Below are 288358 nucleotides of genomic sequence, written 5' to 3'. Positions count from 1 at the left end.
CGAATACCATGGAGCCACCACACGCTGACGTCAACGGAGTGAAACGCGGGTGATCGTGACGCCGTGACGAGGCGAACGAACGATGCTCATTCCTTTCGAAGACCGAAAAAGTTGGGCCCGTCACAATTGCCAAGTTGCCAATTCTGACCAATGTACCCAATGGCACAAGCCCAATCGGAAATGGCTTATGGCTCAGGCCGTTTGTACGACCGCGTGCCACGCCGTGTTCGATTGCCGGCCTCGTGTGCCGCTTATCTTTCTGACGTTTCTTCGTTTGTTCCACAGTTTACGTTGCCCACCGTGCCGCAATTGTCGGTGTGGCGACGTCTCATGTGTGACTTTTCTCGAGAAACACATATACGCCCAACGACCTAGTGAACATCACCTAATCTGTGGCCTTGTGTCTGGGACACTCGGCAGGAATGCATCAGGGAGATAGAGGCGTCAGCCTGCTGACGGCGGTTGGCGGGGACCAGCTTGTGTACCGCTGCGCTTGTGAAAGGGCGCGCAGGTCAGATCAGAGCCCGGAAGTGTTTTGAAAAGTACTCATCCTTTTTGACGGAGTGCGAAATTTTGCTGCCAGCCTCGTTTTTGGTCGCTGCCGTCTTCTTTTTTTCTAACGTTATTGGCATTGTGTGACATCTTCAGCCACCTTCCTCTGTGTATCTAGTCCCACTACCATGCGCGTTGACCCAAGTTGTCCGCTGGGTTCTGGAACTAAGTGTGTGTTGGCTGTTATGTTGCTCTGCAGAGGATAGGGTTCTTTGAGAATGTGGAATGTGAGACATCTTGGGAAAAATTTATTGGACAAACCCGCAAACAATGTGAACACACTTACAATGAAGACTTATCTCGCCGATTTCAATGGTTCCGCGGCGCATTCTTCTTGCTTATGTTTTGGCCTAGGTTAATGTATAGGTTGTACTGAAGACTGTTGAATACCAGCGTCATGCTGACAACGCAATGAATACCAGGGAAGCACCACACGCTGACGTCAACAGCGTGAAACGTGGGTGATGGTGACACTGTGACGAGACGATCGAACGATGCTGATTCCATGCGAAGACACAAGTTAGGCGCGTCACAATTCCCAAGTTGCCAATTCTGACCAATGTACCCAAAAGGCACAAGGCCAGTCGGAAATGGTTTATGGCTCAGGCCGTTTCTACGACCGCGTGCCACGCCGTGTTCGATTACCGGCCTCGTGTGCCGCTCATCTTTTTGACGTTTCTTTGTTTGTTCCACAGTTTACGTTGCCCGCCGTGCCGCAATTGTCAGTGTGGCGACGTGTCATGCGTGGCTGTTCGCGATAAAAACATATACGCCCAACAACCTAGTGAACATCAAATGATCCGTGGCCTTGTGTCTAGGACACTCGGCAGGAATGAATCAGGGAGGTAGAGGCGGCAGACTGCTTCCGGCAGTTGGCGGGGAGCAGCTTGTGTACCGGTGCGCTTGTGAAAGGGCGCGCAGGTCAGGTCAGAGCCCGGAACTGCTTTGAAAAGTACTCATCCTTTTTGAAGGATTGCGAAATTTTGGTGGCAGCCTCGTTTTTGGTCGCTGCCGTGTTCTTTTTTTCCATTGTTATTGGCATTGTGTGACATTTTCAGCCACCTTCCTCTGCGTATCTAGTCCCGTTGACATGCGCGTTGACTCAAGTTGTCCGCTGGCTTCTGGAACTACGTATGTGTTGGCTGCTATCTTGCTCTGCAAAGGATAGGTTCTTTGAGAATGTGGAATTCGAGACATCTTGGGAAAGAATTTATGGGACAAACCCACAAACAATGTGAACACACCTACAATGAAGGCTTATCTCGCCGATTTCAATGTTTACGCGGCGCATTCTTCTTGCTTATGTTTTGGTCTAGGTTAATGTATAGGTCGTACTGAAGACTGTTGAATACCATCGTCATGCTGACGACGCAATGAATACCATGGAACCACCACGCGCTGACGTCAACAGCGTGAAACGTGGGTGATGGTGACGCTGTGACGAGACGATCGAACGATGCTGATTCCATGCGAAGACAGAAGTTGGGCGCGTCACAATTCCCAAGTTGCCAATTCTGACCAATGTACCCAATGGCACAAGGCCAATCGGAAATGGTTTTTGCTCAGGCCGTTTGTACGACGGCGTGTCACGCCGTGTTCGATTGCCGGCCTCGTGTGCCGCTTATTTTTTTGACGTTTCTTCGTTTGTTCCACAGTTTACGTTGCCCGCCGTGCCGCAATTGTCAGCGTGGCGACGTGTCATGCGTGGCTGTTCTCGAGAAACACATATACGCCCTACGACATAGTGAGCATCACCTAATCCGTGGCCTTGTGTCTAGGACACTCGGCAGGAATGCATCAGGGAGGTAGAGGCGTCAGCCTGCTGACGGCGGTTGGCGGGAACCAGCTTGTGTACCGGTGCGCTTGTGAAAGGGTGCGCAGGTCAGATCAGAGCCCGGAACTGCTTTGAAATGTACTCATCCTTCTTGACGGATTGCGAAATTGTGGTGGCAGCCTCGTTTTTGATCGCTGCCGTCTTCTTTTTTTCCAATGTTATTGGCATTGAGTGACATTTTCAGCCACCTTCTTCTGTGTATCTAGTCCCATTAACATGCACATTGACCCAAGTTGTCCACTGGCTTCTGGAACTAAGTGTGTGTTGGCTGCTATCTTGCTCTGCAGAGGATAGGGTTCTTTGAGAATGTGGAATGTGAGACATCTTGGGAAAAGATTTATGGGACTAACCCACAAACAATGTGAACACATCTACAATGAAGGCTTACCTAGCCGATTTCAATGGATCCGCGGCGCATTCATCTTGCTTACGTTTTGGTATAGGTTAATGTATAGGTTGTACAGAAGACTTGAATACCAGCATCATGCTGACGACGCAATGAATACCATGGAACCACCACACGCTGACGTCAACGGCGTGAAACGCGGGTGATGGTGACGCTGTGACGAGATGATGGAACGATGCTGATTCCATGCGAAGACCGAAGAAGTTGGGCGCGTCACAATTGCCAAGTTGCCAATTCTGACCAATGTTCCCAATGACACAAGGCCAATCAGAAATGGTTAATGGCTCAGGCCGTTTGTACGACCGCGTGCCACGCCGTGTTCGATTGGCGGCCTCGTGTGCCGCTTATCTTTTTGACGTTTCTTCGTTTGTTTAACAGTTTACGTTGCCCGCCGTGCCGCAAATGTCAGTGTGTCGACGTGTCATGCGTGGCTGTTCTCGATAAACACATATACGCCCAACGACCTAGTGAACATCACCTGATCCTTGGCCTTGTGTCTAGGACACTCGGCACGAATGAATGAGGGAGTTAGAGGCGTTAGCCTGCTGCCGGCGGTTGGCGAGGACCAGCTTGTGTACCGGTGCGCTTGTGAAAGGGCGAGAAGGTCAGGTCAGAGCCCGGAACTGCTTTGAAATGTACTCATCCTTTTTGACGGATTACGAAATTTCGCTGGCAGCCTCGTTTTCTGTCGCTGCCGTCTTCTTTTTTTTTACAATGGTATTGGCATTGTGTGACATTTTCAGCCACCTTCCTCTGTGTATCTAGTCCCATTGAAAGGGGCGTTGACCCAAGTTGTCCGCTGGCTTCTTGAACTAAGAGTGTGTTGGCTGCTATCTTGTTCTGCAGACGATAGGGTTCTCTGACAATGTGGCATGTGAGACGTCTGGGGAAACATTTTAAGGGACAAACCCACATATAATGTGAACACACCTACAATGAACGTTACCTCGCCGATTTCAATGAATCCGCGGCGCATTCTTCTTGCTTACGTTTTGGCCTAGGTTAATGTATAGGTTGTACTGAAGACTCTTGAATACCAGCGTTATGCTGACGACGCAACGAATACCATGGAGCCACCACACGCTGACGTCAACGGAGTGAAACGCGGGTGATCGTGACGCCGTGACGAGGCGAACGAACGATGCTCATTCCTTTCGAAGACCGAAAAAGTTGGGCCCGTCACAATTGCCAAGTTGCCAATTCTGACCAATGTACCCAATGGCACAAGCCCAATCGGAAATGGCTTATGGCTCAGGCCGTTTGTACGACCGCGTGCCACGCCGTGTTCGATTGCCGGCCTCGTGTGCCGCTTATCTTTTTGACGTTCCTTCGTTTGTTCCACAGTTTACGTTGCCCGCCGTGCCGCAATTGTCAGTGTGGCGACGTGTCATGCGTGGCTGTTCGCGATAAACACATATACGCCCAACGACCTAGTGAACATCACCTGATCCGTGGCCTTGTGTCTAGGACACTCGGCAGGAATGGATCAGGGAGGTAGAGGCGTCAGCCTGCTTCCGGCAGTTGGCGGGGACCAGCTTGTGTACCGGTGCGCTTGTGAAAGGGCGCGCAGTTTAGGTCAGAGCCGGGAACTGCTTTGAAAAGTACTCATCCTTTTTGGAAGATTGCGAAATTTTGGTGGCAGCCTCGTTTTTGCTCGCTGCTGTCTTCTTTTTTTCCATTGTTATTGGCATTGAGTGACATTTTCAGCCACCGTGCTCTGTGTATCTAGTCCCGTTAACATGCGCGTTGACCCAAGTTGTCCGCTGGCTTCTGGAACTAAGTGTGGGTTGGCTGCTATCTTGCTCTGCAAAGGATAGGGTTCTTTGAGAATGTGGAATTTGAGACATCTTGGGAAAGAATTTATGGAACAAACCCACAAACAATGTGAACACGCCTACAATGAAGGCTTATCTCGCCGATTTCAATGGTTCCGCGGCGCATTCTTTTGCTTACGTTTTGGCCTAGGTTAATGTATGGGTTGTACTGAGGACTGTTGAATACGAGCGTCTAGCTGACGACGCAATGAATACCATGGAGCCACCACACGCTGATGTCAACGGCGTGAAACGCGGGTGATGGTGACACTGTGACGAGATGATCGAACGATGCTGATTCCATGCGAAGACCGAAGAAGTTGGGCGCGTCACAATTGCCAAGTTGCCAATTCTGACCAATGTACCCAATGGCACAAGCCCAATCAGAAATGGTTTATGGCTCAGGCCGTTTGTACGACCGCGTGTCACGCCGTGTTCGATTGCCGGCCTCGTGTGCCGCTTATCTTTTTGACGTTTCTTCGTTTGTTCTACAGTTTACGTGGCCCGCCGTGCCGCAAATGTCAGTGTGGCGACGTGTCATGCATGGCTGTTCTCGATAAACACATATACGCCCAACGTCCTAGTGAACATCACCTGATCCGTGGCCTTGTGTCTAGGACACTCGGCAGGAATGGATCAGGGAGGTAGAGGCGTCAGCCTGCTGCCGGCGGTTGGCGGGGACCAGCTTGTGTACCGGTGCGTTTGTGAAAGGGCGCGCAGGTCGGGTCAGAGCCCGGAACTGGTTTAAAAAGTGCTCACCCTTTCTGACGGATTGGGAAATTTTGGTGGCAGCCTCGTTTTCGTCGCTGCCGTCTTCTCTTTATTTAATGTTATTGCCATTGTGTGACATTTTCAGCCACCTTCCTCTGTGTATCTAGTCCCATTAACATGCGCGTTGACCAAAGTTGTCCGCTGGCTTCTGGAACTAAGTGTGTGTTGGCTGCTATCTTTCTGTGCAGAGGATAGGGTTCTTTGAGAATGTGGAATTTGAGACATCTTGAGAAAGAATTTACGGGACAAACCCACAAACAATGTGAACACACCTACAATGAAGGCTTACCTCGCCGATTTCAATGGATCCGCGGCGCATTTTTCTTGCGTACGTTTTGGCCTAGGTTAATGTATAGGTTGTAGTGAAGGCTGTTGAATACCAGCGTCATCCTGACGACGCCATGAATACCATGGAACCACCACACGCTGACGTCAACGGCGTGAAACGCGGGTGATGGTGACGCTGTGACGAGATGATCGAACGATGCTGATTCCATGCAAAGACCGAAGAAGTTGGGCGGTTCACAATTGCCAAGTTGCCAATTCTCACCAATGTACCCAATGACACAAGGCCAATCGGAAATGGTTTATGGCTCAGGCCGTTTGTGCGACCGCGTGTCACGCCGTGTTCGATTGCCGGCCTCGTGTGCCGCTTATCTTTTTGACGTTTCTTCATTTGTTCCACAGATTACGTTGCCCGCCGTGCCGCAAACGTCAGTGTGGCGACGTGTCATGCGTGGCTGTTCTCGATAAACACATATACGCCCAACGACCTAGTGAACATCACCTCATCCGTGGCCTTGTGTCTAGGACACTCGGCAGGAATGGATCAGGGAGGTAGAGGCGTCAGCCTGCTGCCGGCGGTTGGCGGGGACCAGCTTGTGTACCGGTGCGTTTGTGAAAGGGCGCGCAGGTCGGGTCAGAGCCCGGAACTGGTTTAAAAAGTGCTCACCCTTTCTGACGGATTGGGAAATTTTGGTGGCAGCCTTGTTTTTGATCGCTGCCGTCTTCTTTTTTTCCAATGTTATTGGCATTGAGTGACATTTTCAGCCACCTTCTTCTGTGTATCTAGTTCCATTAACATGCGCGTTGACCCAAATTGTCCGCTGGCTTCTGGAACTAAGTGTGTGTTGGCTGCTATCTTGCTCTGTAGAGGATAGGGTTCTTTGAGAATGTGGAATGTGAGACATCTTTGGAAAAGATTTATTGGACAAACCCACAAACAATTTGAACACACCTCCAACATAGGCTTACCTCGCCGATTTCAATGGATCCGCGGCGCATTTTTCTTGCATACGTTTTGGCCTAGGTTAATGTATAGGTTTTAATGAAGGCTGTTGAATACCAGCGTCATGCTGACGACGCAATGAATACCATGGAACCACCACACGCTGACGTCAACGGCGTGAAACGCGGGTGATGGTGACGCTGTGACGAGACGATCGAACGATGCTGATTCCATGCGAAGACCGAAGAAGTTGGGCACGTCACAATTCGCAAGTTGCCAATTCTGACCAATGTACCCAATGGCCCAAGGCCAATCGGAAATGGTTTATGGCTCAGGCCGTTTGTACGACCGCGTGCCACGCCGTGTTCTATTGCCAGCCTTCTGTTCCGCGTATCTTTTTGACGTTTCTTCGTTTGTTCCACAGTTTACGTTGCCCGCCGCGCCGCAATTGTCAGTGTGGCGACGTGTCATGCGTGGCCGTTCTCGAGAAACACATGTACGCCCAACGACCTAGTGAACATCGCCTAATCCGTGGCCTTGTGTCTAGGACACTCGGCAGGAATGCATCAGGGAGGTAGAGGCGTCAGCCTGCTGACGGCGGTTGGCGGGGACCAGCTTGTGTACCGGTGCGCTTGTGAAAGGGCGCACAGGTCAGATCAGAGCCCGGAACTGCTTTGAAAAGTACTCATCCTTTTTGACGGTTTGCGAAATTTTGCTGGCAGCCTCGTTTTTGGTCGCTGCCGTCTTATTTTTTTCCAATGTTATTGGTATTTGTGACATTTTCAGCCACCTTCCTCTGTGTATCTAGTCCCATTGACATGCGCGTTGACCCAAGTTGTCCGCTGGCTTCTGGAACTAAGAGTGTGTTGGCTGCTATCTTGCTGTGCAGACGATAGGGTTCTCTGACAATGTGGCATGTGAGACGTCGGGGGAAACATTTTAAGGGACAAACCCACAATTAATGTGAACACACCTACAATGAACGTTACCTCGGCGATTTCAATGGATCCGCGGCGCATTCTTGTTGCTTACGTTTTGGCCCAGGTTAATGTATAGGTTGTACTGAAGACTGTTGAATACCAGCGTTATGCTGACGACGCAACGAATACCATGGAGCCACCACACGCTGACGTCAACGGCGTGAAACGCGGGTGATGGTGACGCTGTGACGAGACGAACGAACGGTGCTGATTCCATTCGAAGACCGAAAAAGTTGGGCGCGTCACAATTGCCAAGTTGCCAATTCTCACCAATGTACCCAATGGCACAAGATCAATCGGAAATGGTTTATGGCTCAGGCCGTTTGTACGACCGCGTGCCACGCCGTGTTCTATTGCCGGCCTTCTGTTCCGCGTATCTTTTTGACTTTTCTTCGTTTGTTCCCCAGTTTACGTTGCCCGTCGTGCCGCAAATGTCAGTGTGGCGACGTGTCATGCGTGGCTGTTCTCGATAAACACATATACGCCCAACGACCTAGTGAACATCACCTGCTCCGTGGCCTTTTGTCTAGGACACTAGGCAGGTATGTATCAGGGAGGTGAGGCGTGAGCCTGCTGCCGGCGGTTGGTGGAGACCAGCTTGTGTACCGGGGCGCTTCTGAAAGGGCGCGCAGGTCAGGTCACAGCCCGGAACTGCTTTGAAAAGTACTCACCATTTTTGACGGATTGCGAAATTTTGGTGGCAGCCTCGTTTTTTATCGCTGCCGTCTTCTTTTTTTCCAATGTTATTGGCATTGAGTGACATTTTCAGCCACCTTCTTCTGTGTATCTAGTCCCATTAACATGCGCGTTGACCCAAGTTTTCCGCTGGCTTCTGGAACTAAGTGTGTGTTGGCTGCTATCTTGCTCTGCAGAGGATAGGGTTCTTTGAGAATGTGGAATGTGAGACATCTTCGGAAAAAATTTATGGGACAAACCCACAAACACTGTGAACACACCTACAATGAAGGCTTATCTCGCCGAGTTCAATGGATCCGCGGCGCATTCTTCTTCTTACGTTTTAGCCTAGGTTAATGTATAGGTTGTACTGAAGACTGTTGAATACCAGCGTTATGCTGACGACGCAACGAATACCATGGAGCCACCACACGCTGACGTCAACGGCGTGAAACGCGGGTGATGGTGACGCTGTGACGAGACGAACGAACGATGCTGATTCCATTCGAAGACTGAAAAAGTTGGGCGCGTCACAATTCCCAAGTTGCCAATTCTGACCAATGTACCCAATGGCACAAGATCAATCGGAAATGGTTTATGGCTCAGGCCGTTTGTACGACCGCGTGCCACGCCGTGTTCTATTGCCGGCCTTCTGTTCCGCGTATCTTTTTGACTTTTCTTCGTTTGTTCCACAGTTTACGTTGCCCGTCGTGCCGCAAATGTCAGTGTGGCGACGTGTCATGCGTGGCTGTTCTCGATAAACACATATACGCCCAATGACCTAGTGAACATCACCTGCTCCGTGGCCTTGTGTCTAGGACACTCGGCAGGAATGGATCAGGGAGGTGAGGCGTCAGCCTGCTGCCGGCGGTTGGCGGGGACCAACTTGTGTACCGGGGCGCTTGTGAAAGGGCGCGCAGGTCAGGTCACAGCCCGGAACTGCTTTGAAAAGTACTCACCATTTTTGACGGATTGCGAAATATTTTTGGCAGTCTCGTTTTTGATGGCTGCCGTCTTCTTTTTTTCCAACGTTTTTGGCATTGAGTGACATTTTCAGCCACCTTCTTCTGTGTATCTGGTCCCATTAACATGCGCGTTGACCCAAGTTGACCGCTGGCTTCTGGAACTATGTGTGTGTTGGCTGCTATCTTGCTCTGTAGAGGATAGGGTTCTTTGAGAATGTGGAATGTGAGACATCTTGGGAAAAGATTTATTGGACAATCCCACAAACAATTTGAACACACCTCCAACATAGGCTTACCTCGCCGATTTCAATGGATCCGCGGCGCATTTTTCTTGCGTACGTTTTGGCCTAGGTTAATGTATAGGTTGTAATGAACGCTGTTGAATACCAGCGTCATGCTGACGACGCAATGAATACCATGGAACCACCACACGCTGACGTCAACGGCGTGAAACGCAGGTGATGGTGACGCTGTGACGAGGTGATCGAGTGATGCTGATTCCATGCGAAGACCGAAGAAGTTGGGCGGGTCACAATTGCCAAGTTGCCAATTGTGACCAATGTACCCAATGACACAAGGCCAATCGGAAATGGTTTATGGCTCAGGCCGTTTGTGCGACCGCGTGTCACGCCGTGTTCGATTGCCGGCCTCGCGTGCCGCTTATCTTTTTGACGTTTCTTCGTTTGTTCCACAGTTTACGTTGCCCGCCGTGCCGCAAACGTCAGTGTGGCGACGTGTCATGCGTGGCTGTTCTCGATAAACACATATACGCCCAACGACCTAGTGAACATCACCTGATCCGTGGCCTTGCTTCTAGGACACTCGGCAGGAATGGATCAGGAAGGTAGAGGCGTCAGCCTGCTGCCGGCGGTTGGCGGGGACCAGCTTTTGTACCGGTGCGCTTGTGAAAGGAGGCGAAGGTCGGGTCAGAGCCCGGAACTGCTTTGAAACGTGCTCACCCTTTTTGATGGATTGCGAAATTTTGGTGGCAGCCTCGTTTTCGTCGCTGCCGTCTTCTTTTTTCTTAATGTTATTGGCATTGTGTGGCATTTTCAGCAACCTTCCTCTGTGTATCTATTCCCTTTTACGTGCGCGTTGACCCAAGTTGTCCGCTGGCTTCTGGAACTAAGAGTGTGCTTCCTCCTATCTAACTCTGCAGACGATAGGGTTCTCTGGCAATGTGGCTTGTGAGACATTTGGAAAAACATTTTAAGGGACAAACTCACAAACAATGCGAACACACCTGCAATGAAGGTTTACCTCGCCGATTTCAATGGATCCGCGGTGCATTCTTCTTGCTGACGTTTTGGCCTTTGTTAATGTATAGGTTGTACTGACGGCTGTTGAATACCAGCGCCATGCTGACGACGGAATGAATACCATGGAGCCACCACACGCTGACGGCAACGGCGTTAAACGCGGGTGATGGTAATGCTGTGACGAGACGATCGACCGATGCTGCTTCCATGCGATGACCGAAGAAGTTGGGCACGTCACAATTCGCAAGTTGCCAATTCTGACCAATGTACCCAATGGCACAAGGCCAATCGGAAATGATTTATGGCTCAGGCCGTTTGTACGACCGCGTGCCACGGCGTGTTTGATTGCCGGCCTCGTGTGCCGCTTATCGTTTTGACGTTTCTTCGTTTGTTCCACAGTTTACGTTGCCCGCCGTGCCGCAATTGTCAGTGTGGCGACGTGTCATGCGTGGCTGTTCTCGATAAACACATATACGCCCAACGACCTAGTGAACATCACCTGATCCGTGGTCTTGCTTCTAGGACACTCGGCAGGAATGGATCAGGAAGGTAGAGGCGTCAGCCTGCTTCCGGCAGTTGGCGGGGACCAGCTTGTGTACCGGTGCGCTTGTGAAAGGGCGCGCAGGTCAAGTCAGAGCCGGGAACTGCTTTGAAAAGTACTCATCCTTTTTGGAGGATTGCGAAATTTTGCTGGCAGCCTTGTTTTTGGTCGCTGCCGTCTTCTTTTTTTCCAATGTTATTGGTATTTGTGACATTTTCAGCCACCTTCCTCTGTGTATCTAGTCCCATTGACATGCGCGTTGACCCAAGTTGTCCGCTGGCTTCTGGAACTAAGAGTGTGTTGGGTGCTATCTTGCTCTGCAGACGATAGGGTTCTCTGACAATGTGGCATGTGAGACGTCTGGGGAAACATTTTAAGAGACGAAACCACAATTAATGTGAACACATCTACAATGAACGTTACCTCGCCGATTTCAATGGATCCGCGGCGCATTCTTCTTGCTTACGTTTTGGCCTAGGTTAATGTATAGGTTGTACTGAAGACTGTTGAAAACCAGCGTCATGCTGAGGACGCAACGAATATCATGGAGCCACCACACGCTGACGTCAACAGCGTGAAACGCGGGTTATGGTGACGATTTGACGAGACGATCGAACGATGCTGATTCCATGCGAAGACAGAAGACGTTGGGCGCGTCACAATTCCCAGGTTGCCAATTCTGACCAATGTACCCAATGGCACAAGATCAATCGGAAATGGTTTATGGCTCAGGCCGTTTGTACGACCGCGTGCCACGCCGTGTTGTATTGCCGGCCTTCTGTTCCGCGTATCTTTTTGACTTTTCTTCGTTTGTTCCACAGTTTACGTTGCCCGTCGTGCCGCAAATGTCAGTGTGGCGACGTGTCATGCGTGGCTGTTCTCGATAAACACATATAAGCCCAACGACCTAGTGAACATCACCTGATCCGTGGCCTTGTGTCTAGGACATTAGGCAGGAATGGATCAGGGAGGTGAGGCGTCAGCCTGCTGCGGGCGGTTACCAGCTTGTGTACCGGGGCGCTTGTGAAAGGGCGCGCAGGTCAGGTCACAGCCCGGAACTGCTTTGAAAAGTACTCACCATTTTTGACGGATAGCGAAATTTTGGTGGCAGCCTCGTTTTTGATGGCTGCCGTCTTCTTTTTTTCCAATGTGATTGGCATTGAGTGACATTTTCAGCCACCTTCTTCTGTGTATCTAGTCCCATTAACATGCGCGTTGACCCAAGTTGTCCGCTGGCTTCTGGAACTAAGTGTGTGTTGGCTGCTATCTTGCTCTGCAGAGGATAGGGTTCTTTGAGAATGTGGAATGTGAGACATCTTGGGAAAAAATTTATGGGACAAACCCACAAACAATGTGAACACACCTACAATGAAGGCTTATCTCGCCGATTTGAATGGTTCCGCGGCGCATTCTTCTTGCTTACGTTTTGGCCTAGGTTAATGTATAGGTTGTACTGAAGACTGTTGAATACCAGCGTCATGCTGAGGACGCAACGAATACCATGGAGCCACCAGACGCTGATGTCAACAGCGTGAAACGCGGGTGATGGTGACGCTGTGACGAGACGATCGAACGATGCTGATTCCATGCGAAGACAGAAGAAGTAGGGCGCGTCACAATTCCCAAGTTGCCAATTCTGACCAATGTACCCAATGGCACAAGATCAATCGGAAATGGTTTATGGCTCAGGCCGCTTGTACGACCGCGTGCCACGCCGTGTTCTATTGCCGGCCTTCTGTTCCGCGTATCTTTTTGAGTTTTCTTCGTTTGTTGGACAGTTTACTTTGCCCGTCGTGCCGCGAATGTCAGTGTGGCGACGTGTCATGCGTGGCTGTTCTCGATAAACACATATACGCCCAACGACCTAGTGAACATCACCTGATCCGTGGCCTTGTGTCTAGGACACTCGGCACGAATGGATCAGGGAGTTAGAGGCGTCAGCCTCCTGCGGGCGGTTGGCGGGGACTAGCTTGTGTACCGGTGCGCTTGTGAAAGGGCGAGCAGGTCAGGTCAGAGCCCGGAACTGCTTTGAAAAGTACTCATCTTTTTGACGCATCACGAAATTTTGATGGCAGCCTCGTTTTTGATCGCTGCCGTCTTCTTTTTTTCCAATGTTATTGGCATTGAGTTACATTTTCAGCCACCTTCTTCTGTGTATCTAGTCCCATTAACATGCGCGTTGACCCAAGTTGTCCGCTGGCTTCTGGATCTAAGTGTGTGTTGGGTGCTATCTTGCTCTGCAGAGGGTAGAGTTCTTTGAGAATGTGGAATTTGAGACATCTTGGGAAAGAATTTATGGGACAAACCCACAAACAATGTGAACACACCTACAATGAAGGCTTATCTCGCCGATTTCAATGGATCCGCGGCGCATTCTTCTTGCTTACGCTTTGATCTAGGTTAATGTATAGTGTCACGTGGTAGTGACGCCAAAGAACACAGTAGCAGTATAGTGAAAGACAAAACTAGCTTTTATTGGGCGAACCTGTGCCCACAAAAAAGGCTACACTTAAAGCACAACGATAGCGGCGAACACAGTCGGCGATCGTCGAAAATCTGATCAACGGGTCAAGTGCGTCGGCTTTTATACAGCAGTCATCGAATGTTCCAGACTAATCGCTGGGACCCGCATGCCTTCCACAAAGTTCTAGAACATTCGAGTCACGCGATGAAATCAGATAACACAAGGTTCGGCGACAACAAACAGCGGATAGAAGCATCGATAACTTTCCAGAAACTTCGGATACATGCAGACGCGTCCAGCGCTGTGCGATAACATTTGTTAGCCGGCGAATGTGGTCGCCCGTTAAATATAAGTACACGTGTCAATACCCCCCTCTTAAAGAGCATCGACCCGATGCTGCATACAAATGAAAGTAATAAAGAAAAACACCCGTAGCAAAGAAAACAACAAAATAAGGAAGTTCGTCAGCGTCCGTAAAAGGGTTTCAGACGCACCACGTGGACCACTTCAGATCGTGCGTGGCGCCGCTGTGAATGCGAAATTCCGTCTGGCACGACCTCATAGTCCAGTGCGCCAATACGTCGAATGACCTTGTAGGGTCCGAAATAGCGGCGCAATAGTTTCTCACTCAGACCTCGTCGGCGTATCGGTGTCCAAACCCAAACGCGGTCGCCGGGCTGGTACTCGACGAAGCGTCATCGGAGGTTGTAGTGTCGGCTGTCGGTCCTCTGTTGCTTCTTGATCCGTAGGCGGGCGAGCTGTCGGGCTTCTTCGGCGCGCTGCAGATAGCTAGCGACGTCAACATTGTCTTCGTCAGTGACGTGGGGCAGCATGGCGTCGAGCGTCGTCATCGGGTTCCTGCCGTAAACCAGCTTAAACGGCGTGAGCTGTGTCGTTTCTTGCACCGCCGTGTTGTAAGCGAAGGTTACATACGGCAGGACCGCGTCCCACGTCTTGTGCTCGACGTCGACGTACATTGCTAGCATGTCGGCGAGGGTCTTGTTCAGGCGCTCCGTGAGACCATTCGTTTGCGGATGGTAGGCAGTTGTCCTCCTGTGGCTTGTCTGGCTGTATTGCAGAATGGCTTGTGTGAGCTCTGCTGTAAAAGCCGTTCCTCTATCAGTGATGAGGACGTCTGGGGCACCATGTCGCAGCAGGATGGTCTCGACAAAAAATTTCGCCACTTCGGCTGCGCTGCCTTTTGGTAGAGCTTTAGTTTCAGCGAAGCGGGTGAGATAGTCCGTCGCGACGACGACCCACTTATTCGCGGATGTTGACGTCGGGAACGGCCCCAACAAATCCATCCCAATCTGCTGGAATGGTCGGCGAGGAGGTTCGATCGGCTGTAGTAATCCTGCTGGCCTTGTCGGTGGTGTCTTGCGTCGCTGACAGTCTCGACATGTCTTGACGTAACGGGCAACGTCGGCGGTCAGACGCGGCCAGTAATACCTTTCCTGTATCCTCAACAGCGTCCGGGAGAATCCGAGGTGCCCAGCGGTTGGATCGTCGTGTAGGGCGTGCAGTACTTCTGGACGCAGCGCTGACGGTACAACAAGAAGGTAACTGGCGCGGACTGGTGAGAAGTTCTTCTTCACGAGCAGGTTGTTTTGTAGTGTGAACGAAGACAACCCACGCCTAAATGCCTTAGGGGCAACGTCGGTGTTCCCTTCCAAATACTCGATGAGGCCTTTTAGCTCCGGGTCTGCTCGTTGCTGTTCGGCGAAGTCTTCCGCGCTTATTATTGCAATGAAGGCGTCGTCGTCCTCGTCGTCTTGCGGCGGGGGATCGATGGGGGCGCGTGACAAGCAGTCGGCGTCAGAGTGTTTTCTTCCGGACTTGTATATTACGGTGACGTCATATTCCTGCAGTCTGAGGCTCCACCGCGCCAGCCGTCCTGAAGGGTCCTTTAAGTTAGCTAGCCAACACAACGCGTGATGGTCGCTGACCACTTTGAATGGTCTCCCATATACGTAAGGGCGGAACTTTCCTGTAGCCCAAATGATGGCGAGGCATTCCTTTTCAGTCGTAGAATAATTGCCTTCCGCTTTTGACAGCGACCGGCTAGCATACGATATCACCCGTTCAAGTCCGACTTTCCTCTGGACTAGGACGGCACCGAGGCCTAGGCTACTGGCGTCAGTGTGGATTTCGGTATCGGCGTTCTCGTCGAAGTGTGCAAGTACCGGCGGCGACTGCATGCGTCGTTTGAGTTCTTGAAATGCATCGGCCTGCGGCGTTTCCCATTTGCACTCGACATCACCTTTGTCTAGATGCGTAAGCGGCTCCGCGATGCGTGAAAAATCCTTGACAAAGCGCCTGTAGTAGGCACACATGCCAAGGAATCTACGCACTGCCTTCTTGTCGATGGGCTGCGGGAACTTTGCGATGGCAGCTGTCTTCTGCGGGTCGGGGCGGACTCCAGATTTGCTGATGACGTGGCCTAGAAACAGAAGCTCATCATAAGCGAAGCGACACTTCTCTGGCTTCAGAGTAAGCCCTGATGACCTGATGGCCTCTAGTACTGTCGCAAGCCGCTTAAGGTGATCGTCGAAATTTCCGGCGAGGACGACGACGTCATCCAAATAAACGAGACAGGTCTGCCACTTCAATCCTGCTAAAACCGTGTCCATCACGCGCTGGAACGTTGCAGGCGCCGAGCACAGTCCAAATGGCATAACCTTGAACTCGTAGAGGCCGTCTGAGGTGATAAAGGCGGTCTTTTCGCGATCTCTTTCGTCGACTTCTATTTGCCAATAGCCAGACTTGAGGTCCATCCACGAGAACTATTTAGCGTTGCAGAGCCGATCCAATGCGTCGTCTATCCGTGGGAGGGGGTATACGTCCTTCTTCGTGATCTTGTTCAGACGACGATAATCAACGCAAAAACGTAGGGTTCCGTCCTTTTTCTTTACCAAGACTACAGGAGATGCCCAAGGGCTTTTTGACGGCTGGATGATGTCGTCGCGCAGCATTTCGTCGACTTGGTGCCGTATAGCTTCACGTTCTCGCGTAGAAACTCGATAAGGGCTCTGGCGGAGTGGTCGAGCACACTCTTCGGTTATAATGCGATGCTTTGCGACTGGTGTTTGTCGAATCCTTGATGACGTCGAGAAGCACCCTTTGTATCGTCGAAGTAGACTTCTGAGCTGTTGTTGCTTAAGCGTGGGAAGACTTGGATTAATGTCGAAGTCTGGTTCGGGGACTGCGGTCATCGGGGTAGATGCGGCAGAATCCGAGAGGACAAACGCATTGCTGGTTTCCAGAATTTCCTCGATGTATGCCATCGTCGTGCCCTTGTTGATGTGCTTGAACTCCTGGCTGAAGTTTGTCAGCAACACTTCAGTTTTCCCTCCATGCAGTCGAGCGATGCCTCTTGCGACGCAAATTTCACGGTCTAGTAGTAGACGTTGGTCACCCTCGATGACGCCTTCTACGTCGGCAGTTGTTTTGGCGCCGACGGAAATGACAATGCTGGAGCGAGGCGGGATGCTGACTTGAGTTTTGAGCACGCTTAAGGCATGGTGACGACGAGAGCTCTCCGGTGGTATCGCTTGATCTTCAGACAGGGTTATCGACTTCGACTTCAGGTCGATGACTGCGCCGTGTTGGTTTAGGAAGTCCATGCCGAGAATGACGTCGCGTGAACATTGTTGGAGGATAACGAAGGTGGCAGGGTAAGTCCGGTCATGAACGGTAATTCTTGCCGTGCAGATTCCAGTCGGCGTAATCAGGTGTCCTGCAGCGGTCCGAATTTGAGGGCCTTCCCATGCAGTCTTAACCTTCTTCAACTGGGTGGCGATGTGTCCACTCATGACGGAGTAATCGGCCCCTGTGTCGACTAAGGCGGTGACTGCGTGGCCATCGAGAAGCACGTCGAGGTCGGTGGTTCTTTGTCTTGCGTTACAGTTAGGTCGTGGCGTCGGATCACGGCTGTGTCGCGTTGACCTGTGGCTGATATGGGGCGTCGTCAGGTCGTTTTTCGTCGTCGTATTCTTTGCTTTCACACTTCGTCGGGACGGTGGCGTGTCGTTATGTCGTCGAGGTAGTTTCTTCAGCATCTTCGTCGGCGGCGGAGGATCTTCGTCAGTTCGACGAACAGCAACCGCACCTCCATCGGTTGCTGCTTTTAGTTTTCCGGATACGGGCTCGCTGACCGGCCCCGGGCTGGGCCAGTGTATGGACGGCGCTGCGGCGACAGGTAGCGGCCTGGTGACGGCGAACGGGACGGTCGTCGAGGGCTCCACTGAGTAGCGGCGAGGTAGTCGGCGATGTCACGAGGACGTTCACCTTCCCGAGGGCGCGGTGCGTTGACGGCGAACCCTCGCAATACCTGGTCGCGGTATGGGCAACGGCGGTACACATGGCCGGCTTCCCCGCAGTGGTAGCAGAGCGGGCGGTGGTCAGGAGCGCGCCAAACGTCTGTCTTCCTCGGGTAGCTGCGCTGCGCGATGGGTGGGCGTGCTGGCGGCGGCGGCGGTGGTCGACGGAACTGCGGCGTTACAGGGCCCTGGCACGGTCGTGGAGGGGGACCTTGACGGCGGGCGACGGCGGCGTAGGTCATTGCTTCTGGCTGAGGTTGCGGTGATCGTGGTTGCACCTCAGACACTCCAAGCGATCGCTGAACCTCTTCTTTGACGATTTCAGTGATTCGATCCACTTGGGACTGCGACCTTGGGTAGAACTTCTGCAGCTCCTCCCGTACTCTGATACTCGGATAGTCTCTCGTAGATCGTCGGTAGCCAGTGATTGAACCCCGGCGTAGGTTGTAGAGTTCGTGCGGCGATCGAATTGCCGGTTTCGCATCTCGAGTGTCTTCTCGATGCTGGTGGCCTCGCGAAGAAAGTCGTCGACGGTCTTCGGTGGGCTTCGTACCATTCCGGCAAAAAGTTCCTCTTTCACACCACGCATGAGTAGGCGGACTTTCTTCTCCTCGGGCATTTCGGGGTCAGCGTGACGGAATAGACGGCTCATTTCCTCCGTGAAGATCGCGGTTGTCTCATTAGGTAGCTGCACCCGGGATTCTAATAGCGCTTGGGCTCGTTCTCGGCGTACGACGTTTGCGAATGTCTGCAGGAAGCCGCTTCGGAACAGGTCCCAGGTCGTCAAGGTGGCTTCGCGGTTCTCGAACCACGTCCTGGCAGCGTCTTCCAACGCGAAGAAGACATATCGCAGTTTGTCGTCATTGTTCCAGCTATTAAACGTAGCGACCCTCTCATATGTTTCCAGCCAGCTTTCCGGGTCCTCAAATGTGGAACCGCGGAACGTCGGTGGTTCCCTGGGCTGCTGCAGCACGATGGGGGACGCTGCGGCTGCCATTGGGGTTGCTTTGGCCACAATCTTCTTGGTCTTCTCAAGTAGAAGTCTGTGCTCCGGGGGTAGCTGTTGAAGACGGCGGCTTCCTCGATTGTCCGGGACTGCGTTGGTGTCCTTCTTGCAGTCCGGGCTTGGATCACGGCTTGTCGGGGGCGTCCAGTACATGAACAAAAAGCACCTCCACCAGATGTCACGTGGTAGTGACGCCAAAGAACACAGTAGCAGTACTGTGAAAGACAAAACTAGTTTTTATTGGGCGAACCTGTGCCCACAAAACAGGCTACACTTAAAGCACAACGATAGCGGCGAACACAGTCGGCGATCGTCGAAAATCTGATCAGCGGGTCAAGTGCGTCGGCTTTTATACAGCAGCCATCGAATGTTCCAGACTAATCGCTGGGACCCGCATGCCTTCCACAAAGTTCTACAACATTCGAGTCAGGCGATGAAATCAGATAACACAAGGTTCGGCGACAACAAACAGCGGATAGAAGCATCGATAACTTTCCAGAAACTTCGAATACATGCAGACGCGTCCAGCGCTGTGCGATAACATTTGTTAGCCGGCGAATGTGGTCGCCCGTTAAATATAAGTACACGTGTCAATAGGTTGTACTGAAGACTGTTGAATACCAGCGTCATGCTGACGACGCAATGAATACCATGGAACCACCACACGCTGGCGTCAACGGCGTGAAACGCGGGTGATGGTGACGCTGTGACGAGATGATCGAACGATGCTGATTCCATGCGAAGACAGAAGAAGTTGGGCGCGGCACAATTTCCAAGTTGCCAATTCTGACCAATGCACCCAATGGCACAAGGCCAATCGGAAATGGTTTATGGCTCAGGCCGTTTCTACGACCGCGTGCCACGCCGTGTTCGATTGCCGGCCTCGTGTGCCGCTTATCTTTTTGACGTTTCTTTGTTTGTTCCACAGTTTACGTTGCCCGCCGTGCCGGAATTGTCAGTGTGGCGACGTGTCATGCGTGGCTGTTCGCGATAAACACATATACGCCCAACGACCTAGTGAACATCACCTGATCCGTGGCCTTGTGTCTAGGACACTCGGCAGGAATGGATCAGGGAGGTAGAGGCGTCAGCCTGCTTCCAGCAGTTGGCGGGGACCAGCTTGTGTACCGGTGCGCTTGTGAAAGGGCGCGCAGGTTAGGTCAGAGCCGGGAACTGCTTTGAAAAGTACTCATCCTTTTTGGAAGATTGCGAAATTTTGGTGGCAGCCTCGTTTTTGGTCGCTGCCGTCTTCTTTTTTTCCATTGTTATTGGCATTGAGTGACATTTTCAGCCAGCTTGCTCTGCTGTGAATCTAGTCCCATTAACATGCGCGTTGACCCAAGTTGTCCGCTGGCTTCTGGAACTAAGTGTGTGTTGGCTGCTATCTTGCTCTGCAGAGGATAGGGTTCTTTGAGAATGTGGAATTTGAGACATCTTGGGAAAGAATTTATGGGACAAACCCACAAACAATGTGAACACACCTACGATGAAGGCTTATCTCGCCGATTTCAATGGTTACGCGGCGCATTCTTCTTGCTTATGTTTTGGTCTAGGTTAATGTATAGGTTGTACTGAAGACTGTTGAATACCAGCGTCATGCTGACGACGCAAAGAATACCATGGAACCACCACACGCTGACGTCAACAGCGTGAAACGCGGGTGATGGTGACGCTGTGACGAGACGATCGATCGATGGTGATTCCATGCGAAGACAGAAGAAGTTGGGCGCGTCATAATTCCCATGTTGCCAATTCTGACCAACGTACGCAATGGCACAAGATCAATCGGAAATGGTTTATCGCTGAGGCCGTTTGTGCGACCGCGTGTCACGCCGTGTTCAATTGCCGGCCTCGTGTGCCGATTCTCTTTTTGACTTTTCTTCGTTTGTTCCACAGTTTACGTTGCCCGCCGTGCCGCAAATGTTAGTGTGGCGACGTGTCATGCGTGGCGGTTCGCGATAAACACATATACGCCCAACGACCTAGTGAACATTACCTGATCCGTGGCCTTGTGTCTAGGACACTCGGCAGGAATGGATCAGGGAGGTAGAGGCGTCAGCCTGCTTCCAGCAGTTGGCGGGGACCAGCTTGTGTACCGGTGCGCTTGTGAAAGGGCGCGCAGGTTAGGTCAGAGCCGGGAACTGCTTTGAAAAGTACTCATCGTTTTTGACGGATTACCAAATTTTGGTGGCAGCCTCGTTTTTGGTCGCTGCCGTATTCTTTTTTTCCAATGATATTGGCATTGTGTGACATTTTTAGCCACCTTCCTCGGTGTATCTAGTCCCATTGAAATGGGCGTTGACCCAAGTTGTCCGCTGGCTTCTGGAACTAAGAGCGTGTTGGCTGCTATCTTGCTCTGCAGACGATAGCGTTCTCTGACAATGTGGCATGTGAGACGTCTGGGGAAACATTTTAAGGGACAAACCCACAATCAATGGGAACACACCTACAATGAACGTTACCTCGACGATTTCAATGGATCCGCGGCGCATTCTTCTTGCTTACGTTTTGGCCCAGGTTAATGTATAGGTTGTACTGAAGGCTGTTGAATACCAGCGTTATGCTGACGACGCAACGAATACCATGGAGCCACCACACGCTGACGTCAACGGCGTGAAACGCGGGTGATGGTGACGCTGTCACGAGACGAACGAACGATGCTGACTCCATTCGAAGACCGAAAAAGTTGGGCGCGTCACAATTGTCAAGTTGCCAATTCTGACCAATGTGCCCAATGGCACAAGCCCAATCGGAAATGGTTTATGGCTCAGGCGGTTTGTACGACCGCGTGCCACGCCGTGTTCGATTGCCGGCCTCGTGTGCCGCTTATCTTTTTGACGTTTCTTCGTTTGTCCCACAGTTTACGTTGCCCGCCGTGCCGCAATTGTCAGTGTGGCGACGTGTCATGCGTGGCTGTTATCGAGAAACACATATACGCCCAACCACCTAGTGAACATCGCCTAATCCGTGGACTTGTGTCTAGGACACTCGGCAGGAATGCATCAGGGAGGTAGAGGCGTTTGCCTGCTGACGGCGGTTGGCGGGGACCAGCTTGTGTACCGGTGCGCTTGTGAAAGGGCGCACAGGTCAGATCAGAGCCCGGAACTGCTTTGAAAAGTACTCATCCTTTTTGACGGTTTGCGAAATTTTGCTGGCAGCCTCGTTTTTGGTCGCTGCCGTCTTCTTTTTTTCCAATGGTATTGGTATTTGTGACATTTTCAGCCACCTTCCTCTGTGTATCTTTTCCCATTGACATGCGCGTTGACCCAAGTTGTTCGCTGGCTTCTGGAACTTAGAGTGTGTTGGCTGCTATCTTGCTCTGCAGACGATAGGGTTCTCTGACAATGTGGCATGTGAGACGTCTGGGGAAACATTTTAAGGGACGAACCCGCAATTAATGTGAACACACCTACAATGAAGGCTTATCTCGCCGATTTCAATGGTTCCGCGGTGCATTCTTCTTGCTTACGTTTTGGCCTAGGTTAATGTATAGGTTGTACCGAAGACTGTTGAATACCAGCGTCATGCTGACGACGCAATGAATACCATGGAACCACCACACGCTGACGTCAACGGCGTGAAACGCGGGTGATGGCGACGCTGTGACGAGATGATCGAACGATGCTGATTCCATACTGACACGTGTACTTATCTTTAACGGGCAACCGCGTTTCGCCGCCTAACAAATGTTATCGCACAGCGCGGGACGCGTCTGCATGTATCCGAAGTTTCTGGAAAGTTATCGACGCTTCTATCCGCGGTCTGTTGTCGACGAACCTTGTGTTATCTGATTTCATCGCCTGACGCGAATGATGTAGAACTATGTGGAAGGCACGCGGGTCCCAACGATTAGTCTGGAACATTCGATGACTGCTCTATAAAAGCCGACGCGCTTGACCCGCTGATCAGATTTCCGACGATCGCCGACTGTGTTCGCCGCTTTCGTTGTGCTATAAGTGTAGCCTGTTTTGTGGGCACAAGCTCGCCCAATAAAAGTTAGTTTTCTCGTTCACAGTATTGCTACTGTGTTCTTCTACGTCACCACCACGTGACATCTGGTGGAGGTGCTTTGCGTTCATGTACCGGACGCCCCCACAAAGCCGTGACCCAAGCCCTCACTCGGAAGACACCAACGTCGCCAAGAACCAGCGAGGTAGCCGCAGGCTGCAAGGACTGCCCCCGGAGCACGGACTTTTGCCTGAGACGACTAGGAAGATGGCCACCACGTCCACACCAATGGCAGCCCCAGCGTCACCCGTCGTGCTGCAGCAGCCCAGGGAGCCTCCGACGTTCCGCGGTTCAACTTTCGAGGACCCGGAAAGCTGGCTTGAGACGTACGAGAGAGTCGCTACCTTTAACAACTGGAACAGCGACGACAAACTGCGATATGTCTTCTTCGCTTTGGAAGACGCGGCCAGGACGTGGTTCGAGAACCGAGAAGCCACCTTAACGACCTGGGAACTTTTCCGAAGCGGCTTCCTGCAGACGTTCGCAAGCGTCGTACGCCGAGAACGAGCCCAAGCGCTATTAGAAACCCGGGTGCAATTACCAAATGAGACCACCGCAATTTTTACAGAAGAAATGAGCCGCCTATTCCGCCACGCCGACCCGGAAATGTCCGAGGAAAAGAAAGTCCGCCTACTCATGCGTGGTGTGAAGGAGGAACTTTTTGCCGGGATGGTACGAAGCCCACCGAAGACCGTGGACGAGTTTCTTCGCGAGGCCACCAGCATCGAAAAGACACTCGAGATGCGAAACCGGCAATTCGACTGCCGCACGAACGCGACACACTACGCCGGAGTTCAGTCACTGGCCACCGACGACCTACGCGAGACTATCCGAGCTGTCGTGCGGGAGGAGCTACAAAAGCTGTTCCCATCATCACAGCCTCAAGTGGCTTCGATTGCCGACGCCGTGCGTGAGGAACTCCAACAACAACTTGGAGTAGCCCGTGAATCGCCGCAGCCTGAGCCGCAAGCGATGACCTACGCCGCCGTCGCACGCCGTCAAGGTCCCCCTCCGCGACCGCGCCAGGGCCCTGTCACGCCGCAATTCCGTCGTCCGCCGCCGCCGCCGCCGCCAGCACGACCACCCGTCGCCCAGCGCAGCTACCCGAGGAAGACAGACGTTTGGCGCGCTCCTGACCACCGCCCGCTCTGCTACCACTGCGGGGAAGCCGGCCATGTGTACCGCCGATGCCCATACCGGGAGATGGGACTGCGAGGTTTCGCCGTTAACGCGCCGCGGCCACAGATTGGCGAACGACCTCGCGATATCGCCGACTACCTCGCCGCCACTCAGTGGAGCCCTCGACGAGCTTCCCGTTCGCCGTCACCAGGCCGCTACCTGTCGCCGCAGCGCCGACCATACACTGGCCCAGCCCGCGGCCGGTCCGTCAGCCCATATACGGAAAACTAAAAGCAGCAACCGATGGAGGTGCGGTTGCTGTTCGTCGAACTGACGAAGATCCTCCGCCGCCGACGAAGACGACGAAGCAACCATCTCGACGACCTAATGACGACACGCCGCTGTCCCGACGAAGTCAGGAAGCCAAGACTACACCGACGAAAGACGACTTGACGACGCGACGTTCAAGCTTCAGTACAACACGACGCAGCCGTGATCCGACGCCAAGACCCAACTGCAACGCCAGACAAAGAACCACCGACCTCGACGTGCTTCTCGACGGCCACGCAGTTACCGCCTTAGTGGACACAGGGGCTGATTACTCCGTCATGAGTGGACACATCGCCGCCCAGTTGAAGAAGGTTAAGACTGCATGGGAAGGCCCTCAAATTCGCACCGCAGGAGGACACCTCATCACGCCGACTGGAATCTGCACGGCAAGAATAACCATTCATGACCGGACTTACCCTGCCACTTTCGTTATCCTCCAACAGTGTTCACGAGACGTCATTCTCGGTATGGACTTCCTGAACCAACACGGCGCAATCATCGACCTGAAGCCACAGTCAATAACGCTGTCGGAAGATAAAGCGATACCACCGGAGAGCCCTCGTAGTCACCACGCCTTGAGTGTGCTCGAAGATCAAGTGAGCATCCCGCCTCGCTCCAGCATTGTTATTTTGGTCGGCACCGAAACACCCGCCGACGTAGAAGGCATCATCGAAGGCGACCAACGTCTACTACTCGACCGTGAAATTTGCGTCGCAAGAGGGATCGCTCGACTGCACGGAGGAAACACGAAAGTGTTGCTCACAAATTTCAGCAAGGAGTTCAAGCACATCAACAAGGGCACGACGATCGCATACATCGAGGAAATTGTGGAAACCAGCGATGCCTTTGTCCTCTCGGATTCTGTCGCATCTACCCCGACGACCGTAGTTCCCGAGCCAGACTTCGACATAAGTCCAAGTCTCCCCGTGATTAAGCAGCAACAGCTCAGAAGTCTGCTTCGACGATACAAAGGCTGCTTTTCGACGTCATCGAGGATTCGACAAACACCAGTCGCAAAGCATCGCATAATAACCGAAGAATGCGCTCGACCACTACGCCAGAGCCCTTACCGAGTTTGGACGCGGGAACGTGAAGCTATAAGAGAACAAGTCGACGAAATGCTGCGCGACGACATCATCCAGCCGTCGAAAAGCCCGTGGGCATCCCCTGTTGTCCTGGTAAAGAAAAAGGACGGAACCCTACGTTTCTGTGTCGATTATCGTCGACTGAACAAGATCACGAAGAAGGATGTATACCCCCTCCCACGAATAGACGACGCATTAGATCGGCTCTGCAACGCTAAATACTTCTCGTCGATGGACCTCAAGTCTGGCTATTGGCAAATTGAAGTCGACGAAAGAGATCGCGAAAAGACCGCCTTCATCACCCCAGACGGCCTCTACGAGTTCAAGGTTATGCCATTTGGACTGTGCTCGGCGCCTGCAACGTTCCAGCGCGTGATGGACACGGTTTTAGCAGGATTGAAGTGGCAGACCTGTCTCGTTTACTTGGATGACGTCGTTGTCTTCGCCGAAAATTTCGACGATCACCTTAGGCGGCTTGCAACAGTACTCGAGGCCATCAAGTCATCAGGGCTCACTCTGAAGCCAGAAAAGTGCCGCTTCGCCTACGATGAGCTTCTGTTCCTAGGCCACGTCATCAGCAAGTCTGGAGTCCGCCCCGACCCGCAGAAGACAGCTGCCATCGCAAAGTTCCCGCAGCCCACCGACAAGAAGGCAGTGCGTAGATTTCTTGGTATGTGTGCCTACTACAGGCGATTTGTCAAGGACTTTTCACGCATCGCTGAGCCGCTGACACAGCTAACTAAATGTGACATCGAGTTCAAGTGGGAAACGCCGCAGGCCGACGCATTTGAAGAACTCAAACGACGCATGCAGTCGCCGCCCGTACTTGCGCACTTCGACGAGCTCGCCGATACCGAAATCCACACTGACGCCAGTAGCCTAGGCCTCGGTGCCGTCCTAGTCCAGAGAAAAGATGGACATGAACACGTGATAGCTTACGCTAGCCGGTCATTGTCAAAAGCGGAAGGCAATTATTCCACAACGGAAAAGGAATGCCTCGCCATCGTTTGGGCTACAGCGAAATTTCGCCCCTACCTATATGGCAGGCCATTCAGAGTGGTCAGCGACCATCACGCGTTGTGTTGGCTAGCTAACTTAAAGGACCCTTCAGGACGGCTGGCACGGTGGAGCCTCAGACTACAAGAATACGACATCACTGTAACATACAAGTCCGGTCGAAAACACTCAGATGCCGATTGCCTATCACGCGCCCCCATTGACCCACCGCCGCAAGATAACGAGGATGACGACGCCTTCCTTGGAATAATAAGCGCGGAAGACTTCGCTGATCAACAACGAGGGGACCCGGAGCTAAAAGCCCTTGTCGAGTATTTGGAAGGGCACACCGACGTTGTCCCTAGGGCATTTAAGCGTGGATTATCTTCGTTCACGCTTCAAAACAACCTACTCGTGAAGAAAAACTTTTCACCAGTCCGCGCCAACTACCTTCTTGTTGTTCCGTCGGCGCTGCGTCCAGAAGTACTGCACGCCTTACACGACGATCCAACTGCTGGGCACCTCGGATTCTCCCGGACGCTGTCGAGGATACATGAAAGGTATTACTGGCCGCGTCTTACCGCCGACGTCGCCCGTTACGTCAAGACATGCCGAGACTGTCAACGACGCAAGACACCACCGACAAGGCCAGCAGGGTTACTACAGCCGATCGAACCTCCTCGTCGACCATTCGAGCAGATTGGGATGGATTTGTTGGGGCCGTTTCCGACGTCAACATCCGGGAATAAGTGGATCGTCGTGGCGACGGACTATCTCACCCGCTTCGCTGAAACAAAAGCTCTACCGAAAGGCAGCGCAGCCAAGGTGGCGAAATTTTTCGTCGAGAACATCCTGCTGCGACATGGCGCCCCAGAAGTCCTCATCACTGACAGAGGAACGGCTTTTACAGCAGAGCTCACCCAAGCCATTCTGCAATATAGCCAGACAAGCCACAGGAGGACAACTGCCTACCATCCGCAAACTAATGGTCTCACGGAGCGCCTGAATAAGACCCTCGCCGACATGCTAGCGATGTACGTCGACGTTGAGCACAAGACGTGGGACGCGGTCCTGCCGTATGTAACATTCACTTACAACACGGCGGTGCAAGAAACAACACAGATCACGCCGTTTAAGCTGGTTTACGGCAGGAACCCGACGACGACGCTCGACGCCATGCTGCCCCACGTCATTGACGAAGAGAATGTTGACGTCGCTAGCTATCTCCAGCGCGCCGAAGAAGCCCGACAGCTCGCCCGCCTCCGGATCAAGAACCAACAGAGGACCGACAGCCGACACTACAACCTCCGACGACGCTTCGTCGAGTACCAGCCCGGCGACCGTGTTTGGGTATGGACACCGATACGCCGACGAGGACTCAGTGAGAAGCTACTGCGGCGCTATTTCGGACCCTACAAGGTCATCCGACGTATTGGCGCTCTGGACTATGAGGTCGTGCCAGACGGCATTTCGCATTCACAGCGGCGCCGCGCACGATCTGAAGTGGTCCACGTGGTGCGCCTTAAACCCTTTTACGGACGCTGACGAACTTCGTTATTTTTGTTGTTTTCTTTGCTACGAGTGCTTTTGTGTATTACTTTCGTTTGTTTGCAGCATCGGGTCGATGCTTTTTTTAAGAGGGGGGTATTGACACGTGTACTTATCTTTAACGGGCAACCGCGTTTCGCCGCCTAACAAATGTTATCGCACAGCGCGGGACGCGTCTGCATGTATCCGAAGTTTCTGGAAAGTTATCGACGCTTCTATCCGCGGTCTGTTGTCGACGAACCTTGTGTTATCTGATTTCATCGCCTGACGCGAATGATGTAGAACTATGTGGAAGGCACGCGGGTCCCAACGATTAGTCTGGAACATTCGATGACTGCTCTATAAAAGCCGACGCGCTTGACCCGCTGATCAGATTTCCGACGATCGCCGACTGTGTTCGCCGCTTTCGTTGTGCTATAAGTGTAGCCTGTTTTGTGGGCACAAGCTCGCCCAATAAAAGTTAGTTTTCTCGTTCACAGTATTGCTACTGTGTTCTTCTACGTCACCACCACGTGACAATACGAAGACCGAAGAAGTTGGGCGCGTCACAATTGCCAAGTTGCCAATTCTGACCAATGTACCCAATGACATAAGGCCAATCAGAAATGGTTTATGGCTCAGGCCCTTTGTACGACCGCGTGCCACGCCGTGTTCGATTGCCGGCCTCATGTGCCGCTTATCTTTTTGACGTTTCTTCGTTTGTTTAACAGTTTACGTTGCCCGCCGTGCCGCAAATGTCAGTGTGGCGAGGTGTCATGCATGGCTGTTCTCGATAAACACATATACGCCCAACGACCTAGTGAACATCACCTGATCCGTGGCCTTGTGTCTAGGACACTCGGCACGAATGGAGCAGGGAGTTAGAGGCGTCAGCCTGCTGGCGGCGGTTGGCGGGGACCAGCTTTTGTACCCTTGCGCTTGTGAAAGGGCGAGCAGGTCAGGTCAGAGCCCGGAACTGCTTTGAAAAGTACTCATCCTTCTTGACGGATTGCGTAATTTTGGTGGCAGCCTCGTTTTCCTTGCTGCCATCTTGTTTTTCAATGTTATTGGTATTGTGTGAAATTTTTAGCCACATTACTCTTTGCATCTAGACCCTTTCACGTGCGCGTTCACACAAGTTGTCCGCTGGCTTCTGGAACTAAGTGTGTGTTGGCTGCTATCTTGCTCTGCTAGACGATAGGGTTCTCTGAGAATGTGGCATGTGAGACATCTTGGGAAAAAATTTAAGGGACAAACACAGAAACAATGTGAACACACCTACAACGAGGGCTTACCTCGCCGATTTCAATGGATCCGCGGCGCTTTCTTCTTGCTTATGTTTTGGCCTATGTTAATGTATAGGTTGACCCCGCAGGGCCGTCGGCGCAAGCAGGCGTTTGGTGTGTTGCGACACCACGTACCCGAGCACACGAGGGTTGGACCCTCCCGCGTGTAGCCGTGCGTGGCTTAGCCGTGTCTGGGAAAAAGGGGATCCTGGGGGTTGAGCCGAAGCTGGATGTTTGGACCTTTAACGCCCCCCGGCGGAGGCAACACACCTCTTCGGCCTCTGCTTCACATAGTCGGCACCTCCAGACTGACCCACCTGGAGGAAACCGGCAGTCGCCTTTTCCTGTCTCTCTCTACCCTCATCTTCGTCTTTCTCTTCAACTTCTGACCTTTCCTGTCTTCTCATCTTTTCCATTCACTTCGACTTTTCCTGGCGGCAAGGGTTAACCTGGTGTGGCTGTCCTACCTTAGGTATACCATATTGGGTTATAGTAACGGCATACTGTTGGCGCTGCGCAGACTTGTTTACATGTTCTGCCACGTCCCCTTGTTGGGCTCTGTGGTGGGTGGCAGATGCCGTTGCCGAACAACTCACTTTTTTCCGTGGGATCCTCCAACCCGTTTTCAACCGATCGTGCCCCGAAAAGGGTACGCACCGACGCAACCTCGCTGTTCTTACCCAAAAACAAAGAAACATTTCCGAAATTCCACGTCCTTCACTGTGAACAAACATCCACAAAGGCTAGAGCAATTTCCTCATTCCTTGTGGCCAAGTGCCTAAAAGAGACCATTGGAGCTGGTTATAAAGTAACAAAGATGGCAAGTGGGGATTTGCTCCTCGAACTAAAAGACAAAGAACAGTACAACAGACTCGCACATCTCGTAGCTTTTGGTAACATCCCTGTTTCTGTGAGCGCACATCGAACCATGAATACAGTAAAAGGCGTAGTATCAGATGAAGACCTAATGACACTGAATGAAGAAGAACTCCTGGATGGATGGAAGGACCAAGGCGTAATCGATGTGCAGCGCATCAAAATCAGACGAAATGACAATGAAATCCCAACAAAGCATTTAATACTCACTTTCAGCTCAATTACTCTACCCGAAACACTTGAAACCGGCTATGTAAAAGTTCATGTTCGACCCTACATTCCGAACCCGCGACGTTGCTTCAAATGTCAGAGATTTGGTCACGCATCCCAGAGCTGGCGAGGACAGCTTATGTGTGCAAAGTGCGCCACAACCGGTCACTCTGCTGACGACTGCAATAATGAGGTACATTGTGCGAACTGCGACGGCAGTCACCCTGCATACTCCAGAGCTTGTCCAGCCTGGAAGAAAGAAAAGGAAATAATTACTGTAAAATTTAAGGAGAACATAACATTCCGTGAAGCACGACAAAGGGTTTCCTCGCTATTTTCACTAAAAACAACTTTCGCTGAAGTTTGTGCAACGGGGGGCGGCAGCACAACAGCCTCTGCCGGCAGCCCGGACCACGCCTAGCGTGCCGATTCTAGCGCCACCCGCCCCTACGGTGGGAGCAGCCTGCGCTGCCCTGCCATCTCTCAAACTGTCCACACCAGAGGCCTCTTCAAGCTCCGGCAGCAGCCAGGGCACCGCAGAGGCACAAGGGTCTTGTCGACCTCTGCCCCGGTGGGGACGAAGACTTCATCGCTTGAGATGAAGTCTACGCGACGTACACATCGCTCTCTGGAGCGGGTGCCCAGTGCCTCGCAAGAGGCTATGGACACCGGTCCAAGCCCAACGGCGCAAGTAGCGTCGAAGCAGCGGCGAGGTTCTCTTGACTGCTCCAAAAAAGACAAAACACCAATTACAGGGCCTAACAAAGGCTCTGTAAAGTAATGTCACTTCTGAGACACACAGCACAATTTCTTATTAAACATGGATGACGTCATACAGTGGAATGTCAGAGGACTATTAAGAAACCTAGATGACGTTCAAGAAATCCTCTGTAAGTTTAAACCTACAGCGCTGTGTGTTCAAGAAACCCACCTAACTTCCAAGCACACTAACTTCCTCCGGCAATACATGATTTTCAGGAAAGACCGCGAGGATGCTGTCGCATCATCCGGCGGTGTAGCCATCATTGCTTAGAAGTGTAGCGTGTCAGCATCTGAAGCTCCAAACGGCCCTTGAGGCCATGGCCGTTCGAGCCGTACTTTTAAATAAACTCATTACCATCTGCTCTTCGTACATTCCACCACATTATCAGCTTCACAGACGCGACCTAGAATCATTAACAGGTGAGCTCCCAGAGCCCTATATGATTCTCGGTGATCTTAATGCACACAGTAGTTTGTGGGGTGATTCACGCTGTGATGCGCGAGGTCGCGTCATTGAACAGGTAATTTTTTCCTCTGCAACATGTCTCTTGAACACGAAGGAGCCCACATATTTTAACCTGGCCAACAAGTCATACTCTGCCATAGATCTTAGCATTTTATCGCCGACGCTTTTACCCTATTTTAAATGGCATGTGCTTAACAACCCGTATGGAGTGACCACTTCCCAATAATCCTAACTACGCCGAAACAAGATCACCTTCCCCCGCAGCTCGCTCGGTGGAAGGTTGACTCAGCCGATTGGGAACAGTACCGAACTCTTACACACATGACCTGGTCTGAGATGTCCGGTATAACCATAGATGACTCTGTTGCATATTTTACAGCTTTTATACTTGATGCCGCATGTAAATGTATTACTCAAGCGAATTGCATGGTTTCCAAACGGCTTGTTCCCTGGTGGAACGATGCATGTAGGCAAGCACGGAGGGACCAGAACAAAGCGTGGGCGAGGCTTCGCGATTCTCCAACAGTAGAAAACCTGGAAAACTTTAAACATGTCAAATCCCAAGCGAGGAGAACGCGCCGACAAGCAAGACGAGAGAGTTGGGCGAAGTATATATCAAGCATCAACTCGTACAGAGATGAGAGGAAAGTATGGAATAGAGTGAAAAAAGTCAATGGGCAACAAACGTATTCCCTGCGTTTAGTAAATAGCCACAGAGAAAGCCTGGAAGAACAAGCCAACTTTCTTGGTACACACTTTGAACAAATATCCAGCTCCTCACACTACTCCGGAACATTCCTAAATTACAAAACACGAATAGAGAAGCAAAAGTTAGAAAGAAAATGTGCAAAAAGTACGGCCTACAACGAGCCATTCTGCATAGCAGAAGTGCAGGCAGCTCTGAACTGTTGTAATACATCCGCCCCATGTTCAGTCCGCGTAATAGATGAGATGCTAAAACAACTAGCATCCGAAACAAAGAAAACCCTCCTTCCTCTTTACAACGTTATATGGTTTTCCGGCGAGATCCCCTCTGCTTGGAAGGAGGCTATAATAATTCCAATTCTGAAGCACGGAAAGGATGCTTCCTCTGTAACAAGTTACAGACCTATAGCACTAACAAGTTGTCTCTGCAAAGTATTCGAAAAAATGATTAACTGTCGCCTACTACACTTCCTAGAATCAAACAAATGGTTCGACCCATACCAGTGCGGGTTTCGGGAGGGTCGATCCACCACTGACCATCTCATACGTATCGAGGCACGTATCCGTGAAGCCTTTGTCCATAATGGAGAAGGCCTATGCTACAACGTGGTGGTTTGGGATATTGACTCTCTCCCTCTTTCACTCCCCATTCCCCTCCCCACGTGTAGGGTAGCAAACTGGACTCAGTCTAGTTAACCTCCCTGCCTTTCTGTCTTCCCTTCTCTCTCTCTCTCTCTTGGGATATTGAGAGACCTCTCACAGTTAGGTATACACGGAAATATGTTCAATGTTATCGAAAGTTATCTGTCGAATCGAGCATTCCGTGTTCGAGTGAGCAATGTTCTGTCACGGAAATTTGTACAGGAAACTGGTGTGCCGCAGGGTGGGGTGCTTAGCTGCACGCTCTTTATTGTAAAAATGAATTCTCTTCGTCTACACATACCACATAACATCTTCTATTCAACATATGTTGACGACGTGCAGATAGGATTTCAATCAAGTTCTCTTGCAATCTTTGAGCGACAGGTCCAGCTAGGTCTTAACAAGATCTCCAAATGGGCTTATGAGAACGGGTTCAGATTGAACCCACAAAAAAGCACATGTGTGATTTTCTCTAGAAAAATAGGCCTGCACCCTGATCCTGAAATTGTGTTGCATGGTGCGCGTCTGCCTGTAAACAGGGAACATAAATTTTTAGGCATAATTTTAGACACGAATTTAACCTTTGTACAGCACATAAAGTACCTTAAAAACAAATGTATGAAAACAATGAATACCTTAAAGGTGCTCTCACGCACAACCTGGGGCAGTGATAGAAAATGTCTCTTGAACTTGTATAAAAGCCTAATACGCACACGATTAGACTATGGAGGCATTGTCTACCAGTCGGCAACTCCAACTGCCTTAAAGATGCTAGACCCTGTCCACCACTTAGGAATTCGCCTGTCCACAGGTGCCTTTAGAACAAGCCCAGTGGAAAGTCTGTACGCTGAATCGGATGAATGGTCACTTCAACTGCAGAGAACATATTCATCTTTCATGTATTTTCTTATAGTGAACGGAAACAGTCAGCACCCCGCGTATTACACCATAAACGATTTGTCCAGTTGTCAACTTTTTCGCAACCGGCCCACAGTGGCAAAGCCTTTCTCACTGCGTGTTAGAGACATAGCTGAAGAAACAAGGGTTCCCCTGCGCGAATACCACCTTATGTCCCCTGCTATACGGCCCCCACCGTGGCAGTGGCAACCAATCGAGTGTGATACATCCTTCGTACCTGTTACAAAGCGCGCGCCTCTCGCGCATATACGAATGTACTTCCTGGAATTACAGCACAAATACTCCTGTCCTGAATTCTTTACAGACGCATCAAAGTCTAATTCTGGCGTATCTTACGCAGCAGTCGGTCCATCCTTTTCGGATACCGGTGTTCTGCACACGAGCACAAGTATCCTTACAGCAAAAGCCTACGCCATATTGGCTGCCGTTAAACACATTAAAGAATTGAATATCCCAAAGGCAGTTATATATACAGACTCTTTGAGCGTCGTAAACGCATTGAAAACTGTGAAGAAATATAAAAATCCTATAATTGTATCTATCTATTCAGCATTATGCACCACCTATGCGTCCAAGCAGCATATCGTAGTATGCTGGGTGCCGGGGCGCCGCGAGATTGAAGGAAACGTGTTGGCTGACCAGCTAGCCACATCCGTCCACGCGAACGCTGCAGACATTTCCACGACAATCCCTGTAGTGGACCTCAAGCCCTCAATAAGAAAAAAAGCTAAGGGCTTTCTCTCAGCGCTTGTGGGACAAACAAACAGAAAACAAACTACATGTTATCAAGCCGTATCTTGGTAACTGGCCGCCGGTAGCAAAGAACCACCGTACGGAAGTGACACTTTGCAGACTTAGAATAGGACACACATACAGTACACACGCATACCTCTTGTCAGGTGGTGATCCACCCACGTGTAATAAATGTGGTGACCCACTTACCGTGCTTCACATCCTGATGCACTGCAGGGAATTAGACGCAAATAGGAAAAAGCATTTTCCATTACCTAACCGACAACAAATTCCACTTCATCCTCAAATGATTATAGGTATGGAACCTCTCTTTCAACATCAATCACTGTTTCAATTTTTAAAAGCTGTACATAGTTTTCATATTATAGCCCCAGGAAATCCGTAGCACAGCCTATTAACAGAGGTTTCTGCTGCGGTAGCTGCATTAAAAGAATGCACCTGCCTCCCAGCCTTTGGGCTCAAAGGCTTTAAGGAGACATATGTGCTATTTCTATATTCATGCATTTCAGCCCCATGATCACTTGTCACTCGTACTATACCAGAGACCACTCCACGTATCACTGTCATAATTTTATACCTATATATCGTTTTATGCTTCTACGATAGCGATTAATTTTAGGCCACTTTGCAGCCATGTTACACCCCATCATCGTGACTCACCAATCAGCGCTTAACACATCAATATCAGTCATGGCGCTCCTTGGCCACACCTGGCCCTTGCGCCACTAAACAACACACATCCATCCAATGTATAGGTTGTACTGAAGGCTGTTGAATACCAGCGTCATGCTGACGACGCAATGAATACCATGGAACCACCACACGCTGACGCCAACAGCGTGAAACACGGGTGATGGTGACGCTGTGACGAGACGATCGAACGATGCTGATTCCATGCGAAGACCGAAGAAGTTGGGCCCGTCACAATTCCCAAGTTGCCAATTCTGACCAATGTACCCAATGGCACAAGCCCAATCGGAAATGGTTTATGGCTCAGGCCGTTACTACGAGCGCGTGCCACGCCATGTTCCATAGCCGGCCTGCTGTGCCGCTTATCTTTTTGACGTTTCTTCGTTTGTTCCACAGTTTACGTTGCACGCCGTGCCGCAATTGTCAGTGTGGCGACGTGTCATGCGTGGCTGTTCTCGACAAACACATATACGCCCAACGACATAGTGAACATCACCTGATCCGTGGCCTTTTGTCTAGGACAATCGGCAGGAATGGATCAGGGAGGTAGAGGCGTCAGCCTGCTGCCGGCGGTTGGCGTAAACCAGCTTGTGTACCGGTGCGCTTGTGAAAGGGCGCGCAGGTCAGGTCAGAGCCCGGAACTGCTTTGAAAAGTACTTATCCTATTTGACGGATTGCGAAATGTTGGTGGCAGCCTCATTTTTGGTCGCTGCCGTCTTCTTTATTTTCAACGTTATTGGCATTGTGTGACATTTTCAGCCACCTTACTCTTTGCATCTAGTCCCTTTCACGTGCGCGTTGACCCAAGTTGTCCGCTGGCTTCTGGAACTAAGTGTGTGTTGGCTGCTATCTTGCTCTGTAGAGGATAGGGTTCTTTGAGAATGTGGAATATGAGACATCTTGGGAAAAGATTTATTGGACAAACCCACAAACAATTTGAACACACCTCAACATAGGCTTACCTCGCCGATTTCAATGGATCCGCGGCGCATTCTTTTGCTTACGTTTTGGCCTAGGTTAATGTATAGGTTGTACTGAGGACTGTTGAATACGAGCGTCTAGCTGACGACGCAATGAATACCATGGAGCCACCACACGCTGATGTCAACGGCGTGAAACGCGGATGATGCTGACACTGTGACGAGATGATCGAACGATGCTGATTCCATGCGAAGACCGAAGAAGTTGGGCGCGTCACAATTGCCAAGTTGCCAATTCTGACCAATGTACCCAATGGCACAAGCCCATTCAGAAATGGTTTATGGCTCAGGCCGTTTGTACGACCGCGTGTCACGCCGTGTTCGATTGCCGGCCTCGTGTGCCGCTTATCTTTTTGACGTTTCTTCGTTTGTTCTACAGTTTACGTGGCCCGCCGTGCCGCAAATGTCAGTGTGGCGACGTGTCATGCATGGCTGTTCTCGATAAACACATATACGCCCAACAACCTAGTGAACATCACCTGCTCCGTGGCCTTGTGTCTAGGACACTCGGCACGAATGGATCAGGGAGTTAGAGGCGTCAGCCTGCTGCGGGCGGTTGGCGGGGACCAGCTTGTGTACCGGTGCGCTTGTGAAAGGGCGAGCCGGTCAGGTCAGAGCCCGGAACTGCTTTGAAAAGTACTCATCGTTTTGACGCATTACGAAATTTTCATGGCAGCCTCATTTTTGGTCGCTGCCGTCTTCTTTTTTTCCATTGTTATTGGCATTGAGTGACATTTTCAGCCACCTTGCTCTGTGTATCTAGTCCCATTAACATGCGCGTTGACCCAAGTTGTCCGCTGGCTTCTGGAACTAAGTTTGTGTTGGCTGCTATCTTCCTCTGCAGAGGATAGGGATCTTTGAGAATGTGGAATGTGAGCCATCTTGGGAAAGATTTATGGGACAAACCCACAAACAATGTGAACACACCTACAATGAAGGCTTATCTCGCCGATTTCAATGTTTCCGCGGCGCATTCTTCTTGCTTACGTTTTGGCCTAGGTTAATGTATACGTTGTACTGAAGACTGTTGAATACCAGCGTTATGCTGACGACGCAACGAATACCATGGAGCCACCACACGCTGACGTCAACGCCGTGAAACGCGGGTGATGGTGGCGCTGTGACGAGATGATCGAACGATGCTGATTCCATGCGAAGACCGAAGAAGTTGGGCACGTCACAATTGCCAAGTTGCCAATTCTGACCAATGTACCTAATGGCACAAGCCAAATCGGAAATGGTTTATGGCTCAGGCCGTTTGTACGACCGCGTGCCACGCCGTGTTCTATTGCCGGCCTTCTGTTCCGCGTATCTTTTTGACTTTTCTTCGTTTGTTCCACAGTTTACGTTGCCCGCCGTGCCGGAATTGTCAGTGTGGCGACGTGTCATGCGTGGCTGTTCGCGATAAACACATATACGCCCAACGACCTAGTGAACATCACCTGATCCGTTGCCTTGTGTCTAGGACACTCGGCAGGAATGGATCAGGGAGGTAGAGGCGTCAGCCTGCTGACGGCGGGTGGCGGGGACCAGCTTGTGTACCGGTGCGCTTGTGAAAGGGCGCGCAGGTCAGATCAGAGCCCGGAACTGCTTTGAAAAGTACTCATCCTTTTTGACGGATTGCGAAATTTTGCTGCAAGCCACGTTTTTGGTCGGTGCCGTCTTCTTTTTTTCCATTGTTATTGGCATTGAGTGACATTTTCAGCCACCTTGCTCTGTGTATCTAGTCCCATTAACATGCGCGTTGACCCAAGTTGTCCGCTGGCTTCTGGAACTAAGTGTGTGTTGGCTGCTATCTTGCTCTGCAGAGGATAGGGTTCTTTGAGAATGTGGAATTTGAGACATCTTGGGAAAGAATTTATGGGACAAACCCACAAACAATGTGAACACACCTACAATGAAGGCTTATCTCGCCGATTTCAATGGTTCCGCGGCGCATTCTTCTTGCTTACGTTTTGGCCTAGGTTAATGTATAGGTTGTACTGAAGACTGTTGAATACCAGCGTCATGCTGACGACGCAATGAATACCATGGAACCACCACACGCTGACGTCAACAGCGTGAAACGCGGGTGATGGTGACGCTGTGACGAGACGATCGAACGATGCTGATTCCATGCGAAGACAGAAGAAGTTGGGCGCGTCACAATTCCCAAGTTGCCAATTCTGACCAATGTACCCAATGGCACAAGGCCAATCGGAAATGGTTTATGGCTCAGGCGGTTTGTACGACCGCGTGCCACGCCGTGTTTGATTGCCGGCCTCGTGTGCCGCTTATCGTTTTGACGTTTGTTCGTTTGTTCCACAGTTTACTTTGCCCGCCGTGCCACAATTGTCAGTGTGGCGACGCGTCATGCGTGTCTGTTCATGATAAACACATATACGCCCAACGACCTAGTGAACATCACCTGATCCGTGGCCTTGTGTCTAGGACACTCGGCAGGAATGGATCAGGGAGGTAGAGGCGTCAGCCTGCTTCCGGCAGTTGGCGGGGACCACCTTGTGTACAGGTGCGCTTGTGAAAGGGCGCGCAGGTCAGGTCAAAGCCGGGAACTCCTTTGAAAAGTACTCATCCTTTTTGGAGGATTGCGAAATTTTGGTGGAAGCCTCGTTTTTGGTCCCTGCCGTCTTCTTTTTTTTTTTCAATGTTATTGGCATTGCGTGATATTTTCAGCCACTTTACTCTTTGTATCTAGTCCCTTTCACGTGCGCGTTGACCCAAGTTGTCCGCTGGCTTCTGGAACTAAGAGTGTGTTGGCTGCTATGTCGCTCTGCAGGCGATAGGGTTCTCTGAGAATGTCGGTCGTGAGACATCTTCGGAAACATTTTAAGGGACAAACCCACAAATAATGTGAACACACCTATAATGAAGGCTTACGTCGCCGATTTCATTGGATCCGCAGAGCATTCTTCTTGCTTACGTTTTGGCCTATGTTAATGTATAGGTTGTACTGAAGGCTGTTGAATACGAGCGTCATGCTGACGACGCAATGAATACCATGGAGCCACCACACGCTGATGTCAACGGCGTGAAACGCGGGTGATGGTGACGCTGTGACGAGACGATAGACCGATGCTGCTTCCATGCGAAGACCGAAGAAGTTGGGCACGTCACAATTCGCAAGTTGTCAATTCTGACCAATGTACCCAATGGCACAAGGCCAATCGGAAATGGTTTATGGCTCAGGCGGTTTGTACGACCGCGTGCCACGCCGTGTTTGATTGCCGGCCTCGTGTGCCGCTTATCGTTTTGACGTTTCTTCGTTTGTTCCACAGTTTACGTTGCCCGCCGTGCCGCAATTGTCAGTGTGGCGACGCGTCATGCGTGTCTGTTCATGATAAACACATATACGCCCAACGACCTAGTGAACATCACCTGATCCGTGGCCTTGTGTCTAGGACACTCGGCAGGAATGGATCAGGGAGGTGAGGCGTCAGCCTGCTGCCGGCGGTTGGCGGGGACCAGCTTGTGTACCGGGGCCCTTGTGAAAGGGCGCGCAGGTCCGGTCACAGCCCGGAACTGCTTTGAAAAGTACTCACCATTTTTGACGGATTGCAAAATTTTGGTGGCAGCCTCGTTTTTGATCGCTGCCGTCTTCTTTTTTTCCAATGTTATTGGCATTGAGTGACATTTTCAGCCACCTTCTTCTGTGTATCTAGTCCCATTAACATGCGCGTTGACCCAAGATGATGATGATGATGATGATGATGACCCAAGTTGTCCGCTGGCTTCTGGAACTGTGTGTTGGCTGCTATCTTGCTCTGTAGAGGATAGTATTCTTTGAGAATGTGGAATGTGAGACATCTTGGGAAAAGATTTATTGGACAAACCCACAAACAATTTGAACACACCTCCAACATAGGCTTACCTCGCCGATTTCAATGGATCCGCGGCGCATTTTTCTTGCGCACGTTTTGGCCTAGGTTAATGTATAGGTTGTAATGAAGCCTGTTGAATACCAGAGTCATGCTGACGACGCAATGAATACCATGGAACCACCACACGCTGACGTCACGGCGTGAAACGCGGGTGATGGTGACGCTGTGACGAGATGATCGAACGATGCTGATTCCATGCGAAGATCGAAGAAGTTGGGCGGGTCACAGTTGCCAAGTTGCCAATTCTGACCAATGTACCCAATGACACAAAGCCAATCGGAAATGGTTTATCGCTCAGGCCGTTTGTGCGACTGCGTGTCACGCCGTGTTCGATTGCCGGCCGCGCGTGCCGCTTATCTTTTGGACGTTTCTTCGTTTGTTCCACAGTTTACGTTGCCCGCCGTGCCGCAAACGTCAGTGTGGCGACCTGTCATGCGTGGCTGTTCTCGATAAACACATATACGAGCAACGACCTAGTGAACATCACCTGATCCATGGCCTTGCTTCTAGGACACTCGGCAGGAATGGATCAGGGAGGTAGAGGCGTCAGCCTGCTGCCGGTGGTTGGCGGGGACCAGCTTTTATACCGGTGCGCTTGTGAAAGGAGGCGAAGGTCGGGTCAGAGCCCGGAACTGCTTTGAAAAGTGCTCACCCTTTTTGATGGATTGCGAAATTTTGGTGGCAGCCTCGTTTTCGTCGCTGCCGTCTTCTTTTTTTTAATGTTATTGGCATTGTGTGACATTTTCAGCAACCTTCCTCTGTGTATCTATTCCCTTTCACGTGCTCGTTGAGCCAAGTTGTCCGCTGGCTTCTGGAACTAAGAGTGTGTTGGCTCCTATCTAGCTCTGCAGACGATAGGGTTCTCTGGCAATGTGGCTTATGAGACATCTGGAAAAACATTTTAAGGGACAAACTCACAAACAATGTGAACACACCTGCAATGAAGGTTTACCTCGCCGATTTCAATGGATCCGCGGCGCATTCTTCTTGCTTACGTTTTGGCCTATGTTAATGTATAGGTTGTACTGAAGGCTGTTGAATACCAGCGTCATGCTGACGACGGAATGAATACCATGGAGCCACCACACGCTGACGGCAACGGCGTTAAACGCGGGTGATGGTGACGCTGTGACGAGACGATCGACCGATGCTGCTTCCATGCGAAGACCGAAGAAGTTGGGCACGTCACAATTCGCAAGTTGCCAATTCTGACCAATGTACCCAATGGCACAAGGCCAATCGGAAATGGTTTATGGCTCAGGCCGTTTGTACGACCGCGTGCCACGCCGTGTTTGATTGCCGGCCTCGTGTGCCGCTTATCGTTTTGACGTTTCTTCGTTTGTTCCACAGTTTACGTTGCCCGCCGTGCCGCAATTATCAGTGTGGTGACGCGTCATGCGTGTCTGTTCATGATAAACACATATACGCCCAACGACCTAGTGAACATCACCTGATCCGTGGCCTTGTGTCTAGGACACTCGGCAGGAATGGATCAGGGAGGTGAGGCGTCAGCCTGCTGCCGGCGGTTGGCGGGGACCAGCTTGTGTACCGGGGCGCTTGTGAAAGGGCGCGCAGGTCAGGTCACAGCCCGGAACTGCTTTGAAAAGTACTCAACATTTTTGACGGATTGCGAAATTTTGGTGGCAGCCTCGTTTTTGATCGCTGCCGTCTTTTTTTTCCCAATGTTATTGGCATTGAGTGACATTTTCAGCCACCTTCTTCTGTGTATCTAGTCCCATTAACATGCGCGTTGACCCAAGTTGTCCGCTGGCTTCTGGAACTAAGTGTGTGTTGGCTGCTATCTTGCTCTGTAGAGCATAGGGTTCTTTGAGAATGTGGAACGTGACACATCTTGGGAAAAGATTTATGGGACAAACCCACAAACAATTTGAACACGCCTCCAATATTGGCTTACCTCGCCGATTTCAATGGATCCGCGGCGCATTCTTCTTGCTTACGTTTTGGCCTAGGTTAATGTATACGTTGTACTGAAGACTGCTGAATACCAGCGTTATGCTGACGACGCAACGAATACCATGGAGCCACCACACGCTGACGTCAACGCCGTGAAACGCAGGTGATGGTGACGCGGTGACGAGACGAACGAACGATGCTGATTCCATTCGAAGACCGATAAAGTTGGGCACGTCACAATTGCCAAGTTGCCAATTCTGACCAATGTACCCAATGGCACAAGACCAATCGGAAATGATTTATGGCTCAGGTCGTTTGTACGACCGCGTGCCACGCCGTGTTCTATTGCCGGCCTTCTGTTCCGCGTATCTTTTTGACTTTTCTTCGTTTGTTCCACAGTTTACGTTGCCCGCCGTGCCGGAATTGTCAGTGTGGCGACGTGTCATGCGTGGCTGTTCGCGATAAACACATATACGCCCAACGACCTAGTGAACATCACGTTATCCGTGGCCTTGTGTCTAGGACACTGGGCGCGAATGGATCAGAGAGTTAGAGGCGTCAGCCTGCTGCCGGCGGTTGGCGGGACCAGCTTGTGTACCGTTGCGCTTGTGAAAGGGCGAGTAGGTCAGGTCAGAGCCCGGAACTGCTTTGAAAGTACTCATCGTTTTTGACGGATTACCAAATTTTGGTGGCAGCCTCGTTTTTGGTCGCTGCCGTCTTCTTTTTTTCCAATGTTATTGGCATTGTGTGACATTTTCAGCCACCTTCCTCGGTGTATCTAGTCCCATTGAAAGGGGCGTTGACCAAAGTTGTCCGCTGGCTTCTGGATCTAAGAGCGTGTTGGCTGCTATCTTGCTCTGCAGACGATAGGGTTCTCTGACAATGTGGCATGTGAAACGTCTGGGGAAGCATTTTAAGGGACAAACCCACAATTAATGTGAACACACCTACTATGAACGTTACCTCGCCGATTTCAATGGATCCGCGGCGCATTCTTCTTGCTTACGTTTTGGCCCAGGTTAATGTATAGGTTGTACTGAAGACTGTTGAATACCACCGTTATGCTGACGACGCAACGAATACCATGGAGCCACCACACGCTGACGTCAACGGCGTGAAACGCGGGTGATGGTGACGCTGTGACGAGACGAACGAACGATGCTGATTCCATTCGAAGACCGAAAAGTTGGGCGCGTCACAATTGCCAAGTTGCCAATTCTGACCAATGTACGCAATGGCACAAGGCCAATCGGAAATGGTTTATGGCTCAGGCCGTTTGTGCGACCGCGTGCCACGCCGTGTTCGATTGCCGGCCTCGTGTGCCGCTTATCTTTTTGAAGTTTCTTTGTTTGTTCCACAGTTTACGTTGCCCGCCGTGCCGCAATTGTCAGTGTGGCTACGTGTCATGCGTGGCTGTTCTCAAGAAACACATATACGCCCAACGACCTAGTGAACATCACCTAATCCGTGGCCTTGTGTCTAGGACTCTTGGCAGGAATGCATCAGGGAGGTAGAGGCGTCAGCCTGCTGACGGCGGTTGGCGGGGACCAGCCTGTGTACCGGTGCGCTTGTGAAAGGGCGAGAAGGTCAGGTCAGAGCCCGGAACTGCTTTGAAAAGTACTCATCCTTTTTGACGGATTACGAAATTTTGCTGGCAGCCTCGTTTTCGGTCGCTGCCGTCTTCTTTTTTTCCAATGTTATTGGCATTGTGTGACATTTTCAGCCCCCTTCCTCTGTGTATCTACACATTGAAAGGGCCGTTGACCCAAGTTGTCCACTGGCTTCTGGAACTAAGAGTGTGTTGGCTGCTATCTTGTTCTGCTAGACGATAGGGTTCTCTGAGAATGTGGCTTGTGAGACGTCTGGGGAAACATTTTAAGGGACAAACCCAAATACAATGTGAACACACCTACAATGAAGGCTTATCTCGCCGATTTCAATGGTTCCGCGGCGCATTCTTCTTGCTTATGTTTTGGCCTAGGTTAATGTATAGGTTGTACTGAAGACTGTTGAATACCAGCGTCATGCTGACGACGCAATGAATACCATGGAGCCACCACACGCTGACGTCAACGGCGTGAAACGCAGGTGATGGTGACGCTGTGACGCGATGATCGAACGATGCTGATTCCATACGAAGACCGAAGAAGTTGGGCGCGTCGCAATTGCCAAGTTGCCAATTCTGACCAATGTACCCAACGACACAAGGCCAATCGGAAAGGGTTTATGGCTCAGGCCGTTTGTACGACCGCGTGCCACGCCGTGTTCGATTGCCGGCCTCGTGTGCCGCTTATCTTTTTGACGTTTCTTCGTTTGTTCCGCAGTTTACATTGCCCGCCGTGCCGCAAATGACAGTGTGGCGACGTGTCATGCGTGGCTGTTCTCGATAAACACATATACGCCCAACGACCTAGTGAACATCACCTAATCCGTGGCCTTGTGTCTAGGACACTCGGCAGGAATGCATCAGGGAGGTAGAGGCGTCAGCCTGGTGACGGCGGTTGGCGGGGACCAGCTTGTGTACCGGTGCGCTAGTGAAAGGGCGCTCAGGTAAGATCAGAGCCCGGAACTGCTTTGAAAAGTACTCATCGTTTTTGAAGGATTGTGAAATTTTGCTGGCAGCCTCGTTTTTGGTCGCTGCCGTCTTCTTTTTTTCCAATGTTATTGGCATTTTGTCACATTTTCAGCCACCTTCCTCTGTCTATCTAGTCCCATTGAAAGGGGCGTTGACCCAAGTTGTCCGATGGCTTTTGGAACTAAGTGTGTGTTGGCTGCTATTTTGCTCTGCAGAGGATAGGGTTCTTTGAGAATGTGGAATGTGAAACATCTTGGGAAAAAATTAATGGGACACACCCACAAACAATGTGAACACACCTACAATGAAGGCTTATCTCGCCGATTTCAATGGTTCCGCGGCGCATTCTTCTTGCTTATGTTTTGGCCTAGGTTAATGTATAGGTTGTACTGAAGACTGTTGAATACCAGCGTCATGCTGATGACGCAATGAATACCATGGAGCCACCACACGCTGACGTCAACGGCGTGAAACGCGGGTGATGGTGACGCTGTGACGCGATGATCGAACGATGCTGATTCCATACAAAGACCGAAGAAGTTGGGCGCGTCACAATTGCCAAGTTGCCAATTCTGACCAATGTACCCAATGATACAAGGCCAATCGAAAATGGTTTATGGCTCAGGCCGTTTGTACGACCGCGTGCCACGCCGTGTTCGATTGCCGGCCTCGTGTGCCGCTTATCTTTTTGACGTTTCTTCGTTTGTTCCGCAGTTTACGTTGCCCGCCGTGCCGCAAATGACAGTGTGGCGACGTGTCATGCGTGGCTGTTCTCGATAAACACATATACGCCCAACGACCTAGTGAAAATCACCTGATCCGCGGCCTTGGGTCTAGGACACTCGGCAGGAATGGATCAGGGAGGTAGAGGCGTCAGCCTGCTGCCGGCGGTTGGCGGGGACCAGCTTGTGTACCGGTGCCCTTGTGAAAGGGCGCCCAGGTCAGGTCAGAGCCCGGAACTGCTTTGAAATGTACTCATCCATTTTGACTATTTTGCAAAATTTTGGTGGCAGCCTCGTTTTTGGTCGCTGCCGTCTTATTTTTTTTCCAATGTTATTGGCATTGAGTGACATTTTCAGCCACCTTCTTCTGTGTATCTAGTCCCATTAACATGCGCGTTGACCCAAGTTGTCTGCTGGCTTCTGGAACTAAGTGTGTGTTGGCTGCTATCTTGCTCTTCAGAGGATAGGGTTCTTTGAGAATGTGGCTTGTGAGACGTCTGGGGAAACATTTTAAGGGACAAACCCACTAACAATGTGAACACACCTACAATAAAGGCTTACCTAGCCGATTTCAATGGATCCGCGGCGCATTCTTCTTGCTTACGTTTTGGCGTAGGTTATTGTATAGGTTGCACTGAAGATTGTTGAATACCAGCGTCATGCTGTCGACGCAATGAATACCATGGAACCACCACACGCTGACGTCAACGGCGTGAAACGCGGGTGATGGTGACGCTGTGACGCGATGATCGAACGATGCTGATTCCATGCGAAGACCGAAGAAGTTGGGCGCGTCACAATTGCCAAGTTGCCAATTCTGACCAATGTACCCAATGACACAAGGCCAATAGGAAATGGTTTATGGCTCAGGCCGTTTGTACGACCGCGTGCCACGCCGTGTTCGATTGCCGGCCTCGTGTGCCGCTTATCTTTTTGACGTTTCTTCGTTTGTTCCGCAGTTTACGTTGCCCGCCGTGCCGCAAATGACAGCGTGGCGACGTGTCATGCGTGGCTGTTCTCGATAAACACATATACGCCCAGCGACCTAGTGAAAATCACCTGATCGGCGGCCTTGTGTCTAGGACACTGGGCAGGAATGGATCAGGGAGGTAGAGGCGTCAGCCTGCTGCCGGCGGTTGGCGGGGACCAGCTTGTGTACCGGTGCCCTTGTGAAAGGGCGCGCAGGTCAGGTCAGAGCCCGGAACTGCTTTGAAAAGTACTCATCCATTTTGACTATTTTGCAAAATTTTGGTGGCAGCCTCGTTTTTGGTCGCTGCCGTCTTATTTTTTTTCCAATGTTATTGGCATTGAGTGACATTTTCAGCCACCTTCTTCTGTTTATCTAGTCCCATTAACATGCGCGTTGACCCGAGTTGTCTGCTGGCTTCTGGAACTAAGTGTGTGTTGGCTGCTATCTTGCTCTTCAGAGGATAGGGTTCTTTGAGAATGTGGCTTGTGAGACGTCTGGGGAAACATTTTAAGGGACAAACCCACTAACAATGTGAACACACCTACAATAAAGGCTTACCTAGCCGATTTCAATGGATCCGCGGCGCATTCTTCTTGCTTACGTTTTGGCGTAGGTTATTGTATAGGTTGCACTGAAGATTGTTGAATACCAGCGTCATGCTGTCGACGCAATGAATACCATGGAACCACCACACGCTGACGTCAACGGCGTGAAACGCGGGTGATGGTGACGCTGTGACGCGATGATCGAACGATGCTGATTCCATGCGAAGACCGAAGAAGTTGGGCGCGTCACAATTGCCAAGTTGCCAATTCTGACCAATGTACCCAATGACACAAGGCCAATAGGAAATGGTTTATGGCTCAGGCCGTTTGTACGACCGCGTGCCACGCCGTGTTCGATTGCCGGCCTCGTGTGCCGCTTATCTTTTTGACGTTTCTTCGTTTGTTCCGCAGTTTACGTTGCCCGCCGTGCCGCAAATGACAGCGTGGCGACGTGTCATGCGTGGCTGTTCTCGATAAACACATATACGCCCAACGACCTAGTGAAAATCACCTGATCGGCGGCCTTGTGTCTAGGACACTGGGCAGGAATGGATCAGGGAGGTAGAGGCGTCAGCCTGCTGCCGGCGGTTGGCGGGGACCAGCTTGTGTACCGGTGCCCTTGTGAAAGGGCGCGCAGGTCAGGTCAGAGCCCGGAACTGCTTTGAAAAGTACTCATCCTTTTTGACGGATTGCAAAATTTTGGTGGCAGCCTCGTTTTTGGTCGCTGCCGTCTTCTTTTTTTTCCAATGTTATTGGCATTGAGTGACATTTTCAGCCACCTTCTTCTGTGTATCTAGTCCCATTAACATGCGCGTTGACCGAAGTGTTCCGCTGGCTTCTGGAACTAAGTGTGTGTTGGCTGCTATCTTGCTCTTAAGAGAATAGGGTTCTTTGAAAATGTGGCTTGTGAGACGTCTGGGGAAACATTTTAAGGGACAAACCCACAAACAATGTGAACACACCTACAATAAAGGCTTACCTAGCCGATTTCAATGGATGTGCGGCGCATTCTTCTTGCTTACGTTTTGGCCTAGTTTAATGTATAGGTTGCACTGAAGATTGTTGAATACCAGCGTCATGCTGACGACGCAATGAATACCATGGAACCACCACACGCTGACGTCAACGGCGTGAAACGCGGGTGATGGTGACGCTGTGACGCGATGATCGAACGATTCTGATTCCATGCGAAGACCGAGGAAGTTGGGCGCGTCACAATTGCCAAGTTGCCAATTCTGACCAATGTACCCAATGACACAAGGCCAATAGGAAATGGTTTATGGCTCAGGCCGTTTGTACGACCGCGTGCCACGCCGTGTTCGATTGCCGGCCTCGTGTGCCGCTTATCATTTTGACGTTTCTTCGTTTGTTCCGCAGTTTACGTTGCCCGCCGTGCCGCAAATGACAGTGTGGCGACGTGTCATGCGTGGCTGTTCTCGATAAACACATATACGCCCAACGACCTAGTGAAAATCACCTGATCGGCGGCCTTGTGTCTAGCACACTGGGCAGGAATGGATCAGGGAGGTAGAGGCGTCAGCCTGCTGCCGGCGGTTGGCGGGGACCAGCTTGTGTACCTTGGCGCTTGTGAAAGGGCGCGCCGGTCAGGTCACAGCCCGGAACAGCATTGAAAATTACTCACCATTTTTGACGGATTGCGAAATTTTGGTGGCAGCCTCGTTTTTGATCGCTGCCGTCTTCTTTTTTTTTCCAATGTTATTGGCATTGAGTGACATTTTCAGCCACCTTCTTCTGTGTATCTAGTCCCATTAACATGCGCGTTGACCCAAGTTGTCCGCTGGCTTCTGGAACTAAGAGTGTGTTGGCTGCTATCTTGCTCTGCAGACGATAGGGTTCTCTGACAATGTGGCATGTGAGACGTCTGGGGAAACATTTTAAGGGGCGAACCCACAATTAATGTGAACACACCTACAATGAACGTTACCTCGCCGATTTCAATGCATCCCCGGCGCATTCTTCTTGCTTACGTTTTGGCCTAGGTTAATGTATAGGTTGTACTGAAGACTGTTGAATACCAGCGTCATGCTGAGGACGCAACGAATACCATGGAGCCACCACACGCTGACGTCAACAGCGTGAAACGCGGGTGAGGGTGACGCTGTGACGAGACGATCGAACGATGCTGATTCCATGCGAAGACAGAAGACGTTGGGCGCGTCACAATTCCAAAGTTGCCAATTCTGACCAATGTACCCAATGGCACAAGATCAATCGGAAATGGTTTATGGCTCAGGCCGTTTGTACGACCGCGTGCCACGCCGTGTTCTATTGCCGGCCTTCTGTTCCGCGTATCTTTTTGACTTTTCTTCGTTTGTTCCACAGTTTACGTTGCCCGTCGTGCCGCAAATGTCAGTGTGGCGACGTGTCATGCGTGGCTGTTCTCGATAAACACGTATAAGCCCAACGACCTAGTGAACATCACCTGATCCGTGGCCTTGTGTCTAGGACACTAGGCAGGAATGGATCAGGGAGGTGAGGCGTCAGCCTGCCGCCGGCGGTTACCAGCTTGTGTACCGGGGCGCTTGTGAAAGGGCGCGCAGGTCAGGTCACAGCCCGGAACTGCTTTGAAAAGTGCTCACCATTTTTGACGGATTGCGAAATTTTGGTGGCAGCCTCCTTTTTGATCGCTGCCGTCTTCTTTTTTTCCAATGTGATTGGTATTGAGTGACATTTTCAGCCACCTTCTTCTGTGTATCTAGTCCCATTAACATGCGCGTTGACCCAAGTTGTCCCCTGGCTTCTGGAACTAAGTGTGTGTTGGCTGCTATCTTGCTCTGCAGAGGATAGGGTTCTTTGAGAATGTGGAATGTGAGACATCTTGGGAAAAAATTTATGGGACAAACCCACAAACAATGTGAACACACCTACAATGAAGGCTTATCTCGCCGATTTCAATGGTTCCGCGGCGCATTCTTCTTGCTTGCGTTTTGGCCTAGGTTAATGTATAGGTTGTACTGAAGACTTTTGAATACCAGCGTCATGCTGAGGACGCAACGAATACCGTGGAGCCACCAGACGCTGACGTCAACAGCGTGAAACGCGGGTGATGGTGACGCTGTGACGAGACGATCGAACGATGCTGATTCCATGCGAAGACAGAAGTTGGGCGCGTTACAATTCCCAAGTTGCCAATTCTGACCAAGGTACCCAATGGCACAAGGCCAATCGGAAATGGTTTATGGCTCAGGCCGTTTGTACGACCGCGTGCCACGCCGTGTTGTATTGCCGGCCTTCTGTTCCGCGTATCTTTTTGTCTTTTCTTCGTTTGTTCCACAGTTTACGTTGCCCGCCGTGCCGCAATTGTCAGTGGCGCGACGTGTCATGCGTGGCTGTTCTCGAGAAACACATATACGCCCAACGACCTAGTGAACATCACCTAATCCGTGGCCTTGTGTCTAGGACACTCGGCAGGAATGCATAAGGGAGGTAGAGGCGTCAGCCTGCTGCCGGCGGTTGGCGGGACCAGCTTGTGTACCGGTGCGCTTGTGAAAGGGCGAGTAGGTCAGGTCAGAGCCCGGAACTGCTTTGAAAGTACTCATCGTTTTTGAAGGATTACCAAATTTTGGTGGCAGCCTCGTTTTTGGTCGCTGCCGTCTTCTTTTTTTCCAATGTTATTGGCATTGTGTGACATTTTTAGCCACCTTCCTCGGTGTATCTAGTCCCATTGAATGGGGCGTTGACCCAAGTTGTCCGCTGGCTTCTGGAACTAAGGGCGTGTTGGCTGCTATCTTGCTCTGCAGATGATAGGGTTCTCTGAGAATGTGGCATGTGAGACGTCTGGTGAAACATTTTAAGGGACAAACCCACAATTAATGTGAACACACCTACAATGAACGTTACCTCGAAGATTTCAATGGATCCGTGGCGCATTCTTCTTGCTTACGTTTTGGCCCAGGTTAATGTATAGGTTGTACTGAAGGCTGTTGAATAGCAGCGTTATGCTGACGACGCAACGAATACCATGGAGCTACCACACGCTGACGTCAACGGCGTGAAACGCGGGTGATGGTGACGCTGTCACGAGACGAACGAACGATGCTGACTCCATTCGAAGACCGAAAAAGTTGGGCGCGTCACAATTGCCAAGTTGCCAATTCTGACCAATGTGCCCAATGGCACAAGCCCAATCGGAAATGGTTTAGGGCTCAGGCCGTTTGTACGACCGCGTGCCACGCCGTGTTCGATTGCCGGCCTCGTGTGCCGCTTATCTTTTTGACGTTTCTTCGTTTGTCCCACAGTTTACGTTGCCCGCCGTGCCGCAATTGTCAGTGTGGCGACGTGTCATGCGTGGCTGTTATCGAGAAACACATATACGCCCAACGACCTAGTGAACATCGCCTAATCCGTGGCCTTGTGTCTAGGACACTCGGCAGGAATGCATCAGGGAGGTAGAGGCGTCAGCCTGGTGACGGCGGTTGGCGGGGACCAGCTTGTGTACCGGTGCGCTTGTTTAAGGGCGCACAGGTCAGATCAGAGCCCGGAACTGCTTTGAAAAGTACTCATCCTTTTTGACGGTTTGCGAAATTTTGCTGGCAGCTTCGTTTTTGGTCGCTGCCATCTTCTTTTTTTTCAATGGTATCGGTATTTGTGACATTTTCAGCCACCTTCCTCTGGGTATCTAGTCCCATTGACATGCGCGTTGACCCAAGTTGTCCGCTGGCTTCTGGAACTAAGAGTGTGTTGGCTGCTATCTTGCTCTGCAGACGATAGGGTTCTCTGACTATGTGGCATGTGAGACGTCTGGGGAAACATTTTAAGGGACGAACCCACAATTAATGTGAACACACCTACAATGAAGGCTTATCTCGCCGATTTCAATGGTTCCGCGGTGCATTCTTCTTGCTTACGTTTTGGCCTAGGTTAATGTATAGGTTGTACCGAAGACTGTTGAATAGCAGCGTCATGCTGACGACGCAATGAGTGCCATGGAGCCACCACACGCCGACGTCAACGGCGTGAAACGCGGGTGATGGTGACGCTGTGACGAGACGAACGAACGATGCTGATTCCATTCGAAGACCGGAAAAGTTGGGCGCGTCACAATTTCCAAGTTGCCAATTCTGACCAATGTACGCAATGGCACAAGCCCAATCGGAAATGGTTTATGGCTCAGGCCGTTTGTACGACCGCGTGCCGCGCCGTGTTCTATTGCCGGCCTTCTGTTCCGCGTATCTTTTTGATGTTTCTTCGTTTGTTCCACAGTTTACATTGCCCGTTGTGCTGCTAATGTCAGTGTGGCGACGTGTCATGCGTGGCTATTCTCGATAAACACATATACGCCCAACGACCTAGTGAACATCACCTGATCCGTGGCCTTGTGTCTAGGACACTCGGCAGGAATGGATCAGGGAGGTGAGGCGTCAGCCTGCTGCCGGCGGTTGGCGGGGACCAGCTTGTGTACCGGTGCGCTTGTGAAAGGGCGAGCAGGTCAGGTCAGAGCCCGGAACTGCTTTGAAAAGTACTCATCCTTTTTGACGGATTACGAAATTTATCTGGCAGCCTCGTTTTTGGTCGCTGCGGTCTTCTTTTTTTCCAATGTTATTGGCATTTTGTGACATTTTCAGCCACCTTCCTCTGTGTATCTAGTCCCATTGACATGCGCGTTGACCCAAGTTGTCCGCTGGCTTCTGGAACTACGCTTGTGTTGGCTGCTATCTTGCTCTGCAGAGGATAGCGTTCTTTGAGAATGTGGAATGTGAGACATCTTGGGAAAATGTTTATGGGGCAAACTCACAAACAATGTGAACAAACCTACAATGAAGGCTTACCTCGCCGATTTCAATAGATCCGCGGCGCATTCTTCTTGTGTGCGTTTTGGCCTAGGTTAATGTATAGGTTGTAATGAAGGCTGTTGAATACCAGCGTCATGCTGACGACGCAATGAATACCATGGAACCACCACACGCTGACGTCAACGGCGTGAAACGCGGGTGATGGTGGCGCTGTGACGAGATGATCGAACGATGCTGATTCCATGCGAAGACCGAAGAAGTTGGGCGCGTCACAATTGCCAAGTTGCCAATTCTGACCAATGTACCCAATGACAGAAGGCCAATCAGAAATGGTTCATGGCTCAGGCCGTTTGTACGACCGCGTGCCACGCCGTGTTCGATTGCCGGCCTCGTGTGCCGCTTATCTTTTTGACGTTTCTTCGTTTGTTTAACAGTTTACGTTGCCCGCCGTGCCGCAAATGTCAGTGTGGCGACGTGTCATGCATGGCTGTTCTCGATAAACACATATACGCCCAACGACCTAGCGAACATCACCTGATCCGTGGCCTTGTGTCTAGGACACTCGGCACGAATGGAGCGGGGAGTCAGAGGCGTCAGCCTGCTGGCGGCGGTTGGCGGGGACCAGCTTTTTACCGGTGCGCTTGTGAAAGGGCGAGCAGGTCAGGTCTGAGCCCGGAACTGCTTTGAAAAGTACTCATCCTTCTTGACGGATTGCGAAATTTTGGTGGCAGCCTCGTTTTCCTCGCTGCCATCTTGTTTTTCAATGTTATTGGTATTACTCTTTGCATCTAGACCCTTTCACGTGCGCGTTCACACAAGTTGTCCGCTGGCTTCTGGAACTAAGTGTGTGTTGGCTGCTATCTTGCTCTGCTAGACGATAGGGTTCTCTGAGAATGTGGCATGTGAGACATCTTGGGAAAAAATTTGAGGGACAAACCCAGAAACAATGTGAACACACCTACAATGAGGGCTTACCTCGCCGATTTCAATGGATCCGCGGCGCTTTTTTCTTGCTTATGTTTTGGCCTATGGTAATGTATAGGTTGACCCCGCAGGGCCGTCGGCGCAAGCAGGCGTTTGGTGTGTTGCGACACCAAGTACCCGAGCACACGAGGGTTGGACACTCCCGCGTGTAGCCGTGCGCGGCTTAGCCGTGTCTGGGAAAAAGGGGATCCTGGGGGTTGAGCCGAAGCTGGATGTTTGGACCTTTAACGCCCCCCGGTGGAGGCAACACACCTCTTCGGCCTCTGCTTCACATAGACGGCACCTCCAGACTGACCCACCTGGAGGAAACCGGCAGTCGCCTTTTCCTGTCTCTCTCTACCCTCATCTTCGTCTTTCTCTTCAACTTCTGACCTTTCCTGTCTTCTCATCTTTTCCATTCACTTCGACTTTTCCTGGCGGCAAGGGTTAACCTGGTGTGGCTGTCCTACCTTAGGTATACCATATTGGGTTATAGTAACGGCATACTGCTGGCGCTGCGCAGACTTGTTTACATGTTCTGCCACGTCCCCTTGTTGGGCTCTGTGGTGGGTGGCAGATGCCGTTGCCGAACAACTCACTTTTTTCCATGGGATCCTCCGACCCGTTTTCAACCGATCGTGCCCCGAAAAGGGTACGCACCGACGCAACCTCGCTGTTCTTACCCAAAAACAAAGAAACATTTCCGAAATTCCACGTCCTTCACTGTGAACAAACATTCACAAAGGCTAGAGCAATTTCCCCATTCCTTGTGGCCAAGTGCTTAAAAGAGACCATTGGAGCTGGTTATAAAGTAACAAAGATGGCAAGTGGGGATTTGCTCCTCGAACTAAAAGACAAAGAACAGTACAACAGACTCGCACATCTCGTAGCTTTTGGTGACATCCCTGTTTCTGTGAGCGCACATCGAACCATGAATACAGTAAAAGGCGTAGTATCAGATGAAGACCTAATGACACTGAATGAAGAAGAACTCCTGGATGGATGGAAGGACCAAGGCGTAATCGATGTGCAGCGCATCAAAATCAGACCAAATGACAATGAAATCCCAACAAAGCATTTAATACTCACTTTCAGCTCAACTACTCTACCCGAAACACTTGAAACCGGCTATGTAAAAGTTCATGTTCGACCCTACATTCCGAACCCGCGACGTTGCTTCCAATGTCAGAGATTTGGTCACGCATCCCAGAGCTGGCGAAGACAGCTTTGTGTGCAAAGTGCGCCACAACCGGTCACTCTGCTGACGACTGCAATAATGAGGTACATTGTGCGAACTGTGACGGCAGTCACCCTGCATACTCCAGAGCTTGTCCAGCCTGGAAGAAAGAAAAGGAAATAATTACTGTAAAATTTAAGGAGAACATAACATTCCGTGAAGCACGACAAAGGGTTTCCTCGCTATTTTCACTAAAAACAACTTTCGCTGAAGTGGTGCAACGGGGGGCGGCAGCACAACAGCCTCTGCCGGCAGCCCGGACCACGCCTAGCGTGCCGATGCTAGCGCCACCCGCCCCTACGGTGGGAGCAGCCAGTGCTGCCCTGCCATCTCTCAAACTGTCCACACCAGAGGCCTCTTCAAGCTCCGGCAGCAACCAGGGCACCGCAGAGGCCACAGGGGTCTTGTCGACCTCTGCCCCGGTGGGGACGAAGACTTCATCGCTTGAGGATGAAGTCTACTTGACGTACACATCGCTCTCTGGAGCGGGTGCCCAGTGCCTCGCAAGAGGCCATGGACACCGGTCCAAGCCCAACGGCGCAAGTAGCGTCGAAGGAGCGGCGAGGTTCTCTTGACTGCTCCAAAAAAGACAAAACACCAATTACAGGGCCTAACAAAGGCTCTGTAAAGTAATGTCACTTCTGAGACACAGCACAATTTCTTATTAAACATGGATGACGTCATGCAGTGGAATGTCAGAGGACTATTAAGAAACCTAGATGACGTCCAAGAAATCCTCTGTAAGTTTAAACCTAAAGTGATGTGTGTTCAAGAAACCCACCTAACTTCCAAGCACACTAACTTCCTCCGGCAATACATGATTTTCAGGAATGACCGCGAGGATGCTGTCGCATCATCCGGCGGTGTAGCCATCATTGCTTAGAAGTGTAGCGTGTCAGCATCTGAAGCTCCAAACGACCCTTGAGGCCATGGCCGTTCGAGCCGTACTTTTAAATAAACTCATTACCATCTGCTCTTTGTACATACCACCACATTATCAGCTTCACAGACGCGACCTAGAATCATTAACAGATGAGCTCCCAGAGCCCTTTATGATTCTCGGTGATCTTAATGCACACAGTAGTTTGTGGGCTGATTCACGCTGTGATGCGCAAGGTCGCGTCATTGAACAGGTAATTCTTTCCTCTGGAACATGTCTCTTGAACACGAAGGAGCCCAGATATTTTAACCTGGCCAACAAGTCATACTCTGCCATATATCTTAGCATTTTATCGCCGACGCTTTTACCCTATTTTAAATGTCATGTGCTTAACAACCCGTATGGGAGTGACCACTTCCCAATAATCCTAACTACGCCGAAACAAGATCACCTTCCCCCGCAGCTCCCTCGGTGGAAGGTTGACTCAGCCGATTGGGAACAGTACCGAACTCTTACACACATGACCTGGTCTGAGATGTCCGGTATAACCATAGATGACTCTGTTGCATATTTTACAGCTTTTATACTTGATGCCGCATGTAAATGTATTACTCAAGCGAGTGGCATGGGTTCCAAACGGCTTGTTCCCTGGGGGAACGATGCATGTAGGCAAGCGCAGAGGGACCAGAACAAAGCGTGGGCGAGGCTTCGCGATTCTCCAACAGTAGAAAACCTGGAAAACATTAAACATGTCAAATCCCAAGCGAGGAGAATGCGCCGACAAGCAAGACGAGAGAGTTGGGCGAAGTATATATCAAGCATCAACTCGTACAGAGATGAGAGGAAAGTATGGAATAGAGTGAAAAAAGTCAATGGGCAACAAACATATTCCCTGCGTTTAGTAAATAGCCACAGAGAAGCCTGGAAGAACAAGCCAACTTTCTTGGTACACACTTTGAACAAATATCCAGCTCCTCACACTACTCCGAAACATTCCTAAATTACAAAACACGAATAGAGAAGCAAAAGTTAGAAAGAAAATGTGCAAAAAGTACGGCCTACAACGAGCCATTCTGCATAGCAGAACTGCAGGCAGCTCTGAACTGTTGTAATACATCCGCCCCAGGTTCAGACCGCGTAATATATGAGATGCTAAAACAACTAGCAACCGAAACAAAGAAAACCCTCCTTTCTCTTTACAACGTTATATGGTTTTCCGGCGAGATCCCCTCTGCTTGGAAGGAGGCTATAATAATTCCAATTCTGAAGCACAGAAAGGATCCTTCCTCTGTAACAAGTTACAGACCTATAGCACTAACAAGTTGTCTCTGCAAAGTATTCGAAAAAATGATTAACTGTCGCCTACTACACTTCCTAGGAATCAAGCAAATTGCTCGACCCATACCAGTGCGGGTTTCGGGAGGGTTGATCCACCACTGACCATCTCATACGTATCGAGGCACGTATCCGTGAAGCCTTTGTCCATAATGGAGAAGGCCTATGCTACAATGTGGTGGTTTGGGATATTGACTCTCTCCCTCTTTCACTCCCCATTCCCCTCCCCACGTGTAGGGTAGCAAACTGGACTCAGTCTAGTTAACCTCCCTGCCTTTCTGTCTTCCCTTCTCTCTCTCTCTCTCTTGGGATATTGAGAGACCTCTCACAGTTAGGTATACACGGAAATATGTTCAATGTTATCGAAAGTTATCTGTCGAATCGAGCATTCCGTGTTCGAGTGAGCAATGTTCTGTCACGGAAATTTGTACAGGAAACTGGTGTGCCGCAGGGTGGGGTGCTTAGCTGCACGCTCTTTATTGTAAAAATGAATTCTCTTCGTCTACACATACCACATAACATCTTCTATTCAACATATGTTGACGACGTGCAGATAGGATTTCAATCAAGTTCTCTTGCAATCTTTGAGCGACAGGTCCAGCTAGGTCTTAACAAGATCTCCAAATGGGCTTATGAGAACGGGTTCAGATTGAACCCACAAAAAAGCACATGTGTGATTTTCTCTAGAAAAATAGGCCTGCACCCTGATCCTGAAATTGTGTTGCATGGTGCGCGTCTGCCTGTAAACAGGGAACATAAATTTTTAGGCATAATTTTAGACACGAATTTAACCTTTGTACAGCACATAAAGTACCTTAAAAACAAATGTATGAAAACAATGAATACCTTAAAGGTGCTCTCACGCACAACCTGGGGCAGTGATAGAAAATGTCTCTTGAACTTCTATAAAAGCCTAATACGCACACGATTAGACTATGGAGGCATTGTCTACCAGTCGGCTACTCCAACTGCCTTAAAGATGCTAGACCCTGTCCACCACTTAGGAATTCGCCTGTCCACAGGTGCCTTTAGAACAAGCCCAGTGGAAAGTCTGTACGCTGAATCGGATGAATGGTCACTTCAACTGCAGAGAACATATTCATCTTTCATGTATTTTCTTATAGTGAACGGAAACAGTCAGCACCCCGCGTATTACACCATAAACGATTTGTCCAGTTGTCAACTTTTTCGCAACCGGCCCACAGTGGCAAAGCCTTTCTCACTGCGTGTTAGAGACATAGCTGAAGAAACAAGGGTTCCCCTGCGTGAATACCACCTTATGTCCCCTGCTATACGGCCCCCACCGTGGCAGTGGCAACCAATCGAGTGTGATACATCCTTCGTACCTGTTACAAAGCGCGCGCCTCTCGCGCATATACGAATGTACTTCCTGGAATTACAGCACAAATACTCCTGTCCTGAATTCTTTACAGACGCATCAAAGTCTAATTCTGGCGTATCTTACGCAGCAGTCGGTCCATCCTTTTCGGATACCGGTGTTCTGCACACGAGCACAAGTATCTTTACAGCAAAAGCCTACGCCATATTGGCTGCCGTTAAACACATTAAAGAATTGAATATCCCAAAGGCAGTTATATATACAGACTCTTTGAGCGTCGTAAACGCATTGAAAACTGTGAAGAAATATAAAAATCGTATAATTGTACCTATCTATTCAGCATTATGCACCACCTATGCGTCCAAGCAGCATATCGTAGTATGCTGGGTGCCGGGGCGCCGCGAGATTGAAGGAAACGTGTTGGCTGACCAGCTAGCCACATCCGTCCACGCGAACGCTGCAGACATTTCCACGACTATCCCTGTAGTGGACCTCAAGCCCTCAATAAGAAAAAACGCTAAGGGCTTTCTGTCAGCGCTTGTGGGACAAACAAACAGAAAACAAACTACATGTTATCAAGCCGTATCTTGGTAACTGGCCGCCGGTAGCAAAGAACCACCGTACGGAAGTGACACTTTGCAGACTTAGAATAGGACACACATACAGTACACACGCATACCTCTTGTCAGGTGGTGATCCACCCACGTGTGATAAATGTGGTGACCCACTTACCGTGCTTCACATCCTGATGCACTGCAGGGAATTAGACGCAAATAGGAAAAAGCATTTTCCATTACCTCACCGGCAACAAATTCCACTTCATCCTCAAATGATTATAGGTATGGAACCTCTCTTTAAACATCAATCACTGTTTCAATTTTTAAAAGCTGTACATAGTTTTCATATTATAGCCCCAGGAAATCCGTAGCACAGCCTATTACCAGAGGTTTCTGCTGCGGTAGCTGCATTAAAAGAATGCACCTGCCTCCCAGCCTTTGGGCTCAAAGGCTTTAAGGAGACATATGTGCTATTTCCATATTCATGCATTTTAGCCCCATGATCACTTGTCACTCGTACTATACCAGAGACCACTCCACGTATCACTGTCATAATTTTATACCTATATATCGTTTTATGCTTCTACGATAGCGATTAATTTTAGGCCACTTTGCAGCCATGTTACACCCCATCATCGTGACTCACCAATCAGCGCTTAACACATCAATATCAGTCATGGCGCTCCTTGGCCACACCTGGCCCTTGCGCCACTAAACAACACACATCCATCCAATGTATAGGTTGTACTGAAGGCTGTTGAATACCAGCGTCATGCTGACGACGCAATGAATACCATGGAACCACCACACGCTGACGCCAACAGCGTGAAACACGGGTGATGGTGACGCTGTGACGAGACGATCGAACGATGCTGATTCCATGCGAAGACCGAAGAAGTTGGGCGCGTCACGATTCCCAAGTTGCCAATTCTGACCAATGTACCCAATGGCACAAGCCCAATCGGAAATGGTTTATGGCTCAGGCCGTTACTACGAGCGCGTGCCACGCCGTGTTCGATTGCCGGCCTCGTGTGCCGCTTGTCTTTTTGACGTTTTTTCGTTTGTTCCACAGTTTACGTTGCGCGCCGTGCCGAAATTGTCAGTGTGGCAACGTGTCATGCGTGGCTGTTCTCGAGAAACACATATACGCCCAACGACCTAGTGAAAATCACCTAATCCGTGGCCTTGTGTCTAGGACACTCGGCAGGAATGCATCAGGGAGGTAGAGGCGTCAGCCTGCTGACGGCGGGTGGCGGGGACCAGCTTTTGTACCGGTGCGCTTGTGAAAGGGCGCGCAGGTCAGATCAGAGCCCGGAACTGCTTTGAAAAGTTGAATTGGATTGAATTGAAGTTTATTGAATACTTAGTGCAGATACAAAAATATTGGTATTTAGTACAGAAAAAGGTCCCATAGTGTAAACACTGTAGGGGGACCTTTTATAATGTTAAAAAAAACTAATACTACTTGACAGCAAAAAGGCAGAGAGTTAAAAAAAAAACGAAAATGCAAATACAAATGCTAATACATAATGATGCAAAAGAATAATGCAATGGAAAATATAAAACGGTAGGGATAAGACTTAAGCAGAAGAAAGAAACGAGGCAAACATTATTAGAAACGACAGAACTGAAGTTGTGTTTTAAAAGACATATTCAATAAACAGAGCTATAGGTTAAACATGAAATTGCGACGCTGGTGTTTGAATGACGATATAGAAAAGGCACATTTATGTTAAAAGGCAGTGAATTCCAAAGTTTAATTAAAACAAATGCTACTCTTTGTGAACCATAGTTAGTTCGTACCTTAGGGAGTTTAAAATTGTTATTGGAGGAAAAGCGCGTAATATTTGAGTTAGTAAGGTGTCGGATAAGAACGAATTTGAGAAGGTTATGGTCTTTAACTGCTTGGTAAGCAAATGTGCAGACATTAAATTTGGTTAGATTGTCAATATTCAGTATGTGCAGTTCCCGGTACAGATCAGGAACATGTGAACGTCGGTTGCTCCAGGTGAGAATGCGAATGGCTTGATTCTGTACATGTTGGAGGGAAGAAAGGTGGCAATAATACGTTTGACCAAAGGAAGCAACACAATAATTTAGATGACTGACACGCTGACATTTGCGGCACGACGGGCAACGTAAACTGTGGAACAAACGAAGAAAAGTCAAAAAGATACGCGGAACAGAAGGCCGGCAATAGAACATGGCGTGGCACGCGGTCGTACAAACGGCCTGAGCCATAAACCATTTCCGATTGATCTTGTGCCATTGGGTACATTGGTCAGAATTGGCAAATTGGGAATTGTGACGCGCCCAACTTCTTCTGTCTTCGCATGGAATCAGCATCGTTCGATCGTCTCGTCACAGCGTCACCATCACCCGCGTTTCACGCTGTTGACGTCAGCGTGTGGTGGCTCCATGGTATTCGTTGCGTCCTCAGCATGACGCTGGTAGTCAACAGTCTTCAGTACAACCTATACATTAACCTAGGCCAAAACGTAAGCAAGAAGAATGCGCCGCGGATCCATTGAAATCGGCGAGGTAACGTTCATTGTAGGTGTGTTCACATTAATTGTGGGTTCGTCCCTTAAAATGTTTCCCCAGACGTCTCACATGCCACATTGTCAGAGAACCCTATCGTCTGCAGAGCAAGATAGCAGCCAACACACACTTAGTTCCAGAAGCCCGCGGACAACTTGGCTCAACGCGCATGTTAATGGGACTAGATACACAGAAGAAGGTGGCTGAAAATGTCACTCAATGCCAATAACATTGGAAAAAAAGAAGACGGCAGCGATAAAAAACGAGGCTGCCATCAAAATTTCGTATTGCGTCAAAAAGATGAGTACTTTTCAAAGCAGTTCCGGGCTCTGACCTGACCTGCTCGCCCTTTCACAAGCGCACCGGTACACAAGCTGGTCCCCGCCAACCGCCCGCAGGAGGCTGACTCCTCTAACTCCCTGATCCATTCTTGCCGAGTGTCCTAGACACAAGGCCACGGATCAGGTGATGATCACTAGGTCGTTGGGCGTATATGTGTTTATCGAGAACAGCCACGCATGACACGTCGCCACACTGACATTTGCGGCACGACGGGCAAAGTAAACTGTGGAACAAACGAAGAAAACTCAAAAAGATACGCGGAACAGAAGGCCGGCAATAGAACACGGCGTGGCACGCGGTCGTACAAACGGCCTGAGCCATAAACCATTTCCGATTGGTATTGTGTCATTGGGTACATTGGTGAGAATTGGCAACTTGGCAATTGTGACGCGCCCAACTTTTTCGGTCTTCGAATGGAATCAGCATCGTTCGCTCGTCTCGTCAGAGCGTCACCATCACCCGCGTTTCACGCCGTTGACGTCAGCGTGTGGTGGCTCCATGGTATTCGTTGCGTCGTCAGCATAACGCTGGTATTCAACAGTCTTCAGTACAACCTATACATTAACCTGGGCCAAAACGTAAGCAAGAAGAATGCGCCGCGGATCCATTGAAATCGCCGAGGTAACGTTCATTGTAGGTGTGTTCACATTAATTGTGGGTTTGTCCCTTAAAATGTTTCCCCAGACGTCTCACATGCCACATTGTCAGAGAACCCTATCGTCTGCAGAGCAAGATAGCAGCCAACATACTCTTGGTTCCAGAAGCCAGCGGACAACTTGGGTCAACGCGCATGTCAATGGGACTAGATACGCCGAATAAGGTGGCTGAAAATGTCACTCAATGTCAATAACATTGAAAAAAAAGAAGACGGCAGAGATCAAAAACGATGCTGCCGCCTAAATTTCGCAATCCGTCAAAAATGGTGAGTACTTTTCAAAGCAGTTCCGGGCTGTGACCTGACCTGCGCGCCCTTTCACAAGGGCCCCGGTACAGAAGCTGGTCCCCCCCAACCGCCGGCAGCAGGCTGACGCCTCACCTCCCTGATCCATTCCTGCCGAGTGTCCTAGACACAAGGCCACGGATCAGGTGATGTTCACTAGGTCGTTGGGCGTATATGTGTTTATCGAGAACAGACACGCATGACACCTCGCCACACTGACAATTGCGGCACGGCGAGCAACGTAAACTGTTAAACAAACGAAGAAACGTCAAAAAGATAAGCGGCACACGAGGCCGGCAATCGAACACGGCGTGTCACGCGGTCGTACAAACGGCCTGAGCCATTAACCATTTCTGATTGGCCTTGTGTCATTGGGAACATTGGTCGGAATTGGCAACTTGGCAATTGTGACGCGCCCTACTTCTTCGGTCTTCGCATGGAATCAGTATCGTTCTATCATCTCGTCACAGCGTCACCATCACCCGCGTATCACGCCGTTGACGTCAGCGCGTGGTGGTTCCATTGTATTCATTGCGTCGTCAGAATGACGCTGGTATTCAACAGCCTTCATTAACACCTATACATTAACCTAGGCCAAAACGTACGCAAGAAGAATGCGCCGCGGATCTATTGAAATCGGCGAGGTAAGCCTTCATTGTAGGTTTGTTCACATTGTTTGTGGGTTTGTCCCATCAATCTTTTCCCAAGATGCCTCACATTCCGCATTCTCAAAGAACCCTATTCTCTGCAGAGCAAGATAGCAGCCAACACACTCTTAGTTCCAGAAGCCAGCGGACAACTTGGGTCAACGCGCATGTCAATGGGACTAGATACACAGAATAGGGTGGCTGAAAATGTCACTCAATGCCAATAACATTGGAAAAAAAGAAGACGGCAGCGATCAAAAACGAGGCTGCCACCTAAATTTCGCAATCAGTCAAAAATGGTGAGTACTTTTCAAAGCAGTTCCGGGCTGTGACCTGACCTGCGCGCCCTTTCACAAGCGCACCGGTACACAAGCTGGTCCCCGCCAACCGCCGTCAGCAGGCTGACGCCTCTACCTCCCTGATGCATTCCTGCCGAGTGTCCTAGACAAAACGCCACGGATATGGTGATGTTCACTAGGTCGTTGGGCGTATATGTGTTTATCGAGAACAGCCATGCATGACACGTCGCCACACTGACATTTGCGGCACGACGGGCAACGTAAACTGTGGAACAAACGAAGAAACGTCAAAAAGATAAGCGGCACACGAGGCCGGCAATCGAACACGGCGTGGCACGTGGTCGTACAAACGGTCTGAGCCATAAACCATTTCTGATTGGCTTTGTGTCATTGGGTACATTGGTCAGAACTGGCAACTTGGCAATTGTGACGCGCCCAACTTCTTCGGTCTTCGCATGGAATCAGCATCGTTCGATCATCTCGTCACAGCGTCACCATCACCCGCGTTTCACGCCGTTGACGTCAGCGTGTGGTGGTTCCAGGGTATTCATTGCGTCGTCAGCATGACGCTGGTATTCAACAGCCTTCATTACAACCTATACATTAACCTAGGCCAAAACGTACGGAAGAAGAATGCGCCGCGGATCCATTGAAATCGGCGAGGTAAGCCTTCATTGTAGGTGTGTTCACATTGTTTGTGGGTTTGTCCCTTAAAATGTTTCCCCAGACGTCTCACAAGCCACATTGTCAGAGAACCCTATCGTCTGCAGAGCAAGATAGCAGCTAACACAGTCTTTGTTCCAGAAGCCAGCGGACAACTTGGATCAACACGCATGTTAATGGGACTAGATACACAGAAGAAGGTGGCTGAAAATGTCACTCAATGCCAATAACATTGGAAGAAAAAAAGACGGCAGCGATCAAAAACGAGGCTGCCACCAAAATTTCGCAATCCGTCAGAAATGGTGAGTACTTTTCCAAGCAGTTCCGGGCTGTGACCTGACCTGCGCGCCCTTTCACAAGCGCCCTGGTACACAAGCTGGTCCCCGCCAACCGCCGGCAGCAGGCCTTACCTCCCTCATCCATTCCTGCCGAGTGTCCTAGACACAAGGCCACGGATCAGGTGATGTTCACTAGGTCGTTGGGCGTATGTGTCTATCGAGAACAGCCATGCATGACACGTCGCCACACTGACATTTGCGGCACGGCGGTTAACGTAAACTGTGGAACAAACGAAGAAACGCCAAAAAGATAAGCGGCACACGAGGCCGGCAATCGAACACGGCGTGACACGCGGTCGTACAAACGGCCTGAGCCATAAACCATTTCCGATTGGCCTTGTGCCATTGGGTAGATTGGTCAGAATTGGCAACTTGGCAATTGTGACGCGCCCAACGTTTTCGGTCTTCGAATGGAATCAGCATCGTTCGTTCGTCTCGTCAGAGCGTCACCATCACCCGCGTTTCACGCCGTTGACGTCAGCGTGTGGTGGCTCCATGGTATTCGTTGCGTCGTCAGCATGACGCTGGTATTCAACAGCCTTCAGTACAACGTATACATTAACCTGGGCCAAAACGTAAGCAAGAAGAATGCGCCGCGGATCCATTGAAATCGCCGAGGTAACGTTCATTGTAGGTGTGTTCACATTAATTGTGGGTTTGTCCCTTAAAATGTTTCCCCAGACGTCTCACATGCCACATTGTCAGAGAACCCTATCGTCTGCAGAGCGAGATAGCAGCCAACACACTCTTAGTTCCAGAAGCCAGCGGACAACTTGGGTCAACGCGCATGTTAATATGACTAGATACACAGAATAAGGTGGCTGAAAATGTCACTCAATGCCAATAACATTGGAAAAAAAGAAGACGGCAGCGATCAAAAACGAGGCTGCCACCAAAATTTCGCAATCCGTCAAAAATGGTGAGTACTTTTCAAAGCAGTTCCAGGCTGTGACCTGACCTGCGCGCCCTTTCACAAGCGCACCGGTGCACAAGCTGGTCCCCGCCAACCGCCGGCAGCAGGCTGACGCCTCACCTCCATGATCCATTCCTGCCGAGTGTCCTAGACACAAGGCCACGGATCATGTGATGTTCACAAGGTCGTTGGGCGTATATGTGTTTATCATGAACAGACACGCATGACGCGTCACCACACTGACAATTGCGGCACGGCGGGCAACGTAAACTGTGGAACAAACGAAGAAACGTCAAAACGATAAGCGGCACACGAGGCCGGCAATCAAACACGGCGTGGCACGCGGTCGTACAAACGGCCTGAGCCATAAACCATTTCTGATTGGCCTTGTGCCATTGGGTAGATTGGTCAGAATTGGCAACTTGCGAATTGTGACGTGCCCAACTTCTTCGGTCTTCGCATGGAAGCAGCATCGGTCGATCGTCTCGTCACAGCGTCACCATCACCCGCGTTTAACGCCGTTGCCGTCAGCGTGTGGTGGCTCCATGGTATTCATTCCGTCGTCAGCATGACGCTGGTATTCAACAGCCTTCAGTACAACCTATACATTAACATAGGCCAAAACGTAAGCAAGAAGAATGCACCGCGGATCCATTGAAATCGGCGACGTAAGCCTTCATTGTAGGTGTCTTCATATTATTTGTGGGTTTGTCCCATAAATTCTTTCTCAAGATGTCTCAAATTCCACATTCTCAAAGAACCCTATCCTCTGCAGAGCAAGATAGCAGCCAACACACACTTAGTTCCAGAAGCCAGCGGACAACTTGGGTCAACGCGCATGTTAATGGGACTAGATACACAGAGGAAGGTTGCTGAAAATGTCACACAATGGCAATAACATTAAAAAAATAGAAGACGGCAGCGACGAAAACGAGGCTGCCGCCAAAATTGCCCAATCCGTCAGAAAGGGTGAGCACTTTTTAAACCAGTTCCGGGCTCTGACCCGACCTGCGCGCCCTTTCACAAACGCACCGGTACACAAGCTGGTCCCCGCCAACCGCCGGCAGCAGGCTGACGCCTCTACCTCCCTGATCCATTCCTGCCGAGTGTCCTAGACACAAGGCCACGGATCAGGTGATGTTCACTAGGTCGTTGGGCGTATATGTGTTTATCGAGAACAGCCACGCATGACACGTCGCCACACTGACGTTTGCGGCACGGCGGGCAACGTAAACTGTGGAACAAACGAAGAAACGTCAAAAAGATAAGCGGCACACGAGGCCGGCAATCGAACACGGCGTGGCACGCGGTCGTACAAATGGCCTGAGCCATAAGCCATATCCAATTGGGCTTGTGCCATTGGATACATTGGTCAGAATTGGCAACTTGGCAATTGTGACGCGCGCAACTTTTTCGGTCTTCGCATGGAATCAGCATCGTTCGATCGTCTCGTCACAGCGTCACCGTAACACGCGTTTCACGCCGTTGGCGTCAGCGTGTGGTGGCTCCATGGCATTCATTGCGTCGTCAGCATGACGCTGGTATTGAGCAGTCTTCAGTACAACCTATACAGTAACCTAGGCCAAAACGTAAGCAAGAAGAATGCGCCACGGATCCATCGAAATCGGTGAGGTAAACCGTCATTTTAGGTGCGTTCACATTAATTGTTGGTTTTTCCCTTCAAATGTTTCCCCAGATGTCTCACAAGCGACATGGTCAGAGAACCCTATCGTCTGCAGAGCAAGATAGCAGCCAACACACGCTCAGTTCCAGAAGCCAGCGGACAACTTGGGTCAACGCGCACGTGAAAGGGACTAGATGCAAAGAGTAAGGTGGCTGAAAATTCCACACAATACCAATAGCATTGGAAAAAAAGAAGACGGCAGCGATGAAAAACGAGGCTGCCGCCTAAATTTCGCAATCCGTCAAAAAGGGTGAGACTTTTCAAACGAGTTCCGTGCTCTGACCAGACCTGCAAGCCGTTTCACAAGCGCCCCGGTACAGAAGCTGGTCCCGGCCAACCGCCGGCAGCAGGCTGACAGCTCACCTCCCTGATCCATGCCTGCCGAGTGTCCTAGACACAAGGCCACGGATCAGGTGGTGTTCGCTAGGTCGTTGGGCGTATATGTGTTTATCGAGAACAGACACGCATGAAACGTCGCCACACTGACAATTGCGGCATGGCGGGCAACGCAAACTGTTAAACATACGAAGAAACGTCAAAAAGATAAGCGGTACACGAGGCCGGCAATCGAACACGGCGTGACATGCGGTCGTGCAAACGGCCTGAGCCATAAACCATTTCCGATTGGCCTTGTGCCATTAGGTACATTGGTCAGAATTGGCAACTTGGGAATTGTGACGCGCCCAACTGCTTCTGTCTTCGCATGGAATCAGCATCGTTCGATCGTCTCGTCACAGCGTCACCATCACCCGCGTTTCACGCAGTTGACGTCAGCGTGTGGTGGTTCCATGGTATTCATTGCGTCGTCAGCATGACGCTGGTATTCAACAGCCTTCATTACAACCTACACATTAACCTAGGCCAAAACGTACGCAAGAATAATGCGCCGCGGATCTATTGAAATCGGCGAGGTAAGCCTTCATTGCAGGTTTGTTCACATTGTTTGTGGGTTTGTCCCATAAATCTTTTCCCAAGATGTCTCACATTCCACATTCTCAAAGAACCCTATCCTCTGCAGAGCAAGATAGCAGCCAACACACACTTAGTTCCAGAAGCCAGCGGACAACTTGTGTCAACGCGCATGTTAATGGGACTAGATACACAGAATAAGGTGGCTGAAAATGTCACTCAAGGCCAATAACATTGGAAAAAAAGAAGACGGCAGCGATCAAAAACGAGGCTGCCACCAAAATTTCGCCATCCGTCAAAAATGGTGAGTACTTTTCAAAGCAGTTCCGGGCTGTGACCTGACCTGCGCGCCCTTTCACAAGCGCCCCGGTACAGAAGCTGGTCCCGGCCAACCGCCGGCAGCAGGCTGACAGCTCACCTCCCTGATCCATGCCTGCCGAGTGTCCTAGACACAAGGCCACGGATCAGGTGGTGTTCACTAGGTCGTTGGGCGTATATGTGTTTATCGAGAACAGACACGCATGACACGTCGCCACACTGACAATTGCGGCACGGCGGGCAACGCAAACTGTTAAACATACGAAGAAACGTCAAAAAGATAAGCGGTACACGAGGCCGGCAATCGAACACGGCGTGACATGCGGTCGTGCAAACGGCCTGAGCCATAAACCATTTCCGATTGGCCTTGTGCCATTAGGTACATTGGTCACAATTGGCAACTTGGGAATTGTGACGCGCCCAACTACTTCTGTCTTCGCATGGAATCAGCATCGTTCGATCGTCTCGTCACAGCGTCACCATCACCCGCGTTTCACGCAGTTGACGTCAGCGTGTGGTGGTTCTATGGTATTCATTGCGTCGTCAGCATGACGCTGGTATTCAACAGTCTTCAGTACAACCTATACATTAACCTAGGGCAAAACATAAGCAAGAAGAATGCGCCGCGGAACCATTGAAATCGTCGAGATACGCCTTCATTGTAGGTGTGTTTACATTGTTTGTGGGATTGTCCCATAAATTTTTTCCCAAGATGTCTCACATTCCACATTCTCAAAGAACCCTATCCTCTGCAGAGCAAGATAGCAGCCAACACACACTTAGTTCCAGAAGCCAGCGGACAACTTGGGTCAACGCGCATGTTAATGGGACTAGATACACAGAGCAAGGTGGCTGAAAATGTCACCCAATGCCAATAACAATGGAAACAAAGAAGGCGGCAGCGACCAAAAACGAGGCTGCCACCAAAATTTCGCAATCTTCCAAAAAGGATGAGTACTTTTCAAAGCAGTTCCCGGCTCTGACCTAACCTGCGCGCCCTTTCACAAGCGCACCGGTACACAAGCTGGTGCCCGCCAACTGCTGGAAGCAGGCTGACGCCTCTGCCTCCCTGATCCGTTCCTGCCGAGTGTCCTAGACACAAGGCCACGGATCAGGTGATGTTCACTAGGTCGTTGGGCGTATATGTGTTTATCGCGAACAGCCACGCATGACAAGTCGCTACACTGACAATTCCGGCACGGCGGGCAACGTAAACTGTGGAACAAACAAAGAAACGTCAAAAAGATAAGCGGCACACGAGGCCGGCAATCGAACACGGCGTCGCACGCGGTCGTAGAAACGGCCTGACGACGCAACGGCATGCTGACGACGCAATGAATACAATGGAACCACCACACGCTGATTTGAACAGCGGGAAACGCGGGTGATGGTGACGCTGTGACGAGACGATCGAACGATGCTGGTTCCATGCGAAGACCGAAGAAGTTTTGCGCGTCACAATTGCCAAGTTGCCAATTCTGACCAATGTACCCAATGACACAAGGGCAATCGGAAATGGTTTATGGCTCAGGCCGTTTGTACGACCGCGTGCCACGCCGTGTTCGATTGCCGGCCTCGTGTGCCGCTTATCTTTTTGACGTTTCTTTGTTTGTTCCACAGTTTGCGTTGCCCGCGGTGCCGCAAATGTCAGTGTGGCGACGTGTCATGCGTGGCTGTTCTCGATAAACACATATATGCCCAACGACCTAGTGAACATCGCCTGATCCGTGGCCTTGTGTCTAGGACACTCGGCACGAATGGATCAGGGAGGTAGAGGCGTCAGCCTGCTGCCGGCGGTTGGCGGGCACCAGCTTGTGTACCGGTGCGCTTGTGAAAGGGCGAGCAGGTCAGGTCAGAGCCCGGAACTGCTTTGAAAAGTACTCATCCTTTTTGACGGATTATGAAATTTTGGTGGCAGCCTCGTTTTTGGTCGCTGCCGTCTTTTTTTTTCCAATGTTATTGGCATTTTGTGACATTTTCAACCACCTTCATCTGTGTATCTAGTCCCATTGAAAGGGGCGTTGACCCAAGTTGTCCGCAGGCTTCTGGAACTAAGAGTGTGTTGGCTGCTTTGTTGCTCTCCAGACGATAGGGTTCTCTGAGAATGTGGCTCGTGAGACATCTTGGGAAACATTTTAAGGGACAAACCCTCAAATAATGTGAACACACCTACCATGAAGGCTTATCTGGCCGATTTCAATGGTTGCGCGGCGCATTATTCTTGCTTATATTTTGGCCTAGGTTAATGTATAGGCTGTACTGAAGACTGTTGAATACCAGCGTCATGCTGACGACGCAATGAATGCCATGGAACCAGCACAGGCTGACGTCAACGGCGTGAAACGCGGGTGATGGTGACGCTGTGACGATACGATGAAACGATGCTGATTCCATGCGAAGACAGAAGAAGTTGGACGCGTCACAATTCCCAAGTTGCCAATTCTGAGCAATGTACCCAATGGCACAAGGCCAATGGGAAATGGTTTATGGCTCAGGCCGTTTGTACGACCGCGTGCCACGCCATGTTCGATTGCCGGCCTCGTGTGCCGCTTATCTTTTTGACGTTTCTTCGTTTGTTCAACAGTTTACTTTGCCCGCCGTGCCGCAATTGTCAGTGTGGCGACGTGTCATGCGTGGCTGTTCGTGATAAACGCATATACGCCCAACGACCTAGTGAACATCACCTGATCCGTGGCCTTGTGTCTAGGACACTCGGCAGGAATGGATCAGGGAGGTAGAGGCGCCAGCCTGCTTCCGGCAGTTGGCTGGGACCAGCTTGTGTACCGGTGCGCCTGTGAAAGGGCGCGCAGGTCAGGTCAGAGCCCGAAACTGCTTTGAAAAGTACTCATCCTTTTTGAAAGATTGCGAAATTTTGGTGGCAGCCTCGTTTTTGGTCGCTGCCGTCTTCTTTTTTTCCATTGTTATTGGCATTGTGTGACATTTTCAGCCACCTTCCTCTGTGTATCTAGTCCCGCTGACATGCGCGTTGACCCAAGTTGTCCGCTGGCTTCTGGAACTAAGTGTGTGTTGGCTGCTATCTTGCTCTGCTAGGCGATAGGGTTCTCTGAGAATGTGGTATGTGAGACATCTTGGGAAAAAATTTATGGGACAAACCCACAAACAATGTCAACACACCTACCATGAAGGCTTATCTCGCCGATTTCAATGGTTCCGCGGCGCACTCTTCTTGCTTATGTTTTGGCCTAGGTTAATGTATAGGCTGTAGTGAAGACTGTTGAATACCATCGTCATGCTGACGACGCAATGAATACCATGGAACCACCACACGCTGATTTCAACAGCGGGAAACGCGGGTGATGGTGACGCTGTGACGAGACGATCGAACGATGCTGGTTCCATGCGAAGACCGAAGACGTTTTGCGCGTCACAATTGCCAAGTTGCCAATTCTGACCAATGTACCCAATGACACAAGGCCAATCGGAAATGGTTTATGGCTCAGGCCGTTTGTACGACCGCGTGCCACGCCGTGTTTGATTGCCGGCCTCGTGTGCCGCTTATCTTTTTGACGTTTCTTCGTTTGTCCCACAGTTTACGTTGCCCGCCGTACCGCAATTGTCAGTGTGGCGACGTGTCATGCGTGGCTGTTATCGAGAAACACATATACGCCCAACGACCTAGTGAACATCGAATAATCCGTGGCCTTGTGTCTAGGACACTCGGCAGGAATGCATCAGGGAGGTAGAGGCGTCAGCCTGCTGACGGCGGTTGGCGGGGACCAGCTTGTGTACCGGTGCGCTTGTGAAAGGGCGCATAGGTCAGATCAGAGCCCGGAACTGCTTTGAAAAGTACTCATCCTTTTTGGCGGTTTGCGAAATTTTGCTGGCAGCCTCGTTTTTGGTCGCTGCCGTCTTCTTTTTTTTTCGTTGTTACTGGCATTGAGTGACACTTTCAGCCACCTTGCTCTGTGTATCTAGTCCCATTAACATGCGCGTTGACCAAAGTTGTCCGCTGGCTTCTGGAACTAAGTGTGTGTTGGCTGCTATCTTGCTCTGCAGAGGATAGGGTTCTTTGAGAATGTGGAATCTGAGACATCTTGGGAAAAGATTTATGGGACAAACCCACAAACAATGTGAACACACATACAATGAAGGCTAACCTCGCCGATTTCAATGGATCCGCGGCGCATTCTTCTTGCTTACGTTTTGATCTAGGTTAATGTATAGGTTGTACTGAAGACTGTTGAGTACCAGCGTCATGCTGACGACGCAATGAGTACCATGGAACCACCACACGCTGGCGTCAACGGCGTGAAACGCGAGTGATGGTGACGCTGTGACGAGATGATCGAACGATGCTGATTCCATGCGAAGACAGAAGAAGTTGGGCGCGTCACTATTCCCAAGTTGCCAATTCTGACCAATGTACCCAATGGCACAAGGCCAATCGGAAATGGTTTATGGCTCAGGCCGTTTCTACGACCGCGTGCGACGCCGTGTTCGATTGCCGGCCTCGTGTGCCGCTTATCTTTTTGACGTTTCTTTGTTTGTTCCACAGTTTACGTTGCCCGCGGTGCCGCAAATGTCAGTGTGGCGACGTGTCATGCGTGGCTGTTCTCGATAAACACATATACGCCCAACGACCTAGTGAACATCACCTGATCCGTGGCCTTGTGTCAGGACACTCGGCACGAATGGATCAGGGAGGTAGAGGCGTCAGCCTGCTGCCGGCGGTTGGCGGGGACCAGCTTGTGTACCGGTGCGCTTGTGAAAGGGCGAGCAGGTCAGGTCAGAGCCCGGAACTGCTTTGAAAAGTACTCATCCTTTTTGACGGATTACGAAATTTTGGTGGCAGCCTCGTTTTTGGTCGCTGCCGTCTTTTTTTTTCGAATGTTATTGGCATTGTGTGACATTTTCAGCCACCTTCATCTGTGTATCTAGTCCCATTGAAAGGGGCGTTGACCCAAGTTGTCCGCAGGCTTCTGGAACTAAGAGTGTGTTGGCTGCTTTGTTGCTCTCCAGACGATAGGGTTCTCTGAGAATGTGGCTCGTGAGACATCTTGGGAAACATTTTAAGGGACAAACCCTCAAATAATGTGAACACACCTACCATGAAGGCTTATCTGGCCGATTTCAATGGTTGCGCGGCGCATTATTCTTGCTTATGTTTTGGCCTAGGTTAATGTATAGGCTGTACTGAAGACTGTTGAATACCAGCGTCATGCTGACGACGCAATGAATGCCATGGAACCAGCACAGGCTGACGTCAACGGCGTGAAACGCGGGTGATGGTGACGCTGTGACGATACGATGAAACGATGCTGATTCCATGCGAAGACAGAAGAAGTTGGACGCGTCACAATTCCCAAGTTGCCAATTCTGAGCAATGTACCCAATGGCACAAGGCCAATGGGAAATGGTTTATGGCTCAGGCCGTTTGTACGACCGCGTGCCACGCCATGTTCGATTGCCGGCCTCGTGTGCCGCTTATCTTTTTGACGTTTCTTCGTTTGTTCAACAGTTTACTTTGCCCGCCGTGCCGCAATTGTCAGTGTGGCGACGTGTCATGCGTGGCTGTTCGTGATAAACGCATATACGCCAAACGACCTAGTGAACATCACCTGATCCGTGGCCTTGTGTCTAGGACACTCGGCAGGAATGGATCAGGGAGGTAGAGGCGCCAGCCTGCTTCCGGCAGTTGGCTGGGACCAGCTTGTGTACCGGTGCGCCTGTGAAAGGGCGCGCAGGTCAGGTCAGAGCCCGAAACTGCTTTGAAAAGTACTCATCCTTTTTGAAAGATTGCAAAATTTTGGTGGCAGCCTCGTTTTTGGTCGCTGCCGTCTTCTTTTTTTCCATTGTTATTGGCATTGTGTGACATTTTCAGCCACCTTCCTCTGTGTATCTAGTCCCGTTGACATGCGCGTTGACCCAAGTTGTCCGCTGGCTTCTGGAACTAAGTGTGTGTTGGCTGCTATCTTGCTCTGCTAGGCGATAGGGTTCTCTGAGAATGTGGTATGTGAGACATCTTGGGAAAAAATTTATGGGACAAACCCACAAACAATGTCAACACACCTACCATGAAGGCTTATCTCGCCGATTTCAATGGTTCCGCGGCGCACTCTTCTTGCTTATGTTTTGGCCTAGGTTAATGTATAGGCTGTACTGAAGACTGTTGAATACCATCGTCATGCTGACGACGCAATGAATACCATGGAACCACCACACGCTGATTTCAACAGCGGGAAACGCGGGTGATGGTGACGCTGTGACGAGACGATCGAACGATGCTGGTTCCATGCGAAGACCGAAGACGTTTTGCGCGTCACAATTGCCAAGTTGCCAATTCTGACCAATGTACCCAATGACACAAGGCCAATCGGAAATGGTTTATGGCTCAGGCCGTTTGTACGACCGCGTGCCACGCCGTGTTTGATTGCCGGCCTCGTGTGCCGCTTATCTTATTGACGTTTCTTCGTTTGTTCCACAGTTTGCGTTGCCCGCGGTGCCGCAAATGTCAATGTGGCGACGTGTCATGCGTGGCTGTTCTCGATAAACACATATACGCCCAACGACCTAGTGAACATCACCTGATCCGTGGCCTTGTGTCAGGACACTCGGCACGAATGGATCAGGGAGGTAGAGGCGTCAGCCTGCTGCCGGCGGTTGGCGGGGACCAGCTTGTGTACCGGTGCGCTTGTGAAAGGGCGAGCAGGTCAGGTCAGAGCCCGGAACTGCTTTGAAAAGTACTCATCCTTTTTGACGGATTACGAAATTTTGGTGGCAGCCTCGTTTTTGGTCGCTGCCGTCTTTTTTTTTTCCAATGTTATTGGCATTGTGTGACATTTTCAGCCACCTTCCTCTGTGTATCTAGTCCCATTGAAAGGGGCGTTGACCCAAGTGGTCCGCTGGCTTCTGGAACTAAGAGTGTGTTGGCTGCTATGTTGCTCTCCAGACGATAGGGTTTTCTGAGAATGTGGCTCCTGAGACATCTTGGGAAACATTTTAAGGGACAAACCCACAAATAATGTGAACACACCTACCATGAAGGCTTATCTGGCCGATTTCAATGGATCCGTGGCGCATTCTTCTTGCTTACGTTTTGATCTAGGTTAATGTATAGGTTGTACTGAAGACTGTTGAGTACCAGCGTCATGCTGACGAGCAATGAATACCATGGAACCACCACACGCTGATTTCAACAGCGGGAAACGCGGGTGATGGTGACGCTGTGACGAGATGATCGAACGATGCTGATTCCATGCGAAGACAGAAGAAGTTGGGCGCGTCACAATTCCCAAGTTGCCAATTCTGACCAATGTACCCAATGGCACAAGGCCAATCGGAAATGGTTTATGGCTCAGGCCGTTTCTACGACCGCGTGCGACGCCGTGTTCGATTGCCGGCCTCGTGTGCCGCTTATCTTTTTGACGTTTCTTTGTTTGTTCCACAGTTTACGTTGCCCGCCGTGCCGGAATTGTCAGTGTGGCGACGTGTCATGCGTGGCTGTTCGCGATAAACACATATACGCCCAACGACCTAGTGAACATCACCTGATCCGTGGCCTTGTGTCTAGGACACTCGGCAGGAATGGATCAGGGAGGTAGAGGCGTCAGCCTGCTTCCAGCAGTTGGCGGGCACCAGCTTGTGTATCGGTGCGCTTGTGAAAGGGCGCGCAGGTTAGGTCAGAGCCGGGAACTGCTTTGAAAAGTACTCATCCTTTTTGGAAGATTGCGAAATTTTGGTGGCAGCCTCGTTTTTGGTCGCTGTCGCCTTCTTTGTTTCCATTGTTATTGGCATTGGGTGACATTTTCAGCCACCTTGCTCTGGGTATCTAGTCCCATTAACATGCGCGTTGACCCAAGTTGTCCGCTGGCTTCTGGAACTAAGTGTGTGTTGGCTGCTATCTTGCTCTGCAGAGGATAGGGTTCTTTGAGAATGTGGAATTTGAGACATCTTTGGAAAGAATTTATGGGACAAACCTACAAACAATGTGAACACACCTACAATGAAGGCTTATCTCGCCGATTTCAATGGTTACGCGGCGCATTCTTCTTGCTTATGTTTTGGTCTAGGTTAATGTATAGGTTGTACTGAAGACTGTTGAATACCAGCGTCATGCTGACGACGCTATGAATACCATGGAACCACCACACGCTGACGTCAACAGCGTGAAACGCGGGTGATGGTGACGCTGTGACGAGACGATCGAACGATGCTGATTCCATGCGAAGACAGAAGTTGGGCGCGTTACAATTCCCAAGTTGCCAATTCTGACCAAGGTACCCAATGGCACAAGGCCAATCGGAAATGGTTTATGGCTCAGGCCGTTTGTACGACCGCGTGCCACGCCGTGTTCGATTGCCGGCCTCGTGTGCCGCTTATATTTTTGACGTTTCTTCGTTTGTCCCACAGTTTACGTTGCCCGCCGTGCCGCAATTGTCAGTGTGGCGACGTGTCATGCGTGGCTGTTATCGAGAAACATATATACGCCCAACGACCTAGTGAACATCGAATAATCCGTGGCCTTGTGTCTAGGACACTCGGCAGGAATGCATCAGGGAGGTAGAGGCGTCAGCCTGCTGACGGCGGTTGGCGGGGACCAGCTTGTGTACCGGTGCGCTTGTGAAAGGGCGCACAGGTCAGATCAGAGCCCGGAACTGCTTTGAAAAGTACTCATCCTTTTTGACGGATTACGAAATTTTGGTGGCAGCCTCGTTTTTGGTCGCTGCCGTCTTTTTTTTTTCGAATGTTATTGGCATTGTGTGACATTTTCAGCCACCTTCCTCTGTGTATCTAGTCCCATTGAAAGGGGCGTTGACCCAAGTTGTCCGCTGGCTTCTGGAACTAAGAGTGTGTTGGCTGCTATGTTGCTCTCCAGACGATAGGGTTCTCTGAGAATGTGGCTCGTGAGACATCTTGGGAAACATTTTAAGGGACAAACCCACAAATAATGTGAACACACCTACCATGAAGGCTTATCTGGCCGATTTCAATGGTTCCGCGGCGCATTATTCTTGCTTATGTTTTGGCCTGGGTTAATGTATAGGCTGTACTGAAGACTGTTGAATACCAGCGTCATGCTGACGACGCAATGAATGCCATGGAACCAGCACCGGCTGACGTCAAAGGCGTGAAACGCGGGTGATGGTGACGCTGTGACGATACGATGAAACGATGCTGATTCCATGCGAAGTTAGAAGAAGTTGGACGCGTCACAGTTCCCAAGTTGCCAATTCTGACCAATGTACCCAATGGCACAAGGCCAATCGGAAATGATTTATGGCTCAGGCCGTTTGTACGACCGCGTGCCACGCCATGTTCGATTGCCGGCCTCGTGTGCCGCTTATCTTTTTGACGTTTCTTCGTTTGTTCAACAGTTTACTTTGCCCGCCGTGCCGCATTTGTCAGTGTGGCGACGTGTCATGCGTGGCTGTTCACGATAAACCCATATACGCCCAACGACCTAGTGAACATCACCTGATCCGTGGCCTTGTGTCTAGGACACTCGGCAGGTATGGATCAGGGAGGTAGAGGCGTCAGCCTGCTTCCGGCAGTTGGCGGGGACCAGCTTGTGTACCGGTGCGCTTGTGAAAGGGCGCGCAGGTCAGGTCAGAGCCCGGAACTGCTTTGAAAAGTACTCATCCTTTTTGAAAGATTGCGAAATTTTGGTGCCAGCCTCGTTTTTGGTCGCTGCCGTCTTCTTTTTTTCCATTGTTATTGGCATTGTGTGACATTTTCAGCCACCTTCCTCTGTGTATCTAGTCCCGTTGACATGCGCGTTGACCCAAGTTGTCCGCTGGCTTCTGGAACTAAGTGTGTGTTGGCTGCTATCTTGCTCTGCAGAGGATAGGGTTCTTTGAGAATGTGGAATTTAAGACATCTTGGGAAAGAATTTATGGGACAAACCCACAAACAATATGAACATACCTACAATGAGCGTTACCTCGCCGATTCCAATGGATCCGCGTCGCATTCTTCTTGCTTACGTTTTGGCCCAGGTTAATGTATAGGTTGTACTGAAGACTGTTGAATACCAGCGTTATGCTGACGACGCAACGAATACCATGGAGCCACCACACGCTGACGTTAACGGCGTGAAACGCGGGTGATGGTGACGCTGAGACGAGACGAACGAACGATGTTGATTCCATTCGAAGACCGAAAACGTTGGGCGCGTCACAATTGCCAAGTTGCCAATTCTGACCAATGTACCCAATGGCACAAGATCAATCGGAAATGGTTTATGGCTCAGGCCGTTTGTACGACCGCGTGCCATGCCGTGTTCTATCCGGCCTTCTGTTCCGCGTATCTTTTTTTACTTTTCTTCGTTTGTTCCACAGTTTACGTTGCCCGTCGTGCCGCAAATGTCAGTGTGGCGACGTGTCATGCGTGGCTGTTCTCGATAAACATATATACGCCCAACGGCCTAGTGAACATCACCTGATTTGTGGCCTTGTGTCTAGGACACTAGGCAGGAATGGATCAGGGAGGTGAGGCGTCAGCCTGCTGCCGGCGGTTGGCGGAGACCAGCTTGTGTACCGGGGCGCTTTTGAAAGGGCGCGCAGGTCAGGTCACAGCCCGGAACTGCTTTGAAAAGTACTCACCATTTTTGACGGATTGCGAAATTTTGGTGGCAGCCTCGCTTTGGTCGCTGCCGTCTTCTTTTTTTTTCGTTGTTATTGGCATTGAGTGACACTTTCAGCCACCTTCTTCAGTGTATCTAGTACCATTAACATGTGCGTTGACCCAAGTTGTCTGCTGGCTTCTGGAACTAAGTGTGTGTTGGCTGCTATCTTGCTCTGCAGAGGATAGGGTTCTTTGAGAATGTGGAATGTGAGACATCTTGGGAAAAAATTTATGGGACAATCCCACAAACAATGTAAACACACCTACAATGAAGGCTTATCTCGACGATTTCAATGGTTCCGCGGCGCATTCTTCTTGCTTATGTTTTGCCCTAGGTTAATGTATAGGTTGTACTGAAGACTGTTGAATACCAGCGTCATGCTGACGACGCAATGAATACCATGGAACCACCACACGCTGACGTCAATTGCGTGAAACGCGTGTAGCCGTGCGCGGCTTAGCCGTGTCTGGGAAAAAGGGTATCCTGGGGGTTGAGCCGAAGCTGGATGTTTGGACCTTTAACGCCCCCCGGTGGAGGCAACACACCTCTTCGGCCTCTGCTTCACATAGACGGCACCTCCAGACTGACCCACCTGGAGGAAACCGGCAGTCGCCTTTTCCTGTCTCTCTCTACCCTCATCTTCGTCTTTCTCTTCAGCTTCTGACCTTTCCTGTCTTCTCATCTTTTCCATTTACTTCGACTTTTCCTGGCGGCAAGGGTTAACCTGGTGTGGCTGTCCTACCTTAGGTATACCATATTGGGTTATAGTAACGGCATACTGCTGGCGCTGCGCAGACTTGTTTACATGTTCTGCCACGTCCCCTTGTTGGGCTCTGTGGTGGGTGGCAGATGGCGTTGCCGAACAACTCACTTTTTTCCATGGGATCCTCCAACCCATTTTCAACCGATCGTGCCCCGAAAAGGGTACGCACCGACGCAACCTCGCTGTTCTTACCCAAAAACAAAGAAACATTTCCGAAATTCCACGTCCTTCACTGTGAACAATCATCCACAAAGGCTAGAGCAATTTTCCCATTCCTTGTGGCCAAGTGCCTAAAAGAGACCATTGGAGCTGGTTATAAAGTAACAAAGATGGCAAGTGGGGATTTGCTCCTCGAACTAAAAGACAAAGAACAGTACAACAGACTCGCACATCTCGTAGCTTTTGGTAACATCCCTGTTTCTGTGAGCGCACATCGAACCATGAATACAGTAAAAGGCGTAGTATCAGATGAAGACCTAATGACACTGAATGAAGAAGAACTCCTGGATGGATGGAAGGACCAAGGCGTAATCGATGTGCAGCGCATCAAAATCAGACGAAATGACAATGAAATCCCAACAAAGCATTTAATACTCTCTTTCAGCTCAACTACTCTACCCGAAACACTTGAAACCGGCTATGTAAAAGTTCATGTTCGACCCTACATTCCGAACCCGCGACGTTGCTTCAAATGTCAGAGATTTAGTCACGCATCCCAGAGCTGGCGAGGTCAGCTTATGTGTGCAAAGTGCGCCACAACCGGTCACTCTGCTGACGACTGCAATAATGAGGTACATTGTGCGAACTGCGACGGCAGTCACCCTGCATACTCCAGAGATTGTCCAGCCTGGAAGAAAGAAAAGGAAATAATTACTGTAAAATTTAAGGAGAACATAACATTCCGTGAAGCACGACAAAGGGTTTCCTCGTTATTTTCACTAAAAACAACTTTCGCTGAAAAGGTGCAACGGGGGGCGGCAGCACAACAGCCTCTGCCGGCAGCCCGGACCACGCCTAGCGTGCCGAGGCTAGCGCCACCCGCCCCTACGGTGGGAGCAGCCAGCGCTGCCCTGCCATCTCTCAAACTGTCCACACCAGAGGCCTCTTCAAGCTCCGGCTGCAGCCAGGGCACCGCAGAGGCCACAGGGGTCTTGTCGACCTCTGCCCCGGTGGGGACGAAGACTTCATCGCTTGAGATGAAGTCTACGCGACGTACACGTCGCTCTCTGGAGCGGGTGCCCAGTGCCTCGCAAGAGGCTATGGACACCGGTCCAAGCCCAACGGCGCAAGTAGCGTCGAAGGAGCGGCGAGGTTCTCTTGACTGCTCCAAAAAAGACAAAACACCAATTACAGGTCCTAACAAAGGCTCTGTAAAGTAATGTCACTTCTGAGACACACAGCACAATTTCTTAATAAACATGGATGACGTCATACAGTGGAATGTCAGAGGACTATTAAGAAACCTAGATGACGTCCAAGAAATCCTCTGTAAGTTTAAACCTAAAGTGCTGTGTGTTCAAGAATCCCACCTAACTTCCAAGCACACTAACTTCCTCCGGCAATACATGATTTTCAGGAAAGACCGCGAGGATGCTGTCGCATCATCCGGCGGTGTAGCCATCATTGCTTAGAAGTGTAGCGTGTCAGCATCTGAAGCTCCAAACGGCGCTTGAGGCCATGGCCGTTCGAGCCGTACTTTCAAATAAACTCATTACCATCTGCTCTTTGTACATACCACCACATTATCAGCTTCACAGACGCGACCTAGAATCATTAACAGATGAGCTCCCAGAGCCCTATATGATTCTCGGTGATCTTAATGCACACAGTAGTTTGTGGGGTGATTCACGCTGTGATGCGCGAGGTCGCGTCATTGAACAGGTAATTTTTTCCTCTGGAACATGTCTCTTGAACACGAAGGAGCCCACATATTTTAACCTGGCCAACAAGTCATACTCTGCCATAGATCTTTGCATTTTATCGCCGACGCTTTTACCCTATTTTAAATGGCATGTGCTTAACAACCCGTATGGGAGTGACCACTTCCCAATAATCCTAACTACGCCGAAACAAGATCACCTTCCCCCGCATCTCCCTCGGTGGAAGGTTGACTCAGCCGATTGGGAACAGTACCGAACTCTTACACACATGACCTGGTCTGAGATGTCCGGTATAACCATAGATGACTCTGTTGCATATTTTACAGCTTTTATACTTGATGCCGCATGTAAATGTATTACTCAAGCGAGTGGCATGGTTTCCAAACGGCTTGTTCCCTGGTGGAACAATGCATGTAGGCAAGCACGGAGGGACCAGAACAAAGCGTGGGCGAGGCTTCGCGATTCTCCAACAGTAGAAAACCTGGAAAACTTTAAACATGTCAAATCCCAAGCGAGGAGAACGCGCCGACAAGCAAGACGAGAGAGTTGGGCGAAGTATATATCAAGCATCAACTCGTACAGAGATGAGAGGAAAGTATGGAATAGAGTGAAAAAAGTCAATGGGCAACAAACGTATTCCCTGCGTTTAGTAAATAGCCACAGAGAAAGCCTGGAAGAACAAGCCAACTTTCTTGGTACACACTTTGAACAAATATCCAGCTCCTCACACTACTCCGGAACATTCCTAAATTACAAAACACGAATAGAGAAGCAAAAGTTAGAAAGAAAGTGTGCAAAAAGTACGGCCTACAACGAGCCATTCTGCATAGCAGAAGTGCAGGCAGCTCTGAACTGTTGTAATACATCCGCCCCAGGTTCAGACCGCGTAATAGATGAGATGCTAAAACAACTAGCATCCGAAACAAAGAAAACCCTCCTTTCTCTTTACAACGTTATATGGTTTTCCGGCGAGATCCCCTCTGCTTGGAAGGAGGCTATAATAATTCCAATTCTGAAGCACGGAAAGGATCCTTCCTCTGTAACAAGTTACAGACCTATAGCACTAACAAGTTGTCTCTGCAAAGTATTCGAAAAAATGATTAACTGTCGCCTACTACACTTCCTAGAATCAAACAAATTGCTCGACCCATACCAGTGCGGGTTTCGGGAGGGTCGATCCACCACTGACCATCTCATACGTATCGAGGCACGTATCCGTGAAGCCTTTGTCCATAATGGAGAAGGCCTATGCTACAACGTGGTGGTTTGGGATATTGACTCTCTCCCTCTTTCACTCCCCACTCCCCTCCCCACGTGTAGGGTAGCAAACTGGACTCAGTCTAGTTGACCTCCCTGCCTTTCTGTCTTCCCTTCTCTCTCTCTCTCTCTCTTGGGATATTAACAGACCTCTCACAGTTAGGTATACACGGAAATATGTTCAATGTTATCGAAAGTTATCTGTCGAATCGAGCATTCCGTGTTCGAGTGAGCAATGTTCTGTCACGGAAGTTTGTACAGGAAACTGGAGTGCCGCAGGATGGGGTGCTTAGCTGCACGCTCTTCATTGTAAAAATGAATTCTCTTCGTCTACACATACCACATAATATCTTCTATTCAACATATGTTGATGACGTGCAGATAGGATTTCAATCAAGTTCTCTTGCAATCTTTGAGCGACAGGTCCAGCTAGGTCTTAACAAGATCTCCAAATGGGCTAATGAGAACGGGTTCAGATTGAACCCACAAAAAAGCACATGTGTGATTTTCTCTAGAAAAATAGGCCTGCACCCTGATCCTGAAATTGTGTTGCATGGTGAGCGTCTGCCTGTAAACAGGGAACATGAATTTTTAGGCATAAATTTAGACACGAAATTAACCTTTGTACAGCACATAAAGTATCTTAAAAACAAATGTATGAAAACAATGAATACCTTAAAGGTGCTCTCACGCACAACCAGGGGCAGTGATAGAAAATGTCTCTTGAACTTGTATAAAAGCCTAATACGCACACGATTAGACTATGGAGGCATTGTCTACCAGTCGGCTACTCCAACTGCCCTAAAGATGCTAGACCCTGTCCACCACTTAGGAATTCGCCTGTCCACAGGTGCCTTTAGAACAAGCCCAGTGGAAAGTCTGTACGCTGAATCGGATGAATGTTCACTTCAACTGCAGAGAACATATTCATCTTTCATGTATTTTCTTATAGTGAACGGAAACAGTCAGCACCCCACGTATTACACCATAAACGATTTGTCCTGTTGTCAACTTTTTCGCAACCGGCCCACAGTGCCAAAGCCTTTCTCACTGCGTGTTAGAGACATAGCTGAAGAAACAAGGGTTCCCCTGCGTGAATACCACCTTATGTCCCCTGCTATACTGCCCCCACCGTGGCAGTGGCAACCAATCGATTGTGATACATCCTTCGTACCAGTTACAAAGCGCGCGCCTCTCGCGCATATACAAATGTACTTCCTGGAATTACAGCACAAATACTCCTGTCCTGAATTCTTTACAGACGCATCAAAGTCTAATTCTGGCGTATCTTACGCAGCAGTCGGTCCATCCTTTTCGGATACCGGTGTTCTGCACACGAGCACAAGTATCTTTACAGCAAAAGCCTACGCCATATTGGCTGCCGTTAAACACATTAAAGAATTGAATATCCCAAAGGCAGTTATATATACAGACTCTTTGAGCGTCGTAAACGCATTGAAAACTGTGAAGAAATATAAAAATCCTATAATTGTATCTATCTATGCAGCATTATGCACCACCTATGCGTCCAAGCAGCATATCGTAGTATGCTGGGTGCCGGGGCGCCGCGAGATTGAAGGAAACGTGTTGGCTGACCAGCTAGCCACATCCGTCCACGCGAACGCTGCAGACATTTCCACGACTATCCCTGTAGTGGACCTCAAGCCCTCAATAAGAAAAAAAGCTAAGGGCTTTCTGTCAGCGCTTGTGGGACAAACAAACAGAAAACAAACTACATGTTATCAAGCCGTATCTTGGTAACTGGCCGCCGGTAGCAAAGAACCACCGTACGGAAGTGACACATTGCAGACTTAGAATAGGACATACCTCTTGTCAGGTGGTGATCCACCCACGTGTGATAAATGTGGTGACCCACTTACCGTGCTTCACATCCTGATGCACTGCAGGGAATTAGACGCAAACAGGAAAAAGCATTTTCCATTACCTCACCGGCAACAAATTCCACTTCATCCTCAAATGATTATAGGTATGGAACCTCTCTTTAAACATCAATCACTGTTTCAATTTTTAAAAGCTGTACATAGTTTTCATATTATAGCCCCAGGAAATCCGTAGCACAGCCTATTAACAGAGGTTTCTGCTGCGGTAGCTGCATTAAAAGAATGCACCTGCCTCCCAGCCTTTGGGCTCAAAGGCTTTAAGGAGACATATGTGCTATTTCCATATTCATGCATTTTAGCCCCATGATCACTTGTCACTCGTACTACACCAGAGACCACTCCACGTATCACTGTCATACTTTTATACCTATATATCGATTTATGCTTCTACGATAGCGATTAATTTTAGGCCACTTTGCAGCCATGTTACACCCCATCATCGTGACTCACCAATCAGCGCTTAACACATCAATATCAGTCATGCCGCTCCTTGGCCACACCTGGCCCTTGCGCCACTAAACAACACACATCCATCCAATGTATAGGTTGTACTGAAGGCTGTTGAATACCAGCGTCATGCTGACGACACAATGAATACCATGGAACCACCACACGCTGACGCCAACAGCGTGAAACACGGGTGATGGTGACGCTGTGGCGAGACGATCGAGCGATGCTGATTCCATGCGAAGACCGAAGAAGTTGGGCGCGTCACAATTCCCAAGTTGCCAATTCTGACCAATGTACCCAATGGCACAAGCCCAATCGGAAATGGTTTATGGCTCAGGCCGTTACTACGAGCGCGTGCCACGCCATGTTCCATAGCCGGCCTCCTGTGCCGCTTATCTTTTTGACGTTTCTTCGTTTGTTCCACAGTTTACGTTGCACGCCGTGCCGCAATTGTCAGTGTGGCGACCTGTCATGCGTGGCTGTTCTCGATAAACACATATACGCCCAACGACATAGTGAACATCACCTGATCCGTGGCCTTGTGTCTAGGACAATCGGCAGGAATGGATCAGGGAGGCAGAGGCGTCAGCCTGCTGACGGCGGTTCGCGTAAACCAGCTTGTGTACCGGTGCGCTTGTGAAACGGCGCAGGTCAGGTCAGAGCCCGGAACTGCTTTGAAAAGTGCTCATCCTTTTTGACGGATTGCGAAATTTTGGTGGCAGCCTCGTTTTTGGTCGCTGCCGTCTTCTTTTTTTTCAATGTTATTGGCATTGTGTGAAATTTTCCGCCATCTTACTCTTTGCATCTAGTCCTTTTCACGTGCGCGTTGACCCAAGTTGTCCGCTGGCTTCTGGAACAAAGAGTGTGTTGGCTGCTATCTTGCTGTGCAGACGACAGGGTTCTCTGACAATGTGGCTTGTGAGACATCTGGGGAAACATTTTAAGGGACAAACCTACAATTAATGTGAACACACCTACAATGAAGGTTTACCTCGCCGATTTCAATGGATCCGCAGCGCATTCTTCTTGCTTACGTTTTGATCTAGGTTAATGTATAGGTTGTACTGAAGGCTGTTGAATACCAGCGTCATGCTGACGACGGAATGAATACCATGGAGCCACCACACGCTGACGGCAACGGCGTTAAACGCGGGTGATGGTGACGCTGTGACGAGACGATCGACCGATGCTGCTTCCATGCGAAGACCGAAGAAGTTGGGCACGTCACAATTCGCAAGTTGCCAATTCTGACCAATCTACCCAATGGCACAAGGCCAATCGGAAATGGTTTATGGCTCAGGCCGTTTGTACGACCGCGTGCCACGCCGTGTTTGATTGCCGGCCTCGTGTGCCGCTTATCGTTTTGACGTTTCTTCGTTTGTTCCACAGTTTACGTTGCCCGCCGTGCCGCAATTGTCAGTGTGGTGACGCGTCATGCGTGTCTGTTCATGATAAACACATATACGCCCAACGACCTAGTGAACATCACCTGATCCGTGGCCTTGTGTCTAGGACACTCGGCAGGAATGGATCAGGGAGGTGAGGCGTCAGCCTGCTGCCGGCGGTTGGCGGGGAGCAGCTTGTGTACCGGGGCGCTTGTGAAAGGGCGCGCAGGTCAGGTCACAGCCCGGAACTGCTTTGAAAAGTACTCACCAATTTTGACGGATTGCGAAATTTTGGTGGCAGCCTCGTTTTTGATCGCTGCCGTCTTCTTTTTTTTTCAATGTTATTGGCATTGCGTGAAATTTTCAGCCACCTTACTCTTTGTATCTAGTCCCTTTCACGTGCGCGTTGACCCAAGTTGTCCGCTGGCTTCTGGAACTAAGAGTGTGTTGGCTGCTATGTTGCTCTGCAGACGATAGGGTTCTCTGAGAATGTCGCTCGTGAGACATCTTGGGAAACATTTTAAGGGACAAACCCACAAATAATGTGAACACACCTACAATGAAGGCTTACGTCGCCGATTTCATTGGATCCGCGGGGCATTCTTCTTGCTTACGTTTTGGCCTATGTTAATGTATAGGTTGTATTGAAGGCTGTTGAATACGAGCGTCATGCTGATGACGGAATGAATACCATGTACCATGGAGCCACCACACGCTGACGGCAACGGCGTTAAACGCGGGTGATGGTGACGCTGTGACGAGACGATCGACCGATGCTGCTTCCATGCGAAGACCGAAGAAGTTGGGCACGTCACAATTCGCAAGTTGCCAATTCTGACCAATGTACCCAATATCACAAGGGCAATCGGAAATGGTTTATGGCTCAGGCCGTTTGTACGACCGCGTGCTACGCCGTGTTTGATTGCCGGCCTCGTGTGCCGCTTATCGTTTTGAAGTTTCTTCGTTTGTTCCACAGTTTACGTTGCCCGCCGTGCCGCACTTGTCAGTGTGGTGACGCGTCATGCGTGTCTGTTCATGATAAACACATATACGCCCAACGACCTAGTGAACATCACCTGATCCGTGGCCTTGTGTCTAGGACACTCGGCAGGAATGGATCAGGAAGGTGAGGCGTCAGCCTGCTGCCGGCGGTTGGCGGGGACCAGCTTGTGTACCAGGGCGCTTGTGAAAGGGCGCGCAGGTCAGGTCACAGCCCGGAACTGCTTTGAAAAGTACTCACCATTTTTGACGGATTGCGAAATTTTGGTGGCAGCCTCGTTTTTGATCGCTGCCGTCTTCTTTTTTTCCAATGTTATTGGCATTGAGTGACATTTTCAGCCACCTTCTTCTGTGTATCTAGTCCCATTAACATGCGCGTTGACCCAAGTTGTCCGCTGGCTTCTGGAACTAAGTGTGTTGGCTGCTATCTTGCTCCGTAGAGGATAGGGTTCTTTGAGAATGTGGAATGTGAGACATCTTGGGAAAAGATTTATGGGACAAACCCACAAACAATGTGAACACACCTACAATGAAGGCTTATCTCGCCGATTTCACTGGTTCCGCGGCGCATTCTTTTTGCTTACGTTTTGGCCTAGGTTAATGTATAGGTTGTACTGAAGACTGTTGAATACCAGCGTCGTGCTGACGACGCAATGAATACCATGGAACTACCACACGCTGACGTCAACAGCGTGAAACGCGGGTGATGGTGACGCTGTGACGAGACGATCGAACGGTGCTGATTCCATGCGAAGACAGAAGAAGTTGGGCGCGTCACAATTCCCAAGTTGCCAATTCTCACCAATGTACCCAATGGCACAAGGCCAATCGGAAATGGTTTATGGCTCAGGCGGTTTCTACGACCGCGTGCCACGCCGTGTTCGATTGCCGGCCTCGTGTGCCACTTATCTTTTTGACGTTTCTTCTTTTGTTCCACAGTTTACGTTGCCCGCCGTGCCGCAATTGTCAGTGTGGCGACATGTCATGCGTGCCTGTTCTCGATAAACACATAAACGCCACCCGACCCAGCGAAGATCACGTGATCCGTGGCCTTGCTTCTAGGACACTCGGCAGGAATGGATCAGGAAGGTAGAGGCGTCAGCCTGCTGCCGGCGGTTGGCGGGGACCAGCTTGTGTACCAGGGCGCTTGTGAAAGGGCGCGCAGGTCAGGTCACAGCCCGGAACTGCTTGGAAAAGTACTCACCATTTCTGGCGGATTGCGAAATTTTGATGGCAGCCTCGTTTTTGATCGCTGCCGACTTCTTTTCTTCCAATGTTATTGGCATTGTGTGACATTTTCAGCCACCTTCTTCTGTGTATCTAGTCCCATTAACATGCGCGTTGACCCAAGTTGTCCGCTGGCTTCTGGAACTAAGTGTGTGTTGGCTGCTATCTTGCTCTGTAGAGGATAGGGTTCTTTGAGAATGTGGAATGTGAGACATCTTGGGAAAAGATTTATTGGACAAAACCCACAAACAATTTGAACACACCTCCAACATAGGCTTACCTCGCCGATTTCAATGGATCCGCGGCGCATTTTTCTTGCGTACGTTTTGGCCTAGGTTAATGTATAGGTTGTAATGAACGCTGTTGAATACCAGCGTCATGCTGACGACGCAATGAATACCATGGAACCACCACACGCTGACGTCAACGGCGTGAAACGCGGGTGATGGTGACGCTGTGACGAGATGATCGAACGATGCTGATTCCATACGAAGACCGAAGAAGTTGGGCGCGTCACAATTGCCAAGTTGCCAATTCTGACCAATGTACCCAATGACACAAGGCCAATCGGAAATGGTTTATGGCTCAGGCCGTTTGTGCGAGCGCGTGTCATGCCGTGTTCGATTGCCGGCCTCGTGTGCCGCTTATCTTTTTGACGTTTCTTCGTTTGTTCCACAATTTACGTTGCCCGCCGTGCCGGAAACGTCAGTGTGGCGACGTGTCATGCGTGGCTGTTCTCGATAAACACATATACGCCCAACGACCTAGTGAACATCACCTGATCCGTGGCCTTGTGTCTATTACACTCGGCAGGAATGGATCAGGGAGGTAGAGGCGTCAGCCTGCTTCCGGCAGTTGGCGGGGACCAGCTTGTGTACCGGTGCGCTTGTGAAAGGGCGCGCTGGTCAGGTCAGAGCCGGGAACTGCTTTGAAAAGTACTCATCCTTTTTCAAAGATTGCGAAATTTTGGTGGCAGCCTCGTTTTTGATCGCTGCCGTCTTCTTTTTTCCAGTCTTATTGGCATTGAGTGACATTTTCAGCCACCTTCTTCTGTGTATCTAGTCCCATTAACATGCGCGTTGACCCAAGTTGTCCGCTGGCTTCTGGAACTAAGTGTGTGTTGGCTGCTATCTTGCTCTGTAGAGGATAGGGTTCTTTGAGAATATGGAACGTGAGACATCTTGGGAAAGGATTTATGGGACAAACCCACAAACAATTTGAACACACCTCCAATATAGGCTTACCTCGCCGATTTCAATGGATCCGCGGCGCATTTTTCTTGCGTACGTTTTGGCCTAGGTTAATGTATAGGTTGTAATGAAGGCTGTTGAATACCAGCGTCATGCTGACGACGCAATTAATACCATGGAACCACCACACGCTGACGTCAACGGCGTGAAACGCGGGTGATGGTGACGCTGTGACGAGATGATCGAACGATGCTGATTCCATGCGAAGACCGAAGAAGTTGGGCACGTCACAATTGCCAAGTTGCCAATTCTGACCAATGTACCCAATGGCACAAGCCCAATCGGAAATGGTTTATGGCTCAGGCCGTTTGTACGACCGCGTGCCACGCCGTGTTCTATTGCCGGCCTTCTGTTCCGCGTATCTTTTTGATTTTCTTCGTTTGTTCCACAGTTTACGTTGCCCGCCTTGCCGCAATTGTCAGTGTGGCGACGTGTCATGCGTGGCTGTTCTCGAGAAACACATATACGCCCAACGACCTGGTGAACATCTCCTAATCCGTGGCCTTGTGTCTAGGACACTCGGCAGGAATGCATCAGGGAGGTAGAGGCGTCAGCCTGCTGACGGCGGTTCGCGGGGACCAGCTTGTGTACCGGTGCGCTTGTGAAAGGGCGAGCAGGTCAGGTAAGAGCCCGGAACTGCTTTGAAAAGTACTCATCTTTTTGACGCATTACGAAATTTTGATGGCAGCCTCGTTTTTGATCGCTGCCGTCTTCTTTTTTTCCAATGTTATTGGCATTGAGTTACATTTTCAGCCACCTTCTTCTGTGTATCTAGTCCCAATAACATGCGCGTTGACCCAAGTTGTCCGCTGGCTTCTGGAACTAAGTGTGTGTTGGCTGCTATCTTGCTCTGCAGAGGATAGGCTTCTTTGAGAAGGTGGAATTTGAGACATCTTGGGAAAGAACTTATGGGACAAACCCACAAACAATGTGAACACACCTACAATGAAGGCTTATCTCGCCGATTTGAATGGTTACGCGGCGCATTCCTCTTGCTTATGTTTTGGTCTAGGTTAATGTATAGGTTGTACTGAAGACTGTTGAATACCAGCGTCATGCTGACGACGCAATGAATACCATGGAACCACTACGCGCTGACGTCAACAGCGTGAAACGCGGGTGATGGGGACGCTGTGACGAGACGATCGAACGATGCTGATTCCATGCGAAGACAGAAGTTGGGCGCGTTACACATCCCAAGTTGCCAATTCTGACCAATGTACCCAATGACACAAGGCCAATCGGAAATGGTTTATGGCTCAGGCCGTTTGTGCGACAGCGTGTCCCGCCGTGTTCGATTGGCGGCCTCGTGTGCCGCTTATCTTTTTGACGTTTCTTCGTTTGTTCCACAGTTTACGGTACCCGCCGTGCCGCAAATGTCAGTGTGGCGACGTGTCATGCGTGGCTGTTCTCGATAAACACATATAGGCCCAACGACCTAGTGAACATCACCTGATTCGTGGCCTTGTGTCTAGGACACACTGCAGGAATGGATCAGGGAGGTAGAGGCGTCAGCCTGCTGCCGGCGGTAGGCGGGGACAAGCTTGTGTACCGGTGCGCTTGTGAAAGTGCGAGCAGGTCAGGTAAGAGCCCGGAACTGCTTTGAAAAGTAATCATCCTTTTTGACGGATTGCGAAATTTTGGTGGCAGCCTCGTTTTTGGTCGTTGCCGTCTTCTTTTTTTCCAATGTTATTGGCATTGTGTGACATTTTCAGCCACCTTCCTCTGTGTATCTAGTCCCATTGAAAGGGGCGTAGACCCAAGTTGTCCGCTGGCTTCTGGAACTAAGAGTGTGTTGGCTGCTATCTTGCTCTGCAGGCGATAGGGTTCTCTGACAATGTGGCATGTGAGACGTCTGGGGAAACATTTTAAGGGACAAAGCCACAATTAATGTGAACACAAATACAAAGAACGTTACTTCGCCGATTTCTGTGGATCTGCGGCGCATTCTTCTTGCTTACGTTTTGGCCTAGGTTAATGTATACGTTGTACTGAAGACTGTTGAACACCAGCGTTATGCTGACGACGCAACGAATACCATGGAGCCACCACACGCTGACGTCAACGCCGTGAAACGCGGGTGATGGTGACCCTGTGACGAGACGAACGAACGATGCTGATTCCATGCGAAGACAGAAGAAGTTGGGCGCGTCACAATTCCCAAGTTGCCAATTCTGACCAATGTACCCAATGGCAAGAGATCAATCGGAAATGGTTTATGGCTCAGGCCGTTTGTACGACCGCGTGCCACGCCGTGTTCTATTGCCGGCCTTCTCTTCCGCGTATCTTTTTGACTTTTCTTCGTTTGTTCCACAGTTTACGTTGCCCGTCGTGCCGCAAATGTCAGTGTGGCGACGTGTCATGCGTGGCTGTTCTCGATAAACACATATACGCCCAACGACCTAGTGAACATCACCTGATCCGTGGCCTTGTGTCTAGGACACTCGGCAGGAATGGATCAGGGAGGTGAGGCGTCAGCCTGCTGCCGGCGATTGGCGGAGACCAGCTTGTGTACCGGGGCGCTTGTGAAAGGGCGCGCAGGTCAGGTCACAGCCCGGAACTGCTTTGAAAAGTACTCACCATTTTTGACGGATTGCGAAATTTTGGTGGCAGCCTCGTTTTTCATCGCTGCCGTCTTCTTTTTTTCCAATGTTATTGGCATTGAGTGACATTTTCAGCCACCTTATTCTTTGTATCTAGTCCCATTAACATGCGCGTTGACCCAAGTTGTCCGCTGGCTTCTGGAACTAAGTGTGTGTTGGCTGCTATCTTGCTCTGCAGAGGATAGGGTTCTTTGAGAATGTGGAATTTGAGACATCTTGGGAAAGAATTTATGGGACAAACCCACAAACAATGTGAACACACCTACAATGAAGGCTTATCTCGCCGATTTCAATGGTTACGCGGCGCATTCTTTTTGCTTATGTTTTGGTCTAGGTTAATGTATAGGTTGTAGTGAAGACTGGTGAATACTAGCGTCATGCTGACGACGCAATGAATACCATGGAACCACCACACGCTGACGTCAACAGCGTGAAACGCAGGTGATGGTGACGCTGTGACGAGACGATCTAACGATGCTGATTCCATGCGAAGACAGAAGTTGGGCGCGTTACAATTCCCAAGTTGCCAATTCTGACCAAGGTACCCAATGGCACAAGGCCAATCGGAAATGGTTTATGGCTCAGGCCGTTTGTACGGCCGCGTGTCACGCCGTGTTCGATTGCCGGCCTCGTGTGCCGCTTATCTTTTTGGCGTTTCTTCGTTTGTTCCACAGTTTACGTTAACCGCCGTGCCGCAAATGTCTGTGTGGCGACGTGTCATGCGTGGCTGTTCTCGATAGACACATACGCCCAACGACCTAGTGAACATCACCTGATCCGTGGCCTTGTGTCTAGGACACTCAGCAGGAATGGATGAGGGAGGTAAGGCCTGCTGCCGGCGGTTGGCGGGGACCAGCTTGTGTACCAGGGCGCTTGTGAAAGGGCGCGCAGGTCAGGTCACAGCCCGGAACTACTTGGAAAAGAACTCACCATTTCTGGCGGATTGCGAAATTTTGATGGCAGCCTCGTTTTTGATCGCTGCCGACTTCTTTTCTTCCAATGTTATTGGCATTGAGTGACATTTTCAGCCACCTTCTTCTGTGTATCTAGTCCCATTAACATGCGCGTTGATCCAAGTTGTCCGCTGGCTTTTGGAACTAAGATTGTGTTAGCTGCTATCTTGCTCTGCAGACGATAGGGTTCTCTGACAATGTGGCTTGTGAGACGTCTGGGGAAACATTTTAAGGGACAAACCCACAATTAATGTGAACACACCTACAATGAACGTTACCTCGGCGATTTCAATGGATCCGCGGCGCATTCTTCTTGCGTACGTTTTGGCCTAGGTTAATGTATAGGTTGTACTGAAGACTGTTGAATACCAGCGTTAAGCTGACGACGCAATGAATACCATGGAACCACCACACGCGGACGTCAACGGCGTGAAACGCGGATGATGGTGACGCTGTGACGAGACGAACGAACGATGCTGATTCCATTCGAAGACCGAAAAAGTTGGGCGCGTCACAATTGCCAAGTTGCCAATTCTGACCAATGTACCCAATGACACAATACCAATCGGAAATGGTTTATGGCGCAGGCCGTTTGTACGACCGAGCGCCACGCCGTGTTCGATTGCCGGCCTCCTGTGCCGCTTATCTTTTTGACGTTTCTTCGTTTGTCCCACAGTTTACGTTGCCCGCCGTGCCGCAATTTTCAGTGTGGCGACGTGTCATGCGTGGCTGTTCTCGAGAAACACATATACGCCCAACGACCTAGTGAACATCGCCTAATCCGTGGCCTTGTGTCTAGTACACTCGGCAGGAATGCATCAGGCAGGTAGAGGCGTCAGCCTGCTGACGGCGGTTTGCGGAGACCAGCTTGTGTACCGGGGCGCTTGTGAAAGGGCGCGCAGGTCAGGTCACTGCGCGGAAGTGCTTTGAAAAGTACTCACCATTTTTGACGGACTGCGAAATTTTGGTGGCAGCCTCGTTTTTTATCGCTGCCGTCTTCTTTTTTTCAATGTTATTGGCATTGAGTGACATTTTCAGCCACCTTCTTCTGTGTATCTAGTCCCATTAACATGCGCGTTGATCCAAGTTGTCCGTTGGCTTCTGGAACTAAGTGTGTGTTGGCTGCTATCTTGCTCTGCAGAGGATAGGGTTCTTTGAGAATGTGGAATGTGAGACATCTTGGGAAAAGATTTATGGGACAAACCCACAAACAATGTGAACAAACCTACAATGAAGGCTTTCCTCGCCGATTTCAATAGATCCGCGGCGCATTCTTCTTGCGTACGTTTTGGCCTAGGTTAATGTATAGGTTGTAATGAAGGCTGTTGAATACCAGCGTCATTCTGACGACGCAATGAATACCATGGAACCACCACACGCTGACGTCAACGGCGTGAAACGCGGGTGATGGTGACGCTGTGACGAGATGATAGAACGATGCTGATTCCATGCGAAGACCGAAGAAGTTGGGCGCGTCACAATTGCCAAGTTGCCAATTCTGACCAATGTTCCCAATGACACAAGGCCAATCAGAAATGGTTAATGGCTCAGGCCGTTTGTACGACCGTGTAACACGCCGTGTTCGATTGCCGGCCTCGTGTGCCGCTTATCTTTTTGACGTTTCTGCGTTTGTTTAACAGTTTACGTTGCTCGCCGTGCAGCAATTGTCAGTGTGGCGACGTGTCATGCGTGTCTGTTCTCGATAAACACATATACGCCCAACGACCTAGTGAACATCACCTGATCCGTGGCCTTGTGTCTAGGACACTCGGCAGGAATGGATCAGGGAGGTGAGGCGTCAGCCTGCTGCCGGCGGTTGGGGGGGACCAGCTTCTGTACCGGGGCCCTTGTGAAAGGGCGCGCAGGTCAGGTCACAGCCCGGAACTGCTTTGAAAAGTACTCACCATTTTTGACGGATTGCGAAATTTAGGTGGCAGCCTCGTTTTTGATCGCTGCCGTCTTCTTTTTTTCCAATGTTATTTCCATTGAGTGACATTTTCAGCCACCTTATTCTGTGTATCTAGTCCCATTAACATGCGCGTTGACCCAAGTTGTCCGCTGGCTTCTGGAACTAAGTTTGTGTTGGCTGCTATCTTGCTCTGCAGAGGATAGGGTTCTTTGAGAATGTGGAATGTGAGGCATCTTGGGAAAAGATTGATGGGACAAACCCGCAAACAATGTGAACAAACCTACAATGAAGGCTTACCTCGCCGATTTCAATAGATCCGCGGCGCATTCTTCTTGCGTACGTTTTGGCCTAGGTTAATGTATAGGTTGTACTGAAAACTGTTGAATACCAGCGTTATGCTGACGACGCAACGAATACCATGGAGCCACCACACGCTGACGTCAACGGCGTGAAACGCGGGTGATGGTGACGCGGTGACGAGGCGAACGAACGATGCTCATTCCTTTCGAAGACCGAAAAAGTTGGACGCGTCACAATTGCCAAGTTGCCAATTCTGACCAATGTACCCAATGACACAATACCAATCGGAAATGGTTTATGGCGCAGGCCGTTTGTACGACCGCGTTCCACGCCATGTTCTATTGCCGGCCTTCTGTTCCGCGTATCTTTTTGACGTTTCTTCGTTTGTTCCACAGTTTACGTTGCCCGCCGTGCCGCAATTGTCAGTGTGGCGACGTGTCATGCGTGGCTGTTCTCGATAAACACATATACGCCCAACGACCTAGTGAACATCACCTGATCCGTGGCCTTGTTTCTAGGACACTAGGCAGGAATGGATCAGAGAGGTGAGGCGTCAGTCTGCTGCCGGCGGTTCGCGGAGACCAGCTTGTGTACCGGGGCGCTTGTGAAAGGGCGCGCAGGTCAGGTCACAGCCCGGAACTGCTTTGAAAATTACTCATCCTTTTTGACGGTTTGCGAAATTTTGCTGGCAGCCTCGTTTTTGTTCGCTGCCGTCTTCTTTTTTTCCAATGTTATTGGTATTTGTGACATTTTCAGCCACCTTCCTCTGTGTATCTACTCCCATTGACATGCGCGTTGACCCAAGTTGTCCACTGGCTTCTGGAACTAAGAGTGTGTTGGCTGCTACCTTGCTCTGCAGACGATAGGGTTCTCTGACAATGTGGCATGTGAGACGTCTGGGGAAACATTTTAAGGGATGAACCCACAATTAATGTGAACACACCTACAATGAACGTTACCTCGCCGATTTCAATGGATCAGCGGCGCATTCTTCTTGCTTACGTTTTGGCCTAGGTTAATGTATAGGTTGTACTGAAGACTGTTGAATACCAGCGTCATGCTGAGGACGCAACGAATACCATGGAGCCACCACACGCTGACGTCAACAGCGTGAAACGCGGGTGATGGTGACGCTGTGAAGAGACGATCGAACGATGCTGATTCCATGTTAAGACAGAAGAAGTTGGGCGCGTCACAATTCCCAAGTTGCCAATTCTGACCAATGTACCCAATGGCACAAGATCAATCGGAAATGGTTTATGGCTCAGGCCGTTTGTACGACCGCGTGCCACGCCGTGTTCTATTGCCGGCCTTCTGTTCCACGTATCTTTTTGACTTTTCTTCGTTTGTTCCACAGTATACGTTGCCCGTCGTGCCGCAAATATCTGTGTGGCGACGTGTCATGCGTGGCTGTTCTCGATAAACACGTATACGCCCAACGACCTAGTGAACATCACCTGATCCGTGGCCTTCTGTCTAGGACACTAGGCAGGAATGGATCAGGGAGGTGAGGCGTCAGCCTGCTGCCGGCGGTTGGCGGAGACCAGCTTGTGTACCGGGGCGCTTGTGAAAGGGCGCGCAGGTCAGGTAACAGCCCGGAACTGCTTTGAAAAGCACTCACCATTTTTGACGGATTGCGAAATTTTGGTGGCAGCCATGTTTTTGATCGCTGCCGTCTTCTTTTTTTCCAATGTTATTGGCATTGAGTGATATTTCAGCCACCTTCTTCTGTGTATCTAGTCCCATTAACATGCGCGTTGTCCCAAGTTGTCCGCTGGCTTCTGGAACTAAGTGTGTGTTGGCTGCTATCTTGCTCTGCAGAGGATAGGGTTCTTTGAGAATGTGGAATGTGAGACATCTTGGGAAAAAACTTACCGGACAAACCAATAAACAATGTGAACACACCTACAGTGAAGGCTTATCTCGCCGATTTCAATGGTTCCGCGGCGCATTCTTCTTGCTTACGTTTTGGCCTAGGTTAATGTATAGGTTTTACTGAAGACTGTTGAATACCAGCGTCATGCTGAGGACGCAACGAATACCATGGAGCCACCACACGCTGATGTCAACGGCGTGAAATGCGGGTGATGGTGACGCTGTGACGAGATGATCGAACGATGCTGATTCCATGCGAAGACCGAAGAAGTTGGGCGCGTCACAATTGCCAAGCTGCCAATTCTGACCAATGTACCCAATGACACAAGGCCAATCGAAAATGGTTTATGGCTCAGGCCGTTTGTGCGACCGCGTGTCACGCCGTGTTCGATTGCCGACCTCGTATGCCGCTTATCTTTTTGACGTTTAGTCGTTTGTTCCACAGTTTACGTTGCCCGCCGTGCCACAAACGTCAGTGTGGCGACGTGTCATGCGTGGCTGTTCTCGATAAACACATATACGCCCAACGACCTAGTGAACATCACCTGATCCGTGGCCTTGTGTCTAGGACACTCGGCAGGAATGGATCAGGGAGGTAGAGGCGTCAGCCTGCTTCCGGCAGTTGGCGGGGACCAGCTTGTGTACCGGTGCGCTTGTGAAAGGGCGCGCAGGTCAGGTCAGAGCCGGGAACTGCTTTGAAAAGTACTCATCCTTTTTGAAAGATTGCTAAATTTTGGTGGCAGCCTCGTTTTTGGTCGCTGCCGTCTTCTTTTTTTCCATTGTTATTGGCATTGAGTGACATTTTCAGCCACCTTGCTCTGTGAATCTAGTCCCATTAACATGCGCGTTGACCCAAGTTGTCCGCTAGCTTCTGGAACTAAGTGTGTGTTGGCTGCTATCTTGCTCTGCAGAGGATAGGGTTCTTTGAGAATGTTGAATGTGAGACATCTTGGGAAAAAATTTATGGGACAAACCCACAAACAAGGTGAACACACCTACAATGAAGGGTTATCCCGCCGATTTCAATGGTTACGCGGCGCATTCTTCTTGCTTATGTTTTGGTCTAGGTTAATGCATAGGTTGTACTGAAGACTGTTGCATACCAGCGTCATGCTGACGACGCAATGAATACCATGGAGCCACCACACGCTGACGTCAACGGCGTGAAACGCGGGTGATGGTGACGCTGTGATGAGACGATCGAACGATGCTGATTCCATGCGAAGACTGAAGAAGTTGGGCGCGTCACAATTCCCAAGTTGCCAATTCTCACCACTGTACCCAATGGCACAAGGCCAATCGGAAGTGGCTTATGGCTCAGGCTATTTGTACCACCGCGTGCCACGCTGTGTTGGTTTGCCGGCCTTCTGTGCCGCTCATCTTTTTGACGTCTCTTCGTTTGTTCTTCAGGTTACGTTGCCGGCCGTGCCGCAATTGTCAGTGTGACGACGTGTCATGCGTGGCTGTTCTCGACAAACACATATACGCCCAACGACCTAGCGAACATCACCTGATCCGTGGCCATGCGTCTAGGACACTCGGCAGGAATGGATCAGGGAGGTAGAGGCGTCAGCCTGCTGCCGGCGGTTGACGGGGACCAGCTTGTGTACGGGTGCGTTTGTGAAAGGGCGCGCAGGTCGGGTCAGAGCCCGGAACTGGTTTAAAAAGTGCTCACCCTTTCTGACGGATTGGGAAATTTTGGTGGCAGCCTCGTTTTTGGTCGCTGCCGTCTTCTTTTTTTTTCAATGTTATTGGCATTGCGTGACATTTTCAGCCACCTTACTCTTTGTATCTAGTCCCTTTCACGTGTGCGTTGACCCAAGTTGTCCGCTGGCTTCTGGAACTAAGAGTGTGTTGGCTGCTATGTTGCTCTGCAGACGATAGGGTGCTCTGAGAATGTCGCTCGTGAGACATCTTGGGAAACATTTTAAGGGACAAACCCACAAATAATGTGAACACACCTACAATGAAGGCTTAGGTCGCCGATTTCATTGGATCCGCAGGGCATTCTTCTTGCTTACGTTTTGGCCTATATTAATGTATAGGTTGTACTGAAGGCTGTTGAATACGAGCGTCATGCTGACGACGCAATGAATACCATGGAGCCACTACACGCTGATGTCAACGGCGTGAAACGCGGGTGATGGTGACGCTGTGACGAGACGATCGAACGATGCTGATTCCATGCGAAGACCGAAGAACTTGGGCGCGTCACAATTCCCAAGTTGCCAATTTTCACCAATGTACCCAATGGCACAAGGCCAATCGGAAATGGCTTATTGCTCAGGCTATTTGTACCACCGCGTGCCACGGTGTGTTGGTTTGCCGGCCTTCTGTGCCGCTCATCATTTTGACGTTTCTTCGTTTGTTCCACAGTTTACGTTGCCCGCCGTGCCGCAATTGTCAGTGTGGCGACGTGTCATGCGTGGCTGTTCTAGAGAAACACATATACGCCCAACGACCTAGTGAACATCACCTAATCCGTGGCCTTGTGTCTAGGACACTCGGCAGGAATGCATCAGGGAGGTAGAGGCGTCAGCCTGCTGACGGAGGTTCGCGGGGACCAGCTTGTGTACCGGTGCGCCTGTGAAAGGGCGCGCAGGTCAGGTCAGAGCCGGGAACTGCTTTGAAAAGTACTCATCCTTTTTGGACGATTGCGAAATTTTGGTGGCAGCCTCGTTTTTGGTCGCTGCCGTCTTCTTTTTTTCCATTGTTATTGGCATTGAGTGACATTTTCAGCCACCTTGCTCTGTTTATCTAGTCCCATTAACATGCGCGTTGACCCAAGTTGTCCGCTGGCTTCTGGAACTAAGTGTGTGTTGGCTGCTATCTTGCTCTGCAGAGGATAGGGTTCTTTGAGAATGTGGAATTTGAGACATCTTGGGAAAGAAGTTATGGGACTAACCCACAAACAATGTGAACACACCTACCATGAAGGCTTATCTCGCCGATTTCAATGGATCCGCGGCGCATTCTTCTTGCTTACGTTTTGGCCCAGGTTAATGTATAGGTTCTACTGAAGACTGTTGTATACCAGCGTTATGCTGACGACGCAACGAATACCATGGAGCCACCACACGCTGACGTCAACGGCGTGAAACGCGGGTGATGGTGACGCTGTGACGAGACGAACGAACGATGCTGATTCCATTCGAAGACCGAAAAAGTTGGGCGCGTCACAATTGCCAAGTTGCCAATTCTGACCAATGTACCCAATGGCACAAGCCCAATCGGAATTGGTTTATGGCTCAGGCCGTTTGTACGACCGCGTGCCACGCCGTGTTCGATTGCCGGCCTCGTGTGCCGCTTATCTTTTTGACGTTTCTTCGTTTGTCCCACAGTTTACGTTGTCCGCCGTGCCGCAATTGTCAGTGTGGCGACGTGTCATGCGTGGCTGTTCTCGAGAAACACATATACGCCCAACGACCTAGTGAACATCACCTGATCCGTGGCCTTGTGTCTAGGACACTCGGCAGGAATGGATCAGGGAGGTAGAGGCGTCAGCCTGCTTCCGGCAGTTGGCGGAGACCAGCTTGTGTACCGATGCGCTTGTGAAAGGGCGCGCAGGTCAGGTCAGAGCCCGGAACTGCTTTGAAAAGTACTCATCCTTTTTGAAACATTGCGAAATTTTGGTGGCAGCCTCGTTTTTGGTCGCTGCTGTCTTCTTTTTTTTAAATGTTATTGGCATTGTGTGACATTTTCAGCAACCTTCCTCTGTGTATCTATTCCCTTTCACGTGCGCGTTGACCCAAGTTGTCCGCTGGCTTCTGGAAATAAGAGTGTGTTGGCTCCTATCTAGCTCTGCAGACGATAGGGTTCTCTGGCAATGTGGCTTGTGAGACATCTGGAAAAACATTTTAAGGGACAAACTCACAAACAATGTGAACACACCTAAAATAAAGGTTTACCTCGCCGATTTCAATGGATCCGCGGCGCATTCTTCTTGCTTACGTTTTGGCCTAGGTTAATGTATAGGTTGTACTGAAGACTGTTGAATACCAGCGTCATGCTGACGACGCAATGAATACCATGGAACCACCACACGCTAACGTCAACAGCGTGAAACGCGGGTTATGGTGACGCTGTGACGAGACGATCGAACGATGCTGATTCCATGCGAAGACAGAAGTTGGGCGCGTCACAATTCCCAAGTTGCCAATTCTGACCAATGTACCCAATGGCACAAGGCCAATCGGAAATGGTTTATGGCTCAGGCCGTTTCTACGACCGCGTGCCACGCCGTGTTCAATTGCCGGGTTCGTGTGCCGCTTATCTTTTTGACGTTTCTTCGTTTGTTCCACAGTTTACGTTGCCCGCCGTGCCGCAATTGTCAGTGTGGCGACGTGTCATGCGTGGCTGTTCTCGAGAAACACATATACGCCCAACGACCTAGTGAACATCACCTGATCCGTGGCCTTGTGTCTAGGACACTCGGCAGGAATGCATCTGGGAGGTAGAGGCGTCAGCCTGCTGTGGGCGGTTGGCGGGGACCAGCTTGTGTACCGGTGCGCTTGTGAAAGGGAGCGCAGGTCAGGTCAGAGCCGGGAACTGCTTTGAAAAGTACTCATCCTTTTTGACGGTTTGCGAAATTTTGCTGGCAGCCTCGTTTTTGGTCGGTGCCGTCTTATTTTTTTCCAATGTTATTGGTATTTGTGACATTTTCAGCCACCTTTCTTTGTGTATCTAGTCCCATTAACATGCGCGTTGACCCAAGTTGTCCGCTAGCTTCTGGAACTAAGTGTGTGTTGGCTGCTATCTTCCTCTGCAGAGGATAGGGATCTTTGAGAATGTGGAATGTGAGACATCTTGGGAAAAAATTTATGGGACAAACCCACAAACAATGTGAACACGCCTACAATGAAGGCTTATCTCGCCGATTTCAATGGTTCCGCGGCGCATTCTTCTTGCTTACGTTTTGGCCTAGGTTAATGTATGGGTTGTTCTGAGGACTGTTGAATACCAGCGTCTAGCTGACGACGCAATGAATACCACGGAACCACCACACGCTGACGTCAACAGCGTGAAACGCGGATGATGGTGACGCTGTGACGAGACGATCGAACGATGCTGATTCCATGCGAAGACAGAAGTTGGGCGCGTCACAATTCCCAAGTTGCCAATTCTGACCAATGTACCCAATGGCACAAGGCCAATCGGAAATGGTTTATGGCTCAGGCCGTTTCTACGACCGCGTGCCACGCCGTGTTCAATTGCCGGGTTCGTGTGCCGCTTATCTTTTTGACGTTTCTTCGTTTGTTCCACAGTTTACGTTGCCCGCCGTGCCGCAATTGTCAGTGTGGCGACGTGTCATGCGTGGCTGTTCTCGAGAAACACATATACGCCCAACGACCTAGTGAACATCACCTGATCCGTGGCCTTGTGTCTAGGACACTCGGCAGGAATGCATCTGGGAGGTAGAGGCGTCAGCCTGCTGCGGGCGGTTGGCGGGGACCAGCTTGTGTACCGGTGCGCTTGTGAAAGGGCGAGCAGGTCAGGTCAGAGCCCGGAACTGCTTTGAAAAGTACTCATCTTTTTTACGCATTACAAAATTTTGATGGCAGCCTCGTTTTTGATCGCTGCCGTCTTCTTTTTTTCCAATGTTATTGGCATTGAGTGACATTTTTAGCCACCTTCTTCTCTGTATCTAGTCCCATTAACATGCACGTTGACCCAAGTTGTCCGCTGGCTTCTGGAACTAAGAGTGTGTTGGCTGCTATCTTGCTCTGCAGACGATAGGGTTCTCTGAAAATGTGGCATGTGAGACGTCTGGGGAAACATATTAAGGGACGAACCCACAATTAATGTGGGTTCGTCCCTTAATATAGCCTCGTTTTTGGTCGCTGCCGTCTTCTTTTTTTCCAATGTTATTGGCATTGAGTGACATTTTCAGCCACCTTGCTCTGTGTATCTAGTCCCATTAACATGCGCGTTGACCCAAGTTGTCCGCTGGCTTCTGGAACTAAGTGTGTTTTGGCTGCTATCTTGCTCTGCAGAGGATAGGGTTCTTTGAGAATATGGAATTTGAGACATCTTGGGAAAGAATTTATGGGACAAACCCACAAACAATGTGAACACACCTACAATGAAGGCTTATCTCGCCGATTTCAATGGTTACCCGGCGCATTCTTCTTGCTTATGTTTTGGTCTAGGTTAATGTATAGGTTGTACTGAAGACTGTTGAATACCAGCGTCATGCTGACGACGCAATGAATACCATGGAACCACCACACGCTGACGTCAACAGCGTGAAACGCGGGTGATGGTGACGCTGTGACGAGACGGTCGAACGATGCTGATTCCATGCGAAGACAGAAGTTGGACGCGATACAATTCCCAAGTTGCCAATTCTGACCAAGGTACCCAATGGCGCAAGGCCAATCGGAAATGGTTTATGGCTCAGGCCGTTTGTACGACCGCGTGTCACGCCGTGTTCGATTGCCGGCCTCGTGTGCCGCTTATCTTTTTGACGTTTCTTCGCTTGTTCCACAGTTTACGTTGCCCGCCGTGCCGCAAATGTCAGTGTGGCGACGTGTCATGCATGGCTGTTCTCGATAAACACATATACGCCCAACGTCTAGTGAACGTCACCTGATCCGTGGCCTTGTGTCTAGGACACTCGGCACGAATGCGTAAGGGAGGTAGAGGCGTCAGCCTGCTGCCGGCGGTTGGCGGGACCAGCTTGTGTACCGGTGCGGTTGTGAAAGGGCGAGTAGGTCAAGTCAGAGCCCGGAACTGCTTTGAAAGTACTCATCGTTTTTGACGGATAACCAAATTTTGGTGGCAGCCTCGTTTTTGGTCGCTGCCGTCTTCTTTTTTTCCAATGTTATTGGGATTGTGTGACATTTTCAGCCACCTTCCTCGGTGTATCTAGTCCCATTGAAAGGGGCGTTGATCCAAGTTGTCCGCTGGCTTCTGGAACTAAGAGCGTGTTGGCCGCTATCTTGCTCTGCAGACGATAGGGTTCTCTGACAATGTGGCATGTGAGACGTCTGGGGAAACATTCTAAGGGACAAACCCACAATTAATGTGAACACACCTACAATGAACGTTACCTCGGCGATTTCAATGGATCCGCGGCGCATTCTTCTTGCTTACGTTTTGGCCCAGGTTAATGTATAGGTGGTACTGAAGACTGTTGAATACCAGCGTTATGCTGACGACGCAACGAATACCAAGGAGCCACCACACGCTGACGTCAACGGCGTGAAACGCGGGTGATGGTGACGCTGTGACGAGACGAACGAACGATGCTGATTCCATACGAAGACCGAAAAAGTTGGGCACTTCACAATTGCCAAGTTGCCAATTCTGACTAATGTACCCAATGGCACAAGCCCAATCGGAAATGGTTTATGGCTCAGGCCGTTTGTACGACAGCGTGCCACGCCGTGTTCTATTGCCGGCCTTCTGTTCCGCGCATCTTTTTGACTTTTCTTTGTTTGTTCCACAGTTTACGTTGCCCGCCGTGCCGCAATTGTCAGTGTGGCGACGTGTCATGCGTAGCTGTTCTCGAGAAACACATATACGCCCAACGACCTAGTGAGCATCACCTAATCCGTGGCCTTGTGTCTAGGACACTCGGCAAGAATGCATCAAGGAGGTAGAGGCGTCAGCATGCTCACGGCGGTTGGCGGGGACCAGCTTGTGTACCGGTGCGCTTGTGAAAGGGCGCGCAGGTCAGATCGGAGCCCGGAACTGCTTTGAAAAGTACTCATCCTTTTTGACGGATTGCGAAATTTTGCTGCAAGCCACGTTTTTGGTCGCTGCCGTCTTCTTTTTTTCCATTGTTATTGGCATTGAGTGACATTTTCAGCCACCTTGCTCTGTGTATCTAGTCCCATTAACATGCGCGTTGACCCAAGTTGTCCACTGGCTTCTGGAACTAAGTGTGTGTTGGCTGCTATCTTGCTCTGCAGAGGATAGGGTTCTTTGAGAATGTGGAATTTGAGACATCTTGGGAAACATTTTAAGGGACAAACCCACAAATAATGTGAACACACCTACAATGAAGGCTTACGTCGCCGATTTCATTGGATCCGCAGGGCATTCTTCTTTCTTACGTTTTGGCCTATGTTAATGTATAGGTTGTACTGAAGGCTGTTGAATACCAGCGTCATGCTGACGACGCATAGAATACCATGGAACCACCACACGCTGACGTCAACGGCGTGAAACGCGGGTGATGGTGACGCTGTGACGAGATGATCGAACGATGCTGATTCCATGCGAAGCCCGAAGGAGTTGGGCGCGTCACAATTGCCAAGTTGCCAATTCTGACCAATGTACGCAATGACACAAGGCCAATCGGAAATGGTTTATGGCTCAGGCCGTTTTTACGACCGCGTGCCATGCCGTGTTCGATTGCCGGCCTCGTGTGCCGCTTATCTTTCTGACGTTTCTTCGTTTCTTCCACAGTTTACGTTGCCCGTCGTGTCGCAAATGTCAGTGTGGCGACGTGTCATGCGTGGCTGTTATCGATAAACACATATACGCCCTACGACCTAGTGAACATCACCTGATCCGTGGCCTTGTGTCTAGGACACTCGGCAGGAATGGATCAGGGAGGTGAGGCGTCAGCCTGCTGCCTGCCGTTGGCGGGGACCAGCTTGTGTACCGGGGCGCTTGTGAAAGGGCGCGCAGGTCAGGTCACAGCCCGGAACTGCTTTGAAAAGTACTCACCATTTTTGAGGGATTGCGAAATTTTGGTGGCAGCCTCGTTTTTGATCGCTGCCGTCTTCTTTTTTTCCAATGTTATTGGCATTAAGTGACATTTTCAGCCACCTTCTTCTGTGTATCTAGTCCCATTAACATGCGCGTTGACCCAAGTTGTCCGCTGGCTTCTGGAACTAAGTGTGTGTTGGCTGCTATCTTGCTCTGTAGAGGATAGGGTTCTTTGAGAATGTGGAACGTGAGACATCTTGGGAAAAGATTTATGGGACAAACCCACAAACAATTTGAACACACCTCCAACATAGGCTTACCTCGCCGATTTCAGTGGATCCGCGGCGCATTTTTCTTGCGTACGTTTTGGCCTAGGTTAATGTATAGGTTGTAATGAAGGCTGTTGAATACCAGCGTCATGCTCACGACGCAATGAATACCATGGAACCACAACACGCTGACGTCAACGGCGTGAAACGCGGGTGATGGTGACGCTGTGACGAGATGATCGAACGATGCTGATTCCATGCGAAGACCGAAGAAGTTGGGCGCGTCACAATTGCCAAGTTGCCAATTCTGACCAATGTACCCAACGACACAAGGCCAATCGGAAATGGTTTATGGCTCAGGCCGTTTGTGCGAGCGCGTGTCACGCCGTGTTCGATTGCCGGCCTCGTGTGCCGCTTATCTTTTTGACGTTTCTTCGTTTGTTCCACAGTTTACGTTGCCCGCCGTGCCGCAAACGTCAGTGTGGCGACGTGTCAGGCGTGGCTGTTCTCGATAAACACATATACGCCCAACGACCTAGTGAACATCACCTGATCCGTGGCCTTGTGTCTAGGACACTCGGCAGGAATGGATCAGGGAGGTAGAGGCGTCAGCCTGCTTCCGGCAGTTGGCGGAGACCAGCTTGTGTACCGATGCGCTTGTGAAAGGGCGCGCAGGTCAGGTCAGAGCCCGGAACTGCTTTGAAAAGTACTCATCCTTTTTGAAACATTGCGAAATTTTGGTGGCAGCCTCGTTTTTGGTCGCTGCTGTCTTCTTTTTTTTAAATGTTATTGGCATTGTGTGACATTTTCAGCAACCTTCCTCGGTGTATCTATTCCCTTTCACGTGCGCGTTGACCCAAGTTGTCCGCTGGCTTCTGGAAATAAGAGTGTGTTGGCTCCTATCTAGCTCTGCAGACGATAGGGTTCTCTGGCAATGTGGCTTGTGAGACATCTGGAAAAACATTTTAAGGGACAAACTCACAAACAATGTGAACACACCTAAAATAAAGGTTTACCTCGCCGATTTCAATGGATCCGCGGCGCATTCTTCTTGCTTACGTTTTGGCCTAGGTTAATGTATAGGTTGTACTGAAGACTGTTGAATACCAGCGTCATGCTGACGACGCAATGAATACCATGGAACCACCACACGCTAACGTCAACAGCGTGAAACGCGGGTTATGGTGACGCTGTGACGAGACGATCGAACGATGCTGATTCGATGCGAAGACCGAAGAAGTTGGGCGCGTCACAATTCCCAAGTTGCCAATTCTCACCAATGTACCCAATGGCACAAGGCCAATCGGAAATGGTTTATGGCTCAGGCCGTTTGTACGACCGCGTGCCACGCCGTGTTTGATTGCCGGCCTCGTGTGCCGCTTATCGTTTTGACGTTTCTTCGTTTGTTCCACAGTTTACGTTGCCCGCCGTGCCGCAATTGTCAGTGTGGTGACGCGTCATGCGTGCCTGTTCATGATAAACACATATACGCCCAACGACCTAGTGAACATCACCTGATCCGTGGCCTTGTGTCTAGGACACTCGGCAGGAATGGATCAGGGAGGTGAGGCGTCAGCCTGCTGCTGGCGGTTGGCGGGGACCAGCTTGTGTATCGGGGCGCTTGTGAAAGGGCGCGCAGGTCAGGTCACAGCCCGGAACTGCTTTGGGAAGTACTCACCATTTTTGACGGATTGCGAAATTTTGGTGGCAGCCTCGTTTTTTATCGCTGCCATCTTCTTTTTTTTTTTTTTTTATTGGCATTGTGTGACATTTTCAGCAACCTTCCTCTGTGTATCTATTCCCTTTCACGTGTGCGTTGACCCAAGTTGTCCGCTGGCTTCTGGAACTAAGAGTTTGTTGGCTCCTATCCAGCTCTGCAGACGATAGGGTTCTTTGAGAATGTGGAATGTGAGACATCTTGGGAAAAGATTTATTGGACAAACCCAGAAACAATTTGAACACGCCTCCAACATAGGCTTACCTCGCCGATTTCAATGTATCCGCGGCGCATTTTTCTTGCGTACGTTTTGGCCTAGGTTAATGTATAGGTTGTAATGAAGGCTGTTGAATACCAGCGACATGCTGACGACGCAATGAATACCATGGAACCACCACACGCTGACGTCAACGGCGTGAAACGCGGGTGATGGTGACACTGTGACGAGATGATCGAACGATGCTGATTCCATGCGAAGACCGAAGAAGTTGGGCGCGTCACAATTGCCAAGTTGCCAATTCTGACCATTGTACCCAATGACACAAGGCCAATCGGAAATGGTTTATGGCTCAAGCCGTTTGTGCGAGCGCGTGTCACGCTGTGTTCGATTGCCGGCCTCGTGTGCCGCTTATCTTTTTGACGTTTCTTCGTTTGTTCCACAGTTTACGTTGCCCGCCGTGCCGCAAACGTCAGTGTGGCGACGTGTCATGCGTGGCTGTTCTCGTTAAACACATATACGCCCAACAACCTAGTTAACATCACCTGATCCGTGGCCTTGTGTCTAGGACACTCGGCAGGAATGGATCAGGGAGGTAGAGGCGTCAGCCTGCTTCCGGCAGTTGGCGAGGACCAGCTTGTGTACCGCAACCGCACGCTAACTGAAATGCTGGCCATGTACGTTTCCGACGATCACCGTGACTGGGACGTCGCTTTACCATACATCACTTTCGCGTACAACTCGTCCCGTCACGACACTGCTGGATTTTCACCATTTTGCCTTTTGTATGGCCGTGACCCCACCTTGCCCTTTGACACGTACCTGTACCGTGATTGTACCTTCCACAGTACAATCACCCAGCACTGGTTACGGTCGCGATGCTATTGACTTAGCCGCCCAGGCCCGAGATGTCGCCCGTCATCGCCTCACAGTCTCGCAAGCTTCTCAAAAGCGACGCTACGACCTTCGGCACCGAGACTACCATCTTTCACCTGGTTCCCTTTTCCTTCTCTGGACGCCTTCACGTCATTTTGCTTGTCGGAAAAACTACTTTCCCGTTATTCTGGTCCGTACCAGATCTTACGCCAACTGTCCGACGTGACATACGAGATCGCCCCAGTCGGTCAGCCTTCAGTGCATCCCAACGTCACCAGCGACGTTGTTCACGTCGCCAGGCTTAAGCCATATGTCCCCACTGTAAAGGAGGCTGTATAACTTGCACCGGGACGGAGCTACTCCGCCGGGAGGGTGATGTTACGGTGAAGGGAACAAAGAAGTTGAATTGGACTACAGAAGACGAAGTCTGGCACTTGCCTAAACGCCATATACGCCAGTTTTAAATATACATTGTTTTACACTCGTGAGCCTGCTTTCTTCCTGCAACAATATTAATCTCAAATGCTTTGACACTGCATGTGATTGACTGTCTTGTTGATGAAGGGTTATCTGACCACAATATGGTTATTCCATCTTTGAACATGTCATCGTACCGCTTGCACCAGCATTCAAGCATCTAATATCTAAAACTTTCAAGCTGCTAGTTAGTGTTAGTGTCTTGGATTACTTTGAAAGGTCGTTTGAGAACTTTATGCCTGTTTATGAATCCAATGATGGAATGGACGATCTGTGGGACTTGTTTTCCAAGGTTACGACGCATTGGATTACGCGATTTATCCCTATTGGTGTCGAAAAATGCAAACGAAATAATCCATGCATTACAAGGGAAATATTTCATGTCAAACGGAGGATGAAAAGGAAACGAAAAGCTTGTTCTCGAGATCCTACCGCCCAGAACACTGCTTTGCTTCATAACATGAGGCTCGGCTTAAACCGTCTTATCAATGAATCCAAGGAGAGATATTTTAGTGTAGCACTAAAAATTTCCTTCATAAAGCACCTGGTAAATTTTGGAAATATGTAAACCCTTCTAAAAACAATGTAAAGATGAAGATGGATGATTACCCAAGAATGTACAGAACATTTCAATTCATTTCTTTCTTCCGTGCTCACCAGTGATGATGACACACTTCCGTACTTTCATGATTCATGACACCCCTGACGGCCCTTCAGCATCTGACCTTCTCATCAACGAGGAAGGAGTCCCGAACCTTCTTCTGCGCATTACCATTTAAGAAATCTCCCTGCCCCGGTAGCATCCCGAATGTGTTCCTATATAGGTATACTCCGTGGGTTGCGAAATATCTTACCGTAGTCTTTCAATCTTCGCTCAGCCAGGGAACATTTCCTATAGCCTGCAAGCCAACTAAAATAATTCCATTTGACAAAAGTGGGAGCACATCTGAGGTAGGAAACTACAGGCCTATTTCTCTTACGCGTACCTGCTCCAAACTGCTTGAGCATATAGTGTGTAAACATCTGACAAATTACCTGGAAGCTTACACTTTATTATCACCAGCACAACGTGGTTTTCGCAAGTGGTTGTCTACAATAACGGAGCTTGTTCAAACCGTTCACGATCTTTCACACACAATAAATTGCCGAGGACAGGTCGACTTAATTTTTATAGACTTCGCTAAAGCGTTTGATAAAGTATCGAATCCTAAAGTCCTGCTAAATATGAATGAAATATTTACAAATCCAAATATTACGAAGTGGTTTGCATCCTACCTTCAGTCTCGTGAGCAGTACGTCGCAATAAATGAAATTAAATCCTTGTCCAAACCGGTTTTCTTTGGAGTTCCCTAGGCAGTGTCTTGTGTCCTCTTTTATTTCTCATATTAATTAATGATTTGCATTCGGATATAACTGTTTCACTAAGGTGATTTGAAGACGACTACGTTATTTACCATAAGATCGAATCTTTCAGTGACCAGTTAGATTTGAACAGCAATTTACACAGAATATTAAAATAGTGTAATGAATGGCAAATGTTATTGAACCCAGTAAAGTCAGTTTGGATGACTATAACAAGAAAGAAGGTGACCTTGCGGTAAAAATACAGCATCGGTCCACTTGAACTAAAAAGAGTAACAGAATATAAATATCTAGGACTAATATTTACTCAAGACCTGCGCTGGAATACGCATATCAATCAGGTGTGTAGCAGGGCAAATAAAGTCTTATGTGGTCTCAGGCGAAGACTGCATAGCACAACTCCGCCAGTGAAAAGCTTGGCATATAAGATATTAGTAAGCCCAATTATTGAGTACGCTAAGATTGCATGTGACACACTGTAACCAATCGTCCTAAATTGAACAGAGTTAAACTACTCCGCCTGCAGACACATATTTAATAAGTATCAGTGCGTGCACTCTCTTACTGAACTATGCAGACTTGCAAACCTCTCGGCTTTTGAACTAAGGACAAAGTTTGACCAACTGAAATTTTTATGCCTAATTATTCATAACCAGGTTCAAATTAATTAGGCTGATTTCTGTGTAATATCAGCAGTTCAACGCTCCAGACACAAGCAGAGTTTATACATACAGCCGCCAGTTACACGGACTGATATATTCAAGTATAGCTTTTTTCTGAGTGCGATGAAAGAATGGAATGAATTACTCAATCCACTTGTCACATGTTCCTCTGTCAGAGCTTTTACTGCTGGTTTGCAGAATCTTATTTTACCGCATATATTTTCCCGAATATTTTCCCGTCATAGCAACTGTTTCTGTTTCTGATGCGCATACTGCGAGTGTTTTGTCTTCGATCACCGCCTGTCACTTTTTACAGATACTGCTATTGTATTGTTTTTTTTTGTTCTACATGTACCGATATTTTGTATCTTTGTTGTATTTCTATGCACTCCTGTAATGGGCCATTCTTGGACTGACAGTATACATGAACCAAGAAACAAAAGAAATAAAAGAACGATAAATTATTCGTAATGAAAGTGTATGAACAAACAACTTGCCGCAGGTGGGGAACGATCCCACAACCTTCGCATTTCGTCTTCGATGCTCTACGTTTGCGAAATGCAATGGTTATTGCATCGTTCCCCACCTGCGGCAAGTTGTTTTTTCATTCGCTTTCATTTCTATTAATTTATGGTTTCTTTATTTTATTTATTAAGCACAAGTAATTTGCCCTACGTTGTCCTTGGTGTCAGTGTTTGTTGGCTTCTTGTGATATGACTAATAAAAATCGGGCCCCTTGGTTAACCCCCTTTCTACTTGTTTATAACATGACGAGGGTCTCAAATCTGGCAACATTGATGCCTCCATGTAGCATGTGTGGGTTTTGTGACCGGTTGCCTTCACCCAAAAATATCGCGTTCTCGTGACGCCTACGGCGGAAATGATGTTCCACATTCGCAGCCAAGGTCTGTGAGTGGTTGCGCTGGTTAACACTCCCAGGGTTCTACTAGGAAACATGAATACCCAAGAAAGTGGATGGGGAAACGGCGACGCGGCAGCTCAATTGGTAGATCATCGCACGCGAAAAGCGAAGGTTGTAGAATCGTTTCCCTCCTGCGGCAAGTTGTTTTTTCATCCACTTTCATTTCCATTATTTATCGTTCCTTTATTTCATTTATTAAGCACAAGTGATTTACCCTGTGTTTTACTTGGTGTCACTGTGTGTTGGCTTCTTACGATATGACTAATTAAAACCGGGCCCCTTGGCGCTTAACCCCCTTTCTCCTCGTTTACACTATATACTTAGCATTTCTGTGCAGCGGTACTTGCTTCAGAGTAGCCTCTCAATTTCTGATGCTGCAGAGCGTGAGCGATGCCATGTTGCTTCAAAACAACTGTCTTTAACTGAGTTATAAAGGTCACCGCAGCAATACATATTAATTTTATAGTATGTCTTTGGGGTTTTACGCGCCAAAACAACGATTTCATTTTCAAGCAAGCCGTAGTGAGAGCCACTGAAATAATTTTGACCACCTGAGGTTCTTTTTTTACCGTGCACTAAATGCAGGGTAAACGTGCTTTTTAAATTTCTCCCACACTAAGACGAGGCCGCCAGGGCCGGATTTCGATACCGCGCCCTTAGTCTTAGTAAAGCAACGTCATAGGCACTACGCCCTTAAGGCCGGTATCGATTTATTCGATAACACATTTTAACATTCATTCGAAGTCTTGTATAATATTCGAACGTCATGCAAAATTAGGCAGAAGGGTAAGAACTTGACGGTCCCCCGTGTGAGCACCGGATCTCAGTATCAATTGTCCTGGCCCATCCCCATCGATAGGCCTGATGTGCAAGTAAGCGCAAATCATCAGGTATTTTCAGGAGGATGTGCACTGTTGCATCTGGGTAGCAAGCCCCAAGGGTAGCGTTGGCCTGGCGGCCTGGGGCACAGCTGGAAGCATCCGAAGGTCCTGGCAAAGGATGAGTCGACTGCTAACAGAACAACTTGTTTATTATAGCATCGCAAAAGAGCGGCCGGTCAGGTCGACCGAAGTGGAGAGACGGGGGAGCACGTTACTCGACGGAAGAAATCGGAGCGCCTCTCGGCGTCCGGGGGCAGCTGCTTTTATACTCTCGGAGTCGAGGGCAAGAAGGAACGTCTCTGGATGAGGCCACGTGACGGGTGCGCTCGGGCACGTTGAGACTAGAAGGTGACGCATCCGCCGGGCCGGCGCCGGTCAGACCTCCTCGCTTCACACTTGGGGAGCTCCTCTCCCCGGCTGCCGCGCCTTGACAAGCGTGGGCACCAACATGCACACATACACACACACGCACACACGAATACACGTGGCATTGAAACATGCCTGGACGCGCTTGGCGGGGAGGCGTTGCGGCAGCGCTGAACGGGCCAAAATGTCCGCCGCTTTGAATGAAGCCCCGGCGTCCGTTGCATCCGCGCCGCCTATACCGCGCGTCGTCGGCGAAACGTAACAGACCGCCCCGCCGGGGGAAGGAGATCCCGATGGTCAGGGGACTGCATCCGCTGCCCGGAGGGATGTCGCTCGATGATGCTCATAACCGAAGTCGGTGGTCCTTCGGCGTTTCTTGAGCGCAGCGCACAGAGAAGGCCTCGTTCTCACGTTCAGGTTCACACAGGACACTGCAAAGTGACTTCGGGAGAGTTGCCATTTTTGTTTCTCGTTCCCAGCAAGCGTTAGAACTACGCCGAAACTCAACCGCTCAGTCAGCAAGCACGGCACAACCCTCACTAAGCCCTGCCAGGCTCTTTCCCCTTTTGTACTACTGCCTAGTTCCTGACAGTAATCTAGCAGCACTCAGAACGCGTCCACAAATTGGAAAATTGCACTAGAAAGCACGCCATCACTTTCAAACACTAAACAAAAGCAATATGTTAGAAACCCTGCCTCAGGAAGAAAAACATCAGTAACAAACAACTCTGAGGCTGATTCCTACGTTAGGGGCTTCGACTTAAGCCATCGGCGTTACCGTTGAGACTCCCCTTTTTGTAACGCACCTCAAAGGAACATTGTTGCAAAGCGAGGCTCCAGCGCAGGAGGCGGCCATTTGTGGAAGAGATGGTCTGCAGCCATTGGAGAGGGCAGTGATCCGTCTCGAAGCATGCGAAGCGGAGATCGCAGCGAGCGACCGTGCACTAGCTCAGCTGGCGAAAACCCCGTAGCCGCATGCGGCGCGGTCCTCAATGCAAACATCACCCCAGGCAGACACAGCTCCCACTCAGTTTTTTGTGCAAACCACAATGCTCTCAACACGCGCCTCATGACGGAGTGGAGCCTCTCAACGGAATTCGACTGTGGGTGGCACACTGAGCTGTGTAACAGCTTTACCCCACACCTTTCGAGAAAAGTTGTCGTCAAAGCGCTAGTAAACACTGTGCCCTGATCTGATTGGATTTCAGCAGGAAAACCAACTCGCGCAAATATGGACAGTATTGCATTGACTATCTCAACTGAGCTGAGTTCTTTAAGCGGCACTGCTTCAGGGAACTTTGTCGCTGGGCAGATCACAGTCACAATGTGTCTGTACCCCGTGGCTGTTACCGGCAGAGGTCCCACTGTATCAATAACGAGCCATCTAAAAGGCTCCGTAATGATAGGTACCAACTTCAACGGCGCCCTCGATTTGTCCCCTGGTTTGCCCACCCGCTGACAAGTGTCGCATGTCGTCACAAAGTGGTCTGCGTCCCGAAAACACCCTGGCCAATAGTACTCTTGCAAGAGACGGTCCTTAGTTTTCTTAACTCCTAGGTGTCCGGACCACGAACCCCCATGCGACAAGCGCAACAGATCCTGACGGTAGCACTGAGGCACGATCAGCTGATCGAACTCCACTCCCCTGCGGTCTAGATACTACCGGTACAGGACTCCACCTCTTTCCACAAAACGAACATTTTTCCTGGCGATACCTTCCTTGACATTGCAGCGCACGTTTTCTAGGCTGCCATCCTTCTTTTGCTCGGAAATCAAAGCCGACCGGCTGACTTTTAGGAACCTATTAAGTCCGTCTGACGTAGGCTCAATGAGGAAATCTGCAGATAGCTCTTCTAACTTCCCGTGTCGGGCATTTCCTCTCCAGTATCTGGTGCCTTCAACGCTACAGGCTTAATTTTATTCAGTTCGGACGTGCTCTGAATATCAGCTTGCTGCGCCTCTGACCCTTCCTCATTGTTCGACAACGTCGGCCCCGCAACTACCGCCTTTGCAGTGACCTCCCGAACCTTCGATCTGGTTAAGGCCTGAACGCTAGCCTCACCAAACAAAAGCCCCTTCTCGCGCAGGAGGTGATCGGACCTGTTCGAAAATAGGTACGGGTACTGGGGGGGCAGCATAGATGACACTGCGGCCTCTGTCTCAAGCGCTCCGAAAGGTCCTTCAATAAGCACTTTTGCTACGGGCAGACACACGCTATGAGCTTCCACGGCTTGCTTGATCCATGCGCACTCGCCCGTGAACATATCGGGTTCTACGTAAGAGGGGTGAACTACATCCATTGTAGCTGCGGAATCGCGAAGCACTCGGCACTCTTTCCCGTTCACAAGGAGGTCTCGCATGTAAGGCTCGAGAAGCTTCATGTTCTCGTCAGTGCTGCATAATGACAAAAACACGACTTCTGTTTTTGTTGCTGGACACTGCGCCGAAAAGTGACCCGGCTTCTGACACGTATAACACACGCGCGCTTCCCTCGTCTCGAACCGCTTTCTGCGTTCGGCTTCGGCTGCCGCCGTCTCCTTAGGTTCGGTCGGACTGCTTTCACTCGCATCCGCACTACGTGTGTTCCCCTTTGCTCTCATGGGTGTGAACTTCGGCCTCTCAAACTTGGAGCCAAATTCACCCTTTTGACCGTCCTTAGCTCCGCGAGCCCGACGCGTCACAAACTCCTCGGCTAGCTCGGCGGCTTTAGCCACCGTACTAACGTCTGGCCTATCCAAGACCCAGTACCGCACGTTCTCAGGTAACCGACTATAAAACTGTTCCAGCCCGAAACACTGCAGAACGCTCTCGTGGTCACCAAACGCTTTCTCTTCTTTGAGCCACTCCTGCATGTTTGACATAAGCCTGTAGGCAAACCCTGTATATGACTCACTTCTGCCTTTCTCATTTTCCCGAAACTTTCGACGGAACGCCTCCGCTGACAGCCTGTACTTTTTTAGCAGACTCGATTTCACTTTGTCGAAATCCTCTGCCTCCTCTCTCTTCAAGCGAGCGACTACGTCGGCCGCCTGGCCGGGTAACAAAGTGAGCAAGCGCTGTGGCCACGTTTCCCGAGAGAACCCCTGCTTCTCGCACGTTCGCTCAAAGTTAACCAGGAACAAACCAATGTCCTCTTCAAGCTTAAACGGCCGCATCAGGTCAGTCATTTTGAACAATACTCGTTCTCCTGCACCGTGTGCCTGACTTCCATTACGAGCGCGTTCCATCTCTATCTCGAGTCGCTTCATTTCCAAAGCGTGTTGGCGGTCGCGCTCTTTTTCTTTCTCTTGTTGCTCTCGCTCTTTCTGTTCTTTAATTTCGCGCTCCTGTCTTTTTGCCGTCTCCCTCTCTTCAATGGTCTCAAGGCATTTCGACAGCTCGTCATCCTCAGCTTCTAACTCAAGAATAGCGCTTAGCAGTTGTGGTTTTCTGAGTTTGTCTGAGACATCCAGACCCAACTCTCGTGCAAGCTCCAGCAATTTCGGTTTGCGCAACGAGTTCCAATCCATGGCTGCTCTGAATGCTGCTTTCTCTACTGCCTACTATTGTCTTGCCGCAAACTAACCCGGCAGCAACGACAACCACAATTACCAGCTCTGTTTCTGACACTAACACAAGCCTGGCAAAACTCAGAAGAAGAAAGTCCCGCACTCACCAAACCTCGCAGCCAAGAATTCAGCGCAGTCGTTCCGCTGCAGGCAACCAGTCATCACACAGGGCTCGTTGCACTGCTCCCGTATGGTCGTTGTGCTGCTCAGCATACAGTCAACCGTATATCTTCGCTGCTGGCCTCCGTTGTCGCGATCTCACCGCTGGCAAACAGTTGTTGCAATCTCACCGCTGGCACCGGTTGTTGCAATCTCACCGCTGGCACCAGTTATTGCATCTGGGTAGCAAGCCCCAAGGGTAGCGTTGGCCTGGCGGCCTGGGGCACAGCTGGAAGCATCCGAAGGTCCTGGCAAAGGATGAGTCGACTGCTAACAGAACAACTTGTTTATTATAGCATCGCAAAAGAGCGGCCGGTCAGGTCGACCGAAGTGGAAAGACGGGAGAGCACGTTACTCGACGGAAGAAATCGGAGCGCCTCTCGGCGTCCGGGGGCAGCTGCTTTCATACTCTCGGAGTCGAGGGCAAGAAGGAACGTCTCTGGATGAGGCCACGTGACGGCGGCGCTCGGGCACGTTGAGACTAGAAGGTGACGCATCCGCCGGGCCGGCGCCGTTCAGACCTCCTCGCTTCACACTTGGGGAGCTCCTCTCCCCGGCTGCCGCGCCTTGACAAGCGTGGGCACCAACATTCACGCACACACACACGCACACACGAATACACGTGGCATTGAAACATGCCTGGACGCGCTTGGCGGGGAGGCGTTGCGGCAGCACTGAACGGGCCAAAATGTCCGCCGCTTTGAATGAAGCCCCAGCGTCCGTTGCATCCGCGCCGGCTATACCGCGCGTCGTAGGCGAAACGTAACATCACTATAACCGCCCACCGAAGACCGAGTTGCGATCGCCTAATCCATGTAGTAGTAGTAGTATGTTTGTTTGGCCATATTATATACAATACAATATGCCCTCGAGGTGAGGCTAAAGGAGGTAGACCAAGCATACCTCCTGACAAGGCCTAAACCCCGATCACACATCATGGAAACGGGGGCCGAATGGACAAAAGAAAAACAATGAGCAAACATGATCACAATAGAAAATAGTTAATGATAGACAATAATAAATATCCATTAACAATAAACAGAACATTTCATAATATGCACATTAAAAAAAAAAACTAAGTATACAGAATTAGCTGAAATTTAACCGGGGGGGAAAAGAATCGGCAGTTTTTTCTTAAATACAGACACACTATAACTTTCTAAAGCAATCTGAGTAAGAGACTGGTCGGCATTACACATTGTTATAATTTGATAATCGGTTGTTTGTTTACCATAATTTGTTCTGGGTCTTGCAGTAGATAGGGCAACGGAATGTATACCATACGCAACGTTTCTTGAATTATAAGTATTAGAAAAAGAGTTAAAGTCATGTTTGACTTTATAAAAAATGTGAAGAGCCAAACTAAAATTGTATAAATGAAAGAAATTGCGAACATGAAATGTTTCGAAAAGATTAGCTTCAACAGATGAACTTGAACTTAATAAACGTAGAGCTCTTTTCTGGAGAGAAAGCAATTTGTGTGAATCAGTTTTGTTGCATGTACCCCACACTAGGTTGCAATACACCAGGTGAGACTGAACAAGGGCAAAATATAACTGTTTTTTAACTTGTAGTGGGAGGAGATGTCTAACACGATAAATACCATAAATAGATCTGGCCATTTTTAGTCTAATGTAGTTTATATGATCACTCCAACCCAAATCGCTACGAAAAAACACACCAAGGAACCGGCAACTATGAACTTGCTCGATGTTTAAGTCATTAAAAAATAGTTTGATGTGATGATCTAATGGTTTGTTTTTTAGATGAAAGAGCATAAACTTTGTTTTGTATACGTTTAATTGAAGTTGATTAACATAGAGCCAAACCGCAAACTCCTCAAGCCAGGTATTACATTGGTGTTCAAGTACTTGGAGACTGGAGCCGGAAGAAAAGACATTAGTATCGTCGGCATACATCATGATATTAGGAGTTAATGGAATGTTTACAATGTCATTAATATAGAGAATAAATAAAAGTGGTCCCAGAATTGAACCCTGAGGGACACCGAATTTTATCATACCAAAACTGGATTTTACATCATGAATCTGAGTGTACTGTATCCGTGCAGTTAGATAACTTTCCAAAAGTGAATTTGCCACTCCACGGATCCCGTAAGTCTTTAATTTATGGAGCAGTATTGTATGTTGCACAGAATCGAAAGCTTTGCGCAGGTCGAGAAAAATTCTAACAGAAAAAAGCTTAGTTTCAAAATTGTTAATTATAGAGTTTTTAATATCTAACAGAGCAGATTCTGTTGATTTACCGGCCTGAAAGCCATACTGTTGGGGGCAGATAAGATGTTTAGCTTGTAAGAAATTGTTTAGTCGCCTATAGAGTATACGCTCAGCTAACTTCGAAAACAGAGGCAATACCGAAATAGGACGGTAATTATTTGGGTCATTTTTGTTGCCTCCTTTGAATAAAACGGTATCGCGCGCGACTTTTAATTTGCTAGGGAATACACCAGAAAGAAGCATTCTGTTACAAATATGCGTAAGAGGGCCAGCAATAATATTTACAGCACATTTGATAACACATTTTACAGCACATGTGAAAGCCATCGTCCCTCAAGGTTTCTGTGGATTTCGAAGATAACCATGTTTAGCGGAGGAGTCGGAAAGCCAACTGTGGCGGTTCAATCGGCGGCGGCAGAATCTCAGCGTGACGTGTGAGAGCCCCGCGCACACATTTGTTGGTAATTAATATCATGGGGCGGTCGAGTGGCACATTCAAACATTGCAAGCACGTGCGGAAAGGAAACCATAAGACGAAGCGCCTCTAGTAACAGATGTATTCCGTTCATCGGCGTACACGGCCCTTCGTGGTTATAAACCATCACGACTTCTCAGCAATACGGGATGTAAATGTTTCCAAGAGGAAGCGTTTCGGCGTCTTCGCAGTGTATTGCGCGGTGCGCGCACTTTCTAGACCTTCAAATTGCGATCTTTGACAATGATGTTTTGTCTAATCGCGAGCCTAACTACAATTGCCAGCGTAGTTCACCAATGAACTCTTCCACCCGAGTCAACATTTACGGGGATACGGCATGAGGAATGTGCCGAATGAATAAATAATATGGTCAACGTTATGAGATGCGGTCATAATTTTCAGCAGTATTTCTGTCCGTGGCCATCTCGTGTCGCCATGTCTGTCATAGCCTCTGTAATCGTCTGTATCGCGTCTGCCTGCCGTCAGGAATCGCGAACGAAGCTATCACCATACTGTCAGGTATTAATGTGAAAGCAACAATGCCCTACGGGGCAGAAATTAGTGTCATCAAGGAATGCTCCACAACTCATTATCATAAGTGACGCCATCAGCGACTTTATGACGTCAGTAGCAATACAGAAAGTACTAAATGGTATGTACCTTCTATGACGCCAGTACTAAGTAATACAGGAGACAGGAGATAGTATAACATTGGTAATTCATAATAGTTATCGGCAATTACTGTGAATTAAAGTGAATTAGAGTGAAGCGAAGTGAATTACACTTAGAACAAGTTATTGTGTGGTGACTTAAAATTAGTAACGCGAATGAAGGTGAAATAAAGTGAATTAAGGTGGACTAAGGAAGATTCAGCTGGATTAAGGATGGTACAAAGGAAAGGTGGATAAAGGTATGCTTGTGAAGGACAAATGACAATGTATAACGTCATGCTTCATGGAGGTAACCACTTAGAGAAGTCATAAGCAGTCTCGGGAACTCCGCCTCTTCGGTGGCAGTAAACCCTTAAACAAAACCAAAGGTAGCAACATACTTATATCTTGCTGCCGCAACTTCAGCGAGGAGTATGAGATGAGGCAGGAGAGAAGGTCTGCGTCTTGCAATTGGTCGAGCGCCATCACGCGGTGTTTTTCGCACCCTTTTCTCTTTTTTTTTACAAGGTAAGTCCTTATGGGCTCATACCAGTAGTCGCTTTGGTCGGCGATGGCATCCACCACCGCGGCCTCCGCTGCCGGTGTACGGTGTCCGTAGCAGCAATGAGAAAAACAAATTCCTGGTTCCCGCCAGAATTTAACCCTGGCCCCATGCGCGGGAGTCAGCTACTCTACCACTGAGCCACGCCTGCGCTTCTTTTTCTTTGTTGTATGGAATTATGAGTAGTGTCATTTGAAAATTTTTACATTGCATATGGACGCACAGAGAAACAAATGCACAGATGCTGCGCCGTGCAATGGAAGTTCGAAATTTGGCCAAACAAACACAAGCGTCCAGATGCGAAGTCCATTCAGGAACGGGATCAAATGCTGCAACCGTTATACAAACTTGAGCAGCCTCTTCTCGAAAGACAGACCTTGTCGAGCGAGGTGGCTAGGCATGTCTGTCGATCACTCGAATTCTCCATAATGAATAAAGTCCTAATAACATAAACAAGTCATATGGTGTATAACTGGCCGTCTTTTGAAAGGAAAGAACCGTGCACCATAATATATTAGATGAAGGTCTTTATTGATAGTTCTTTGTAGAATGTCCCAAAAGGGAATTTCGTCACGGCAAAGAATAAAACAATATTCTATTGTCTCAGGTTCATTACAAAACCTACAATTTGTATTCCATGGCACATATAATAATTTTTCCTGAAGCCATGTTTTAACTGGAAGGGTGGAAGTGGGCAGCTTAAAGAAAAATCTTTTCGCTGCTCGCGTAATACACATTCTACGGACGCGACCGGCAAAGAAAATATTGACCAAATACGGACACGGGTTTTGATGTACAGGTTCAAGAAGTGGGTTATGTATAAGTGCTATAGTTATCGACGTTCGGTCAACGCTAAACAAATATTCTAGAGTGAACCTGGCTTTTAAAAATGAAATAGTGCCGACAAGTCCTTTTAGGAAGCCCCATACAGCAGTTCTTGGACAAAGCTTGTCGTGAAAAAAAAGGAGGTGTAAAGCGTGACGTGTTCCAGTTACTGCGAGAAGGAATGGATGACTGACGTTTTTAAGGTAAAATAGACGCATCAGCAATTGTCGCACAAACAAATCCACAGGAATCAGTTTCTCCTTTCTCATGGCTTCCCATGATGAACGGTAAATAAAACATTCAAATATTCTAGGAAATGTCTGAGCATGGATGCATGAGCAGTGAAAGACCTGCAGAACATAAAGAAGATTAGAACCAAGAAATATAGCCACATGGTGGTACCATGCACCATGGAGAGGTACCAGGTATACCAGGTACCAGGTAGCCGACGCACGCCCCATCAAACAACAGCCTGATCGTGTCTCGCTGAAAGAACGTGAGGCAATTCAAACCCAAGTCAAGGAGATGCTAGTTGATGTAGTCATTCAGCCTTCGCACAGTCCGTAGTCGTCCCCGGTCGTTCTGGTCAAGAAAACAGACGGAGCGCTTCGTTTCTGTGTTGATTATCGACGCCTCAACGATGTCACAAAGAAGGACGTGTACACACTACCACGTATCGATGACTCTTTAGACAGGTTGCGGCGAGCTAAGTATTTTTGGTCTCTCGATCTAAAGAGCGGTTACTGGCAAATTGAGGTAGATGAACGCGACCGCGAAAGAACTGCTTTCGTCACTCCAAATGGCCTTTACTAATTCAGGGTACTTCCTTTCGGGCTCTGTTCGGTACCAGCAACTTTCCAGTGAACGATGGACACCGTTCTCGCGGGTCTGAAGTGGCAAACCTGTCTCGTCTACCTCGACGACGTGGTTGTTTTTTAGGCGACATTTGACGACCACCTGAAACGACTGCAGCAAGTTCTCGAAGCCATCCGATCGGCTAAACTCACTCTTAAGCCTCAGAAGTGTCACTTCGGCTACAAGGAGCCCATGTTTCTGGGACACGTGGTCAGCGTGGAAGGCGTTAGCCCCGATTCCGCGAAAACTGCCGCTGCAGTGCAGCCACGTTTCCAACACCGACCGACAAGACAGGTGTCCGACGCTAACTGGGCCTTTGCCCACACTACCGCCGTTTGATCGAAAATTTTTTGAAGATGGCCGAGCCGTGACTCGGCTCACGAGGGACGATGTATCGTTCGTCTGGGCCTCAGAGCAAGAGACTGCTTTCACTGAGCTTTGACAGCGTCTGGTGTCAGCACCAGTTCTGGCCCATTTTGACGCGGAGGAGGACACGGAAGTTCATACAGACGCCAGCAACGATGGTCTTGGTGCGGTGTTTGAACAACGGCAGGAAGGTATTGAAAGAGTGATTGCCTACGCAAGTCGCACACTATCGCGTGCAGAGACCAACTACACCACCACGCGGAAAGAGTGTTTTGCCGTCGTATGGGCGCTGGCCAAATTTCGACCTTACCTCTACGGCCGCCCATTCAAAGCTGTAGCCGATCATAACTCGTTATGCTGGCTTGCGAATCTGTGGGACCCTTCTGGACGACTGGCACGGTGGAGTCTACGTTTGCAGGAGTACGACGTGACCATCATGTACAAGTCAGGCCGCATACACGAAGACGCTGACGCACTCTCGCGCGCTCCTATCGACACTACCGACCAACGGTGGCGGCGACCAAGGACGGCGTTTTCCTTGCGGCCGTAAGCGTTACTGATTTGTCCACACGGCAGCGCGCAGACGACTCACTACGACCTATATTCGAACATCTGGAAGGACGAAACCCATTAATACCCCGGCACGTCGCTCGAGGATTGTCGTCTTTTTGTTTACGATATGGCGTCTTGTATAAGAAGAACTCCGCTGCCACCAACAAGACATAACTTTTGGTCGTTCCAGCAGACCTCCGTGCCGAAGTTTTATTCGCCTGTCATGACGAGCCTCCGTCTGGCCATTTGGGTTTTACGCGAACGCTTGATAGAGTGCGCAAATCCTTCTACTGGCCAAAACTTGCCGAGTGTGTTAAGCGGTACGTCCAAGCCTGCCGTGAATTCCAGCGCCGAAAGTCGCCAGCTGTGAAGCCTACGGGATTGCTGAATTCGATTGACCCACCTGGCAAGCCTTTCGACCAGGTCGGCATGGATCTTCTGGGCCAGTTTCCACTGTCATCTTCTGGCAACAGGCGGATAATTGTTGCCACAGACTATTCACCACGGTATGCTCAGACAAAGGCGTTGCCTCGAGGCACAGCTTCGGAGGTTGCCAAGTTTTTCATACAGAGCATCGTCCTACGGCATGGCGCCCCATCGCACGTCATCACAGACCGAGGCAAAGCCCTTACAGAGCAGCTCATTGAAGACGTTTTTAAACTCAGCTGCACAACCCGTCGAAGGACAACTGCCTATCATCCGCAGACAAACGGTTTAACCGAACGAGTGAACAAACCATGACTGACATGCTGTCTATGCACGTAGACGTACAGCTCAAGACGTGGGACGAGATACTCCCATACGTAACGTTTGCCTATAACACTGCTACGCAAGAAACAACACGCTTCGCGCCGTTTTACCTCGTTTACGGCCGTGAAGTGCAGACTATGTTAGAAGCAATGCTGCCATGCGACAACATCGATCACCTCGATCTCGCCCAAGATGCCGAGCTCTTCGTGCAACGTGCGGAAGAAGCCTGTCAGCTTGCCCGTGTGCACATAAAGAAACAACAGAGCATCGATGCGCAACGTTACAATCTCCGCCATCGACAAGTCGAGTTCCAACCTGGCGATCAAGTTTTGGACTGGACTCCCGTGCGCCGAAAAGGACTATCCGAGAAGCTTTCGAGTCGCTACTTCGGACCTTACAAAGTGTTGCAGCGAATTAGTGACGTGAATTACGAAATCCTTCCTGACGGAAGCTAGTCTCCCCGACGTCGACAGCCACAATCTGAGATTGTGCACGTTGTGCGGTTGAAACCGTACTATAGCCCCTAAAATTGGACGTTTTCAGCCGCTTGGGTTAGTTTTTGTTGTTGCTCGTCCCTCAGTGCCTTGTGACTATATCGCACACCACAGTGATTGTGACTATAGCCTATGTGTTCGTCCTAGGCCATCTCGGCGCTCTCACGTCAAGCCTATGTATGTTTTCTTTCCTTTATTTATTTATTTATTTTGAAGAGGGTGTAGTGCCACATGGTGTGGCACAGCAAGGGGACTGAAGAAGAGGAGAACGAGGTTCGTCTCGGCATCGCGCGCGAACGGTTACGTTTCGTGAAGTACAAACGCATGGATCCCCACTCAGCGTGTATACTTCAGCAGGTTATACGAGACAATATGTTGCATGCCTTAGCTAACGCAAAACCGGAGAGGTGACGTCACTGCCGGTTGTCACCTTCGGACGGATACTGGTTATTGTACACATCCAATGAGGTCCACTATTACGGAAGTTATCGAATGGCAAACCAAAATATCGCAGCGGAGACTGATTCCAATGAATATTTGTGAGAACAGAGGGAATCAGCTAGACAGAGGGAGTCATGGCTAGGCAAATACCTCTGCTTTTACCGCAATATACACTAGCTCCTTCAGTTTCACAGAAACAGATGGTATTGTTTATTGCTTCTGTGATACTGGGCCTATTTATCGATGCAAAAGAACGCACTGTCATCCGCATAAGCTAGCACTTTAATTTTCTCGTCTGCGTACCTCTATCACTTATTGCTTGAGTCGCAAAGCACGCTTGAATAAAGCGAGTGCAATTATATACGAACAATAAAGAAGAGAACCGACAACCCTGACGAACGGGTGACTGTACCTGTATTGTATGTGACAGGGTACGGTTGATAATTAACCTTATAGTGCAGTGTTTGCAACCAAGTCTTACATCATTGTATAATAAATGTCCTGAATGAAGGTGACCCAATAGTCTGAACAAAAAATCCACGCCAACGCTAGCAAGCCCTATAAGTACGTCCTAGCGAGCGAAGAGACGCGCGACAAAATGTGTGCGCTGCGTAGAGCCTATGCGGGTACATTTTCCATTTCAGTTACATAGTATTGCACAAACAAAGAGTTCCATGTACCAGATGCACAGGTAGCGGTACAAGACAGGTCGGAAGGCTTAGGGAAAAACAGAATTTCAAGATGTGTGGAACAATCTTAGAAAGTATATTATCATCATCATCATCAGCCTGGTTACGCCCACTGCAGGGCAAAGGCCTCTCCCATACTTCTCCAACTGCCCCGGTCATGTACTAATTGTGGCCATGTTGACCCTCCAAACTTCCTAATCTCATCTGCCCACCTAACTTTCTGTCGCCCCCTGCTACGCTTCCCTTCCCTCGGAATCCAGTCTGTAACCCTTAATGACCATCGGTTATCTTCCCTCCTCATTACATGTCCTGCCCATGCCCATTTCTTTTTCTTGATTTCAACTAAGATGTCATTAACGCGCGTTTGTTCCCTCACCCAATCTGCTCTTTTCTTATCCCTTAATGTTACACCTATCATTCTTCTTTCCATAGCTCGTTGCGTCATCCTCAATTTAAGTAGAACCCTTTTCGTAAGCCTCCAGGTTTCTGCCCCGTACGTGAGTACTGGTAAGACACAGCTGTTATAAACTTTTCTCTTGAGGGATAATGGTAACCTGCTGTTCATGATCTCAGAATGCCTGCCAAATGCACCCCAGCCCATTCTTATTCTTCTGATTATTTCACTCTCATGATCCGGATCAGCAGTCACTACCTGCCTAAGTAGATGTATTCCCTTACCACTTCCAGTGCCTCGCTACCTATCGTAAACTGCTGTTCCCTTCCGAGACTGTTAAACATTACTTTAGTTTCTTGCAGGTTAATTTTTAATCCCACCCTTCTGCTCTACCTCTCCAGGTCAGTGAGCATGCATTGCAGTTGGTCCCCTGAGTTACTAAGCAAGGTAATATCATCAGCGAAGCGCAAGTTACTAAGGTATTCTCCATTTACTCTTATCCCAAATTCTTCCCAATCTAGGCCTCTGAATACCTCCTGTAAACATGCTGTGAATAGCATTGGAGAGATCGTATCTCCCTGCCTGACGCCTTTCTTTATAGGGATTTTGTTGCTTTCTTTATGGAGGACTACAGTGGCTGTGGAGTCGCGACAGATATCTTTCAGTATTTTTGCGTACGGCTCGTCTACACCCTGATTCCGCAGTGCCTCCATGACTGCTGAGGTTTCGACTGAATCAAACGCTTTCTCATAATCAATGAAAGCTATATATAATGGTTGGTTATATTCCGCACATTTCTCTATCACCTGATTGATAGTGTGAATATGATCTATTGTTGAGTAGCCTTTACGGTATCCTGCCTGGTCCTTTGGTTGACGGAAGTCTAAGGTGTTCCTGATTCTATTTGCAATTACCTTAGTAAATACTTTGTAGGCAATGGACAGTAAGCTGATCGGTCTATAATTTTTCAAGTTTTTGGCGTCCCCTTTCTTATGGATTAGGATTATGTTAGCGTTCTTCCAAGATTCCAAGTATATTATGAGCTTGCTTAAATCAGGTACGCTGACTGCGTCACCGCCGCGTTTTCGAGGGCATGCCAATAAATCATCATTATCATTATCATCACATCGTGCCACTTGCGATGGGAAATGCGCGTCGCCTACCGTCTATACGTGCAGCATTTGCATTACAGTTGCACGTTATATGAAGAGGCACCTCATGTAGCGCTGGCATAGGTAGCGGTACAAGGTAGATAGAGAAGTCTTGAGGAAGAAAAAAAGTCACAGGCCTGCGCGGTACAGACAGCACAGTCACAATGTGAGCTGGAGGTGGGGTTCCATAGTAGCTGCATTTTCGGCACCATGCACTACAGGGTCTTCGCGGCAAAGTCTCTTCGCGTCGTTTTCACGAGAAGGACCTAAGTTGTACGCCCGACGTCGATGGCAAGCTGCGGCTTGTGTAGCGGCTTGTCCTGGTCTCTGCACAGCGGTCTGCTGAGCCCGATGTTGCCTGGTTACAGCCGGGCGCGTTGCTCTACGATTCGCTTCTTCAGCTGTGATTCGTATCTTGCGAGGAGGCGCCATAATGTGTACCGAATAATAAACACAGGTATCCGGAGTACGCACATGTAACATCCCTTGACCCTTGGCACAGTACGTTGCTGTTAATGACGATGATAGTGATTGCATCTCTATTCGAAACGGGCTAGTGACAGATGTCCACCTAATCTGCTTGAATGAGCCAGGTCCGGCTATGCACAGCGTATAAGTGGTATATGTGACTGCTACATGTCACGTTACATATTATAGTTTTGTTTCATGTTAGGGATTTCTTTTAGGCGTACTGAAGGTGCAAACGTGTACGAAAAGAGCATTTTTCGATGTTAACAGGCTACGAAACTCGGGCATGGTTAAGCTTCGGCATGGGTTGACTTGAGCGAGGGTTGCTTTCTTGGTCCTCGTTCATATATTGTTATCCAGTTTGCGCTACCGTCATCCAGCGCCTTTGCTTCAACAGGTGTATGTAGCTATGGAGTGCGTAGACTCTGTGCAGCCATATGTAATGCTAAAAACGTAGCGCGCCTTATTGTAGTAGTGAGAGCGCGTAGCTTTGTCAGTCCATATATTTTTAGGCACTGCAAATATATTTTGCGAGGTCAAGATTTTCTTGGCTAGTGTAAATCCTTTTCACTATTGTGAATGGCCTTTATGACTCGAAAGGCTATCGCTGGTATTTTAAACGGGGCATTGTGCGCTGTCGTGCGCGCGTTGATGAGCATGGAAAAGTTTGGGCACGGTCAAACTACGTGGCGCCGGTGAAGAGCACGCAAGTATTTTTCCATTTTCTGCGCGAGTCCTCGTGAATAAAACATGGTGGCTGTGCGTGCTATATATGTTGTATATTTCCGCCTGTACACTATTCGGTATAAACTTCGTCCACGACCGTCCTTTTGTTTTCGTGCTCGCTATTGTCCCCGTGAAAGGAAGTCAGTGTGCTTCACGCCACATTTGGTTGCTCGGCTACGACTGTGTAAACCATAGGTAAATAGTATTGTCACAGCCAAACCACAGAAGACTTCGGTCGATGCTACAGATATTTTATGAAGCTGTACTGGCACCTTCGTCGTTGTCTTTACTGAGCAACCCAACATTCCTAGCATGTTGCACCAAATCCCACCGAGTGGCTGTCAGCTGTATCAAGGTCGTGGCATTACCCTCTCCCTAGAAGCATCGTCTCGATGTGGAACATTTATGCACTGGGGATTGCCACAGTGATATTGTTAAGGAAGAGGTAGACGGTGAGAGAGAAGTAGAGCTTTGCGGTCATCGCGAGTGGTATAGCTTCAACCTAGAGACTTCAAAAAGCCATTGGACAGGCGTGGGCGTTGGGGACGGTGCTTCGTATGTGACCTCGCTGAGTCGTGGAACGATCCTATAAGGTCCAAAGTAGCGGCGAAAAAGTTTCTCCGACCGACCACGCTGGCGTATCAGTGTCCATACCCATACTTTGTCACCCAGTTGATAAGTGACGTCATATCCTATTATAGCAAGCGAAGGCTCAAGCGTGCAAGATGGCCTGATGGATCCTTCAGATTGGTGAGCCAGCACAATGAATGCTGATCTGTCACAACTCGAAAAATAAACGGCCGTACAAATATGGTGGGAACTTACCAATTCCCCACACAACAGCCAAGCATTCCTTCGTAGTGGAATACTTCCTTTCAGCTGGATACACAGTGCGGCTTGCGTACGCAATGACCCGCTCGGCTCCATCGTTCCATCGTACGAGGATGGCTCCAAGGCACACGTTGCTGGCGTCCATGTGCAACTCGGTGTCACTGTCTTCGTCAAAGTGTCCCACAAATGGAGGTGTGCAGACGTGTCTGGAGTTCACAGAAGGCCACTTGTTGGTCCGGCTCCTAGACAAACAGAAAATTATACGTCGTTAACCGTTGGAAATATTCGGCTATCCTGGAAAAGTTATGCACGAAGCTTCTATAACATGCGCAGAGCCCTAAAAAATGGCGGAGTTCTGTTTGTTTGAAGGTGTTGGAAACGAAGCAACAGCATTTGCTTTGTCAGAGTCTGGTCGAATGCCTTCGTAACTGACTACAGGGCCTAAAAATTTCATTTCGTCATATCCGAAATGGCATTTTTCGGGCTTTCACTTCACTTCACTTTATTACCTTAAAGGGCCCCGTGGGTGGGGGTGTTACATAAGGGCATAAGGGCATAAAGGCAGGCCAGCAGTACGAATTGCGTCAAGAACTGCTTGTAAGCGCTGGAGGTACTGCTCAAAAGTTTCTGAAAACACGACTTCATCTAAATAAACAAGGCATAACTGCCACTTGAGACCTGATAGAACCGTGTCCATCATGCGCTGAAAAGTAGCAGGCGCAAAGCACAATCCGAAAGGAAGGACCTTGAATTCGTAGAGTGCGTCAGGCATAATAAATGCCGTTTTCTCACGGTCATGGTCATCAACTTCTATTTGCCAGTGGCCGCTGCGATGGTCCATCGATGAGAAGTATCAGGCATGTCAAAGGCGGTCCAAAGAATGGTCGATGCGCGGAAGGGGATAAACGTCCTTCTTCGTAAAGTTGTTAAGCTTGCGATAGTGAATGGAAGAACGCATTCTACCGACTTTCTTTTTCACCAGATCCGCAGGTCATGCCCATGGATCGTTGGAGGGCTGTATGATGTCATCTGAAAGCATTTGATAGACTTGATTTCGGATGGCGTCTTGTTCTTTACAAGAACCACGCTAGGCACGACGGCGCACGGGTCTTTCATTGGGATTTGTAATAATTCTGTGTTTCATAATACGCGTGTGGTCCGCAAAACAGTCCGCAAAAGTCTGTAAGAGGCTTGGACAAGGTTTGACAAGTTCAGTTCACATTCACAATTTTACTGTTGGCTGCTACGTCACAGTTAGCATCTCCACCTTTGTGTCTTACAGGTACACAAGCAGGAGAGTCACTGACTGGCTCCAAACAGGCGATGGCAATTTGTGGGGCGATGTGCTGGTATTCACGACTGAAATTGGTCACTAAAATCAGCAGTTCGTGACGATAGCTGTAAGATGCCGCGAGCCAAGCAAACCTGTCGAGCCAACAAGATTGACAGATTGTCTTCAGCGATACCGAGATGGGGTGGATCATCCTCGGTTTCTAGGGTGATCAGCGTAGCACTCTGTGGTGGTAAAGTAGCGCAGTCACCCGAAACACGTAACACCGTGGACCGTGGGTGATATTCGTCCGAATGAGTTGCGTGTCCGCTGGAAAAAGTGACAGTCTACTCACGAAGGTTTATGATTGCGCCATACTCCCGAAGAATGTCTATGCCGAGCATGACCTGCCTAAAGCACCCTCCCAGTATAACAAATGAACCGACGAATGTGGCCTCACGAATTTCTGCTCTCGCAGTGCATTTGCCGATCGGCGTAAAAACATCCGGTTCCACGGAGTTTAGGTCCTGGCCACGGTGAGGTCACCGTGCAAAGTGCAGTAGCCAGTTGTCTGCTCATAACGGAATAATCGGCACGAGTATCGACAACAGCCATTACCGGGTGGTTATCTACACGAACTGGTATGTCGGCCGAAACAGGTTCACGGTTATCGAAGGAAAGTGCCGAAGGTACGGAGTCGTCTTTGTCGTCATTGTTATCGTCGTCGTCGAGGTATCGCAGTGGAGGATCTTCCGAAGTGCGTTGGACAGCGGCTCCACCCCCGAAGGTCATTCTTCTTAGTTTTCCCGACTTGGGCTCGTGGGCCGGTTGCCCACGGAAGCATAGAACGTAGTGTTGCTGTTAGGTGACGCCTATCTTTGAGGAAGTGATGATCGTGACTGGCGCCTCTGCGTAGACGAAGATATGGTCGTTGGTAGGCACTATTGAAACGGTGAGAACTGCGCGTACAGCGACGAATGTTGACTGGCCAGATATTGCTGGATTTCCCTCGGACGCTCTCCCTCACGTGGGGAACGAGCGGAGGGCTGGTAGCACTGGAGTCTTATTCTTCGGTAGCAGCAGGCACGGTACAAGTGGCCCGTTTCCCCAAAGTGGAAGCAGAGTGGCTGATACTTAGGTGTGCGTAACACGTTTGACTTGCGCGTATTCATTCGGGGGCTGGTGGACTACTGCTTATTTGTGTGTTAAGCTAGGTCCGGGAAGTGGCACAGCGGTTCTTCAGAATAATGCGCGTTACGTTGGTTCACGGGCTGCGCAAGTAGACCAACTGCTTGCGCAACAATTAGTATGGGGCTGGCTTCAGGTCTGGTTTGCATGAATGGCTGAGTCGCCTGGCGAACTTCTTCGCGGACTTTATCTGTGAGTGATGTTACGGTCGGCTAAAATCGCACTCCCTGTAGTCGATCGAGCTCCTCATGCACTACACTACACAAAAGCTCTCGAAGCACATCTGTGTCACAGGGAAACGAGAGAGAAGATGCTGATCCCAAGCTGATTTGGCGATCGTCTTTTGGCGATCCAAAACTGATTTGGCAAGCATCTTCTTTTTTTGTAATGTAATGGACATTCTATCAGATTTTTAGCCTCCTTCCCTTGTGCGTTTAGTCTTTTTCGCATACCCGATACGGCAAACGATACGGCACACTGCCTATGTGGCTTAAAAGACAACTTGGGAACATTTTCAAAGGACGACATAAATCCCCTATAAATGTTAAACACATACAATGAAGGCATACATCGCCTATTTCAATGGATCTGCGTCGCCTAATTCTTGTTTACATTTTGGCCTATGTTAATATATAGCGGGTACGGAAAACAGTGGAGTAGCAGCGTCAAACGGGCGACGAAATGAATATTGCGCAGCCACCACACACTGACGTCAACGGCGGGACAACCCCGTGATGGCAACGCAGTGACGAGACGATAGAGCGACGCTGACTCATTGCGAAGACCGATGAAGGCGGGGATAACGAAATTCTCATGTTACGAATTCTGACCAATACACTCAATTGCACAAGCCCAATTGGAAATACTTTATGGCTCAGGCACACAAGTGATGGCGACGCAGTGAACAGACGATGGAGTGACGCTGAAGCATTGCGAAGACCGATGAAGGCGGGCATAACAAAATTGACAAGTTGCCAATTATGACCAATATACCCCTATGTCACAAACCCAATTTTAAATGGTTGGTGACTCAGGCTGTTTGATCGACCCCGTACCCCGCCGTGTTTGATTCTCGGCCCCTAGTTAAGCTTACCTTTTTGATGTTTCTGCGTGTGTTCGACATTTCGCGTTGCCCATCATGCCAAAGTTGTCAGTGTGGAGGCTTGTCACTCGTTTTAGTACTCGATAAACCCATATACTCCCAGTTACCCAGTGAACATCACCTGACCCATGGCCTTGTGTCTACGACGCTCCACTGGAATGGATCAGGGTTGGTAGAGGCATCAGCCTGCTGCCGGAGGCTGGCGGGAGCAGTTCGTGTACCGGTGCGCTTGCGGAAGGGCGCGTAGGCCGGGTCAGAGCCTGGAACTGCTTTGAGAAATACCCGCTCTTTTTGACGTATTGCGCAATTTCGTTGGCAGTCTTCCATCCATCGCTGCCACCTTCTTTTTTTTTGTGTAATTGACATTCAATGGCATATTTAGCCACCTTTCTGCAAACATCTTGTCCCTTTCGCATACCCGATGACCCAAGTTGTCTGCTTGCTTCTGCTACTAAGTGTGTGCTGGCTGCCGTCTTGCTGTGCAGACGATACGTTTCTCTGGGGATGTGGCTTAAGAGACAACTTGGCAACATTTTTAAAGGACGACATGAATCCACATTAAATGTAGACGCACTTACAATGGAGGCCTACATCGCCAATTATGTGGACCTGCGTCGCTTAATTCTTGTTTACATTTTGGCCTATGTTTATGTATAACGGCTATTGAAGACAGTGGAATGCCAGCGTCATACGGGCGACGTAATGGACATTATACAGCCAACACACTCTGACGTTAACGGCGGGACAAACGTGTGACGGCAACGCAGTGAGGACATGTTGGAACGAAGATGACTCATTGCGAAGACCGCTGAAGATGTGCATAACAAAATACCCATTTTTCCCATTCTGACCAATACACTCAAGTCCACAAGCCCAATTGGAAATGCTGCACGGCTCAGGCACACAAGTGATGGCGACGCAGTGACGAGACGATGGAGCTACACTGAATCATTGCCAAGAGCGATGAAGGCGAGCATAACAAAATGGCCATGTTGCCAATTCTGACCAATATACCCCGATGTCATTTCCAAATTGTAAATCGTTGGTGACTCAGGTTGTTTGATCGACCCCGTGCCACGCCGTGTTCTATTGTCGGCCTCTAGTTAAGCTTACTTTTTGACGTTTCTTCGTGTGTTCGACACTTCGCGTTGCCCATGATGCCAAAATGTGGAGGCGTGTCACTCGTGCCAGTACTCGATAAACCCATATACGCCCAGCGACCCAGTGAACATCACCTGACCCATGGCGTTGTGTCTAGGAGGCTCGGCTGGTATGGATCAGGGAGGTAGAGGCATCAGCCTGCTGCCGGCGGTTGGCGGGGACCAGTTGGTGTACCGGTGCGCTTGCGAAAAGGCGCGCAGGCCGGGTCAGAGCCTTGAACTGCATTGAGAAATTGTCGCTCTTTTTGACGGATTGCGCAATTTCGGTGGCCATCTCGTTTACATCGCTGCCGCCTTCTTTTTTTCAGTGTTATTGGTACTGTGTGACATTTACAGCCACCTTCCTCTGTGGATCCAGTCCCATTGACATGCGCGTTGACCCAAGTTGTCCGCTGGCTTTGGAACTAAGTGTGTGTTGGCTGCTATCTTGCTCTGCAGACGATAGGGTTCTCTGCGAATGTGGCTTGTGAGAAATCTTGGGAAACATTTTAATGGAGAAACCCACAATTAATGTGAACACACCTAAATGAAGGCTTACGTCGCCGATTTCAATGGATCCGCGGGGCTTTCTTCTTCCTTACGTTTTGGGCTATGTTAATGCATAGGTTGTACTGAAGACTGTTGAATACCAGCATCATGCTGACGACGCAATGAATACCATGGAGCCAACACACGCTGACGTCAACGGCGTGAAACGCGGGTGATGGTGACGCTGTGATGAGACGATCGAACGATGCTGATTCCATGCGAAGACCGAAGAAGTTGGGCGCGTCACAATTCCCAAGTTGCCAATTCTCACCACTGTACCCAATGGCACAAGGCCAATCGGAAATGGCTTATGGCTCAGGCTATTTGTACCACCGCGTGCCACGCTGTGTTGGATTGCAGGCCTTCTGCGCCGCTCATCTTTTTGACGTTTCTTCGTTTGTTCCACAGCTTACGTTGCCGGCCGTGCCGCAATTGTCAGTGTGACGACGTGTCATGCGTGGCTGTTCTCGATAAACACATATACGCCCAACAACCTAGCGAACATCACCTGATCCGTGGCCTTGCGTCTAGGACACTCGGCAGGAATGGATCAGGGAGGTAGAGGCGTCAGCCTGCTGCCGGCGGTTGGCGGGGACCAGCTTGTGTACCGGTGCGTTTGTGAAAGAGCGCGCAGGTCGGGTCAGAGCCCGGAACTGGTTTAAAAAGTGCTCACCCTTTTTGACGGATTGGGAAATTTTGGTGGCAGCCTCGTTTTTGGTCGCTGCTCTCTTCTTTTTTTTTCAATGTTATTGGCATTGCGTGACAGTTTCAGCCACCTTACTCTTTATATCTAGTCCCTTTCACGTGCGCGTTGACCCAAGTTGTCCGCTGGCTTCTGGAACTAAGAGGGTGTTGGCTGCTATGTTGCTCTGCAGACGATAGGGTTCTCTGAGAATGTGGCTCGTGAGACATCTTGGGAAACATTTTAAGGGACAAACCCACAAATAATGTGAACACACCTACAATGAAGGCTTACGTCGCCGATTTCATTGGATCCGCAGGGCATTCTTCTTGCTTACGTTTTGGCCTATGTTAATGTATAAGTTGTACTGAAGGCTGTTGAATACGAGCGTCATGCTGACGACGCAATGAATACCATGGAGCCACCACACGCTGATGTCAACGGCGTGAAACGCGGGTGATGGTGACGCTGTGACGAGACGATCGAACGATGCTGATTCCATACGAAGACCGAAGAAGTTGGGCGCGTCACAATTCCCATGTTGCCAATTCTCACCAATGTACCCAATGGCACAAGGCCAATCGGAAATGGTTTATGGCTCAGGCTATTTGTACGACCGCGTGCCACACCGTGTTGGATTGCCGGCCTTCTGTGCGGGTTATCTTTTGGACGTTTCTTCTTTTGTTCCACACTTTACGTTGCCGGCCGTGCCGCAACTGTCAGTGTGACGACGTGTCATGCGTGGCTGTTCACGATAAACACATATACGCCCAACGACCTAGCGAACATCACCTGATCCGTGGCCTTGCGTCTAGGACACTCGGCAGGAATGGATCAGGGAGGTAGAGGCGTCAGCCTGCTGCCGGCGGTTGGCGGGGACGAGCTTGTGTACCGGTGCGTTTGTGAATGGGCGCGAAGGTCGGGTCAGAGCCCGGAACTGGTTTAAAAAGTGCTCACCCTTTCTGACGGATTGGGAAATTTTGGTGGCAGCCTCGTTTTTGGTCGCTGCCGTCTTCTTTTTTTTTTCAATGTTATTGGCATTGCGTGACATTTTCAGCCACCTTACTCTTTTATCTAGTCCCTTTCACGTGCACGTTGACCCAAGTTGTCCGCTGGCTTCTGGAACTAAGAGTGTGTTGGCTCCTATCTAGCTCTGCAGACGTTAGGGTTCTCTGGCAATGTGGCTTGTCAGACATCTGGAAAAACATTTTAAGGGACAAACTCACAAACAATGTGAACATACCTACAATGAAGGTTTACCTCGCCGACTTCAATGGATCCGCGGTGCATTCTTCTTGCTTACGTTTTGGCCTATGTTAATGTATAGGTTGTACTGAAGGCTGTTGAATACCAGCGTCATGCTGACGACGGAATGAATACCATGGAGCCACCACGCGCTGACGGCAACGGCGTTAAACGCGGATGATGGTGACCCTGTGACGAGACGATCGACCGATGCTGCTTCCATGCGAAGACCGAAGAAGTTGGGCACGTCACAATTCGCAAGTTGCCAATTCTGACCAATGTACGCAATGGCACAAGGCCAATCGGAAATGGTTTATGGCTCAGGCCGTTTGTACGACCGCGTGCCACGCCGTCTTTGATTGCCGCCCTCGTGTGCCGCTTATCGTTTTGACGTTTCTTCGTTTGTTCCACAGTTTACGTTGCCCGCCGTGCCGCAATTGTCAGTGTGGCGACGCGTCATGCGTGTCTGTTCATGATAAACACATATACGCCCAACGACCTAGTGAACATCACCTGATCCGTGGCCTTGTGTCTAGGACACTCGGCAGGAATGGATCAGGGAGGTGAGGCGTCATCCTGCTGCCGGCGGTTGGCGGGGACCAGCTTGTGTACCGGGGCGCTTGTGAAAGTGCGAGCAGGTCAGGTAAGAGCCCGGAACTACTTTCAAAAGTACTCATCCTTTTTGACGGATGGCGAAATTTTGGTGGCAGCCTCGTTTTTGGTCGCTGCCGTCTTCTTTTTTTTCAATGTTATTGGCATTGTGTAACATTTTCAGCCACCTTCCTCTGTGTATCTAGTCCCATTGAAAGTGGCGTAGACCCAAGTTGTCCGCTGGCTTCTGGAACTAAGAGTGTGTTGGCTGCTATCTTGCTTTGCAGACGATAGGGTTCTCTGACAATGTGGCATGTGAGACGTCTGGGGAAACATTTTAAGGGACGAACCCACAATTAATGTGAACACACCTACAATGAACGTTACGTCGCCGATTTCAGTGGATCTGCGGCGCATTCTTCTTGCTTACGTTTTGGCCTAGGTTAATGTATACGTTGTACTGAAGACTGTTGAATACCAGCGTTATGCTGACGACGCAACGAATACCATGGAGCCACCACACGCTGACGGCAACGGCGTTAAACGCGGGTGATGGTGACGCTGTGACGAGACGATCGACCGATGCTGCTTCCATGCGAAGACCGAAAAAGTTGGGCACGTCACAATTGCCAAGTTGCCAATTATGACCAATGTACCCAACGGCACAAGCCCAATCGGAAATGGTTTATGGCTCAGGCCGTTTGTACGACAGCGTGCCAAGCCGTGTTCTATTGCCGGCCTTCTGTGCCGGTTATCTTTTGGACGTTTCTTCTTTTGTTCCTCAGTTTACGTTGCCCGTCGTGTCGCAAATGTCAGTGTGGCGACGTGTCATGCGTGGCTGTTCTGGATAAACACATATACGCCCTACGACCTAGTGAACATCACCTGATCCGTGGCCTTGTGTCTAGGACACTCGGCAGGAATGGATCAGGGAGGTGAGGCGTCAGCCTGCTGCCTGCGGTTGGCGGGGACCAGCTTGTGTACCGAGGCGCTTGTAAAAGGGCGCGCAGGTCAGGTCACAGCCCGGAAATGCTTTGAAAAGTACTCACCATTTTTGACGGATTGCGAAATTTTGGTGGCAGCCTCGTTTTTGATCGCTGCCGTCTTCTTTTTTTCCAATGTTATTGGCATTAAGTGACATTTTCAGCCACCTTCTTCTGCGTATCTAGTCCCATTACCATGCGCGTTGACCCAAGTTGTCCGCTGGCTTCTGGAACTAAGTGTGTGTTGGCTGCTATCTTGCTCTGCAGAAGATAGGGTTCTTTGAGAATGTGGAATGTGAGACATCTTGGGAAACATTTTAAGGGACAAACCCACAAATAATGTGAACACACCTACAATGAAGGCTTACGTCGCCGATTTCATTGGATCCGCAGGGCATTCGTCTTGCTTACGTTTTGGCCTATGTTAATGTATAGGTTGTACTGAAGGCCGTTGAATACGAGCGTCATGCTGACGACGCAATGAATACCATGGAGCCACCACACGCTGATGTCAACGGCGTGAAACGCGGGTGATGGTGACGCTGTGACGAGACGATCGAACGATGCTGTTTCCATGCGAAGACCGAAGAAGTTGTGCGCGTCACAATTCCCAAGTTGCCAATTCTGACCAATGTACCCAATGGCACAAGATCAATCGGAAATGGTTTATGGCTCAGGCCGTTCGTGCGACCGCGTGTCATGCCGTGTTCGATTGCCGGCGTCGTGCGCCGCTTCTCTTTTTGACGTTTCTTCTTTTGTTCCACAGTTTACGTTGCCCGCCGTGCCGCAAATGTTAGTGTGGCGACGTGTCATGCGTGGCTGTTCTCGATAAACTCATATACGCCCAACGACCTAGTGAACATCACCTGATCCGTGGCCTTGTGTCTAGGACACTCGGCAGGAATGGATCAGGGAGGTGAGGCGTCAGCCTGCTGCCGGCGGTTGGCGGGGACCAGCTTGTGTACCAGGGCGCTTGTGAAAGGGCGCGCAGGTCAGGTCACAGCCCGGAACTGCTTTGAAAAGTACTCACCATTTTTGACGGATTGCGAAATTTTGGTGGCAGCCTCGTTTTTGATCGCTGCCGTCTTCTTTTTTTTAAATTTTATTGGCATTGTGTGACATTTTCAGCAACCTTCCTCTGTGTATCTATTCCCTTTCACGTGTGCGTTGACCCAAGTTGTCCGCTGGCTTCTGGAACTAAGAGTGTGTTGGCTCCTATCTAGCTCTGCAGACGATAGGGTTCTCTGGCAATGTGGCTTGTGAGAAATCTGGAAAAACATTTTAAGGGACAAACTCACAAACAATGTGAACACACCTAAAATAAAGGTTTACCTCGCCGATTTCAATGGATCCGCGGCGCATTCTTCTTGCTTACGTTTTGGCCTAGGTTAATGTATAGGTTGTACTGAATACTGTTCAATACCAGCGTCATGCTGACGACGCAATGAATACCATGCAACCACCACACGCTGACGTCAACAGCGTGAAACGCGGGTTATGGTGACGCTGTGACGAGACGATGGAACGATGCTGATTCCATGCGAAGACAGAAGAAGTTGGGCGCGTCACAATTCCCAAGTTGCCAATTCTCACCAATGTACCCAATGGCACAAGGCCAATCGGAAATGGTTTATGGCTCAGGCCGTTTGTACGACCGCGTGCCACGCCGTGTTTGATTGCCGGCCTCGTGTGCCGCTTATCGTTTTGACGTTTCTTCGTTTGTTCCACAGTTTACATTGCTCGCCGTGCCGCAAATGTTAGTGTGGCGACGTGTCATGCGTGGCTGTTCTCGATAAACTCATATACGCCCAACGACCTAGTGAACATCACCTGATCCGTGGCCTTGTGTCTAGGACACTCGGCAGGAATGGATCAGGGAGGTGAGGCGTCAGCCTGCTGCCGACGGTTGGCGGGGACCAGCTTGTGTACCGGGGCGCTTGTGAAAGGGCGCGCAGGTCAGGTCACAGCCCGGAACTGCTTTAAAAAGTACTCACCATTTTTGACGGCTTGCGAAATTTTGGTGGCAGCCTCGTTTTTGGTCGCTGCCGTCTTCTTTTTTTTTCAAAGTATTGGCATTGCGTGACATTTTCAGCACCTTACTCTTTGTATCTAGTCCCTTTCACGTGCACGTTGACCCAAGTTGTCCGCTGGCTTCTGGAAGTAAGAGTGTGTTGGCTCCTATCTAGCTCTGCAGACGATAGGGTTCTCTGGCAATGTGGCTTGTGAGACATCTGGAAAAACATTTGAAGGGACAAACTCACAAACAATGTGAACACACCTAAAATGAAGGTTTACCTCGCCGATTTCACTGGATCCGCGGCGCATTCTTCTTGCTTACGTTTTGGCCTGGGTTAATGTATGGGTTGTACTGAAGACTGTTGAATACCAGCGTCATGCTGACGACGGAATGAATACCATGGAGCCACCACACGCTGCCGTCAACAGCGTGAAACGCGGGTGATGGTGACGCTGTGACGAGACGATCGAACGATGCTGATTCCATGCGAAGACAGAAGAAGTTGTGCGCGTCACAATTCCCAAGTTGCCAATTCTGACCAATGTACCCAATGGCACAAGATCAATCGGAAATGGTTTATGGCTGAGGCCGTTTGTACGACCGCGTGTCACACCGTGTTTGATTGCCGGCCTCGTGTGCCGCTTATCGTTTTGACGTTTCTTCGTTTGTTCCACAGTTTACGTTGCCCGCCGTGCCGCAATTGTCTGTGTGGTGACGCGTCATGCGTGTCTGTTCATGATAAACACATATACGCCCAACGACCTAGTGAACATCACCTGATCCGTGGCCTTGTGTCTAGGACACTCGGCAGGAATGGATCAGGGAGGTGAGGCGTCAGCCTGCTGCCTGCGGTTGGCGGGGACCAGCTTGTGTACCGGGGCGCTTGTGAAAGGGCGCGCAGGTCAGGTCACAGCTCGGAACTGCTTTGAAAAGTACTCACCATTTTTGACGGATTGCGAAATTTTGGTGGCAGCCTCGTTTTTGGTCGCTGCCGTCTTCTTTTTTTTTAAATGTTATTGGCATTGTGTGACATTTTCAGCAACCTTGCTCTGTGTATCTAGTCCCACTAATATGCGCGTTGACCCAAGTTGTCCGCTGGCTTCTGGAACTAAGTGTGCGTTGGCTGCTATCTTGCTCTGCACAGGATAGGGTTCTTTGAGAATGTGGAATTTGAGACATCTTGAGAAAGAATTTATGGGACAAACCCACAAACAATGTGAATACACCTACAATGAAGGCTTATCTCGCCGATTTCAATGGTTACGCGGCGCATTCTTCTTGCTTATGTTTTGGTCTAGGTTAATGCATAGGTTGTACTGAAGACTGTTGAATACCAGCGTCATGCTGACAACGCAATGAATACCATAAAGCCGCCACACGCTGACGTCAACGGCGTGAAACGCGGGTGATGGTGACGCTGTGATGAGACGATCGAACGATGCTGATTCCATGCGAAGACCGAAGAAGTTGGGAGCGTCACAATTCCCAAGTTGCCAATTCTCACCACTGTACCCAATGGCACAAGGCCAATCGGAAATGGCTTATGGCTCAGGCCGTTTGTACGACCGCGGGTCACACCGTGTTCGATTGCCGGCCTCGTGTACCCCTTATCTTTTTGAGCTTTCTTTGTTTCTTCCACAGTTTACGTTGCCCGCCGTGCCGCAATTGTCAGTGTGGCGACGTGTCATGCGTGTCTGTTCATGATAAACACATATATGCCCAACGACCTAGTGAACATCACCTGATCCGTGGCCTTGTGTCTAGGACACTCGGCAGGAATCGGTCAGGGAGGTGAGGCGTCAGCCTGCTGCCGGCGGTTGGCGGGGACAAGCTTGTGTAGCGGGGCGCTTGTGAAAGGGCACGCAGGTCAGGTCACAGCCCGGAACTGCTTTGAAAAGTACTCACCATTTTTGACGGATTGCGAAATTTTGGTGGCAGCCTCGTTTTTGATCGCTGCCGTCTTCTTTTTTTTTAATTTTATTGGCATTGTGTGACATTTTCAGCAACCTTCCTCTGTGTATCTATTCCCTTTCACGTGTGCGTTGACCCAAGTTGTCCGCTGGCTTCTGGAACTAAGAGTGTGTCGGCTCCTATATAGCTCTGCAGACGATGGGGTTCTTTGAGAATGTGGAATGTGAGACATCTTGGGAAAAGATTTATTGGACAAACCCACAAACAATTTGAACACGCCTCCAACATAGGCTTACCTCGCCGATTTCAATGGATCCGCGGCGCATTTTTCTTGCGTACGTTTTGGCCTAGGTTAATGTATAGGTTGTAATGAAGGCTGTTGAATACCAGCGACATGCTGACGACGCAATGAATACCATGGAACCACCACACGCTGACGTCAACGGCGTGAAACGCGGGTGATGGTGACGCTGTGACGAGATGATCGAACGATGCTGATTCCATGCGAAGACCGAAGAAGTTAGGCGCGTCACAATTGCCAAGTTGCCAATTCTGACCAATGTACCCAATGACACAAGGCCAATCGGAAATGGTTTATGGCTCAAGCCGTTTGTGCGAGCGCGTGTCACGCCGTGTTCGATTGCCGGCCTCGTGTGCCGCTTATCTTTTTGACGTTTCTTCGTTTGTTCCACAGTTTACGTTGCCCGCCGTGCCGCAAACGTCAGTGTGGCGACGTGTCATGCGTGGCTGTTCTCGTTAAACACATATACGCCCAACGACCTAGCGAACATCACCTGATCCGTGGCCTTGCGTCTAGGACACTCGGCAGGAATGGATCAGGGAGGTTGAGGCGTCAGCCTGCTGCCGGCGGTTGCGGGGACGAGCTTGTGTACCGGTGCGTTTGTGAAAGGGCGCGCAGGTCGGGTCAGAGCCCGGAACTGGTTTAAAAAGTGCTCACCCTTTCTGACGGATTGGGAAATTTTGGTGGCAGCCTCGTTTTTGGTCGCTGCCGTCTTCTTTTTTTTTCAAAGTATTGGCATTGCGTGACATTTTCAGCCACCTTACTCTTTGTATCTAGTCCCTTTCACGTGCACGTTGACCCAAGTTGTCCGCTGGCTTCTGGAAGTAAGAGTGTGTTGGCTCCTATCTAGCTCTGCAGACGATAGGGTTCTCTGGCAATGTGGCTTGTGAGACATCTGGAAAAACATTTTAAGGGACAAACTCACAAACAATGTGAACACACCTAAAATGAAGGTTTACCTCGCCGATTTCACTGGATCCGCGGCGCATTCTTCTTGCTTACGTTTTGGCCTGGGTTAATGTATAGGTTGTACTGAAGACTGTTGAATACCAGCGTCATGCTGACGACGCAATGAATACCATGGAGCCACCACACGCTGACGTCAACAGCGTGAAACGCGGGTGATGGTGACGCTGTGACGAGACGATCGAACGATGCTGATTCCATGCGAAGACAGAAGAAGTTGGGCGCGTCACAATTGCAAAGTTGCCAATTCTGACCAATGTACCCAATGACACAAGGCCAATCGGAAATGGTTTATGGCTCAGGCCGTTTGTACGACCGCGTGCCACGCCGTGTTTGATTGCCGGCCTCGTGTGCGGCTTATCGTTTTGACGTTTCTTCGTTTGTTCCACAGTTTACGTTGCCCGCCGTGCCGCAATTGTCTGTGTGGTGACGCGTCATGCGTGTCTGTTCATGATAAACACATATACGCCCAACGACCTAGTGAACATCACCTGATCCGTGGCCTTGTGTCTAGGACACTCGGCAGGAATGGATCAGGGAGGTGAGGCGTCAGCCTGCTGCCGGCGGTTGGCGGGGACCAGCTTGTGTACCGGGGCGCTTGTGAAAGGGCGCGCAGGTCAGGTCACAGCCCGGAACTGCTTTGGAAAGTACACACCATTTTTGACGGATTGCGAAATTTTGGTGGCAGCCTCGTTTTTGATCGCTGCCGTCTTCTTTTTTTCCAATGTTATTGGCATTGCGTGACATTTTCAGCCACCTTCCTCGGTGTATCTAGTCCAATTGAAAGGGGCGTTGACCCAAGTTGTCCGCTGGCTTCTGGAACTAAGAGCGTGTTGGCTGCTATCTTGCTCTGCAGACGATAGGGTTCTCTGACAATGTGGCATGTGAGACGTCTGGGGAAACATTTTAAGGGACAAACCAACAATTAATGTGAACACACCTACAATGAAGGCTTACGTCGCCGATTTCATTGGATCCGCAGGGCATTCTTCTTGCTTACGTTTTGGCCTATGTTAATGTATAGGTTGTACTGAAGGCTGTTGAATACCAGCGTCATGCTGACGACGGAATGAATACCATGGAGCCACCACACGCTGCTGTCAACAGCGTGAAACGCGGGTGATGGTGACGCTGTGACGAGACGATCGAACGATGCTGATTCCATGCGAAGACAGAAGAAGTTGGGCGCGTCACAATTGCCAAGTTGCCAATTCTGACCAATGTACCCAATGACACAAGGCCAATCGGAAATGGTTTATGGCTCAGGCCGTTTGTGCGACCGCGTGTCACGCCGTGTTCAATTGCCGGCCTCGTGTGCCGCTTGTCTTTTTGACGTTTCTTCGTTTGTTCCACAGTTTACGTTGCCCGCCGTGCCGCAGTTGTCAGTGTGGCGACGTGTCATGCGTGGCTGTTCTCGAGAAACACATATACGCCCAACGACCAAGTGAACATCACCTGATCCGTGGCCTTGTGTCTAGGACACTCGGCAGGAATGGATCAGGGAGTTAGAGGCGTCAGCCTGTTGACGGCGGCTGGCGGGGACCAGCTTGTGTACCGGTGCGCTTGTGAAAGGCCGAGTAGGTCAGGTCAGAGCCCGAAACTGCTTTGAAAGTACTCATCGTTTTTGACGGATTACCAAATTTTGGTGGCAGCCTCGTTTTTGGTCGCTGCCGTCTTCTTTTTTTCCAATGTTATTGGCATTGCGTGACATTTTCAGCCACCTTCCTCGGTGTATCTAGTCCAATTGAAAGGGGCGTTGACCCAAGTTGTCCGCTGGCTTCTGGAACTAAGAGCGTGTTGGCTGCTATCTTGCTCTGCAGACGATAGGGTTCTCTGACAATGTGGCATGTGAGACGTCTGGGGAAACATTTTAAGGGACAAACCCACAATTAATGTGAACACACCTACAATGAAGGCTTACGTCGCCGATTTCATTGGATCCGCAGGGCATTCTTCTTGCTTACGTTTTGGCCTATGTTAATGTATAGGTTGTACTGAAGGCTGTTGAATACCAGCGTCATGCTGACGACGGAACGAATACCATGGAACCACCACACACTGACGTCAACGGCGTGAAACGCGGGTGATGGTGACGCTGTGACGAGATGATCGAAGGATGCTGATTCCATGCGAAGACCGAAGAAGTTGGGCGCGTCACAATTCCCAAGTTGCCAATTCTGACCAATGTACCCAATGGCACAAGGCCAATCGGAAATGGTTTATGGCTCAGGCCGTTTGTACGACCGCGTGCCACGCCGTGTTGGATTGCCGGCCTTCTGTGCCGGTTATCTTTTGGACGTTTCTTCTTTTGTTCCACAGTTTACGTTGCCCGTCGTGCCGCAAACGTCAGTGTGGCGACGAGTCATGCGTGGCTGTTCTCGATAAACACATATACGCCCTACGACCTAGTGAACATCACCTGATCCGTGGCCTTGTGTCTAGGACACTCGGCAGGAATGGATCAGGGAGGTGAGGCGTCAGCCTGCTGCCTGCGGTTGGCGGGGACCAGCTTGTGTACCGGGGCGCTTGTGAAAGGGCGCGCAGGTCAGTTCACAGCTCGGAACTGCTTTGAAAAGTACTCACCATTTTTGACGGATTGCGAAATTTTGGTGGCAGCCTCGTTTTTGGTCGCTGCCGTCTTCTTTTTTTCCAATGTTATTGGCATTAAGTGACATTTTCAGCCACCTTCTTCTGTGTATCTAGTCCCATTAACATGCGCATTGACCCAAGTTGTCCGCTGGCTTCTGGAACTAAGTGTGTGTTGGCTGCTATCTTGCTCTGCAGAGGATAGGGTTCTTTGAGAATGTGGAATGTGAGACATCTTGGGAAACATATTAAGGGACAAACCCACAAATAATGTGAACACCCCTACAATGAAGGCTTACGTCGCCGATTTCATTGGATCCGCAGGGCATTCGTCTTGCTTACGTTTTGGCCTAGGTTAATGTATAGGTTGTAATGAAGGCTGTTGAATACCAGCGACATGCTGACGACGCAATGAATACCATGGAACCACCACACGCTGACGTCAACGGCGTGAAACGCGGGTGATGGTGACGCTGTGACGAGATGATCGAACGATGCTGAATCCATGCGAAGACCGAAGAAGTTGGGCGCGTCACAATTGCCAAGTTGCCAATTCTGACCAATGTACCCAATGACACAAGGCCAATCGGAAATGGTTTATGGCTCAAGCCGTTTGTGCGAGCGCGTGTCACGCCGTGTTCGATTGCCGGCCTCGTGTGCCGCTTATCTTTTTGACGTTTCTTCGTTTGTTCCACAGTTTACGTTGCGCGCCGTGCCGCAAACGTCAGTGTGGCGACGTGTCATGCGTGGCTGTTCTCGTTAAACACATATACGCCCAACAACCTAGTTAACATCACCTGATCCGTGGCCTTGTGTCTAGGACACTCGGCAGGAATGGATCAGGGGGGTAGAGGCGTCAGCCTGCTTCCGGCAGTTGGCGAGGACCAGCTTGTGTACCGGTGCGCTTGTGAAAGGGCGCGCAGGTCAGGTCAGAGCCGGGAACTGCTTTGAAAAGTACTCATCCTTTTTGAAAGATTGCGAAATTTTGGTGGCAGCCTCGTTTTTGGTCGCTGCCGTCTTCTTTTTTTTTTTAATGTTATTGGCATTGTGTGACATTTTCAGCAACCTTCCTCTGTGTATCTATTCCCTTTCACGTGCGCGTTGACCCAAGTTGTCCGCTGGCTTCTGGAACTAAGAGTGTGTTGGCTCCTATCTAGCTCTGCAGACGATAGGGTTCTCTGGCAATGTGGCTTGTGAGACATCTGGAAAAACATTTTAAGGGACAAACTCACAAACAATGTGAACACACCTAAAATAAAGGTTTACCTCGCCGATTTCAATGGATCCGCGGCGCATTCTTCTTGCTTACGTTTTGGCCTAGGTTAATGTATAGGTTGTACTGAATACTGTTCAATACCAGCGTCATGCTGACGACGCAATGAATACCATGGAACGACCACACGCTGACGCCAACAGCGTGAAACGCGGGTTATGGTGACGCTGTGACGAGATGATCGAACGATGCTGATTCCATGCGAAGACCGAAGAAGTTGGGCGCGTCACAATTGCCAAGTTGCCAATTCTGACCAATGTACCCAATGACACAAGGCCAATCGGAAATGGTTTATGGCTCAGGCCGTTTGTACGACCGCGTGCCACGCCGTGTTTGATTGCCGGCCTCGTGTGCCGCTTATCGTTTTGACGTTTCTTCGTTTGTTCCACAGTTTACGTTGCCCGCCATGCCGCAAATGTTAGTGTGGCGACGTGTCATGCGTGGCTGTTCTCGATAAACTCATATACGCCCAACGACCTAGTGAACATCACCTGATCCGTAGCCTTGTGTCTAGGACACTCGGCAGGAATGGATCAGGGAGGTGAGGCGTCAGCCTGCTGCCGGCGGTTGGCGGGGACCAGCTTGTGTACCGGGGCGCTTGTGAAAGGGCGCGCAGGTCCGGTCACAGCCCGGAACTGCTTTGAAAAGTACTCACCATTTTTGACGGCTTGCGAAATTTTGGTGGCAGCCTCGTTTTTGATCGCTGCCGTCTTCTATTTTTTTTAATGTTATTGGCATTGTGTGACATTTTCAGCAACCTTGCTCTGTGTATCTAGTCCCACTAATATGCGCGTTGACCCAAGTTGTCCGCTGGCTTCTGGAACTAAGTGTGCGTTGGCTGCTATCTTGCTCTGCAGAGGATAGGGTTCTTTGAGAATGTGGAATTTGAGACATCTTGAGAAAGAATTTATGGGACAAACCCACAAACAATGTGAACACACCTACAATGAAGGCTTATCTCGCCGATTTCAATGGTTACGCGGCGCATTCTTCTTGCTTATGTTTTGGTCTAGGTTAATGCATAGGTTGTACTGAAGACTGTTGAATACCAGCGTCATGCTGACAACGCAATGAATACCATGGAGCCGCCACACGCTGACGTCAACGGCGTGAAACGCGGGTGATGGTGACGCTGTGATGAGACGATCGAACGATGCTGATTCCATGCGAAGACCGAAGAAGTTGGGAGCGTCACAATTCCCAAGTTGCCAATTCTCACCACTGTACCCAATGGCACAAGGCCAATCGGAAATGGCTTATGGCTCAGGCTATTTGTACCACCGCGTGCCACGCTGTTTTGGTTTGCCGACCTTCTGTGCCGCTCATCTTTTTGACGTTTCTTCGTTTGTTCCACAGTTTACGTTGCCGGCCGTGCCGCAATTGTCAGTGTGACGACGTGTCATGCGTGGCTGTTCTCGATAAACACATATACGCCCAACGACCTAGCGAACATCACCTGATCCGTGGCCTTGCGTCTAGGACACTCGGCAGGAATGGATCAGGGAGGTTGAGGCGTCAGCCTGCTGCCTGCGGTTGCGGGGACGAGCTTGTGTACCGGTGCGTTTGTGAAAGGGCGCGCAGGTCGGGTCAGAGCCCGGAACTGGTTTAAAAAGTGCTCACCCTTTCTGACGGATTGGGAAATTTTGGTGGCAGCCTGGTTTTCGGTCGCTGCCGTCTTCTTTTTTTTTTCAAAGTATTGGCATTGCGTGACATTTTCAGCCACCTTACTCTTTGTATCTAGTCCCTTTCACGTGCACGTTGACCCAAGTTGTCCGCTGGCTTCTGGAAGTAAGAGTGTGTTGGCTCCTATCTAGCTCTGCAGACGATAGGGTTCTCTGGCAATGTGGCTTGTGAGACATCTGGAAAAACATTTTAAGGGACAAACTCACAAACAATGTGAACACACCTAAAATGAAGGTTTACCTCGCCGATTTCACTGGATCCGCGGCGCATTCTTCTTGCTTACGTTTTGGCCTGGGTTAATGTATAGGTTGTACTGAAGACTGTTGAATACCAGCGTCATGCTGACGACGCAATGAATACCATGGAGCCACCACACGCTGACGTCAACAGCGTGAAACGCGGGTGATGGTGACGCTGTGACGAGACGATCGAACGATGCTGATTCCATGCGAAGACAGAAGAAGTTGGGCGCGTCACAATTGCAAGGTTGCCAATTCTGACCAATGTACCCAATGACACAAGGCCAATCGGAAATGGTTTATGGCTCAGGCCGTTTGTACGACCGCGTGCCACGCCGTGTTTGATTGCCGGCCTCGTGTGCGGCTTATCGTTTTGACGTTTCTTCGTTTGTTCCACAGTTTACGTTGCCCGCCGTGCCGCAATTGTCTGTGTGGTGACGCGTCATGCGTGTCTGTTCATGATAAACACATATACGCCCAACGACCTAGTGAACATCACCTGATCCGTGGCCTTGTGTCTAGGACACTCGGCAGGAATGGATCAGGGAGGTGAGGCGTCAGCCTGCTGCCAGCGGTTGGCGGGGACCAGCTTGTGTACCGGGGCGCTTGTGAAAGGGCGCGCAGGTCAGGTCAGCCCGGAACTGCTTTGGAAAGTACACACCATTTTTGACGGATTGCGAAATTTTGGTGGCAGCCTCGTTTTTGATCGCTGCCGTCTTCTTTTTTTCCAATGTTATTGGCATTGAGTGACATTTTCAGCCACCTTCTTCTGTCTATCTAGTCCCATTAACATGAGCGTTGACCCAAGTTGTCCGCTGGCTTCTGGAACTAAGTGTGTGTTGGCTGCTATCTTGCTCTGTAGAGGATAGGGTTCTTTGAGAATGTGGAATGCGAGACATCTTGGGAAAAGGTTTATTGGACAAACCCACAAACAATTTGAACACACCTCCAACATAGGCTTACCTCGCCGAATTCAATGGATCCGCGGCGCATTTTTCTTGCGTACGTTTTGGCCTAGGTTAATGTATAGGTTGTAATGAAGGCTGTTGAATACCAGCGTCATGCTGACGACGCAACGAATACCATGGAACCACAACACGCTGACGTCAACGGCGTGAAACGCGGGTGATGGTGACGCTGTGACGAGATGATCGAACGATTCTGATTCCATGCGAAGATTGAAGAAGTTGGGCGCGTCACAATTGCCAAGTTGCCAATTCTGACCAATGTACCCAATGACACAAGGCCAATCGGAAATGGTTTATGGCTCAGGCCGTTTGTGCGACCGCGTGTCACGCCGTGTTCAATTGCCGGCCTCGTGTGCCGCTTCTCTTTTTGACGTTTCTTCGTTTGTTCCACAGTTTACGTTGCCCGCCGTGCCGCAATTGTCAGTGTGGCGACGTGTCATGCGTGGCTGTTTTCGAGAAACACATATACGCCCAACGACCAAGTGAACATCACCTGATCCGTGGCCTTGTGTCTAGGACACTCGGCAGGAATGGATCAGGGAGTTAGAGGCGTCAGCCTGCTGACGGCGGTTGGCGGGGACCAGCTTGTGTACCGGTGCGCTTGTGAAAGGGCGAGTAGGTCCGGTCAGAGCCCGAAACTGCTTTGAAAGTACTCATCGTTTTTGACGGATTACCAAATTTTGGTGGCAGCCTCGTTTTTGGTCGCTGCCGTCTTCTTTTTTTCCAATGTTATTGGCATTGTGTGACATTTTCAGCCACCTTCCTCGGTGTATCTATTCCCTTTCACGTGCGCGTTGACCCAAATTTGTCCGCTGGCTTCTGGAACTAAGAGTGTGTTGGCTCCTATCTAGCTCTGCAGACGATAGGGTTCTTTGAGAATGTGGAATGTGAGACATCTTGGGAAACGATTTATTGGACAAACCCACAAACAATTTGAACACACATCCAACGTAGGCTTACCTCGCCGATTTCAATGGATCCGCGGCGCATTTTTCTTGCGTACGTTTTGGCCTAGGTTAATGTATAGGTTGTAATGAAGGCTGTTGAATACCAGCGTTATGCTGACGACGCAACGAATACCATGGAGCCACCACACGCTGACGTCAACGCCGTGAAACGCGGGTGATGGTGACGCTGTGACGAGACGAACGAACGATGCTGATTCCATTCGAAGACCGAAAAAGTTGGGCACGTCACAATTGCCAAGTTGCCAATTCCGACCAATGTACCCAATGGCACAAGCCCAATCGGAAATGGTTTATGGCTCAGGCCGTTTGTACGACAGCGTGCCAAGCCGTGTTCTATTGCCGGCCTTCTGTTCCGCGTATCTTTTTGACTTTTCTTCGTTTGTTCCACAGTTTACGTTGCCCGCCGTGCCGCAATTGTCAGTGTGGCGACGTGTCATGCGTGGCTGTTCTCGAGAAACACATATACGCCCAACGACCAAGTGAACATCACCTGATCCGTGGCCTTGTGTCTAGGACACTCGGCAGGAATGGATCAGGGAGTTAGAGGCGTCAGCCTGTTGACGGCGGCTGGCGGGGACCAGCTTGTGTACCGGTGCGCTTGTGAAAGGGCGAGTAGGTCAGGTCAGAGCCCGAAACTGCTTTGAAAGTACTCATCGTTTTTGACGGATTACCAAATTTTGGTGGCAGCCTCGTTTTTGGTCGCTGCCGTCTTCTTTTTTTCCAATGTTATTGGCATTGCGTGACATTTTCAGCCACCTTCCTCGGTGTATCTAGTCCAATTGAAAGGGGCGTTGACCCAAGTTGTCCGCTGGCTTCTGGAACTAAGAGCGTGTTGGCTGCTATCTTGCTCTGCAGACGATAGGGTTCTCTGACAATGTGGCATGTGAGACGTCTGGGGAAACATTTTAAGGGACAAACCCACAATTAATGTGAACACACCTACAATGAAGGCTTACGTCACCGATTTCATTGGATCCGCAGGGCATTCTTCTTGCTTACGTTTTGGCCTATGTTAATGTATAGGTTGTACTGAAGGCTGTTGAATACCAGCGTCATGCTGACGACGGAATGAATACCATGGAACCACCACACGCTGACGTCAACGGCGTGACACGCGGGTGATGGTGACGCTGTGACGAGATGATCGAACGATGCTGATTCCATGCGAAGACCGAAGAAGTTGGGCGCGTCACAATTCCCAAGTTGCCAATTCTGACCAATGTACCCAATGACACAAGGCCAATCGGAAATGGTTTATGGCTCAGGCCGTTTGTACGACCGCGTGCCACGCCGTGTTTGATTGCCGGCCTCGTGTGCCGCTTATCGTTTTGACGTTTCTTCGTTTGTTCCACAGTTTACGTTGCCCGCCGTGCCGCAAATGTTAGTGTGGCGACGTGTCATGCGTGGCTGTTCTCGATAAACTCATATACGCCCAACGACCTAGTGAACATCACCTGATCCGTGGCCTTGTGTCTAGGACACTCGGCAGGAATGGATCAGGGAGGTGAGGCGTCAGCCTGCTGCCGGCGGTTGGCGGGGACCAGCTTGTGTACCGGGGCGTTTTTGAAAGGGCGCGCAGGTCAGGTCACAGCCCGGAACTGCTTTGAAAAGTACTCACCATTTTTGACGGCTTGCGAAATTTTGGTGGCAGCCTCGTTTTTGATCGCTGCCGTCTTCTATTTTTTTTTAATGTTGTTGGCATTGTGTGACATTTTCAGCAACCTTGCTCTGTGTATCTAGTCCCACTAATATGCGCGTTGACCCAAGTTGTCCGCTGGCTTCTGGAACTAAGTGTGCGTTGGCTGCTATCTTGCTCTGCAGAGGATAGGGTTCTTTGAGAATGTGGAATTTGAGACATCTTGAGAAAGAATTTATGGGACAAACCCACAAACAATGTGAACACACCTACAATGAAGGCTTATCTCGCCGATTTCAATGGTTACGCGGCGCATTCTTCTTGCTTATGTTTTGGTCTAGGTTAATGCATAGGTTGTACTGAAGACTGTTGAATACCAGCGTCATGCTGACAACGCAATGAATACCATGGAGCCGCCACACGCTGACGTCAACGGCGTGAAACGCGGGTGATGGTGACGCTGTGATGAGACGATCGAACGATGCTGATTCCATGCGAAGACCGAAGAAGTTGGGAGCGTCACAATTCCCAAGTTGCCAATTCTCACCACTGTACCCAATGGCACAAGGCCAATCGGAAATGGCTTATGGCTCAGGCTATTTGTACCACCGCGTGCCACGCTGTTTTGGTTTGCCGACCTTCTGTGCCGCTCATCTTTTTGACGTTTCTTCGTTTGTTCCACAGTTTACGTTGCCGGCCGTGCCACAATTGTCAGTGTGACGACGTGTCATGCGTGGCTGTTCTCGATAAACACATATACGCCCAACGACCTAGCGAACATCACCTGATCCGTGGCCTTGCGTCTAGGACACTCGGCAGGAATGGATCAGGGAGGTTGAGGCGTCAGCCTGCTGCCTGCGGTTGCGGGGACGAGCTTGTGTACCGGTGCGTTTCTGAAAGGGCGCGCAGATCGGGTCAGAGCCCGGAACTGGTTTAAAAAGTGCTCACCCTTTCTGACGGATTGGGAAATTTTGGTGGCAGCCTCGTGTTTGGTCGCTGCCGTCTTCTTTTTTTTTTTTCAAAGTATTGGCATTGCGTGACATTTTCAGCCACCTTACTCTTTGTATCTAGTCCCTTTCACGTGCACGTTGACCCAAGTTGTCCGCTGGCTTCTGGAAGTAAGAGTGTGTTGGCTCCTATCTAGCTCTGCAGACGATAGGGTTCTCTGGCAATGTGGCTTGTGAGACATCTGGAAAAACATTTTAAGGGACAAACTCACAAACAATGTGAACACACCTAAAATGAAGGTTTACCTCGCCGATTTCACTGGATCCGCGGCGCATTCTTCTTGCTTACGTTTTGGCCTGGGTTAATGTATAGGTTGTACTGAAGACTGTTGAATACCAGCGTCATGCTGACGACGCAATGAATACCATGGAGCGACCACACGCTGACGTCAACAGCGTGAAACGCGGGTGATGGTGACGCTGTGACGAGACGATCGAACGATGCTGATTCCATGCGAAGACAGAAGAAGTTGGGCGCGTCACAATTGCAATGTTGCCAATTCTGACCAATGTACCCAATGACACAAGGCCAATCGGAAATGGTTTATGGCTCAGGCCGTTTGTACGACCGCGTGCCACGCCGTGTTTGATTGCCGGCCTCGTGTGCGGCTTATCGTTTTGACGTTCCTTCGTTTGTTCCACAGTTTACGTTGCCCGCCGTGCCGCAATTGTCTGTGTGGTGACGCGTCATGCGTGTCTGTTCATGATAAACACATATACGCCCAACGACCTAGTGAACATCACCTGATCCGTGGCCTTGTGTCTAGGACACTCGGCAGGAATGGATCAGGGAGGTGAGGCGTCAGCCTGCTGCCGGCGGTTGGCGGGGACCAGCTTGTGTACCGGGGCGCTTGTGAAAGGGCGCGCAGGTCAGGTCACAGCCCGGAACTGCTTTGGAAAGTACACACCATTTTTGACGGATTGCGAAATTTTGGTGGCAGCCTCGTTTTTGATCGCTGCCGTCTTCTTTTTTTCCAATGTTATTGGCATTGAGTGACATTTTCAGCCACCTTCTTCTGTGTATCTAGTCCCACTAATATGCGCGTTGACCCAAGTTGTCCGCTGGCTTCTGGAACTAAGTGTGCGTTGGCTGCTATCTTGCTCTGCAGAGGATAGGGTTCTTTGAGAATGTGGAATTTGAGACATCTTGAGAAAGAATTTATGGGACAAACCCACAAACAATGTGAACACACCTACAATGAAGGCTTATCTCGCCGATTTCAATGGTTACGCGGCGCATTCTTCTTGCTTATGTTTTGGTCTAGGTTAATGCATAGGTTGTACTGAAGACTGTTGAATACCAGCGTCATGCTGACAACGCAATGAATACCATGGAGCCGCCACACGCTGACGTCAACGGCGTGAAACGCGGGTGATGGTGACGCTGTGATGAGACGATCGAACGATGCTGATTCCATGCGAAGACCGAAGAAGTTGGGAGCGTCACAATTCCCAAGTTGCCAATTCTCACCACTGTACCCAATGGCACAAGGCCAATCGGAAATGGCTTATGGCTCAGGCTATTTGTACCACCGCGTGCCACGCTGTTTTGGTTTGCCGACCTTCTGTGCCGCTCATCTTTTTGACGTTTCTTCGTTTGTTCCACAGTTTACGTTGCCGGCCGTGCCACAATTGTCAGTGTGACGACGTGTCATGCGTGGCTGTTCTCGATAAACACATATACGCCCAACGACCTAGCGAACATCACCTGATCCGTGGCCTTGCGTCTAGGACACTCGGCAGGAATGGATCAGGGAGGTTGAGGCGTCAGCCTGCTGCCTGCGGTTGCGGGGACGAGCTTGTGTACCGGTGCGTTTCTGAAAGGGCGCGCAGATCGGGTCAGAGCCCGGAACTGGTTTAAAAAGTGCTCACCCTTTCTGACGGATTGGGAAATTTTGGTGGCAGCCTCGTTTTTGGTCGCTGCCGTCTTCTTTTTTTTTTTCAAAGTATTGGCATTGCGTGACATTTTCAGCCACCTTACTCTTTGTATCTAGTCCCTTTCACGTGCACGTTGACCCAAGTTGTCCGCTGGCTTCTGGAAGTAAGAGTGTGTTGGCTCCTATCTAGCTCTGCAGACGATAGGGTTCTCTGGCAATGTGGCTTGTGAGACATCTGGAAAAACATTTTAAGGGACAAACTCACAAACAATGTGAACACACCTAAAATGAAGGTTTACCTCGCCGATTTCACTGGATCCGCGGCGCATTCTTCTTGCTTACGTTTTGGCCTGGGTTAATGTATAGGTTGTACTGAAGACTGTTGAATACCAGCGTCATGCTGACGACGCAATGAATACCATGGAGCCACCACACGCTGACGTCAACAGCGTGAAACGCGGGTGATGGTGACGCTGTGACGAGACGATCGAACAATGCTGATTCCATGCGAAGACAGAAGAAGTTGGGCGCGTCACAATTGCAAAGTTGCCAATTCTGACCAATGTACCCAATGACACAAGGCCAATCGGAAATGGTTTATGGCTCAGGCCGTTTGTACGACCGCGTGCCACGCCGTGTTTGATTGCCGGCCTCGTGTGCGGCTTATCGTTTTGACGTTCCTTCGTTTGTTCCACAGTTTACGTTGCCCGCCGTGCCGCAATTGTCTGTGTGGTGACGCGTCATGCGTGTCTGTTCATGATAAACACATATACGCCCAACGACCTAGTGAACATCACCTGATCCGTGGCCTTGTGTCTAGGACACTCGGCAGGAATGGATCAGGGAGGTGAGGCGTCAGCCTGCTGCCGGCGGTTGGCGGGGACCAGCTTGTGTACCGGGGCGCTTGTGAAAGGGCGCGCAGGTCAGGTCACAGCCCGGAACTGCTTTGGAAAGTACACACCATTTTTGACGGATTGCGAAATTTTGGTGGCAGCCTCGTTTTTGATCGCTGCCGTCTTCTTTTTTTCCAATGTTATTGGCATTGAGTGACATTTTCAGCCACCTTCTTCTGTGTATCTAGTCCCATTAACATGCGCGTTGACCCAAGTTGTCCGCTGGCTTCTGGAACTAAGTGTGTGTTGGCTGCTATCTTGCTCTGTAGAGGATAGGGTTCTTTGAGAATGTGGAATGCGAGACATCTTGGGAAAAGGTTTATTGGACAAACCCACAAACAATTTGAACACACCTCCAACATAGGCTTACCTCGCCGAATTCAATGGATCCGCGGCGCATTTTTCTTGCGTACGTTTTGGCCTAGGTTAATGTATAGGTTGTAATGAAGGCTGTTGAATACCAGCGTCATGCTGACGACGCAATGAATACCATGGAACCACAACACGCTGACGTCAACGGCGTGAAACGCGGGTGATGGTGACGCTGTGACGAGATGATCGAACGATTCTGATTCCATGCGAAGATTGAAGAAGTTGGGCGCGTCACAATTGCCAAGTTGCCAATTCTGACCAATGTACCCAATGACACAAGGCCAATCGGAAATGGTTTATGGCTCAGGCCGTTTGTGCGACCGCGTGTCACGCCGTGTTCAATTGCCGGCCTCGTGTGCCGCTTCTCTTTTTGACGTTTCTTCGTTTGTTCCACAGTTTACGTTGCCCGCCGTGCCGCAATCGTCAGTGTGGCGACGTGTCATGCGTGGCTGTTTTCGAGAAACACATATACGCCCAACGACCAAGTGAACATCACCTCATCCGTGGCCTTGTGTCTAGGACACTCGGCAGGAATGGATCAGGGAGGTGAGGCGTCAGCCTGCTGCTGGCGGTTGGCGGGGACCAGCTTGTGTACCGGGGCGCTTGTGAAAGGGCGCGCAGGTCAGGTCACAGCCCGGAACTGCTTTGAAAAGTACTCACGATTTTTGACGGATTGCGAAATTTTCGTGGCAGCCTCGTTTTTGATCGCTGCCGTCTTCTTTTTTCCAATGTTATTGGCATTGAGTGACATTTTCAGCCACCTTCTTCTGTTTATCTAGTCCCATTAACATGCGCGTTGACCCAAGTTGTCCGCTGGCTTCTGGAACTAAGTGTGTGTTGGCTGCTATCTTGCTCTGTAGAGGATAGGGTTCTTTGAGAATGTGGAACGTGAGACATCTTGGGAAAAGATTTATGGGACAAACCAACAAACAATTTGAACACACCTCCAACATTGGCTTACCTCGCCGATTTCAATGGATCCGCGGCGCATTTTTCTTGCGTACGTTTTAGCCTAGGTTAATGTATAAGTTGTAATGAAGGCTGTTGAATACCAGCGTCATGCTGACGATGCAATGAATACCATGGAAGCACAACACGCTGACATCAACGGCGTGAAACGCGGGTGATGGTGACGCTGTGACGAGATGATCGAACGATGCTGATTCCATGCGAAGACCGAAGAAGTCGGGCGCGTCACAATTGCCAAGTTGCCAATTCTGACCAATGTACCCAATGACACAAGGCCAATCGGAAATGGTTTATGGCTCAGGCCGTTCGTGCGACCGCGTGTCACGCCGTGTTCGATTGCCGGCCTCGTGTGCCGCTTCTCTTTTTGACGTGTCTTCGTTTGTTCCACAGTTTACGTTGCCCGCCGTGCCGCAAATGTTAGTGTGGCGACGTGTCATGCGTGGCTGTTCTCGATAAACTCATATACGCCCAACGACCTAGTGAACATCACCTGATCCGTGGCCTTGTGTCTAGAACACTCGGCAGGAATGGATCAGGGAGGTGAGGCGTCAGCCTGCTGCCGGCGGTTGGCGGGGACCAGCTTGTGTACCGGGGCGCTTGTGAAAGGGCGCGCAGGTCAGGTCACAGCCCTGAACTGCTTTGAAAAATACTCACCATTTTTGACGGATTGCGAAATTTTGGTGGCAGCCTCGTTTTTGATCGCTGCCGTCTTCTTTTTTTTAAAATTTTATTGGCATTGTGTGACATTTTCAGCAACCTTCCTCTGTGTATCTATTCCCTTTCACGTGTGCGTTGACCCAAGTTGTACGCTGGCTTCTGGAACTAAGAGTGTGTTGGCTCCTATCTAGCTCTGCAGACGATGGGGTTCTTTGAGAATGTGGAATGTGAGGCATCTTGGGAAAAGATTTATTGGACAAACCCACAAACAATTTGAACACGCCTCCAACATAGGCTTACCTCGCCGATTTCAATGGATCCGCGGCGCATTTTTCTTGCGTACGTTTTGGCCTAGGTTAATGTATAGGTTGTAATGAAGGCTGTTGAATACCAGCGACATGCTGACGACGCAATGAATACCATGGAACCACCACACGCTGACGTCAACGGCGTGAAACGCGGGTGATGGTGACGCTGTGACGAGATGATCGAACGATGCTGATTCCATGCGAAGACCGAAGAAGTTGGGCGCGTCACAATTGCCAAGTTGCCAATTCTGACCAATGTACCCAATGACACAAGGCCAATCGGAAATGGTTTATGGCTCAAGCCGTTTGTGCGAGCGCGTGTCACGCCGTGTTCGATTGCCGGCCTCGTGTGCCGCTTATCTTTTTGACGTTTCTTCGTTTGTTCCACAGTTTACGTTGCCCGCCGTGCCGCAAACGTCAGTGTGGCGACGTGTCATGCGTGGCTGTTCTCGTTAAACACATATACGCCCAACAACCTAGTTAACATCACCTGATCCGTGGCCTTGTGTCTAGGACACTCGGCAGGAATGGATCACGGAGGTAGAGGCGTCAGCCTGCTTCCGGCAGTTGGCGGGGACCAGCTTGTGTACCGGTGCGCTTGTGAAAGGGCGCGCAGGTCAGGTCAGAGCCGGGAACTGCTTTGAAAAGTACTCATCCTTTTTGAAAGATTGCGAAATTTTGGTGGCAACCTCGTTTTTGGTCGCTGCCGTCTTCTTTTTTTTTAATGTTATTGGCATTGTGTGACATTTTCAGCAACCTTCCTCTGTGTATCTATTCCCTTTCACGTGCGCGTTGACCCTAGTTGTCCGCTGGCTTCTGGAAGTAAGAGTGTGTTGGCTCCTATCTAGCTCTGCAGACGATAGGGTTCTCTGGCAATGTGGCTTGTGAGACATCTGGAAAAACATTTTAAGGGACAAACTCACAAACAATGTGAACACACCTAAAATGAAGGTTTACCTCGCCGATTTCACTGGATCCGCGGCGCATTCTTCTTGCTTACGTTTTGGCCTGGGTTAATGTATAGGTTGTACTGAAGACTGTTGAATACCAGCGTCATGCTGACGACGCAATGAATACCATGGAGCCACCACACGCTGACGTCAACAGCGTGAAACGCGGGTGATGGTGACGCTGTGACGAGACGATCGAACGATGCTGATTCCATGCGAAGACAGAAGAAGTTGGGCGCGTCACAATTGCCAAGTTGCCAATTCTGACCAATGTACCCAATGACACAAGGCCAATCGGAAATGGTTTATGGCTCAGGCCGTTTGTACGACCGCGTGCCACGCCGTGTTTGATTGCCGGCCTCGTGTGCCGCTTATCGTTTTGACGTTTCTTCGTTTGTTCCACAGTTTACGTTGCCCGCCGTACCGTTATTGTCTGTGTGGTGACGCGTCATGCGTGTCTGTTCATGATAAACACATATACGCCCAACGACCTAGTGAACATCACCTGATCCGTGGCCTTGTGTCTAGGACACTCGGCAGGAATGGATCAGGGAGGTGAGGCGTCAGCCTGCTGCCGGCGGTTGGCGGGGACCAGCTTGTGTACCGGGGCGCTTGTGAAAGGGCGCGCAGGTCAGGTCACAGCCCGGAACTGCTTTGGAAAGTACACACCATTTTTGACGGATTGCGAAATTTTGGTGGCAGCCTCGTTTTTGATCGCTGCCGTCTTCTTTTTTTCCAATGTTATTGGCATTGAGTGACATTTTCAGCCACCTTCTTCTGTGTATCTAGTCCCATTAACATGCGCGTTGACCCAAGTTGTCCGCTGGCTTCTGGAACTAAGTGTGTGTTGGCTGCTATCTTGCTCTGTAGAGGATAAGGTTCTTTAAGAATGTGGAATGCGAGACCTCTTGGGAAAAGGTTTATTGGACAAACCCACAAACAATTTGAACACACCTCCAACATAGGCGTACCTCGCCGATTTCAATGGATCCGCGGCGCATTTTTCTTGCGTACGTTTTGGCCTAGGTTAATGTATAGGTTGTAATGAAGGCTGTTGAATACCAGCGTCATGCTGACGACGCAATGAATACCATGGAGCCACCACACGCTGACGTCAACAGCGTGAAACGCGGGTGATGGTGACGCTGTGACGAGACGATCGAACGATGCTGATTCCATGCGAAGACAGAAGAAGTTGGGCGCGTCACAATTGCCAAGTTGCCAATTCTGACCAATGTACCCAATGACACAAGGCCAATCGGAAATGGTTTATGGCTCAGGCCGTTTGTGCGACCGCGTGTCACGCCGTGTTCAATTGCCGGCCTCGTGTGCCGCTTCTCTTTTTGACGTTTCTTCGTTTGTTCCACAGTTTACGTTGCCCGCCGTGCCGCAATTGTCAGTGTGGCGACGTGTCATGCGTGGCTGTTTTCGAGAAGCACATATACGCCCAACGACCAAGTGAACATCACCTGATCCGTGGCCTTGTGTCTAGGACACTCGGCAGGAATGGATCAGGGAGTTAGAGGCGTCAGCCTGCTGACGGCGGTTGGCGGGGACCAGCTTGTGTACCGGTGCGCTTGTGAAAGGCCGAGTAGGTCAGGTCAGAGCCCGAAACTGCTTTGAAAGTACTCATCGTTTTTGACGGATTACCAAATTTTGGTGGCAGCCTCGTTTTTGGTCGCTGCCGTCTTCTTTTTTTCCAATGTTATTGGCATTGTGTGACATTTTCAGCCACCTTCCTCGGTGTATCTATTCCCTTTCACGTGCGCGTTGACCCAAGTTGTCCGCTGGCTTCTGGAACTAAGAGTGTGTTGGCTCCTATCTAGCTCTGCAGACGATAGGGTTCTTTGAGAATGTGGAATGTGAGACATCTTGGGAAACGATTTATTGGACAAACCCACAAACAATTTGAACACACCTCCAACGTAGGCTTACCTCGCCGATTTCAATGGATCCGCGGCGCATTTTTCTTGTGCACGTTTTGGTCTAGGTTATTGTATAGGTTGTAATGAAGGCTGTTGAATACCAGCGTTATGCTGACGACGCAACGAATACCATGGAGCCACCACACGCTGACGTCAACGCCGTGAAACGCGGGTGATGGTGACGCTGTGACGAGACGAACGAACGATGCTGATTCCATTCGAAGACCGAAGAAGTTGTGCGCGTCACAATTCCCAAGTTGCCAATTCTGACCAATGTACCCAATGGCACAAGGCCAATCGGAAATGGTTTATGGCTCAGGCCGTTTGTACGACCGCGTGTCACACCGTGTTCGATTGCCGGCCTCGTGTACCCCTTATCTTTTTGAAGTTTCTTTGTTTGTTCCACAGTTTACGTTGCCCGCCGTGCCGCAATTGTCAGTGTGGCGACGTGTCATGCGTGTCTGTTCATGATAAACACATATACGCCCAACGACCTAGTGAACATCACCTGATCCGTGGCCTTGTGTCTAGGACACTCGGCAGGAATGGATCAGGGAGGTGAGGCGTCAGCCTGCTGCCGGCGGTTGGCGGGGACCAGCTTGTGTAGCGGGGCGCTTGTGAAAGGGCGCGCAGGTCAGGTCACAGCCCGGAACTGCTTTGAAAAGTACTCACCATTTTTGACGGATTGCGAAATTTTGGTGGCAGCCTCGTTTTTGATCGCTGCCGTCTTCTTTTTTTTAAATTTTATTGGCATTGTGTGACATTTTCAGCAACCTTCCTCTGTGTATCTATTCCCTTTCACGTGTGCGTTGACCCAAGTTGTCCGCTGGCTTCTGGAACTAGGAGTGTGTTGGCTCCTATCTAGCTCTGCAGACGATGGGGTTCTTTGAGAATGTGGAATGTGAGACATCTTGGGAAAAGATTTATTGGACAAACCCACAAACAATTTGAACACGCCTCCAACATAGGCTTACCTCGCCGATTTCAATGGATCCGCGGCGCATTTTTCTTGCGTACGTTTTAGCCTAGGTTAATGTATAGGTTGTAATGAAGGCTGTTGAATACCAGCGACATGCTGACGACGCAATGAATACCATGGAACCACCACACGCTGACGTCAACGGCGTGAAACGCGGGTGATGGTGACGCTGTGACGAGATGATCGAACGATGCTGATTCCATGCGAAGACCGAAGAAGTTGGGCGCGTCACAATTGCCAAGTTGCCAATTCTGACCAATGTACCCAATGACACAAGGCCAATCGGAAATGGTTTATGGCTCAAGCCGTTTGTGCGAGCGCGTGTCACGCCGTGTTCGATTGCCGGCCTCGTGTGCCGCTTATCTTTTTGACGTTTCTTCGTTTGTTCCACAGTTTACGTTGCCGGCCGTGCCGCAATTGTCAGTGTGACGACGTGGCATGCGTGGCTGTTCTCGATAAACATATATACGCCCAACGACCTAGCGAACATCACCTGATCCGTGGCCTTCCGTCTAGGACACTCGGCAGGAATGGATCAGGGAGGTAGAGGCGTCAGCCTGCTGCCGGCGGTTGGCGGGGACGAGCTTTACTACCGGTGCGTTTGTGAAAGGGCGCGCAGGTCGGGTCACAGCCCGGAACTGGTTTAAAAAGTGCTCACCCTTTCTGACGGATTGGGAAATTTTGGTGGCAGCCTCGTTTTTGGTCGCTGCCGTCTTCTTTTTTTTTCAATGTTATTGGCATTGCGTGACATTTTCAGCCACCTTACTCTTTGTATCTAGTCCCTTTCACGTGCACGTAGACCCAAGTTGTCCGCTAGCTTCTGCAACTAAGAGTGTGTTGGCTCCTATCTAGCTCTGCAGACGATAGGGTTCTTTAAGAATGTGGAATGTGACACATCTGGAAAAACATTTTAAGGGACAAACTCACAAACAATGTGAACATACCTACAATGAAGGTTTACCTCGCCGATTTCAATGGATCCGCGGTGCATTCTTCTTGCTTACGTTTTGGCCTATGTTAATGTATAGGTTGTACTGAAGGCTGTTGAATACCAGCGTCATGCTGACGACGGAATGAATACCATGGAGCCACCACGCGCTGACAGCAACGACGTTAAACGCGGGTGATGGTGACCCTGTGACGAGACGATCGACCGATGCTGCTTCCATGCGAAGACCGAAGAAGTTGGGCACGTCACAATTCGCAAGTTGCCAATTCTGACCAATGTACCCAATGGCACAAGGCCAATCGGAAATGGTGTATGGCTCAGGCCGTTTGTACGACCGCGTGCCACGCCGTTTTTGATTGCCGCCCTCGTGTGCCGCTTATCGTTTTGACGTTTCTTCGTTTGTTCCACAGTTTACGTTGCCCGCCGTGCCGCAATTGTCAGTGTGGCGACGCGTCATGCGTGTCTGTTCATGATAAACACATATGCGCCCAACGACCTAGTGAACATCACCTGATCCGTGGCCTTGTGTCTTGGACACTCGGCAGGAATGGATCAGGGAGGTGAGGCGTCAGCCTGCTGCCGGCGGTTGGCGGGGACCAGCTTGTGCACCGGGGCGCTTGTGAAAGTGCGAGCAGGTCAGGTAAGAGCCCGGAACTGCTTTGAAAAGTACTCATCCTTTTTGACGGATGGCGAAATTTTGGTGGCAGCCTCGTTTTTGGTCGCTGCCGTCTTCTTTTTTTCCAATGTTATTGGCATTGAGTGACATTTTCAGCCACCTTGCTCTGTGTATCTAGTCCCATTAACATGCGCGTTGACCCAAGTTGTCCGCTGGCTTCTGGAACTAAGTGTGTGTTGGCTGCTATCTTGCTCTGCAGAGGATAGGGTTCTTTGAGAATGTGGAATGTGAGACATCTTGGGAAACATTTTAAGGGACAAACCCACAAATAATGTGAACACACCTACAATGAAGGCTTACGTCGCCGATTTCATTGGATACGCAGGGCATTCGTCTTGCTTACGTTTTGGCCTATGTTAATGTATAGGTTGTACTGAAGGCTGTTGAATACGAGCGTCATGCTGACGACGCAATGAATACCATGGAGCCACCACACGCTGATGTCAACGGCGTGAAACGCGGGTGATGGTGACGCTGTGACGAGACGATCGAACGATGCTGATTCCATGCGAAAACCGAAGAAGTTGTGCGCGTCACAATTCCCAAGTTGCGAATTCTGACCAATGTACCCAATGGCACAAGATCAATCGGAAATGGTTTATGGCTGAGGCCGTTTGTACGACCGCGTGTCACACCGTGTTTGATTGCCGGCCTCGTGTACCCCTTATCTTTTTGACGTTTCTTTGTTTGTTCCACAGTTTACGTTGCCCGCCGTGCCGCAATTGTCAGTGTGGCGACGTGTCATGCGTGGCTGTTCTGGATAAACACATATACGCCTTACGACCTAGTGAACATCACCTGATCCGTGGCCTTGTGTCTAGGACACTCGGCAGGAATGGATCAGGGAGGTGAGGCGTCAGCCTGCTGCCTGCGGTTGGCGGGGACCAGCTTGTGTACCGGGGCGCTTGTGAAAGGGCGCGCAGGTCAGGTCAGAACCGGGAACTGCTTTGAAAAGTACTCATCCTTTTTGAAAGATTGCGAAATTTTGGTGGCAGCCTCGTTTTTGGTCGCTGCCGTCTTCTTTTTTTCCATTGTTATTGGCATTGAGTGACATTTTCAGCCACCTTGCTCTGTGTATCTAGTCCCATTAACATGCGCGTTGACCCAAGTTGTCCGCTGGCTTCTGGAACTAAGTGTGTGTTGGCTGCTATCTTGCTCTGTAGAGGATAGGGTTCTTTGAGAATGTGGAACGTGAGACATCTTGGGAAAAGATTTATGGGACAAACAAACAAACAATTTGAACACACCTCCAACATTGGCTTACCTCGCCGATTTCAATGGATCCGCGGCGCATTTTTCTTGCGTACGTTTTGGCCTAGGTTAATGTATAGGTTGTAATGAAGGCTGTTGAATACCAGCGACATGCTGACGACGCAATGAATACCATGGAACCACCACACGCTGACGTCAACGGCGTGAAACGCGGGTGATGGTGACGCTGTGACGAGATGATCGAACGATGCTGATTCCATGCGAAGACCGAAGAAGTTGGGCGCGTCACAATTGCCAAGTTGCCAATTCTGACCAATGTACCCAATGACACAAGGCCAATCGGAAATGGTTTATGGCTCAAGCCGTTTGTACGAGCGCGTGTCACGCCGTGTTCGATTGCCGGCCTCGTGTGCCGCTTATCTTTTTGACGTTTCTTCGTTTGTTCCACAGTTTACGTTGCCCGCCGTGCCGCAAACGTCAGTGTGGCGACGTGTCATGCGTGGCTGTTCTCGTTAAACACATATATGCCCAACAACCTAGTTAACATCACCTGATCCGTGGCCTTGTGTCTAGGACACTCGGCAGGAATGGATCAGGGAGGTAGAGGCGTCAGCCTGCTTCCGGCAGTTGGCGAGGACCAGCTTGTGTACCGGTGCGCTTGTGAAAGGGCGCGCAGGTCAGGTCAGAGCCGGGAACTGCTTTGAAAAGTACTCATCCTTTTTGAAAGATTGCGAAATTTTGGTGGCAGCCTCGTTTTTGGTCGCTGCCGTCTTCTTTTTTTTTAAATGTTATTGGCATTGTGTGACATTTTCAGCAACCTTCCTCTGTGTATCTATTCCCTTTCACGTGCGCGTTGACCCAAGTTGTCCGCTGGCTTCTGGAACTAAGAGTGTGTTGCCTCCTATCTAGCTCTGCAGACGATAGGGTTCTCTGGCAATGTGTCTTGTGAGACTTCTGGAAAAACATTTTAAGGGACAAACTCACAAACAATGTGAACACACCTAAAATAAAGGTTTACCTCGCCGATTTCAATGGATCCGCGGCGCATTCTTCCTGCTTACGTTTTGGCCTAGGTTAATGTATAGGTTGTACTGAATACTGTTCAATACCAGCGTCATGCTGACGACGCAATGAATACCATGGAACCACCACACGCTGACGTCAACAGCGTGAAACGCGGGTTATGGTGACGCTGTGACGAGACGATCGAACGATGCTGATTCCATGCGAAGACAGAAGAAGTTGGGCGCGTCACAATTCCCAAGTTGCCAATTCTCACCAATGTACCCAATGGCACAAGGCCAATCGGAAATGGTTTATGGCTCAGGCCGTTTGTACGACCGCGTGCCACGCCGTGTTTGATTGCCGGCCTCGTGTGCCGCTTATCGTTTTGACGTTTCTTCGTTTGTTCCACAGTTTACGTTGCCCGCCGTGCCGCAAATGTTAGTGTGGCGACGTGTCATGCGTGGCTGTTCTCGATAAACTCATATACGCCCAACGACCTAGTGAACATCACCTGATCCGTGGCCTTGTGTCTAGGACTCTCGGCAGGAATGGATCAGGGAGGTGAGGAGTCAGCCTGCTGCCGGCGGTTGGCGGGGACCAGCTTGTGTACCGGGGCGCTTGTGAAAGGGCGCGCAGGTCAGGTCACAGCCCGGAACTGCTTTGAAAAGTACTCACCATTTTTGACGGCTTGCGAAATTTTGGTGGCAGCCTCGTTTTTGATCGCTGCCGTCTTCTTTTTTTTTAAATGTTATTGGCATTGTGTGACATTTTCAGCAACCTTGCTCTGTGTATCTAGTCCCACTAATATGCGCGTTGACCCAAGTTGTCCGCTGGCTTCTGGAACTAAGTGTGCGTTGGCTGCTATCTTGCTCTGCACAGGATAGGGTTCTTTGAGAATGTGGAATTTGAGACATCTTGAGAAAGAATTTATGGGACAAACCCACAAACAATGTGAATACACCTACAATGAAGGCTTATCTCGCCGATTTCAATGGTTACGCGGCGCATTCTTCTTGCTTATGTTTTGGTCTAGGTTAATGCATAGGTTGTACTGAAGACTGTTCAATACCAGCGTCATGCTGACAACGCAATGAATACCATAAAGCCGCCACACGCTGACGTCAACGGCGTGAAACGCGGGTGATGGTGACGCTGTGATGAGACGATCGAACGATGCTGATTCCATGCGAAGACCGAAGAAGTTGGGAGCGTCACAATTCCCAAGTTGCCAATTCTCACCACTGTACCCAATGGCACAAGGCCAATCGGAAATGGCTTATGGCTCAGGCTATTTGTACCACCGCGTGCCACCCTGTTTCGGTTTGCCGACGTTCTGTGCCGCTCATCTTTTTGACGTTTCTTCGTTTGTTCCACAGTTTACGTTGCCGGCCGTGCCGCAATTGTCAGTGTGACCACGTGTCATGCGTGGCTGTTCTCGATAAACACATATACGCCCAACGACCTAGCGAACATCACCTGATCCGTGGCCTTGCGTCTAGGACACTCGGCAGGAATGGATCAGGGAGGTTGAGGCGTCAGCCTGCTGCCGGCGGTTGCGGGGACGAGCTTGTGTACCGGTGCGTTTGTGAAAGGGCGCGCAGGTCGGGTCAGAGCCCGGAACTGGTTTAAAAAGTGCTCACCCTTTCTTACGGATTAGGAAATTTTGGTGGCAGCCTCGGTTTTGGTCGCTGCCGTCTTCTTTTTTTTTCAAAGTATTGGCATTGCGTGACATTTTCAGCCACCTTACTCGTTGTATCTAGTCCCTTTCACGTGCACGTTGACCCAAGTTGTCCGCTGGCTTCTGGAAGTAAGAGTGTGTTGGCTCCTATCTAGCTCTGCAGACGATAGGGTTTTTTGAGAATGTGGAATGCGAGACATCTTGGGAAAAGGTTTATTGGACAAACCCACAAACAATTTGAACACACCTCCAACATAGGCTTACCTCGCCGATTTCAATGGATCCGCGGCGCATTTTTCTTGCGTACGTTTTGGCCTAGGTTAATGTATAGGTTGTAATGAAGGCTGTTGAATACCAGCGTCATGCTGACGACGCAATGAATACCATGGAACCACAACACGCTGACGTCAACGGCGTGAAACGTGGGTGATGGTGACGCTGTGACGAGATGATCGAACGATTCTGATTCCATGCGAAGATTGAAGAAGTTGGGCGCGTCACAATCGCCAAGTTGCCAATTCTGACCAATGTACCCAATGACACAAGGCCAATCGGAAATGGTTTATGGCTCAGGCCGTTTGTGCGACCGCGTGTCACGCCGTGTTCAATTGCCGGCCTCGTGTGCCGCTTCTCTTTTTGACGTTTCTTCGTTTGTTCCACAGTTTACGTTGCCCGCCGTGCCGCAATTGTCAGTGTGGCGACGTGTCATGCGTGGCTGTTTTCGAGAAACACATATACGCCCAACGACCAAGTGAACATCACCTGATCCGTGGCCTTGTGTCTAGGACACTCGGCAGGAATGGATCAGGGAGTTAGAGGCGTCAGCCTGCTGACGGCGGTTGGCGGGGACCAGCTTGTGTACCGGTGCGCTTGTGAAAGGGCGAGTAGGTCAGGTCAGAGCCCGAAACTGCTTTGAAAGTACTCATCGTTTTTGACGGATTACCAAATTTTGGTGGCAGCCTCGTTTTTGGTCGCTGCCGTCTTCTTTTTTTCCAATGTTATTGGCATTGCGTGACATTTTCAGCCACCTTCCTCGGTGTATCTAGTCCAATTGAAAGGGGCGTTGACCCAAGTTGTCCGCTGGCTTCTGGAACTAAGAGCGTGTTGGCTGCTATCTTGCTCTGCAGACGATAGGGTTCTCTGACAATGTGGCATGTGAGACGTCTGGGGAAACATTTTAAGGGACAAACCCACAATTAATGTGAACACACCTACAATGAAGGCTTACGTCACCGATTTCATTGGATCCGCAGGGCATTCTTCTTGCTTACGTTTTGGCCTATGTTAATGTATAGGTTGTACTGAAGGCTGTTGAATACCAGCGTCATGCTGACGACGGAATGAATACCATGGAGCCGCCACGCGCTGACGGCAACGGCGTTAAACGCGGGTGATGGTGACCCTGTGACGAGACGATCCACCGATGCTGCTTCCATGCGAAGACCGAAGAAGTTGGGCGCGTCACAATTCCCAAGTTGCCAATTCTGACCAATGAACCCAATGGCACAAGGCCAATCGGAAATGGTTTATGGCTCAGGCTATTTGTACGACCGCGTGCGACACCGTGTTGGATTGCCGGCCTTCTGTGCGGGTTATCTTTTGGACGTTTCTTCTTTTGTTCCACACTTTACGTTGCCGGCCGTGCCGCAATTGTCAGTGTGACGACGTGTCATGCGTGGCTGTTCTCGATAAACACATATACGCCCAACGACCTAGCGAACATCACCTGATCCGTGGCCTTGCGTCTAGGACACTCGGCAGGAATGGATCAGGGAGGTAGAGGCGTCAGCCTGCTGCCGGTGGTTGGCGGGGACGAGCTTGTGTACCGGTGCGTTTGTGAAAGGGGGAGCAGGTCGGGTCAGAGCCCGGAACTGGTTTAAAAAGTGCTCACCCTTTCTGACGGATTGGGAAATTTTGGTGGCAGCCTCGTTTTTGGTCGCTGCCGTCTTCTTTTTTTTTCAATGTTATTGGCATTGCGTGACATTTTCAGCCACCTTACTCTTTGTATCTAATCCCTTTCACGTGCACGTTGACCCAAGTTGTCCGCTGGCTTCTGGAACTAAGAGTGTGTTGGCTCCTATCTAGCTCTGCAGACGTTAGGGTTCTCTGGCAATGTGGCTTGTCAGACATCTGGAAAAACATTTTAAGGGACAAACCCACAAATAATGTGAACATACCTACAATGAAGGTTTACCTCGCCGACTTCAATGGATCCGCGGTGCATTCTTCTTGCTTACGTTTTGGCCTATGTTAATGTATAGGTTGTACTGAAGGCTGTTGAATACCAGCGTCATGCTGACGACGGAATGAATACCATGGAGCCACCACGCGCTGACGGCAACGGCGTTAAACGCGGGTGATGGTGACCCTGTGACGAGACGATCGACCGATGCTGCTTCCATGCGAAGACCGAAGAAGTTGGGCACGTCACAATTCGCAAGTTGCCTATTCTGACCAATGTACCCAATGGCACAAGGCCAATCGGAAATGGTTTATGGCTCAGGCCGTTTGTACGACCGCGTGCCACGCCGTCTTTGATTGCCGCCCTCGTGTGCCGCTTATCGTTTTGACGTTTCTTCGTTTGTTCCACAGTTTACGTTGCCCGCCGTGCCGCAATTGTCAGTGTGGCGACGCGTCATGCGTGTCTGTTCATGATAAACACATATACGCCCAACGACCTAGTGAACATCACCTGATCCGTGGCCTTGTGTCTAGGACACTCGGCAGGAATGGATCAGGGAGGTGAGGCGTCAGCCTGCTGCCGGCGGTTGGCCGGGACCAGCTTGTGTACCGGTGCGCTTGTGAAAGTGCGTGCAGGTCAGGTAAGAGCCCGGAACTACTTTGAAAAGTACTCATCCTTTTTGACGGATGGCGAAATTTTGTTGGCAGCCTCGTTTTTGGTCGCTGCCGTCTTCTTTTTTTCCAATGTTATTGGCATTGTGTAACATTTTCAGCCACCTTCCTCTGTGTATCTAGTCCCATTGAAAGTGGCGTAGACCCAAGTTGTCCGCTGGCTTCTGGAACTAAGAGTGTGTTGGCTGCTATCTTGCTTTGCAGACGATAGGGTTCTCTGACAATGTGGCATGTGAGACGTCTGGGGAAACATTTTAAGGGACGAACCCACAATTAATGTGAACACACCTACAATGAACGTTACGTCGCCGATTTCAGTGGATCTGCGGCGCATTCTTCTTGCTTACGTTTTGGCCTAGGTTAATGTATACGTTGTACTGAAGACTGTTGAATACCAGCGTTATGCTGACGACGCAACGAATACCATGGAGCCACCACACGCTGACGGCAACGGCGTTAAACGCGGGTGATGGTGACGCTGTGACGAGACGATCGACCGATGCTGCTTCCATGCGAAGACCGAAAAAGTTGGGCACGTCACAATTGCCAAGTTGCCAATTCTGACCAATGTACCCAACGGCACAAGCCCAATCGGAAATGGTTTATGGCTCAGGCCGTTTGTACGACAGCGTGCCAAGCCGTGTTCTATTGCCGGCCTTCTGTGCCGGTTATCTTTTGGACGTTTCTTCTTTTGTTCCACTGTTTACGTTGCCCGTCGTGTCGCAAATGTCAGTGTGGCGACGTGTCATGCGTGGCTGTTCTGGATAAACACATATACTCCCTACGACCTAGTGAACATCACCTGATCCGTGGCCTTGTGTCTAGGACACTCGGCAGGAATGGATCAGGGAGGTGAGGCGTCAGCCTGCTGCCTGCGGTTGGCGGGGACCAGCTTGTGTACCGGGGCGCTTGTGAAAGGGCGCGCAGGTCAGGTCACAGCCCGGAAATGCTTTGAAAAGTACTCACCATTTTTGACGGATTGCGAAATTTTGGTGGCAGCCTCGTTTTTGATCGCTGCCGTCTTCTTTTTTTCCAATGTTATTGGCATTAAGTGACATTTTCAGCCACCTTCTTCTGCGTATCTAGTCCCATTAACATGCGCGTTGACCCAAGTTGTCCGCTGGCTTCTGGAACTAAGTGTGTGTTGGCTGCTATCTTGCTCTGCAGAGGATAGGGTTCTTTGAGAATGTGGAATGTGAGACATCTTGGGAAACATTTTAAGGGACAAACCCACAAATAATGTGAACACACCTACAATGAAGGCTTACGTCGCCGATTTCATTGGATCCGCAGGGCATTCGTCTTGCTTACGTTTTGGCCTATGTTAATGTATAGGTTGTACTGAAGGCTGTTGAATACGAGCGTCATGCTGACGACGCAATGAATACTATGGAGCCACCACACGCTGATGTCAACGGCGCGAAACGCGGGTGATGGTGACGCTGTGACGAGACGATCGAACGATGCTGATTCCATGCGAAGACCGAAGAAGTTGTGCGCGTCACAATTCCCAAGTTGCCAATTCTGACCAATGTACCCAATGGCACAAGATCAATCGGAAATGGTTTATGGCTTAGGCCGTTTGTACGACCGCGCGTCACACCGTGTTCGATTGCCGGCCTCGTGTACCCCTTATCTTTTTGACGTTTCTTTGTTTGTTCCACAGTTTACGTTGCCCGCCGTCCGCAATTGTCAGTGTGGCGACGTGTCATGCGTGTCTGTTCATGATAAACACATATACGCCCAACGACCTAGTGAACATCACCTGATCCGTGGCCTTGTGTCTAGGACACTCGGCAGGAATGGATCAGGGAGGTGAGGCGTCAGCCTGCTGCTGGCGGTTGGCGGGGACCAGCTTGTGTACCGGGGCGCTTGTGAAAGGGCGCGCAGGTCAGGTCACAGCCCGGAACTGCTTTGAAAAGTACTCACGATTTTTGACGGATTGCGAAATTTTCGTGGCAGCCTCGTTTTTGATCGCTGCCGTCTTCTTTTTTCCAATGTTATTGGCATTGAGTGACATTTTCAGCCACCTTCTTCTGTTTATCTAGTCCCATTAACATGCGCGTTGACCCAAGTTGTCCGCTGGCTTCTGGAACTAAGTGTGTGTTGGCTGCTATCTTGCTCTGTAGAGGATAGGGTTCTTTGAGAATGTGGAACGTGAGACATCTTGGGAAAAGATTTATGGGACAAACCAACAAACAATTTGAACACACCTCCAACATTGGCTTACCTCGCCGATTTCAATGGATCCGCGGCGCATTTTTCTTGCGTACGTTTTGGCCTAGGTTAATGTATAGGTTGTAATGAAGGCTGTTGAATACCAGCGACATGCTGACGACGCAATGAATACCATGGAACCACCACACGCTGACGTCAACGGCGGGAAACGCGGGTGATGGTGACGCTGTGACGAGATGATCGAACGATGCTGATTCCATGCGAAGACCGAAGAAGTTGGGCGCGTCACAATTGCCAAGTTGCCAATTCTGACCAATGTACCCAATGACAAAAGGCCAATCGGAAATGGTTTATGGCTCAGGCCGTTCGTGCGACCGCGTGTCACGCCGTGTTCGATTGCCGGCCTCGTGTGCCGCTTCTCTTTTTGACGTTTCTTCGTTTGTTCCACAGTTTACGTTGCCCGCCGTGCCGCACATGCTAGTGTGGCGACGTGTCATGCGTGGCTGTTCTCGATAAACTCATATACGCCCAACGACCTAGTGAACATCACCTGATCCGTGGCCTTGTGTCTAGGACACTCGGCAGGAATGGATCAGGGAGGTGAGGCGTCAGCCTGCTGCCGGCGGTTGGCGGGGACCAGCTTGTGTACCGGGGCGCTTGTGAAAGGGCGCGCAGGTCAGGTCACAGCCCGGAACTGCTTTGAAAAGTACTCACCATTTTTGACGGATTGCGAAATTTTGGTGGCAGCCTCGTTTTTGATCGCTGCCGTCTTCTTTTTTTTTAATTTTATTGGCATTGTGTGATATTTCAGCAACCTTCCTCTGTGTATCTATTCCCTTTCACGTGTGCGTTGACCCAAGTTGTCCGCTGGCTTCTGGAACTAAGAGTGTGTTGGCTCCTATCTAGCTCTGCAGACGTTAGGGTTCTCTGGCAATGTGGCTTGTCAGACATCTGGAAAAACATTTTAAGGGACAAACCCACAAATAATGTGAACATACCTACAATGAAGGTTTACCTCGCCGACTTCAATGGATCCGCGGTGCATTCTTCTTGCTTACGTTTTGGCCTATGTTAATGTATAGGTTGTACTGAAGGCTGTTGAATACCAGCGTCATGCTGACGACGGAATGAATACCATGGAGCCACCACGCGCTGACGGCAACGGCGTTAAACGCGGGTGATGGTGACCCTGTGACGAGACGATCGACCGATGCTGCTTCCATGCGAAGACCGAAGAAGTTGGGCACGTCACAATTCGCAAGTTGCCTATTCTGACCAATGTACCCAATGGCACAAGGCCAATCGGAAATGGTTTATGGCTCAGGCCGTTTGTACGACCGCGTGCCACGCCGTCTTTGATTGCCGCCCTCGTGTGCCGCTTATCGTTTTGACGTTTCTTCGTTTGTTCCACAGTTTACGTTGCCCGCCGTGCCGCAATTGTCAGTGTGGCGACGCGTCATGCGTGTCTGTTCATGATAAACACATATACGCCCAACGACCTAGTGAACATCACCTGATCCGTGGCCTTGTGTCTAGGACACTCGGCAGGAATGGATCAGGGAGGTGAGGCGTCAGCCTGCTGCCGGCGGTTGGCCGGGACCAGCTTGTGTACCGGTGCGCTTGTGAAAGTGCGAGCAGGTCAGGTAAGAGCCCGGAACTACTTTCAAAAGTACTCATCCTTTTTGACGGATGGCGAAATTTTGGTGGCAGCCTCGTTTTTGGTCGCTGCCGTCTTCTTTTTTTCCAATGTTATTGGCATTGTGTAACATTTTCAGCCACCTTCCTCTGTGTATCTAGTCCCATTGAAAGTGGCGTAGACCCAAGTTGTCCGCTGGCTTCTGGAACTAAGAGTGTGTTGGCTGCTATCTTGCTTTGCAGACGATAGGGTTCTCTGACAATGTGGCATGTGAGACGTCTGGGGAAACATTTTAAGGGACGAACCCACAATTAATGTGAACACACCTACAATGAACGTTACGTCGCCGATTTCAGTGGATCTGCGGCGCATTCTTCTTGCTTACGTTTTGGCCTAGGTTAATGTATACGTTGTACTGAAGACTGTTGAATACCAGCGTTATGCTGACGACGCAACGAATACCATGGAGCCACCACACGCTGACGGCAACGGCGTTAAACGCGGGTGATGGTGACGCTGTGACGAGACGATCGACCGATGCTGCTTCCATGCGAAGACCGAAAAAGTTGGGCACGTCACAATTGCCAAGTTGCCAATTCTGACCAATGTACCCAACGGCACAAGCCCAATCGGAAATGGTTTATGGCTCAGGCCGTTTGTACGACAGCGTGCCAAGCCGTGTTCTATTGCCGGCCTTCTGTGCCGGTTATCTTTTGGACGTTTCTTCTTTTGTTCCACTGTTTACGTTGCCCGTCGTGTCGCAAATGTCAGTGTGGCGACGTGTCATGCGTGGCTGTTCTGGATAAACACATATACTCCCTACGACCTAGTGAACATCACCTGATCCGTGGCCTTGTGTCTAGGACACTCGGCAGGAATGGATCAGGGAGGTGAGGCGTCAGCCTGCTGCCTGCGGTTGGCGGGGACCAGCTTGTGTACCGGGGCGCTTGTGAAAGGGCGCGCAGGTCAGGTCACAGCCCGGAAATGCTTTGAAAAGTACTCACCATTTTTGACGGATTGCGAAATTTTGGTGGCAGCCTCGTTTTTGATCGCTGCCGTCTTCTTTTTTTCCAATGTTATTGGCATTAAGTGACATTTTCAGCCACCTTCTTCTGCGTATCTAGTCCCATTAACATGCGCGTTGACCCAAGTTGTCCGCTGGCTTCTGGAACTAAGTGTGTGTTGGCTGCTATCTTGCTCTGCAGAGGATAGGGTTCTTTGAGAATGTGGAATGTGAGACATCTTGGGAAACATTTTAAGGGACAAACCCACAAATAATGTGAACACACCTACAATGAAGGCTTACATCGCCGATTTCATTGGATCCGCAGGGCATTCGTCTTGCTTACGTTTTGGCCTATGTTAATGTATAGGTTGTACTGAAGGCTGTTGAATACGAGCGTCATGCTGACGACGCAATGAATACTATGGAGCCACCACACGCTGATGTCAACGGCGCGAAACGCGGGTGATGGTGACGCTGTGACGAGACGATCGAACGATGCTGATTCCATGCGAAGACCGAAGAAGTTGTGCGCGTCACAATTCCCAAGTTGCCAATTCTGACCAATGTACCCAATGGCACAAGTTCAATCGGAAATGGTTTATGGCTTAGGCCGTTTGTACGACCGCGTGTCACACCGTGTTCGATTGCCGGCCTCGTGTACCCCTTATCTTTTTGACGTTTCTTTGTTTGTTCCACAGTTTACGTTGCCCGCCGTCCGCAATTGTCAGTGTGGCGACGTGTCATGCGTGTCTGTTCATGATAAACACATATACGCCCAACGACCTAGTGAACATCACCTGATCCGTGGCCTTGTGTCTAGGACACTCGGCAGGAATGGATCAGGGAGGTGAGGCGTCAGCCTGCTGCTGGCGGTTGGCGGGGACCAGCTTGTGTACCGGGGCGCTTGTGAAAGGGCGCGCAGGTCAGGTCACAGCCCGGAACTGCTTTGAAAAGTACTCACGATTTTTGACGGATTGCGAAATTTTCGTGGCAGCCTCGTTTTTGATCGCTGCCGTCTTCTTTTTTCCAATGTTATTGGCATTGAGTGACATTTTCAGCCACCTTCTTCTGTTTATCTAGTCCCATTAACATGCGCGTTGACCCAAGTTGTCCGCTGGCTTCTGGAACTAAGTGTGTGTTGGCTGCTATCTTGCTCTGTAGAGGATAGGGTTCTTTGAGAATGTGGAACGTGAGACATCTTGGGAAAAGATTTATGGGACAAACCAACAAACAATTTGAACACACCTCCAACATTGGCTTACCTCGCCGATTTCAATGGATCCGCGGCGCATTTTTCTTGCGTACGTTTTGGCCTAGGTTAATGTATAGGTTGTAATGAAGGCTGTTGAATACCAGCGACATGCTGACGACGCAATGAATACCATGGAACCACCACACGCTGACGTCAACGGCGGGAAACGCGGGTGATGGTGACGCTGTGACGAGATGATCGAACGATGCTGATTCCATGCGAAGACCGAAGAAGTTGGGCGCGTCACAATTGCCAAGTTGCCAATTCTGACCAATGTACCCAATGACACAAGGCCAATCGGAAATGGTTTATGGCTCAGGCCGTTCGTGCGACCGCGTGTCACGCCGTGTTCGATTGCCGGCCTCGTGTGCCGCTTCTCTTTTTGACGTTTCTTCGTTTGTTCCACAGTTTACGTTGCCCGCCGTGCCGCACATGCTAGTGTGGCGACGTGTCATGCGTGGCTGTTCTCGATAAACTCATATACGCCCAACGACCTAGTGAACATCACCTGATCCGTGGCCTTGTGTCTAGGACACTCGGCAGGAATGGATCAGGGAGGTGAGGCGTCAGCCTGCTGCCGGCGGTTGGCGGGGACCAGCTTGTGTACCGGGGCGCTTGTGAAAGGGCGCGCAGGTCAGGTCACAGCCCGGAACTGCTTTGAAAAGTACTCACCATTTTTGACGGATTGCGAAATTTTGGTGGCAGCCTCGTTTTTGATCGCTGCCGTCTTCTTTTTTTTTAATTTTATTGGCATTGTGTGATATTTCAGCAACCTTCCTCTGTGTATCTATTCCCTTTCACGTGTGCGTTGACCCAAGTTGTCCGCTGGCTTCTGGAACTAAGAGTGTGTTGGCTCCTTTCTAGCTCTGCAGACGATGGGGTTCTTTGAGAATGTGGAATGTGAGACATCTTGAGAAAAGATTTATTGGACAAACCCACAAACAATTTGAACACGCCTCCAACATAGGCTTACCTCGCCGATTTCAATGGATCCGCGGCGCATTTTTCTTGCGTACGTTTTGGCCTAGGTTAATGTATATGTTGTAATGAAGGCTGCTTAATACCAGCGACATGCTGACGACGCAATGAATACCATGGAACCACCACACGCTGACGTCAACGGCGTGAAACGCGGGTGATGGTGACGCTGTGACGAGATGATCGAACGATGCTGATTCCATGCGAAGACCGAAGAAGTTGGGCGCGTCACAATTGCCAAGTTGCCAATTCTGACCAATGTACCCAATGACACAAGGCCAATCGGAAATGGTTTATGGCTCAAGCCGTTTGTGCGAGCGCGTGTCACGCCGTGTTCGATTGCCGGCCTCGTGTGCCGCTTATCTTTTTGACGTTTCTTCGTTTGTTCCACAGTTTACGTTGCGCGCCGTGCCGCAAACGTCAGTGTGGCGACGTGTCATGCGTGGCTGTTCTCGTTAAACACATATACGCCCAACAACCTAGTTAACATAACCTGATCCGTGGCCTTGTGTCTAGGACACTCGGCAGGATTGGATCAGGGAGGTAGAGGCGTCAGCCTGCTTCCGACAGTTGGCGGGGACCAGCTTGTGTACCGGTGCGCTTGTGAAAGGGCGCGCAGGTCAGGTCAGAGCCGGGAACTGCTTTGAAAAGTACTCATCCTTTTTGAAAGATTGCGTAATTTTGGTGGCAGCCTCGTTTTTGGTCGCTGCCGTCTTTTTTTTTTAATGTTATTGGCATTGTGTGACATTTTCAGCAACCTTCCTCTGTGTATCTATTCCCTTTCACGTGCGCGTTGACCCTAGTTGTCCGCTGGCTTCTGGAACTAAGAGTGTGTTGGCTCCTATCTAGCTCTGCAGACGATAGGGTTCTCTGGCAATGTGGCTTGTGAGACATCTGGAAAAACATTTTAAGGGACAAACTCACAAACAATGTGAACACACCTAAAATAAAGGTTTACCTCGCCGATTTCAATGGATCCGCGGCGCATTCTTCTTGCTTACGTTTTGGCCTAGGTTAATGCATAGGTTGTACTGAATACTGTTCAATACCAGCGTCATGCTGACGACGCAATGAATACCATGGAACCACCGCACGCTGACGTCAACAGCGTGAAACGCGGGTTATGGTGACGCTGTGACGAGACGATCGAACGATGCTGATTCCATGCGAAGACAGAAGAAGTTGGGCGCGTCACAATTCCCAAGTTGCCAATTCTCACCAATGTACCCAATGGCACAAGGCCAATCGGAAATGGTTTATGGCTCAGGCCGTTTGTACGACCGCGTGCCACGCCGTGTTTGATTGCCGGCCTCGTGTGCCCTTATCGTTTTGACGTTTCTTCGTTTGTTCCACAGTTTACATTGCTCGCCGTGCCGCAAATGTTAGTGTGGCGACGTGTCATGCGTGGCTGTTCTCGATAAACTCATATACGCCCAACGACCTAGTGAACATCACCTGATCCGTGGCCTTGTGTCTAGGACACTCGGCAGGAATGGATCAGGGAGGTGAGGCGTCAGCCTGCTGCCGGCGGTTGGCGGGGACCAGCTTGTGTACCGGGGCGCTTGTGAAAGGGCGCGCAGGTCAGGTCACAGCCCGGAACTGCTTTGAAAAATACTCACCATTTTTGACGGCTTGCGAAATTTTGGTGGCAGCCTCGTTTTTGATCGCTGCCGTCTTCTTTTTTTTTAATGTTATTGGCATTGTGTGACATTTTCAGCAACCTTGCTCTGTGTATCTAGTCCCACTAATATGCGCGTTGACCCAAGTTGTCCGCTGGCTTCTGGAACTAAGTGTGCGTTGGCTGCTATCTTGCTCTGCAGAGGATAGGGTTCTTTGAGAATGTGGAATTTGAGACATCTTGAGAAAGAATTTATGGGACAAACCCACAAACAATGTGAACACACCTACAATGAAGGCTTATCTCGCCGATTTCAATGGTTACGCGGCGCATTCTTCTTGCTTATGTTTTGGTCTAGGTTAATGCATAGGTTGTACTGAAGACTGTTGAATACCAGCGTCATGCTGACAACGCAATGAATACCATGGAGCCACCACACGCTGACGTCAACGGCGTGAAACGCGGGTGATGGTGACGCTGTGATGAGACGATCGAACGATGCTGATTCCATGCGAAGACCGAAGAAGTTGGGAGCGTCACAATTCCCAAGTTGCCAATTCTCACCACTGTACCCAATGGCACAAGGCCAATCGGAAATGGCTTATGGCTCAGGCTATTTGTACCACCGCGTGCCACGCTGTTTTGGTTTGCCGACCTTCTGTGCCGCTCATCTTTTTGACGTTTCTTCGTTTGTTCCACAGTTTACGTTGCCGGCCGTGCCGCAATTGTCAGTGTGACGACGTGTCATGCGTGGCTGTTCTCGATAAACACATATACGCCCAACGACCTAGCGAACATCACCTGATCCGTGGCCTTGCGTCTAGGACACTCAGCAGGAATGGATCAGGAAGGTTGAGGCGTCAGCCTGCTGCCGGCGGTTGCGGGGACGAGCTTGTGTACCGGTGCGTTTGTGAAAGGGCGCGCAGGTCGGGTCAGAGCCCGGAACTGGTTTAAAAAGTGCTCACCCTTTCTGACGGATTGGGAAATTTTGGTGGCAGCCTCGTTTTTGGTCGCTGCCGTCTTCTTTTTTTTTCAAAGTATTGGCATTGCGTGACATTTTCAGCCACCTTACTCTTTGTATCTAGTCGCTTTCACGTGCACGTTGACCCAAGTTGTCCGCTGGCTTCTGGAAGTAAGAGTGTGTTGGCTCCTATCTAGCCCTGCAGACGATAGGGTTCTCTGGCAATGTGGCTTGTGAGACATCTGGAAAAACATTTTAAGGGACAAACTCACAAACAATGTGAACACACCTAAAATGAAGGTTTACCTCGCCGATTTCACTGGATCCGCGGCGCATTCTTCTTGCTTACGTTTTCGCCTGGGTTAATGTATAGGTTGTACTGAAGACTGTTGAATACCAGCGTCATGCTGACGACGCAATGAATACCATGGAGCCACCACACGCTGACGTCAACAGCGTGAAACGCGGGTGATGGTGACGCTGTGACGAGACGATCGAACGATGCTGATTCCATGCGAAGACAGAAGAAGTTGGGCGCGTCACAATTGCCAAGTTGCCAATTCTGGCCAATGTACCCAATGACACAAGGCCAATCGGAAATGGTTTATGGCTCAGGCCGTTTGTACGACCGCGTGCCACGCCGTGTTTGATTGCCGGCCTCGTGTGCCGCTTATCGTTTTGACGTTTCTTCGTTTGTTCCACAGTTTACGTTGCCCGCCGTGCCGCAATTGTCAGTGTGGCGACGTGTCATGCGTGGCTGTTTTCGAGAAACACATATACACCCAACAACCAACTCAACATCACCTGATCCGTGGCCTTGTGTCTAGGACACTCGGCAGGAATGGATCAGGGAGTTAGAGGCGTCAGCCTGTTGACGGCGGCTGGCGGGGACCAGCTTGTGTACCGGTGCGCTTGTGAAAGGGCGAGTAGGTCAGGTCAGAGCCCGAAACTGCTTTGAAAGTACTCATCGTTTTTGACGGATTACCAAATTTTGGTGGCAGCCTCGTTTTTGGTCGCTGCCGTCTTCTTTTTTTCCAATGTTATTGGCATTGTGTGACATTTTCAGCCACCTTCCTCGGTGTATCTATTCCCTTTCACGTGCGCGTTGACCCAAGTTGTCCGCTGGCTTCTGGAACTAAGAGTGTGTTGGCTCCTATCTAGCTCTGCAGACGATAGGGTTCTTTGAGAATGTGGAATGTGAGACATCTTGGGATACGATTTATTGGACAAACCCACAAACAATTTGAACACACCTCCAACGTAGGCTTACCTCGCCGATTTCAATGGATCCGCGGCGCATTTTTCTTGCGTACGTTTTGGCCTAGGTTAATGTATAGGTTGTAATGAAGGCTGTTGAATACCAGCGTTATGCTGACGACGCAATGAATACCATGGAGCCACCACACGCTGACGTCAACGCCGTGAAACGCGGGTGATGGTGACGCTGTGACGAGACGAACGAACGATGCTGATTCCATTCGAAGACCGAAAAAGTTGGGCACGTCACAATTGCCAAGTTGCCAATTCCGACCAATGTACCCAATGGCACAAGCCCAATCGGAAATGGTTTATGGCTCAGGCCGTTTGTACGACAGCGTGCCAAGCCGTGTTCTATTGCCGGCCTTCTGTTCCGCGTATCTTTTTGACTTTTCTTCGTTTGTTCAACAGTTTACGTTGCCCGCCGTGCCGCAATTGTCAGTGTGGCGACGTGTCATGCGTGGCTGTTCTCCAGAAACACATATACACCCAACAACCAACTCAACATCACCTGATCCGTGGCCTTGTGTCTAGGACACTCGGCAGGAATGGATCAGGGAGTTAGAGGCGTCAGCCTGTTGACGGCGGCTGGCGGGGACCAGCTTGTGTACCGGTGCGCTTGTGAAAGGGCGAGTAGGTCAGGTCAGAGCCCGAAACTGCTTTGAAAGTACTCATCGTTTTTGACGGATTACCAAATTTTGGTGGCAGCCTCGTTTTTGGTCGCTGCCGTCTTCTTTTTTTCCAATGTTATTGGCATTGCGTGACATTTTCAGCCACCTTCCTCGGTGTATCTAGTCCAATTGAAAGGGGCGTTGACCCAAGTTGTCCGCAGGCTTCTGGAACTAAGAGCGTGTTGGCTGCTATCTTGCTCTGCAGACGATAGGGTTCTCTGACAATGTGGCATGTGAGACGTCTGGGGAAACATTTTAAGGGACAAACCCTCAATTAATGTGAACACACCTACAATGAAGGCTTATGTCGCCGATTTCATTGGATCCGCAGGGCATTCTTCTTGCTTACGTTTTGGCCTATGTTAATGTATAGGTTGTACTGAAGGCTGTTGAATACCAGCGTCATGCTGACGACGGAATGAATACCATGGAACCACCACACGCTGATGTCAATGGCTTGAAACGCGGGTGATGGTGACGCTGTGACGAGACGATCGAACGATGCTGATTCCATGCGAAGACCGAAGAAGTTGTGCGCGTCACAATTCCCAAGTTGCCAATTCTGACCAATGTACCCAATGGCACAAGATCAATCGGAAATGGTTTATGGCTGAGGCCGTTTGTACGACCGCGTGTCACACCGTGTTCGATTGCCGGCCTCGTGTACCCCTTATCTTTTTGACGTTTCTTTGTTTCTTCCACAGTTTACGTTGCCCGCCGTGCCGCAATTGTCAGTGTGGCGACGTGTCATGCGTGTCTGTTCATGATAAACACATATACGCCCAACGACCTAGTGAACATCACCTGATCCGTGGCCTTGTGTCTAGGACACTCGGCAGGAATGGATCAGGGAGGTGAGGCGTCAGCCTGCTGCCGGCGGTTGGCGGGGACCAGCTTGTGTAGCGGGGCGCTTGTGAAAGGGCGCGCAGGTCAGGTCACAGCCCGGAACTGCTTTGAAAAGTACTCACCATTTTTGACGCATTGCGAAATTTTGGTGGCAGCCTCGTTTTTGATCGCTGCCGTCTTCTTTTTTTTTAAATTTTATTGGCATTGTGTGACATTTTCAGCAACCTTCCTCTGTGTATCTATTCCCTTTCACGTGTGCGTTGACCCAAGTTGTCCGCTGGCTTCTGGAACTAAGAGTGTGTTGGCTCCTATCTAGCTCTGCAGACGATGGGGTTCTTTGAGAATGTGGAATGTGAGACATCTTGGGAAAAGATTTATTGGACAAACCCACAAACAATTTGAACACGCCTCCAACATAGGCTTACCTCGCCGATTTCAATGGATCCGCAACGCATTTTTCTTGCGTACGTTTTGGCCTAGGTTAATGTATAGGTTGTAATGAAGGCTGTTGAATACCAGCGACATGCTGACGACGCAATGAATACCATGGAACCACCACACGCTGACGTCAACGGCGTGAAACGCGGGTGATGGTGACGCTGTGACGAGATGATCGAACGATGCTGATTCCATGCGAAGACCGAAGAAGTTGGGCGCGTCACAATTGCCAAGTTGCCAATTCTCACCAATGTACCCAATGGCACAAGGCCAATCGGAAATGGTTTATGGCTCAAGCCGTTTGTGCGAGCGCGTGTCACGCCGTGTTCGATTGCCGGCCTCGTGTGCCGCTTATCTTTTTGACGTTTCTTCGTTTGTTCCACAGTTTACGTTGCCCGCCGTGCCGCAATTGTCAGTGTGGCGACGTGTCATGCGTGTCTGTTCATGATAAACACATATACGCCCAACGACCTAGTGAACATCACCTGATCCGTGGCCTTGTGTCTAGGACACTCGGCAGGAATGGATCAGGGAGGTAGAGGCGTCAGCCTGCTTCCGGCAGTTGGCGGGGACCAGCTTGTGTACCGGTGCGCTTGTGAAAGGGCGCGCAGGTCAGGTCAGAACCGGGAACTGCTTTGAAAAGTACTCATCCTTTTTGAAAGATTGCGAAATTTTGGTGGCAGCCTCGTTTTTGGTCGCTGCCGTCTTCTTTTTTTCCATTGTTATTGGCATTGAGTGACATTTTCAGCCACCTTGCTCTGTGTATCTAGTCCCATTAACATGCGCGTTGACCCAAGTTGTCCGCTAGCTTCTGGAACTAAGCGTGTGATGGCTGCTATCTTCCTCTGCAGAGGATAGGGTTCTTTGAGAATGTGGAATGTGAGACATCTTGAGAAAGAATTTATGGGACAAACCCACAAATAATGTGAACACACCTACAATGAAAGCTTACGTCGCCGATTTCATTGGATCCGCAGGGCATTCTTCTTGCTTATGTTTTGGCCTATGTTAATGTATAGGTTGTACTGAAGGCTGTTGAATACGAGCGTCATGCTGACGACGCAATGAATACCATGGAGCCACCACACGCTGAGGTCAACGGCGTGAAACGCGGGTGATGGTGACGCTGTGATGAGACGATCGAACGATGCTGATTCCATGCGAAGACCGAAGAAGTTGGACGCGTCACAATTCCCAAGTTGCCAATTCTGACCAATGTACCCAATGGCACAAGGCCAATCGGAAATGGCTTATGGCTCAGGCTATTTGTACCACCGCGTGCCACGCTGTTTTGGTTTGCCGGGCTTCTGTGCCGCTCATCTTTTTGACGTTCCTTCGTTTGTTCCACAGTTTACGTTGCCGGCCGTGCCACAATTGTCAGTGTGACGACGTGTCATGCGTGGCTGTTCTCGATAAACACATATACGCCCAACGACCTAGCGAACATCACCTGATCCGTGGCCTTGCGTCTAGGACACTCGGCAGGAATGGATCAGGGAGGTAGAGGCGTCAGCCTGCTGCCGGCGGTTGGCGGGGACGAGCTTGTGTACCGGTGCGTTTGTGAAAGGGCGCGCAGGTCGGGTCACAGCCCGGAACTGGTTTAAAAAGTGCTCACCCTTTCTGACGGATTGGGAAATTTTGGTGGCAGCCTCGTTTTTGGTCGTTGCCCTCTTCTTTTTTTTTCAATGTTATTGGCATTGCGTGACATTTTCAGCCACCTTACTCTTTGCATCTAGTCCCTTTCACGTGCACGTTGACCCAAGTTGTCCGCTAGCTTCTGCAACTAAGAGTGTATTGGCTCCTATCTAGCTCTGCAGACGATAGGGTTCTTTAAGAATGTGGAATGTGAGACATCTGGAAAAACATTTTAAGGGACAAACTCACAAACAATGTGAACATACCTACAATGAAGGTTTACCTCGCCGATTTCAATGGATCCGCGGTGCATTCTTCTTGCTTACGTTTTGGCCTATGTTAATGTATAGGTTGTACTGAAGGCTGTTGAATACCAGCGTCATGCTGACGACGGAATGAATACCATGGAGCCACCACGCGCTGACGGCAACGGCGTTAAACGCGGGTGATCGTGACCCTGTGACGAGACGATCGACCGATGCTGCTTCCATGCGAAGACCGAAGAAGTTGGGCACGTCACAATTCGCAAGTTGCCAATTCTGACCAATGTACCCAATGGCACAAGGCCAACCGGAAATGGTGTATGGCTCAGGCCGTTTGTACGACCGCGTGCCACGCCGTTTTTGATTGCCGCCCTCGTGTGCCGCTTATCGTTTTGACGTTTCTTCGTTTGTTCCACAGTTTACGTTGCCCGCCGTGCCGCAATTGTCAGTGTGGCGACGCGTCATGCGTGTCTGTTCATGATAAACACATATACGCCCAACGACCTAGTGAACATCACCTGATCCGTGGCCTTGTGTCTAGGACACTCGGCAGGAATGGATCAGGGAGGTGAGGCGTCAGCCTGCTGCCGGCGGTTGGCGGGGACCAGCTTGTGCACCGGGGCGCTTGTGAAAGTGCGAGCAGGTCAGGTAAGAGCCCGGAACTGCTTTGAAAAGTACTCATCCTTTTTGACGGATGGCGAAATTTTGGTGGCAGCCTCGTTTTTGGTCGCTGCCGTCTTCTTTTTTTCGAATGTTATTGGCATTGTGTAACATTTTCAGCCACCTTCCTCTGTGTATCTAGTCCCATTGAAAGTGGCGTAGACCCAAGTTGTCCGCTGGCTTCTGGAACTAAGAGTGTGTTGGCTGCTATCTTGCTTTGCAGATGATAGGGTTCTCTGACAATGTGGCATGTGAGACGTCTGGGGAAACATTTTAAGGGACGAACCCACAATTAATGTGAACACACCTACAATGAACGTTACGTCGCCGATTTCAGTGGATCTGCGGCGCATTCTTCTTGCTTACGTTTTGGCCTAGGTTAATGTATACGTTGTACTGAAGACTGTTGAATACCAGCGTTATGCTGACGACGCAACGAATACCATGGAGCCACCACACGCTGACGGCAACGGCGTTAAACGCGGGTGATGGTGACGCTGTGACGAGACGATCGACCGATGCTGCTTCCATGCGAAGACCGAAAAAGTTGGGCACGTCACAATTGCCAAGTTGCCAGTTCTGACCAATGTACCCAACGGCACAAGCCCAATCGGAAATGGTTTATGGCTCAGGCCGTTTGTACGACAGCGTGCCAAGCCGTGTTCTATTGCCGGCCTTCTGTGCCGGTTATCTTTTGGACGTTTCTTCTTTTGTTCCACAGTTTACGTTGCCCGTCGTGTCGCAAATGTCAGTGTGGCGACGTGTCATGCGTGGCTGTTCTGGATAAACACATATACGCCCTACGACCTAGTGAACATCACCTGATCCGTGGCCTTGTGTCTAGGACACTCGGCAGGAATGGATCAGGGAGGTGAGGCGTCAGCCTGCTGCCTGCGGTTGGCGGGGACCAGCTTGTGTACCGGGGCGCTTGTGAAAGGGCGCGCAGGTCAGGTCACAGCCCGGAAATGCTTTGAAAAGTACTCACCATTTTTGACGGATTGCGAAATTTTGGTGGCAGCCTCGTTTTTGATCGCTGCCGTCTCCTTTTTTTCCAATGTTATTGGCATTAAGTGACATTTTCAGCCACCTTCTTCTGCGTATCTAGTCCCATTACCATGCGCGTTGACCCAAGTTGTCCGCTGGCTTCTGGAACTAAGTGTGTGTTGGCTGCTATCTTGCTCTGCAGAGGATAGGGTTCTTTGAGAATGTGGAATGTGAGACATCTTGGGAAACATTTTAAGGGACAAACCCACAAATAATGTGAACACACCTACAATGAAGGCTTACGTCGCCGATTTCAATGGATCCGCGGCGCATTTTTCTTGCGTACGTTTTGGCCTAGGTTAATGTATAGGTTGTAATGAAGGCTGTTGAATACCAGCGACATGCTGACGACGCAATGAATACCATGGAACCACCACACGCTGACGTCAACGGCGTGAAACGCGGGTGATGGTGACGCTGTGACGAGATGATCGAACGATGCTGATTCCATGCGAAGACCGAAGAGTTGGGCGCGTCACAATTGCCAAGTTGCCAATTCTGACCAATGTACCCAATGACACAAGGCCAATCGGAAATGGTTTATGGCTCAAGCCGTTTGTGCGAGCGCGTGTCACGCCGTGTTCGATTGCCGGCCTCGTGTGGCGCTTATCTTTTTGACGTTTCTTCGTTTGTTCCACAGTTTACGTTGCCCGCCGTGCCGCAAACGTCAGTGTGGCGACGTGTCATGCGTGGCGGTTCTCGTTAAACACATATACGCCCAACAACCTAGTTAACATCACCTGATCCGTGGCCTTGTGTCTAGGACACTCGGCAGGAATGGATCAGGGAGCTAGAGGCGTCAGCCTGCTTCCGGCAGTTGGCGAGGACCAGCTTGTGTACCGGTGCGCTTGTGAAAGGGCGCGCAGGTCAGGTCAGAGCCGGGAACTGCTTTGAAAAGTACTCATCCTTTTTGAAAGATTGCGAAATTTTGGTGGCAGCCTCGTTTTTGGTCGCTGCCGTCTTCTTTTTTTTTAATGTTATTGGCATTGTGTGACATTTTCAGCAACCTTCCTCTGTGTATCTATTCCCTTTCACGTGCGCGTTGACCCAAGTTGTCCGCTGGCTTCTGGAACTAAGAGTGTGTTGCCTCCTATCTAGCTCTGCAGACGATAGGGTTCTCTGGCAATGTGGCTTGTGAGATATCTGGAAAAACATTTTAAGGGACAAACTCACAAACAATGTGAACACACCTAAAATAAAGGTTTACCTCGCCGATTTCAATGGATCCGCGGCGCATTCTTCTTGCTTGTGTTTTGGTCTAGGTTAATGCATAGGTTGTACTGAAGACTGTAGAATACCAGCGTCATGCTGACAACGCAATGAATACCATGGAGCCACCACACGCTGACGTCAACGGCGTGAAACGCGGGTGATGGTGACGCTGTGATGAGACGATCGAACGATGCTGATTCCATGCGAAGACCGAAGAAGTTGGGAGCGTCACAATTCCCAAGTTGCCAATTCTCACCACTGTACCCAATGGCACAAGGCCAATCGGAAATGGCTTATGGCTCAGGCTATTTGTACCACCGCGTGCCACGCTGTTTTGGTTTGCCGACCTTCTGTGCCGCTCATCTTTTTGACGTTTCTTCGTTTGTTCCACAGTTTACGTTGCCCACCGTGCCGCAATTGTCAGTGTGGCGACGTGTCATGCGTGGCTGTTTTCGAGAAACACATATACGCCCAACGACCAAGTGAACATCACCTGATCCGTGGCCTTGTGTCTAGGACACTCGGCAGGAATGGATCAGGGAGTTAGAGGCGTCAGCCTGCTGACGGCGGTTGGCGGGGACCAGCTTGTGTACCGGTGCGCTTGTGAAAGGGCGAGTAGGTCAGGTCAGAGCCCGAAACTGCTTTGAAAGTACTCATCGTTTTTGACGGATTACCAAATTTTGGTGGCAGCCTCGTTTTTGGTCGCTGCCGTCTTCTTTTTTTCCAATGTTATTGGCATTGCGTGACATTTTCAGCCACCTTCCTCGGTGTATCTATTCCCTTTCACGTGCGCGTTGACCCAAGTTGTCCGCTGGCTTCTGGAACTAAGAGTGTGTTGGCTCCTATCTAGCTCTGCAGACGATAGGGTTCTTTAAGAATGTGGAATGTGAGACATCTTGGGAAACGATTTATTGGACAAACCCACAAACAATTTGAACACACCTCCAACGTAGGCTTACCTCGCCGATTTCAATGGATCCGCGGCGCATTTTTCTTGCGTACGTTTTGGCCTAGGTTAACGTATAGGTTGTAATGAAGGCTGTTGAATACCAGCGTTATGCTGACGACGCAACGAATACCATGGAGCCACCACACGCTGACGTCAACGCCGTGAAACGCGGGTGATGGTGACGCTGTGACGAGACGAACGAACGATGCTGATTCCATTCGAAGACCGAAAAAGTTGGGCACGTCAAAATTGCCAAGTTGCCAATTCTGACCAATGTACCCAATGGCACAAGCCCAATCGGAAATGGTTTATGGCTCAGGCCGTTTGTACGACAGCGTGCCAAGCCGTGTTCTATTGCCGGCCTTCTGTTCCGCGTATCTTTTTGACTTTTCTTCGTTTGTTCCACAGTTTACGTTGCCCGCCGTGCCGCAATTGTCAGTGTGGCGACGTGTCATGCGTGGCTGTTCTCGAGAAACACATATACGCCCAACGACCAAGTGAACATCACCTGATCCGTGGCCTTGTGTCTAGGACCCTCGGCAGGAATGGATCAGGGAGTTAGAGGCGTCAGCCTGTTGACGGCGGCTGGCGGGGACCAGCTTGTGTACCGGTGCGCTTGTGAAAGATCGAGTAGGTCAGGTCAGAGCCCGAAACTGCTTTGATAAGTACTCATCCTTTTTGACGGATGGCGAAATTTTGGTGGCAGCCTCGTTTTTGGTCGCTGCCGTCTTCTTTTTTTCCAATGTTATTGGCATTGTGTAACATTTTCAGCCACCTTCCTCTGTGTATCTAGTCCCATTGAAATTGGCGTAGACCCAAGTTGTCCGCTGGCTTCTGGAACTAAGAGTGTGTTGGCTGCTATCTTGCTTTGCAGATGATAGGGTTCTCTGACAATGTGGCATGTGAGACGTCTGGGGAAACATTTTAAGGGACGAACCCACAATTAATGTGAACACACCTACAATGAACGTTACGTCGCCGATTTCAATGGATCTGCGGCGCATTCTTCTTGCTTATGTTTTGGCCTAGGTTAATGTATACGTTGTACTGAAGACTGTTGAATACCAGCGTTATGCTGACGACGCAACGAATACCATGGAGCCACCACACGCTGACGGCAACGGCGTTAAACGCGGGTGATGGTGACGCTGTGACGAGACGATCGACCGATGCTGCTTCCATGCGAAGACCGAAAAAGTTGGGCACGTCACAATTGCCAAGTTGCCAGTTCTGGCCAATGTACCCAACGGCACAAGCCCAATCGGAAATGGTTTATGGCTCAGGCCGTTTGTACGACAGCGTGCCAAGCCGTGTTCTATTGCCGGCCTTCTGTGCCGGTTATCTTTTGGACGTTTCTTCTATTGTTCCACAGTTTACGTTGCCCGTCGTGTCGCAAATGTCAGTGTGGCGACGTGTCATGCGTGGCTGTTCTGGATAAACACATATACGCCCTACGACCTAGTGAACATCACCTGATCCGTGGCCTTGTGTCTAGGACACTCGGCAGGAATGGATCAGGGAGGTGAGGCGTCAGCCTGCTGCCTGCGGTTGGCGGGGACCAGCTTGTGTACCGGGGCGCTTGTGAAAGGGCGCGCAGGTCAGGTCACAGCCCGGAAATGCTTTGAAAAGTACTCACCATTTTTGACGGATTGCGAAATTTTGGTGGCAGCCTCGTTTTTGATCGCTGCCGTCTTCTTTTTTTCCAATGTTATTGGCATTAGGTGACATTTTCAGCCACCTTCTTCTGCGTATCTAGTCCCATTAACATGCGCGTTGACCCAAGTTGTCCGCTGGCTTCTGGAACTAAGTGTGTGTTGGCTGCTATCTTGCTCTGCAGAGGATAGGGTTCTTTGAGAATGTGAAATGTGAGACATCTTGGGAAACATTTTAAGGGACAAACCCACAAATAATGTGAACACACCTACAATGAAGGCTTACGTCGCCGATTTCATTGGATCCGCAGGGCATTCGTCTTGCTTACGTTTTGGCCTATGTTAATGTATAGGTTGTAATGAAGGCTGTTGAATACCAGCGACATGCTGACGACGCAATGAATACCATGGAACCACCACACGCTGACGTCAACGGCGTGAAACGCGGGTGATGGTGACGCTGTGACGAGATGATCGAACGATGCTGATTCCATGCGAAGACCGAAGAAGTTGGGCGCGTCACAATTGCCAAGTTGCCAATTCTGACCAATGTACCCAATTACACAAGGCCAATCGGAAATGGTTTATGGCTCAAGCCGTTTGTGCGAGCGCGTGTCACGCCGTGTTCGATTGCCGGCCTCGTGTGCCGCTTATCTTTTTGACGTTTCTTCGTTTGTTCCACAGTTTACGTTGCCCGCCGTGCCGCAAACGTCAGTGTGGCGACGTGTCATGCGTGGCGGTTCTCGTTAAACACATATACGCCCAACAACCTAGTTAACATCACCTGATCCGTGGCCTTGTGTCTAGGACACTCGGCAGGAATGGATCAGGGAGGTAGAGGCGTCAGCCTGCTTCCGGCAGTTGGCGAGGACCAGCTTGTGTACCGGTGCGCTTGTGAAATGGCGCGCAGGTCAGGTCAGAGCCGGGAACTGCTTTGAAAAGTACTCATCCTTTTTGAAAGATTGCGAAATTTTGGTGGCAGCCTCGTTTTTGGTCGCTGCCGTCTTCTTTTTTTTTAATGTTATTGGCATTGTGTGACATTTTCAGCAACCTTCCTCTGTGTATCTATTCCCTTTCACGTGCGCGTTGACCCAAGTTGTCCGCTAGCTTCTGGAACTAAGAGTGTGTTGCCTCCTATCTAGCTCTGCAGACGATAGGGTTCTCTGGCAATGTGGCTTGTGAGACATCTGGAAAAACATTTTAAGGGACAAACTCACAAACAATGTGAACACACCTAAAATAAAGGTTTACCTCGCCGATTTCAATGGATCCGCGGCGCATTCTTCTTGCTTACGTTTTGGCCTAGGTTAATGTATAGGTTGTACTGAATACTGTTCAATACCAGCGTCATGCTGACGACGCAATGAATACCATGGAACCACCACACGCTGACGACAACAGCGTGAAACGCGGGTTATGGTGACGCTGTGACGAGACGATCGAACGATGCTGATTCCATGCGAAGACAGAAGAAGTTGGGCGCGTCACAATTCCCAAGTTGCCAATTTTCACCAATGTACCCAATGGCACAAGGCCAATCGGAAATGGTTTATGGCTCAGGCCGTTTGTACGACCGCGTGCCACGCCGTGTTTGATTCCCGGCCTCGTGTGCCGCTTATCGTTTTGACGTTTCTTCGTTTGTTCCACAGTTTACGTTGCCCGCCGTGCCGCAAATGTTAGTGTGGCGACGTGTCATGCGTGGCTGTTCTCGATAAACTCATATACGCCCAACGACCTAGTGAACATCACCTGATCCGTGGCCTTGTGTCTAGGACACTCGGCAGGAATGGATCAGGGAGGTGAGGCGTCAGCCTGCTGCCGGCGGTTGGCGGGGACCAGCTTGTGTACCGGGGCGCTTGTGAAAGGGCGCGCAGGTCAGGTCACAGCCCGGAACTGCTTTGAAAAGTACTCACCATTTTTGACGGCTTGCGAAATTTTGGTGGCAGCCTCGTTTTTGATCGCTGCCGTCTTCTATTTTTTGTAATGTTATTGGCATTGTGTGACATTTTCAGCAACCCTGCTCTGTGTATCTAGTCCCACTAATATGCGCGTTGACCCAAGTTGTCCGCTGGCTTCTGGAACTAAGTGTGCGTTGGCTGCTATCTTGCTCTGCAGAGGATACGGGTCTTTGAGAATGTGGAATTTGAGACATCTTGAGAAAGAATTTATGGGACAAACCCACAAACAATGTGAACACACCTACAATGAAGGCTTATCTCGCCGATTTCAATGGTTACGCGGCGCATTCTTCTTGCTTATGTTTTGGTCTAGGTTAATGCATAGGTTGTACTGAAGACTGTTGAATACCAGCGTCATGCTGACAACGCAAGGAATACCATGGAGCCACCACACGCTGACGTCAACGGCGTGAAACGCGGGTGATGGTGACGCTGTGATGAGACGATCGAACGATGCTGATTCCATGCGAAGACCGAAGAAGTTGGGAGCGTCACAATTCCCAAGTTGCCAATTCTCACCACTGTACCCAATGGCACAAGGCCAATCGGAAATGGCTTATGGCTCAGGCTATTTGTACCACCGCGTGCCACGCTGTTTTGGTTTGCCGACCTTCTGTGCCGCTCATCTTTTTGACGTTTCTTCGTTTGTTCCACAGTTTACGTTGCCCACCGTGCCGCAATTGTCAGTGTGGCGACGTGTCATGCGTGGCTGTTTTCGAGAAACACATATACGCCCAACGACCAAGTGAACATCACCTGATCCGTGGCCTTGTGTCTAGGACACTCGGCAGGAATGGATCAGGGAGTTAGAGGCGTCAGCCTGCTGACGGCGGTTGGCGGGGACCAGCTTGTGTACCGGTGCGCTTGTGAAAGGGCGAGTAGGTCAGGTCAGAGCCCGAAACTGCTTTGAAAGTACTCATCGTTTTTGACGGATTACCAAATTTTGGTGGCAACCTCGTTTTTGGTCGCTGCCGTCTTCTTTTCTTCCAATGTTATTGGCATTGCGTGACATTTTCAGCCACCTTCCTCGGTGTATCTATTCCCTTTCACGTGCGCGTTGACCCAAGTTGTCCGCTGGCTTCTGGAACTAAGAGTGTGTTGGCTCCTATCTAGCTCTGCAGACGATAGGGTTCTCTGGCAATGTGGCTTGTGAGACATCTGGAAAAACATTTTAAGGGACAAACCCACAAATAATGTGAACACACCTACAATGAAGGCTTACGTCGCCGATTTCATTGGATCCGCAGGGCATTCGTCTTGCTTACGTTTTGGCCTATGTTAATGTATAGGTTGTAATGAAGGCTGTTGAATACCAGCGACATGCTGACGACGCAATGAATACCATGGCGCCACCACACGCTGATGTCAACGGCGTGAAACGCGGGTGATGGTGACGCTGTGACGAGACGGTCGAACGATGCTGATTCCATGCGAAGACCGAAGAATTTGTGCGCGTCACAATTCTCAAGTTGCCAATTCTGACCAATGTACCCAATGGCACAAGATCAATCGGAAATGGTTTATGGCTGAGGCCGTTTGTACGACCGCGTGTCACACCGTGTTCGATTGCCGGCCTCGTGTACACCTTATCTTTTTGACGTTTCTTCGTTTGTTCCACAGTTTACGTTGCCCGCCGTGCCGCAAACGTCAGTGTGGCGACGTGTCATGCGTGGCGGTTCTCGTTAAACACATATACGCCCAACAACCTAGTTAACATCACCTGATCCGTGGCCTTGTGTCTAGGACACTCGGCAGGAATGGATCAGGGAGGTAGAGGCGTCAGCCTGCTTCCGGCAGTTGGCGAGGACCAGCTTGTGTACCGGTGCGCTTGTGAAATGGCGCGCAGGTCAGGTCAGAGCCGGGAACTGCTTTGAAAAGTACTCATCCTTTTTGAAAGATTGCGAAATTTTGGTGGCAGCCTCGTTTTTGGTCGCTGCCGTCTTCTTTTTTTTTAATGTTATTGGCATTGTGTGACATTTTCAGCAACCTTCCTCTGTGTATCTATTCCCTTTCACGTGCGCGTTGACCCAAGTTGTCCGCTAGCTTCTGGAACTAAGAGTGTGTTGCCTCCTATCTAGCTCTGCAGACGATAGGGTTCTCTGGCAATGTGGCTTGTGAGACATCTGGAAAAACATTTTAAGGGACAAACTCACAAACAATGTGAACACACCTAAAATAAAGGTTTACCTCGCCGATTTCAATGGATCCGCGGCGCATTCTTCTTGCTTACGTTTTGGCCTAGGTTAATGTATAGGTTGTACTGAATACTGTTCAATACCAGCGTCATGCTGACGACGCAATGAATACCATGGAACCACCACACGCTGACGACAACAGCGTGAAACGCGGGTTATGGTGACGCTGTGACGAGACGATCGAACGATGCTGATTCCATGCGAAGACAGAAGAAGTTGGGCGCGTCACAATTCCCAAGTTGCCAATTTTCACCAATGTACCCAATGGCACAAGGCCAATCGGAAATGGTTTATGGCTCAGGCCGTTTGTACGACCGCGTGCCACGCCGTGTTTGATTCCCGGCCTCGTGTGCCGCTTATCGTTTTGACGTTTCTTCGTTTGTTCCACAGTTTACGTTGCCCGCCGTGCCGCAAATGTTAGTGTGGCGACGTGTCATGCGTGGCTGTTCTCGATAAACTCATATACGCCCAACGACCTAGTGAACATCACCTGATCCGTGGCCTTGTGTCTAGGACACTCGGCAGGAATGGATCAGGGAGGTGAGGCGTCAGCCTGCTGCCGGCGGTTGGCGGGGACCAGCTTGTGTACCGGGGCGCTTGTGAAAGGGCGCGCAGGTCAGGTCACAGCCCGGAACTGCTTTGAAAAGTACTCACCATTTTTGACGGCTTGCGAAATTTTGGTGGCAGCCTCGTTTTTGATCGCTGCCGTCTTCTATTTTTTGTAATGTTATTGGCATTGTGTGACATTTTCAGCAACCCTGCTCTGTGTATCTAGTCCCACTAATATGCGCGTTGACCCAAGTTGTCCGCTGGCTTCTGGAACTAAGTGTGCGTTGGCTGCTATCTTGCTCTGCAGAGGATACGGGTCTTTGAGAATGTGGAATTTGAGACATCTTGAGAAAGAATTTATGGGACAAACCCACAAACAATGTGAACACACCTACAATGAAGGCTTATCTCGCCGATTTCAATGGTTACGCGGCGCATTCTTCTTGCTTATGTTTTGGTCTAGGTTAATGCATAGGTTGTACTGAAGACTGTTGAATACCAGCGTCATGCTGACAACGCAAGGAATACCATGGAGCCACCACACGCTGACGTCAACGGCGTGAAACGCGGGTGATGGTGACGCTGTGATGAGACGATCGAACGATGCTGATTCCATGCGAAGACCGAAGAAGTTGGGAGCGTCACAATTCCCAAGTTGCCAATTCTCACCACTGTACCCAATGGCACAAGGCCAATCGGAAATGGCTTATGGCTCAGGCTATTTGTACCACCGCGTGCCACGCTGTTTTGGTTTGCCGACCTTCTGTGCCGCTCATCTTTTTGACGTTTCTTCGTTTGTTCCACAGTTTACGTTGCCCACCGTGCCGCAATTGTCAGTGTGGCGACGTGTCATGCGTGGCTGTTTTCGAGAAACACATATACGCCCAACGACCAAGTGAACATCACCTGATCCGTGGCCTTGTGTCTAGGACACTCGGCAGGAATGGATCAGGGAGTTAGAGGCGTCAGCCTGCTGACGGCGGTTGGCGGGGACCAGCTTGTGTACCGGTGCGCTTGTGAAAGGGCGAGTAGGTCAGGTCAGAGCCCGAAACTGCTTTGAAAGTACTCATCGTTTTTGACGGATTACCAAATTTTGGTGGCAACCTCGTTTTTGGTCGCTGCCGTCTTCTTTTCTTCCAATGTTATTGGCATTGCGTGACATTTTCAGCCACCTTCCTCGGTGTATCTATTCCCTTTCACGTGCGCGTTGACCCAAGTTGTCCGCTGGCTTCTGGAACTAAGAGTGTGTTGGCTCCTATCTAGCTCTGCAGACGATAGGGTTCTCTGGCAATGTGGCTTGTGAGACATCTGGAAAAACATTTTAAGGGACAAACCCACAAATAATATGAACACACCTACAATGAAGGCTTACGTCGCCGATTTCATTGGATCCGCAGGGCATTCGTCTTGCTTACGTTTTGGCCTATGTTAATGTATAGGTTGTACTGAAGGCTGTTGAATACGAGCGTCATGCTGACGACGCAATGAATACCATGGCGCCACCACACGCTGATGTCAACGGCGTGAAACGCGGGTGATGGTGACGCTGTGACGAGACGGTCGAACGATGCTGATTCCATGCGAAGACCGAAGAATTTGTGCGCGTCACAATTCTCAAGTTGCCAATTCTGACCAATGTACCCAATGGCACAAGATCAATCGGAAATGGTTTATGGCTGAGGCCGTTTGTACGACCGCGTGTCACACCGTGTTCGATTGCCGGCCTCGTGTACACCTTATCTTTTTGACGTTTCTTTGTTTCTTCCACAGTTTACGTTGCCCGCCGTGCCGCAATTGTCAGTATGGCGACGTGTCATGCGTGTCTGTTCATGATAAACACATATACGCCCAACGACCTAGTGAACATCACCTGATCCGTGGCCTTGTGTCTAGGACACTCGGCAGGAATGGATCAGGGAGGTGAGGCGTCAGCCTGCTGCCGGCGGTTGGCGGGGACCAGCTTCTGTAGCGGGGCGCTTGTGAAAGGGCGCGCAGGTGAGGTCACAGCCCGGAACTGCTTTGAAAAGTACTCACCGTTTTTGACGGATTGCGAAATTTTGGTGGCAGCCTCGTTTTTGATCGCTGCCGTCTTCTTTTTTCCCAATGTTATTGGCATTGTGTGACATTTTCAGCAACCTTCCTCTGTGTATCTATTCCCTTTCACGTGCGCGTTGACCCAAGTTGTCCGCTGGCTTCTGGAACTAAGAGTGTGTTGGCTCCTATCTAGCTCTGCAGACGATAGGGTTCTTTGAGAATGTGGAATGTGAGACATCTTGGGAAAAGATTTATTGGACAAACCCACAAACAATTTGAACACACCTTCAACATAGGCTTACCTCGCCGATTTCAATGGATCCGCGGCGCATTTTTCTTGCGTACGTTTTGGCCTAGGTTATTGTATAGGTTGTAATGAAGGCTGTTGAAAACCAGCGTCATGCTGACGACGCAATGAATACCATGGAACCACAACACGCTGACGTCAACGGCGTGAAACGCGGGTGATGGTGACGCTGTGACGAGATGATCGAACGATGCTGATTCAATGCGAAGACCGAAGAAGTTGGGCGCGTCACAATTGCCAAGTTGCCAATTCTGACCAATGTACCCAATGACACAAGGCCAATCGGAAATGGTTTATGGCTCAGGCCGTTTGTGCGACCGCGTGTCACGCCGTGTTCGATTGCCGGCCTCGTGTGCCGCTTCTCTTTTTGACGTTTCTTCATTTGTTCCACAGTTTACGTTGCCCGCCGTGCCCCAAATGTTAGTGTGGCGACGTGTCATGCGTGGCTGTTCCCGATAAACTCATATACGCCCAACGACCTAGTGAACATCGCCTGATCCGTGGCCTTGTGTCTAGGACACTCGGCAGGAATGTATCAGGGAGGTGAGGCGTCAGCCTGCTGCCGGCGGTTGGCGGGGACCAGCTTGTGTACCGGGGCGCTTGTGAAAGGGCGCGTAGGTCAGGTCACAGCCCGGAACTGCTTTGAAAAGTACTCACCATTTTTGACGGATTGCGAAATTTTGGTGGCAGCCTCGTTTTTGATCGCTGCTGTCTTCTTTTTTATAATGTTATTGGCATTGTGTGACATTTTCAGCAACCTTCCTCTGTGTATCTATTCCCTTTCACGTGCGCGTTGACCCAAGTTGTCCGCTGGCTTCTGGAACTAAGAGTGTGTTGGCTCCTATCTAGCTCTGCAGACGATAGGGTTCTTTGAGAATGTGGAATGTGAGACATCTTGGGAAAAGATTTATTGGACAAACCCACAAACAATTTGAACACACCTCCAACATAGGCTTACCTCGCCGATTTCAATGGATCCGCGGCGCATTTTTCTTGCGTACGTTTTGGCCTAGGTTAATGTATAGGTTGTAATGAAGGCTGTTGAATACCAGCGTCATGCTGACGACGAAATGAATACCATGGAACCACCGCACGCTGACGTCAACGGCGTGAAACGCGGGTGATGGTGACGCTGTGACGAGATGATCGAACGATGCTGATTCCATGCGAAGACCGAAGAAGTTGGGCGCGTCACAATTGCCAAGTTGCCAATTCTGACCAAACTACCCAATGGCACAAGGCCAATCGGAAATGGTTTATGGCTCAGGCCGTTTGTACGACCGCGTGCCACGCCGTGTTTGATTGCCGGCCTCGTGTGCCGCTTATCGTTTTGACGTTTCTTCGTTTGTTCCACAGTTTACGTTGCCCGCCGTGCCGCAATTGTAAGTGTGGTGACGCGTCATGCGTGTCTGTTCATGATAAACACATATACGCCCAACGACCTAGTGAACATCACCTGATCCGTGGCCGTGTGTCTAGGACACTCGGCAGGAATGGATCAGGGAGGTGAGGCGTCATCCTGCTGCCGGCGGTTGGCGGGGACCAGCTTGTGTACCGGGGCGCTTGTGAAAGGGCGCGTAGGTCAGGTCACAGCCCGGAACTGCTTTGAAAAGTACTCACCATTTTTGACGGATTGCGAAATTTTGGTGACAGCCTCGTTTTTGATCGCTGCCGTCTTCTTTTTTTTTAATGTTATTGGCATTGTGTGACATTTTCAGCAACCTTCCTCTGTGTACCTATTCCCTTTCACGTGCGCGTTAACCCAAGTTGTCCGCTGGCTTCTGGAACTAAGAGTGTGTTGGCTCCTATCTAGCTCTGCAGACGATAGGGTTCTTTGAGAATGTGGAATGTGAGACATCTTGGGAAAAGATTTATTGGACAAACCCACAAACAATTTGAACACACCTCCAACATAGGCTTACCTCGCCGATTTCAATGGATCCGCGGCGCATTTTTCTTGCGTACGTTTTGGCCTAGGTTAATGTATAGGTTGTAATGAAGGCTGTTGAATACCAGCGTCATGCTGACGACGAAATGAATACCATGGAACCACCACACGCTGACGTCAACAGCGTGAAACGCGGGTTATGGCGACGCTGTGAGGAGACGATCGAACGATGCTGATTCCATGCGAAGACAGAAGAAGTTGGGCGCGTCACAATTCCTAATTTGCCAATTCTCACCAATGTACCCAATGGCACAAGGCCAATCGGAAATGGTTTATGGCTCAGGCCGTTTGTACGACCGCGTGCCACGCCGTGTTTGATTGCCGGCCTCGTGTGCCGCTTATCGTTTTGACGTTTCTTCGTTCGTTCCACAGTTTACGTTGCCCGCCGTGCCGCAATTGTCAGTGTGGTGACGCGTCATGTGTGTCTGTTCATGATAAACACATATATGCCCAACGACCTAGTGAACATCACCTGATCCGTGGCCTTGTGTCTAGGACACTCGGCAGGAATGGATCAGGGAGGTGAGGCGTCAGCCTGCTGCCGGCGGTTGGCGGGGACCAGCTTGTGTACCGGGGCGCTTGTGAAAGGGCGCGCAGGTCAGGTCAGAGCCGGGAACTGCTTTGAAAAGTACTCATCCTTTTTGAAAGATTGCGAAATTTTGGTGGCAGCCTCGTTTTTGGTCGCTGCCGTCTTCTTTTTTTTTTAATGTTATTGGCATTGTGTGACATTTTCAGCAACCTTCCTCTGTGTATCTATTCCCTTTCACGTGCGCGTTGACCCAAGTTGTCCGCTGGCTTCTGGAACTAAGAGAGTGTTGGCTCCTATCTAGCTCTGCAGACGATAGGGTTCTTTGAGAATGTGGAATGTGAGACATCTTGGGAAAAGATTTATTGGACAAATCCACAAACAATGTGAACACACCTAAAATAAAGGTTTACCTCGCCGATTTCAATGGATCCGCGGCGCATTCTTCTTGCTTACGTTTTGGCCTAGGTTAATGTATAGCTTGTACTGAAGACTGTTGAATACCAGCGTCATGCTGACGACGCAATGAATACCATGGAACCACCACACGCTGACGTCAACAGCGTGAAACGCGGGTGATGGTGACGCTGTGACAAGACGATCGAAGGACGCTGATTCCATGCGAAGACAGAAGAAGTTGGGCGCGTCACAATTCCCAAGTTGCCAATTCTCAGCAATGTACCCAATGGCACAAGGCCAATCGGAAATGGTTTATGGCTCAGGCCGTTTGTACGACCGCGTGCCACGCCGTGTTTGATTGCCGGCCTCGTGTGCCGCTTATCGTTTTGACGTTTCTTCGTTTGTTCCACAGTTTACGTTGCCCGCCGTGCCGCAATTGTCAGTGTGGTGACGCGTCATGCGTGTCTGTTCATGATAAACACATATACGCACAACGACCTAGTGAACATCACCTGATCCGTGGCCTTGTGTCTAGGACACTCGGCAGGAATAGATCAGGGAGGTGAGGCGTCAGCCTGCTGCCGGCGGTTGGCGGGGACCAGCTTGTGTACCGGGGCGCTTGTGAAAGGGCGCGCAGGTCAGGTCACAGCCCGGAACTGCTTTGGAATGTACTCACCATTTTTGACGGATTGCGAAATTTTGGTGGCAGCCTCGTTTTTGATCGCTGCCGTCTTCTTTTTTTCCAATGTTATTGGCATTGAGTGACATTTTCAGCCACCTTCTTCTGTGTATCTAGTCCCATTAACATGCGCGTTGACCCAAGTTGTCCGCTGGCTTCTGGAACTAAGTGTGTGTTGGCTGCTATCTTGCTCTGTAGAGGATAGGGTTCTTTGAGAATGTGGAATGTGAGACATCTTGGGAAAAGATTTATTGGACAAACCCACAAACAATTTGAACACACTTCCAACATAGGCTTACCTCGCCTATTTCAATGGATCCGCGGCGCATTTTTCTTGCGTACGTTTTGGCCTAGGTTAATGTATAGGTAGTAATGAAGGCTGTTGAATACCAGCGTCATGCTGACGACGCAATGAATACCATGGAACCACCACACGCTGACGTCAACGGCGTGAAACGCGGGTATTGGTGACGCTGTGACGAGATGATCGAACGATGCTGATTCCATGCGAAGACCGAAGAAGTTGGGCGCGTCACTATTGCCAAGTTGCCAATTCTGACCAATGTACCCAATGACACAAGGCCAATCGGACATGGTTTATGGCTCAGGCCGTTTGTGCGAGCGCGTGTCACGCCGTGTTCGATTGCCGGCCTCGTGTGCCGCTTATCTTTTTGACGTTTCTTCGTTTGTTCCACAGTTTACGTTGCCCGCCGTGCCGCAAACGTCAGTGTGGCGACGTGTCATGCGTGGCTGTTCTCGATAAACACATATACGCCCAATGAACTAGTGAACATCACCTGATCCGTGGCCTTGTGTCTAGGACACTCGGCAGGAATGGATCAGGGAGGTAGAGGCGTCAGCCTGCTTCCGGCACTTGGCGGGGACCAGCTTGTGTACCGGTGCGCTTGTGAAAGGGCGCGCAGGTCAGGTCAGAGCCGGGAACTGCTTTGAAAAGTACTCATCCTTTTTGAAAGATTGCGAAAGTTTGGTGGCAGCCTCGTTTTTGGTCGCTGCCGTCTTCTTTTTTTTTAATGTTATTGGCATTGTGTGAGATTTTCAGCAACCTTCCTCTGTGTATCTCTTCCCTTTGACGTGCGCGTTGACCCAAGTTGTCCGCTGGCTTCTTAAGAGTGTGTTGGCTCCTATCTAGCTCTGCAGACGATAGGGTTCTCTGGCAATGTGGCTTGTGAGACATCTGGAAAAACATTTTAAGGGACAAACTCACAAACAACGTGAACACACCTAAAATAAAGGTTTACCTCGCCGATTTCAATGGATCCGCGGCGCATTCTTCTTGCTTACGTTTTGGCCTAGGTTAATGTATAGGTTGTACTGAAGACTGTTGAATACCAGCGTCATGCTCACGACGCAATGAATACCATGGAGCCACCACACGCTGACGGCAACGGCGTTAAACGCGGGTGATGGTGACGCTGTGACGAGACGATCGACCGATGCTGCTTCCATGCGAAGACCGAAGAAGTTGGGCACGTCACAATTCGCAAGTTGCCAATTCTGACCAATGTACCCAATGGCACAAGGCCAATCGGAAATGGTTTATGGCTCAGGCCGTTTGTACGACCGCGTGCCACGCCGTGTTTGATTGCCGGCCTCGTGTGCCGCTTATCGTTTTGACGTTTCTTCGTTTGTTCCACAGTTTACGTTGCCCGCCGTGCCGCAAATGTTAGTGTGGCGACGTGTCATGCGTGGCTGTTCTCGATAAACTCATATACGCCCAACGACCTAGTGAACATCACCTGATCCGTGGCCTTGTGTCTAGGACACTCGGCAGGAATGGATCAGGGAGGTGAGGCGTCAGCCTGCTGCCGGCGGTTGGCGTGGACCAGCTTGTGTACCGGGACGCTTGTGAAAGGGCGCGCAGGTCAGGTCACAGCCCGGAACTGCTTTGAAAAGTACTCACCATTTTTGACGGATTGCGAAATTTTGGTGGCGGCCTCGTTTTTGATCGCTGCCGTCTTCTTTTTTTTTTTTAATGTTATTGGCATTGTGTGACATTTTCAGCAACCTTGCTCTGTGTATCTAGTCCCATTAACATGCGCGTTGACCCAAGTTGTCCGCTGGCTTCTGGAACTAAGTGTGCGTTGGCTGTTATCTTGCTCTGCAGAGGATAGGGGTCTTTGAGAATGTGGAATTTGAGACATCTTGAGAAAGAATTTATGGGACAAACCCACAAACAATGTGAACACACCTACAACGAAGGCTAACCTCGCCGATTTCAATGGATCCGCGGCGCATCCTTCTTGCTTACGTTTTGGCCTAGGTTAATGTATAGGTTCTACTGAAGACTGTTGAATACCAGCGTCATGCTGACGACGCAACGAATACCATGGAGCCACCACACGCTGACGTCAACGGCGTGAAACGCGGGTGATGGTGACGCTGTAATGAGACGATCGAACGATGCTGATTCCATGCGAAGACTGAAGAAGTTGGGCGCGTCACAATTCCCAAGTTGCCAATTCTCACCACTGTACCCAATGGCACAAGGCCAATCGGAAATGGCTTATGGCTCAGGCTATTTGTACCACCGCGTGCCACGCTGTTTTGGTTTGCCGGCCTTCTGTGCCGCTCGTCTTTTTGACGTTTCTTCGTTTGTTCCACAGTTTACGTTGCCGGCCGTGCCGCAATTGTCAGTGTGACGACGTGTCATGCGTGGCTGTTCTCGATAAACACATATACGCCCAACGACCTAGCGAACATCACCTGATCCGTGGCCTTGCGTCTAGGACACTCGGCAGGAATGGATCAGGGAGGTAGAGGCGTCAGCCTGCTGCCGGCGGTTGGCGGGGACGAGCTTTTGTACCGGTGCGTTTGTGAAAGGTCGCGCAGGTCGGGTCAGAGCCCGGAACTGGTTTAAAAAGTGCTCACCCTTTCTGACGGATTGGGAAATTTTGGTGGCAGCCTCGTTTTTGGTCGCTGCCGTCTTCTTTTTTTTTTTCAATGTTATTGGCATTGCATGACATTTTCAGCCACCTTACTCTTTTTATCTAGTCCCTTTCACGTGCACGTTGACCCAAGTTGTCCGCTGGCTTCTGGAACTAAGTGTGTGTTGGCTGCTATGTTGCTCTGCAGACGATAGGGTTCTCTGAGAATGTCGCTCGTGAGACATCTTAGGAAACATTTTAAGGGACAAACCCACAAATAATGTGAACACACCTACAATGAAGGCTTACGTCGCCGATTTCATTGGATCCGCAGGGCATTCTTCTTGCTTACGTTTTGGCCTATGTTAATGTATAGGTTGTACTGAAGGCTGTTGAATACGAGCGTCATGCTGACGACGCAATGAATACCATGGAGCCACCACAGGCTGATGTCAACGGCGTGAAACGCGGGTGATGGTGACGCTGTGACGAGACGATGGAACGATGCTGATTCCATGCGAAGACCGAAGAAGTTGGGCACGTCACAATTCCCAAGTTGCCAATTCTCACCAATGTACCCAATGGCACAAGGCCAATCAGAAATGGTTTATGGCTCAGGCTATTTGTACGACCGCGTGCCACGCCGTGTTGGATTGCCGGCCTTCTGTGCCAGTTATCTTTTGGACGTTTATTCTTTCGTTCCACAGTTTACGTTGCCCACCGTGCCACAATTGTCAGTGTGGCGACATGTCATGCGTGCCTGTTCTCGATAAACACATAAACGCCACCCGACCCAGCGAAGATCACGTGATCCGTGGCCTTGCTTCTAGGACACTCGGCAGGAATGGATCAGGGAGGTAGAGGCGTCAGCCTGCTGCCGGCGGTTGGCGGGTACCAGCTTTTGTACCGGTGCGCTTGTGAAAGGACGCGAAAGTCGGGTCAGAGCCCGGAATTGCTTTGAAAAGTGCTCACCTTTTTTGATGGATTGCGAAGTTTTGGTGGCAGCCTCGTTTTCGTCGCTGCCGTCTTCTTTTTTTTTAATGTTATTGGCATTTTGTGACATTTTCAGCAACCTTCCTCTGTGTATCTATTCCCTTTCACGTGCGCGTTGACCCAAGTTGTCCGCTGGCTTCTGGAAGTAAGAGTGTGTTGGCTCCTATCTAGCTCTGCAGACGATAGGGTTCTCTGGCAATGTGGCTTGTGAGACATCTGGAAAAACATTTTAAGGGACAAACTCACAAACAATGTGAACACACCTACAATGAGGGTTTACCTCGCCGATTTCAATGGATCCGCGGTGCATTCTTCTTGCTTACGTTTTGGCCTATGTTAATGTATAGGTTGTACTGAAGGCTGTTGAATACCAGCGTCATGCTGACGACGGAATGAATACCATGGAGCCACCACACGCTGACGGCAACGGCGTTAAACGCGGGTGATGGTGACGCTGTGACGAGACGATCGACCGACGCTGCTTCCATGCGAAGACCGAAGAAGTTGGGCACGTCACAATTCGCAAGTTGCCAATTCTGACCAATGTACCCAATGGCACAAGGCCAATCGGAAATGGTTTATGGCTCAGGCCGTTTGTACGACCGCGTGCCACGCCGTGTTTGATTGCCGGCCTCGTGTGCCGCTTATCGTTTTGACGTTTCTTCGTTTGTTCCACAGTTTACGTTGCCCTCCGTGCCGCAATTGTCAGTGTGGCGACGCGTCATGCGTGTCTGTTCATGACAAACACATATACGCCCAACGACCTAGTGAACATCACCTGATCCGTGGCCTTGTGTCTAGGACACTCGGCAGGAATGGATCAGGGAGTTAGAGGCGTCAGCCTGCTGACGGCGGTTGGCGGGGACCAGCTTGTGTACCGGTGCGCTTGTGAAAGGGCGAGTAGGTCAGGTCAGAGCCCGAAACTGCTTTGAAAGTACTCATCGTTTTTGACGGATTACCAAATTTTGGTGGCAGCCTCGTTTTTGGTCGCTGCCGTCTTCTTTTTTTCCAATGTTATTCGCATTGTGTGACATTTTCAGCCACCTTCCTCGGTGTATCTAGTCCCATTGAAAGGGGCGTTGACCCAAGTTGTCCGCTGGCTTCTGGAACTAAGAGCGTGTTGGCTACTATCTTGCTCTGCAGACGATAGGGTTCTCTGACAATGTGGCATGTGAGACGTCTGGGGAAACATTTTAAGGGACAAACCCACAATTAATGTGAACACACCTACAATGAACGTTACCTCGCCGATTTCAATGGATCCGCGGCGCATTCTTCTTGCTTACGTTTTGGCCTAGGTTAATGTATAGGTTGTACTGAAGGCTGTTGAATACCAGCGTCATGCTGACGACGGAATGAATACCATGGAACCACCACACGCTGACGTCAACGGCGTGAAACGCGGGTGATGGTGACGCTGTGACGAGATGATCGAACGATGCTGATTCCATGCGAAGACCGAAGTTGGGCGCGTCACAATTCCCAAGTTGCCAATTCTGACCAATGTACCTAATGGCACAAGGCCAATCGGAAATGGTTTATGGCTCAGGCCGTTTGTACGACCGCGTGCCACGCCGTGTTGGATTGCCGGCCTTCTGTGCCGGTTATCTCTTGGACGTTTCTTCTTTTGTTCCACAGTTTACGTTGCCCGTCGTGTCGCAAATGTCAGTGTGGCGACGTGTCATGCGTGGCTGTTCTCGATAAACACATATACGCCCTACGACCTAGTGAACATCACCTGATCCGTGGCCTTGTGTCTAGGACACTCGGCAGGAATGGATCAGGGAGGTGAGGCGTCAGTCTGCTGCCTTCGGTTGGCGGGGACCAGCTTGTGTACCGGGGCGCTTGTGAAAGGGCGCGCAGGTCAGGTCACAGCCCGGAACTGCTTTGAAAAGTACTCACCATTTTTGACGGATTGCGAAAATTTGGTGGCAGCCTCGTTTTTGATCGCTGCCGTCTTCTTTTTTTCCAATGTTATTGGCATTAAGCGACATTTTCAGCCACCTTCTTCTGTGTATCTAGTCCCATTAACATGCGCGTTGACCCAAGTTGTCCGCTGGCTTCTGGAACTAAGTGTGTGTTGGCTGCTATCTTGCTCTGCAGAGGATAGGGTTCTTTGAGAATGTGGAATGTGAGACATCTTGGGAAACATATTAAGGGACAAACCCACAAATATTGTGAAGACACCTACAATGAAGGCTTACGTCGCCGATTTCATTGCATCCGCAGGGCATTCGTCTTGCTTACGTTTTGGCCTATGTTAATGTATAGGTTGTACTGAAGGCTGTTGAATACGAGCGTCATGCTGACGACGCAATCCATGGAGCCACCACACGCTGATGTCAACGGCGTGAAACGCGGGTGATGGTGACGCTGTGACGAGACGATCGAACGATGCTGATTCCATGCGAAGACCGAAGAAGTTGTGCGCGTCACAATTCCCAAGTTGCCAATTCTGACCAATGTACCCAATGACAGAAGGCCAATCGGAAATGGTTTATGGCTCAGGCCGTTTGTGCGACCGCGTGTCACGCCGTGTTCGATTGCCGGCCTCGTGTGCCGCTTCTCTTTTTGACGTTTCTTCGTTTGTTCCACAGTTTACGTTGCCCGCCGTGCTGCAAATGTTAGTGTGGCGACGTGTCATGCGTGGCTGTTCTCCATAAACTCATATACGCCCAACGACCTAGTGAACATCACCTGATCCGTGGCCTTGTGTCTAGGACACTCGGCAGGAATGGATCAGGGAGGTGAGGCGTCAGCCCGCTGCCGGCGGTTGGCGGGGACCAGCTTGTGTACCGGGGCGCTTGTGAAAGGGCCCGCAGGTCAGGTCACAGCCCGGAACTGCTTTCAAAAGTACTCACCATTTTTGACGGATTGCGAAATTTTTGTGGCAGCCTCGTTTTTGATCGCTGCCGTCTTCTTTTTTTTTTAATGTTATTGGCAGTGTGTGACATTTTCAGCAACCTTCCTCTGTGTATCTATTCCCTTTCACGTGCGCGTTGACCCAAGTTGTCCGCTGGCTTCTGGAACTAAGAGTGTGTTGGCTCCTATCTAGCCCTGCAGACGATAGGGTTCTTTGAGAATGTGGAATGTGAGACATCTTGGGAAAAGATTTATTGGACGAACCCACAAACAATTTGAACACACCTCCAATATAGGCTTACCTCGCCGATTTCATTGGATCCGCGGCGCATTTTTCTTGCGTACGTTTTGGCCTAGGTTAATGTATAGGTTGTAATGAAGGCTGTTGAATACCAGCGTCATGCTGACGACGCAATGAATACCATGGAACCACCACACGCTGACGTCAACGGCGTGAAACGCGGGTGATGGTGACGCTGTGACGAGATGATCGAACGATGCTGATTCCATGCGAAGACCGAAGAAGTTGGGCGCGTCACAATTGCCAAGTTGCCAATTCTGACCAATGTACCCAATGACCCAAGGCCAATCAGAAATGGTTTATGGCTCAGGCCGTTTGTGCGAGCGCGTGTCACGCCGTGTTCGATTGCCGGCCTCGTGTGCCGCTTATCTTTTTGACGTTTCTTCGTTTGTTCCACAGTTTACGTTGCCCGCCGTGCCGCAAACGTCAGTGTGGCGACGTGTCATGCGTGCCTGTTCTCGATAAACACATAAACGCCACCCGACCCAGCGAAGATCACGTGATCCGTGGCCTTGCTTCTAGGACACTCGGCAGGAATGGATCAGGGAGGTAGAGGCGTCAGCCTGCTGCCGGCGGTTGGCGGGTACCAGCTTTTGTACCGGTGCGCTTGTGAAAGGACGCGAAAGTCGGGTCAGAGCCCGGAATTGCTTTGAAAAGTGCTCACCTTTTTTGATGGATTGCGAAGTTTTGGTGGCAGCCTCGTTTTCGTCGCTGCCGTCTTCTTTTTTTTTAATGTTATTGGCATTTTGTGACATTTTCAGCAACCTTCCTCTGTGTATCTATTCCCTTTCACGTGCGCGTTGACCCAAGTTGTCCGCTGGCTTCTGGAAGTAAGAGTGTGTTGGCTCCTATCTAGCTCTGCAGACGATAGGGTTCTCTGGCAATGTGGCTTGTGAGACATCTGGAAAAACATTTTAAGGGACAAACTCACAAACAATGTGAACACACCTACAATGAGGGTTTACCTCGCCGATTTCAATGGATCCGCGGTGCATTCTTCTTGCTTACGTTTTGGCCTATGTTAATGTATAGGTTGTACTGAAGGCTGTTGAATACCAGCGTCATGCTGACGACGGAATGAATACCATGGAGCCACCACACGCTGACGGCAACGGCGTTAAACGCGGGTGATGGTGACGCTGTGACGAGACGATCGACCGACGCTGCTTCCATGCGAAGACCGAAGAAGTTGGGCACGTCACAATTCGCAAGTTGCCAATTCTGACCAATGTACCCAATGGCACAAGGCCAATCGGAAATGGTTTATGGCTCAGGCCGTTTGTACGACCGCGTGCCACGCCGTGTTTGATTGCCGGCCTCGTGTGCCGCTTATCGTTTTGACGTTTCTTCGTTTGTTCCACAGTTTACGTTGCCCTCCGTGCCGCAATTGTCAGTGTGGCGACGCGTCATGCGTGTCTGTTCATGACAAACACATATACGCCCAACGACCTAGTGAACATCACCTGATCCGTGGCCTTGTGTCTAGGACACTCGGCAGGAATGGATCAGGGAGTTAGAGGCGTCAGCCTGCTGACGGCGGTTGGCGGGGACCAGCTTGTGTACCGGTGCGCTTGTGAAAGGGCGAGTAGGTCAGGTCAGAGCCCGAAACTGCTTTGAAAGTACTCATCGTTTTTGACGGATTACCAAATTTTGGTGGCAGCCTCGTTTTTGGTCGCTGCCGTCTTCTTTTTTTCCAATGTTATTCGCATTGTGTGACATTTTCAGCCACCTTCCTCGGTGTATCTAGTCCCATTGAAAGGGGCGTTGACCCAAGTTGTCCGCTGGCTTCTGGAACTAAGAGCGTGTTGGCTACTATCTTGCTCTGCAGACGATAGGGTTCTCTGACAATGTGGCATGTGAGACGTCTGGGGAAACATTTTAAGGGACAAACCCACAATTAATGTGAACACACCTACAATGAACGTTACCTCGCCGATTTCAATGGATCCGCGGCGCATTCTTCTTGCTTACGTTTTGGCCTAGGTTAATGTATAGGTTGTACTGAAGGCTGTTGAATACCAGCGTCATGCTGACGACGGAATGAATACCATGGAACCACCACACGCTGACGTCAACGGCGTGAAACGCGGGTGATGGTGACGCTGTGACGAGATGATCGAACGATGCTGATTCCATGCGAAGACCGAAGTTGGGCGCGTCACAATTCCCAAGTTGCCAATTCTGACCAATGTACCTAATGGCACAAGGCCAATCGGAAATGGTTTATGGCTCAGGCCGTTTGTACGACCGCGTGCCACGCCGTGTTGGATTGCCGGCCTTCTGTGCCGGTTATCTCTTGGACGTTTCTTCTTTTGTTCCACAGTTTACGTTGCCCGTCGTGTCGCAAATGTCAGTGTGGCGACGTGTCATGCGTGGCTGTTCTCGATAAACACATATACGCCCTACGACCTAGTGAACATCACCTGATCCGTGGCCTTGTGTCTAGGACACTCGGCAGGAATGGATCAGGGAGGTGAGGCGTCAGTCTGCTGCCTTCGGTTGGCGGGGACCAGCTTGTGTACCGGGGCGCTTGTGAAAGGGCGCGCAGGTCAGGTCACAGCCCGGAACTGCTTTGAAAAGTACTCACCATTTTTGACGGATTGCGAAAATTTGGTGGCAGCCTCGTTTTTGATCGCTGCCGTCTTCTTTTTTTCCAATGTTATTGGCATTAAGCGACATTTTCAGCCACCTTCTTCTGTGTATCTAGTCCCATTAACATGCGCGTTGACCCAAGTTGTCCGCTGGCTTCTGGAACTAAGTGTGTGTTGGCTGCTATCTTGCTCTGCAGAGGATAGGGTTCTTTGAGAATGTGGAATGTGAGACATCTTGGGAAACATATTAAGGGACAAACCCACAAATATTGTGAAGACACCTACAATGAAGGCTTACGTCGCCGATTTCATTGCATCCGCAGGGCATTCGTCTTGCTTACGTTTTGGCCTATGTTAATGTATAGGTTGTACTGAAGGCTGTTGAATACGAGCGTCATGCTGACGACGCAATCCATGGAGCCACCACACGCTGATGTCAACGGCGTGAAACGCGGGTGATGGTGACGCTGTGACGAGACGATCGAACGATGCTGATTCCATGCGAAGACCGAAGAAGTTGTGCGCGTCACAATTCCCAAGTTGCCAATTCTGACCAATGTACCCAATGACAGAAGGCCAATCGGAAATGGTTTATGGCTCAGGCCGTTTGTGCGACCGCGTGTCACGCCGTGTTCGATTGCCGGCCTCGTGTGCCGCTTCTCTTTTTGACGTTTCTTCGTTTGTTCCACAGTTTACGTTGCCCGCCGTGCTGCAAATGTTAGTGTGGCGACGTGTCATGCGTGGCTGTTCTCCATAAACTCATATACGCCCAACGACCTAGTGAACATCACCTGATCCGTGGCCTTGTGTCTAGGACACTCGGCAGGAATGGATCAGGGAGGTGAGGCGTCAGCCCGCTGCCGGCGGTTGGCGGGGACCAGCTTGTGTACCGGGGCGCTTGTGAAAGGGCCCGCAGGTCAGGTCACAGCCCGGAACTGCTTTCAAAAGTACTCACCATTTTTGAAGGATTGCGAAATTTTTGTGGCAGCCTCGTTTTTGATCGCTGCCGTCTTCTTTTTTTTTTAATGTTATTGGCAGTGTGTGACATTTTCAGCAACCTTCCTCTGTGTATCTATTCCCTTTCACGTGCGCGTTGACCCAAGTTGTCCGCTGGCTTCTGGAACTAAGAGTGTGTTGGCTCCTATCTAGCCCTGCAGACGATAGGGTTCTTTGAGAATGTGGAATGTGAGACATCTTGGGAAAAGATTTATTGGACGAACCCACAAACAATTTGAACACACCTCCAATATAGGCTTACCTCGCCGATTTCATTGGATCCGCGGCGCATTTTTCTTGCGTACGTTTTGGCCTAGGTTAATGTATAGGTTGTAATGAAGGCTGTTGAATACCAGCGTCATGCTGACGACGCAATGAATACCATGGAACCACCACACGCTGACGTCAACGGCGTGAAACGCGGGTGATGGTGACGCTGTGACGAGATGATCGAACGATGCTGATTCCATGCGAAGACCGAAGAAGTTGGGCGCGTCACAATTGCCAAGTTGCCAATTCTGACCAATGTACCCAATGACCCAAGGCCAATCAGAAATGGTTTATGGCTCAGGCCGTTTGTGCGAGCGCGTGTCACGCCGTGTTCGATTGCCGGCCTCGTGTGCCGCTTATCTTTTTGACGTTTCTTCGTTTGTTCCACAGTTTACGTTGCCCGCCGTGCCGCAAACGTCAGTGTGGCGACGTGTCATGCGTGGCTGTTCTCGATAAACACATATACGCCCAACGACCTAGTGAACATCAACTGATCCGTGGCCTTGTGTCTAGGACACTCGGCAGGAATGGATCAGGGAGGTAGAGGCGTCAGCCTGCTGACGGCGGTTGGCGGGGACCAGCTTGTGTACCGGTGCGCTTGTGAAAGGGCGAGTAGGTCAGGTCAGAGCCCGAAACTGCTTTGAAAGTACTCATCGTTTTCGACGGATTACCAAAATTTGGTGGCAGCCTCGTTTTCGGTCGCTGCCGTCTTCTTTTTTTGCAATGTTATTGGCATTGTGTGACATTTTCAGCCACCTTCCTCGGTGTATCTAGTCCCATTGAAAGGGGCGTTGACCCAAGTTGTCCGCTGGCTTCTGAAACTAAGAGCGTGTTGGCTGCTACCTTGCTCTGCAGACGATAGGGTTCTCTGACAATGTGGCATGTGAGACGTCTGGGGAAACATTTTAAGGGACAAACCCACAATAATGTGAACACACCTACAATGAACGTTACCTCGCCGATTTCAATGGATCCGCGGCGCATTCTTCTTGCTTACGTTTTGGCCTAGGTTAATGTATAGGTTGTACTGAAGACTGTTGAATACCAGCGTCATGCTGACGACGCAATGAATACCATGGAACCACCACACGCTGACGTCAACGGCGTGAAACGCGGGTGATGGTGACGCTGTGACGAGATGATCGAACGATGCTGATTCCATGCGAAGACCGAAGAAGTTGGGCGCGTCACAATTCCCAAGTTGCCAATTCTGACCAATGTACCCAATGGCACAAGGCCAATCGGAAATGGTTTATGGCTCAGGCCGTTTGTACGAACGCGTGCCACGCCGTGTTGGATTGCCGGCCTTCTGTGCCGGTTATCTTTTGGACGTTTCTTTTTTGTTCCACAGTTTACGTTGCCCATCGTGTCGCAAATGTCAGTGTGGCGACGTGTCATGCGTGGCTGTTCTCGATAAACACATATACGCCCTACGACCTAGTGAACATCACCTTATCCGTGGCCTTGCGTCTAGGGCACTCGGCAGGAATGGATCAGGGAGGTCAGGCGTCAGCCTGCTGCCTGCGGTTGGCGGGGACCAGCTTGTGTACCGGGGCGCTTGTGAAAGGGCGCGCAGGTCAGGTCACAGCCCGGAACTGCTTTGAAAAGTACTCACCATTTTTGACGGATTGCGAAATTTTGGTGGCAGCCTCGTTTTTGATCGCTGCCGTCTTCTTTTTTTCCAATGTTATTGGCATTAAGTGACATTTTCAGCCACCTTCTTCTGTGTATCTATTCCCTTTCACGTGCGCGTTGACCCAAGTTGTCCGCTGGCTTCTGGAACTAAGAGTGTGTTGGCTCCTATCTAGCTCTGCAGACGATAGGGTTCTCTGGCAATGTGGCTTGTGAGACATCTGGAAAAACATTTTAAGGGACAAACTCACAAACAATGTGAACACACCTAAAATAAAGGTTTACCTCGCCGATTTCAATGGATCCGCGGCGCATTCTTCTTGCTTACGTTTTGGCCTAGGTTAATGTATACGTTGTACTGAAGACTGTTGAATACCAGCGTCATGCTGACGACGCAATGAATACCATGGAACCACCACACGCTGACGTCAACAGCGTGAAACGCGGGTGATGGTGACGCTGTGACGAGACGATCGAACGATGCTGATTCCATGCGAAGACAGAAGAAGTTGGGCGCGTCACAATTCCCAAGTTGGCAATTCTGACCAATGTACCCAATGACACAAGCCCAATCGGAAATGGTTTATGGCTCAGGCCATTTGTACGACAGCGTGCCAAGCCGTGTTCTATTGCCGGCCTTCTGTTCCGCGTATCTTTTTGACTTTTCTTCGTTTGTTCCACAGTTTACGTTGCCCGCCGTGCCGCAATTGTCAGTGTGGCGACGTGTCATGCGTGGCTGTTCTCGAGAAACACATATACGCCCAACGACCAAGTGAACATCACCTGATCCGTGGCCTTGTGTCTAGGACACTCGGCAGGAATGGATCAGGGAGGTAGAGGCGTCAGCCTGCTGACGGCGGTTGGCGGGGACCAGCTTGTGTACCGGTGCGCTTGTGAAAGGGCGAGTAGGTCAGGTCAGAGCCCGAAACTGCTTTGAAAGTACTCATCGTTTTCGACGGATTACCAAAATTTGGTGGCAGCCTCGTTTTTGGTCGCTGCCGTCTTCTTTTTTTCCAATGTTATTGGCATTGTGTGACATTTTCAGCCACCTTCCTCGGTGTATCTAGTCCCATTGAAAGGGGCGTTGACCCAAGTTGTCCGCTGGCTTCTGAAACTAAGAGCGTGTTGGCTGCTATCTTGCTCTGCAGACGATAGGGTTCTCTGACAATGTGGCATGTGAGACGTCTGGGGAAACATTTTAAGGGACAAACCCACAATAATGTGAACACACCTACAATGAACGTTACCTCGCCGATTTCAATGGATCCGCGGCGCATTCTTCTTGCTTACGTTTTAGCCTAGGTTAATGTATAGGTTGTACTGAAGACTGTTGAATACCAGCGTCATGCTGACGACGCAATGAATACCATGGAACCACCACACGCTGACGTCAACGGCGTGAAACGCGGGTGATGGTGACGCTGTGACGAGATGATCGAACGATGCTGATTCCATGCGAAGACCGAAGAAGTTGGGCGCGTCACAATTCCCAAGTTGCCAATTCTGACCAATGTACCCAATGGCACAAGGCCAATCGGAAATGGTTTATGGCTCAGGCCGTTTGTACGACCGCGTGCCACGCCGTGTTGGATTGCCGGCCTTCTGTGCCGGTTATCTTTTGGACGTTTCTTCTTTTGTTCCACAGTTTACGTTGCCCATCGTGTCGCAAATGTCAGTGTGGCGACGTGTCATGCGTGGCTGTTCTCGATAAACACATATACGCCCTACGACCTAGTGAACATCACCTGATCCGTGGCCTTGTGTCTAGGACACTCGGCAGGAATGGATCAGGGAGGTGAGGCGTCAGCCTGCTGCCGGCGGTTGGCGGGGACCAGCTTGTGTACCGGGGCGCTTGTGAAAGGGCGCGCAGGTCAGGTCACAGCCCGGAACTGCTTTGAAAAGTACTCACCATTTTTGACGGATTGCGAAATTTTGGTGGCAGCCTCGTTTTTGATCGCTGCCGTCTTCTTTTTTCCAATGCTATTGGCATTGAGTGACATTTTCAGCCACCTTCTTCTGTTTATCTAGTCCCATTAACATGCGCGTTGACCCAAGTTGTCCGCTGGCTTCTGGAACTAAGTGTGTGTTGGCTGTTATCTTGCTCTGTAGAGGATAGGGTCCTTTGAGAATGTGGAAAGTGAGACATCTTGGGAAAAGATTTATGGGACAAACCCACAAACAATTTGAACACACCTCCAACATAGGCTTACCTCGCCGATTTCAATGGATCCGCGGCGCATTTTTCTTGCGTACGTTTTGGCCTAGTTTAATGTATAGGTTGTAATGAAGGCTGTTGAATACCAGCGTCATGCTGACGACGCAATGAATACCATGGAACCACAACACGCTGACGTCAACGGCGTGAAACGCGGGTGATGGTGACGCTGTGTCGAGATGATCGAACGATGCTGATTCAATGCGAAGACCGAAGAAGTTGGGCGCGTCACAATTGCCAAGTTGCCAATTCTGACCAATGTACCCTATGACACAAGGCCAATCGGAAATGGTTTATGGCTCAGGCCGTTTGTGCGACCGCGTGTCACGCCGTGTTCGATTGCCGGCCTCGTGTGCCGCTTCTCTTTTTGACGTTTCTTCGTTTGTTCCACAGTTTACGTTGCCCGCCGTGCCGCAAATGTTAGTGTGGCGACGATTCATGCGTGGCTGTTCTCGATAAACTCATATACGCCCAACGACCTAGTGAACATCACCTGATCCGTGGCCTTGTGTCTACGACACTCCGCAGGAATGGATCAGGGAGGTGAGGCGTCAGCCTGCTGCCGCGGTTGGCGGGGACAAGCTTGTGTACCGGGGCGCTTGTGAAAGGGCGCGCAGGTCAGGTCACAGCCCGGAACTGCTTTGAAAAGTACTCATCCTTTTTGAAAGATTGCGAAATTTTGGTGGCAGCCTCGTTTTTGGTCGCTGCCGTCTTCTTTTTTTCCAATGTTATTGGCATTAGGTGACATTTTCAGCCACCTTCTTCTGTGTCTCTAGTCCCATTAACATGCGCGTTGACCCAAGTTGTCCGCAGGCTTCTGGAACTAAGTGTGTGTTGGCTCCTATCTAGCTTTGCAGACGATAGCGTTCTCTGGCAATGTGGCTTGTGAGACATTTGGAAAAACATTTTAAGGGACAAACTCACAAACAATGTGAACACACCTAAAATAAAGGTTTACCTCGCCGATTTCAATGGATCCGCGGCGCATTCTTCTTGCTTACGTTTTGGCCTAGGTTAATGTATAGGTTCTACAGAAGACTGTTGAATACCAGCGTCATGCTGACGACGCATTGAATACCATGGAACCACTGCACGCTGACGTCAACAGCGTGAAACGCGGGTGATGGTGACGCTGTGACGAGACGATCGAACGATGCTGATTCCATGCGAAGACAGAAGAAGTTGGGCGCGTCACAATTCCCAAGTTGCCAATTCTCACCAATGTACCCAATGGCACAAGGCCAGTCGGAAATGGTTTATGGCTCAGGCCGTTTGTACGACCGCGTGCCACGCCGTGTTTTATTGCCGGCCTCGTGTGCCGCTTATCGTTTTGACGTTTCTTCGTTTGTTCCACAGTTTACGTTGCCCGCCGTGCCGCAATTGTCAGTGTGGTGACGCGTCATGCGTGTCTGTTCATGATAAACACATATACGCCCAACGACCTCGTGAACATCACCTGATCCGTGGCCTTGTGTCTAGGACACACGGCAGGAATGGATCAGGGAGGTGAGGCGTCAGCCTGCTGCCGGCGGTTGGCGGGGACCAGCTTGTGTACCGGGTCGCTTGTGAAAGGGCGCGCAGGTCAGGTCACAGCCCGGAACTGCTTTGGAAAGTACTCACCATTTTTGACGGATTGCGAAATTTTGGTGGCAGCCTCGTTTTTGATCGCTGCCGTCTTCTTTTTTTCCAATGTTATTGGCATTGAGTGACATTTTCAGCCACCTTCTTCTGTGTATCTAGTCCCATTAACATGCGCGTTGACCCAAGTTGTCCGCTGTCTTCTGGAACTAAGTGTGTGTTGGCTGCTATCTTGCTCTGTAGAGGATAGGGTTCTTTGAGAATGTGGAATGTGAGACATCTTGGGAAAAGATTTATTGGACAAACCCACAAACAATTTGAACACACCTCCAACATAGGCTTACCTCGCCGATTTCAATGGATCCGCGGCGCATTTTTCTTGCGTACGTTTTGGCCTAGGTTAATGTATAGGTTGTAATGAAGGCTGTTGAATACCAGCGTCATGCTGACGACGCAATGAATACCATGGAACCACCACACGCTGACCTCAACGGCGTGAAACGCGGGTATATGTGACGCTGTGACGAGAGGATCGAACGATGCTGATTCCATGCGAAGACCGAAGAAGTTGGGCGCGTCACAATTGCCAAGTTGCCAATTCTGACCAATGTACCCAATGACACAAGGCCAATCGGAAATGGTTTATGGCTCAGGCCGTTTGTGCGAGCACGTGTCACGCCGTCTTCGATTGCCGGCCTCGTGTACCGCTTATCTTTTTGACGTTTCTTCGTTTGTTCCACAGTTTACGTTGCCCGCCGTGCCGCAAACGTCAGTGTGGCGACGTGTCATGCGTGGCTGTTCTCGATAAACACATATACGCACAACGACCTAGTGAACATCACCTGATCCGTGGCCTTGTGTCTAGGACACTCGGCAGGAATGGATCAGGGAGGTAGAGGCGTCAGCCTGCTTCCGGCAGTTGGCGGGGACCAGCTTGTGCACCGGTGCGCTTGTGAAAGGGCGCGCAGGTCAGGTCAGAGCCGGGAACTGCTTTGAAAAGTACTCATCCTTTTTGAAAGATTGCGAAATTTTGGTGGCAGCCTCGTTTTTGGTCGCTGCCGTCTTCTTTTTTTTTTAATGTTATTGGCATTGTGTGACATTTTCAGTAACCTTCCTCTGTGTATCTCTTCCCTTTCACGTGCGCGTTGACCCAAGTTGTCCGCTGGCTTCTGGAACTAAGAGTGTGTTGGCTCCTATCTAGCTCTGCAGACGATAGGGCTCTCTGGCAATGTGGCTTGTGAGACATCTGGAAAAACATTTTAAGGGACGAACTCACAAACAATGTGAACACACCTAAAATAAAGGTTTACCTCGCCGATTTCAATGGATCCGCGGGGCATTCTTCTTGCTTACGTTTTGGCCTAGGTTAGTGTATAGGTTGTACTGAAGACTGTTGAATACCAGCGTCATGCTGACGACGCAATGAATACCATGGAACCACCACACGCTGACGTCAACAGCGTGAAACGCGGGTGATGGTGACGCTGTGACGAGACGATCGAAGGATGCTGATTCCATGCGAAGACAGAAGAAGTTGGACGCGTCACAATTCCCAAGTTGCCAATTCTCACCAATGTACCCAATGGCACAAGGCCAATCGCGAATGGTTTATGGCTCAGGCCGTTTGTACGACCGCGTGCCAAGCCGTGTTTGATTGCCGGCCTCGTGTGCCGCTTATCGTTTTGACGTTTCTTCGTTTGTTCCACAGTTTACGTTGCCCGCCGTGCCGCAATTGTCAGTGTGGTGACGCGTCATGCGTGTCTGTTCATGATAAACACATATACGCCCAACGACCTAGTGAACATCACCTGATCCGTGGCCTTGTGTCTAGGACACTCGGCAGGAATGGATCAGGGAGGTGAGGCGTCAGCCTGCTGCCGGCGGTTGGCGGGGACCAGTTTGTGTACCGGGGCGCTTGTGAAAGGGCGCGCAGGTCAGGTCACAGCTCGGAACTGCTTTGAAAAGTACTCACCATTTTTGACGGATTGCGAAATTTTGGTGGCAGCCTCGTTTTTGATCGGTGCCGTCTTCTTTTTTTTAAATGTTATTGGCATTGTGTGACATTTTCAGCAACCTTCCTCTGTGTATCTATTCCCTTTCACGTGCGCGTTGACCCAAGTTGTCCGCTGGCTTCTGGAACTAAGAGTGTGTTGGCTCCTATCTAGCTCTGCAGATGATAGGGTTCTTTGAGAATGTGGAATGTGAGACATCTTGGGAAAAGATTTATTGGGCAAACCCACAAACAATTTGAACACACCTCCAACATAGGCTTACCTCGCCGATTTCAATGGATCCGCGGCGCATTTTTCTTGCGTACGTTTTGGCCTAGGTTAATGTATGGGTTGTAATGAAGGCTGTTGAATACCAGCGTCATGCTGACGACGCAATGAATACCATGGAACCACCACACGCAGACGTCAACGGCGTGAAACGCGGGTGATGGTGACGCTGTGACGAGATGATCGAACGATGCTGATTCCATGCGAAGACCGAGGAAGTTGGGCGCGTCACAATTGCCAAGTTGCCAATTCTGACCAATGTACCCAATGACACAAGGCCAATCGGAAATGGTTTATGGCTCAGGCCGTTTGTGCGAGCGCGTGTCACGCCGTGTTCGAATGCCGGCCTCGTGTGCCGCTTATCTTTTTGACGTTTCTTCGTTTGTTCCACAGTTTACGTTGCCCGCCGTGCCGCAAACGTCAGTGTGGCGACGTGTCATGCGTGGCTGTTCTCGATAAACACATATACGCCCAACGACCTAGTGAACATCACCTGATCCGTGGCCTTGTGTCTAGGACACTCGGCAGGAATGGATCAGGGAGGTAGAGGCGTCAGCCTGCTTCCGGCAGTTGGCGGGGACCAGCTTGTGTACCGGTGCGCTTGTGAAAGGGCGCGCAGGTCAGGTCAGAGCCGGGAACTGCTTTGAAAAGTACTCATCCTTTTTGAAAGATTGCGAAATTTTGGTGGCAGCCTCGTTTTTGGTCGCTGCTGTCTTCTTTTTTTTAATGTTATTGGCATTGTGTGACATTTTCAGCAACCTTCCTCTGTGTATCTATTCCCTTTCACGTGCGCGTTGACCCAAGTTGTCCGCTGGCTTGTGGAACTAAGAGTGTGTTGGCTCCTATCTAGCACTGCAGACGATAGGGTTCTCTGGCAATGTGGCTTGTGAGACATCTGGAAAAACATTTTAAGGGACAAACTCACAAACAATGTGAACACACCTAATATAAAGGTTTACCTCGCCGATTTCAATGGATCCGCGGCGCATTTTTCTTGCCTACGTTTTGGCCTAGGTTAATGTATAGGTTATAATGAAGGCTGTTGAATACCAGCGTCATGCTGACGACGCAATGAATACCATGGAACCACCACACGCTGACGTCAACGGCGTGAAACTTGGGTATTGGTGACGCTGTGACGAGATGATCGAACGATGCTGATTCCATGCGAAGACCGAAGAATTTGGGCGCGTCACAATTGCCAAGTTGCCAATTCTGACCAATGTACCCAATGACACAAGGCCAATCGGAAATGGTTTATGGCTCAGGCCGTTTGTGCGAGCGCGTGTCACGCCGTATTCGATTGCCGGCCTCGTGTGCCGCTTATCTTTTTGACGTTTCTTCGTTTGTTCCACAGTTTACGTTGCCCGCCATGCCGCAAACGTCAGTGTGGCGACGTGTCATGCGTGGCTGTTCTCGATAAACACATATACGCCCAACGACCTAGTGAACATCACCTGATCCGTGGCCTTGTGTCTAGGACACTCGGCAGGAATGGATCAGGGAGGTAGAGGCGTCAGCCTGCTTCCGGCAGTTGGCGGGGACCAGCTTGTGTACCGGTGCGCTTGTGAAAGGGCGCGCAGGTCAGGTCAGAGCCGGGAACTGCTTTGAAAAGTACTCACCATTTTTGACGGATTGCGAAATTTTGGTGGCAGCCTCGTTTTTGATCGCTGCCGTCTTCTTTTTTTTAATGTTATTGGCATTGTGTGACATTTTCAGCAACCTTCCTCTGTGTATCTATTCCCTTTCACGTGCGTGTTGACCCAAGTTGTCCGCTGGCTTCTGGAACTAAGAGTGTGTTGGCTCCTATCTAGCTCTGCAGACGATAGGGTTCTTTGAGAATGTGGAATGTGAGACATCTTGGGAAAAGATTTATTGGACAAACCCACAAACAATTTGAACACTCCTCCAACATAGGCTTACCTCGCCGATTTCAATGGATCCGCGGCGCATTTTTCTTGCGTACGTTTTGGCCTAGGTTAATGTATAGGTTGTAATGAAGGCTGTTGAATACCAGCGTCATGCTGACGACGCAATGAATACCATGGAGCCACCACACGCTGACGTCACTGGCGTGAAACGTGGGTGATGGTGACGCTGTGATGAGACGATCGAACGATGCTGATTCCATGCGAAGACTGGAGAAGTTGGGCGCGTCACAATTCCCAAGTTGCCAATTCTCACCACTGTACCCAATGGCACAAGGCCAATCGGAAATGGCTCATGGCTCAGGCTATTTGTACCACCGCGTGCCACGCTGTGTTGGTTTGCCGGCCTTCTGTGCCGCTCATCTTTTTCACGTTTCTTCGTTTGTTCCACAGTTTACGTTGCCGGCCGTGCCGCAATTGTCAGTGTGACGACGTGTCATGCGTGGCTGTTCTCGATAAACACATATACGCCCAACGACCTAGTGCACATCACCTGGTCCGTGGCCTTGTGTCTAGGACACTCGGCAGGAATGGATCAGGGAGGTGAGGCGTCAGCCTGCTGCCGGCGGTTGGCGGGGACCAGCTTGTGTACCGGGGCGCTTGTGAAAGGGCGCGCAGGTCAGGTAACAGCCCGGAACTGCTTTGAAAAGTACTCACCATTTTTGACTGATTGCGAAATTTTGGTGGCAGCCTCGTTTTTGATCGCTGCCGTCTTTTTTTTTCCCAATGTTATCAGCATTGAGTGACGTTTTCAGCCACCTTCTTCTGTGTATCTAGTCCCATTAACATGCGCGTTGAGCCAAGTTGTCCGCTGGCTTCTGGAACTAAGTGTGTGTTGGCTGCTATCTTGCTCTGTAGAGGATAGGGTTCTTTGAGAATCTGGAATGTGAGACATCTTGGGAAAAGATTTATTGGACAAACACACAAACAATTTGAACACACCTCCAACATAGGCTTACCTCGCCGATTTCAATGGATCCGCGGCGCATTTTTCTTGCGTACGTTTTGGCCTAGGTTAATGCATTGGTTGTACTGAAGACTGTTGCATACCAGCGTCATGCTGACGACGCAATGAATACCATGGAGCCACCACACGCTGACGTCAACGGCGTGAAACGCGGGTGATGGTGACGCTGTGATGAGACGATCGAACGATGCTGATTCCATGCGAAGACTGAAGAAGTTGGGCGCGTCACAATTCCCAAGTTGCCAATTCTCACCACTGTACCCAATGGCACAAGGCCAATCGGAAATGGCTTATGGCTCAGACTATTTGTACCACCGCGTGCCACGCTGTGTTGGTTTGCCGGCCTTCTGTGCCGCTCATCTTTTTGACGTTTCTTCGTTTGTTCCACAGTTTACGTTGCCGGCCGTGCCGCAATTGTCAGTGTGACGACGTGTCATGCGTGGCTGTTCTCGATAAACACATATACGCCCAACGACCTAGCGAACATCACCTGATCCGTGGCCTTGCGTCTTGGACACTCGGCAGGAATGGATCAGGGAGGTAGAGGCGTCAGCCTGCTGCCGGCGGTTGGCGGGGACCAGCTTGTGTACCGGTGCGTTTGTGAAAGGGCGCGCAGGTCGGGTCAGAGCCCGGAACTGGTTTAAAAAGTGCTCACCCTTTCTGACGGATTGGGAAATTTTGGTGGCAGCCTTGTTTTTGGTCGCTGCCGCCTTCTTTTTTTTTCAATGTTATTGGCATTGCGTGACATTTTCAGCCACCTTACTCTTTGTATCTAGTCCCTTTCACGTGTGCGTTGACCCAAGTTGTCCGCTGGCTTCTAGAACTAAGAGTGTGTTGGCTCATATCTAGCTCTGCAGACGATAGGGTTCTCTGGCAATGTGGCTTGTGAGACATCTGGAAAAAACATTTTAAGGGACAAACTCACAAACAATGTGAACACACCTACAATGAAGGTTTACCTCGCCGATTTCAATGGATCCGCGGTGCATTCTTCTTGCTTACGTTTTGGCCTATGTTAATGTATAGGTTGTACTGAAGGCTGTTGAATACCAGCGTCATGCTGACGACGGAATGAATACCATGGAGCCACCACACGCTGACGGCAACGGCGTTAAACGCGGGTGATGGTGACGCTGTGACGAGACGATCGACCGATGCTGCTTCCATGCGAAGACCGATGAAGTTGGGCACGTCACAATTGCCAAGTTGCCAATTCTGACCAATGTACCCAATGGCACAAGGCCAATCGGAAATGGTTTATGGCTCAGGCCGTTTGTACGACCGCGTGCCACGCCGTGCTTGATTGCCGGCCTCGTGTGCCGCTTATCGTTTTGACGTTTCTTGGTTTGTTCCACAGTTTACGTTGCCCGCCGTGCCGCAATTGTCAGTGTGGCGACGCGTCATGCGTGTCTGTTCATGATAAACACATATACGCCCAACGACCTAGTGCACATCACCTGGTCCGTGGCCTTGTGTCTAGGACACTCGGCAGGAATGGATCAGGGAGGTGAGGCGTCAGCCTGCTGCCGGCGGTTGGCGGGGACCAGCTTGTGTACCGGGGCGCTTGTGAAAGGGCGCGCAGGTCAGGTCACAGCCCGGAACTGCTTTGAAAAGTACTCACCATTTTTGACTGATTGCGAAATTTTGGTGGCAGCCTCGTTTTTGATCGCTGCCGTCTTTTTTTTTCCCAATCTTATCAGCATTGAGTGACGTTTTCAGCCACCTTCTTCTGTGTATCTAGTCCCATTAACATGCGCGTTGAGCCAAGTTGTCCGCTGGCTTCTGGAACTAAGTGTGTGTTGGCTGCTATCTTGCTCTGTAGAGGATAGGGTTCTTTGAGAATGTGGAATGTGAGACATCTTGGGAAAAGATTTATTGGACAAACCCACAAACAATTTGAACACACCTCCAACATAGGCTTACCTCGCCGATTTCAATGGATCCGCGGCGCATTTTTCTTGCGTACGTTTTGGCCTAGGTTAATGCATTGGTTGTACTGAAGACTGTTGCATACCAGCGTCATGCTGACGACGCAATGAATACCATGGAGCCACCACACGCTGACGTCAACGGCGTGAAACGCGGGTGATGGTGACGCTGTGATGAGACGATCGAACGATGCTGATTCCATGCGAAGACTGAAGAAGTTGGGCGCGTCACAATTCCCAAGTTGCCAATTCTCACCACTGTACCCAATGGCACAAGGCCAATCGGAAATGGCTTATGGCTCAGACTATTTGTACCACCGCGTGCCACGCTGTCTTGGTTTGCCGGCCTTCTGTGCCGCTCATTTTTTGACGTTTCTTCGTTTGTTCCACAGTTTACGTTGCCGGCAGTGCCGCAATTGTCAGTGTGACGACGTGTCATGCGTGGCTGTTCTCGATAAACACATATACGCCCAACGACCTAGCGAACATCACCTGATCCGTGGCCTTGCGTCTAGGACACTCGGCAGGAATGGATCAGGGAGGTAGAGGCGTCAGCCTGCTGCCGGCGGTTGGCGGGGACCAGCTTGTGTACCGGTGCGTTTGTGAAAGGGCGCGCAGGTCGGGTCAGAGCCCGGAACTGGTTTAAAAAGTGCTCACCCTTTCTGACGGATTGGGAAATTTTGGTGGCAGCCTTGTTTTTGGTCGCTGCCGCCTTCTTTTTTTTTCAATGTTATTGGCATTGCGTGACATTTTCAGCCACCTTACTCTTTGTATCTAGTCCCTTTCACGTGTGCGTTGACCCAAGTTGTCCGCTGGCTTCTAGAACTAAGAGTGTGTTGGCTCATATCTAGCTCTGCAGACGATAGGGTTCTCTGGCAATGTGGCTTGTGAGACATCTGGAAAAAACATTTTAAGGGACAAACTCACAAACAATGTGAACACACCTACAATGAAGGTTTACCTCGCCGATTTCAATGGATCCGCGGTGCATTCTTCTTGCTTACGTTTTGGCCTATGTTAATGTATAGGTTGTACTGAAGGCTGTTGAATACCAGCGTCATGCTGACGACGGAATGAATACCATGGAGCCACCACACGCTGACGGCAACGGCGTTAAACGCGGGTGATGGTGACGCTGTGACGAGACGATCGACCGATGCTGCTTCCATGCGAAGACCGATGAAGTTGGGCACGTCACAATTGCCAAGTTGCCAATTCTGACCAATGTACCCAATGGCACAAGGCCAATCGGAAATGGTTTATGGCTCAGGCCGTTTGTACGACCGCGTGCCACGCCGTGCTTGATTGCCGGCCTCGTGTGCCGCTTATCGTTTTGACGTTTCTTGGTTTGTTCCACAGTTTACGTTGCCCGCCGTGCCGCAATTGTCAGTGTGGCGACGCGTCATGCGTGTCTGTTCATGATAAACACATATACGCCCAACGACCTAGTGAACATCACCTGGTCCGTGGCCTTGTGTCTAGGACACTCGGCAGGAATGGATCAGGGAGGTGAGGCGTCAGCCTGCTGCCGGCGGTTGGCGGGGACCAGCTTGTGTACCGGGGCGCTTGTGAAAGGGCGCGCAGGTCAGGTCACAGCCCGGAACTGCATTGAAAAGTACTCACCATTTTTGACTGATTGCGAAATTTTGGTGGCAGCCTCGTTTTTGATCGCTGCCGTCTTCTTTTTTTCCAATGTTATTGGCATTGAGCGACATTTTCAGCCACCTTCTTCTGTGTATCTAGTCCCATTAACATGCGCGTTGACCCAAGTTGTCCGCTGGCTTCTGGAACTAAGTGTGTGTTGGCTGCTATCTTGCTCTGTAGAGGATTGGGTTCTTTGAGAATGTGGAATGTGAGACATCTTGGGAAAAGATTTATTGGACAAACCCACAAACAATTTGAACACACCTCCAACATAGGCTTACCTCGCCGATTTCAATGGATCCGCGGCGCATTTTTCTTGCGTACGTGTTGGCCTAGGTTAATGCATTGGTTGTACTGAAGACTGTTGCATACCAGCGTCATGCTGACGACGCAATGAATACCATGGAGCCACCACACGCTGACGTCAACGGCGTGAAACGTGGGTGATGGTGACGCTGTGATGAGACGATCGAACGATGCTGATTCCATGCGAAGACTGGAGAAGTTGGGCGCGTCACAATTCCCAAGTTGCCAATTCTCACCACTGTACCCAATGGCACAAGGCCAATCGGAAATGGCTCATGGCTCAGGCTATTTGTACCACCGCGTGCCACGCTGTGTTGGTTTGCCGGCCTTCTGTGCCGCTCATCTTTTTCACGTTTCTTCGTTTGTTCCACAGTTTACGTTGCCGGCCGTGCCGCAATTGTCAGTGTGGCGACATGTCATGCGTGGCTGTTCTCGATAAACACATATACGCCCAACGACCTAGTGAACATCACCTGATCCGTGGCCTTGTGTCTAGGACACTCGGCAGGAATGGATCAGGGAGGTAGAGGCGAAGCCTGCTGCCGGCGGTAGGCGGGGACAAGCTTGTGTACCGGTGCGCTTGTGAAAGTGGGAGCAGGTCAGGTAAGAGCCCGGAACTGCTTTGAAAAGTACTCATCCTTTTTGACGGATTGCGAAATTTTGGTGGCAGCCTCGTTTTTGGTCGCTGCCGTCTTCTTTTTTTCCAATGTTATTGGCATTGTGTGACATTTTCAGCCACCTTCCTCTGTGTATCTAGTCCCATTGAAAGGGGCGTTGACCCAAGTTGTCCGCTGGCTTCTGGAACTAAGAGCGTGTTGGCTGCTATCTTGCTCTGCAGACGATAGGGTTCTCTGACAATGTGGCATGTGAGACGTCTGGGGAAACATTTTAAGGGACGAACCCACAATTAATGTGAACACACCTACAATGAACGTTACCTCGCCGATTTCAATGGATCCGCGGCGCATTCTTCTTGCTTACGTTTTGGCCTAGGTTAATGTATAGGTTGTACTGAAGACTGTTGAATACCAGCGTCATGCTGACGACGCAACGAATACCATGGAGCCACCAAACGCTGACGTCAACGGCGTGAAACGCGGGTGATGGTGACGCTGTGACGAGACGAACGAACGATGCTGATTCCATTCGAAGACCGAAAAAGTTGGGCGCGTCACAATTGCCAAGTTGCCAATTCTGACCAATGTACCCAATGGCAGAAGCCCAATCGGAAATGGTTTATGGCTCAGGCCGTTTGTACGACCGCGTGCCACGCCGTGTTTGATTGCCGGCCTCGTGTACCCCTTATCTTTTTGACGTTCCTTTGTTTGTTCGACAGTTTACATTGCCCGCCGTGCCGCAATTGTCAGTGTGGCAACGTGTCAGGCGTGTCTGTTCATGATAAACACATATACGCCCAACGACCTAGTGAACATCACCTGATCCGTGGCCTTGTGTCTAGGACACTCGACAGGAATGGATCAGGGAGGTGAGGCGTCAGCCTGCTGCCTGCGGTTGGCGGGGACCAGCTTGTGTACTGGGGCGCTTGCGAAAGGGCGCGCAGGTCAGGTCACAGCCCGGAACTGCTTTGAAAAGTACTCACCATTTTTGACGGATTGCGAAATTTTGGTGGCAGCCTCGTTGTTGATCGCTGCCGTCTTCTTCTTTTCCAATGTTATTGGCATTGTGTGACATTTTCAGCCACCTTTCTCAGTGTATCTAGTCACATTAACATGCGCGTTGACCCAAGTTGTCCGCTAGCTTCTGGAACTAAGTGTGTGTTGGCTGCTATGTTCCTCTGCAGAGGATAGGGTTCTTTGAGAATGTGGAATGTGCGACATCTTGGGAAAAAAATTTATGGGACAAACCCACAAACAATGTGAACACGCCTACAATGAAGGCTTATCTCGCCGATTTCAATGGTTCCGCGGCGCATTCTTCTTGCTTACGTTTTGGCCTAGGTTAATGTATAGGTTGTACTGAAGACTGTTAAATACCAGCGTCTAGCTGACGACGCAATGAATACCATCGAACCACCACACTCTGACGTCGACAGCGTGAAACGCGGGTGATGGTGACGCTGTGACGAGACGATCGAACGATGCTGATTCCATGCGAAGACAGAAGTTGGGCGCGTCACAATTGCCAAGTTGCCAATTCTGACCAATGTACCCAATGGCACAAGGCCAATCGGAAATGGTTTATGGCTCAGGCCGTTTGTACGACCGCGTGCCACGCCGTGCTTGATTGCCGGCCTCGTGTGCCGCTTATCGTTTTGACGTTTCTTGGTTTGTTCCACAGTTTACGTTGCCCGCCGTGCCGCAATTGTCAGTGTGGCGACGCGTCATGCGTGTCTGTTCATGATAAACACATATACGCCCAACGACCTAGTGAACATCACCTGGTCCGTGGCCTTGTGTCTAGGACACTCGGCAGGAATGGATCAGGGAGGTGAGGCGTCAGCCTGCTGCCGGCGGTTGGCGGGGACCAGCTTGTGTACCGGGGCGCTTGTGAAAGGGCGCGCAGGTCAGGTCACAGCCTGGAGCTGCTTTGAAAAGTACTCACCATTTTTGACTGATTGCGAAATTTTGGTGGCAGCCTCGTTTTTGATCGCTGCCGTCTTCTTTTTTTCCAATGTTATTGGCATTGAGTGACATTTTCAGCCACCTTCTTCTGTGTATCTAGTCCCATTAACATGCGCGTTGACCCAAGTTGTCCGCTGGCTTCTGGAACTAAGTGTGTGTTAGCTGCTATCTTGCTCTGTAGAGGATAGGGTTCTTTGAGAATATGGAATGTGAGACATCTTGGGAAAAGATTTATTGGACAAACCCACAAACAATTTGAACACACCTCCAACATAGGCTTACCTCGCCGATTTCAATGGATCCGTGGCGCATTTTTCTTGCGTACGTTTTGGCCTAGGTTAATGCATAGGTTGTACTGAAGACTGTTGCATACCAGCGTCATGCTGACGACGCAATGAATACCATGGAGCCACCACACGCTGACGTCAACGGCGTGAAGCGCGGGTGATGGTGACGCTGTGATGAGACGATCGAACGATGCTGATTCCATGCGAAGACTGAAGAAGTTGGGCGCGTCACAATTCCCAAGTTGCCAATTCTCACCACTGTACCCAATGGCACAAGGCCAATCGGAAATGGTTTATGGCTCAGGCCGTTTGTACGACCGCGTGCCACGCCGTGTTGGATTGCCGGCCTTCTGTGCCGGTTATCTTTTGGACGTTTCTTCTTTTGTTCCACAGTTTACGTTGCCCATCGTGTCGCAAATGTCAGTGTGGCGACGTGTCATGCGTGGCTGTTCTCGATAAACACATATACGCCCTACGACCTAGTGAACATCACCTGATCCGTGGCCTTGTGTCTAGGACACTCGGCAGGAATGGATCAGGGAGGTAGAGGCGTCAGCCTGCTTCCGGCAGTTGGCGGGGACCAGCTTGTGTACCGGTGCGCTTGTGAAAGGGCGCGTAGGTCAGGTCACAGCCCGGAACTGCTTTGAAAAGTACTCACCATTTTTGACGGATTGCGACATTTTGGTGGCAGCCTCGTTTTTGATCGCTGCCGTCTTCTTTTTTTCCAATGTTATTGGCATTAAGTGACATTTTCAGCCACCTTCTTCTGTGTATGTAGTCCCATTAACATGCGCGTTGACCCAAGTTGTCCGCTGGCTTCTGGAACTAAGTGTGTGTTGGCTGCTATCTTGCTCTGCAGAGGATAGGGTTCTTTGAGAATGTGGAATGTGAGACATCTTGGGAAACATTTTAAGGGACAAACCCACAAATAATGTGAACACACCTACAATGAAGGCTTACGTCGCCGATTTCATTGGATCCGCAGGGCATTCGTCTTGCTTGCGTTTTGGCCTATGTTAATGTATAGGTTGTACTGAAGGCCGTTAAATACGAGCGTCATGCTGACGACGCAATGAATACCATGGAGCCACCACACGCTGATGTCAACAGCGTGAAACGCGGGTGATGGTGACGCTGTGACGAGATGATCGAACGATGCTGATTCCATGCGAAGACCGAAGAAGTTGGGCGCGTCACCATTGCCAAGTTGCCAATTCTGACCAATGTACCCTATGACACAAGGCCAATCGGAAATGGTTTATGGCTCAGGCCGTTTGTGCGACCGCGTGTCACGCCGTGTTCGATTGCCAGCCTCGTGTGCCGCTTCTCTTTTTGACGTTTCTTCGTTTGTTCCACAGTTTACGTTGCCCGCCGTGCCGCAAATGTTAGTGTGGCGACGTGTCATGCATGGCTGTTCTCGATAAACTAATATACGCCCAACGACCTAGTGAACATCACCTGATCCGTGGCCTTGTGTCTACGACACTCGGCAGGAATGGATCAGGGAGGTGAGGCGTCAGCCTGCTGCCGCGGTTGGCGGGGACAAGCTTGTGTACCGGGGCGCTTGTGAAAGGGCGCGCAGGTCAGGTCACAGCCCGGAACTGCTTTGAAAAGTACTCATCCTTTTTGAAAGATTGCGAAATTTTGGTGGCAGCCTCGTTTTTGGTCGCTGCCGTCCTCTTTTTTTTTCCAATGTTATTGGCATTAAGTGACATTTTCAGCCACCTTCTTCTGTGTATCTAGTCCCATTAACATGCGCGTTGACCCAAGTTGTCCGCTGGCTTCTGGAACTAAGTGTGTGTTGGCTCCTATCTAGCTCTGCAGACGATAGCGTTCTCTGGCAATGTGGCTTGTGAGACATTTGGAAAAACATTTAAAGGGACAAACTCACAAACAATGTGAACACACCTAAAATAAACGTTTACCTCGCCGATTTCAATGGATCCGCGGCGCATTCTTCTTGCTTACGTTTTGGCCTAGGTTAATGTATAGGTTGTACTGAAGACTGTTGAATACCAGCGTCATGCTGACGACGCAATGAATACCATGGAACCACCACACGCTGACGTCAACAGCGTGAAACGCGGGTGATGGTGACGCTGTGACGAGACGATCGAAGGATGCTGATTCCATGCGAAGACAGAAGAAGTTGGGCGCGTCACAATTCCCAAGTTGCCAATTCTCACCAATGTACCCAATGGCAAAATGGTTTATGGCTCAGGCCGTTTGTACGACCGCGTGCCACGCCGTGTTTGATTGCCGGCCTCGTGTGCCGCTTATCGTTTTGACGTTTCTTCGTTTGTTCCACAGTTTACGTTGCCCGCCGTGCCGCAATTGTCAGTGTGGTGACGCGTCATGCGTGTCTGTTCATGATAAACACATATACGCCCAACGACCTAGTGAACATCACCCGATCCGTGGCCTTGTGTCTAGGACACTCGGCAGGAATGGATCAGGGAGGTGAGCCGTCAGCCTGCTGCCGGCGGTTGGCGGGGACCAGCTTGTGTACCGGGGCGCTTGTGAAAGGGCGCGCAGCTCAGGTCACAGCCCGGAACTGCTTTGGAATGTACTCACCATTTTTGACGGATCGCGAAATTTTGGTGGCAGCCTCGTTTTTGATCGCTGCCGTCTTCTTTTTTTCCAATGTTATTGGCATTGAGTGACATTTTCAGCCACCTTCTTCTGTGTATCTAGTCCCATTAACATGCGCGTTGACCCAAGTTGTCCGCTGGCTTCTGGAACTAAGTGTGTGTTGGCTGCTATCTTGCTCTGTAGAGGATAGGGTTTTTTGAGAATGTGGAATGTGAGACATCTTGGGAAAAGATTTATTGGACAAACCCACAAACAATTTGAACACACCTCCTACATAGGCTTACCTCGCCGATTTCAATGGATCCGCAGCGCATTTTTCTTGCGTACGTTTTGGCCTAGGTTAATGTATAGGTTGTAATGAAGGCTGTTGAATACCAGCGCCATTCTGACGACGCAATGAATACCATGGAACCACCACACGCTGACGTCAACGGTGTGAAACGCGGGTATTGGTGACGCTGTGACGAGATGATCGAACGATGCTGATTCCATGCGAAGACCGAAGAAGTTGGGCGCGTCACAATTGCCAAGTTGCCAATTCTGACCAATGTACCCAATGACACAGGGCCAATCGGAAATGGTTTATTGCTCAGGCCGTTTGTGCGAGCGCGTGTCACGCCGTGTTCGATTGTCGGCCTCGTGTACCGCTTATCTTTTTGACGTTTCTTCGTTTGTTTCACAGTTTACGTTGCCCGCCGAGCCGCAAACGTCAGTGTGGCGACGTGTCATGCGTGGCTGTTCTCGATAAACACATATACGCCCAACAACCTAGTGAACATCACCTGATCCGTGGCCTTGTGTCTAGGACACTCGGCAGGAATGGATCAGGGAGGTAGAGGCGTCAGCCTGCTTCCGGCAGTTGGCGGGGACCAGCTTGTGTACCGGTGCGCTTGTGAAAGGGCGCGCGGGTCAGGTCAGAGCCGGGAACTGCTTTGGAAAGTACTCATCCTTTTTGAAAGATTGCGAAATTTTGGTGGCAGCCTCGTTTTTGGTCGCTGCCGTCTTCTTTTTTTTAATGTTATTGGCATTGTGTGACATTTTCAGCAACCTTCCTCTGTGTATCTATTCCCTTTCACGTGCGCGTTGACCCAAGTTGTCCGCTGGCTTCTGGAACTAAGAGTGTGTTGGCTCCTATCTAGCTCTGCAGACGATAGGGTTCTCTGGCAATGTGGCTTGTGAGACATCTGGAAAAACATTTTAAGGGACAAACTCACAAACAATGTGAACACACCTAAAATAAAGGTTTACCTCGCCGATTTCAATGGATCCGCGGCGCATTCTTCTTGCTTACGTTTTGGCCTAGGTTAATGTATAGGTTGTACTGAAGACTGTTGAATACCAGCGTCATGCTGACGATGCAATGAATACCATGGAACCACCACACGCTCACGTCAACAGCGTGAAACGCGGGTGATGGTGACGCTGTGACGAGACGATTGAACGATGCTAATTCCATGCGAAGACAGAAGAAGTTGGGCGCGTCACACTTCCCAAGTTGCCAATTCTCACCAATGTACCCAATGGCACAAGGCCAATCGGAAATGGTTTATGGCTCAGGCCGTTTGTACGACCGCGTGCCACGCCGTGTTTGATTGCCGGCCTCGTGTGCCGCTTACCGTTTTGACGTTTCTTCGTTTGTTCCACAGTTTACGTTGCCCGCCGTGCCGCAATTGTCAGTGTGATGACGCGTCATGCGTGTCTGTTCATGATAAACACATATACGCCCAACGGCCTAGTGAACATCACCTGATCCGTGGCCTTGTGTCTAGGACACTCGGCAGGAATGGATCAGGGAGGTGAGGCGTCAGCCTGCTGCCGGCGGTTGGCGGGGACCAGCTTGTGTACCGGGGCGCTTGTGAAAGGGCGCGCAGGTCAGGTCACAGCCCGGAACTGCTTTGGAAAGTACTCACCATTTTTGACGGATTGCGAAATTTTGGTGGCAGCCTCGTTTTTGATCGCTGCCGTCTTCTTTTTTTCCAATGTTATTGGCATTGAGTGACATTTTCAGCCACCTTCTTCTGTGTATTTAGTCCCATTAACATGCGCGTTGACCCAAGTTGTCCGCTGGCTTCTGGAACTAAGTGTGTGTTGGCTGCTATCTTGCTCTGTAGAGGATAGGGTTCATTGAGAATGTGGAATGTGAGACATCTTGGGAAAAGATTTATTGGACAAACCCACAAACAATTTGAACACACCTCCAACATAGGCTTACCTCGCCGATTTCAATGGATCCGCGGCGCATTTTTCTTGCGTACGTTTTGGCCTAGGTTAATGTATAGGTTGTAATGAAGGCTGTTGAATACCAGCGTCATGCTGACGACGCAATGAATACCATGGAACCACCACACGCTGACGTCAACGGCGTGAAACGCGGGTATTGGTGACGCTGTGACGAGATGATCAAACGATGCTGATTCCATGCGAAGACCGAAGAAGTTGGGCGCGTCACAATTGCCAAGTTGCCAATTCTGACCAATGTACCCAATGACACAAGGCCAATCGGAAATGGTTTATGGCTCAGGCCGTTTGTGCGAGCGCGTGTCACGCCGTATTCGATTGCCGGCCTCGTGTGCCGCTTATCTTTTTGACGTTTCTTCGTTTGTTCCACAGTTTACGTTGCCCGCCATGCCGCAAACGTCAGTGTGGCGACGTGTCATGCGTGGCTGTTCTCGATAAACACATATACGCCCAACGACCTAGTGAACATCACCTGATCCGTGGCCTTGTGTCTAGGACACTCGGCAGGAATGGATCAGGGAGGTGAGGCGTCAGCCTGCTGCCGGCGGTTGGCGGGGACCAGCTTGTGTACCGGGGCGCTTGTGAAAGGGCGCGCAGGTCAGGTCAGAGCCGGGAACTGCTTTGAAAAGTACTCATCCTTTTTGGAGGATTGCGAAATTTTGGTGGCAGCCTCGTTTTTGGTCGCTGCCGTCTTCTTTTTTTCCATTGTTATTGGCATTGAGTGACATTTTCAGCCACCTTCTTCTGTGTATCTAGTCCCATTAACATGCGCGTTGACCCAAGTTTTCCGCTGGCTTCTGTAACTAAGTGTGTGTTGGCTGCTATCTTGCTCTGTAGAGGATAGGGTTCTTTGAGAATGTGGAATGTGAGACATCTTGGGAAAAGATTTATTGGACAAACCCACAAACAATTTGAACACACCTCCAACATAGGCTTACCTCGCCGATTTCAATGGATCCGCGGCGCATTTTTCTTGCGTACGTTTTGGCCTAGGTTAATGCATTGGTTGTACTGAAGACTGTTGCATACCAGCGTCATGCTGACGACGCAATGAATACCATGGAGCCACCACACGCTGACGTCAACGGCGTGAAACGCGGGTGATGGTGACGCTGTGACGAGACGATCGAACGATGCTGATTCCATGCGAAGACTGAAGAATTTGGGCGCGTCACAATTCCCAAGTTGCCAATTCTCACCACTGTACCCAATGGCACAAGGCCAATTGGAAATGGCTTATGGCTCAGGTTATTTGTACCACCGCGTGCCACGCCGTGTTGGTTTGCCGGCCTTCTGTGCCGCTCATCTTTTTGACGTTTCTTCGTTTGTTCCACAGTTTACGTTGCCGGCCGTGCCGCAATTGTCAGTGTGACGACGCGTCATGCGTGGCTGTTCTCGATAAACACATATACGCCCAACGACCTAGCGAACATCACCTGATCCGTGGCCTTGCGTCTAGGACACTCGGCAGGAATGGATCAGGGAAGTAGAGGCGTCAGCCTGCTGCCGGCGGTTGGCGGGGACCAGCTTGTGTACCGGTGCGTTTGTGAAAGGGCGCGCAGGTCGGGTCAGAGCCCGGAACTGGTATAAAAAGTGCTCACCCTTTCTGACGGATTGGGAAATTTTGGTGGCAGCCTCGTTTTTGGTCGCTGCCGGCTTCTTTTTTTTCCATGTTATTGGCATTGCGTGACATTTTCAGCCACCTTACTCTTTGTATCTAGTCCCTTTCACGTGTGCGTTGACCCAAGTTGTCCGCTGGCTTCTGTAACTAAGTGTGTGTTGGCTGCTATCTTGCTCTGTAGAGGATAGGGTTCTTTGAGAATGTGGAATGTGAGACATCTTGGGAAAAGATTTATTGGACAAACCCACAAAGAATTTGAACACACCTCCAACATAGGCTTACCTCGCCGATTTCAATGGACCCGCGGCGCATTTTTCTTGCGTACGTTTTGGCCTAGGTTAATGCATTGGTTGTACTGAAGACTGTTGCATACCAGCGTCATGCTGACGACGCAATGAATACCATGGAGCCACCACACGCTGACGTCAACGGCGTGAAACGCGGGTGATGGTGACGCTGTGACGAGACGATCGAACGATGCTGATTCCATGCGAAGACTGAAGAATTTGGGCGCGTCACAATTCCCAAGTTGCCAATTCTCACCACTGTACCCAATGGCACAAGGCCAATTGGAAATGGCTTATGGCTCAGGTTATTTGTACCACCGCGTGCCACGCCGTGTTGGTTTGCCGGCCTTCTGTGCCGCTCATCTTTTTGACGTTTCTTCGTTTGTTCCACAGTTTACGTTGCCGGCCGTGCCGCAATTGTCAGTGTGACGACGCGTCATGCGTGGCTGTTCTCGATAAACACATATACGCCCAACGACCTAGCGAACATCACCTGATCCGTGGCCTTGCGTCTAGGACACTCGGCAGGAATGGATCAGGGAAGTAGAGGCGTCAGCCTGCTGCCGGCGGTTGGCGGGGACCAGCTTGTGTACCGGTGCGTTTGTGAAAGGGCGCGCAGGTCGGGTCAGAGCCCGGAACTGGTATAAAAAGTGCTCACCCTTTCTGACGGATTGGGAAATTTTGGTGGCAGCCTCGTTTTTGGTCGCTGCCGGCTTCTTTTTTTTCCATGTTATTGGCATTGCGTGACATTTTCAGCCACCTTACTCTTTGTATCTAGTCCCTTTCACGTGTGCGTTGACCCAAGTTGTCCGCTGGCTTCTGGAACTAAGAGTGTGTTGGCTGCTATGTTGCTCTGCAGACGATAGGGTTCTCTGTGAATGTCGCTCGTGGGACATCTTGGGAAACATATTGAGGGACAAACCCACAAATAATGTGAACACACCTACAATGAAGGCTTACCTCGCCGATTTCAATGGATCCGCGGCGCATTTTTCTTGCGTACGTTTTGGCCTAGGTTAATGTATAGGTTGTAATCAAGGCTGTTGAATACCAGCGTCATGCTGACGACGCAATGAATACCATGGAACCACCACACGCTGACGTCAACGGCGTCAAACGCGGGTGATGGTGACTCTGTGACGAGACGAACGAACGATGCTGATTCCATTCGAAGACCGAAAAAGTTGGGCGCGTCACAATTGCCAAGTTGCCAATTCTGACCAATGTACCCAATGGCACAAGACCAATCGGAAATGGTTTATGGCTCAGGCCGTTGGTACGACCGCGTGCCACACCGTGTTCGATTGCCGGCCTCGTGTGCCGCTTATCTTTTTGAGGTTTCTTCGTTTGTCCCACAGTTTACGTTGCCCGCTGTGCCGCAATTGTCAGTGTGGCGACGTGTCATGCGTGGCTGTTATCGAGAAACACATATACGCCCAGCGACCTAGTGAACATCACCTAATCCGTGGCCTTGTGTCTAGGATACTCGGCAGGAATGCATCAGGGAGGTAGAGGCGTCAGCCTGCTGACGGCGGTTGGCGGGGACCAGCTTGTGTACCGGTGCGCTTGTGAAAGGGCGAGTAGGTCAGGTCAGAGCCCGGAACTGCTTTGAAAGTACTCATCGTTTTTGACGGATTACCAAATTTCGGTGGCAGCCTCGTTTTTGGTCGCTGCCTTCTTCTTTTTTTCCAATGTTATTGGCATTGTGTGACATTTTCAGCCACCTTCCTTGGTGTATGTAGTCCCATTGAAAGGGGCGTTGACCCAAGTTGTCCGCTGGCTTCTGGAACTAAGAGCGTGTTGGCTGCTATCTTGCTCTGCAGGCGATAGGGTTCTCTGACAATGTGGCATGTGAGACGTCTGGGGAAGCATGTTAAGGGACGAACCCACAATTAATGTGAACACACCTACAATGAACGTTACCTCGCCGATTTCAATGGATCCGCGGCGCATTCTTCTTGCTTACGTTTTGGCCTAGGTTTATGTATAGGTTGTACTGAAGACTGTTGAATACCAGCGTCATGCTGACGACGCAACGAATAACATGGAGCCACCAAACGCTGACGTCAACGGCGTGAAACGTGGGTGATGGTGACGCTGTGACGAGACGAACGAACGATGCTGATTCCATTCGAAGACCGAAAAAGTTGGGCGCGTCACAATTGCCAAGTTGCCAATTCTGACCAATGTACCCAATGGCAGAAGCCCAATCGGAAATGGTTTATGGCTCGGGCCGTTTGTACGACCGCGTGCCACGCCGTGTTTGATTGCCGGCCTCGTGTACCCCTTATCTTTTTGACGTTTCTTTGTTTGTTCGACAGTTTACATTGCCCGCCGTGCCGCAATTGTCAGTGTGGCGACGTGTCATGCGTGTCTGTTCATGATAAACACATATACGCCCAACGACCTAGTGAACATCACCTGATCCGTGGCCTTGTGTCTAGGACACTCGACAGGAATGGATCAGGGAGGTGAGGCGTCAGCCTGCTGCCGGCGGTTGGCGGGGACCAGCTTGTGTACCGGGGCGCTTGCGAAAGGGCGCGCAGGTCAGGTCACAGCCCGGAACTGCTTTGAAAAGTACTCACCATTTTTGACGGATTGCGAAATTTTGGTGGCAGCCTCGTTGTTGATCGCTGCCGTCTTCTTCTTTTCCAATGTTATTGGCATTGTGTGACATTTTCAGCCACCTTTCTCAGTGTATCTAGTCACATTAACATGCGCGTTGGCCCAAGTTGTCCGCTAGCTTCTGGAACTAAGTGTGTGTTGGCTGCTATCTTCCTCTGCAGAGGATAGGGTTCTTTGAGAATGTGGAATGTGCGACATCTTGGGAAAATATTTATGGGACAAACCCACAAACAATGTGAACACGCCTACAATGAAGGCTTATCTCGCCGATTTCAATGGTTCCGCGGCGCATTCTTCTTGCTTACGTTTTGGCCTAGGTTAATGTATAGGTTGTACTGAAGACTGTTGAATACCAGCGTCTAGCTGACGACGCAATGAATACCATCGAACCACCACACTCTGACGTCAACAGCGTGAAACGCGGGTGATGGTGACGCTGTGACGAGACGATCGAACGATGCTGATTCCATGCGAAGACAGAAGTTGGGCGCGTCACAATTGCCAAGTTGCCAATTCTGACCAATGTACCCAATGGCACAAGGCCAATCGGAAATGGTTTATGGCTCAGGCCGTTTGTACGACCGCGTGCCACGCCGTGCTTGATTGCCGGCCTCGTGTGCCGCTTATCGTTTTGACGTTTTTTGGTTTGTTCCACAGTTTACGTTGCCCGCCGTGCCGCAATTGTCAGTGTGGCGACGCGTCATGCGTGTCTGTTCATGACAAACACATATACGCCCAACTACCTAGTGAACATCGCCCGATCCGTGGCCTTGTGTCTAGGACACTCGGCAGGAATGGATCAGGGAGGTGAGGCGTCAGCCTGCTGCCGGCGGTTGGCGGGGACCAGCTTGTGTACCGGGGCGCTTGTGAAAGGGCGCGCAGGTCAGGTCACAGCCCGGAACTGCTTTGGAATGTACTCACCATTTTTGACGGATCGCGAAATTTTGGTGGCAGCCTCGTTTTTGATCGCTGCCGTCTTCTTTTTTTCCAATGTCATTGGCATTGAGTGACATTTTCAGCCACCTTCTTCTGTGTATCTAGTCCCATTAACATGCGCGTTGACCCAAGTTGTCCGCTGGCTTCTGGAACTAAGTGTGTGTTGGCTGCTATCTTGCTCTGTAGAGGATAGGGTTCTTTGAGAATGTGGAATGCGAGACATCTTGGGAAAAGATTTATTGGACAAACCCACAAACAATTTGAACACACCTCCAACATAGGCTTACCTCGCCGATTTCAATGGATCCGCGGCGCATTTTTTTTGCGTACGTTTTGGCCTAGGTTAATGCGTAGGTTGTAATGAAGACTGTTGCATACCAGCGTCATGCTGACGACGCAATGAATACCATGGAGCCACCACACGCTGACGTCAACGGCGTGAAACGCGGGTGATGGTGACCCTGTGATGAGACGATCGAACGATGCTGATTCCATGCGAAGACTGAAGAAGTTGGGCGCGTCACAATTGCCAAGTTGCCAATTCTCACCACTGTACCCAATGGCACAAGGCCAATCGGAAATGGTTTATGGCTCAGGCCGTTTGTACGACCGCGTGCCACGCCGTGTTCGATTGCCGGCCTCGTGTGCCGCTTGTCTTTTTGACGTTTTTTCGTTTGTTCCACAGTTTACGTTGCCCGCCGTGCCGCAAATGTCAGTGTGGCGACGTGTCATGCGTGGCTGTTCTCGATAAACACATATACGCCCTACGACCTAGTGAACATCACCTGATCCGTGGCGTTGTGTCTAGGACACTCGGCAGGAATGGATCAGGGAGGTGAGGCGTCAGCCTGCTGCCTGCGGTTGGCGGGGACCAGCTTGTGTACAGAGGCGCTTGTGAAAGGGCGCGCAGGTCAGGTCACAGCCCGGAACTGCTTTGAAAATACTCACCATTTTTGACGGATTGCGAAATTTTGGTGGCAGCCTCGTTTTTGATCGCTGCGTTCTTCTTTTTTTCCAATGTTATTGGCATTGAGTGACATTTTCAGCCACCTTCTTCTGTGTATCTAGTCCCATTAACATGCGCGTTGACCCAAGTTGTCCGCTGGCTTCTGGAACTAAGTGTGCTTTGGCTGCTATCTTGCTCTGTAGAGGATAGGGTTCTTTGAGAATGTGGAATGTGAGACATCTTGGGAAAAGATTTATTGGACAAACCCACAAACAATTTGAACACACCTCCAATATAGGCTTACCTCGCCGATTTCAATGGATCCGCGGCGCATTTTTCTTGCGTACGTTTTGGCCTAGGTAATGTATAGGTTGTAATCAAGGCTGTTGAATACCAGCGTCATGCTGACGACGCAATGAATACCATGGAACCACCACACGCTGACGTCAACGGCGTGAAACGCGGGTGATGGTGACGCTGTGACGAGATGATCGAACGATGCTGATTCCATGCGAAGACCGAAGAAGTTGGGCGCGTCACAATTGCCAAGTTACCAATTCTGACCAATGTACCCAATGACACAAGGCCAATCGGGAATGGTTTATGGCACAGGCCCTTTGTGCGACCGCGTGTCACGCCGTGTTCGATTGCCGGCCTCGTGTGCCGCTTATCTTTTTGACGTTTCTTCGTTTGTTCCACAGTTTACGTTGCCCGCCGTGCCGCAGACGTCAGTGTGGCGACGTGTCATGCCTGGCTGTTCTCGATAAACACATATACGCCCAACGACCTAGTGAACATCACCTGATCCGTGGCCTTGTGTCTAGGACACTCGGCAGGAATGGATCAGGGAGGTAGAGGCGAAGCCTGCTGCCGGCGGTAGGCGGGGACAAGCTGGTGTACCGGTGCGCTTGTGAAAGTGCGAGCAGGTCGGGTCAGAGGCCGGAACTGCTTTGAAAAGTGCTCACCCTTTTTGATGGATTGCGAAATTTTGGTGGCAGCCTCGTTTTCGTCGCTGCCGTATTCTTTTTTTTTAATGTTATTGGCATTGTGTGACATTTTCAGCAACCTTCCTCTGTGTATCTATTCCCTTCCACGTGCGCGTTGACCCAAGTTGTCCGCTGGCTTCTGGAACTAAGAGTGTGTTGGCTCCTATCTAGCTCTGCAGAAGATAGGGTTCTCTGGCAATGTGGCTTGTGAGACATCTGGAAAAACATTTTAAGGGACAAACTCACAAACAATGTGAACACACCTACAATGAACGTTACGTCGCCGATTTCAGTGGATCTGCGGCGCATTCTTCTTGCTTACGTTTTGGCCTAGTTTAATGTATACGTTGTACTGAAGACTGTTGAATACCAGCGTTATCCTGACGACGCAACGAATACCATGGAGCCACCACACGCTGACGTCAACGCCGTGAAACGCGGGTGATGGTGACGCTGTGACGAGACGAACGAACGATGCTGATTCCATTCGAAGACCGAAAAAGTTGGGCACGTCACAATTGCCAAGTTGCCAATTCTGACCAATGTACCCAATGGCACAAGCCCAATCGTAAATGGTTTATGGCTCAGGCCGTTTGTACGACAGCGTGCCACGCCGTGTTCTATTGCGGGCCTTCTGTTCCGCGTATCTTTTTGACTTTTCTTCGTTTGTTCCACAGTTTGCGTTGCCCGCCGTGCCGCAATTGTCAGTGTGGCGACGTGTCATGCCTGGCTGTTCTCGAGAAACACATATACGCCCAACGACCTAGTGAACATCACCTAATCCGCGGCCTTGTGTCTAGGACACTCGGCAGGAATGCATCAGGGAGGTTGAGGCGTCAGCCTGCTGACGGCGGTTGGTGGGGACCAGCTTGTGTACCGGTGCGCTTGTGAAAGGGCGCGCAGGTCAGATCAGAGCGCGGAACTGCTTTGAAAAGTACTCATCCTTTTTGACGGATTGCGAAATTTTGCTGCAAGCCACGTTTTTGGTCGCTGTCGTCTTCTTTTTTCCCAATGTTATTGGCATTGTGTGACATTTTCAGCAACCTTTCTCTGTGTATCTAGTCCCATTAACATGCGCGTTGACCCAAGTTGTCCGCTAGCTTCTGGAACTAAGAGTGTGTTGGCTGCTATCTTGCTCTGCAGACGATAGGGTTCTCTGACAATGTGGAATGTGAGACATCTTGGGAAAAGATTTATTGGACAAACCCACAAACAATTTGAACACACCTCCAATATAGGCTTACCTCGCCGATTTCAATGGATCCGCGGCGCATTTTTCTTGCGTACGTTTTGGCCTAGGTAATGTATAGGTTGTAATCAAGGCTGTTGAATACCAGCGTCATGCTGACGACGCAATGAATACCATGGAACCACCACACGCTGACGTCAACGGCGTGAAACGCGGGTGATGGTGACGCTGTGACGAGATGATCGAACGATGCTGATTCCATGCGAAGACCGAAGAAGTTGGGCGCGTCACAATTGCCAAGTTACCAATTCTGACCAATGTACCCAATGACACAAGGCCAATCGGGAATGGTTTATGGCTCAGGCCCTTTGTGCGACCGCGTGTCACGCCGTGTTCGATTGCCGGCCTCGTGTGCCGCTTATCTTTTTGACGTTTCTTCGTTTGTTCCACAGTTTACGTTGCCCGCCGTGCCGCAGACGTCAGTGTGGCGACGTGTCATGCCTGGCTGTTCTCGATAAACACATATACGCCCAACGACCTAGTGAACATCACCTGATCCGTGGCCTTGTGTCTAGGACACTCGGCAGGAATGGATCAGGGAGGTAGAGGCGAAGCCTGCTGCCGGCGGTAGGCGGGGACAAGCTTGTGTACCGGTGCGCTTGTGAAAGTGCGAGCAGGTCAGGTAAGAGCCCGGAACTGCTTTGAAAAGTACTCATCCTTTTTGACGGATTGCGAAATTTTGGTGGCAGCCTCGTTTTTGGTCGCTGCCGTCTTCTTTTTTTCCAATGTTATTGGCATTGTGTGACATTTTCAGCCACCTTCCTCTGTGTATCTAGTCCCATTGAAAGGGGCGTAGACCCATGTTGTCCGCTGGCTTCTGGAAGTGAGAGTGTGTTGGCTGCTATCTTGCTCTGCAGACGATAGGGTTCTCTGACAATGTGGCATGTGAGACGTCTGGGGAAACATTTTAAGGGACGAACCCACCATTAATGTGAACACACCTACAATGAACGTTACCTCGCCGATTTCAATGGATCCGTGGCGCATTCATCTTGCTTACGTTTTGGCCCAGGTTAATGTATAGGTTGTACTGAAGACTGTTGAATACCAGCGTTATGCTGACGACGCAACGAATACCATGGAGCCACCACACGCGGACGTCAACGGCGTGAAACGCGGGTGATGGTGACGCTGTGACGAGACGAACGAACGATGCTGATTCCATTCGAAGACCGAAAAAGTTGGGCGCGTCACGATTGCCAAGTTGCCAATTCTGACCAATGTACCCAATGGCACAAGATCAATCGGAAATGGTTTATGGCTCAGGCCGTTTGTACGACCGCGTGCCACACCGTGTTTGATTGCCGGCCTCGTGTACCCCTTATCTTTTTGACGTTTCTTTGTTTGTTCGACAGTTTACATTGCCCGCCGTGCCGCAATTGTCAGTGTGGCGACATGTCATGCGTGTCTGTTCATGATAAACACATATACGCCCAACGACCTAGTGAACATCACCTGATCCGTGGCCTTGTGTCTAGGACACTCGACAGGAATGGATGAGGGAGGTGAGGCGTCAGCCTGCTGCCGGCGGTTGGCGGGGACCAGCTTGTGTACCGGGGCCTTTGTGAAAGGGCGCGCAGGTCAGGTCACAGCCCGGAACTGCTTTGAAAAGTACTCACGATTTTTGACGGATTGCGAAATTTTGGTGGCAGCCTGGTTGTTGATCGCTGCCGTCTTCTTCTTTTCCAATGTTATTGGCATTGTGTGACATTTTCAGCCACCTTTCTCAGTGTATCTTGTCACATTAACATGCGCGTTGACCCAAGTTGTCCGCTAGCTTCTGGAACTAAGTGTGTGTTGGCTGCTATCTTCCTCTGCAGAGGATAGGGTTCTTTGAGAATGTGGAATGTGCGACATCTTGGGAAAAAATTTATGGGACAAACCCACAAACAATGTGAACACGCCTACAATGAAGGCTTATCTCGCCGATTTCAATTGTTCCGTGGCGCATTTTTCTTGCTTACGTTTTGGCCTAGGTTAATGTATAGGTTGTACTGAAGACTGTTGAATACCAGCGTCTAGCTGACGACGCAATGAATACCATCGAACCACCACACTCTGACGTCAACAGCGTGAAACGCGGGTGATGGTGACGCTGTGACGAGACGGTCGAACGATGCTGATTCCATGCGAAGACAGAAGTTGGGCGCGTCACAATTGCCAAGTTGCCAATTCTGACCAATGTACCCTATGGCACAAGGCCAATCGGAAATGGTTTATGGCTCAGGCCGTTTGTACGACCGCGTGCCACGCCGTGCTTGATTGCCGGCCTCGTGTGCCGCTTATCGTTTTGACGTTTCTTGGTTTGTTCCACAGTTTACGTTGCCCGCCGTGCCGCAATTGTCAGTGTGGCGACGTGTCATGCGTGGCTGTTCTGGAGAAACACATATACGCCCAACGACCTAGTGAACATCGCCTAATCCGTGGCCTTGTGTCTAGGACACTCGGCAGGAATGGATCAGGGAGGTGAGGCGTCAGCCTGCTTCCGGCGGTTGGCGGGGACCAGCTTGTGTACCGGTGCGCTTGTGAAAGGGCGCGCAGGTCAGATCAGAGCCCGGAACTGCTTCGAAAAGTACTCATTTTTTTTGACGGATTGCGAAATTTTGCTGCAAGCCACGTTTTTGGTCGCTGCCGTCTTCTTTTTTTCCAATGTTATTGGCATTGTGCGACATTTTCAGCAGCCTTTCTCTGTGTATCTAGTCCCATTAACATGCGCGTTGACCCAAGTTGTCCGCTAGCTTCTGGAACTAAGTGTGTGTTGGCTGCTATCTTCCTCTGCACAGGATAGGGTTCTTTGAGAATGTGGAATGTGAGACATCTTGGGAAAAATTTATGGGACAATCCCACAAACAATGTGAACACACCTACAATGAAGGCTTATCTCGCCGATTTCAATAGTTCCGCGACGCATTCTTCTTGCTTACGTTTTGGCCTAGGTTAATGTATAGGTTGTACTGAAGACTGTTGAATACCATCGTGATGCTGACGACGCAATGAATACCATGGAAGCACCACACGCTGACGTCAACAGCGTGAAACGCGGGTGGTGGTGACGCTGTGACGAGAGGATCGAACGATGCTGATTCCTTGCGAAGACAGAAGTTGGGCGCGTCACAATTCCCATGTTGCCAATTCTGACCAATGTACCCAATGGCACAAGGCCAATCGGAAATGCTTTATGGCTCAGGCCGTTTGTACGATTGCGTGTCACGCCGTGTTCGATTGCCGGCCTCATGTCCCGCTTATCTTTTTGACGTTTCTTCGTTTGTTCCAAAGTTTACGTTGCCCGCCGTGCCGCAAATGTCAGTGTGGCGACGTGTCATGCATGGCTGTTCTAGATAAACACATATACGCCCAACGACCTAGTGAACATCACCTGATCCGTGGCCTTGTGTCTAGGGCACTCGGCACGAATGGACCAGAGAATTAGAGGCGTCAGCCTGCTGCCGGCGGTTGGCGGGACCAGCTTGTGTACCGGTGCGCTTGTGAAAGGGCGCGCAGGCCGGGTCAGAGCCCGGAACTGGTTTAAAAAGTGCTCACCCTTTCTGACGGATTGGGAAATTTTGGTGGCAGCCTCGTTTTTAATCGCTGCCGTCTTCTTCTTTTCCTATGTTATTGGCATTTTGTGACATTTTCAGCCACCTTTCTCAGTGTATCTAGTCACATTAACATGCGCGTTGACCCAAGTTGTCCGCTAGCTTCTGGAACTAAGTGTGTGTTGGCTGCTATCTTCCTCTGCAGAGGATAGGGTTCTTTGAGAATGTGGAATGTGCGACATCTTGGGAAAAAATTTATGGGACAAACCCAAAAACAATGTGAACACGCCTACAATGAAGGCTTATCTCGCCGATTTCAATGGTTCCGCGGCGCATTCTTCTTGCTTACGTTTTGGCCTAGGTTAATGTATAGGTTGCACTGAAGACTGTTGAATACCAGCGTCTAGCTGACGACGCAATGAATACCATGGAACCACCACACGCTGACGTCAACGGCGTGAAACGCGGGTGATGGTGACGCTGTGACGAGATGATCGAACGATGCTGATTCCATGCGAAGACCGAAGAAGTTGGGCGCGTCACAATTGCCAAGTTGCCAATTCTGACCAATGTACCCAATTACACAAGGCCAATCGGAAATGGTTTATGGCTCAGGCCGTTTGTGCGAGCGCGTCTCACGCCGTGTTCGATTGCCGGCCTCGTGTGCCGCTTAGTTTTTTGACGTTTCTTCGTTTGTTCCACAGTTTACGTTGCCCGCCGTGCCGCAAACGTCAGTGTGGCGACGTGTCATGCGTGGCTGTTCTCGATAAACACATATACGCCCAATGACCTAGTGAACATCACCTGATCCGTGGCCTTGTGTCTAGGACACTCGGCAGGAATGGATCAGGGAGGTAGAGGCGTCAGCCTGCTTCCGGCAGTTGGCGGGGACCAGCTTGTGTACCGGTGCGCTTGTGAAAGGGAGAGCAGGTCAGGTCAGAGCCGGGAACTGCTTTGAAAAGTACTCATCCTTTTTGGAGGATTGCGAAATTTTGGTGGCAGCCTCGTTTTTGGTCGCTGCCGTCTTCTTTTTTTCCATTGTTATTGGCATTGAGTGACATTTTCGGCCACCTTGCTCTGTGTATCTAGTCCCATTAACATGCGCGTTGACCCAAGTTGTCCGCTGGCTTCTGGAACTAAGTGTGTGTTGGCTGCTATCTTGCTCTGCAGAGGATAGGGTTCTTTGAGAATGTGGAATTTGAGACATCTTGGGAAAGAATTTATGGGACTAACCCACAAACAATGTGAACACACCTACAATGAAGGCTTATCTCGCCGATTTCAATGGTTACGCGGCGCATTCTTCTTGCTTATGTTTTGGTCTAGGTTAATGTATAGGTTGTACTGAAGACTGTTGAATACCATCGTGATGCTGACGACGCAATGAATACCATGGAACCACCACACGCTGACGTCAACAGCGTGAAACGCGGGTGGTGGTGACGCTGTGACGAGAGGATCGAACGATGCTGATTCCTTGCGAAGACAGAAGTTGGGCACGTCACAATTCCCATGTTGCCAATTCTGACCAATGTACCCAATGGCACAAGGCCAATCGGAAATGCTTTATGGCTCAGGCCATTTGTACGATTGCGTGTCACGCCGTGTTCGATTGCCGGCCTCGTGTGCCGCTTATCTTTTTGACGTTTCTTCGTTTGTTCCAAAGTTTACGTTGCCCGCCGTGCCGGAAATGTCAGTGTGGCGACGTGTCATGCATGGCTGTTCTAGATAAACACATATACGCCCAACGACCTAGTGAACATCACCTGATCCGTGGCCTTGTGTCTAGGGCACTCGGCACGAATGGACCAGAGAATTAGAGGCGTCAGCCTGCTGCCGGCGGTTGGCGGGACCAGCTTGTGTACCGGTGCGCTTGTGAAAGGGCGAGTAGGTTAGGTCAGAGCCCGGAACTGCTTTGAAAGTACTCATCGTTTTTGACGGATTACCAAATTTTGGTGGCAGCCTCGATTTTGGTCGCTGCCGTCTTCTTTTTTTCCAATGTTATTGGCATTGTGTGACATTTTCAGCCACCTTCCTCGGTGTATCTAGTCCCATTGAAAGGGGTGTAGACCCAAGTTGTCCGCTGGCTTCTGGAACTAAGAGCGTGTTGGCTGCTATCTTGCTCTGCAGACGATAGGGTTCTCTAACAATCTGGCATGTGAGAGGTCTGGGGAAACATTTTAAGGGACAAACCCACAATTAATGTGAACACACCTACAATGAACGTTACCTCGCCGATTTCAATGGCTCCGCGGCGCATTCATCTTGCTTACGTTTTGGCCCAGGTTAATGTATAGGTTGTACTGAAGACTATTGAATACCAGCGTTATGCTGACGACGCAACGAATACCATGGAGCCACCACACGCGGACGTCAACGGCGTGAAACGCGGGTGATGGTGACGCTGTGACGAGACGAACGAACGATGCTGATTCCATGCGAAGACCGAAGAAGTTGGGCACGTCACAATTCCCAAGTTGCCAATTCTCACCAATGTACCCAATGGCACAAGGCCAATCGGAAATGGTTTATGGCTCAGGCCGTTTGTACGACCGCGTGCCACGCCGTGTTTGATTGCCGGCCTCGTGTGCCGCTTATCGTTTTGACGTTTCTTCGTTTGTTCCACAGTTTACGTTGCCCTCCGTGCCGCAATTGTCAGTGTGGCGACGCGTCATGCGTGTCTGTTCATGATAAACACATATACGCCCAACGACCTAGTGAACATCACCTGATCCGTGGCCTTGTGTCTAGGACACTCGGCAGGAATGGATCAGGGAGGTGAGGCGTCAACCTGCTGACGGCGGTTGGCGGGGACCAGCTTGTGTACCGGTGCGCTTGTGAAAGGGCGAGTAGGTCAGGTCAGAGCCCGAAACTGCTTTGAAAGTACTCATCGTTTTTGACGGATTACCAAATTTTGGTGGCAGCCTCGTTTTTGGTCGCTGCCGTCTTCTTTTTTCCAATGTTATTGGCATTGTGTGACATTTTCAGCCACCTTCCTCGGTGTATCTAGTCCCATTGAAAGGGGCGTTGACCCAAGTTGTCCGCTGGCTTCTGGAACTAAGAGCGTGTTGGCTGCTATCTTGCTCTGCAGACGATAGATTTCTCTGACAATGTGGCATGTGAGACGTCTGGGGAAACATTTTAAGGGACAAACCCACAATTAATGTGAACACACCTACAATGAACGTTACCTCGCCGATTTCAATGGATCCGCGGCGCATTCTTCTTGCTTACGTTTTGGCCTAGGTTAATGTATAGGTTGTACTGAAGGCTGTTGAATACCAGCGTCATGCTGACGACGGAATGAATACCATGGAACCACCACACGCTGACGTCAACGGCGTGAAACGCGGGTGATGGTGACGCTGTGACGAGATGATCGAACGATGCTGATTCCATGCGAAGACCGAAGTTGGGCGCGTCACAATTCCCAAGTTGCCAATTCTGACCAATGTACCCAATGGCACAAGGCCAATCGGAAATGGTTTATGGCTCAGGCCGTTTGTACGACCGCGTGCCACGCCGTGTTGGATTGCCGGCCTTCTGTGCCGGTTATCTTTTGGACGTTTCTTCTTTTGTTCCACAGTTTACGTTGCCCGTCGTGTCGCAAATGTCAGTGTGGCGACGTGTCATGCGTGGCTGTTCTCGATAAACACATATACGCCCTACGACCTAGTGAACATCACCTGATCCGTGGCCTTGTGTCTAGGACACTCGGCAGGAATGGATCAGGGAGGTGAGGCGTCAGCCTGCTGCCTGCGGTTGGCGGGGACCAGCTTGTGTACCGGGGCGCTTGTGAAAGGGCGCGCAGGTCAGGTAACAGCCCGGAACTGCTTTGAAAAGTACTCACCATTTTTGACGGATTGCGAAATTTTGGTGGCAGCCTCGTTTTTGATCGCTGCCGTCATCTTTTTTTCCAATGTTATTGGCATTAAGCGACATTTTCAGCCACCTTCTTCTGTGTATCTAGTTCCATTAACATGCGCGTTGACCCAAGTTGTCCGCTGGCTTCTGGAACTAAGTGTGTGTTGGCTGCTATCTTGCTCTGCAGAGGATAGGGTTCTTTGAGAATGTGGAATGTGAGACATCTTGGGAAACATATTAAGGGACAAACCCACAAATAATGTGAACACACCTACAATGAAGGCTTACGTCGCCGATTTCATTGGATCCGCAGGGCATTCGTCTTGCTTACGTTTTGGCCTATGTTAATGTATAGGTTGTACTGAAGGCTGTTGAATACGAGCGTCATGCTGACGACGCAATGAATACCATGGAGCCACCACACGCTGATGTCATCGGCGTGAAACGCGGGTGATGGTGACGCTGTGACGAGACGATCGAACGATGCTGATTCCATGCGAAGACCGAAGAAGTTGTGCGCGTCACAATTCCCAAGTTGCCAAATCTGACCAATGTACCCAATGGCACAAGATCAATCGGAAATGGTTTATGGCTGAGGCCGTTTGTACGACCGCGTGTCACACCGTGTTCGATTGCCGGCCTCGTGTACCCCTTATCTTTTTGACGTTTCTTTGTTTCTTCTACAGTTTACGTTGCCCGCCGTGCCGCAATTGTCAGTGTGGCGACGTGTCATGCGTGTCTGTTCATGATAAACACATATACGCCCAACGACCTAGTGAACATCACCTGATCCGTGGCCTTGTGTCTAGGACACTCGGCAGGAATGGATCAGGGAGGTGAGGCGTCAGCCTGCTGCGGGCGGTTGGCGGGGACCAGCTTCTGTAGCGGGGCGCTTGTGAAAGGGCGCGCAGGTCAGGTCACAGCCCGGAACTGCTTTGAAAAGTACTCACAATTTTTGACGGATTGCGAAATTTTGGTGAAGCCTCGTTTTTGATCGCTGCCGTCTTGCTTTTTCCAATGGTATTGGCATTGAGTGATATTTTCAGCCACCTTCTTCTTTTTATCTAGTCCCGTTAACATGCGCGTTGACCCAAGTTGTCCGCTGGCTTCTGGAACTAAGTGTGTGTTGGCTGCTATCTTGCTCTGTAGAGGATAGGGTTCTTTGAGAATGTGGAACGTGAGACACCTTGGGAAAAGATTTATGGGACAAACCCACAAACAATTTGAACACACCTCCAACATAGGCTTACCTCGCCGATTTCAATGGATCCGCGGCGCATTTTTCTTGCGTACGTTTTGGCCTAGGTTAATGTATAGGTTGTAATGAAGGCTGTTGAATACCAGCGTCATGCTGACGACGCAATGAATACCATGGAACCACAACACGCTGACGTCAACGGCGTGAAACGCGGGTGGTGGTGACGCTGTGACGAGATGATCGAACGATGCTGATTCCATGCGAAGACCGAAGAAGTTGGGCGCGTCACAATTGCCAAGTTGCCAATTCTGACCAATGTACCCAATGACAGAAGGCCAATCGGAAATGGTTTATGGCTCAGGCCGTTTGTGCGACCGCGTGTCACGCCGTGTTCGATTGCCGGCCTCGTGTGCCGCTTCTCTTTTTGACGTTTCTTCGTTTGTTCCACAGTTTACGTTGCCCGCCGTGCCGCAAATGTTAGTGTGGCGACGTGTCATGCGTGGCTGTTCTCCATAAACTCATATACGCCCAACGACCTAGTGAACATCACCTGATCCGTGGCCTTTTGTCTAGGACACTCGGCAGGAATGGATCAGGGAGGTGAGGCGTCAGCCCGCTGCCGGCGGTTGGCGGGGAAAAGCTTGTGTACCGGGGCGCTTGTGAAAGGGCCCCCAGGTCAGGTCACAGCCCGGAACTGCTTTGAAAAGTACTCACCATTTTTGACGGATTGCGAAATTTTGGTGGCAGCCTCGTTTTTGATCACTACCGTCTTCTTTTTTTTTAATGTTATTGGCATTGTGTGACATTTTCAGCAACCTTCCTCTGTGTATCTATTCCCTTTCACGTGCGCGTTGACCCAAGTTGTCCGCTGGCTTCTGGAACTAAGAGTGTGTTGGCTCCTATCTAGCTCTGCAGACGATAGGGTTCTTTGAGAATCTGGAATGTGAGACATCTTGGGAAAAGATTTATTGGACGAACCCACAAACAATTTGAACACACCTCCAATATAGGCTTACCTCGCCGATTTCATTGGATCCGCGGCGCATTTTTCTTGCGTACGTTTTGGCCTAGGTTAATGTATAGGTTGTAATGAAGGCTGTTGAATACCAGCGTCATGCTGACGACGCAATGAATACCATGGAACCACCACACGCTGACGTCAACGGCGTGAAACGCGGGTGATGGTGACGCTGTGACGAGATGATCGAACGATGCTGATTCCATGCGAAGACCGAAGAAGTTGGGCGCGTCACAATTGCCAAGTTGCCAATTCTGACCAATGTACCCAATGACCCAAGGCCAATCGGAAATGGTTTATGGCTCAGGCCGTTTGTGCGAGCGCGTGTCACGCCGTGTTGGATTGCCGGCCTTCTGTGCCGGTTATCTTTTGGACGTTTCTTCTTTTGTTCCACAGTTTACGTTGCCCGTCGTGTCGCAAATGTCAGTGTGGCGACGTGTCATGCGTGGCTGTTCTCGATAAACACATATACGCCCTACGACCTAGTGAACATCACCTGATCCGTGGCCTTGTGTCTAGGACACTCGGCAGGAATGGATCAGGGAGGTGAGGCGTCAGCCTGCTGCCTGCGGTTGGCGGGGACCAGCTTGTGTACCGGGGCGCTTGTGAAAGGGCGCGCAGGTCAGGTCACAGCCCGGAACTGCTTTGAAAAGTACTCACCATTTATGACGGATTGCGAAATTTTGGTGGCAGCCTCGTTTTTGATCGCTGCCGTCATCTTTTTTTCCAATGTTATTGGCATTAGGCGACATTTTCAGCCACCTTCTTCTTTGTATCTAGTTCCATTAACATGCGCGTTGACCCAAGTTGTCCGCTGGCTTCTGGAACTAAGTGTGTGTTGGCTGCTATCTTGCTCTGCAGAGGATAGGGTTCTTTGAGAATGTGGAATGTGAGACATCTTGGGAAACATATTAAGGGACAAACCCACAAATAATGTGAACACACCTACAATGAAGGCTTACGTCGCCGATTTCATTGGATCCGCAGGGCATTCGTCTTGCTTACGTTTTGGCCTATGTTAATGTATAGGTTGTACTGAAGGCTGTTGAATACGAGCGTCATGCTGACGACGCAATGAATACCATGGAGCCACCACACGCTGATGTCATCGGCGTGAAACGCGGGTGATGGTGACGCTGTGACGAGACGATCGAACGATGTTGATTCCATGCGAAGACCGAAGAAGTTGTGCGCGTCACAATTCCCAAGTTGCCAATTCTGACCAATGTACCCAATGGCACAAGATCAATCGGAAATGGTTTATGGCTGAGGCCGTTTGTACGACCGCGTGTCACACCGTGTTCGATTGCCGGCCTCGTGTACCCCTTATCTTTTTGACGTTTCTTTGTTTCTTCTACAGTTTACGTTGCCCGCCGTGCCGCAATTGTCAGTGTGGCGACGTGTCATGCGTGTCTGTTCATGATAAACACATATACGCCCAACGACCTAGTGAACATCACCTGATCCGTGGCCTTGTGTCTAGGACACTCGGCAGGAATGGATCAGGGAGGTGAGGCGTCAGCCTGCTGCGGGCGGTTGGCGGGGACCAGCTTCTGTAGCGGGGCGCTTGTGAAAGGGCGCGCAGGTCAGGTCACAGCCCGGAACTGCTTTGAAAAGTACTCACCATTTTTGACGGATTGCGAAATTTTGGTGAAGCCTCGTTTTTGATCGCTGCCGTCTTCCTTTTTCCAATGTTATTGGCATTGAGTGATATTTTCAGCCACCTTCTTCTTTTTATCTAGTCCCGTTAACATGCGCGTTGACCCAAGTTGTCCGCTGGCTTCTGGAACTAAGTGTGTGTTGGCTGCTATCTTGCTCTGTAGAGGATAGGGTTCTTTGAGAATGTGGAACGTGAGACACCTTGGGAAAAGATTTATGGGACAAACCCACAAACAATTTGAACACACCTCCAACATAGGCTTACCTCGCCGATTTCAATGGATCCGCGGCGCATTTTTCTTGCGTACGTTTTGGCCTAGGTTAATGTATAGGTTGTAATGAAGGCTGTTGAATACCAGCGTCATGCTGACGACGCAATGAATACCATGGAACCACAACACGCTGACGTCAACGGCGTGAAACGCGGGTGGTGGTGACGCTGTGACGAGATGATCGAACGATGCTGATTCCATGCGAAGACCGAAGAAGTTGGGCGCGTCACAATTGCCAAGTTGCCAATTCTGACCAATGTACCCAATGACAGAAGGCCAATCGGAAATGGTTTATGGCTCAGGCCGTTTGTGCGACCGCGTGTCACGCCGTGTTCGATTGCCGGCCTCGTGTGCCGCTTCTCTTTTTGACGTTTCTTCGTTTGTTCCACAGTTTACGTTGCCCGCCGTGCCGCAAATGTTAGTGTGGCGACGTGTCATGCGTGGCTGTTCTCCATAAACTCATATACGCCCAACGACCTAGTGAACATCACCTGATCCGTGGCCTTTTGTCTAGGACACTCGGCAGGAATGGATCAGGGAGGTGAGGCGTCAGCCCGCTGCCGGCGGTTGGCGGGGAAAAGCTTGTGTACCGGGGCGCTTGTGAAAGGGCCCGCAGGTCAGGTCACAGCCCGGAACTGCTTTGAAAAGTACTCACCATTTTTGACGGATTGCGAAATTTTGGTGGCAGCCTCGTTTTTGATCGCTACCGTCTTCTTTTTTTTATGTTATTGGCATTGTGTGACATTTTCAGCAACCTTCCTCTGTGTATCTATTCCCTTTCACGTGCGCGTTGACCCAAGTTGTCCGCTGGCTTCTGGAACTAAGAGTGTGTTGGCTCCTATCTAGCTCTGCAGACGATAGGGTTCTTTGAGAATCTGGAATGTGAGACATCTTGGGAAAAGATTTATTGGACGAACCCACAAACAATTTGAACACACCTCCAATATAGGCTTACCTCGCCGATTTCATTGGATCCGCGGCGCATTTTTCTTGCGTACGTTTTGGCCTAGGTTAATGTATAGGTTGTAATGAAGGCTGTTGAATACCAGCGTCATGCTGACGACGCAATGAATACCATGGAACCACCACACGCTGACGTCAACGGCGTGAAACGCGGGTGATGGTGACGCTGTGACGAGATGATCGAACGATGCTGATTCCATGCGAAGACCGAAGAAGTTGGGCGCGTCACAATTGCCAAGTTGCCAATTCTGACCAATGTACCCAATGACCCAAGGCCAATCGGAAATGGTTTATGGCTCAGGCCGTTTGTGCGAGCGCGTGTCACGCCGTGTTCGATTGCCGGCCTCGTGTGCCGCTTATCTTTTTGACGTTTCTTCGTTTGTTCCACAGTTTACGTTGCCCGCCGGGCCGCAAACGTCAGTGTGGCGACGTGTCATGCGTGGCTGTTCTCGATAAACACATATACGCCCAACGACCTAGTGAACATCACCTGATCCGTGGCCTTGTGTCTAGGACACTCGGCAGGAATGGATCAAGGAGGTAGAGGCGTCAGCCTGCTTCCGGCAGTTGGCGGGGACCAGCTTGTGTACCGGTGCGCTTGTGAAAGGGCGCGCAGGTCAGGTCAGAGCCGGGAACTGCTTTGAAATGTACTCATCCTTTTTGAAAGGTTGCGAAATTTTGGTGGCAGCCTCGCTTTTGATCGCTGCCGTCTTCCTTTTTTTAATGTTATTGGCATTGTGTGACATTTCCAGCAACCTTCCTCTGTGTATCTATTCCCTTTCACGTGCGCGTTGACCCAAGTTGTCCGCTGCTTCTGGAACTAAGAGTGTGTTGGCTCCTATCTAGCTCTGCAGACGATAGCGTTCTCTGGCAATGTGGCTTGTGAGACATCTGGAAAAACATTTTAAGGGACAAACTCACAAACAATGTGAACACACCTAAAATAAAGGTTTACCTCGCCGATTTCAATGGATCCGCGGCGCATTCTTCTTGCTTACGTTTTGGCCTAGGTTAATGTATACGTTGTACTGAAGACTGTTGAATACCAGCGTCATGCTGACGACGCAATGAATACCATGGAACCACCACACGCTGACGTCAACAGCGTGAAACGCGGGTGATGGTGACGCTGTGACGAGACGATCGAACGATGCTGATTCCATGCGAAGACAGAAGAAGTTGGGCGCGTCACAATTCCCAAGTTGGCAATTCTGACCAATGTACCCAATGACACAAGCCCAATCGGAAATGGTTTATGGCTCAGGCCGTTTGTACGACAGCGTGCCAAGCCGTGTTCTATTGCCGGCCTTCTGTTCCGCGTATCTTTTTTACTTTTCTTCGTTTGTTCCACAGTTTACGTTGCCCGCCGTGCCGCAATTGTCAGTGTGGCGACGTGTCATGCGTGGCTGTTCTCGAGAAACACATATACGCCCAACGACCAAGTGAACATCACCTGATCCGTGGCCTTGTGTCTAGGACACTCGGCAGGAATGGATCAGGGAGGTAGAGGCGTCAGCCTGCTGACGGCGGTTGGCGGGGACCAGCTTGTGTACCGGTGCGCTCGTGAAAGGGCGAGTAGGTCAGGTCAGAGCCCGAAACTGCTTTGAAAGTACTCATCGTTTTCGACGGATTACCAAAATTTGGTGGCAGCCTCGTTTTTGGTCGCTGCCGTCTTCTTTTTTTCCAATGTTATTGGCATTGTGTGACATTTTCAGCCAGCTTCCTCGGTGTATCTAGTCCCATTGAAAGGGGCGTTGACCCAAGTTGTCCGCTGGCTTCTGAAACTAAGAGCGTGTTGGCTGCTATCTTGCTCTGCAGACGATAGGGTTCTCTGACAATGTGGCATGTGAGACGTCTGGGGAAACATTTTAAGGGACAAACCCACAATAATGTGGACACACCTACAATGAACGTTACCTCGCCGATTTTAATGGATCCGTCAGAAACGTCAGAAAGATAAGCGGCACAGGAGGCCGGCAATCGAACACGGCGTGGCACGCGGTCGTACAAACAGCCTGAGCCATCAACCATTTCCGATTGGGCTTGTGCCATTGTGTACATTGATCAGAATTGGCAACCTTGGAATTTTGACGTGCCCAACTTCGGTCTTCGCATGGAAACAGCATCGTTCGATCGTCTCATAACAGCGTCGCCATCACCCGGGTTTCACGCCGTTAACGCCAACATGTGGTGGCTCCATGGTATTCATTGCGTCGTCAGCATGACGCTCGTATTCAACAGTCTTCAGTACAACCTATACATTAACATACTCCAAAACGTAAGCAAGAAGAATGCCCTGCGGATCCATTGAAATCGGCGAGGTAAGCCTTCATTGTAGGCGTGTTCACATTAATTGTGGGTTTGTCCCTGAAAATGTTTCCCAAGATGTCTCACAAGCCACTTTCTCTGAGAACCCTATCGTCTGCAGAGCAAGATAGCAGTGAACACACACTTTGTTCCAGAAACCAGCGGACAACTTGATCCAACACGAATGTGAATGGGACTGCATGCACAGAGGGAGGTGGCTGAAAATGTCACACAATGCCTATAACATTGAAAAAAAAAGAAGACGGCAGCCACAAAAACAATGCTGCCCCCGAAATTTCGCAATCCGTCAAAAAGGGTGAGTACTTTTCAAAGTAGTTCGGGCTCTGACCAGGCCTGCGCGCCCTTTCAAAAGCGTACGGGTTCACTAGCTGGTCCCCGCCAGCCGCCGGCAGCAGGCTGACGCCTCTACCTCCCTGATCGATTCCTGCCGAGTGTCCTAGACACAAGGTCACGAATCAGGTGATGTCCACTAGGTCGTTGGGCGTATATGTGTTTATCGAGAACAGCAGCGCATGACACGTCGCCACACTGACAATTGCGGCATTTCGGGCAATGTAAACTCTGGTACAAACGAAGAAACGTCAGAAAGATAAGCGGCACAGGAGGCCGGCAATGGAACACGGCGTGGTATGCGGTCGTACAAACAGCGTGAGCCATCAACCATTTCCGATTGGGCTTGTGCCATTGGGTACATTGTTCAGAATTGGCAACTTGGGAATTTTGACGTGCCCAACTTCTTCGGTCTTCGCATGGAAACAGCATTGTTCGATCGTCTCATAACCGCGTCGCCATCACCCGGGTTTCACGCCGTTGACGCCAACGTGTGAGGGCTCCATGGTATTCATTGCGTCGCCAGCATGACGCTTGTATTCAACAGTCTTCAGTACAACCTATACTATAACATAGGCCCAAACGTAAGCAAGAAGAAAGCGCCGCGGATCCATTCAAATCGGCGAGGTAAGCCTTTATTGTAGGTGTGTTCACATTAATTGTGGGTTTGTCCCTGAAAATGATTCCCAAGATGTCTCACAAGCCACATTCTCTGAGAACCCCATCGTCTGCAGAGGAAGATAGCAGTCAACACACACTTAGTTCCAGAAGCCAGCGGACAACTTCATCCAACACGCATGTGAATGGGACTACATGCACAGATGAAGGTGGCTGAAAATGTCACACAATGCCAATAACGTTGAAAAAAAAGGGACGGCAGCGACAAAAACAATGCTGCCACCGAAATTTCGCAATCCGTCAAAAAGGGTGAGTACTTTTCAACGCAGTTCCGGGCTCTAACCCGACCTGCGCGCCCTTTCACAAGCGCACGGGTACACTAGCTGGTCCCCGCCAACCGCCGGCAGCAGGCTGACGCCTCTACCTCCCTGATCGATTCCTGCCGAGCGTGCTAGACACAAGGCCACGGATCAGGTGATGTTCACTAGGTCGTTGGGCGTATATGTATGTGTGTATCGAGAACAGCCACGCATGACACGTCGCCACACTAACAATTGCGGCACGGCGGGCAAAGTAAACTGTGGAACAAACGAAGAACCGTCAGAAAGATAAGCGGCACAGAAGGCCGGCAGTCGAACAGGGCGGGGCACGCGGTCGTACAAACAGCCTGAGCCATAAGCCATTTTTGAGTGGGCTTGTGCCATTGCGTACATTGGTCAGAATTGGCAACTTGAGAATTGTGAGGCGCCCAACTTCTGAGGTCTTTGCATGGAATCAGCATCGTTCGATCGTCTCGTCACAGCGTCACTATCAACCGGGTTTCACGCCATTGACGTCAGCCTGTGGTGGCTCCATGGTATTCATTGCGTCGTCCACATGACGCTGGTATTCAACAGTCTTCAGTACAACCTATACATTAACATAGGCCAAAACGTAAGCAAGAAGAATGCCCTGCGGATCCATTGAAATCGGCGACGAAAACCTTCATTGTAGCTGTGTTCACATTAATTGTGTCTTTCTCCCTTAAAATGTTTACCCTGATGTCTCACAAGCCACATTGTCAGAGAACCCTAACGTCTGCAGAGCAAGATAGCAGCAAACACACTCTTAGTTCCAGAAGCCAGCGGGCAACTAGTGTCAACGCGCATGTCAATGGGACTAGATGCACAGATGAAGGTGGCTGAAGATGTCTCACAATGCCAATAACATTGAAAAAAAAGAAGACGGCAGCGACGAAAACGAGGCAGCCACCAAAATTTCGCAATAAGTCAGAAAGGGTGAGTACTTTTTAAAGCAGTTCCGGGCTCTGACCCGACATGCGCGGCCTTTCACAAGCGCACGGGCACACTAGCTGGTCCCCGCCAATCTCCAGCAGCAGGCTGATGCCTCTACTTGCCTGATCCATTCTGGCCGAGCGTGCTAGACACAAGGCCACGGATCAGGTGATGTTCACTAGGTAGTTGGGTGTATATGTGTGTATAGAGAACAGCCACGCATGACACGTCGCCACACTGACAATTGCGGCACGGTGGGCAACGTAAACTGTGGTACAAACGAAGAAACGTCAGAACGATAAGCGTCACAGGAGGCCGGCAATCGAACAGGGCGTGGCACGCGGTCGTACAAACAGCCTGAGCCATAAACCATTTCCGATTGGGCTTGTGCCATTGGGTACATTGGTCAGAATTGGCAACTTGGGAATTTTGACGTGCCCACTTCTTCGGTCTTCGCATGGAAACAGCATGGTTCGAGTGTCTCATAACAGCATCGCCATCACCCGCGTTTCATGACGTTGACGTCAACGTGTGGTGGCTCCATGGTATTCATTGCGTCGTCAGCATGACGCTGGTATTCAACAGTCTTCAGCACAACCTATACATTAACATAGGCCAAAACCTAAGCAAGAAGAATGCCCTGCGGATCCGTTGAAATCGGCGACTTAACCTTCATTGTAGGTGTGTTCACATTAATTGTGGGTTTGTCCCTGAAAATGTTTCCCAAGATGTCTCACAAGCCACATTCTCTGAGAACCCTGTCGTCTGCAGAGCAAGATAGCAGTCAACACGCACTTAGTTCCAGAAGCCAGCGGTCAACTTGGGTCAACGCGCATGTGAATGTGACTACATGCACACAGGAAGGTGGCTGAAAATCTTACACAATGCCAATAACATTGAAAAAAAAGAAGACGGCAGCGACGAAAACAATGCTGCCACCGAAATTTCGCAATCCGTGAAAAAGGGTGAGTACTTTTCAAAGCAGTTCCGGGCTCTGACGCGACCTGCGCGCCCTTTCACAAGCGCACGGGTACACTAGCTGGTCCCCGCCAACCGCCGGCAGCAGGCTGACGCCTCTACCTCCCTGATCGATTCCTGCCGAGTGTCCTAGACACAAGGCCACGGATCAGGTGATGTTCACTAGATAGTTGGGCGTATATGTGTTGATCGAAAACAGCCACGCATGACACGTCGCCACACTGACAATTGCGGCACGGCGGGCAACGTAAACTCTGGAACAAACGAAGAAATGTCACAAAGATAAGCGGCACAGAAGGCCGGCAATCGAACAGGGCGGGGCACGCGGTCGTACAAACAGCCTGAGCCATCAACCACTTCCGATTGGGCTTGTGCCATTGGCTACATTGGTCAGAATTGGCAACTTGGGAATTATGACGTGCCCAACTTCTTCGGTCTTCGCATGGAAACAGTATGGTTCGATCGTCTCATAACAGCGTCGCCATCAGCCGGGTTTCACGCCGTTGACGCCAACGTGTGGTGGCTCCATGGTATTCATTGCGTCGTCAGCATGACTTTGGTATTCAACAGTCGTCAGCACAACCTATACATTAACATAGGCAAAAAGGTAAGCAAGAAGAAAGCGCCGCGGATGCATTGAAATCGGCGAGGTAAGCCTTCATTGTAGGTGTGTTCACATTCATTGTGCGTTTGTCCCTGAAAATGTTTCCCAAGATGTCTCACAAGCCGCATTCTCTGAGAACCCTATCGTCTGCAGAGCAAGATAGGAGTCAACACGCACTTCGTTCCAGAAGCCAGCGGACAACTTGTGTCAACGCGCATGTCAATGTGACTAGATGCACAGATGAAGGTGGCTGAAAATGTCGCACAATGCCAATAACATTGAAAAAAAGAAGATGGCAGCGACGAAAACGAGGTTGCCACCAAAATTTCGCAATCCGTCAGAAAGGGTGAGTACTTTTCAAAGCAGTTCCGGACTCTGACCCGACCTGCGCGCCCTTTCACAAGGGCACCGGTACACAAGCTGGTCCCCGCCAAACGCCGGCAGCAGGCTGACGCCTCTACCTCCCTGATCGATTCCTGCCGAGTGTCCTAGACACAAGGCGACGGATCAGGTGATGTTCACTAGGTCGTATGGCGTATATGTGTTTATCGAGAGCAGCTACGCATGACACGTCGCCACACTGACTATTGCGGCACGGCGGGCAACGTAAACTGTGGAAGAAACGAAGAAACGTCAGAAAGCGGCACAGAAGGCCGGCAATCGAGCACGGCGTGGCACGCTGTCGTACAAACGGCGTGAGCCATAAACCATTTTCGAGTGGGCTTGTGCCATTGGGTACATTGGTCACAATTGGCAACTTGAGAATTTTGACGTACCCAACTTCTTCGGCCTTCGCTTTGAAAGAGTATGGTTCGATCGTCTCATAACAGCGTCGCCATAACCCGCGTTTCACGCCGTTGACGCCAACGTGTGGTGGCTCCATGGTATTCATTGCGTCGTCAGCATGACGCTGGTATTCAACAGTCTTCAGTACGACCTATTCATTAACATAGGCCAAAACGTAAGCAAGAAGAAAGCGCCGCGGATCCATTGAAATCGGCGAGGTAAGCCTTCATAGTAGGTGTGTTCACATTAATTGTGGGTTTGTCCCTGAAAATGTTTCCCAAGATGTCTCACAAGCCACATTCTCTGAGAACTCTATCGTCTGCAGAGCAAGGTAGCAGTCAACACACACTTAGTTCCAGAAGCCAGCGAACAAATTGGGCCAACACGCATCTGAATGGGACTACATGCACAGAGGATGGCGGCTGAAAATGTGACACAATGACCATTGAAAAACAAAAGAATACGGCAGCGACAAAAACAATGCGGCCACCGAAATTTCGGAGTCCGTCAAAAAGGGTGAGTGCTTTTCAAAGCAGTTCGGGGCTATGACCCGACCTGCGCGCCCTTTCACAAGCGCACGTGTACACTAGCTGGTCCCCGCCAACCGCCGGCAGCAGGCTTACGCCTCTACATCCCTGATCGATTCCTGCCGAGTGTCCTAGACACAAGGCTACGGATCAGGTGATGTTCACTACGTCGTTGGGCGTATGTGTGTTTATCGAGAACAGCCATGCATGACTTGTCGCCACAGTGACAATTGCGGCACGGCGGGCAACGTAAACTGTGGTACAAACGAAGAAACGTCAGAAAGATAAGCGGCACAGGAGGCCGGCAATCGAAAACGGCGGGGCACGCGGTCGTACAAACACCCTGAGCCATAAACCATTTTTGAGTGGGCTTGTGCCATTGGGTACATTGGTCAGAATTGGCAACTTGGGAATTGTGAGGCGACCAACTTCTGAGGTCTTCGCATGGAATCAGCATCGTTCGATCGTCTCGTCACAGCGTCGCCATCAAGCGGGTTTCACGCTGTTGACGCCAACGTGTGGTGGCTGCATGGTATTCATTGCGTCGTCAGCATGACGCTGGTATTCAACAGTCTTCAGTACAACCTATACATTAACATAGGCCAAAACGTAAGCAAGAAGAAAGCGCCGCGGATCCATTGGAATCGGTGAGGTAAGCCTTCTTTGTACGTGTGTTCACATTAGTTGTGGGTTTGTCCCTGAAAGTGTTTCCCAAGATGTCTCACAAGCCACATTCTCTGAGAACCCTATCTTCTGCAGAGCAAGATAGCAGTCAACACACACTTAGTTCCAGAAGCCAGCGGTCAACTTGGGTCAACACGCATGTGAATGGGACTACATGCACAGAGGAAGGTGGCTGAAAATGTCACACAATGCGAATAACATTGAAAAAAAAGAAGACGGCAGCGACGAAAATTAGGCTGCCACCAAAATTTCGCAATCAGTCAGAAAGGGTGAGTTCTTTTCAAAGCAGTTCCGGGCTCTGACCCGACCTGCGCGCCCTTTCACAAGCGCACCAGTACACAAGCTGGTCCCCGCCAACCGCCGGCAGCAGGCTGACGCCTCCACCTCCCTGATCCATTCCAGCCGAGCGTCCTAGACACAAGGCCACGGATCAGGTTATGTTCACTAGGTCGTATGGCGTATATGTGTTTATCGAGAACAGCTACGCATGACACGTCGCCACACTGACTATTGCGGCACGGCGGGCAACGTAAACTGTGGAAGAAACGAAGAAACGTCAGAAAGCGGCACAGAAGGCCGGCAATCGAGCACGGCGTGGCACGCTGTCGTACAAACGGCGTGAGCCATAAACCATTTTCGAGTGGGCTTGTGCCATTGGGTACATTGGTCACAATTGGCAACTTGAGAATTTTGACGTACCCAACTTCTTCGGCCTTCGCTTTGAAAGAGTATGGTTCGATCGTCTCATAACAGCGTCGCCATCACCCGGGTTTCACGCCATTGACGTCAGCATGTGGTGGCTGCATGGCATTCATTGCGTCGCCAGCATGACGCTGGTATTCAACAGTCTGCAGTACAACCTATACATTAATATCGGCCAAAACGTAAGCAAGAAGAAAGCGCCACGGATCCATTGAAATCGGCGTGGTAAGCCTTCATTGTAGGTGTTGTTGTGGAATAAGAGACGGAGAACTTTGAACTGATGGAAAAACGACAGACGTCCTTTCGCTTCGAGTGCATCAAGAAGACTGCTTTATTTTTCACTAGAAGGTATGGGAAATGGGAGAGAGTAGTGAGAAGGAGAAAGTCATAATACACCATGCCACACAAGCATTCTTGCACCACGTACGTGCCAAAAGCCATCGCCACAGGCCGGGCTGCCAGGGTCATGAGCCTCCGGGGCATGAACGTTTGAGTGCAGTGGGGCCGTGCGGGGGCCCAAGGACCTGCGTGTCCGCAACTCCCCTGTGTGCAATAAAGTTATCATCACCACCTCCACGCTTGGAACGCACCACCACACCACCGCACCGCCGGTTCGTTTGTATACGTCGCGCCCGCCAGTAAGGCACGTAGTTTGAGGGGTATCAAGTGTCCGGCGCCTCTGAGAAGAAGTTCTCCTTGCCACTTCGTCGGTGGCCCGCAGTGCGGGGGTTTATCAACTGTCTGGCGCCGCTGGGGAGGGGGACCCTGGCTCCAGAATGGAGGATATACAACAACCTCCCCCGGATGAGCGAACTATTATTGATCTCATTGCTGTCCAATCTCCAAGGGATACAGCAGCTGTATCGGTCGCTTCACCTCAGTTCCCCCACTTAATACCAGTTTGCAGGACCGCACCCTGCCGTCTCTACCCTTAAATGTTTCCTTAATTCTGGCGGTCTTCCACATGTGGCGTTTCAAACGGTCTTCCCTCAGGAGCACCAATGCGCCTTTCTTCAGATCACTCGATGTCGTTGGTCGGCACATATGTGCCGATCTGAGCTCCAATAAGTACTCTTTCCGCCACCGTCTCCAGAAAATGTCGGCCATGGCAGTCCGGTACTTCCAGCGTCGTGAGAGATGCATGCCACCGCCAGGAATTTCGTCCGGCAGCAGGTGTGGAGGAAGGGTCGTCAACTTTCTTCCGACAAGGAAATGAGCCGGTGACAGTGGTTCTGGCTCTTGAGCATCATCATATATGAAAGTCAAAGGGCGTGAGTTGACCACGGCCTCCACCTCATAAAGAACGGTGGTCAGTTCTTCGAAACTCAAGCTGCTCTGACCTAACACCTTTCGCAATGCTACTTTCACAGATAGCACCATCCGCTCCCAGAATCCACCCCACCAAGCTGCCCGTTCAACAATAAACTTCCATCTGATCCGGTTTCCGGCGAAGTATGACTGCAATTCCTCGACCTGCAACAGCATGAACATTGCCTGTAGATCCCTGGCTGCACGCTTGAATGTGAGCGCGTTGTCCGAATACACCGTCGAGCAAATTCCACGGCGTGCCACAAAGCGTTTAAAGGCCAACAGGAAGGCTGTAGCCGACAGGTCGCTGACAAGCTCAAGGTGGACGGCACGTGTCACAGCTCAGGTGAAAATAGCGATGTAGCATTTTTTGCTGTCGCGTGACTGTTGACAAATCAAGGGCCCTGCAAAATTGATGCCAACGATGTCGAACGGGTTTCCCTTTGTCACTCTGTCAGCTGTAAGTGGTGCTACTGGTTCCGTAGCGGGAGGGCAACTTTGCCTGTGACAGACGAGGCACTGCTTGATAATTTTCTTTACGGCCTGACGTCCTCGAATAATCCAATACGATTCTCGCAGCTGTGCTAGAGTATCGCGTACGCCCGCGTGCAGCATTCTCAAATGTTCCTTCCGTATGAGCAGTGACGTGAGGGGGTGCTTGCCAGGAAGAACAATGGGATGCTTAGTCTCTTCGTTGTTATCACTGAATTGCAAGCGTCCACCAACTCGCATGAGGCCCTCTTTGTCGAAGTACGGGTTGAAAGGCAAAACAGGAGAGCTCTTGTGCAGCGGTCTTTGATTCTTCAGGTTTGAAATGTCGTCGCTGAACGCATCTTCTTGAGCTTTAGCCAACCAGTATCTTTCGGCGCTGATTACTTCTTCAGCTCGTAATGGGCCGATCGTCCTTCCTTCTTTCTTGTGGCAGTTGTCGACAAAGCGGCGGACCCACGCGGTTACTCGCACGACTTTGCTGAATGAACTATAATTCTCAGCATTGAAAATTGCCATGGATGACGATGATACTATGGGCATCACCGTCACCTTTCGCTCTTCCATTTGGCACTCCCTAACCTTCGAGCTCGGCTCACTTATCATTGGCCAACACGTGTCATCCTCCTGAAGCCAACGGGGTCCTTTCCACCACAGTTCGCTTTCCCGCAGGGCCGATGGGAGAATGCCGCGGGTGATTAGGTCAGCGGGGTTGTCTGAGCCTGGGCAGTGTCTCCAATCCCTGGAATCTGTCAGCGCCTGTAACTCTGAGACTCGATTTGCCACGAAGGGCTTCCATCTGGCAGCGTTTCCCTTGATCCAGTACATAGCTACTGTAGAGTCAGTCCAGAGGATGGTAGCAACGTTCTTCAGATCCAAGGCCTTGGCAACGTAGTGGCATAGTCGCGCGCCAATAAAGGCTCCCATCAGCTCCAATCGGGGTAGCGAGAGGCGTTTCAAAGGGGCCACTCTTGATTTAGCCATGACCAAGCTGACATTTGTTAGTCCGAACGGAGACTTGGTCACGATATATGCGACAGCACCATAGGCCTTCGGGCTTGCGTCACAGAAAACATGCACCACTTTCTCCGTATCATCGTTACTAATGTCTGCCGCTATCAGTCTTGGAATAGACACTCCTTCAATGCATGGAAGCTCCCTACACCAGCAGTCCCACTCAGGCTGCAATGTCTCAGGCAAGGGATCGTCCCAACCAATTCCCAACTCCCACAACTTCTGGAACATTACCTTTACGCATAATGTTGTGGGAGCAATAAATCCAAAAGGGTCGAAAATTCTTGCCGAGACCTGCAGGACAAATATCTTGTCGTCGGCTCTTGCGGAGAGGAAGTCGATGAGTGAAGTTAGGTTGTATTCAAAGTGGTCAGTCTGAGCATTCCAACCTACTCCCAATACCTTTGTAGCTGCAGCATGTCCAGCATCAGCGTTCGTTCTCTCCACATTGCCATTCTCTAAGAAGTTGACGAGATCGCGGTCGTTCGACATCCACTTGTGTAGCCGCATCCTTGCTTGAGACAATATATCTTTGGACTCCTGGCACAAGACTTTACCCTTGTCAAGGCTGTCAACCCCAGTTACAAAGTCGTCCACGTAAAGATGCTTGCGCAGAATACCTGCAGTTTCAGCATACCGTTCCGGCAGGCCTTCAAGATGATGTTGCAACGTTGCAGCCAAGAGAAATGGGCTCGACGTGACCCCGAACGGCACGCGAGTCATGCGATAGGTCACCATAGTTGGAAGCTCTTCCCCTTTCTTTGGCGTCATAGCGTACCAGAGAAACTGCACAGCGTTCCGATCGCTCTCTGATAGTGATATTTGGAGAAAGGCCTTTTCAATATCCGCAACAATGGCAATGTTGTAAGTGCGGAAATTGATCAGCAGATCAATGAGCTCTGGGTTTAGGTTTGGGCCACTTTCCAAAACATTGTTCAGTGAGAGGCGATTTTTGGCACTTGATGATGCATCAAATACTACCCTCAGTTTTGTCGTCTGGCTTTCGCGACGAACAACTGCTTGATGTGGCATATAGTACACCGGACCTTCCGACGTGCCGCAGTCCTTGCTGGCTGGCTCTGCATAGCCCTTTTCTATGTAGTCTCTTATGCAGGCGTCGTATTCCCTAATCAACGAACCTCCTTCCCAGAGGCGCTTTGTCTGTGCTTTAAGACGCCTTGCTGCGCACTCGTAGTTGTCGCCAAGCTCGTAAACCATCGAATTCCAAGGGAACGACACCTTATAGCGGCCATTCTCAAAGTTGACGGTTTCTTTATAGTGCTGAAGGACTGCGTCCTCGTGACGAACTGGCTCATGTTACTTGATACCGATGTGCTCGAGCTCCCAGAAAGACTTTAGCTGTGCTGATATTTCCTTGTAAATTTCTTCACTCACTCCTATCCGCATCACGCCAGCAGCCGAGGAGCAGACTCCTGTTGACTTCCTTGTGCCGACCTGGCCCTGGACTGTCCATCCTAATACAGTCTCCACCGCCATCAATTTGGAGCTGAGACGCTTAGTGGATCCCGTGACAATTTCCCAGTAATGATCAGCGCCAATCAAAAGGTCAGTATTTTCGCTTTCGTCGCCCCGCGAGGCGTCTGCGACTTGGAAGTGAAATTTTGAAAGTTGAAGTAGAACAGAATTTGATGGAGCAGCCATGATATCTGCACAGATGCAAGGAACCTCCAGCGCTTCCACTCGCACCCCTTTTCCGTCGTACTGGCTTCTGAGCCACAGCTCCACTCGACGCGTTTTTGTGCGTGTGGTGGCTGATGTCTCACCAAAGGCAAATATTTTAGGTTCCTCTTCTCCCAGCACTTTTAACTGCAGCTTTTCGGATAGCTTGCGATGAATGAAGGTTCGCTGGCTGCCACCGTCCAGGAGAAGCCTGACAAGCGTACGTTCATGTGGACCCTCTGTCCAAGCTCGCGCTGTCTGTAGGAGAAACTGCTGCTCTCCATTGCACATCAAGTCATCTCCCGTGCCTAATGAGGACTTCAACACCGTGGCTTGCTCAATCACCGGTGACGAAGATGCATCCCTTTCATCAGTGTTGCGGTGTCACCTAAAGTCAGGGTCGCACATTGTCGTTAAATGTCTGCCCTTGCAATACGCACAACTGAGCCACTTAGCTTTACGGCACTCTCTTGCCTCGTGCCCTTTTGTTGTACACCGGAAACATCGATTGTCATGCTTCAGCACCTCTCTCTTATCCGCCACAGATATCTTTGCGTTGCAGTTGCCGGTCTCATGGCCATTCGAATTACAAAATAGACATGCTGTGCTGTCCTTGATCGTGGTGTGCAGTGCCGCTGCAGTAGGCATGTTCGTCGCTTTAGTGTTGCTGTTGCGCCTTTCCTTTACCAATTCGGCACTGTTGTCTCTCGGAGCTTCGGCCCGCTGTATGATCTCCCGCGTCGCAACCTCTTTTCTCAAAAAACGCAGGAACTCCTCCAGCTCACTTCCCTCGTTCGTAGCCTCGTTTTTTCTTTGGTATTCCAGACGAAGGTCGGCAGGCACCGTTTCTTTATTACGGTCAGTAACAAAGTTCCATAAGTGCCAACACTCACGCCTAAAGAAGTGAGGCTGCGTACACCTGTCTCTACTTCGTCGACGAGGCTGCGCAGTTGACCGAGATTCCGTGAGTCACGCACTGGCTTGATGTTAAGCAGCCGTGACATGTGATCTTCTATAATAACTTCCTTTCTGCCGAACCTCTCCTTTAATAGCGAGAGAGCGAGATCATAGTTGCCTTCCGACAAGTCAAGTCCTGCTACCACAGCCGCCGCCTTTCCTGTCAAGTAACTGTTGAGGTACTTGAATGTGTCTACGTTTGAGAGATTCTGGTTAGCGTTGATAGTTGACTGAAACTGACTCCAGAACCCTTGCCACTCTCGAAGCTCTCCATTGAATTTGTTGATTTCGAGCTTTGGCAGCTTTTCGGTGGGGCGTATTTGCGAATCGTTTGCGCTAGATTCTCTTTGATCTGAGAAGTTTAGTGTGCGATCTGATGAAACATTTGTGCAGCTAAAGTCGCGTAGCATGCGTTGTACATTTGTTTTCGCCACGATGATCTTTTCTCTGTACATTTCGAAGCATGCAATTTCCTCTTCGAAAGCTTCATCTTCAACGCCTTTTTCTATCTCCCCATCTAGCTCTTTCGGTGAGTCTTCTTTAAGAGTAAGAAGATTTAGCTTTTCTTCCAGCTCACCGATTGATGTGCTGTCGTACATGGTGGATACTTCACTGAGCAGCTTCGTTGTAGAAGTTCGCGCCACGGCCCTTTTTCGCTTGATTCTGTCGATGTCCATCTTTTGACATCCCTATTCCCGGGTTTCGGCACCAAAAATGTTGTGGAATAAGAGACGGAGAACTTTGAACTGATGGAAAAACGACAGACGTCCTTTCGCTTCGAGCGCATCAAGAAGACTGCTTTATTTTTCACTAGAAGGGATGGGAAATGGGAGAGAGTAGTGAGAAGGAGAAAGTCATAATACACCATGCCACACAAGCATTCTTGCACCACGTACGTGCCAAAAGCCATCGCCACAGGCCGCGCTGCCATGGTCATGAGCCTCCGGGACATGAACGTTTGAGTGCAGTGGGGCCGTGCGGGGGCCCAAGGACCTGCGTGTCCGCCACTCCCCTGTGTGCAATAAAGTTATCATCACCACCTCCACGCTTGGAACGCACCACCGCACCACCGCACCGCCGGTTCGTTTGTATACGTCGCGCCCGCCAGTAAGGCACGTAGTTTGAGGGGTATCAAGTGTCCGGCGCCTCTGAGAAGAAGTTCTCCTTGCCACGTCGTCGGTGGCCCGCAGCGCGGGGGTTTATCAACTGTCTGGCGCCGCTGGGGAGGGGGACCCTGGCTCCAGAATGGAGGATATACAACAGGTGTGTTCACATTAATTGTGGGTTTGTCACTGAAAATGTTTCCCCAGATGTCTCACAAGCCACATTCTCTGAGAACCCTATCGTCTGCAGAGCAAGATAGCAGTCAACACGCACTTAGTTCCAGAAGCCAGCGGACAACTTGGGTCAACACGCATGTGAATGGGACTACATGCACAGAGGAAGGTGGCTGAAAATGTCACACAATGCGAATAATATTCAAAAAAAAAAAGAAGGCGGCAGCGACGAAAACATTGTTGCCACCTAAATTTCGCAATCCGTCAAAAAGGGTGAGTAGTTTTCAAAGCAATTCGGGGCTCTGATCCGACCTGCGCGCCCTTTCACAAGCGCACGGGTACACTAGCTGGTCCTAACCAACTGCCGGCAGCAGGCTGACGCCTCTACCTCCCTGATCGATTCCTGTCGAGTGTCCTTGACACAAGGCCACGGATCAGGCGATGTTCACTAGGACGTTGGGCGTATATGTGTTTATCGAGAACAGCCGCGCATGACACGTCGCCACACTGACAATTGCGGCACGGCGGCCAACGTAAACTGTGGTACAAACGAAGAAACGTCAGAAAGATAAGCGGCACAGAACGGCGGCAATCGAACTCGGCGTGGCACGCGGTCGTACAAACAGCCTGAGTCATAAACCATTTCCGATTGGGCTTGTGCCATTGGGTACATTTGTAAGAATTGGCAACTTGGGAATTTGGACGTGCCCAACTTCTTCGGTCTTTGCAAGGAAACAGCATGGTTCGATCGTCTCATAACAGCGTCGCCATCACCCGGGTTTCACGCAGTTGACGTCAACGTGTGGTGGCTCCTTGGTATTCATTGCGTCGTCGGCATGACGCTGGTATTCAACAGTCTTCAGTACAACCTATACATTAACATAGGGCAAAACGTAAGCAAGAAGAAAGCGCCGCGGATCCATTGAAATCGGCGAGGTAAGCCTTCATTGTAGGCGTGTTCACATTAATTGTGGGTTTGTCCCTGAAAATGTTTCCCAAGATGTCTCACAAGCCACATTCTCTGAGAACCCTGTCGTCTGCAGAGCAAGATAACAGTCAACACACACTTAGGTCCCGAAGGCAGCGGACAACTTGGGTCAACACGCATGTAAATGGGACGACATGCACAGAGGAAGGTGGCTGAAAATGTCGCACAATGCCAATAACATTGAAAAAAAAAGAAGGCGGCAGCGACGAAAACATTGCTGCCGCCTAAATTTCGCGATCCGTCAAAAAGGGTCAGTAATTTTCAAAGCAATTCGGGGCTCTGATCAGACCTGCGCGCCCTTTCACAAGCGCACGGGTACACCAGTTGGTCCCCGCTAACCGCCGGCAGCAGGCTGACGCCTCTACCTCCCTGATCGATTCCTGTCGAGTGTCCTTGACACAAGGCCACGGATCAGGTGATGTTCACTAGGTCGTTGGGCGTATATGTGTTTATCGAGAACAGCCGCGCATGACACGTCGCCACACTGACAATTGCGGCACGGCGGGTAACGTAAGCAATGGAACAAACGAATAAACGTCAGAAAGATAAGCGGCACAGAAGGCCGGCAATCGAGCAGGGCGGGGCACGTAGTCGTACAAACAGCCTGAGCCGTAAAGGATTTTTGAGTGGGCTTGTGCCATTGGGTACAATAGTCAAAATTGGCAACTTGGGAATTGTGAGGCGCCCAACTTCTGAGGTCTTCGCATGGAATCAGCATGGTTCAATCGTCTCGTCACAGCGTCACCATCACCCGGGTTTCACGCCATTGACGTCAGCGTGTGGTGGCTCCACGGTATTCATTGCCTCGTCAGCGTGATCCTGGTATTCAACAGTCTTCTGTACAACCTATACATTAACATAGGCCAAAACGTAAGCAAGAAGAATGCCCTGCGGATCCATTGAAATCGGCGAGGTAAGCCTTCATTGTAGGTGTGTTCACATTATTGTAGGTTTGTCCCTGAGAATATTTCCCAAGATGTCTCACAAGACACATTCTCTGCGAACCCTATCGTCTGCAGAGCAAGATAGCAGTCAGCACACACTTAGTTCCAGAAGCCAGCGGACAACTTGGGTCAACACGCATGTGAATGGGACTACATGCACAGAGGAAGGTGGCTGAAAATGTCACACTAATGCCAATAACATTGAAAAAAACAAGACGGCAGCGACGAAAACGAGGCTGCCACGAAAATTTCGCAATCCATCAGAAAGGGTGAGTACTTTTCAAAGCAGTTCCGGGCTCTGACCCGACCTGCGCGCCCTTTCACAAGAGCACCAGTACACAAGCTGGTCCCCGCCAACCGCCGGCAGCAGGCTGACGCCTCTACCTCCCTGATCCATTCCGGCCGAGCGTCCTAGACGCAAGGCCACGGATCAGGTGATGTTCACTAGGTCGCTGGGCGTATATGTGTTTATCGAGAATAGCCGCCTATGACACGTCGCCGCATTGACAATTGCGGCACGGCGGGCAACGTAAACTGTGGTACAAACGAAGAAACATCAGAAAGATAAGCGGCACAGAAGGGCGGCAATCGAACACGGCGTGGCACGCAGTCCGAGAAATAGCCTGAGCCATAAGCCATTTCCGATTGGGCTTGTGCCATTCGGTACATTGGTCAGAATTGGCAATTAGGGAATTTTGACGTGCCCAACTTCTTCGGTCTTCGCATGGAAACAGCATGGTTCGATCGTCTCATACCAGCGCCGCCACCACCCGGGTTTCACGCCGTTGACGTCAACGTGTGGTGGCTCCACGGGATTCATTACGTCGTCAGCATGACGCTGGTATTCAAGTCTTCAGTACAACCTATACATTCACATAGGCCAAAACGTAAGCACGAAGAAAGCGCCGCGGATCCATTGAAATCGGCGAGGTAAGCCTTCATTGTAGGTGTGTTCACATTAATTGTGGGTTTGTATCTGACAATGTTTCCCAAGGTGTCTCACGAGCCACATTCTCTGAGAACCCTATCGTCTGCAGAGCAAGAAAGCAGTCAACACACACTTAGTTCCAGAAGCCAGCGGACAACTTGGGTCCATACGCATGTGAATGGGATTAAATGGACAGAGGAAGGTGGCTGAAAATGTCACACAATGCCAATAACATTGAAATGAAAAGAATACGGCAGCGACGAAAACGAGGCTGCCACCAAAATTTCGCGATCCATCAGAAGGGGGGAGTACTTTTCAAAGCAGTTCCGGGCTCTGACCCGACCTGCGCGCCCTTTCACAAACGTACCAGTAGACAAGCTGGTCCCCGCCAACCGCCGGCAGCAGGCTGACGCCTCTACCTCAATGATCCATTCCGGCCGAGGGTACTAGACAAAAGGCCACGGATCAGGTGATGTTCACTAGGTAGTTGGGCGTATATGTGTTTATCGAGAACAGCCACGCATGACACGTCGCCACACTGACAATTGCGGCACAGTGGGCAACGCAAACTGTGGTACAAACGAAGAAACGTCAAAAAGATAAGCGGCACAGGAGGCCTGCAATCGAGCACGGCGTGGCACGCGGGCGTACAAACAGCCTGAGCCATAAAGCATTTACGCTTGGGCATGTGCCATTGGGTACATTGGTCAGGATTGGCAACTTGGGAATTTTGACGTGCCCAAATTCTCCGGTCTACGCATGCAAACAGCCTCGTTCGATCGTCTCATAACAGCATCGCCATCACCTGGATTTCACGCCGTTGACGTCAACGTGTGGTGGCTCCATGGTATTCATTGCGTCGTCAGCATGACGCTGGTGTTCAACAGTCTTTAGTACAACCTATACATTACCTTGGCCGAAACGAAAGCAAGAAGAAAGCGCTGCGGATCCATTGAAATCGGCGACGTAAGCCTTCATTGTAGGTTTGTTCACATTAATTGTGGGTTTGTCCCTTAAAATGTTTCCCCAGATGTCTCACACGCCACATTCTCTGAGAACCCTATCGTCTGCAGAGCAAGATAGCAGACAACACACACTTAGTTCCAGAAGCCAGCGGACAACTTGTGTCAACGCGCATGTCAATGGGACTAGATGCACAGATGAACGTGGCTGAAAATGTCACACAATGCCAAAAACATTGAAAAAAAAGAAGACGGCAGCGTCGATAAGGAGGCTGCCACCAAAATTTCGCAATCCATCAGAAAGGGTGAGTACCTTTCAGAGCAGTTCCGGGCTCTGACCCGACCTGCGCGCCCGTTCACAAGCGCACCAGTATACAAGCTGGTCCCCGCCAACCGCCGGCAGCAGGCTGACGCCTCTACCTCCCTGATCCATTCCGGCCGAGCGTCCTCGACACAAGGCCACGGATCAGGTGATGTTCACTAGGTCGTTGGGCGTATATGTGTTTATCGAGAACAGCCACGCATGATACGTCGCCAGACTGACAAATGCGGCACGGCGGGCAACGTAAACTGTGGCACAAACGAAGAAACGTCAAAAAGATAAGCGGCACAGAAGGCCGGCAATCGAACACGGCGTGACACGCGGTCGTACAAACAGCCTGAGTCATAAACCATTCCCGATTGGGCTTGTGCCATAGTGATACATTGGTCAGAATTGGCAACTTGGGAATTTTGACGTGCCCGACTTCTTCGGTCTTCGCATGGCAACAGCATGGTTCGATCGTCTCATAACAGCGTCGCCATCACCCGCGTTTCACGCCATTGACGTCAGCGTGTGGTGGCTCCATGGTATTCATTGCGTCGTCAGCATGACGCTGGTATTCAACAGTCTTCAGTATAACCTATACATTACCATAGGCCAAAACGTAAGCAAGAAGAAAGCGCTGCGGATCCATTGAAATCGGCGACGTAAGCCTTCATTGTAGGTTTGTTCACATTAATTGTGGGTTTGTCCCTTAAAATGTTTCCCCAGATGTCTCACAAGCCACATTGTCTGAGAACCCCATCGTCTGCAGAGCAAGATAGCAGTCAACACACACTTAGTTCCAGAAGCCAGCGGACAACTTGGATCAACACGCATGTGAATGGGACTACATGTACAGAGGAAGGTGGCTAGAAATGTTACACAACGCAAATAACATTGAAAAAAAAGAAGACGGCAGCGACGAAAACGAGGCTGCCACCAAAATTGCGCAATCCGTCAGAACGGGTGAGTACATTCAAAGCAGTTCCGGGCTCTGACCCGACTTGCGCGCCCTTTCACAAGCGCACGGGTACACTAGCTTGTCCCCGCCAATCGCCGGCAGCAGGCTGATGCCTCTACCTCCCTGATCAATTCCTGCCGAGTGTCCTAGACACATGTCCACGGATCAGGTGATGTTCACTAGGTCGTTGGGCGTATATGTGTTTATCGAGAACAGCCGCGCATGGCACGTCGCCAGACTGACAATTGCGGCACGGCGGGCAAGGTAAACTGCGGAATAAACGAAGAAACGTCAGAAAGATAAGCGGCACAGAAGGCCGGCAATCGAACAAGGCGGGGCACGCGGTCGTACAAAGAGCCTGAGCCATAAAACGTTCTTGAGTGGGATTGCGCCATTGGGTACATTGGTCAGAATTGGCAACTTGGGAATTGTGAGGCGCCCAACTTCTGAGGTCTTCGCATGGAATCAGCATCGTTCCATCGTCTCGCCACAGCGTCACCATCACCCGCGTTTCACGCCATTGACGTCAGCGTGTGGTGGCTCCATGGAATTCATTGCGTTGTCAGCATGACGCTGGTATTCAACAGTCTTCAGTACAACCGTTACATTAACATAGGCCAAAGCCTAAGCAAGAATGCCCTGCGGATCCATTGAAATCGGCGAGGTAAGCCTTCATTGTAGGTGTGTTCACATTATTGTGGGTTTGTCCCTGAAAATGTTTCCCAAGATGTCTCACAAGCCACATTCTCTGAGAACCCTATCGTCTGCAGAGCAAGAAAGGAGTCAACACACACTTAGTTCCAGAAGCCAGCGGACAACTTGGGTCAAAACGCATGTGAATGGGACTACATGGACAGAGAAAGGTGGCTGAAAATGTCACACAATGCCAATAACATTGAAAAAAAGAAGAAGACGGCAGCGACGAAAACAATGCTGCCACCGAAATTTCGCAATCCGACAAAAAGGGTGAGTACTTTTCAAAGCACTTCCGGGCTCTGACACGACCTGCGCGCCCTTTCACAAGCGCACGGGTACACTAGCTGGTCCCCGCCAACCGCCGGCAGCAGGCTGACGCCTCTACCTCCCTGATCGATTCCTGCCGAGTGTCCTAGACCCAAGGCCACGGATCAGGTGATGTTCACTAGATCGTTGGGCGTATATGTGTTTATCAAGAACAGCCGCGCATGACACGTCGCCAAATTGACACTTGCGGCACGGCGGGCAACGTAAACTTTGGAACAAACGAAGAAACGTCAGAAAGCGGCACAGAAGGCCGGGAATCGAACACGGCGTGGCACGCGGTCGTACAAACAGCATGAGCCACAAACCATTTTTTAGTGCGCTTGTGCCATTCGGTACAATGGTCAGAATATGCAACTTGGGAATAGTGAGGCGCCCAACTTCTGAGGTTTTCGCATGGAATCAACATCGTTCCATCGTCTCGCCACAGCGTCACCATCACCAGCGTTTCACGCCATTGACGTCAGCGTGTGGTGGCTCCGTGGTATTCATTGCGTCGTCAGCATGACGCTGGTATTCAACAGTCTTCACTACAACCTATAGATTAACATAGGCCAAAACCTAAGCAAGAAGAATGCCCTGCGGATCCATTGAAATCGGCGAGGTAAGCTTTCATTGTAGGTGTTGAAAGGGGGTTTATTGCAGCTCGTACGAGGGATCGCAAGTAGCTCTTGATCGCGAGTCCTAGCCGTTCGCATCAGCAGCCCGAGCTCGGGTCTCGCGCCGCAGCGGTGGCAGTCCGCACAGCGCCACATGCATGTTACCCACTACAATTGCCCCCGCCGCGTAGAGGAGCCATCCTGGCGACCTAAGGTGATGACACGATAAGGGGGTCGTGGTACGGCTTCAGACGACTGACGTGAACCGTCTCGCGGCCACGGCGGCGTTTGTCCGAAGATGGCGTCACCGGTTCCACCGCATAATTCACCGGCGATGTACACGCGACGATCCGGTACGGACCCTGATATTTTGGAGCAAGCTTTGGGCTAAGGCCTGGAGATTGGAAGGGCAGCTGAAGCCAGACGTGAGAGTCCACGGCGAAGGACTGTGTGGGCTGCCCGTTGTCGCGGCGATCTTTGTGGATACCTTGGGTATCCGACGTGAACAAGCGAGCCAGTTGGCGGCACTCTTCAGCATGGCGAGCAACTTCGGAAAGAGGGGTGAATTCAGAGGCATCCGGATGATATGGTAGCATGGTGTCGAGGGTAGTGGATGGTTCACGTCCATAAAGAAGGAAAAATGGGGAGAAGCCTGTGGTAGCCTGAACGGCGGTGTTGTACGCGTACGTCACAAAAGGGAGGACATTGTCCCAATTGGAATGATCAGACGCAACATACATGGTGAGCATGTCACCCAGAGTGCGGTTGAACCGTTCCGTGAGACCGTTAGTCTGTGGGTGATACGCCGTAGTGGTGCGGTGAATAGTGCGGCAAGCGGCGAGTAGCTCATTAATAACTTCGGACAAGAAGACACGGCCTCGGTCGCTGAGCAGTTCTCGCGGTGCGCCATGCCGTAAGATGAAATGCCGTAACATGAATGCGGCGACGTCGCGAGCAGCAGCCGAAGCAAGTGCAGCGGTTTCGGCATATCTTGTGAGGTGGTCTACTGCAACAATTATCCAACGATTTCCTTTAGCAGTGGATGGAAGAGGCCCATAGAGGTCAATGCCAATCCGATCAAAAGGACGTGCAGGACACGGCAAAGGTTGCAGAGGGCCAGTCGTATGAGGAGATGTCTTGCGTCGCTGACAGGCTACACATGACCGAATGTATTTGCGGACATAAGAATACATGCCGCGCCAGTAGTAGCGCTGACGGAGCCGCTCGTAGGTTTTCAGGACGCCAGCATGAGCTTGTTGGGGGTCGGCGTGGAAATACGTGCATATGTCGGAGCGCAAATGGCGAGGGATGACTAGCAGCCATTTGCGACCGTCCGGCTGATAGTTTCGGCGGTACAAGATGGCGTCCCGTAGCACGAAATGGGTGGCTTGGCGACGAAGGGCTCGAGGGCATGTAGCCTTTGAAGAACTGTGAAGAATGTCAATGAGAGACGCAATCCACGGGTCTTTCCTTTGTTCAGACGGCATGTCAGTAACAGCAAGTGTAGCAACCGGGCACTCTACGGGTGAGGGTGGCGGTTCGTCGGATCTCATGGGTGATCGGGAGAGTGCATCGGCATCAAAATGTTGGCGCCCGGATCGATAGATGACGCGAATGTCAAATTCTTGGAGCCGAAGAGCCCAACGTCCAAGACGGCCTGACGGGTCTTTCAGTGACGCAAGCCAGCAGAGCGCGTGGTGGTCTGTCACAACATCGAACGGATGGCCATACAAGTAAGGGCGAAATTTGTTTAACGCCCAAACTATAGCCAAACATTCTTTTTCTGTGACAGAATAATTGGTTTCTGCCTTCGTGAGGGCACGACTCGCATATGCAACCACATATTCCGGAAAGCCAGGCTTGCGTTGCGCAAGGACGGCTCCAAGACCAACGCCACTGGCGTCTGTATGAACTTCGGTCGGTGCAGTCGGGTCATAGTGGCGTAGAACAGGTGGTGAGGTAAGCAGACGACGCAAAGTGGTGAAGGCTTGGTCACATGCCGGAGTCCAATCGCGAAGGTCACCTGGGCCAGCCAGGAGCTTCGTCAGAGGAGCGATGATGCAGGCAAAATTGCGTACAAAGCGTCGAAAATACGAGAAAAGGCCGATAAAACTTCGGAGCTCTTTCAGTGTAGTCGGCCGCGGAAATTCTGCGACAGCACGAAGTTTGTCAGGGTCGGGAAGGACGCCGTCTTTGGAAACGACATGGCCAAGTATGGTCAGCTGTCGGGCGCCGAAGCGACACTTTTTCAAGTTAAGTTGAAGGCCGGCGGTGGAAAGACAAGTAAGGACCTCGCGTAGACGAGAGAGGTGAGTGGTGAAATCAGGGGAGAAAACTACCACGTCGTCTAAATAACACAGGCACGTCTTCCATTTGAGGCCTCGCAGAATATTGTCCATCATTCTTTCGAATGTCGCGGGCGCATTGCAGAGGCCGAATGGCATTACTGTAAACTCATACAGGCCATCAGGCGTGATGAAAGCTGTTTTCGGGCGGTCGGATTCATCCACTGGCACTTGCCAATAGCCCGATCGCAAGTCCAAAGAAGAAAAGAATTCAGCACCATGTAGACAATCCAGGGCGTCATCTATGCGCGGTAGAGGATAGACATCTTTTCGTGTAATCTTGTTGAGGCGACGATAGTCCACACAGAAACAAATCGAGCCATTTTTTTTCTTAACGAGTACTACGGGCGATGACCAAGGGCTGCACGATGGCTTGATAACACCACGGTCAAGCATGTCTTCAACTTGCTCGGTGATGACACGACGCTCGGTGGATGACACGCGGTACGGACGCTGGCGTAATGGTGCGTGATGTCCCGTATCAATGTGGTGAGAGACGGTACTTGTGCGGCCTAACGATGCTTGGTTCCAGTCAAAAGACGCGTGAAACTCATTTAAAAGAGTAATTAGCCGCTCACGTTGTGTCGGCTCGAGGTCATCGGCAATGGAGCGACAAAAAACATCCGGTGGGACTCGGTTAGATGGCACATGGGGCGTCAGTGCTGTTACGTTGGCAGTATCGACGTCGTCGGCCATGGGGAAATGCACAATAGCGTCAGCGTCCACAGACTCGATGGTACCAATAGTCTCGCCACAGTGCAAAGCCAAAGTGTACGAATTTGGGTTAGAAATCAGTATTTCTGCAGCACCATGGTGAACCGTGAGGAGGGCGAAAGGCAACAATATAGGCTGGCGGCGAATGAAGACGGCAGCGGGTGTAAACATGACCGTCGCTTCGGCAAGCGATGCACATGAAAGAGGGACAAATACAGCACTGTGAGGAGGAAGGTCAGTATCTGAAGCTACACAGATCCTGCTAAGATCGTGAACTAGAAAGTCGCGAGATGGCAAATCGCACAGAACGGAGAACTGAACCTCAGCACGTGCACAGTCGATGACGGCATGATGGCGCGACAGAAAATCCCAACCGAGAATGACATCGTGGGAGCAACAAGTTAACACAAAGAAATCAATGGAATACAAAATGTCTCGAATCAGCACTCTGGCAGTGCACATAGCGACTGGCTGTACTTGTTGCGCACTGGCTATTCTAAGCAATGGAATCGAAGGCTTCATGGTCACTTTCCGCAATGCACGACAAAGCTTCTCGCTAATCACGGATACAGCAGCACCTGTATCGACGAGCGCAAGGGATTTGATGCCATCAACGCACACTTCAATAACGTTAGCGGGGGAAAAACGAGGACTTTGATGTTCCGACGATGACGCAGTTCGTGCCTCAGGAACTGCGGAAATCAGTTTTCCGCCTCAGCAGTACTGGCACTGGGTCTACGACGCATGGGTGAGAGTGAGCGCCGACGAGGGGAAGGCGAGCGACGAGTGCCGTAGAGCTGTGACTGCGGTGCCGGTATGTCATCAGCAGCGTAGACTTCTGGTGGTGGTCGTGAAGGCATACGGAAAGGTCGGAAGTCGGAGCTGGGTCGTCGCGGGGTGCCCACGAAGGCCGGCATGCGCCGGCGGCAGAAGCGCACTACATGACCCGGGGTACCGCAGGCATAGCATATTGGGCGGTTGTCAGCAGTGCGCCAAGGATTTGGACCCTGCTGCTGTGCACTGAAAAAGGGATCCGCCGGCTGGCGAGGCGAAGGCGGAGGAGAGAACACCGGCGGGCGAGGCGCTGAAGGCGGAGGAGAGAACCCCTGTAGAAGAGGCGCCCGCGCAACGGCTTCAGCATACGTCAGAGGCGCGGCCACGGGAGCCGGCTGACACGGAGGTGGAAGAGCTTCGGTCACTTGCTCTTGAATTATCTGTCGGAGCGCTGGAGCCAAACATTGAGAAGGCTTCTCCGTGGTCGGCAAAATCGAGAGCTGTCGTGCGACCTCCTCGCGCACAAATTCTTTTATTTGCGTCAGCAAAGTTGTGCGGTTGTCGCCAATAATTAATGCTGCTAGCGAATCTTCCGTAGGGGTGGGCGCCGAGCTAAGATGCGTTGTTTCCGTAGCTCGTCAAAACTTTGGCACAAATTGATAACTTCGGCCACGGTGCGCGGATCCTTCGCTAACAACATCTGAAAGGCGTCCTCATCAATGCCTTTCATAATGTGTTTTATCTTGTCCTGTTCTGACATTGACGGATTCACGCGCTTACACAGGTCAATGACATCTTCGATGTAACTTGTGAAAGTTTCACCGTGATGTTGCGCACGCCCCCGTAAGCGTTGTTCTGCGCGAAGCTTGCGCACAGCGGGGCGCCCGAACACTTCAGCGAAACTTGTTTTGAATGTGCTCCATGTTGCAAAATCGTGTTCGTGGTTTCGGAACCAGAGGTTCGCGACGCCGGTTAAGTAAAACAACACGTTGTGCAACTTGGTGACGTCGTCCCACTTGTTATGTTGGCTCACCCGTTCGTAAGATGACAACAAATCCTCCACGTCATGATCATCGGTGCCGCTAAAGATGGCAGGATCACGCTGGCGCAACACACCGGAAACGATGACCGCCGGAGGCTGTGGTGCATGTTCCTGGGTGGTTTCGTCAGGCATGGTCGCAGCAGTCGGTAGTGTCCGGCTTCGGAGTTCCAGTTTCCGAGGTCGACCCCGCAGCTCCACCAAATGAAAGGGGGTTTATTGCAGCTCGTACGAGGGATCGCAAGTAGCTCTTGATCGCGAGTCCTAGCCGTTCGCATCAGCAGCCCGAGCTCGGGTCTCGCGCCGCAGCGGTGGCAGTCCGCACAGCGCCACATGCATGTTACCCACTACAGTGTGTTCACAATAATTGTGGGTTTGTGCCTGAAAGTGTTTCCAAAGATGTCTCACAAGCCACTTTCTCTGAGAACCCTATCGTCTGCAGAGCAAGATAGCAGTCAACACACACTTAGTTGCAGAAGCCAGCGGACAACTTGAGGCAACACGCATGTGAATGGGACTACATGCACAGAGGAAGGTGGCTGAAAATGTCACACAATGCCAATAACATTGAAAAAAAAAGAAGACGGCAGCGACGAAAACAATGCTGCCACCGAAATTTCGCAATCTGACAAAAAGGGTGAGTACTTTTCAAAGCACTTCCGGGCTCTGACCCGACCTGCGCGCCCTTTCACAAGAGCACGGGTACACTAGCTGGTCCCCGCCAACCGCCGGCAGCAGGCTGACGCCTCTACCTCCCTGATCGATTCCTGCCGAGTGTCCTAGACACAAGGCCACGGATCAGGTGATGTTCACTGGGTCGTTTGGCGTATATGTGTTTATCAAGAACAGCCGCGCATGATGCTGGTATTCAAGAGTCTTCAGTACCACCTATACATTAACATAGGCCAAAACCTAAGCAAGAAGAATGCCCTGCGGATCCATTGAAATCGGCGACGTAAGCACTCATTGTAGGTGTGTTCACATTAATTGTGGGTTTGTCCCTTAAAATCTTTCCCTAGAGGTCTCACCAGCCAGATTGTCAGAGAACCCTATCGTCTGCAGAGCAAGATAGCAGCCAACACACTCTTAGTTCCAAAAGCCAGCGGACAACTTGTGTCAACGCGCATGTCAATGGGACTAGATGCACAGATGAAGGTGGCCGAAAATGTCACACAATGCCAATAACATTGAAATAATAAGAAGACGGCAGCGACGAAAACGAGGCTGCCACCAAAATTTCGCGATCCATCAGAAAGGGTGAGTACTTTTCAAAGCAGTTCCGGGCTCTGACCCGACCTGCGCGCCCTTTCACAAACGCACCAGTAGACAAGCTGGTCCCCACCAACCGCCGGCAGCAGGCTGACGCCTCTACCTCCCTGATCCATTCCGGCCGAGCGTCCTAGACACAAGGCCACGGATCAGGCGATGTTCACTAGGTCGTTGGGCGTATATGTGTTTATCGAGAACAGCCACGCATGATACGTCGCCAGACTGACAAATGCGGCACGGCGGGCAACGTAAACTGTGGCACAAACGAATAAACGTCAAAAAGATGAGCGGCACAGAAGGCCGGCAATCGAACACGGCGTGGCACGCGGTCGTACAAACAGCCTGAGTCATAAACCATTCCCGATTGGGCTTGTGCCATTGTGATACATTGGTCAGAATTGGCAACTTGGGAATTTTGACGTGCCCAACTTCTTCGGTCTTCGCATGGAAACAGCATGGTTCGATCGTTTCATAACAGCGTCGCCCTCACCCGGGTTTCACGCCGTTGACGTCAACGTGTGGTGGCTCCATGGAATTCATTGAGTCGTCAGCATGACGCTGGTATTCAACTGTCTTCTGTACAACGTATACATTACCTTGGCCAAAACGAAAGCAAGAAGAATGCGCCGCGGATCCATTGAAATCAGCGAGGTAAGCCTTCATCGTAGGTGTGTTCACATTAATTGTGGGTTTGTCCCTCAATATGTTTACCCAGATGTCTAACAAGCCACATTGTCAGAGAACCCTATCGTCTGCAGAGCAAGATAGCAGCCAACACACTCTTAGTTCCAGAAGCCAGCGGACAGTTTGTGTCAACGCGCATGTCAATGGGACTAGATGCACAGATGAAGGTGGCTGAAAATGTCACAAAATGCCAATAACATTGAAAAAAAAGAAGATGGCAGCGACCAAAACGAGGCTGCCACCAAAATTTCGCAATCCGTCTGAAAGGGTGAGTACTTTTCAAATCAGTTCCGGGCTCTGACCCGACCTGCGCGCCCTTTCACAAGCGCACGAGTGCACTAGCTGGTCCCCGCCAACCGCCGGCAGCAGGCTGACGCCTCTACCTCCCTGATCGATTCCTGCCGAGTGTCCTAGACACAAGGCCACGGATCAGGTGATGTTCACTGGGTCCTCGGGCGTATATGTGTTTATCGAGAACAGCCGCGCATGACACGTCGCCACAGTGACAATTGCGGCACGGCGGGCAACGTAAACTGTGGTACAAACGAAGAAACGTCAGAAAGATAAGCGGCACAGCAAGCGGGCAATTGAACACGCCGTGGCACGCGGTCGTACAAACAGCCTGAGCCATCAACAATTTTTGAGTGGGCTTGTGCCATTGGGTACATTGGTAAGAATTGGCAACTTGGGAATTTTGACGTGCCCAACTTCTGAGGTCTTCGCATGGAATCAGCATCGCTCGATCGTCTCGTCACAGCGTCACCATCACGCGCGTTTCACGCCATTGACGCCAACGTGAGGTGGCTCCATGGTATTCATTGCGTCGTCAGCATGACACTGGTATTCAACAGTCTTCAGTACAACCTATACATTAACAGGCCAAAACCTAAGCAAGAAGAATGCCCTGCGGATCCATTGAAATCGGCGACGTAAGCGTTCATTGTAGGTATGTTCACATTAATTGTGGGATTGTGCCTGAAAGTGTTTCCCAAGATGTCTCACACGCCACATGCTCTGAGAACCCTATCGTCTGCAGAGCAAGATAGCAGACAACACACACTTAGTTCCAGAAGCCAGCGGACAACTTGTGTCAACGCGCATGTCAATGGGACTAGATGCACAGATGAACGTGGCTGAAAATGTCACACAATGCCAAAAACATTGAAAAAAAAGAAGACGGCAGCGTCGATAAGGAGGCTGCCACCAAAATTTCGCAATCCGTCAGAACGGGTGAGTACATTCAAAGCAGTTCCGGGCTCTGACCCGACTTGCGCGCCCTTTCACAAGCGCACGGGTACACTAGCTTGTCCCCGCCAATCGCCGGCAGCAGGCTGATGCCTCTACCTCCCTGATCGATTCCTGCCGAGTGTCCTAGACACATGTCCACGGATCAGGTGATGTTCACTAGGTCGTTGGGCGTATATGTGTTTATCGAGAACAGCCGCGCATGGCACGTCGCCAGACTGACAATTGCGGGACGGCGGGCAAGGTAAACTGTGGAATAAATGAAGAAACGTCAGAAAGATAAGCGGCACAGAAGGCCGGCAATCGAACAAGGCGGGGCACGCGGTCGTACAAAGAGCCTGAGCCATAAAACGTTCATGAGTGGGATTGCGCCATTGGGTACATTGGTCAGAATTGGCAACTTGGGAATTGTGAGGCGCCCAACTTCTGAGGTCTTCGCATGGAATCAGCATCGTTCCATCGTCTCGCCACAGCGTCACCATCACCCGCGCTTCACGCCATTGACGTCAGCGTGTGGTGGCTCCATGGTATTCATTGCGTTGTCAGCATGACGCTGGTATTCAACAGTCTTCAGTACAACCGATACATTAACATAGGCCAAAGCCTAAGCAAGAATGCCCTGCGGATCCATTGAAATCGGCGAGGTAAGCTTTCATTGTAGGTGTGTTCACAATAATTGTGGGTTTGTGCCTGAAAGTGTTTCCAAAGATGTCTCACAAGCCACTTTCTCTGAGAACCCTATCGTCTGCAGAGCAAGATAGCAGTCAACACACACTTAGTTGCAGAAGCCAGCGGACAACTTGAGGCAACACGCATGTGAATGGGACTACATGCACAAAGGAAGGTGGCTGAAAATGTCACACAATTCCAATAACATTGAAAAAAGAAGAAGGCAGCGCCAAAACAATGCTGTGACCGAAATTTCGCAATCCGTCAAAAAGGGTAAGTACTTTTCAAAGCAGTTCCGGGCTCTGACCCGACTTGC

General features: G+C 50.3%; 1 protein-coding gene across 1 annotated transcript; it reads right to left on the bottom strand.

Moving 5' to 3' along the window:
* Window positions 1–128453: 128453 nt before the first annotated feature.
* Window positions 128454–269901, bottom strand: LOC126539679 (uncharacterized). Its single transcript, XM_050186536.2, has 4 exons — window positions 267843–269901; window positions 134031–134175; window positions 130344–130591; window positions 128454–128461 (listed from the first exon to the last, which is right to left on the bottom strand). Exons 1-4 carry the CDS (start codon window positions 269899–269901, stop codon window positions 128454–128456), a joined length of 2460 nt encoding a protein of 819 aa, XP_050042493.2.
* Between the last annotated feature and the right edge of the window lie 18457 nt (window positions 269902–288358).

The sequence above is a fragment of the Dermacentor andersoni genome, chromosome 2, assembly GCF_023375885.2.
Source record: "Dermacentor andersoni chromosome 2, qqDerAnde1_hic_scaffold, whole genome shotgun sequence".
Taxonomy (NCBI): domain Eukaryota; kingdom Metazoa; phylum Arthropoda; class Arachnida; order Ixodida; family Ixodidae; genus Dermacentor; species Dermacentor andersoni.
The sequence above is the reverse complement of the archived record's forward strand: the minus strand, read 5'-3'. Positions and strand labels throughout refer to the sequence as shown.

What these genes read in the sequence shown, in the direction of transcription:
- LOC126539679 (XM_050186536.2), bottom strand. Translation starts at nt 269,901, where the DNA reads ATGGTTTACGAGCTTGGCGACAACTACGAGTGCGCAGCAAGGCGTCTT. An exon ending in GCATCCCATTGTTCTTCCTG is followed by an intron (nt 134,176 to 267,842) that starts GCAAGCACCCCC and finishes TTCTCAAAGCAG; the next exon opens with TTCCAGGCTCTGACCCGGCC. An exon ending in GACACAAGGCCATGGGTCAG is followed by an intron (nt 130,592 to 134,030) that starts GTGATGTTCACT and finishes CTGTTTGTCTAG; the next exon opens with GAGCCGGACCAACAAGTGGC.